This window comes from Saimiri boliviensis, chromosome X, assembly GCF_048565385.1.
Source record: "Saimiri boliviensis isolate mSaiBol1 chromosome X, mSaiBol1.pri, whole genome shotgun sequence".
NCBI lineage: Eukaryota > Metazoa > Chordata > Mammalia > Primates > Cebidae > Saimiri > Saimiri boliviensis.
The window spans coordinates 100,307,524-100,595,881 of NC_133470.1; the positions used below are offsets into that span (position 1 = coordinate 100,307,524).

The 288,358-nt window shown below is 41.2% G+C and overlaps 3 protein-coding genes, 3 non-coding genes and 4 pseudogenes across 11 annotated transcripts; 5 read left to right on the forward strand and 5 right to left on the reverse strand.

Moving 5' to 3' along the window:
- Positions 1 to 37,970: 37,970 nt before the first annotated feature.
- RBMX (RNA binding motif protein X-linked) lies at positions 37,971 to 45,158 on the forward strand. Its single transcript, XM_039464019.2, has 9 exons — positions 37,971 to 38,144; positions 39,287 to 39,439; positions 39,633 to 39,739; positions 40,697 to 40,868; positions 42,102 to 42,254; positions 42,856 to 42,970; positions 43,048 to 43,173; positions 43,259 to 43,341; positions 43,978 to 45,158. Exons 2-9 carry the CDS (start codon positions 39,331 to 39,333, stop codon positions 44,286 to 44,288), a joined length of 1,176 nt encoding a protein of 391 aa, XP_039319953.1. The 5' UTR covers positions 37,971 to 38,144; positions 39,287 to 39,330; the 3' UTR covers positions 44,289 to 45,158.
- LOC120361948 (small nucleolar RNA SNORD61) lies at positions 39,487 to 39,558 on the forward strand. The gene has a single exon (XR_005577974.1). It is a non-coding gene; the product is annotated as a small nucleolar RNA SNORD61 (small nucleolar RNA).
- Positions 45,159 to 57,884: 12,726 nt separating the features above from the next.
- On the reverse strand, positions 57,885 to 75,030 carry LOC101033968 (ras-related protein Rab-28 pseudogene; annotated as a pseudogene).
- Positions 75,031 to 85,957: 10,927 nt separating this feature from the next.
- LOC141579936 (small ribosomal subunit protein uS8-like) lies at positions 85,958 to 86,479 on the forward strand (annotated as a pseudogene).
- Positions 86,480 to 91,240: 4,761 nt separating this feature from the next.
- LOC120361977 (U1 spliceosomal RNA) lies at positions 91,241 to 91,406 on the reverse strand. The gene has a single exon (XR_012515802.1). It is a non-coding gene; the product is annotated as a U1 spliceosomal RNA (small nuclear RNA).
- On the forward strand, positions 91,380 to 96,701 carry LOC101034285 (GTP-binding nuclear protein Ran-like; annotated as a pseudogene).
- A 12,136-nt stretch (positions 96,702 to 108,837) lies between these two features.
- LOC141582725 (large ribosomal subunit protein uL30-like) lies at positions 108,838 to 121,445 on the reverse strand (annotated as a pseudogene).
- On the forward strand, positions 121,339 to 235,963 carry ARHGEF6 (Rac/Cdc42 guanine nucleotide exchange factor 6). 6 transcript variants are annotated; one of them, XM_003940734.4, is made up of 22 exons: positions 121,340 to 121,776; positions 122,979 to 123,062; positions 155,444 to 155,528; positions 157,684 to 157,808; positions 159,215 to 159,416; positions 170,065 to 170,135; positions 185,343 to 185,437; positions 189,941 to 190,036; positions 191,690 to 191,812; positions 208,203 to 208,341; positions 210,942 to 211,001; positions 213,096 to 213,242; positions 215,780 to 215,866; positions 216,663 to 216,741; positions 217,753 to 217,898; positions 218,974 to 219,099; positions 220,668 to 220,688; positions 221,912 to 222,005; positions 223,158 to 223,247; positions 226,170 to 226,269; positions 228,745 to 228,799; positions 230,098 to 235,963. In XM_003940734.4, exons 1-22 carry the CDS (start codon positions 121,612 to 121,614, stop codon positions 230,236 to 230,238), a joined length of 2,331 nt encoding a protein of 776 aa, XP_003940783.1. In that variant the 5' UTR covers positions 121,340 to 121,611; the 3' UTR covers positions 230,239 to 235,963. The 6 variants fall into 6 exon arrangements, with proteins under 6 accessions (XP_010349793.1, XP_003940783.1, XP_010349794.1 ...); XM_010351491.3 differs by lacking the exon at positions 220,668 to 220,688 and having other exon boundaries at positions 121,339 to 121,776; XM_010351492.3 differs by lacking the exon at positions 218,974 to 219,099.
- LOC120361933 (U6 spliceosomal RNA) lies at positions 128,947 to 129,053 on the reverse strand. Its single transcript, XR_005577963.1, has one exon. It is a non-coding gene; the product is annotated as a U6 spliceosomal RNA (small nuclear RNA).
- Positions 235,964 to 237,745: 1,782 nt separating the features above from the next.
- Positions 237,746 to 250,060, reverse strand: CD40LG (CD40 ligand). Its single transcript, XM_003940735.3, has 5 exons — positions 249,823 to 250,060; positions 247,798 to 247,929; positions 243,743 to 243,800; positions 241,743 to 241,805; positions 237,746 to 239,228 (listed from the first exon to the last, which is right to left on the reverse strand). Exons 1-5 carry the CDS (start codon positions 249,976 to 249,978, stop codon positions 238,852 to 238,854), a joined length of 786 nt encoding a protein of 261 aa, XP_003940784.1. The 5' UTR covers positions 249,979 to 250,060; the 3' UTR covers positions 237,746 to 238,851.
- Between the last annotated feature and the right edge of the window lie 38,298 nt (positions 250,061 to 288,358).

Here is a 288,358-nt window from a genome sequence, read left to right on the forward strand (position 1 = left end):
CTCAACCTCCCAACGTGCTGGGATTACAGGTATGAGCCACTGCACCTGGCCTTAAATGATGAATTTTTCAAAGTAGATTAATAATACAGGTGCTTGAGATATGGTAAAAATCATCAAGTTGGTACGTCAATAACTGAAATATAAGAAACACTACCAGGTGCAGCGGCTCACGCCTGTAATCCCAGTACTTTGGGAGGCCGAGGCAGGTGGATCACTTGAGTCCAGGAGTTCAAGACCAGCCTGGCCAACATGGTAAAACCCCATCTCTACTAACAAAATACAAAAATTAGCCAGGCATGGTGGCAGGCACCTATAATCCCAGCCCGAGGCAGGAGGATCACATGAGGTCAGGAGTTCGAAACCAGTCTGGCCAATATGGTGAAACCCATCTCTACTAAAAATACAAAAAAAATTAGCCAGGGATCGTGGCAGGCACCTGTAATCCCAGCTGCTTGGAAGGCTGAGGCAGGAGAATTGCTTGAACTCAGGAGGTGGAGGTTGCAGTGAGCCAAGGCGGTGCCACTGCACTCCAGCCTGGGGGACAGATACTCTGCCCAAAAAAAAAAAAAAGGTGCAAAAGCAACTTAATGGAGGAAGAACAGTCTTTTCAAGAAACCATGCTAAAGAAATTAGACATCTATAGGCAAAAAAATTAATCTCAACCTAACTTTCACATCTTATAATAACAACAAAAAAACTCAAAATGTATCACAGATTTAAATGTATGAACCCCAGATATCTAAGACAGGTCTCACTCAATATAGAAAGCTTACGTTGCCAGACGTGGTGGTTCACACCTGTAATCCCAGCACTTTGGGAGGCCGAGGCATGTGGATCACCTAAGGTCAAGAGTTCGAGACCAGCCTGGCCAACATGGTGAAACCCCATCCATACTGAAAATACAAAAAAAAAAAAAAAAAAAAAAAAAAAAAAAAAAATTAGCCAGGCCTGGTGGCAGACACCTGTAACCCCAGCTACTTGGGAGGCTGAGGCAGGAGAATCACTTGAACCCAGGAGGCAGAGGTTGCAGTGACCGAGATTGTGCCACTGCACTCCAGCCTGGGCAACAAGAGCGAAATTATGTTGCCAAAGTCGAGGACAGGCACACATGCGACACAGCCTCAGGAGGTCCTGATGACATGTGCCTAAGGTGGTTGTGTGACATGATAAAAGCCCATTAAAACTGCATACCTCAACCATACCTCGGCTTTCTATTGAAACTGCTCTCTGTAACCCAAATGTGACAGGCAAGCAGTCCAAAACCAGGCCATCTTGGCCCCTGCAACTTGTAATAAGTAATTAAGGACTGTAATTTCCACCCTACCCAGACACTGTGTAAACAAATGCTATTCTTGACTTTTGTGAACCACTTAAGTAACAATCAGAATGTCAAAAGTCCCCTGGCCCTCCCAATGTCCGGAGCCCCTCACCCTCATCTCCACCCGGGAGGTGATTTACAGAATCCACTAGCCCTCAGAATGTCTGAAGCCCCTCACCCCCACCCCTGCCCCTCACCCTCACTCCCGAGGTGGTTTTACAGGTATAAAAGGTCTTGACACTCTCCTTTCAAGGCCACGGGTTGGAGAGACGAGAGTCCTCCATGGCCGCCGGCAATAAAGACCCTGCAATTTGGCATACTTTTGTACTGGTGTTGACTTTCTATGCTCGGGCCAGTACAACGGTTGAGGCAAAGCTTGGTTTTATACATTTTAGGGAGACATGAGATATCAAACAACATATATAAGAGGAACACTGGTTACATCTGGAAAGGCAGGACAACTCCTAACAGGGATGGGACTTCCCAGTCAAAGGTAGATAAGAAACAAAGGGTTGCATTCCTTTTAGTTTCTAATTAGCCGGAAGCAATCAGAAAGCAATCAGACATGCATTCATCTCAGGGAGCAGAGGGGTGACTTTGAAGAGAATGGGAGGCAAGTTTGTCCTAAGCAGTTTCCAGCTTCGCTTTTCCCTTTAGCTTAGTGATTAGAGGGTCCCAAGGTTTATTTTCATTTCACAAATGTATTCAAGAAAAAATTTTAAAAACTTTTAGAAGAAAGTATCGAAGAAAATCTTCAAAACCTAAATCTGTGTAACATCTTAGACTTGACACTAAAAGGGCAACCTGTAGAAGGAAAACTTGATTATTAGACCTCATCAACATTAAAAACTTTTGCTTTGTGAAAAAACCCTGTTAAGGCCAGGCGTGGTGGCTCACACCTGTAATCCAAGCACTTTGGGAGGCCAAGGCAGGTGGATCACGAGGTCAGGAATTCGAGACCAGCCTGACCAACATGGTGAAACCTCATCTCTACTAAAAATACAAAAATTAGCCAGGTATGGTGGCACACACCTGTAACCCCAGCTCCTCAGGAAGCTGAGGCAGAAGAATCGCTTGAACCTGGGAGGTATAGGTTGCAGTAAGCCCAGATCATGCCACTGCACTCCAGCCTGGATGACAGAGTGAGACTCCATCTCAAAAAAAAAAGAAAAAAAAAAAAAAATGCCGGGCGCGGTGGCTCAAGCCTGTAATCCCAGCACTTTGGGAGGCCGAGGCAGGTGGATCACGAGGTCAAGAGATCAAGACCATCCTGGTCAACATGGTGATAGTAGAGAACCCCGTCTCTACTAAAAATACAAAACATTAGCTGGTCATGGTGGCACGTGACTGTAATCCCAGCTACTCAGGAGGCTGAGGCAGGAGAATTGACTGAACTCAGGAGGCGGAGGTTGCGGTGAGCCGAGATCGCGCCATTGCACTCCAGCCTGGGTAACAAGAGCGAGACTCCGTCTCAAAAAAAAAAGAAAGAAAGAAAGAAAAAAGAAAAAGAAAAAACAAAACTCTGTTAAGATTAAAACAGGCTGGGCATGTGGTGGCTCACGCTTGTAATCCCAGCATTTTGGGAGTCCAAAGCGGGTGGAGGGTGGATCACAAGGTCAGGACTTCAAGACCAGCTAGCAAATATGGTGAAACCCTGTCTCTACTAAAAATACAAAAAAAAATTAGCCAGGTATGGTGGAACATGACCGTTGTCCCAGCTACTAAGGGTGCTTAGGCAGGAGGATTGCCTGAACCCGGGAGGCGGAGGTTGCAGTGAGCCAAGATCGTGCCACTGCACTCCACTCCAGCCTGGGCAAAAGAGTGAGACTCCATCTCAAAAAAAAAAAAAAAAAAAAGAGAAGAAGAAGAAGATTAAAACACAGGCCAGGCATGGTGGCTCAGGCCTGTAATTTCAGCACTTTGGGAGGCTGAGGCAGAAGGATCACTGGAGACCAGGAGTTCCAGACCAGCCTGACCAACATGGTAAAACCCTGCCTCTACTAAAAATACAAAAATTAGCTGGGCATGGTGGCGCATGCCTGTAATCCCAGCTACTCTAGAGGCAGAGACAGAAGAATCGCTTGAACACAGGAGGGGAGGTTGCAGTGAGTCATCGCACTCCAACCTGGGTGATGGGTTGAGACTATCACAAAAAAAAAGAAAAGAAAAAGAAAATCTACAATATATGCTCAGATACCAGCAGTAGTAATTCTCTCAATGTTAGACATAGGGTGTTTTTTTTTTTTTTTTTTTTTTTTTTTTTTTTTTCATATTTTTTGCCTATCTGAATTTTCTAACCTTCTACCATGCATGTTACCATTTTTGTCATAGTAAAAGTTTAAAAACTAAAAAAGAAAAGCAGAGAGTCGAATAATACAGGAATAGGGAAGTGTAGAGTGTTAAACAGAAAAATGAGACACTTGCTAAAGGACCCAAGATGCAATCTTAGAAAAAACAAAGTGGAACACATTTAGAGATGAGAGTACAGAGCTTACAGAAAAAGTAAAGAGCTTATAGAAATTCCAGGCTGGGGCCGGGCACGGTGGCTCAAGCCTGTAATCCCAGCACTTTGGGAGGCCGAGGCGGGTGGGTCACGAGGTCGAGAGTTCGAGACCATCCTGGTCGACATGGTGAAACCCCGTCTCTACTAAAAATACAAAAAATCAGCTGGGCATGGTGGCGTGTGCCTGTAATCCCAGCTGCTCAGGAGGCTGAGGCAGGAGAATTGCCTGAACCCAGGAGGCGGAGGTTGCGGTGAGCCGAGATCGCGCCATTGCACTCCAGCCTGGGTAACAAGAGCGAAACTCCGTCTCAAAAAAAAAAAAAAAAAAAAAAAAGAAATTCCAGGCTGGGCGCGGTGGCCACGCCTGTAATCCCAACACTTTTGGAGGCCTTGGCGAATCACTTGAAGTCAGGAGTTCGAGACTAGCCTGGCCAACATGGCAAAACCCTGCCTCTAATAAAAACATAAAAATTACCTGGGTGTGGTGGTACATGCTTATAATCCCAGCTACTTGAGAGGCTGAGGCAGAAGAATTGGGCTGAGATTACACCACTGCATTCCAGCCTGGGAGACAGAGTGAGACTCCATCAAGAAAGAGAGAAAGAGGAAGAAAGAAAAGAAAGAGTGGGAGGAATGGAGGGAGGAGGAGAGAGAGAAAGAAAGAAAGAAAGAAAGAAAGAAAGAAAGAAAGAAAGAAAGAAAGAAAAGAAAGAAAGAAAGAAAGAAAGAGAAAGAAAGAAAAAGAAAAGAAAGAAAAAGAAAAGAAAGAAAGAGAAAGAGAGAAAGAAAGCATTCAGATGTTGTGGTTAATAATCATGTTTCTTTGTTAGGAAGCCTGCTGAAATAGAGACTAAAGAGCAAGAACTAGATATCAACAGTCAGAGAAAAGACAAAGGAAAAATATAAAAAGAATGATATTTCTTACATTTCACGGATTTGGCAAGGTGTTGGCTCAAAACACTGCTATCGATATTTCTCACAGGGAAAGGAAAGCTTCAGGTTTGAAAAGCAAACAACTTCACCTAGAGCTAGCCTTTTAAAAACTCCTAGAACCTTCAAGTTGGCTAAATCTATAGTCAAATGGCACCCAGCACCATCCTCAACTTTGTGTGCATCTGTGGTGCCTTCTACCAGAATACCTCCCTACATCCTAGATTAGGCAACTAGAGATCAGAACATAAGTCTTATTTATTACTTTTTGAATTGATTACTTGCAAAAAAACATTTCTTTTGAGTCAGTTTATAATGAAAACAAGGAGGCTACTAAGGAAGGCAGCCAAGAAATTACTGGTGGTTGAGGGACACATGGAAGAGGAATTGTGCCAGGAATCCATGGCTAAAGAAAAGTAATAATGCACTTTGGAAGGCTGAGGCGGGCGGATCACATGGGGTTGGGAGTTCGAGATCAGCCTGACCAACATGGAGAAACCCTGTCTCTACTAAAAATACAAAAGTAGCCTGGCGTGGTGGTGCATACCTGTAATCCAGCTACTGGCGGGATGGCTGCTGAGGCAGGAGAATCCCTTGAACTAGGGAGGCTGAGGTTGCGGTGAGCAGAGATCACGCCATTGCACTTCGCACTCCAGCCTGGGCAACAAGAGCGAAACTCCGTCTCAAAGAAGAAAAGAAAAGAAAGAAAGAGAAAGAAAGAAGGAAAGAAAGAAAAAATAAAAGTAATAATGATGATAGTTACCATTTATTTAAAAGTTACTATGTGCCAGGTGCTTTTCATGTAATATCTCATTTTATTCTCACAAATCTATTAAGTAATACTGTTTGCAGAGAGAGGACCCAGGAGACCGAAGTGGATTAACAAGAATCAGGGGGATACGAGTGTGAGACCATAGGAGTGAGGGGTAACACAGCATGGTGGCGATGTATCGAAGAACGACCACAACGAGTGTGTGTGCCCAGAATGGAAGATTGTGTAAGAACAAGAGGGAGAGGGTGGAGGGAAGGGGAGGGTTACAGATGCTGAGAGGGAAAGGAAGACTTTGGAGAGGAGGGGAGGAGTTAGCTGAGGCAGAACCGAGAGGGAGGTGGAGGAGCAGCCAATAGGGAGGGAAGTGGGAAGGGCTTAAAGGAAGGAGGAGGAGCAGCTGAAAGGAAAACAGAAGAGCAGAAGGGAAGAGACTAGAAGGACCAGCAGAGGGGGGGAAGATGAAGAAGAGAGGGAGGGGTAGGGAGAGGAGCCGAGAGGGAAGGGAAAGAGAAGGAGGTGAGAGGGGGAGGGCAGAGAATGCAGGAGAAAGGTGTGGGGAGGGAGCCGAGAGTGCACTCGCGGAACAAAAAGGGGCTGGGTAAGGAGCCGATAAGTGGGGGAAAGAGGGAGGCCAAGATAAAAGGTGGGGCGGAGACCGTAGGCGTTGGAGCCCAGAGGGAGAAGGATGAGGACCAGATGAGAGGGAAGGGAGGGAGCTGAGAGGGAAGAGGAAGGGGAGGAGCTGTGAGGAAGCAGGAGCTACTGAGAGGGAGGGAAAGATACGCAAAGTAGGGGGCTCCGAAATTGAGAGAACCCGAGACACACCCACAGAGAGGACATTGGCATTCCGGGTCCAAGTCGAAGAGCTCTCGACCCTGCTCGTCCCCGATCGGCCCCACACCCCTACCCGAAGCTTCCCCTCACACTCACTGCCTCCGTCTAGTCCTCACCTGACAAAATGGGATTTCTCGCTCCTCCTGGCACAAGTTGACTGCGGCTACCCGGGGAGGTAGAAAGCCTTGCAGCACACAGCCTGAAGCCTCAGGAGCAGCCCCAGCCCAAGCAGCCACCTCAGTCCAGGGAGGGCGGACCACTGGTGCCCGAAGTTGGTTCCCACGCAGAAAACACTAATACTCATTTTAGGAGCCGACTCAGGCACTCGGGGACACACACATGAAATCGGCACCCGTGGAGGAAAGAAGAGGAAATGACAAGACCCTCAGACAGGGAAGAGCCGAAGCCGGCTAGTGGCACTAGAATTCCCAGGATGGCCACTTACTCGGGGTAGAGGGTGGTTCACCACCCGGTTGCTAGGGCGCCGGGAGGCGGGCACTGTGAACTGGCGGGGTGCGCATGCGTACGGATCACCGCCTAGCCTCCCCGGCCCCCATCCCCCGACTTTCCCGCCCCAACCTTTCCAGCGGCTCTGGCGGTGCTTAGCGCTCTGCCTCTCTTGCAGCCTTGCTACTCCCTGCACAGGGTGGGGGACGAGGGGAGGTTGTCCTAGAGGTATCGTCATCGCAGGGGCTGCCTCCTCCCGACGTTGCCTTTCTTAGTCTCAAACTAGCAGTGTTACCTCGCCTGCTATCTTCATTTCTGGCTGCAGGGATTGGCGGGTGCTGCATTCTAGGCCCTCGCGGTCCAGTGTTGTGCCTATGAGGCACTTGAAGTGCAGCTTCTCGGAGTTTAATGTTCTGTAAGTGTAAAATGCACACCGACTGCCAAAGACAAAAAGAAAGTCAAACACTTCGGCCGGGCGCGGTGGCTCACGCCTGTAATGCCAGCACTTTGGGAGGCCGAGGCGAGTGGATCACCTCAGGTCAGGAGTTCGAGACCATATTGATCAATATGGTGAAACCTCGTCTCTCCTAAAAATACAATAATTACCCGGGCGTGGCGGCATGCGCCTGAAAACCCAGCTACTCGGGAGGCTGAGACAGGACAATTGCTTGAACCTGGAAGGAAAGAGGGCAGTGAGCCGAGATCACACCACTGCACTCCAGCCTAGGCAACAGAGCAAGACTGTCTCAAAAAAAAAAAAAAAGGAAAGAAAGTAAAACGTTTCTAATTGCTGCATGGGTGATATCTTGAAAATAATATTTGGGGTCCACTTCGTTGAATAAAACATTGCTAAAACCAATTTCACCTGCTTCTTTCAATTTTTTTAATGTGGCTACTTGGAAATGTAAAATTACACAGTATGTGGCCTGCATTATTTTTCTACTGGGTAACGCTGGTCTGGGGAAGGAGGACGGAAGGGCAAAAGACTTAAGAAAAGGGAGGCAGCGGCCTGCGCTATACTATTGGAAGAAAGTCTTCTTTCTCTTAGCAGCGGGGACCTTATTTTACGACCTCTGTTGGAATCCTGTCTTCCTTACCTTTTGGTCTTTGTGATGTAGTATAATACTAAGTGCTTGCATCTGAACCGGGAGAGTATTGTAGGTATGATAGGACACAGATAGTAGAAGAGCTTGTTATTTTTCCCTCTTGTGTCTCAAGAGCTTTGGAGAACAAGAGGCACTTGTTTACGCTGAGTCGTGTGCGCCTCGCCAAGTGCCTTTCTTTCCAAGTTCCCTCGCTCCAGAGGTCTGCGTCTCCCGGTGATTGGCAGGCGGCGATTCAAGACAGAACAAAGGCATCGAACTGGCGGTGAGCCGAGGCGTATAGAAATGTAGCAAGTTAACTCTTGGACCAGAGAGGTTGAAAAAGTTGTAGAGGAAATGAAAGGAAATGTGTGAACGATGAGAAATAAGGGAGTTGTGAGAGTGAAAAGATTGAAGATTGAACTTGACCAAGAGAACTGGAGAAGCCCGTGTAAAGATTTGAAAGGCAGAATAGCATGATTGCCAGAGCACAGCCTTTGTGAAGAGGAATGGGAAAAGGGAGCTAGGAAGCGTGAGAGCGGTCAAGATTGGAAGTAACCAGAGCTCGAACAAAAATTGTGTATTTCACTGCTGCGTTAATATGGCTCTCTGGTCTGCCTTTGGTTGAAAACATGTGTGTAATAATTTAAAAAAAAAAAAAAAAAAGCAGGACGACCTCCCAGGCCTGGTTCTGGGGCGTGAATACCGGCTCTTCCAGGTGCCAAGGAAGCAAATCTCAGGAGGTCCAGAGGCTCCGCGGGAAGGTGTGACCTTTCCATCCCTGCCTCCCACGTCACCTCAGAACGTAGGCCCCACCTGTAAGCAGACTCTGGTCAGACTCTAACAGTGCCATTGAGATCTTTCATTAAGGATCACTGCAGGGACAGAGTATGCCTGTGTCCACTTCAGGAAGTGAAGCATCACCAAAGGCTACAGGACGCAGCTCTCCTGATGTCACCAGTGTGTAATTGTTGCCAGCTCCAGCCACTTGCTGGACACCAAATGGGGTCTGGAGTTAAGCTGAGCGCATGCACTATGTGCATGAACAGCACACCCACCACGAGCTACTCAGCTGATGTGGGCAAAATGACTACCTTCTAGAAGCCTATTAGCCCCTTCCAGCATATTCAGTATACTTCAGAGGCTCTAGGAATTGGTCAGTCGATCCGTCCAAACCATGTTCATCTTTTGCCTCCTTACACCCTTGCAAGATGTATAAGGCCCCAGAACAGCCAAAGCATCCACTGGGCAGGCCTGGTTTTCTCCAACAACAAAGGCTGTGACACGGCAAAGACAGGTACTGGCCTCCCCACCTGCCACCTCTGTGCACTTTTTCATGTTGTGTGCAAATAGGGACAGCTGTATTTTTTTTTCTTTTCTTTTCTTCTTTCTTTGAGACAGAGTTTTGTTCTTGTTGCCCAGGCTGGAGTACAATGGTGAGATCTCGACTTACGGCAACCTCTGCCTCCCAGATACAAGCAATTCTCCTGCCTCAGCCTCCCGAGTAGCTGGGATTACAGGCATGCACCACCATGCCCAGCTAATTTTGTGTTTTTAGTAGAGATGGGGTTTCTCCATGTTGGTCAGGCTGGTCTAGAACTCCTGACCTCAAGTGATCCACCCGCCTCAGCCTCCCAAAGTGCTGGGATTACAGGCGTGAGCCACCATCCCCGACTGGGACATCTGTATTTCTTTTTTTCCAATATGTATGCCTTTTGTTTCTTTTTCTTGCCTTGTTGGTAGGATTTCCAATATGATGTTAAGTAGAAGTGGTGCTAGTGGACTTCTTTGGAAAAAATCATTTCAATCTTTCACCATTAAGTGAGATATTAACAGCTTTTTGTAGATGCCCTTTATTGGGTAAAGGAAGTTCCCTTCTGAGTTCACTGAAAGTTTTCATCATATTGAGTGTTATCAAATCTTTTTCACCAATTGAAGTGATCCTTTTTTTTCCTTAAGACTATTAATGTGGACGGGCTCAGTGGTTCACACCTATAATCCCAGCACTTTGGAAGGCCGAGGTGGGAGGATCATCTGAGGTCAGGAGTTCAAGACCAGCCTGGCCAACATGGCCAAACCCATCTCCACAAAAAAATACAAAATAATAACAATAATAATAATAATAGCAAGGCCTGATGACAAGTGCCTGTAATTCCAGCTACTCAGGAGGCTGAGGCAGGAGAATAGCTTGAACCCGGGAGGCAGAAGCTGCAGTGAGCCAAGATCGCACCATTGCACTCCAACCTGGGCGACAGATCGAGACTCAGTCTCAAAAAAAAAAAAAAAAAAAAAAAAAAAAAAAAAACAACTCTCTGTACAAGTTTTTCTTCCACTAATTCACATCCTCTTATGACCTCTCTGCACAGTTTTTGCATTGTTTCCGTTAGTCTAAAATTATCTGAAAATAAAATTTTTTTAAAAAAAATCATCTATTGGCTCTCCATTGACCTAAAGATCAAGTCCAAATTCTACCTTTGCTTAGGAAGTGCTGCATGACCTGACCCCCTTCCCCACATGCACGCATACATCTTTCCAGTATCAAACTTCAATGGGGAAGTGTGATACATACTCCACTCTGTTCCCGGTCCAGAGAATTGCTTTCAGTGACATTAAGAAGCCATCCTCTGCAGGCTCTGGTCAAGGAAGACCTTTGCTGTTCCTTAAGTCAAGTATATTCTGCTGACCCTGCCATCCCTTCTCCTGCCTTTGGCTTGGCTGAAATCTTGCTTATATATTTCAGCTTTTAATTTGTTGTTGTGGTGGTTTATATATACCACATTTCTTTAACCAGTCTATCATTGATGGGCATTTGGGTTGGTTCCATGTCTTTGCTATTATAAATAGTTCACCTCTTAATTTGAAAGTTACTTTTACCAGTAAATCTTCTCTAGCAGCACCCCTACCTCCACACATACACCACACGCGCGCACACACACACACACACACACACACACACACACACATTCACTCACACAGTTGAATTAAGTGCCCCGGTATGCACTCCCAAGCACCCTATGTATACCTCTGATTTATCATTTATCACATTGTATTATAGTTCTGTCTGCCTCCCTCATTAGTCAATTGTTTATTCTAAATCTTCTACCCACACCTACTACTTTCTTTTTTTTTTTTTTTCTTTTTTTCTGAGACTTTGTCTCATTGTGTTGTCCAGGCCTCAGTACAGTGGGGCAATCTCAGCTCACTGCAACCTCTGCCTCCCAAGTTTACATGATTTTCCTGCCTCAGCCTCCCAAATAGCTGGGATTGCAGGTGTCCACCACTACATCAAGCTAACATTTTTTTTTTTTTTTTTTTTTGAGACAAGTCTTGCTCTGTTTCCCAGGCTGGAATGCAGTGGCGAGATCTCGGCTCAATGCAACCACCACCTCCTGGATTCAAGCAATTCTCCTGCCTCAGCTCCCTGAGTAGCTGGGATTACAAGCATGTACCACCACGGCCAGCTAATTTTTGCATTTTTAGTAGAGATGGGCTTCCACCAGGTTGATCAGGCTGGTCTCAAACTCTCGACCACGTAATCCACCTGCCTCAGCCTCCCAAAGTGCCAGGATTACAGGAGTGAGCTACTGCACCTGGCCCCAATATTTTGTATTTTTAGTAGAGATGGGGTTTCACCACGTTAGCCAGGCTGGACTCGAACTCCTGGGCTCAAGTGATGTGCCCACTTTGGCCTCCCAAAGTGCTGTGATTATAAGCATGAGCCACTGTGCCAGGCCCACACTTACCACTTTCAAAATAGCTTGATGTCACAGGCTTAACACTTTGAGGATTAAATTTTCCATTGGCGTAATTATCCTTTTTTTGTATTTATTTATTTATTTATTTATTTATTTATTTATTTATTTATTTATTTTTGAGACAGGGTCTTGATCTGTCACCCAGACTGGAATGCAGTGGTGAGATCACGACTCACTGCAACCTCCACCTCTGAGGCTCAGGCAATCCTCCCACCCAAGCCTCTGGAGTAGCTGGGACTCTAGGCATGTACCACTATGCCCAGCTAATTTTTTAACTTTTTGTAGAACAAGGTTTCACCATGTTGACCAGGCTGGTCTCAGACTCCTGGGCTCAAGTGATCTGCCCACTTTGGCCTCCCAAAGTGCTAGGATTTCAGGCATGAACCACCGTGCCCAGTTGAATAATTATTCTTGTCATTTACATACTCTATGATATGGCGAGAGTAGAAAGTTTTAAGTTTTTCTTTTGACACTGTTGGATTTTGGACTGAGAATAAGAATCCTGCACCAGTATCAACTTTTTATCAAGAGGGTATAGGCCTTTTTTTTTTTTGAGACAACGTGTTGCCGCGTCACCCAGGCTGGAGTGCAATGGAGGGATCCCAGCTCACTACAACCTCCGCTTTCTGGGTTCAAGCCATTCTCCTGCCTCAGCCTCCTGAATAGCTGGGATTACAGCTGCATGCCACCACACCCGGCTAATTTTTTGTGTTTTTAGTAGAGACGGAGTTTCACCATGTTGGCCAGACTGGTCTCGAACTCCTGACCTAGTGATCTGCCCACCTCGGCCTCTTAAAGTTCACGCCCAGCCTTGCCTTTTTTTAAAATACAGGGTCTTGATCTGTTGCCTCAGGCTAGAGTGGTGCAGTGGTGTGATCTCAAGCTCACTGCAGTCTCTGCCTCCTGGGCTCAAGCAATCCTCCCACCTGAGCCTCCTGAGTAACAGGAACCACAGGCACGCACCACCATATCTGGCTAATTTTTTGTATTTTTGGTAGAGACAGGGTTTCACTATGTTGCCCAGGCTGATCTTGAACTTCTGGGCTCAAGCAATCCACCCTCCTTAGCCTCTCAAAGTATTGGGATTACAGGTGTGAGCCACTGCATCCGACCCCAAAAGGGTATATGCCTTTATTACGGTTTTCTATATACTAAAACTTTAGCAAGGATGCTCATTCTGTCCTAACTATGAAATTCTAATTATGTACAGCGATTTCTCTAGGCAACTCAACAGTCTTTTGTCCTTTCTTGCTTTTCAAGCCTAACCTTAACAATAAGATTTTCTCTTCCTTGTCTGGGTGAGTTGGCTCACAACTGTAATCCCACAACTTTGGGAGGTGAAGCGGGTCAATCACCTGAAGTCAGGAGTTCAAGAGCAGCCTGACCAACATGGTGAAACCCCGTCTGTAATAAAAATACAAAAATTAGCCAGGTGTGGTGGTTCATACCTGTAATCTCAGCTACCTGGGAGGCTGAGGCAGGAGACTCACTTGAACCCGGGAGGCAGATTGCAGTGAGCTGAGATCGTGCCATTGCACTCCAGCCTGAGCGACAAGAGTGAAAGTCTGTCTCAAAAATAAAAAATAAAATAAAAATAAAGTTTAAGATGTTCTCATCTCCTTAAACCCACCTCCATTTATCCCAGTGTCTAAACACTTATTTATGAATTTATTTATTTATTTATTTAGTGAGGATGTGTGTTTATCGTGTGTTGCAAGGGTTACAGTGAGTTCTTCTCTAGTCAGGTAGGATCTGAAGGTGGCTCAGAGCTAATCCACTACAATCGCCCACAGGTACAGAAGTGCCCTAATAAAATCTCACAGTTGGCTGTCCAGTCAAGATTTGCATACCTCCAGGAATGGAGCTCTTTCTACCCCTCAGAGTAGCCCATTCTGCTGTTGAGCACCTCTACTGGTTGTCACTTTCCTTCTGGCAGCCTCTCTCTTGGGCTTGGGGGGCACAGATCCTGTCACTCAGCCCAACCTACAGGACAAGAGAGGCAGCTGGGGCGAAACAGAGGCAGAAAAAAACAGTAAGTTAAATCCAAGAATGAACAGAAATGTCCAGGATGGGGAGGGACACTCCCAGAGTGCCAGCAGTCTCTAGCTTGATCCAGGAGACACTGGAGAGGAGGTTCCTGGTGACAAGATTCCAGGCAGGAGGTGACTCAGAAAGGTGGATTGTCAATGCCCCTCCAATCCCAGATATGTTCTTCAGGCCTGAAGCTATAGGGAGGGGGTGGTTCTATGGGGTTTAGAATATTCTCAATGGGCTGGAGAAGGACTTATTCTCCTGGCAGCAACTGTCACCACAGCAGTTGAATCCTTTGGACTAGGTAAAGGAGAGACCACATTTGGCTGGGGGTCAGCCTTTTGGAGGTCAGCCAGCAGGCTGAGCAGCAAGGTAGGTACAAGGCTGGGGACCCAAGTGTGGGACAACTTGGCATGAGGGCCACTAAGGTCTAAACTTTTTTTTTTTTTTTTTTTTAGACGGAGTTTCGCTCCTGTTACCCAGGCTGGAGTGCAATGGCGCAATCTCGGCTCACCGCAACCTCCGCCTCCTGGATTCAGGCAATTCTCCTGCCTCAGCCTCCAGAGTAGCTGGGATTACAGGCACGTGCCACCATGCTCAGCTAATTTTTTGCACCATTAGTAGAGACGGGGTTTCACCATGTTGACCAGGACGGTCTCGATCTCTTGACCTCGTGATCCACCCGCCTCGGCCTCCCAAAGTGCTGGGATTACAGGCTTGAGCCACCGCGCCCGGCCGGGTCTAAACGTTTAACAGCGTCATTTTATTTTCATCTCTGGCTTCCTGCTGTCCTGTTTTTGCCATTGTTAAAAGATAGTTTTCAAAGAAAGATAAATCATGACTGTCATGCAAATATAAAAATGAAGCTGGGCATGGTGGCTTAGGCCTGTAATCCCAGCACTTTGGGCAGCTGAGGCGGGTGGATCACCTGAGGCCAGCAGTTTGAGACAGCAGTTGGCCTAACCAACATGGCGAAACTCCGTCTCTAAAAAAATAAAACTTTTTTTAAAAATGAATGCATCTTAATTTTTCTTTCTTTTTTTTTGAGACAGAGTCTTGCTTTGTTACCCAGGCTGGAGTGCAGTGGCATGATCTCAGCTCACTGCAACCTCTGCCTCCTGGGTTCAAGTGATTCTTCTGTCTCAGCTTCCCAAGTAGCTGGGACTACAGACACATGCCACCATGCCCAGCTTTCTTGTATTTTCCGTAAAGACGGGGTTTCACCATATTGGTCAGGCTGGTCTCAAACTTCTGACCTTAGGTGATGCATCTGCCTTGGGCTCCCAAAGTGCCTGGCCTAATTTTTAAATTTTGTTGTAGAGATGGGGTCTCCCTGTGTTGCCCATGCTGGCATAAGGTTATTGAAAGGATTTGATGAAAGAATTTGTCTAAGATGCCTCCACTTGTTTATGATAAAGACAATTAACAAACTTAGAATAAAAGGAAACTTCCTGAACCTGATAAAGGATATGGTAATAGTCAGTGTTCTCCAGAGCAACAGAAGTAATAAAATATGAGAAGATTTATCACAGAAATTGGCTTATCCAGTTATGGAGGCCAAGAAATTCCACAATCTGCCATCTGCAAGCTATTGAACGAGAAAAGCCAGTGGTATAACTTGACGTGAGTCTGAAGGCCTGAGAATCAGGGAGTCAGTGATGTAAGTCCTGTTCTGAGTCCCAAAACCCAAGAACCAGAAGAGCCATTGTCTCAGAGCAAGAGAACATGGATGTCACAGCTCAAGCAGAGAATGAATTCATCCCTCCTCTGCCTTTTTGTTCTATTCAGGCCCTCAACAGATTGGGTGATGCCCATCCACATTGGTCTTTGCTCAGTGTATTAGTCTGTTCTCACACTGCTAATAAAGACATACCTGAGCCGGGCACAGTGGCTCACACCTGTAATCCCAGTACTTTGGGAGGCTGAAGCTGGTGGATCACGAGGTCAGGAGTTTGAGACCAACCTGGCCAACCTGGTGAAATCCTGTCACTACTAAAAATACAAAAAGTTAGCCGGGTGTAGTGGCACATACCTGTAATCCCAGCTACTCGGGAGGCTGAGGCAGGAGAATCACTTGAACCTGAGAGGTGGAGGTTGCAGTGAGCTGAGATCGCACCATTGCACTCCAGCCTGGGCAACAGTGCAAGACTCCATCTCAAAAAAAAAAAAAAAAAAAAAAAAAGACATACCCAAGACTGGATAATTTATAAAGGAAACAGGTTTAACGTCCTCACAGTTCCACATGTCTGTGGACCACAATCACGACGGAAGACAAAAGAGAAGCAAAGGCACATCTTATATGGAAGCAGGCAAGGGAGCATGTGCAGGGGAACTCCCCTTTATAAAACTATCAGATCTCATGAGACTTATTCACTATCAAGAAAACAGCACAGAGGCCAGGCACAGTGGCTCACACCTGTAATCCTAGCACTCTAAGAGGCCAAGGTGGGCAGATCACCTGAGGTCAGGAGTTGGAGACCAGCGTGGCCAACATAATGAAACCCCGTCTCTACTAAAAACACAAAAATTAGCTGGGCACAGTGGCATGTGCCTGTAGTCCCAGCTACTGGGGAGGCTGAGGCAGGAGAATCACTTGAACCTGGAAGGCAGAGGTTGCAGTGAGCCAAGACTGTGCCACTGCACTCCAGCCTGGGCAACAGAACAAGACACCATCTCAAAAAATAAAAAAGAGAATAGCACAGGAAAGACCTGCTCCCATGGTTCAGTTACCTCCAACCAGGTCCCCCCCATGACATGTGGGGATTTTTACAACTCCAGGTGAGATTTGGGTGGGGACACAGAGCCAAACGTTATCACACAGTCTACCAATTCAAATGCTAATCTCTTCTAGAAACACCCTCACAGTCACACCCCAAAACAATGCTATCTGGGCATCCCTTAGCCCAAATTGACACATAAAATTAACCATCACAGACACCTATGAAAAACTTGCAGTAAACATCAGGCTGAATGATAAAATACTAAGGGCTTTCCTTCTGAGATTGAGGACAAGGTGAATATCCACTCTCACTTATTCTGTTTAGCATAATACTAGAGGTTGTAGCCAGTTCAACAAGGCAAGGACAAAAAAATAAAAGCCATCTATTTTGAGAGGGAAGAAGTAAAACTGCCTTTATTTGTAGATGACAGGGCCAGGAGCAGTAGCTCATACCTGTAATCTCAGCACTTTGGAAGGCTGAGGAGGATAGATCACTTAAGATCAGGAATTCCAGAGCAGCCTGGCCAACATGGTAAAACCCTGTTTCAACAAAAAAGTACAAAAATTAGCCAGGTGTGGTGGTGTGCATCTGTAGCCCCAGATACTTGGGAGGCTGAGGTGGGAGAATTGCTTAAACCCAGGAGGCAGAGATTGCAGTGAGCCAAGATCTCTACACTGCACTCCAGCCTGAGTAATAGACTGAGACTCTGTCTCAATAAATAATAAATAAATAAATAAATGAAATAATTGTAGATTACATAATCCTGTACATAGACTATCCTAAGAAATTCAGAAGACCCACTATCAGATCCAATAAATGAGGCCGGGCATGGTGGCTCATGCCTGTAATCCCAGCACTTTGGGAGACCAAGGCGGGTGGATCATGAGGTCAGGAGTTGGAAACCAGCCTGACCAACATGGACAAACCCTATCTCTACTGAAAAAAAAAAAAAAAAAAAAAATAGAATATTAGCCAGACGTGGCGGCACAGGCTTATAATCCCAGCTACTCGGGAGGCAGAGGAAGGAGAATCGCTTGAACCCGGGAGGCAGAGGTTGCAGTGAGCCGAGATCACACCACTGCACTCCAGCCTGGGCAACAAAAGTGAAACTCTGTCTCAAAACAAAACAAAACAAACAAACAAAACTGGACTTCATTTTTGTAGTTAACCCAATGGAGATTTGAAAAGAAAACGGGAAAGTCTTTGAGACCTTGGCTTAGGCAAATATCTCATGGATACAGCTCTAATAGCATGTTCCATAGAAGAAAAAAATATGATAAATTTGACCTTACAAAAAATTTTTCAAAATATTTCACTCCAAAAGACATCATTAAAAAAATTAGGGCTAGCTGGGCCCAGTGGCTCAAGCCTGTAATCCCAGCACTTTGGGAGGCCGAGGCGGGTGGATCACGAGGTCAAGAGATCAAGACCATCCTGGTCAACATGGTGAAACCCCATCTCTACTAAAAATACTAAAAATTAGCTGGGCATGGTGGCGTGTGCCTGTAATCCCAGCTACTCAGGAGGCTGAGGCAGGAGAATTGCCTGAACCCAGGAGGCGGAGGTTGCGGTGAGCCGAGATCGCGCCATTGCACTCCAGCCTGAGCAACAAGAGCGAAACTCCGTCTCAAAAAAAAGGCCTGGTGCAGTGGCTCACGCCTGTAATTCCAGCACTTTGGGAGGCCAAGGCGAGTGGATCACCTAAGGTCAGGAGTTTAAGACCATCCTGGCCAACATGGTGAAACTCCTTCTCTACTAAAAATACAAAAATTAGCTCGGCATGGTAGTGGGCACCTGTAATCCCAGCTACTTGGGAAGTTGAAGCAGGAGAGTCACTTGAACCCGGGAGGCAGAGGTTGCAGTGAGCTGAGATCATGCCACTACACTCTAGCCTGGGTGACAGAGTAAGACTCAGTCTCAAGCCGGGCGCGGTGGCTCAAGCCTGTAATCCCAGCACTTTGGGAGGCCGAGGCGGGTGGATCACGAGGTCGAGAGATCGAGACCATCCTGGTCAACATGGTGAAACCCCGTCTCTACTAAAAATACAAAAAACTAGCTGGGCGTGGTGGCGCGTGCCTGTAATCCCAGCTATTTAGGAGGCTGAGGCAGGAGAATTGCCTGAGCCCAGGAGGCAGAGGTTGCGGTGAGCCGAGATCGCGCCATTGCACTCCAGCCTGGGTAACAGGAGCGAAACTCCGTCTCAAAAAAAAAAAAAAAAAAAAAAAAGAGTCTCAAATAATAATAATAATAAGGAAAATTAGAAAAAAAATCCTTACATACTTGGAGGAAATATTTGCAAAACACGTATCAGATAAAGGACTTGTATCCTGAATTTAGGAAGAACTCATGACTCAGTGACAAAACAATTCAATCAAAACTGGGCAAAATATATGAACAGACATTTCATCAGAGGACATATAAATGAAAAGGTGGTCGACATCATTCATCAGTAAGGAAATGCAAATTGAAATACTATTGCATAGCCACAAGAATGGTTATAAAAATTGAGACAAACAGTAACAAATATTGGCTAGGATATCGAGAAATTGCAACATTCTTAATTGCTTGTGGGCATGTATAATAGTGTATCTGCTTTGTAAGACATTTTGGCAGCTCCTCAAAATGTCAAACATAAACCTACCATACAAGCAAGCAGTTTCACTTCTAGGTACAAATCTAAGAGAAATGATGACAGGTGTCCACAACAATATTTTTATGCAAATATTCATAGCGGTTGCATTATTTATAATAAGGCATTATTCATAATAGCCAAAAACTGTAAACAACAACTTAAATGTCCGTCAAATGATGAATGGATAGTCAATATATGGCACATCCATAAAATGGAATATTATTTGGCAGTAAAAAGGAATGAACTACTGACACACACTACAGTATGGAGAAATCTCAACAGCATACTAAGTGCAAAAAGCCAGACACACAGCTGGGCACGGCGCCTCACACCTGTAATCCCAACACCTTGGAAGGCGTAGACAGGCGGATCACCTAAGGTCAGGAGCTCAAAAGCAGCCTGGCCAACATGGTGAAACCCCATCTCTACCAAAAATACAAAAATTAGCCTCGCATGCTGGCATGCACCTGGAGAGGCTGAGACAAGAGAATCGCCTGAACTGGGAAGGCAGGGGTTGTAGTGAGCCAAGATCATGCCACTGCACTCCAGCCTGGGAGACAGAGCAAGACTCCGTCAAATAAATAAATAAATAAATAAATAAATAAATAAATAAATAAATAAATGCCAGACACACAAGAGACCACATATTGTATAATTCCACTCATAAAAAATGTCTGGCCAGGTGTGGTGGCTCATGACTGTAATCCCAGCACTTTAGGAGGCCAAGGCAGGTGGATGACCCGAGATCAGGAGTTTGAGACCAGCCTGGCCAACGTGGTGAAAACCCGTCTCTACTAAAAATACAAAAAAATTAGCCGGGCATGGTGGCAGGTACTTGTAATCCCAGCTACTCCGGAGGCTGAGACAGGAGAATTGCTTGAACCCGGGAGGCAAAGATGGCCATTGCACTCCAACTTGGGCAAGAAGATCGAAACTCCACCTCAACAGTGAAAATAAAAATAAAAATAAAATGTCCAAAAGCATGTGTGGTGGTGCATGCCTACAGTTCCATCTACTCAGCAGGCTGAGGTGGGAAGATCCTTTGTGCCCAGGAGTTAGAGGCCAGCCTCAGCCTGCACAACATAGCAAGACCCTGGCTCAATAAAATAAAACAAAATAAAATGTCCAGAAAAGGTAAATTTATAGACAGAAAGTAGATTAGCAGTTGCCTGGCACTGGAGTTGGGGACAGGGTTAACTGAAAACGGGCATGAGGGGTCACTTACTAGGTTGGTGCAAAAGTAATTGTAGCTGTTGTCATTACTTTCTTTTTTTGAGATGGGGTCTTGCTCTGTTGCAGAGGTTGGAGTGCAGTGGCACGATCTTGGCTCACTGCAACCTCTGCCTCCAGGGTTCAAGCGATTCTTGTGCTCAGTCTCCCAAATAGCTGGGGTTACAGGCATGTACTACCACAGCCAGTTAATATTTGTATTTTTAGTAGAGACGGGGTTTCACCACATTGACTGGGCTGGTCTTGAACTCCTGACCTCAAGTGATCCACCCACCTTGGCCTCCCAAAGTTCTGGGATTACAGGCGTGAGCCACCAAGCCTGGCTGCCATTAGTTTCAGTGGCTAAACCACAGTTATTTTCTTTCTTTCTTTTTTTTTTTTGAGACTGAGTCTCGCTCTGTCACCCAGGCTGGAGGGCAGTGGCACAATATCAGCTCACTACAACCTCCACCTCCCAGGTTCAAGCAATTCTCCTGCATCAGCCTCCTGAGTAGCTGAAATTACAGTTGCGTGCCACCATGCCCAGTAATTTCTGTACTTTTAGGAGACACAGGGTTTCACCATGTTGGTCAGGCTGGTCTCGAACTCCTGATCTCGTGATCCGCCCACCTTGGCCTCCCAAAGTGTTGGGATTACAGGCGTGAGCCACAATGCCTGCTCTCGTTTCATTTTTAATAACATAAGTACTACAATATATATATATATGTGTGTGTGTGTGTGTGTTTCTTTTAAAAAATTAAAACAGGCCAGGGGGTGCAGTGGCTCACAACTGTAATCCCAACATTTGGGGAAGCTAAGATGGGAAGATCATTTGAGGAGAGGAGGACAGGAGGACAGGAGTTCAAGATCAACCTGAGCAACGAAGGAAGACCCTGCCTCTATAAAAAAAAAAAAAAAAAAAAAAAAAAAAAAAAAAAAAAAAAGACGGGGCACAGTGGCTCACACCTGTAATCCCAGAACTTTGGGAGGCCAAGGCAGGCGGATCATGAGGTCAGGAGTTTGAGACGAGCCTGGCCAAATGGTGAAACCCCGTGTCTACTAAAAATACAAAAATTATCTGGGCGTGGTAGCGGGCGCCTGTAGTTTCAGCTGCTCAGCAGGCTGAGGCAGGAGAATCATTTGAACCTGGGAGGTGGAGGTTCCAGTGAGCCAAGATGACGCCATTGCACTCCAGCCTGGGTAACAGGGTGAGACTTCATCTCAAAACAAACAAACAAAAACAAAACAAATAGCTGGGCATGGTGGCATGACAGAGCAAGACCCTGCCTCAAACATACATTAATAAAATTAAATTAAAAATTAAAATATAGGGGCCGGGCACGGTGGCTCAAGCCTGTAATCCCAGCACTTTGGGAGGCCGAGGCGGGTGGATCACGAGGTCAAGAGATCGAGACCATCCTGGTCAACATGGTGAAACCCCGTCTCTACTAAAAATACAAAACATTAACTGGGCATGGTGGCGCGTGCCTGTAATCCCAGCTACTCAGGAGGCTGAGGCAGGAGAATTGCCTGAACCCAGGAGGCGGAGGTTGCGGTGAGCCGAGATCGCGCCATTGCACTCCAGCCTGGGTAACAAGAGCGAAACTCTGTCTCAACAAAAAAAAAAAAAAAAAAAAATTAAAATATAGCCGGGCGCGGTGGCTCACGCCTGTAATCCCAGCACTTTGGGAGGCCGAGGCGGGTGGATCACGAAGTCAAGAGATCGAGACCATCCTGGTCAACATGGTGAAACCCCGTCTCTACAAAAAATATAAAACATTAGCTGGGCATGGTGACGCACGCCTGTAATCCCAGCTACTCAGGAGGCTGAGGCAGGAGAATTGCCTGAACCCAAGAGGCGGAGGTTGCGGTGAGCCGAGATCGCGCCATTGCACTCCAGCCTGGGTAACAAGAGCGAAACTCTGTCTCAAAAAAAAAAAAAAAAAAAAAAATTACAGAGAAGACTAAAATCCCCTTTAGCCACTGCCACCAGTCTATCTCCCCCACCTTTCCGAGGTATTCATTATTATTTGTTTGGTGTGTGTCCTTCCTGCTTTTTTCTTTTTTTTTAATTTAATTTTATTTATTTATTTTTTCCAGTAGTGAGAAGTGGGGAAAGAGTAGAACAAGGAGTTCGATCTGTAACTGACTGTGAACAGTCAATTGAGACAACCCACTACCTTCGGACCAGCCCTTCTTGCTTTTTTCTAAGTGGTAACATACTATCATCATATATAGTATAATTTTACATATACATATACATATACATATGTTTTATATATACACATTATATATAGTATAACATGATGTATAGAATAAACTGCATTAACAGACATTTGATATTATATATTATGAGTATATTATAATTTATTAGGCCATTCCTCTACTGATGGTCATTTAAATTGTTTTCATTTTTTCCCCAGTCGTTAACAATTCTGCAAAGAAAAATGGCCTCATACATGCTGCCCTAGGCCTGTATGATGGTTCTTCTCTAGGGTAGACAACAAAAAGGGTATGTTTATCTAAAAAAAATTTTTTTTTTGAAACGGAGTCTTGCTCTGTTGCCCAGGCTGGAGTGAAGTGGTGCAATCTCGGCTCACTGCAACCTCCACCTCCCCGGTCAAGCTATTGCCCTGCCTCAGCCTCCCAAGTAGGTAGCTGGGATTACGGGTGCACGCCACCACGCCGGACTAATTTTTTTTTTTCTTTTGTATTTTTAGTAGAGATGGGATTTCAACAAGTTGGCCAGACTGATCTTGAATTCCTGACCTCAGGCAATCTGCCTGCCTCAGCCTCCCAAAGTGCTGGGATTACAGGTGTGAGCCACCACGCCCAGCCACTTATTTCAAATTCTTTTTTTTTTTTTTTTGAGACGGAGTTTCGCTCTTGTTACCCAGGCTGGAGTGCACTGGCGCGATCTCGGCTCACCGCAACCTCCGCCTCCTGGGTTCAGGCAATTCTGCCTCAGCTTTCCTGAGTAGCTGGGATTACAGGCATGCGCAACCATGCCCAGCTAATTTTTTGTATTTTTAGTAGAGACGGGGTTTCACCATGTTGACCAGGACGGTCTCGATCTCTTGACCTCGTGATCCACCCGCCTCGGCCTCCCAAAGTGCTGGGATTACAGGCTTGAGCCACCGCGCCCGGCCTTTATTTCAAATTCTAATAGACAGCTACGTGCAGTGGAGCACATCTTTAGTCCCAGCAACTCAGGAGGTTGAGGCAGATGGGTTGCTTGAGCCAGTAGTTTCAGGCAGCCTGGGCAACTTAGTGAGACCATGTATCTAAAAAGATAAATAAAATAAAATAAAAGTTTAATAGACGCCTCTTGTACTTTCTATATTATATTTATTTATTTATTGAGACAGAGTCTCGCTCTGTTACCCAGGCTGGAGTGCAGAAGCGCCATCTCAGCTCACTGCAACTTCTGTCTCCCGGGTTCAAGTGATTCTTGTGGGTCAGGCTCTCAAGTAACTGGGACTACAGGCACTTGCCACCATGCCTGGCTAATTTTTGTATTTGTCATAGAGATGGGTTTTTGCCATGTTGGCCAGGCTGGTATCAAACCCCTGACCTCAAGTGATCCGCCTACCTCAGCCTCCCAGAGTGCTAGGATTATAGGTGTGAGCCATCACACCCAGGTACATTTTTAATATTTTAATAAATACTTCCAAACTGCCATCCCAAGTGGCTATATCAATTTTCCTCTCACCAGTGTATGAGACTAGTGACTACCCATTTCCCCATACCTTCAACAACTCTTTATTTTATTTTATTTTTGGTAAGAAGACAACACGATATCTAATCTCTTAACAGATTTTTTTAATTTTAATTTTTTATTTTAGATGGAGTCTCGCTCTGTTGCCCAGGCTGGAGTGCAGTGGCATGATCTCTGCTCACTGCAACCTTCGTCTCCTGGGTTCAAGCGATCTCCTGCCTCAGCCTCCTGAGTAGCTGGGATTACAGGCGTGCACCACTACGTCCAGCTAATTTTTTGTATTTTCAGTAGAGACAGGGTCTCACAAGGTTGGCCAGCCTGGTCTAGAACTCCTAACTTCAGGCGATCTGCCCACCACCGACTCCCAAAGTGCTGGAATTATAGGCATGAGCCACCGCGCCCAGCTCTTAACAGATTTTTAAGTATACAACACAGTACTGGTTTTTTTGTTTTTGTTTTTTTAATTATATATATATATATATATATATATATATATATATATATATATAGTTATTTATCTTTCTTTTTGGTAGAGTTGGCAGAGTTTGCAAGGGAAAGGGGGGTAGGTCTTGCTTTGTTTCCCAGGCTGATCTCGAACTCCTGGCCTCAAGCAATCTTATTACCTTCACCTCCCAAAGTGCTGGGATTACACGTGTAAGCCACTGCACCCAGCTCGGTATCGTTTTTTTTTTTTTTTTTTTTTTTTTCTTTTTGTTTTTTTTTTTTTTTTTTTTTTTTGAGACAGAGTCTCACTCTGTCACCCAGGCTGGAGTGCCATGGTGTGATCTCGGCTCACTGCAACCTTCGCCTTCTGGGTTCAAGAGATTCGCTGGCCTCAGCCTCCCAATTAGCCAGCTTTACAGGTGCCTGCCACCACACTCAGGTAATTTTTGTACTTTTTTAGTAGAGATGGGATTTCACGATGTTGGCCAGATTGGTCTCAAACTCATGACCTGAAGTGATCTGCCCATCTCGGCCTTCCAAAGTGCTGGGCGTACAGGTGTGAGCCACCATGCCCGGCCCAGTATTGTTATTTATAGGCAGAATGTTTTATAGCAGATCTCCAGAATTTACTCATCTTGCGTAATTGAAATGTAATGCACATTGATAAGCAACTCCACGTTTCCTCCCCTCCCTAGTCCCCGGCAACCACCATTGTATTCTTTGCTTTTATGAGTTTGACTATTTTGGTTACTTCATGCAAGTGGAAGCATGCAGTATTTGCCCTTCTGTGACTGGCTTATGTCCCTTAGCATAATATCAGTTCACCCATGCTGTCACGTACTGCAGGATTTCCTTTCTTTTTGATGCTGACAACTCTTTAAAGATGTTTGTGGAGGAGAGGAAACCTATCATGAGGTAGCTGGAAGGAGATGAACCATTAAGAGAGGAGGTTTTGTATACGAGAAATGTTTGAGCATTATTTATGTGCACAAGAAAGTTCCAGTTGAAAAGGAGTGGTTGAATACACAGGAGGAAAAAAAAGAACAATTAATGACATAAAATTCTTAAGACACTGCCGGGCACAGTGGCTCACGCCTGTAATCCCAGCACTTTGGGAGGCCAAGGCAGGCAGATCACTTGAGGTCAGGAGTCCAAGTCCAGCCTGGCCAACATGGTGAAACTCCATCTCTACAAAAATACAAAAATTAGCTGGGCATGATGGCGGGTGCCTGTAATCCCAGCTACTCAGGAGGCTGAGGCGGGAGAATCGCTTGAACTTGGGAGCTGGAGATTGCCGTGAGCTAAGATTGCATCATTGCACTCCAGCCAGGGTGACAGAGTGAGACTCCCTCTTAAAAAAAATAAAAAGAAGAAGAAGAAAAAGAAGACAGGGAGGACGTTATCTGAAGCACAAGTAGAAGGGTAGGCCTTAAATGAAAGGAGGCATTATTCTATTACAGTGATTCTCTTTCTCTCTCTCTTTTTTTTGGCGGGGACAGAGTCTGGCTCTGTCGCCCAGGCTGGAGTGCAGTGGTATGATCTCGGCTCACCACAACCTCTGCCTCCCGGGTTCAAGCGATTCTCCTTATTGCAGTGATTCTCTAACCTGAGTGAGCATCAGAATCTTCCTGGAGGTCTTATTAAAGCACAGAAAGCTGCTCCTTCCTTCACCCTACCCCAGAGTTTGTGATTCTGTAGGTTTGCAATGAGGCTGCAAATCTGCATTTCTGACTACTTCCCAGGTGGTGCTGATGCTGCTATTCTGGGGAAATTAACACCACTTTGGGAATCACTGTTCTGTGTAGCAGGAGGAAAAGAAGATAGGATGGATACAGAGATGGGTAGGTATGTATGTTTGGTAACCAGAAGATGAAGGAATTCCTATCAGATAGCTTCTATTTTCTCTGTAAAATAGGAGTTCGGGTCAAATATTACAAGTGTGAGTGCAGTGGGAGCTTGGTGCTGGACTAGAAGATTAGAGAAGAATGGAATAGGTTTAACAAAAATGATTGAAGAAGGTAAGAGTGTGAACTGACCAAAGATGTAAAGTAGAACTGCTAGACGATATAAATTTGTCACTTGAGATCTGTGATTATGAATTTTATAATAGACTCGATCCGTTCCATTGAAAATCTATGAATTTTTCCAGTTGATGTGGACGATGAATTAGTGACTTCCCCAAGACTGAGGTTTTGCCACCCTAGTATCTAAAAAAAACAAACAAAAAAAATTCCAGTAGCTCATGTCAAAACCTGGAATCACCTTTGGTTCCTCCACAGCGCCCGGCCCATTTTTTATTAATATTTAAATAAGATTGGGTCTTGCTATGTTGCCCAAGCTAGTGTTGAACTTTTGGGCTCAAACAATCCTCCTACCTTGGCCTCCCAAAATGATGGGTACAGGCACGAGTCACTGTACCCAGCCATCCACCATCATTATTGATAGCTAACAATTAATATAGTGCTTACTGTGCTCCAGGAGTGGTTCCAAATGCTTTGTGAATATTAATCCCCACACTTCGTACAAATGTGACTATCCTTGTTTTGTAAATGACGAGACTGAGGAATAGTTTATGGATTTGCCCAAATTCACACAGCTAGGAAGTGGCAGAGCTACATTTCAAGCCAGGTAGTTATCACCAGAGTCCATGTTCTTAACTATGCTACTGTGCATTGTTTCAACTTCCTAAGCTTATTTTTGACTGGCTTGACATGGTGGCTCACTCCTGTAATCCCAGCACTTTGGGAGGCTGAGGCGGGTGGATCATCAAGTCAGAAGATTGAGTCCAGCCTGGCTGACATGGTGAAACTCTGTTTCTTTCTTCCTTTTTCTTTTCTTTATTTTCTTCTTTCTTTCTTTCTTTTCTTTTTTTTTTTTTTTTTTTTGTTGTTGTTGTTGTTGTTGTTGCCCTTCTCCTGATTGTAAAAATGAAGGGCTAGAGACTTCAGTTAACTTTTCCAGGGTCACACAGCGAGGAAGTGACAGGAGTTTCGCCCTTGTTACCCAGGCTGGAGTGCAATGGCGCGATCTCGGCTCACCGCAACCTCCGCCTCCTGGGTTCAGGCAATTCTCCTGCCTCAGCCTCCTGAGTAGCTGGGAGTACAGGCACGCGCCACCATGCCCAGCTAATGTTTTGTATTTTTAGTAGAGACGGGGTTTCACCATGTTGACCAGGATGGTCTTGATCTCTCGACCTCGTGATCCACCCGCCTCGGCCTCCCAAAGTGCTGGGATTACAGGCTTGAGCCACCGCGCCCGGCAGAGCTCATGCTTTTAACCATGATTCTATAGTTTGAATGTCTGTTTCTACTAAAAATACAAAAAATTAGCTGGGCGTGGTCCGCCTATACTCCCAGCTACTCAGGAGGCTGAGGCAGGAGAATCACTTGAACCCGGGAGGCAGAGGTTGCAGTGAGCCAAGATCGTGCCATTGCACTCCAGCCTGGGAAACACAGCCAGACTCCATCTCAACAACAACAAAATATATATGTATCTGATCTACCTAGTTCTCTCCATCTCCATGATCACTAACCTAGTCTAAGTCGCATCATCTCTCACTCAAAATACTGCCTTTAACTCCGAAGTGATTTCCCAGCTTCCATACTTGGCCCCTTGTAACTCGTTCTTCACACAGCTGCCAGAGTGATCTTTCAAAAACATAAATCAGGCCAGGGTGCGATGGCTCACGCCTATCATCCCAGCACTTTGGGAGGTCGAGATGGGTGGTTCACCTGAGGTGAGGAGTTCTAGACCAGCCTGGCCAGCATGGTGAAACCCCATCTCTACTAAAAATACAAAAAGTATCCAGTGTGGTAGCATGCACCTGTAATCCCAGCTACTTGTGAGGCTGAGGCAGGAGAATCAGCCCAGGAGGTGGAGATTGCAGTGAGCTAAGATCGAGCCATTTGCACTCCAGCCTGGACAACACAGCGAGACTTCATCTCAAAACAAAAACAAAAACTCACAAATCAGCTCAAATTATTCTCCTGGATTAAAATCCTTCAATGGCTTCCCATTGTTCTTAGACTAAAGCCCCAAACTCCCAGCTATGACATAGGTTCTGCGTGATCTGACACTTACCTAACCCTCCAGCTTAATCATCTATCACTGTTTTTCCTTAATTACTATGTTCCAGCCATAGTGGCTTCATTTCAATTCTTCAAATACATGAAGTTATTTTCCTCAAAAGAGCCTTTGCACATGCTGTTGCTATTGTCTACACTGCTCTTCCTATAGTTCTTCTCAGGGTGGTTGTTTCTCTTCCTTGAACTCTCAGCTTCCATGAAACTTCTTTAGAGAAATTTCCTCCCCTTGCATATACATACTTTTTATTCTGTATTACTATAACTTGTTTTTTTAATAGCACTTTTTTTTGTTTGTTTTTTATTAATTTTCTTACCCCCGCCCCCAGCACCCATCCTCACTAGACTGGAAGCTTCATGAGAGCAGGGGCCCAAGTCTGTTTCATCCATTCACCATTGTATACTGTTGTGTCTAACACATATTTGGTACTCATAAATATTCCTCAAGGGAATGAGTTAATGAATTTAAGGCAGCCAAGTGATAATGACAAGTGGGAAGTTGGATATGCAAGTTGGGGAGCTTGAGGCTAAGATTTGGCACAGAAACATAAATCTGAGAGTCTTAGGGATAGTTATTGTAACTAACACCCTGGGAATGGATGAAATTGCCTAAGAAGTAAGGACAGAATGAAAAAAACAAGAGGGTTTGGTAACAAAGCCAAATAAATATTTATAAAGTTCCACTAGAAAAGAATGAACCATCAAAGCAGTCTGAGAACGAATGAATGCTTTTATCGTCAAATGAGTCAGTCTTTTCTTTCATGCCATCTGGATTTTGTGTCAGGAAATCCTTTTGATTCTACCTTCAAAATATGTTCAGAAGCCAATAACTTCTTACCACCTCCACTGCTACCACCTTGATCCAAGCCACTATTTATACAACTCTCCTAACTTGTCTCCCTGCTTTCACCCTTGCTCCCTACAGTGTATTCTCAACACAACAGCCAATGTGATCTTGTTGCAACGTAAGTAAGATATATTACTCCTCTGCTCTAAGCCCTCCAGTGACTTCCCATTTCACACACAGTAAAAGCCAAAGTCTACCGCGGCCTACATGAACCTACATGATTTGGCTCTTCTGATACTTAATCAGTGTCATCTCCTACTACTCTTGTATTCTCTCACTCAGTTTCAGCCATACTGACCTAAATACTGTTCTTAGAACATGATAGGTATATTTCAGTCTTCCCAGCATGCTCTTCTCCTGAATATCCATGTGTCTTTACTTCAACGTCACCTTCTTTTATGTGTGTATGGTTTGTTTGTTTCTTTCGACACAGAGTTTTGCCCTTTTTGCCCAGACTGGAGTGCAATGGCACAATTTCAGCTCACTGTAACCTCCGCCTCCCGGGTTCAAGCAATTCTCCTGCTTCAGCCTCCCAAGTAGCTGGGACTGCAGGTGCATGCCACCACGCCTGGCTAATTTTTTTTTGTATTTTAGTAGAGATGGGGTTTCACCCGTTAGCCAGAATGGTCTCGATCTTCTGATCTCGTGATCCACCCACCTCGGCCTCTCAAAGTGGTGGGATTACAGGTGTGAACCACTGCACCCGGCCTTGTGTGTGGGTTTTTTTGAGACCGAGTCTTGCTCTGTCACCTAGGCTGGAGTACAATGGCACGATCTCAGCTCACTGCAGCCTCTGCCTCCTGGGTTCAAGCGATTCTCCTACCTTAGCCTTCCAAGTCGTTGGAATTACAGGCGTTCACCACCATGTCCGGCTAATTTTTGTATTTTTAGTAGAGACAGGGTTTTACCATGTTAGCCAGGCTTGTCTCAAACTCCTGGCCTCAAGTGGTCTGCCCACCTTGGCCTCTCAAAGTGCTGGGATTAAAAGTGTGAGTCACATGTCCAGCCCAATGTCACCTTCTTAGTGAGGCCTACCATTTAAAATTTGCACTCTTGCACTCATACTTCTTACTGTCCAGCCTCCCCTTGCTATTCTTTATTTCTTTAATAACACTTTCTACATTCAAACATACTTCTTTTTTTTTTTTTTTCCAGAGTCTCACTCTGTTACCAGGCTGGAGTTCAGTGGTGCAATCTCTACTCACTGCAACCTCCGCCTCCTGGGTTCAAGCGATTCTCCTGCCTCAGCCTCTTGAGTAGCTGGGACTACAGGCACACACAACCTTGCCCGGCTAATTTTTGTATTTTTAGTAGAGACGGGTTTTCATCATGGTGGCCAGGATGGTCTCGATCTCTTGACCTCGTGATCCTCCTGCCTCGGCCTCTGAAAGTGCTGGGATTACAGGCGTGAGCCACCATGCCCGGCCTCAAACATACTTCTAATTTATTTATTTATTTGGCTTGCTGTTTGTATTCTATCCCCTTTCTCAGTCTGTTCAGGCTGCTGTAACAAATTACCATAGACTGGGTCAATAAAAAGTTACTTCTCAGTCAGGAGCTGTGGCTCACACCTGTAATCCCAGCACTTTGGGAGGCCATGGTGGGCAGATTACCTGAGGGCGGGAGTTCTAGACCAGCCTGACCAACACGGAGAAACCCCTTCTCTACTAAAAATACAAAATTAGCCAGGCATGGTGGCACACACCTGTAATCCCAGCTACTCGGGAGGCTGAGACAGGAGAATCGCTTGAACCCAGAAGGCAAAGGTTGCAGTGAGCCAAGATCACACCATTGCAATCCAGCCTGGGAAACAAGGACAAGACTGTCTAAAAAAACGAAAGGAGAAAAAGTTACTTTTCATATTTCTGGAGGCTGGAAATCCAAGATTGGGATGCCAGCACGGTTGGGTTCTGGTGAGGACCCTCTTCTGGGTTGCTTTAGGAAAAGAGCCTATTGCATGGCTAGAGTGATGCCATCTTGAAGTGAAACCACCATGTGACAGATAATTTTTTTTTAATGACTTGATGTTTGACTCCTGCATATCAAAGTGGTGTTCTGCATCAAGGTCTCAGAACAATGCCTGCAGCATAAATAGCTCCTCATAAAGACGCTTATCTAGTTTCCCCAGTGGTCATGAGTTTTGGCAAGACAGTCTGAGATGTAACCAGTTGTACCTGCTTTACCCTAAAAGCTTGCATAATAAAGGATATTTTCTGGAGAGCAGGTGCAGGGATCACCATCTCTCAGGAGAATCGCTTGAACCCAGGAGGCGGAGGTTGCGGTGAGCCGAGATTGCACCACTGAACTCCAGCCTGGTAACAGAGTGAGACTCCGGAAAAAAAAAAAAAAAAAAAAAAAAAAAAGAAGTATGTTTGAATGTAGAAAGTGCTATTAAAGAAATAGAGAATAGCAAAGGGAGGCTGGACAGTAAGAAGTATGAGTGGAAGAGTGCAAATTCTAAATTGTAGGGCTCACTAAGAAGGTGTCATTGGGCTGGACACATGGCTCACGCTTGTAATCCCCGCACTTTGAGAGGCCGAGGTGGGCAGACCACTTGAGGCCAGGAGTTTGAGACGAGCCTGGCTAACATGGTAAAACCCCGTCTCCACTTCTGGCTGCCAGAACCATTGCTTCTGTCCCTATTAAATATTTTCTTTCTTTTCTTTTCTTTTTTTTCTTTTTCTTTCTTTCTTTTTTTTTTTTTTTTTTTTTTTTTTTTTTTTTAGGATTCTCACTCTGTCACCCAGTCTGGAGTGCAGTGGTGCAATCCTGGCTCACTGCAACCTCCACCTCCCAGGTTCAAGAGATTCTCCTGCCTCAGCCTCCTGAATAGTTGGGATTACAGGCACGTGACACCACACCCAGCTAATTTTGTATTTTTAGTAGAGACGGGGTTTTACCATGTTGGACAGGCTGGTCTTGAACTCTCATCCTCACGTGATCCGCCTGCCTCGGCCGCCCAAAATTCTGGGATTACAGGTGTGAGCCCCTCTCTTTTCTGAGAGTCTTGCTCTGTCACACAGGCTGGAGTGCAGTGATGCCTTCTCGGCTCACTGCAACCTGTGCCTCCTGGGTTCAAGTGATTCTCATGCCTCAGCCTCCCCAGTAGCTGAGACTACAGGCACATGTCACCACTCCAGGCTAATTTTTGTATTTTTACTAGAGAGAGGGTGTTACCATATTAGCCAGGCCGGTCTCAAACTCCTGACCTCAAGCGATCTACCAGCCTTGGCCTTCCAAAGTGCTGGGATTACAGGCATGAGCCACCATGCCTGGCCCAAATGTTTCTTAAGGCATACTTTGGTTCATTTTAATTGGATATGAAATTTGGTTAAAATGTATCATCTCTTTTATTGTGGAGAAAAATACAGTAGAATTGTATCTTTATTTAGTCAGTCAGTTCCAAGATAGATACCAAAGCCATATGTTGGTTTAAAAGTTTTTATTTCTTGCTCTTTGTAGCTAAGCTAAGTAGGCTATCTTCTGGATGGCTAAAGTGGTTTGGAAAGTTACCCAATTTTTAATCACATCTACTTCTTCCCTCCCTTCTTCGTCCTGCTTAGCACAAGATAACAGATTTTTTTTTTTTTTTTAATATGTGGCAGGGTTATCTTTCTGCACTTTGGAGAACAAGCATAACTGGAAACAGAGTGACCATACAAATGCCCTTCCTGTAAAAATGCAAGCCCGACAGGAGAGATTCAGTCTACTCATTGCAGCAATTCCTGGTTTGATGACCGAAAGGTTATTTCTTAAATTGAATTGGTTACAACTTTTAAAACTACAGGTTTGCTTATTATTTTTCCTTTTTTAGTGTGAAATATGGACCCTTTGTAATTAAATCCAGATTTAAGGCCACCTGTATTTATTAAATACTTCCAGGAGGGTGTGGTGGCCCAAGCCTGTAATCCCAGCACTCTGGGAGGCCGAGGCGGGTGGATCACCTAAGGTCAAGAGTTCGATACAGCCTGACCTACATGGTGAAACCCCATCTCTACTAAAGATCCAAAAAAATTAGCCGGGCATGGTGGCACATGCCTGTAGTCCCAACTAATCAGGAGGCTGAGGCAGGAGAATCGCTTGAACCAGGGAGGTGGAGGTTGCAGTGAGCTGAGATTGCACCACTGCACTCCAGCCTGGGCGACAAAGTGAGACTCCATCTCAAAAATAAAACAAAATAAAATAAATACTTTCAGTGCACCCATCTCATGCTAAGTGCCATGAAGAATAAGAAGAGCTTGCAAGTCAGTTCAGCCATGTATTTAGCGCTGATTATATTCCAAGGTTACCTAGTAGTGAAGTAATATCATTTGATTCAATGCATCCATCTATCACTGAGATGGCATCTGAAGAGAAAACAATGAAGCAAAGGAAAAATTATAGTAAAGAGAAAAATGTAATTACATTTAATGACAATCTAAAAGAGTAAATAGAAAGAGGCAAAGGGAGAAATCTAGAAGATCCATGAGGAGGAGGCATGGGATTTGGAAATTACTTTTGGGCAGTGTGAGACCTGCTTATCCAACTGCCTGTTGGCCAGAGTCCCTCACACTCAGCACGCCCACGTCCCCCCCTCCTGCATTACATCAGCAATACCCTTCTGAGCTGTCTCCCTGCTTCCTGTCTCTCCCTCCCCCAATACAGTCTCCAGACTGCAACCACAGTAATCTCATTAAGATGAAATTTGATTAACTTTGCTCCATCTCTTAAAAAGGCTCCCCTGTCTTGGCTGGGCTCGGTGGCTCATGCCTGTAATCCCAGCACTTTGGGAGGCCGAGGTGGGTGGATCACGAGGTCAGGAGTTCGAGACTAGCCTGGCCAACATGGTGAAACCCCCTCTCCACTAAAGGTATAAAAATTAGCCGGGTGTGGTGGGGGGGGGAGCACCTGTAATCCTAGCTACTTGGGAGGCTGAGGCAGGAGAATCACTGGAACCCAGGGAGCGGAGGTTGCAGTGAGCTGAGATTGCACCACTTCACTCCAGCCTGGGCAAAAGAGCAAAAAATAAATTCCCGTCTCTATTGCTCTCCAGATCTAGTCAGTAGCACTCTGCTTCCCCTTCAAGCTTCTTTTTTCTCTGTGTCCCTACTGGATGATACGGTCAACTGATTCCCTCCTACAGTTTCTTTAACTAGCCATCCCTGCCCCACCCACTCGCTTTTGATCCTTGGAAGTGCTGTTTGCCCCCAACATTGCCAGCAGGCTACTTCTCCTCCCCTACATTCCTGGGTATGAACTGCAGAGGCCAAAGTGAGCTGGTCTACGGGGATGCACATTTCCTGTTTGAGATCCAAGGGGATAGGTATATCTATTGTGGAGCCTGCTCCATTCTGCCGTGTGCTGGAGGAGACCTGATTTACACTCAGATCCTGGTCCTGTAGTCTCTTTGGATTTGAGACAGAGAAAGAGAGTGCCTGCCTCCACAGGGTGAGGGACTTGTCCTGGCTTCCTCTAGGGGTACAGGTTCTGCTTGCCTGGTATTTAAGTCATTTTTGCCAATTCCCAGATGGTTCCAGAGTCGATAATTTACATAACTCATTCAAAAGGCAAATGGACATGAATTTTGCCTTATTTTTTATTATTTGGCTGGGGGAAAAAAAAACAAGAACAAATATTCTTGTCCTACTGGGCATTATTCCCCCTATAAATGTGAATAATGCACAGCTGGTTTCAAAGCTCCTTGGTGGCTTTTACCCATGACCTGAGCATTATTTACTATAACCTGCATGGCATGTACCAAAATTCACCACGGGCAGGTAATTGTAACTAAGAGGAAAAGAAGGGCTGGCACGGTGGCTCACGGCTGTAATCCCAGCACTTTGAGAGGCTGAGGCGGGTGGTTCACAAGGTCAGGAGTTCGAAACCAGCCTGGCCAACATGGTGAAACCCCATCTCTACTAAAAACACAAAATTAGCCAGGCATGGAGGTGCATGCCTGTAATCCCAGCTACTCAGGAAGTGGAGACAGGAAAATTGCTTGAACCTGGGAGGTGGAGGTTGCAGTTGCAGTAAGCCAAGATCGTGCCATTGCATTCCAGCCTGGGTAACAAGAGAGAACCTCCTTCTCAAAAAAAAAAAAAAAAAAAAAAAAAAAAAAAAAAAAAAAAAAGAAAGAAAGAAAGAAAGAGAGAAAGAAAGAAAGAAGAAGAAAAGTGAAAATTATCCATAAATTCTACCATTCCAAGATACACTGGTTACATTTCCCCCGTTATTTTGTCTCCATGCATATTTTTTTAATAGCTCATATTGTGTGATCTTGGGCCTTCTTTTATGACTGTACTCTCTTCTTTGGTGGTTTCATCCATTATGATGGCTTTTATTACATCTCTGAGATGATAATTTAGCACAGATCTCTGCTCTGAGTTTCAAATTTTTCTGCTCCTACATCCCAAACTTGCTCCTCTGAAACCATTTTGGTTAATGACTATTACCATCTGTCACACTAATACTTGGAGTCATCCATAATGATTTTCTGTTTCTGCAATTCCTCCCCACCCCTTTCCCATCTGTCTTAGTCCATTCCTCCCACTATAACAAAATACCATAAACTGGCAGGTTGATAAACAATAGAAATTTATTTCTCACATTTTTGGAGGTTGGGAATTCCAAGATCAAGATGCCAGCATAATCAGTGTCTGGTGAGGGCCCACTACCACCAGTTTTCTGGTTCATAAAGTGGTACCTTCTCACTGTGTTCTCACATGGTAGACAGAGGCACCTTTTATAAAAGTGCTAAACCCATTCATGAGGACCCCACCCTTGTGACCTAATCTTCTCTCCAAATCCCCTCCTCCTAATGCCATCTCCTTGGGTATTAGGTGTTTTTTAATTTTTTAATTTTTATTTTTAGAGACAGAGTCTTACTCTGTCACCCAGGCTGGAGTGCAGTAGTGCGATCTAAGCTCACTGCAACCTCTGCCTCCCGAATTCAAGCAATTCTCCTGCCTCAGCCTCCTGAGTAGCTGGGATTACAGGCGTGTGCCACCACGGCCAGCTAATTTTTGTATTTTCGCCATGTTGGTTAGGCTGGTCTCGATCTCGTGACCTCGTGATCCACCCGCCTCGGTCTCCCAAAGTGCTGGGATTACAGGCGTGAGCTGTGGCGCTCCGCCCAATTTCTTTCTTTAATAGAAAAAGTAAATTAGGCCGGGCGCGGTGGCTCAAGCCTGTAATCCCAGCACTTTGGGAGGCCAAGGCGGGTGGATCACGAGGTCAAGAGATCGAGACCATCCTGGTCAACATAGTGAAACCCCGTCTCTACTAAAAATACAAAAAATTAGCTAGGCATGGTGGCGCGTGCCTGTAATCCCAGCTACTCAGGAGGCCGAGACAGGAGAATTGCCTGAGCCCAGGAGGCGGAGGTTGCGGTGAGCCGAGATCGCGCCATTGCACTACAGCCTGGGTAACAAGAGCGAAACTCCGTCTCAAAAAAAAAAAAAAAAAAGAAAAAGTAAATTAAAAAGTTTTGTAATATTCCTCCAACAAGTAGGATGCACAGATGAAATATAGAATACCTAGTTAAATTTGAATTTCCAATGAACAGCGAACTTTTAAAATATGAGATTTGGGACATACTATACGAAAAAAGTATTCGTTATCTGAAATTTAAACTTAATCGTCCCATATGTGTATTTAAAAATTTTTTGATAGCTTCCCAAAATAAATTAGCGTCCTGTATTTTCATTTCTTTTTTTTGTTTGTTTGTTTGTTTTTGTTTTTTTTTTTTTTTTTGAGACAGAGTTTCGCTCTTGTTACCCAGGCTGGAGTGCAATGGCGCGATCTCGGCTCACCGCAACCTCCGCCTCCTGGGTTCAGGCAATTCTCCTGCCTCAGCCTCCTGAGTAGCTGGGATTACAGGCACGTGCCACCATGCCCAGCTAATTTTTTGTATTTTTAGTAGAGACGGGGTTTCACCATGTTGACCAGGATGGTCTCGATCTCTCGACCTCGTGATCCACCCGCCTCGGCCTCCCAAAGTGCTGGGATTACAGGCTTGAGCCACCGCGCCCGGCCTCATTTCTTAAATCCAACACCCTTACTCACAGACTTGACTTTTGTCTTTTCCTGAAGTTGTATCCTCCCGGCCTAGCCCAGAGCTCATTATTTACAAGGTGCTCAGTAATTGTTGTGTATGAATGAACTGTCTGCATGCTGTTTTGTACGTTTTTTACTCATCTGAAATTTACATGTATTTATCAGAAATTCCCACATCCACTGAAATCACTTATTTAAGACAATTTTGGAAAATATATTGTATTGCCAAAACTTCTTTGTTTTCTGTTTCTGCAAAATTGGCATAGGAGTATCTACCCTCATCACATTGTTTTGACAATTAAAAGAGTTAGTGAAAAAGTAAAAGTAAAGTTTTGCACTGTGCCCGGTCCACTAGGACGCTCAATACAATTCTTTATTAAATGAAGCCTGTGCACCATTTTAGCTACAAGCCAAAAAAGCGCGTTTGTAAAGAACGGGTGGGGGTAGGGAAAACGGTTAGAAAGGTCCGCCGACCCAACTACGAGGGCTCGGGAAAATGGGAGGAGCGAAGAGTGAACGACAGAGGAGGCAGCCAATGGGGAGACTGGGAACTACTTCACCCCTCCCTTTGCGTTTCAAATTCTAAGCTCCGTTTCCATCCGGGTCTTTCAGCCTCGTTCCCGGGCAGTATAAAGTTTGCTGTCTCCTTTGTTCGTCCTCGTTGCGCAGTAGTGCTAGCGGCTTCGCGTTTCGGTACTCGGACCCGGCAGCCGCTTTTGGTGCTAAGCTGCTAGGAAGCCTCTCTCGGCGAGCTCGTTGGAGCTTGAACCCATTGTCACTCCTCCGGTACGTGTCTCCTTTCCTCAGTCTGTTTTTGGTGACACTCTCGTCGTGTTAGGACTGGGGATTATATCTCTCAGGAGATGGGGGTGGCGGGCGCCATTTTAAGAACCCAAAGGTGCCGACCTATTTAAATAAAGCAGAGGGGGTCGAGGGAAAACAAATGAGGGGGCCCGTTTGGTTGTTTGCCTCTCGAGAAAGTTTGGCAGTAGCCTGCGGGAGTGGGTAGCGGAGGTCGGGGCTTTGTAGGCTGGAGCCGGGCGAGGAGCGACTGCACCACCGCGATACCTGCATTGGGATGGCGCTGGCGCTAATGATGGGCATGTGGACTTCAATGCGGGCTGCGGGCTCGGTATTCCTTGGCGGTACCGGAGATGAACCCCTCTGAATGTGCACAGTCAGTGTTGGTGGTAAAAGTTAGTCTCCTTGCCGGTGTCGGTGGTTCTGGGTTGAATCCAAGTGTCGCCATTTTGTCTTTTACACGCGGTTTTTAATGACGAGTTTTAATTAGGTTCCGCTGCAGTCACGGAGTGTCGAGTGTTAAGTGTGTGCGTCCGCGTTCCGTTACTTAATAGGAAACAGTGTTGACAATTTGTTTTTATCTTTTTGGCCGGATAGTAGCATTTTCGGTAGGGCGGGGACCGGTGAAGAAGAGGTGGCATAACTTGGCTCAAACTTCACATTTCTCCCTAGATTTAGTAGGTAATTCTAATGAGGAAAAGAGGAATCGTTTGGAAGAGTGCTTGTTGATAAGGTCGTGTGTCTGGCCTGTGACCTTGGGAGTCTTTTAAAACCCCATCCTTAGGAAGGGTGTGATGAATAATTGAATCTTTCAAAGGCGACGGAAATACAGGACTAAAACTGAAAGTTGCTTTCTCAAATGTTAAGCAGCTGTTGCGAAGAATAGCTAAGGGTGATCAAGGGTAGTGGTAAAAGTGATTTTGGCCCTTTTCACCAGTTTTATGTAAATTACACTTACTAAACTACTTAATTCAAATTGCTTCCCTGAGGCTTAGCTTGTTAGGGTTTTCTTTAGTCATTAAGAAACAATGGCTTTAGTGGAAAATATGAAAAATATGCCACAGTAAAAGTGTTGAATAAACTTGAGGAACTTTTTGCAGTGAGGTAATACTATTCCTTCTCAACAGACTTACCGGCAAAAAAACAAACAAAAAAAAAAACACAAAAAAAAATGGTTGAAGCAGATCGCCCAGGAAAGCTCTTCATTGGTGGGCTTAATACGGAAACAAATGAGAAAGCTCTTGAAGCAGTATTTGGCAAATATGGACGAATAGTGGAAGGTGAGTTGTCTGGAAGTACAGGCTGGGCTATAATAATTAAAACATAAGCTATGATGAATTTGATTGCATTGATCATCTGACGTGATAATGTATTTTGTCCTCTAAGAAGTTCTGAGCTTTCTCTTTACACATTTACCTTGGTTATTTCATTTGAACTAGGGTAATACTTAATTTTCTGAAAACTACTTTTTAGTACTCTTGATGAAAGACCGTGAAACCAACAAATCAAGAGGATTTGCTTTTGTCACCTTTGAAAGCCCAGCAGACGCTAAGGATGCAGCCAGAGACATGAATGGAAAGGTGAGATTGTCTATACAATGTATGATAACCTGTTACTAGTGCGTAAAATAACATGTAGTTGCCCCAGTCTGGACTAGGACAGCTTTTGAGTTTTCATTGTTTTTCAGTATGTACCTGTCTGGGACCCCACTGATCCTACCCTTTGTGATCCTCTTCCAAAGAATATTCTGTAATTCCAGAACCAAATCTAGTAGTGAATTATATCTTATGCTGTTAACAACATACTCTCAGTTCAAAATAATTATGTCATTACATGATGCTTTTTTTTTTTTTTTTGAGACAGTATTTCTCTGTTGCCCAGGCTAGAGTGCAAAGGTGTGAACTCTGTTCACTGCAACCTCTGCCTCCTGGGTTCTAAGTGATTCTCCTGCCTCAGCCTCCCTGTAGCTGGGATTACAGGCATCCAACACCACATCGGGCTGATTGTGTATTTTTAGTAGAGACGGGGGTTTCACCGTGTTGGCCAGGATGGTCTCAAACACCTGGCCTCAAGTGATCCACCTGCCTCAGCCTCCCAAAGTGCTGGGATTACAGGCATGAGCCACTGTGTCCTACCATAATGATACATTTTATCTTGAGATCCCTAAGTCATATTTTGATAACTTGGCTTTTAGTTTTGATAACAGGCTATCATCTACTTGGCCTTGTTTTAAATTTTACCAAACAGCAACTCCTCTGACCTCAGGTGATCCACCCGCCTCGGCCTCCCAAAGTGCCAGGATTACAGGTGTGCGCCACCGTGCCTGGCCCATCAGTATCATTTTTAAGTATTAAGAATTTTAGGTGGAAAAGCCTCATTTATATAAACTGACTGTATTTGCAGTGTTTTTTCTTCAACTAATTAATGAGCAACACTTATCCATAACTGCATTTTAAAGGACCTGTTAGTGTCTTAGTGCATAGATGTGCAAATTATTTTTAAATCTTGATTTAATTTAACCATATCTTTTTTTGCAGTCATTAGACGGAAAAGCCATCAAAGTGGAACAAGCCACCAAACCATCATTTGAAAGTGGTAGACGTGGGCCACCTCCACCTCCAAGAAGTAGAGGCCCTCCAAGAGGTCTTAGAGGTGGAAGAGGAGGAAGTGGAGGAACCAGGGGACCTCCCTCACGGGGAGGACACATGGGTAATGACTTGCATGGATCTCGGGCTTAATGTATAAGTCAGGGACTGCAAACTCATACCAAGTAGATGTTTTGGTTAAGTCCTTGAGGAAAGGCACCAACTTTTAAAATTGACAACACTTGTTCGTCTGACAAAGTGATTGCCACTTGAAAGCATAGGACACATGTTCCAGTGTTAAATTGTGTACAGTGTCCTTGTCCAAGTAGTTCACTTTGTAAGAAAGACATTTAAAAATTTTTGATAGGCCTAGATGTTGGACATGGAAGTAATTTTTATTTTTTAAAGTTAGCTGGGTGTGATGGCCCACGCCTGTAAACCCAGCTGCTTGGGAGGCTGAGGCAGGAGAATCGCTTGAACCCAGGAGGCAGAGGTTGCAGTGAGCCAAGGTCACGCTACTGCACTCCATCCTGGGTGACACAGCAAGACTCCTCAAAAATGAAAAAGTTTAAGACTACCTTCAGTTCTTACTTCCCCAGTCTGTATGACCGCACTGCATGCTCTGTCAAGTACAAATGAAACTAGACTACCCAACTAAATAATGGCCATATGTATATATATATATTTATTTTGAGACAGTTTCACTATTGTTACCCAGTGGTGGGATCTTGGCTCACTGCAATCTCTGCCTCCCAGGTTCAAGTGATTCTCCTGCCTCAGCCTCCCCAGTAGCTGGGATTACAGGCATGTGCCACCAGGGCTGGCTGATTTTTGCATTTTTAGTAGAGACGGGGTTTCACCATGTGAGGCTGGTCTTCAGCTTCTGACCTCAGGTGATCCACCCGTCTTATCCTCCCAAAGTGTTGGGATTACAGGTGCGACCCATTGGGCCTGGCCCAATGATGGTTATGTTCTTATTGAAGCAAAGAAAACTTACAGCGGCCAGGTGCAGTGGCTCACACCTGTAATCCCAGCAGTTTGGGGAGGCCAAGGTGGGCGAATCACTTGAGGTCAGGAGTTCGAGACCAGGCTGGCTAGCATGGTGAAACTCCCTCTCTACTGGAAAAAAAAAAAAAAAAAAAAAAAATTAGCAGGGAATGTTGGCATGTGCCTGTAATCCCAGCTATTTGAGAGGCTGAGGGAGGAGAATTGCTTGAACTCCAGCAGAAGTTGCAGTGAGCTGAGTTGTGCCACTGCACTACAGCCTGGGTGACAGCTCAAAAAAAAAAAAAAAAAACTTCTATAGCGTCCTTGATTCCTGTGAGTAGTAACATTTTTCTTTTCTATTCTAATGTAGATGACGGTGGCTATTCCATGAATTTTAACATGAGTTCTTCCAGGGGACCACTCCCAGTAAAAAGAGGACCACCACCAAGAAGTGGGGGTCCTCCTCCTAAGAGATCTGCACCTTCAGGACCAGTTCGCAGCAGCAGTGGAATGGGAGGAAGAGGTAAATGCAAATGTTCCATGTATGACAATCTGTAATACTGCTATAACACAAAAAATTGAGAGGTGAGTGATGCCTAAAACTTTAATCATAGAGGCCGGGCAGGATAGCTCATGCCTGTAATCCCAGCACTTTGGGAGGCCGAGGTAGGTGGGTCACCATGTCAGGAATTCGAGACCAGCCTGGCCAACGTGGTGAAACCCTATCTGTACTAAAAGTACAAAAATTAGATGGGCATGGTGGTGGGCACCTGTAATCCCAGCTTTTCTGGAGGCTGAGGCAGGAAAATTGCTTGAAACTGGAAGGCAGAGGTCGCTTTGAGCTGAGATCGAGCCACTGTACTCCAGCCTGGGAGAAAGCGAAACTCTGTCTCAAAAAAAAAAAAATAATAATAATAATCATTGGGTTCTAGGTGATCTAGAGACATGGAATTAGTGAGCACTGAAAAAAATCTAAAATGTGAATGGGAAATTCTAGAAAATAAAATTAGATCTAGCCTCCATAATGTCATCTTTGAAGTCAGTCTCATTACTTTTCAAGGCCTGAATTTAAGTTCACGTTTTAAACTTTTTTCTCTGTGTTTAATTTTTTTTTTTTCCTTAAGCTCCTGTATCACGTGGAAGAGATAGTTACGGAGGTCCACCTCGAAGAGAACCGCTGCCTTCTCGTAGAGATGTTTATTTGTCCCCAAGAGATGATGGGTATTCTACTAAAGACAGGTAACAAGTGCAGCTTGTTTATTAATAATGAAAAGAAAGCTTATCAAAAGCACAAACCAAAACTTGTGTTTTTGTAGCTATTCCAGCAGAGATTACCCAAGTTCTCGTGATACAAGAGATTATGCACCACCACCACGAGATTATACTTACCGTGACTATGGTCATTCCAGTTCACGTGATGACTATCCATCAAGAGGCTATAGGTAAGTGACTGCTTCTGTGGCTTGCGTGTAAGAAAAATCACTATGAAAGTTGATGCTCTGGGACTTACCTTTCTCTTTAATTTAGCGACAGAGATGGATATGGTCGTGATCGTGACTATTCAGATCATCCAAGTGGAGGTTCCTACAGAGACTCATATGAGAGTTATGGTAAGATACTGGTTAAGGGTCTTGAGTATCACCGGCTTGAGTTTTTAGGTTCGTGAGCCAGTTTATTAGGCTGCGTGGTGCTTGCTTTTAAAGGGATGTTTGCTTGCTTTTAAAGGGGGTAACTTTATCAGCTGGGCTTTTCCTAGTTTTTGTGAGGGGCTTTTTTTGTTTTTCTAAGTTTCTTTTGAGGCTGTTTGCTTGCTTTGGAGGGGATTTTGCTTGCTTAAATTGGCAGCCTTATGTGTTTTCCCCCAACAGTGAAAATGCAATTAAAAAATATTTATTAACAAGATCAAATATTTACCATTGCAATATGAAGGCAAGTTCTACAGTTCAAAATTGCAACTTATCACTGGAAAGTGGCTGAGTGTCTACTATAAAATAACAAGCTCTCTGGAATATCCTCTTGAAATACACACCGTCTTCAGTCTTTTCAAACAAACATTAAAATGAATCCATTTCCATATCTCAGCAGATGAGCAAATCCCTGTTATGGCCAGCAATGGCAGAGTTTAAAACCTCCCACCCAGTTGAGAAAGTAAACTTTTAATACAAGAATTCTGTAAATTCAGATTTAAAATGTTGTATATATACAATTTATAGTGTTGCCATATTACCTGACCATTGACCCTGCAGGTAACTCACGTAGTGCTCCACCTACACGAGGGCCCCCGCCATCTTATGGTGGAAGCAGTCGCTATGATGATTACAGCAGCTCACGTGACGGATATGGTGGAAGTCGAGACAGTTACTCAAGCAGCCGAAGTGATCTCTACTCAAGTGGTCGTGATCGGGTTGGCAGACAAGACAGAGGGCTTCCCCCTTCTATGGAAAGGGGGTACCCTCCTCCACGTGATTCCTACAGCAGTTCAAGCCGCGGAGCACCAAGAGGTGGTGGCCGTGGAGGAAGCCGATCTGATAGAGGGGGAGGCAGAAGCAGATACTAGAAACAAACAAAACTTTGGACCAAAATCCCAGTTCAAAGAAACAAACAAAAAGTGGAAACTATTCTGTCATAACTACCCAAGGACTACTAAAAAGAAAAATTGTGTTACCTTTTTTAAATTCCCTGTTAAGTTCCCCTCCATAATTTTTATGTTCTTGTGAGGAAAAAAGTAAAACATGTTTAATATTATTTGATTTTATGACATTGCTTTTCAACAAGCAAATGTTAAATGTGTTAAGACTTGTTGTACTAGTGTTGTAACTTTCCAAGTTAAAGTGTCCCTAAAGGCCACTTCCTATATGATTTTTCCCAGTAAGTGAGGCAAGCAATTCTAAGATCTTCCACAAAACATCTAGCCATCTAAAATGGAGAGATGAATCATTCTGCCTATACAAACAAACTAGCTGTTAGAGGGTGGTTGGGGTATGCTACTCATAAGATTTCAGGGTGTCTTCCAACTAAAACCTCCATGATCTCAGTATGAAAAACCTGAAATCAGATGCCTATGTAAGGAAATAATCACCCAGTAAACCCAAAAATGCAAATGGATAATGCTGGCCATTTTGCCTTTCTGACATTTCCTTGGGAATCTGCAAGAACCTCCCCTTCCCCCTCCCCCAATAAGACCATTTAAGTGTGTGTTAAACAACTACAGAATACTAAATAAAAAGTTTGGCCAAAACCAACCATGAAGCTGCAAAGGTGCTTGCTCTTACTGTTTCAAATTTTTGCAACTCTGTAGTGTCTCACTTTTAAAGGAACAGCTTGATTGCAAAGGAGAAAATAGATAAGCAATGAAGTTATCTCCAACTTCCTAAAGGCTTATGACTTCTAAAAAGTGAATCTATCAGCATTCCACATCAGATTTAAAGCATCAAATGCCTGTGAAACAGCAAAGATGGTAAGCAAAGCAAACTAGTTTTTCCGTCTAAGTCGAAATTGAACACTTACCTTCCTCATAGTACAGTGAAACATACTGTACCTCATGGCAATGGAAATGCCTTCTAGATTTAAAAAAAAACTTGGAAAAAACAAATATTCAATAGCATATTAGAAGTCCTCCAAATTCAACACTTGGATTTTTTTTTTTTTTTTTTTTTTTTTTTTTTAAAGCATGTGTGACAATTAAGGCTTTAATAATAGAGCTGTTGTTTACCAATAGCGATCTGGGGCTTGGGGGAGGGTATTTTTTCAAAATCCATTTTTGATGAAGACCTTTAAACATGCTTCATACGTTTTTACTTTTTTTTTTTTTTTTTTTTTTTTTTTTTTTTCAAATTAGTCTTTTAGTCAATATAGGAAATGGCTTAAGTTTGGGGTCCCCCTTTTTACCCCTGTAAGCCATTACAAACTTAACATTTAGTTGGATGCCTGACTTGTTTTTAGTTCTATGAAACTACACTGTATGGAGAAAATGTATTGCAAGTGGTCTTTAAAAAGCAAAACCTGAGGCAGCATGACCCAGGTCCAGCCATGAAGTTGAAAAAGATGCTCTTGAATATAGTAAACTTGAAGACCTCCAACTAAAAATCCTTATACTGCACTTATTCCTTCAAATAAGTTTTGTTCGTTCAACTTATGGATTTAACGTGGCAGTGCACCATTGGAACAGAATGACAATCCATAAGCCATGCAACTTAACCATTTAAGCCATTCCAGTCCATCCCAAGCCAGTGAATCTTCCACCACTTAAGAGAAGTAGTAGAACATGAAATATGTTAAGCTGCAAGTCTGAACTTGCCTTTTCTTTCTGGAAAAGAGGGCAGTAATAGGCAAGTTTTAAAGAATTTCCTTAAGAGAGATAACTAGTTTTCGTTTATTTAACTTTTGCAGGTTGAGGATTATGCTCATTATGGTCGTGGAGTGCTGATTTATTCACAGTAGATAAAGCTGGCAGTAAGAGAAATCAAAGGCTCAGGTAAGTTTTGAAAGCAGTGGCCTTTGAAAGTTTAAATGCTGTGTAACTACCACTTAGTTTAGCTGTGACATTGGAAAGTTGTTAAACTCGTGGTTCTCACTTGGTCTGTAAAAGGGACTACCACTTGGAATTGAAGATGTAATAATTAAGTGCTTTAATGTGTAATACCTGGCACATTCATTGTGAATGTAGAGAAGTTACGTTTCCATGAGTGTGGCTCACTCGTGATTATTCTTAGTTATTTTTGAACCTGTAAAGCTTGCTAATAGCTCTGCATATGCAAGCATTCTTAACAGGAAGTATACACTTAGGCTCATGTCTATAATCCCAGCACTTGGGGAGGCCAAGGCGGGGCAAATGCTGAGGTCAGAAATTTGAGACCAGTCTGGCCAACATGGTGAAACCCCGTCTCTACTAAAAATACAGATTAGCCAGGTGTGGTGGCACGTGCTTTCGTCCTAGCTCCTTGGGAGACTGAGGCACCAGAATCTCTTGAACCCAGGAGGTGGAGGTTGCAGTGAGCCGTGATCATGCCATTGCACTCCAGCCTGGGCGACTGAGCAAGACTCCGTGTCGAGAAGAGAAAGAAAAAAAAAGTTTGCTCAGTGTATTTTGTAAAAGGATATGCTTCGTTGTTACTAGTGCCTGCTCATTTGCACAGCTGCAATACAAATTGACCAAATGTGGAGTTGATGATGCAGCTGTGACTGCAAGTTGCCTGTTTGATTAATATAATTTTATTGACATAATGATGACCTACTATGTAATTTTAATAGTACCAAGCTGATGCCTATGATAATTGTAATGGGGTATTTATAGTTGGTTTCTTTTCTTTTCGATGGCATCTCACTTTGTTGATCTACCTGCCTTGGCCTCCCAAAGTGCTGGGATTACAGGTGTGAGCCACTGTGCCTGGCCTATGGTTGCTTTTTAGAGCTTGTGTGGGGTTTGTATTTTTTTGTTTGTTTTTTGAGACAGAGTTTCGCTCTTGTTGCCCAGGCTGGAGTGCAATGGCATGATCTCAGCTCACTGCAACCTCCTCCTCCTGGGTTTAAGGGATTCTCTTGCTTCAGCCTCCCAAGTAGATGGGATTAGAGGTGCCCCCCACGATGCCTGGCTAGTTTTTTGTAATTTTAGTAGAGACGAGGTTTCACCATGTTGGCCAGGCCGGTCTCAAACTCCTAACCTCAGATGAGCCACTGCATCCAGCTGTTTTTTTGGGATGGTGTCTTCCTGTCACCCAAGCTGGAATGCAGTGATTTGATATCAACTCACTGCACTACAGGTGTGTGCCACCATACCTGGCTAATAATCTTTGTATTTTTTTTGTAGAGATGGGGTTTCACCATGTTGGCCAGGCTGGTCTCGAACTCCTGACGTTGAGTGATCCACCTGTCTCGGCCTCCCAAAGTGCTGGGATTAAGGCGTCAGCTACTGCACCAAGCCAGAGCTTGGTTTTAAAGCATATGCTTCTATTTTAAGCTAAAGCAACAAGAAAGCGTATATTTATTTTATTTTATTTTATTTTATTTTATTTTATTTTATTTTATTTTTTTTTTTGAGACGGAGTTTCGCTCTTGTTACCCAGGCTGGAGTGCAATGGCGCGATATCGGCTCACCGCAACCTCCGCCTCCTGGGTTCAGGCAATTCTCCTGCCTCAGCCTCCGGAGTAGCTGGGATTACAGGCACGCGCCACCACGCCCAGCTAATTTTTTGCACCTTTAGTAGAGACGGGGTTTCACCATGTTGACCAGGATGGTCTCGATCTCTTGACCTCGTGATCCACCCGCCTCGGCCTCCCAAAGTGCTGGGATTACAGGCTTGAGCCACCGCGCCCGGCGAAAGCGTATATTTAAAAAATAGTTTGGGAGTGGGGAAGTACTTCGCAGTAATACAAATACCACGTAACAAGATCCCATGTTTTTCATTTTACAGAGTTGTTGAAGCAGAAGGCGGCTGATTGTCGATAAGTCACTACAGTTGCACAAGCAGCACTGTCAGAATTGGTTGGGTGCAGGCAATAGATTTTTGCCTTTAGGGGTTCCTGTGGATCTGAGGAAGGCATAAGTGTTGATTAACACTCATAACTAGGGAGTGAGTGGTAGTTACTTAAAACAAGTAACTGACCAAATGGAGAAGGGGAAGTAATTAAGGAAGTTGGTAAATGGAGGTAGTCAGGAAGTTCTTGTGGTTCTTTACATAGATTGTACAGCTTTGGCTTTCATTTTGTTTAGCTAAAGTCATGGGGACAACAATTTAGAACTTAAGTTGAATTATAAAAATGATGGATATAAGTGGTAGCTCTATCTAGTGAAGTGTTTGTCAGTAAGTGAAACATTTTTTGGTGGTAGCTTAATCCAGAAACAGTTTAGTTGTAGAATAAAACAGTGACATCTGGAAAGTAACAACCATGCTGAGATGGCAAGCACACTGGAAATAATTAGGCCACTTGGCTTTCGTTTACTGTATTGTTCTATAAGCCTGCTTTATGTCCCAGTCTGGGAAACAAGTTTTAGTTTATTGCTTTGGAGACTAGAGCCAATAGCATAATGTTCTGAAAGGAAACAGACTTGAGTTGTTGGAGTAGAGGAACTAACTCAACTTACAAGATTTTTTTTGTTGTAATTATGGCACTGTCCTGTTTTAACATTTGCAACTAGGGAGAGTAGGTACAACATTTTAAACACTCATTTGAAAGACAACTACTAATCAACAGACCACAAGGGTAGTGACCAAATTTATGTGGTTGTTGCGCTTCCATAGTTGTCTTAGCCCAGTCTTCCATACTCTTACGATTACTGGGGTTAAAGCTTCTGTGAGGACCTTTTGGCTCTTGAGATACCCTAAATATTTAAGATATTTAGATATCCTAAAGATAATATAGGATATAGAGATTGTACCAAATATAAATGAATGTTAACTTCAAAGCAAGGAGTATGTTAAAATGACCAGATACCTGTTTGATAAATAGTTTACTGACCTAGCAGATGTGTGGAAAAAGAATCAGATCTTGATTCTTTGGGTTTATACTGGTTGTAAAACAGAATGATACAGAAAATGTTTTTCTTGTTTAACTGGTAGTTGAACTTGGGTATTTAGATTTCTTCACTTTTTGGAATGTTTTGTATTAAAACTTAATAAAACTTTAACATGGCATCTTTTTTTTTGTGGCAAGGGGCTCTTTTTTGCCTTTAGAAATTAGGGGTTTATGTTTTTAAGTGTTTCTCATGTCCCCCTTCCCCCAAACACTAGCTCTGTTGCATTGATTGCACTTAATCAGTTGCATAGGAATGTCCTGAGCCATTGAGGCTGTTCATGTGACTAGGCCTCCTTTTTTGAGAGTGAGCTTGAGGGGTAATGTCGATGACTTCGTTCAGTCCTCACTCTAAAAATTAAATGGAAGAACAATCACACACCTAAGAAGCAGAGGTTAAATACCAGGAATCAACTGTAGTGCTTTTACTTAATTCCTGCTTAAAAAGCAGGTCAGCAACAACTCAGTTGTGGCTGTGGATTCCAGATACTGTGGGCCAAGCAATGCGTGTAATAATATGCTTCTGAATTTAGTTTTCAGTTTCTCTGCTTTACGTAGTGTCCTGTGTATATCTGACTCTAATTGATCATTTGCATCTAAAATGACATTGCATTTGGGTTTATGTAGTCAGTTGAACAGAACTCATCACATGGAGAAAGCAGCTGAGCATTAAGATGGCAGAGAAAGCCTTAAAGTATTGTCATTCTGAAAATAGTCTCAGCTCTACCTTTTTTTTTTTTTTTTTTTTTGAGACAGTCTCACTCTTGCCCAGGTGGGAGTGCAGTGGTGCCATCTCTGCTTACTGCAACCTCCGCCTCCCAGGTTCAAGTGATTCTCCTACCTCAGCTAGTATTACAGGTATGCAATGCACTACCACACCCAGCTAATTTTTGTATTTTAGTAGAGGGGTTTTCACCATGTTGGCCACCCTGGTCTCAAACTCTTAACCTCATGTGGTCCGCCCACTTTGGCCTTCAAAAGTGACCATGCCCAGCCAGCCCTACACTTAAACTGTTCCAGAAAAACATCAGTCTACCCATCCCATCAATACTTTATGTTGCACATATCAGTATACTTCCCTGAAATATAATTTAGACTTTTGTATCAATTAATTCAACTTTTATTGATTTTCAAGATAACATTTAAATCTGAAATCTTAAAGTATTAAGTGTGCCATTTTATGAACTGTGAGAAATGTGTATTGTACCAAGATAAAAACTTGTGTTTTAGCCATGTATACAGTTCCTTTTTACTGCGAATCGTGAGTATAGTATGCTTACCTAATCATGGAAACCTGGACCTTTTCTAGTTTTTTGTTTTCTTGCATAAAGTTCCTATAAATGTTCTTACACTAGTTTTTGTAATTACTGAGATGAAAACAGATAATGGAATTGCTGATTCAGGATAGATTTTTGACATGGCCAGGCATTTGGTCCAAAGTAGTAATTTGGGAAACGCTTAGCCAACAATGTGTGAGGTTATTTGCCCTCGTCAGTATCTGGTGTTAAAGTTTAGCCCTTATGTCCTTACGTTGAATTTGTGGCTTATCCCCTGAGGAATGAGTAGCACTTAAAGAATATGGTAAAGTGTACTGATCTTATGTACAGTTCAGTCAGTCTTGAGAAATGCAATTACAGAACATTGCTCCAGAAAGTTGTGTGTGCCCTTCTCAGCCAATAGACCAAAGCGCTAGGATTACAGGTGTAAACCACTGCACCTGGCCTGATTACTGTAGTTTTATATAGTAAGCTCTCTAAGGATAGTAATTTTTAAGGTCCTAAAATTTGCTTCCTGCAGAGTGGGTTTTTTTTCCTTTGAAGTTACTATTGTTTTTTCCTACTTAAAACTTCTTGTTAGGGGCTTTCCTCAAATAACTGGAAAGTTTTGGCTCTGTGCTCATGATTAGAAGAGGGGACTAACATGTTTATAAGCTCTGAGGGCTTTTACTAAGCTTCATCATGGGTGCTGTTCGTTGGAGAACCCCTGTGCTATGGTTTGAATGTCCCCCCCAAAATCCATGTTGTAAAACTTTTTCTTTGAGATGTAGTTTCACTCTTGTGGCCAGGCTGGGGTGCAATGATGCAATCTTAGCACACCACCACCTCCAACTCCCAGGTTCAAGCAATTCTCCTGCTGCAGCATCCCCGAGTAGCTGGGAGTACAGGTAGATGCCACCACGCACGGCTAATTTTTGTATTTTTAGTGGAGATGGGGTTTTACCATGCTGGCCAGGCTGGTCTAGAGCTCCTGACCTCAAGTGATCTGTCCACCTCTACCTCCCAAAGTGCTGGGATTACAAGCATGAGTCACCATGCCTGGCCCATGTTGAAACTTAATTTTCAGTGATTCATGGATTAATGAGTTAATGGATTATCATGGGACTGGGACTGGTGACTATGAGAAAAGGAAGAGACCTGAGCTAGCATACTCGGCTTCTTAACCATGTGATACCCTGCACTGCTTTGAGACTCGGCAATCTGCAGAGTCCCCACCAGCAAGGAGGCTCTCACCAGATGTGACCCCTTGACCTTGGACTTTTCGGCAAGCAGAAATATTAGAAATAAATTCTTTATAAATTACCCAGTCCCAGGTTCTCAGTTACAACAACAGAAAACAATAAAATAACCTGATGTCAATTTTTTCAGGGTTTTTTTTCTTGGAAGGAATTCCTCAAGGAACATATGGCCAAATCCTTGCCTTGAAAGTGTAGGTTGTATTGACTAGCTGAAGGTGTAGAGTTGAGATTTCAGGGTGGCCTGTGTGTCTGTACATGTAATATGTTCCCCCATCCAACTGGGCTTCAGTGTTGCCTCAATGGAATCCACCTCCGGCTGGCTTGGCACAGATGTTCTTTGTCTTGCTGTGGCGACGAGGTGGCAGATGATCTTCCTGGTGCAGTGTTGGAGGAGAAAGGGCACAATTACACATTTCACCTCTAGTTTCTCTGTCCATGGAAACCCCTCTTCTTTCATCTTAGGCTACCCTTCCCTGACCTCCATTCCTACCCCAGACTCACTGTTTCCTGTCTCTAGGTTTCTCTGTTCTATCTAGACTGAGTTCAAATCCCAGTTTCAGCATTACCAGCTGTATAATCTTGGGCAAGTTGCTTCACCTCAGTAGTTTTCTCATCTATAAAATGGGAATAATTGTATTTATCTCATAGCATTGGCTGCTAAGATTAAATAAGTTAATAGTTCCTGGCATATGGTAAAGGCATATGGTAAATGCTGCATAAGTGTTAGATTTTATTATTTCCATCAACTTTCTTCTTGTGTGTCATCTTTAGGGCTGGAATTAGGGACCAGCACTTTGTTAGATCAGCATCTTGTCAAGGACAAGATAAGCTGAGTTGCTTCCTTTTTCTCCTGAGTTCCTCATACTCCTCAATTTTTTGGTGTATTCTGGTTAGTACACACAGCTTCTCGTTTTATTTTTACTTTTCTTCCCTATTCCCACTCCCATTCATTCACCTATCACTGGCAATCACTGTAATGTATTTAATGTATGTCTTTTTGTTGTATGTGTTCTCTTTTTTTTTGAGACTGAGTCTCGCTTTTGTTGCTTAGGCTGGAGTGCGGTGGCGCGACCTCGGTTCACTACAACCTCTGCCTCCCAGATTCAACCGATTCTCCTACCTTAGCCTCCTGAGCAGCTGGGATTACAGGCGTCTGCCACCACGCCCGTCTAATTTTTGTATTTTTAGTACAGACAGACAGGGTTTCACCGTGTTGGCCAGGCTGTTGTTGAATTCCTGACCTCAAGTGATCTGCCTGCCTCGTCCTCCGTCCTCCCAAAGTGTTGAGATTACAGGCGCGAGCCACGGTGCCCTGCCAAGAAACTTTTAATGTTGTTTCTTTTTTCTAGTTACTTAGAGGCAAAGTTACCAACTGAAAGTGAGGAGGAGTGAGTAGTGGGGCTTTGAGGAGAGATAATAAATGAGACAGTCATTTGAAAAGTTGGAAAGCAAACAAACTAGAGAAGCACTTGGTAGTTTTGATTCTCATTTGACAGTTGTACCATCAATTTATAGAGAAACCAGTTAAGCATGCTTATGTATTTTTCTCCAGCAACACTTACAGCTTGAGTGCAGCTGTTGGTCCCACAAAACAAGTATATAGTGAGGGAGAAGTAGCTCCTTGAAGATAAATTGATGTACCAAAGAAGGTAGAATGGATATGGGACAGTAAAATCCGTAATCACTATGCACTGCGCTACTGTCCACATGCTACCCCATGTCCTCATTCTTTGCAGCAACATGTCTTGAAAGAGTTACTTATGCCTGCTGTCTGCAGTTCCTCTACACACATTCTCTTTAATTCATTTCTGTCAAGCTTTCCCTCTCATCATTCTACTGAAACTGCTCTTGTCAAGGTCTCCAGTGACCTGCACGTTGTACTGCTTTATGGCCACCCCAAAGAAAGACAACCTAAAATTTTGTGAATAGTTGCATTCAACTCCAAGTGCAGTGTCTGGAGTCTTACCTGCAAATTTTCCAATACATAAACTAAAACTTAAAATGTATCCCTGAACATTCTATATAAAATATTGGGAGAAGAGAAAACAAGAGTATGATACAGTAAAAGGAGAAATTCTGGTAGAGACTATGACTCTTGCTTAGTTAGGTAACTGGTCATAAGGCAATAACTGGTCATTATAATGTTCCTAAAATGTCTTTTTTTTAACCTTAGTTAATGGTGGTATTTACTTGGTTTACTAAACCTTCAATCCTGAGGGGTCTAAGCCTGTGTGATGTAATCTTTAGCTTTTAAAAAACATTTTGGCTGGGTGTGATGGGTCATACCTGTAATCTCAGCACTTTGGGAGGCCAAGACTTGAGGCCTAGGCAACATAGCTAGACTGTTTTTACAAAAAATAAAATTAGTTGGCGTAATGGCACTTGCCTATAGTCCTAGCTACTCAGGAGGCTGAGGCAGGAAGATTGCTTGAGCCCATGAAGCCTGCAGTAAGCTATGATCACACCACTGCACTCCAGCCTGGGTGACAGAGCAAGACCCTATCTTATAAAACATAAAAAATACCATTTTTCTTCCACAACAAAAATGAGCATGAAAAAGATTTTAAAAATTAAAGGGAAACACACAAAAAAGTAAACAAAGCAACTTCCACTTATGGCAATGAAGGAGTAATCGATACTACACCTGTTCTTTCCCCATAAACAACTAAAGCTAAACAACATATAGTGAGGCAACTGTTTTCAAACATTGCACAAGTGCTCTAGGAGGACAATCCCTGAGAAAAAAACCACACGAGGAGAGCCCCATGTTCACTTAGTTCTCTGACTAGGGACAGTTTTCTGATGGTAGCATAGGAAGATGAAGTTCAAACACAGCACAGTGTTCTCACTGGGCAAAGGAAGCAAAGATCAGAGTTTGGGTTTTGAAGAGGAAAGAGACACAGCATCCCACAGATGTTGGTGTGGGGGTTCTCTGTAGGTCTTTTTATTTATTTTGAGATGGAGCCTCACTCTGTCACCCAGGCTAGAGTGCAATGGCCTGGTCTCAGCTCACTGCAACCTCTGCCTTCTGGGTTCAAGCGATTCTCCTGCCTCAGCCTCCCGAGTAGCTGGGACTACAGGTGCTTGTCACCACACCCAGCTAATTTTTGTATTTTTAGTAGAGATGGGGTTTCACTATGTTGACCAGGCTGGTCTTGAACCCCTGACCTTGTGATCTGCCTGCCTCAGCCTGCCAGTGCTGAGATACAGGTATGAGCCACTGTGCCGGGCCTTTTTTTTAAATTTTTTGAGGCGGAGTCTCACTCTTGTTCAGGCTGGAGTGCAGTGGTAAGATCTTGTCTCACTGCATCCTTCACCTCCCAGATTCAAGTGATTTTCCTGCCTCAGCCTTTCAAGTACCTGGGACTACAGGCACCTGCCACCATGCCTGTCTAATTTTTCTATATTTAGTAGAGATGGAGTTTTGCCATGTTGGCCAAGCTGGTCTTGAACTCCTGACCTCATGTGATCCGCTCATGTTGGCCTCCCCAACTATTGGGCTTACAGGCATGAACCATTGTGCCTGGCCCCTGTGGGTCTTTTAAAAAAAAAATTAAATTTGTGAGAGAAAAACATCTGAACATCAGGTACAGTCTGATCCACAAACTAGCTGCATGTGGTGGCTCACACCTATAATCCCAGCACTTTGGGAGGCCAAGACAGAAGGATCACTTGAGGCCAAGAGTTTGAGACCAGCCCTTGAAACATAGTGAGACCCTGTCTCTACAAAAAAATTTAAAAATTAGCCAGGTGTGGTGGTACATGCCTGTAGTTCCAGCTACTTGGGAGGCTGAGGTGGAAGGATCACTTGGGCCTGGGACGTTGAGGCTGCAGTGAGTGTGGTTGTGGCTCTGCACTCCAGCCTGGAGACCCTGTCTCAGAAACAAAAACCAAACCAAAAAACCCACAACAACAAACCCCCAAAACAAACAAACAACCTACTGTGTCATAACTCATTCCAGGACTACTCTTAGGCAGTTTACAGGAGGAATTCCACATGGAGCATCAGCTGAACATTTATCTAAATTGATAAAGTCATCTAACCTAAGTATTATATAAATCATAATGAATACAAATTACAATATAGACAATTTAGGCCTCTATTTTATTTATTTATTTTTTGTGAGATGGAGTTTCAGTCTCGTTGCCCAGGCTGGAGTGCGATGGCACTATCTTGACTCACCACAACCTTTGCCTCCCGGGTTCAAGCAATTCTTCCGCCTCAGCCTCAGAGACGGGGTTTCTCCCTGTTGGTCAGGCCTGTCTCGAACTCCCGACCTCAGGTGATCCGCCCCCCTTGGCCTCCCAAAGTTCTGGGATTACAGACATGAGCCAGTGTGCCCGGCCTGTTTTTAAATTTTTTTTGAGATAGAATTTTGCCCTTGTTGCCCAGGCTGGAGCACAATGGCGAGATCTTGGCTCACTGCAACCTCCACCTCCTGGGTTCAAGCGATTCTCCTGTCTCAGCCTCCCGAGTAGCTGGGATTACAACAGTGTGCCACCACGCCTGGCTAATCTTTTTGTATTTTTAGTAGAGACGGGTTTCACCATGTTGGCCAGACTGGTCTCGAACTTCTGACTTCAGGTGATCCACCTGCCTCAGCCTCCCAAAGTTCTGGGATTCTTCTGACCTCAGGTGCTCCACCTGCCTTGGTGTCCCAAAGTGCTGGGATTACAGGCGTGAGCAACCATGCCTGACCAGGCCCCTTTTTAAAAATGAAAAAATATTTCTATTACAGCCTTATGTTGAACATTTTCAGTAGATAACAGCTTTATTTTTACTCACAATAGATAGCAAAAGAACATCTCCAGTATCTATAGGTAAAACATGTTACTTGTGTGATGTTTGCACCCTGAAGTATACTTTGACATGTATAAGTTCACATGAGAGAATGAAACTGCTGTGACAGAATCCTGGCTGATGATCAAGACTTGGATAGTTTTCACATTTATTTAAAAAATTTAAATCCGGGGCCGGGTGCGGTGGTTCACACTTGTGATCACAGCACTTTGAGAGGCCGAGGCAGGTGGATCACGTGGTCAGGAGTTCAAGACCAGTCTGGCCAAGATGGTGAAACCCCATCTCTACTAAAAATACAAAAATTAGCCGGGCGCAGTGGCAGGTACCTGTAATCCCAGCTACTCAGGAGACTGAGGCAGGAAAATCGCTTGAACCTGGGTGGCAGAGGTTGCAGTGAGCCAAGATTGTGCCACTGCACTCCAGCCTGAGTGACAGAGTGAGACTGTAAAAAAAAAAAAAAAAAAAAAAAAAAAAAAAAAAAAAAAAAAAATTACATCAGGGACAAAAAGAAAGAACATACAGAGAAGCAACACCATTCTTTTTCTTTCTTTCTTTTCTTTTTTTTGTCCCCAGACGGAGTTTCGCTCTTGTTGCCCAGCTGGATTGCAATGGCACGATCTTGGCTTGCTGCAATCTCCACCTCCCGGGTTCCAGCGATTCTCCTGCTTCATTCTTCCAGGTAGCTGGGATTACAGGCGTGTGCCACCATGCCTGGCTAATTTTTTTGTATTTTTAGTAGAGACTGGGTGTCACCATACTGGTCAGGCTAGGCTTGAACTCCTGACCTCAGATGATCCACCCACCTTGGCCTCCCAAAGTGCTGGGATCACAGGTGTGAGCCACCCAACCTGGCTGGACACCATTCTTTTTTTTTTTTTTTTTTTTTTGAGACGGAGTTTCGCTCTTGTTACCCAGGCTGGAGTGCAATGGCACGATCTCAGCTCACCGCAACCTCCGCCTCCTGGGTTCAGGCAATTCTCCTGCCTCAGCCTCCTGAGTAGCTGGGATTACAGGCATGCGCCATCATGCCCAGCTAATTTTTTGTATTTTTAGTAGAGATGGGGTTTCACCATGTTGACCAGGATGGTCTTGATCTCCTGACCTTGTGATCCACCCACCTTGGCCTCCCAAAGTGCTGGGATTACAGGCGTGAGCCACCGCGCCCGGCCAACACCATTCTTATTCAATGGAACAGTCTAATTTAAGAGAATGCAAAATGTATGGCCCCAGTGTTGCATTCCTTTGAATCCAAGTACATGCCTGCAGCTGGGAGGCAACACTAAGGATGAAGCAAATTCAGAGGAAAGTGTTTAATGAACTAGAGATAGTCACCAATAAAACAAATTTTTAGAAGTTCTCAGACCCACCCAGAGGTGAAGGGCAGCCAGAACTATCAACACAGTGGAAAAATGAGCTCTCGCAACTGCACACACAGAGCTTCCAGGAAGGTTACCAGCTCTTGACATAGGTTCCTGGTTGTAGTTTTAAATATCTGCCTTCACCACCCTCTGTGACTTTGTTTAAAACTTATTTCTGGTTTGTTAAATTTGATTCCAAGGATTTCAGCAGCAACTTTCTGAAAACACAGGAAGACAAAGTCTCTTGCTTTGGTTGAAACAAAGCAGCTATTAAAACAATTTTCCTGGGAAAACCATAAGTGTTTTTTAGGTGTTACTGTTCGAATATGCTCCAAATCAACTTTATTGTCCACCAAGGCAACCAGAGGCTGAGTTTCTGACTCTTCACTCACTTTCTCCACTAATCTTATAAAAATTCTCAAAGCTTTGATAATTTGTAATATACCAAGAGGATTTCTGTGCTCCATAGATGCATTTGTCTAACATTTTGCTTCCTGTTATCTGCCCTCCTATATCCCAAACTAGAGAGCAGCATTTGAGTGTTCTGGCATTGTTATCTTTCTCAAAAGAAATCCAGTCCTATAGTTTGTACTGGTTCCCGAAAGTATTTTTTTCTTTTTTCTTTTCTTTTTTCTTTTTTTTTTTTTTTTTTTTGAGATGGAGTCTCGCACTGTTGCCTGGGCTGGAGTGCAGTGACGTGATTTTAGCTCACTGCAGCTTCCACCTCCTGGGTTCAAACAGTTCTCTGCCTCAGCCTCCCAAGTAGCTGGGATTACAGCCATGTGCCACCATGTCTGGCTAATTTTGTATTTTTAGCAGAGACGGGGTTTCACTGTGTTAGCCAGGCTGGTCTCGATCTCTTGACTTCATGATCTGCCCACCTTGGCCTCCCAAAGTGCTGGGATTACAGGCTGAGTCACCACGCCCAGCCTCCCAAAAGTTTTTTGAGCAAAACCTGCAGCTAAGGAGATGTTTGTTCTGGGAGGTACTGTTCCCTAGCATGATGATTTTCAGTGCTGGTCCTGGCCCTCTTCCTCAGAGTCCTACATGATGTCCCAGGAACCATGCCCGCCCCCCTCCCCCAGGTAGAGGGAGGAGGGGAAGGAGAAGGTCTCCAGGGGTGAGGGAAAAGAAGAAGGGAGGTAGTGGGGACAGTACCTCACTTGTCTGCTCGGTGACTCAGTAGTGGCTGGAGAATCTCTCACCAGGTGCTATCTTGTCAACATCTTCTCCTGCCCTCTGTGAGTCTTTTGTTGAGGGCAGAAAAGAGCAGCTGCACTTGACTAGCCAAAAAAAAAAAAGAGCAGCTGCTATGGGGTTGAAAGAATGGAGAAGGCTGGGTGCGGCGGCTCACACCTATAATCCCAGCATTTTGGGAGGCCAAGGTGGGAGGATCACTTGAAGTCAGGAGTTCAAGACCAGCCTGGCCAACATGGCAAAACCCCGTCTCTACTGATAATACAAAAATTAGCCTGGTATGGTGGCACATGCCTGTAATCCAAGCTACTTGGGAGGCTGAGGCAGGAGAATGGCTTGAACCCAGGAGGCGGAGGCTGCAGTGAGCCGATATCGAGCCATTGCACTTTAGCCTGGGTGACAGAGTGAGTCTCAGTCTCAAAAAAGAAAGAAAGAAGAATGGAGATACTAGAGATCGCACAGTGCTGAGAAATAGGTTCTGACCTAGCCAGAGTGGAGATAACTTTTAAACATTCCAGGCATTCAATTGAAAAACCACATCTTAGGGGAAAGAACCACCTCCTAGAGTCAAGACTACTCTAGGCCTGGCACGGTGGCTCCCGTCTGTAATCCCAGCACTTCGGGAGTCTGAGGCGGGCGGATCATGAGGTCAGCATTTCAAGACCAGCCTGGCCAACATGGTGAAACCCAGACTCTACCAAAAATACAAAAAAAAAAATTAGCTTGATGTGGTGGTGTACGCCTGTAATTCCAGCTACTTGGGAGGCTGAAGCAGGACAATTGCTGAACTTGGATGGCAGAGGTTGCAGTGGGCTAAGATCAGGCCACTGCACTCCAGCCTGGGCGACAGAGCAAGACTCCATCTCGGGGGGGAAAAAAAAAAGACTACCCTAAGACTGCCCTAATGAAGCCTAAATTATACCTCACCAGGATCAAGGATCAAGGAAATTAACTGCCTCTCAGAACAAAACTCAATACTTTTCTAAAGATGCAACATAATCCGGATTCCTTAAAGCGTATCACTCATAGTGTGAAATCCACAATGAAACATTTACTAAACGTGTCATGAAACAGGAAAATATGACCCATAATCCAGAAAAAAATGCTGTAAGTTCCCATATTTTATTCACTTCCTATCTTACCTTTCCTTCTGTTTCTGTTCCTTCCCCATCTTTTTTTTTCTATGCGCTTCTTCCCTTTCTTTCCTTTCTCTACCTATTTCCTTTCATTTGCCTCCCTTTCTCCAGTTTTCCATCTGTTCCCTTCTCATCTTTCTTTCCCTTTCCATGTTTCCTTTTATTCCCTTATCACCTTTCTTTCCCATATAACCATTGCATCCCACATTCCTTTCCCTTCTCATTTCCCCATCCCTTATTTCCTTCCTTTCCCTTACTTCTAATCATTTTTTCTCTTCATACCTACTCTTATTTTTTCTCTTCATACCTACTCTTTAGATGGAGTTTTGCTCGTTACCCAGGCTGGAGTGTGGAGTGCAGTGGTGTGATCTTGGCTCATCGCAACCTCCGCCTCCCAGATTCAAGCAATTCTCCTGCCTCAGCCTCCCAAGTAGCTGGGATTACATGCATGCGCCACCATGCCCAGCTGATTTTTGCATTTTTAAGTAGAGACAAGGTTTATTACAGGTGTGAACCACTGCACCCAGCCACCTTCCCTTTCCTGTATTGAAAAGTTGGCAGTGGGTAACCATGGGGCATCAAAGGATTAAAGGGAGAGTTACACAAAGGCATATTGATAGCGTGTTCACTGGAGTTCAAAGTTTTAGGGTCCTGGTGGGTAGAGGGGTCATGAGGTGGCAAGAAGATGAGATTGCTGGTGTTGTTGGCAGGGATTACTTGCATTAAGCAAATAAGTAAAGTGGGCTTAGTAGCAGAATGAATATGACAGGAAGGAATCAGTAAACATGAACATAAAATAATAGAAATTACCTAATCAGGCCAGGTGCAGTGGCTCATACCTGTAATCCCAGCACTTTGTGAGGCTGAGGCAAGAGTATCACTTGAGACAGCATGGACAACATAGTGAGACCCCATCTGTACCAAAAATGTAAAAATTAGCTGGGCATGGTGGTGCATGTCTGTAGTCGAAGCTACTTAGGGACTGAAGTAGGATGATCGCTTGGGCTCAGGTGATTTGAGACTGCAGTGAGCTATGATTGTGCCACTGCATTCCAGCCTGGGGGACAGAGTGAGACCTTGTCTAAAAAAATTAATGTTAACAACAGAGGGAAAATAAACTTAAAAATATGACCAGGTGCAGTGGCTCATGCATCTAATCCCAGTACTTTGGGAGTCTGAGGTGGGCAGATGGCTTGAGCTCAGAAGTTCAAGACAAGCCTGGACAACATGGTGAAACCCCTTCCCTACAAAAATTAACCAAACGTGGTGGTGTGCACCTGTCCCCAGCTACTTGGGAGGCTGAGGGTGAGAGGACTGCTTGAGCCTGAGAGGGGGAGGTTGCAGTGAGATTGTGCTACTGCACTCCAGCCTGGGTGACAGAGTGAGACCCTGTCTTAAAAAGAAATAAAGAAAAAAAATAGATCCCCAGAGAACTGTGGGACAATAACAAAAGAAGTAAATAACACATATAAGAGTTACAGAATGAGAAGTGAGAGAAAATGTGGGGTTGAAAATATATTGGACGAAGTAAGACAAATTTTCTGAAATTTGGTGAAAAGTGTAAATTTACAGATTTAAGAAGTTGTGAATGAATGCCAACCAGGATAAACTCAAAGAAATACATGCTAAGACACATCTTTTTTTGTTATTACATATATTTAAAACTATAATTATATGCAAAGTGTATGTAGTGACAATGTACATTTCCTCTACATAACTGAGGCAGGAGAATTGCTTGAACCCAGGAGGGGGAGGTTGCAGTGAGCCGAGATCATGCCTTTGCACTCCAGCCTGGGTAACAAGGCCGAAACTCTGTCTCAAAAAAAAAATTATATTTGTTGGTTGAACCAAAGTCGTATCATCTGATATGGTGCTCAGTGTATGTAGAGGAAATGTACATTGTCACTGCATACACTTTGTATATATTTTTAAATATATGTAATGCATAAATATGTTTTAAGAGTGGGGAGGGTAAAGAGAGCTAAATGGAAGCAAAGTTTCTGCACTTCATTCAAAATATAAATTGTTGATACCACTAGACTGTGATTAGTTATGTATTTATATTGTGATAACTAGAGTGACCACTTAAGCCTATACAAAGTGACATGTTCAAAAATATTATCACTGGCCGAGCACGGTGGCTCACACCTGTAATCCCAGCACTTTGGGAGGCCAAGGTGGGTGGATCACAAGGTCAGGAGTTTAAGACCAGCCTGGCCAACATGGTGAAACCCCGTCTCTACTAAAAATACAAAAATTAGCTGGGTGGGTGTGGTGGTGCATGCCTGTAATCCCAACTACTTGGGAGGCTGAGGCAGGAGAATTGCTTGAACCTGGGAGACGGAGGTTGCAGTGAGCCAAGATCGCACCACTGCACTCCAGCTTGGGTAATAGAGCAAGAGTCCATCTCAAAAAAAAAAAAAAAAAAAAAAAAAAAAAAAAAAAAAAAAAAAAACTATCACTAATTCAAGATAGAATTCTATAAAATGTTTAAGAAAGTCACATGAGGCCAGAGGAGATGCCTCACACCTGTAATCCCAGCACTTTGGGAGGCTGAGGCAGGTAGATCACCTGAGGTCTGGAGTTCAAGACCAGCCTGGCCAACATGGCAAAACCCCATCTCTACTAAAACTACAAAAATTAGCCGGGTGTGGTGGCTCATGCCAATTATTCCAGCTACTCAGGAGGCTGAGGCAGGAGAGTTGGTTGAACCTGGGAGGCGGAGGTTGCAGTGAGCCAAGATCACACCACTGCACTCCAGTCCGGGCTACATGCAAGACTCCCTCTCAAAAGAAAAAGGAACTCACATGAAAGCAAGTAAAGAAAAACACAGGAATGAAAAACAGAAGGGACAGAAAAAAATAAATGGCAACCTTAAGCCCCAACACATCAATAATTATTATGAATGTTAATGATCTGAATGCACTAATTATAACACAAATTGGAAGAGTAGTTACAGAATGTAATACAACTCTGCTATCTACAGTAAGCTGACTTCCAAATATGGTTGACAAAGGTAAGCTGAAAGTGAAAGGATGGAAAAGATGTGTCATACAAGTATTAATAAATACTAATGAAACAATCAGGAGTGTATTACTATCAGATACAGTAGACTTCAAAGCAAAGAAAATTACTAGGGTTAAAGAGAAGTATTATTTAATGATGAAAGGATCAATCTAAAGAAGACATAATGGCCGGGCACGGTGGCTCACGTCTGTAATCCCAGCATTTTGGGAGGCTGAGGCGGGCGGATCACGAGGTTAAGAGATTGAGACCGTGGTGAAACCCCGTCTCCACTAAAAAATATAAAAATTAGCTGGGTGTGGTGGCGCGTGCCTGTGGTCGCAGCTACTTGGGAGGCTGAGGCAGGAGAATTGCTTGAAACCGGGAGACGGAGGTTGCAGTGAGCCGAGATCGCGACACTGCGCTACAGGCTGGCGCCTGGCAACAGAGCAAGACTCTGTCTCAAAAAAAAAGAAGACATAATGATCCTTAATTTTGTATGCACCAAACAACAAAGCTTAAGCTATACAAATCAAAACTGATAAAATTTAACAAGAAATTAGGATTTCAATATCCACACTCAGTATTGACAGACTACTGGAAATACAATCAGCAAAGATATAGAAGAACTGAAGAATGTCATCAACTAAGAGGATCCAATCGATATTTATAGACTACTCTACCCAACAACAGAATACACAGTACTTCCAAGTACCCATAAAATATTCACCAAGACAGAACAATATCCTGGGTCATAAAACTCAATTTTAAAATAATTTAAATCAGTCAGAACATACTCATTTTCTGTTGCTCCTGTAATAAATAACCACATATTTGATGGTTTAGGTAATTAAAAATATATTATCTTACATTTCTTTAACTCAGGTGTCTGACATGGGTCTCATCAGGTTAAAATCAAGGCATCAAAATGGCTGCATTCCTTTTTCTTTTTCTTTTTTCTTCTTTTTTTCGTTCGTGTGTGTGTGTGTGTGTATGTGTTTTTTTTTGTTTGTTTGAGACTGAGTTTCACTCTTCTTGCCCAGGCTGGAGGGCAATGGTGCAATCTCGGCTCTCCACAACCTCCACCTCCTGGGTTCAAGTAATTCTCCTGCCTTAGCCTCCCAAGTAGCTGAGATTACAGGCATGTACCACCATGCCTGGCTAATTTTGTATTTTTAGCAGAGACGAGGTTTCCCCATGTTGGTTAGGCTGGTCTCGAACCCCTGACCTCAGGTGATCCTCCCACCTCGGCCTCCCAAAGTGCTGGGATTACAGGCGTGAGCCACCGCACCTGACTGGCTGCATTCCTTTCTGTATGCTCTAAGGGAGAATTCATTTCCTTACTCATTTAGGTTGTTGGCAGACTTCAATTCCTTGTGGTTGTAGGAATGAGGTCCATGTTTACTTGCAGACTATAAACTGAAGATGTCCCCAGCTTTTAGAGGCTAACAGATTGCTTGGCTTGTATCCTGCTTCCTTCACCTTCAAAGTCAGCAATGGCAGTTTAAGTCCTTGTCATGCTGCATCTCTCTATCTTTCTTTTGCTTCCCTCTTTCACTTTTTTTTAGATGGAGTTTCACTCTTGTTGTCCAGGCTGGGGTGCAGTGGTGCAATCTTGGCTCACTGCAATCTCCGCCTCCCGAGTTCAAGTGATTCTCCTGTTTCAGCCTCCTGAGTAGCGATGATTACAGGCATGCACCACCATGCCTGGCTAATTTTGTATTTTTGGTAAGGACAGGGTTTCACCATGTTGGTCAGGCTGGTCTTGAACTCCTGGCCTCAGGTGTTCTACCCGCTTTGGCCTCCCAAAGTGCTGGGATTATAGGCATGAGCCACCTTGCCTGGCCCGTCTTCCAATTTTATGATTAGATTGGGCCCATGTGGATAAACCAGGATAACCTCCTATTTTTAGTAAACTGATTAGCAACTTTAATTTCATCTGCAATCTTAATTCCTCTTTGCCATGTACGAACATATATACAGGTTTCAGAGATTAAGATGTGGACATCTTTGGGTGGTCATTATTCTGCCTACCACACAGAATATATCCTCTGACTGTAATGGAACCAAACTAGAAATCAGTAATAGAAATACAAGAGGAAAATCAATGAACACTTGGAAATAAAATAACACACTACTAAATAATGTATAGATCAAAGAGAAAGTCTCAAAGGAAATTTAAAAATCATGTAATTGAATGAAAATGAAAATATAACATATTAAAATATGTGAGACCCATCTAAATCAGTGCTGAAAGGGACATTGTTTTTACATAGAAGCTTCATTGAAATATCATTTACCTTTTATTTATTTATTTATTTTTGAAATAGTTTCTTGCTTTGTTGCCCAGGCTGGAGTACCGTTGTGCAGTCATAGCTCACTGCAGTCTCACTGTCCCAGGCTCAAGCTGTCCACCCACATCAGCCTCCTGAGTAGCTGGGACTACAGGTGCATGCCACCACGCCTGGCTAATTTTATTTTTGTAGAGATGGGGTCTCACTTTGCTGCCCAGGCCAGTCTTGAGCTCTTGGACTTATGTGATTCTCCTGCCTTGGCATCCCAAAGTGGTGGGATTATAGGTGTGAACAACTGCTCCTGGCCCAATTTACCTTTTATAGTATACAATTCAATTTTTTTTAAGCATATTTACAGAGTTGTGCAACCATCACCACTATCTAACTTAAGAGTATTTTAGCCAGGCATGGTAGGTAGCACGTGCCTGTAGTCCATGCTACCTGGGAAGCTGAGGCAAGAGGATTGTTTGAGCCCAGGAGGTTAAGGCTGCAGTAAGCTATGATCACACCACTGTGCATCAGCCTGTGTGACAGAGCGAGTCCTTGTTTCAAATAAATAAATAAATAAATAAAAATAAAATAAAAGAATATTCCCATCACCCTAAAAAGAAACCCCATATTTACTTTTAATCACTTTCTATTCCTTTCTGCCCTGGGCCCAGAAATAACTACTTTCTGTTTCTATGAATTTTCCTATTCTGTACTTGCATATAAGTTGAATTATATAATATTTAGTCTTTCATGGTGGGCTTCTTTTACTTAGAATGTTTTCAACGTTCATCCACATTGAGGTATACATTAGCACTTCATCTCTTGGTCAAATAATATTACATTGTATGAATATATCACATTTGGTTTGTCCTTTCATCAGCTGATAGGTGTTTGGGAGTTATACTTTTTGACTATGATGAATAAATGCTGCTATGAACATTCCTGAGCATGTTTTGGTATGAACATATGTTTTCAATTCTTCTGGGTATACACCTCGGAGTAGAATTGCTGGATCCTAGGGTAATTAATTGTTTACCATTTTGAGGAAATACAAAGGTGTTTTCCAAAGTGGCTATACCAGTTTACAATTCTATGAAAGAGACATTTATAATACTAAATGGTGCTCATATTAGAAAAAAGGAAAGACCTCAAATTAATAATCTAAGTTCCTGATTCAAGCAACTAGAAAAAGAAAAGCAAATGAATCCAAAGGTCTGGGCACAATGGCTTATGCCTATAATCCCAGCACTTTGGGAGGCCAAGGCGGGAAAATTGCTTGAGCCCAGGAGTTGAAGGCCAGCCCAGACAACATAGTGGGACCCTATCTTTACTAAAAAAAAGTTAAATATTAAAAAAAAATAAAGCAGAAGAAAAGAAAGAATGCAAGAACAGAAATAACCAAGGCTGGGCACAGTGGCTTATGCCTGTAATCCTAGCACTTTGGGAGGCTGAGGTGGACGGGTCACTTGAGGTCAGGAGTTTGAGACTAGCCTGGCCAACATGGTGAAACACCATCTCTACTGAAAATACAAAAATTAGCTGGGCATGGTGGCATGTGCCTGTAATTCCAGCTACTTGGCAGGCCGAGGCAGGAGAATTGCTTGAACTTGGCAGGTGGAGGTTGCAGTGAGCTGAGATTGTGCCATTGCACTCCAACCTGGTCAACAGAGTGAGAATCTGACACACACACACACACACACACACACACACACACACACACACAAAAGGAAAAGAAAAAGAAAAGAAATTCATCATAAAAAAGAATACAAACCTGTCATTTCTAACAGCATGGATGGAGCTGGACAATATTATGTTAAGCAAAGTAAGCCAAGCACAGAAAGACAATATTGCATGTTCTTAGTCACATTTGAAAGCTAAAAATAAACTGAACTCATAGAGAGTAGAATGATGGTACCCAAGGCTGGGAAGGGTAGTGGGAAGAGGGGATACAAAGTGGATGGTTGGCTGGGTGCAGTGGCTCACGCCTGTAATCCCAGCACTTTAGGAGGCCAAGGCGGGTGGATCATGAGGCCAAAAGTTTGAGACCAGCCTGGCCAATATGGTGAAACCCCATGTCTACTAAAAATACAAAAATTAGCGAGGCATGGTGGCACACACCTGTGGTCCTAGCTATTTGGGAAGCTGAGGCAGAAGAATCACTTGAACCTGGGAGGTGGAGGTTGCAGTGAGCAAAGATTGTACCACTGCATTCTAGCCTGCATGACAGAGTGAGACTCTGTCTCAAAAAAAAAAAAAAGTGGATGGTTAATGGGTACAGAAATACAGTTAGATACAAGGAATAAGGTCTAATGTTCAGTAGCATGATAGGGCAATTATAGTTAACACTAATTTATTATATATTTTGAAATAACTAAAAGAGTGGAATTGGAATATTCAAAGGCTTGAGGTGATGGATACCTCAATGACTCTGATATAATTATCACACATTATACACTTATATCAAAAATCACATGTATCTCATAATTAAGTACAACTATTATGTATCAATAACAAAATAAAAAAAATAAAATCTACTTTATGTTGCAAAAAACCTAGTTATTCTTAATAAATAAAATTGATAAGCTGTAGCAAGATTGACAAAGATAAAGAAAGACGACATAAATACCACTATCAGGATTCAAACAGTGAATATCACTACAGAGCCTACAGATGTTAAAAAAAATGAAAAAAAAAATATTAGGACCAACTTGACACACATAAATTTGACAACTTAGAAGAAACTGATCAATTTTTCCAAAACCACACAGATACCCAAACTAAATCAAGATAAAATGAATCCAGCCAGGAGCAGTGGCTCATGCCTGTAATTCCGACACCTTAGGAGGCTAAGGGGAGGAGCACTTGAGCACAGGAGTCTGAAAACAACAACATAACAACAACAAAAAACTCAAATCATCAAATAGTCTTTTAACCATTAAAGAAAATGAATTCACGGCTAGGCCGAGGCAGGCGGATCATGAGGTCAGGAGTTCAAGACCAGCCTGGCCAGTATGGTGAAACTCTGTCTTTACTAAAGTTACAAAAAATTATCCAGGCATGGTGGAGCGTGCCTGTAGTCCCAGCTCCTTGAGAGGCTGACGCAGAAGAATTGCTTGAATCCAGGAGGCGGAGGTTGCAGTGAGCCGAGATCACGACACTGCACTCCAGCTTAGGTGACAGAGCAAGACTCCATCTCAAAAAAAAAAAAAAAAAAAAAAAAAGGAAAGAAAATGAATTCATAACGAAAAAGCTTCTAAAAAAGAAATTTCCATGCTTGTATGACTTTGTTCTCTGAAGAATCCTCCCAAACATTTAAAGAATTAACATCAGTATTACACGATCTCCCCTCAGAAATAGGAGCGAACACTTCCTAGCTCACTTTATGAGGCCAGTATTACTGTGATCCCAAAACTAAAGAGAGCACAAAAACAAAAACCATAAATTAATGTCTCTCATAAATGTAGAAACAAGAATCCTTAATAAAATATTATCAAATCAGGCTGGGTACAGTGGCTCATGCCCATAATCCCAGCACTTTGCGAGGCTGAGGCAGGCGAATAGCTTGAGGCTAGGAGTTTGAGACCAGCCTCATGGTGAAACTCTGTCTCTACTAAAAATACAAAGATTAGCTGGGTGTGGTGGTGCATGCCTGTAATCCTAGTTACTTGGTAGGCTGAAGCAGGAGAATTGCTTAAACCTGGGAGGTGGGGATTGCAGTGAGCCATGATTGTGCCACTGCTCGTCAGCCTGCGTGACAAAGCAAGACTCTGCCTCAAAAAAAAAAAAAAAAAAAAATTAGCAAATCAAATGAAGCAACAGACAAAACAAATTATACACCACAACTGTGATGATTGATTTTGGGTGTCAACTTGACTTGTTTAAGGAATTCTGGAAACCTGGTAAGTAATTCATTAATCTCAATGTTTCATTAAGCACTGAACCCAGCCCTCTTCTGCTTAAAGGGAAACTCAGGTAGCTTGGCATTTGATTAGAATGATTTGGTTGCTCCAGGTGTGTCTGTGATGGTGTTTCCAGAGGGATGGGCACTTGAGTTAGTGAACTGAATGGAGAAGATTTGCTCTCATGTTGCTGAGGTTGCAGTGAGCCAAGATTGTGCCACTGCACTCCAACCTGGGCGACAGAATGAGACCCTGTTCCCCAAGCCCTCCCCCTCCAATAATATTATATCAATTGATGCAGAAAGCATATACAAGATTATTCAGAATTTTTCATGAAAAGACACAGTCCCTAAAATACTTAAAACAAATTTTTGAAAGAATAGGAGAAATTACTTGATGTTAAAGCCTAATACGTAAATCCTATAATCTGAACATTGTGGTATTTGTTGGGGGATAGCCATATACACTAATAGGACAGAGTAGAGAACCCAGAAATGGACCCACACAAATGTGCCTAAAAGATTTTTGTCGTTTTTTGTTTTTGAGATGGAGTTTTGCTCTTGTTGCTCAGGCTGGAGTGTGATGGCGTGATCTTGGCTCACTGCAGCCTCCGCCTCCTGGGTTCAAGTGATTCTCCTGCCTGAGTCTCCCGAGTAGCTGGGATTAAGGCATGCATTTTTGTATTTTAGTAGACACAGGGTTTCACTATGTGTTGGCCAGGCTGGTCTCAAACTCCTGGCCTCAGGTGATCCGCCTATCTTGGCCTCTCAAAGTGCTGGGATTAAAGGCATGAGCCACCATGCCTAGCTCTGTATATTTACTTTCAAAGGCCTGCACCTTTGCATATCTGGCTCTCTTGGAAGCCTGTTTTCAGGAGCAGCTTTGCTTGTACATGCAGAGAACTGACAATGCTTGAGAACTTACATTCGTCTTTTTGCAGCCCCAGCCATTTCCACTTGCAAGTTCTGGATAGTCTTTACCAAATGAAGGTTATTGGGTGAAAATATGAAAATTTAGTTCCTCCGTCTTGAGTAGGGACAAACCCTATGGCATAATCTACACTCGGCATTCTTGTGTGGGATCATGCAGAAGCAACCCTCCACGGGATGTTGCCTGAAATTACACATTTGCTTAGCTTCTTCCGCTTTCCTGTCCTGCTTCCTCCATTTCCTTATTGGGGTCTCCTGGGAGCACTTCCTTAAATTAACTGCATGTACATGAATCCTCATCTCAGAGCCTGCTTCTGGGGAGCCATCCCAAGACAAGCAGAATTATTTATTCCTAATTTCCCCAGTTTTCAGGTAAAGGGACCGTATTCAACTAACACTTCAGGCTTTCCTATGTCCTTCACTGCTTCTCATGGGAGAAGGAGTGACATGCTAAACTGTGATTTGGGACTAAGAATTTGGCATTTGTGACTTATGCCTACCCTTTCTTTCCTTCTTTCTTTCCTTTCCTTTGTTTTCTTTCCTTTTCTTTTCTTTTTCTGAGACAGAGTCTTGCCCTGTCACCCAGGCTGGAGTGCAGTGGTGCGATCTTGGCTCACTGTAGCCTCCACCTCCCGGGTTCAAGCAATTCTCCCGCCTCAGCCTCCTGAGTAGCTGGGATTACAGGCATGAGCCACCACACCCAGCTAATTTTTGTATTTTTCGTAGAGATGTGGTTTCATAATGTTGGCCAGGCTGATCTCGAACTCCTGACCTCGTGATCCGCCTGCCTTAGCCTCCCAAAGTGCTGGAATTACAAGCATGAGCCACCGTGCCTGCCCAACTTATACCCTTTCTTTGCAGCGTTCCTGCCTGCAGGGAGCATGTGCTCTGGTCAGTAAGCTTAAGGAAAATGGCTCTGCCTTTACAGGAAAGGCCCAGAAGCTGAGCCTGAGGGAGGAATTTAGGTGTATGTGATTTATTCAGGGAGGGCTCTTTCGAAAAACCTCTAAAAGAATAAGAGTAGAAAGATAGCAGGGAGGAATGGGTGTATTCCTGGCCTGTAACATGTGTCAGAAGTTGTTTCATGTAGCAGTGAGGAGCTTCGGGAGTTCTTCCATTAGGAGGAAAGGGGGTTGGGCCTATCAGTCAGTCGTTGGTCATTATTGGTGATGGTGGTATGTGGTGGGCGTGGGAGGTGTTTGGATTTCCCAGTTGTCTTCAGAAGAGGTGGCTCCCCTTAGCAAAGGGTAATTCTTTGGAGATGTTTGAAGGTGTTTACACTGTTAGCCACAACACTCAATGTAGCTGAGGAAGGATGCACCAGTTAATGAAGGTGATCAGTGTAAGACACCAACAGTGTCTACTACAGTTCATTCCTTCGACCAATCAGATCCACTTACTACTTCCTATTAGGTTCGCTCTATTTGGGCATGGATTCTCCAGGATTCTAGTTGTGGGAATTCCTTTAGGAAACTTGCAAGAGGAGTTTTAAACAAACCACAGCCTTGACTGCTCTGATTGGTCCTGAGACTTTAACTGATATTCTCCTTTCCTTTTTTCATCACCCATTGTAGATCTCCCTAATTTGTTTGGTTCTTCTGCTGGTCTAGGTGGCTTTCCTGATGGGGTGACCTATGCCTTCATCACTGTGGGTCTGAGCCACAGTTTCCATGCCCTTATCAGGTCTGTGGTTCCTGCACTTGCTCATTCATGGCTAAAACTGGGCATTACAGTAGCAAGAGATGCCCCAGTTGCTCACATGGATGCCAAACATATTCTTCGCTGCTCATATTATATAGTAGCAACCCTACATCGTCACAATAATCTAGGGTCAATTCCCACTGTCAATATGGTAACTCTTTTTCATACCTGCTGATCTATTGGCAGAAGGGACCCAAGTGTGACCAGCCAATAGATGTAGCTTTAGGTGTAGTTGGATTCTTACTATGTCCCTTTGTGGAAGTGATCCCCATCTGGGAACTGGGTCTTCTAGATGCATAGATTCTAAAGTTATGGAGACAGGAAGCATAAATTCATCAAGTGAGTCATTAGGAGTGATGGTGAGAGGGTAACTCTTACTTCCATGTCTTGGTTCTTACATCCATGTTTATTACGTGTTAGGGCCAGAGCACTACATGATGATCACTGGGTTAGAGCTAGAGTGAGTAAGCTTTTTCTACAAAGGGCTAGACAGTAAATATTTTAGGCTTTGCAGTCCATATGGTCTCTGTTGCTACGGCTCAACTCTGATGTTGTAACATGAAAGCAGCTAAAGACAGTATATAAACAAATGAGCATGGCTATGTTCCAATAAAATCATATTTACCAAAACAGGCAGTGGGCTGGATTTGGCACGTTGGCTATAATTTGCCGATCCCTGGTTTAGAGTACAGATGCTCCTCAACTTTCAATGGGGTTATGTCCTGATAAACACACCATAAGGTGAAAATATTGTTAGTCGAAAATGCATTAAATACACCTAACTAGTGAACATTATAGCTTAGCCTAGCCTATCTTAGACATGCTCAGAACACTTACATTAACTTACAGTTGTGCAAACTCATCTGGCAACATGGTACACTGTAGGGTATTGGTTATTTATCCTCGTGATTGTGTGGCTGAGTGGGAGCTGCAGCTTGCTGCTCCTGCCCAACATCACAAGACAGTGTCATATTGCATATCGCTTTCCCAGGAAAAGGTCAAAATTCAATATTCAAAGTGTAGTTTCTACTGAATGTGTATTACTTTCGCACCATTATAAAGTGTAAAAATCCTAAGTGGAGCCATCATAAGTCAGGGACTGTCTGCATATACTGCATCTTGAAGGATAGTGCCCCATCCTCACATGGATAGCTTCAAAGCTAGTGCTTCATCTGTGCCTTTAACGTGCCTTTCTTTCCTTCCCTCTCCCTCCCTCTTTCTGTCTCTCTCTCTCTCTTTCTTTCTTTTTCCTTTCTTCCTCTCTCTCTGTCTCTGTCTCTCTTTCTCTTTCTTTCTTTTCTTTTCTCTCTCTCTCTCTCTCTTTCTCTCTCTCTCTATTTTCACTCTTATTTCACTCTTAGTTTCACTCTTATTCCCCAGGCTGCAGTGTAATGGCACAATCTCGGCTCACTGCAACCTCCACCTCCCGGGTTCTTCAAGCGATTCTTTTGCCTCAGCCTTCTGAGTAGCTGGGACTACAGGAGCCCATCACCACGCCCAGCTAATTTTTGTATTTTTAGTGGAGACAGGGTTTCACCATGTTGCCCAGGCTTCTCTTGAAATCCTCACCTCAGGTGATCTGCCCTCCTTGGCCTCCCAAAGTGCTGGGATTATAGGAGTGAGCCACTGCGCCCAGCCCTAAAGTGCCTTTCTATCACTATTATACCAGCAGTCTCTGAATGGTGCCCAATGTTGTAGGGCCAATGATTTTCATTGTCGTGTGTTCACCTGCTGCATCACAGTTTTCATAAAGTGGATCCCTTGGTCTGAGGTGGCATTAGGAGAGATCCTATGTTGATAGATCAGATACAACATGAATTCTCAGATAGTGGAGCTGACTGACTCCTTGCAGGCAGTAAAGGAAAAATCTGTAGGTGGCATATGTGGTAATTTCTGTCATAATGAACCACTGACCTTTTTAAAGGGAAGAGGTTGAATGTAATCATTTTGACATCATGTGACTGGTTGATATCCTCAAGGGATGGTGCTATATCGGGGATTTGGTGAGGCCTTTGTTGCTAGAAGTTTAGACTTTCAGCCACAGCTATCTCTACGTTAGTCTTGGTGAGAGGAAGCCAATGTTGTTGGATATGTGTAGCCTCCGTCTTTGCCACTGTGGCTACTCTGTGTACAAACACTGGAATGGCAGAGGACAGGCTGGCTGGTATCAACTGGCCAGATCATCCTGTCTCTTGGCCATTTAGTGCTTCTTCTGCAGTGAATGCTTCTGTTTTTTTTTTTTTTTTTTTTTTTTTTTTCCTGAGATGGAGTCTTTCTCTGTTGCTCAGACTGGAGTACAGTGGCGCAATCTCAGCTCATTGCAACCTCTGCCTCCCAGGTTCAAGCACTTCTCTGCTTTAGTCTTCTGAGTAGCTGAGATTACAGGTGCCCACCACACCTGGCTAATTTTTGTATTTTTAGTAGATATGGGGTTTCACCATCTTGGCCAGGCTGGTCTTGAACTCCATACCTCATGATCCACCCTCCTTGGCTTCCCAAAGTGCTGAGATTACAGGTGTGAGTCACTGCACTTGGCCTTTTTTTTCCATCTTTCTCTTCTAATCCCCTGACCAAACAGCCAACTGTTTCCCATGAATGGATATATATTGTAAGTTTGGGCCATTTCTTCAACACAAAGTAGATGATCAAGTTTTTTACCACCAAAAGCTCTGCTCACTGTCCTTCAGAGACACCCTTGAGTAGGGTTGTAGGGCAGCAGCTACATATTTTCAGCTGGTACACAAATACTGCGCTGATCTATCCATGAATTAAATTTGAGATTTTTCCTTTTATGCCAGCTGATTATAAGAAATACTTCCCCTTCCATGTCCTCATAGGTGTCAGTTAAGGAAGAAGCACCAGTGTAACAGTGATGGGTAATATAGGGGGGTCTGGACCACCTGTTTCTGTAGCTTACTTGGGTCTTGGCCTGCTAGCACCCAATCCTGCTGGATGTACCACTTCATCTTACAATAAATTGCCACTGGGCCTGCCCAACCTTATGACTGGGTGGGTCTGACAGACCCAAGAAGGTGGGAATATGGTTACTTGATATCCAAAGGGCAAGTACTCAAAAAAAAAAAATCTGGGCCAGGCATGTAATCATGCCTGTAATCCCAGCACTTTGGGAGGCTGAGGCGGATGGATTACCTGAGGTCAGGAGTTCAAGACCAGCCTGACCAACATGGAGAAACTCTGACACTACTAAAAATACAAAATTAGCCGGGTGTAGTGATCTATGCCTGTAATCCCAGCTACTCGGGAGGCTGAGGCAGGAGAATCCTGGAACCTGGGAGGTGGAGGTTGCAATGAGCTGAGATCATGCCACTGCACTCCAGCCTGGGGGACAGAGTAAGACTAGTTAAAAAAAAAAAAAAAATTCTGAAAAGCAAGTGCATAATCTCTACCAGGCCCCAGGAGCATACCAGGAGCTCCTTTCAAATGGCATATAGCTTTCTGCTTCTCGATGGCATGGCCTTGCTCCAGAACCCTAAGAGTATGCACTGTACAGTTCCTATTTGGGCTTGTTAGGGAGTTTGCATATTTTTTTCTACCACAGATACCTCTCATATCAAGGAACCTTTTGGAGCATATAATCCAAGTGGTGCGATTGCATTTACTACAGCTTGGACTTGCTACAGAGGCCTTTCTTGCCCTGGGCTCCACTCCCAACTAGTAGCCTTCCATGTCATTCAATAAATGGGTTATTACAGTGTTTCTAAGTGTGGAACATGTTGCTTACAGGCCCAAAGAGGTCCACCTTTGGACTCTTTCTTAAAGGTGAGGTTAAAGGGGCAATACTTTTTCCATCACTTTGGAGTGAATGTCCCAGCGTTCCTGAGAGCCTAGACCACCAGATCCCTAAAAACTTCACTCATGTAGCTCATCCCTGAATCTTTGCAGGGTTTATCTTTTACTTTCTAGAGTGTACATCTTATTAGGGCATCCAGGGTTACTTCTGCTTCTTGCTCATCGGGTCCAGTTAACATGATACCATCAATATGGTGGACCAATATGATGTTCTATAAAGTATTTAGATGGTTCAGGTCCTGTTAAAAGAGAGAGCAGGAGAAATAGCATTGCCTTGGGGTAAGACTGTGAATATATATTGGTGTCAGTTCCATGTGAATAGAACCAGTTCCTGATTTTCCTTCCTGACAGGTATGAAAGAAATGTATTGGTCCAAATCAATAGCCATATACCACCTACCAGAGGAGTGTTAATTTGCTTTAGTAAAGACACTGCATCCAGCTCAGTAGATACAATTGGGACTATTATGTTTACTGGGCAAGTGGCAGACTGATTAGGTTTTCTTTTTTTTTTTTGACAGAGTCTTGCTCTGTTGCCCAGTCTTGCTCTGTTGGAATGCAGTGGTTCGATCTTGGCTTGTTGCAACCTCCACCTCCTGAGTTCAACTGATTCTCCTGCCTCAGCCTCCTGAGTAGCTGGGACCACAGGCATGTACCACCATGCCTGACTAATTTTTATATTTTTTGTAGAGGCAGGATTTCACCATGTTGGCCAGGCTGGTCCTGAACTTCTGGTGTCTAGTGATTGGCCTGCGTCAGCCTCCCAAAATACTGGGATTACATGTATGAGCCACTGTACCTGGCCCCTAGACTGATTAATTAAATAAAGATATGACGAGGACCATGACTCCTGCATTATTTAATATTTTGAGGGTGACACTCACCTTTGCTGTTTCTCCCTTCCCCCAGATGTAATGCTGGTTTTTATTTACTGTTTTAGACATTGAAAGGTTTTTCTTTGGGGGTGGAGGTGAGTTTCAGGGGTTTCCATAGGGCTTTTCTTATTACAATAGCTCTCACTCCATAAAGCAAAGAACTGAGGTAAGGATTCTGTGAACTGCTAATGTATTCATTCCAATGATTCATTTGGGAGTCATGGAGATGACTAGTGGACTCATTGTGAGAAGAATCTGGGCCAATATCCTAAGTATTTCCTGACCACCATAAGCCTCTCCCTAACAAGTGGGCCACAGTAACACTTTGGCTCCTGGGTGTCAGTGTCTACTTATTTCCTGGGTCCAGTAGGCTTGAAAGAATCTCTGCACTCCCCTTTCCCTAGCTGAGTAAATGGCCATAGACACTTGGAGAAGGCCTGGAGAACACTGCTAAATATACTTGCCATGTTGTTGTAGGGTCCTTTCTCATGGGAACCTCACCTCTTCTTCATTTTATGGGTTTGGTGTCTGAGAGCTGGCTTAGGTCTGGAAGTTAGAAAAGGACCTGTGACTTTCCATTGGGGCAACTGACTTCAGACTTCTGCTTATCTATATATTTTTATATGGTAATATTCTTGCTGGCTGTTTATCTGAATTGCCCCTAGGAATCAACGTTCTATGGGCCATCTCATTAAATCCCTGTGAGTCAGGAGGCATCTCTTGGTGTCATTCCAACCTTGCTGCCTATACTTATACCCACTTCACTTTTGATGGTTAAGTGCTATCACCTAGTCTCCCCTTTTTCAGAATCTTATCACCTCTGTTAGCGCTAGGGAGCCCAGTTCTGTACAAGCATCTCTTATCATCAACCCTGGCTTACAGAGGACAGCTACTATTATGGAGCTTTTCTTTTCTTTTTTTCTTCTTTTTGTAAAGATGGGATCTCCCCATGTTCCCCAGGCTGGTCTTGAACTCCTGGGCTCAAAGGAGTCACCAACTTTGGCCTCTAAAAGTGCTGGGATTAGAAGCATGAGTCACCATGCCCAGCCGACTGTGAAGCTTTTATTTATTTATTTGAAATGGAGTCTCACTGTTCCCCAGGCTGGAGTGCAGTGGTGTGATCTTGGCTCACTGCAACCTCTGCCTCCCAGGTTCAAGCAATTCTCCTGCCTCAGCCTCCCAAGTAGCTGAGACTACAGGCATATGCCACCACGCCTGGCTAATTTTTGTATTTGTGGCAGAGATGGGGTTTTACCTTGTTGGCCAGGTTGGTCTCGAACTCCTGACTTCAAATGATCCACCCACTTCGGCCTTCCAAAGTTCTGGGATTACAGGTGTGAGCCGCCACACCCGGCTAAAGCTTTTCAGTAATGCTGGTGTCCCCTCACTATCACAATCCTTATTGTTTTAGTAAGTTAACTATACTCTGGGCCCTTCCAAAGACCATAGTCAACTGGTCGATCTTCCTGTCATATGTAATAAATCCATCCTAACATGTTCACTTCCTTAAGCCTTTTGATCTATTCCTCTATAGTCCCACTAAGTTCTAGTATCTCTACATCATTTAATGTGGACTACTGCTTTTTTCTACCTTCCTAAAACCGTTTGAAAACTGGCCTCTGGGGCCCTTGGCAGTTTGCTGAATCCTGTGTCACAGGAGGGTACCTGCATATTAACACACTTTTCTTTATCCAGCTTTGTAATCTGTCCTGTAGATCCAGCATCCTCAGATATACTCTTCCAGTTTTTGCTGGCAAACGTCAGCGAAGTTCTGCAGCTGCTTATATGTATATAATGCCTCTCTTTTTGTGTATAATTCCTTTCCTCCCTCAGCAGGTCAAGCACTTCTCCAGACATCCCATGTTGAAATTTGACCATAGTTATTGTTCTAATTACTGGGAGGGGAGGGAGTAGATCCTGAGAAGGGCAGGCATTGTCCCAGACAATGCCTCATTTGAGTTACTTTCATGATCTTCAATCAGGGAGGGACTGCTGTCCCCTAAAAGGAGGATTGCAGCACTTCTGCACATTCAGAATTTTCTGGAGGATCTTGGGGTTCAAGGGTCCCAAATGTATCTACTCAGTAATCTCTCTTCCAAGTTCTAGGGCCCCACTCTTTATTGGGACTCTGATTTTGGTGTGGGAGACTCACTGGAACTGAGAATTCAACCTTCTCTGAATTTGAACTTCTCCTATGATTTGCTCCTGAGCCCGGTGATATGGTTTGTATCTGTGTCTCCACCCAAATCTCATGTTCAATTGTTAACCCAATGTTGGAAATGGGGCCTGGTGGCAGGGGACTAGATTATGGAGTTGAATTTCTCATGAATGGTTTAGTACCATCCCCTTGGAACTGTTCTCAAAATAGTGAGTGAGTTTTCTCAAGATCTGGTCGTTTAAAAGTATGGCATCTCACATATACACACAAACATAAACTATACATAGCAACATTTGCAGTCTGAGAGAACATAAATAACAGTAGAGATGCAATGTTAAAATTAACTGTAGTATATACCGTACTACTGCAACAATTTTGTAGCCACCTCTTGTTGCTATTGTTGTGAGCCCAAGTGTTGTGGGCATCTGTTTAGAACTTTGTGGGACACTAATCATCTCTACATGAGTAGTTTGTCTCTCCAGTAAATTGCATATCACAATAAAAAGTGATCTCTTGCAATTTTCATGTGTTTTTCATTGTGTTCAATCCATATCATAAATCTTGAATAACACCATAGGGCCTAAGGTGGGACAAACCTTGAATGACGCCATGGGATGAAGTGCCATTGGTAATACTGGAAGTGTTCCTAAGAAGTAGATAAAAATCATGACATTACAAGAAAAAAGTTGAATTACTTGATATGTACTATAGATTGAGGTTTGCAGCTGTGGTTGCCCGCCATTTCAAGATAAATGGATCCAGCGTAAGGAGTATTATAAAAAAGAAAAGGAAATTAATGAAGTTGTTGCTGCAGTTGTGCCAGTAGGTATGAAAACCTTGAACTTCTTGAAAAATACTTTTTTATATTGTATTGAAAATGCAGCTTTTGGCCGGGAGTGGTGGCTCACATCTGTAATCCCAGAACGTTGGGAGACTGAGGTGGGTGGATCACTTGAGGTCAGGAGTTTGATACCACCTGGCCAACATGCCAAAACACTGTCTTTACTAAAAATATAAAAATTAGCTAGGCATAATGGTGTACACCTGTAATCCCAGCTAGTCAGGAGGCTGAGGTTAAACCTGGGAGGCGGAGGTTGCAGTGAGCCAAGATCTCACCACTGCACTCCAGCCTGGGTGACAGAGTGAGACTGTCTCAAAAAAAAAAAAAAGAAAATTCAGCTTTTATATGGATGCAGGATTACTATAAGAAAGGTATGCCTACAGACTCTACTATAATTTGTGAAAAAGTAAAGTCATTATATGATAAATCAAAAAGAAGGTGAAGGATCCAACACTGGAGAATTTAATGCCAGCAAGGAATGGTTTGATAATTTTAGTAAGAGATTTGGCTTAAACAATGTCAAGATAGGCCAGGCACAGTGGCTCATGCCTGTAATCCCAGCATTTTGGGAGGCTGAGATAAGCAGATTACTTGAGGTCAGGAGTTTGAGGCCAGCCTGGCCAACATGGTGAAACCCTGTCTCTACTACAAATACAAAAATTAGCCAGGCCTGGTTGTGCGTGCCTGTAATCCCAGCTACTTGGGAGGCTGAGACAGGAGAATTGGTTGAACTCGGGAGGTGGAGGTTGCAGTGAGCTGAGATCACACCCCTGCACTCCATCTTGGGCAACAGAGCAAGACTCCATCTCAAAAAACAAACAAAAAAAAAAAGTCAAGATAACAGGAGAAGCAGCTTCTGCTGACCAAGAGGCAGCAGACAAGTTTCTAGATGTCATTAAGACAATCATTGAGGAGAAAAGATATCTGTCTGAACAGGTTTTTAATGTAGATTAAAGTGCCCTGTTTTGGAAAAGAATGCCGGAAAGGACATTTGTTAGTAAGGAAGAGAAGCAAGCACCAAGATTTAAAGCAGGAAGGGACAGGCTAACTCTACTGTTTTGTGCAAATACAGTTGGTTTTATGATAAGAACTGCCCTTATCTATAAAACTGCTACCCCTGAGTCTTGAATAGAAAAGATAAACACCAGCTGCCAGTCTTCCGGTTGTACAACTAGAAGGTTTGGACAACAAGAATGCTTTTTCTGGATGGGTTCCATAGATGTTTTGTCCCTGAAGTCAGGAAGTACCTTGCCAGTAAGGGACTGCCTTTTAAAGTTCTCTTGACATTGAATGATGCCCCTGGCCATCCAGATCCTTATGAGTTCAAAACCAAAAGCCTTGAATTGATCTCCTTGTTCTCAAACATGATGTCTCTAATCCAGCCTCTAGATCAGGTAGCCATAAGGACCTCTAAGGCTCATTACACATGGTACACTATGGAAAGGATTGTCAATGCTGTGGAAGAGAACTCTGATAGAGAGAACATCATGAAAATCTGGAAGGATTACATCATTGAAGAAGCTGTCGTTGTTATGGAAAAAGCTATGAAAACCAAGCCCAATACAATGAATTCCTGCTGGAGAAAACTGTCCAGGTGTGCATGGCTTCACGGGATTTATAACAGAGCCAATCAAGGAAATCATGAAAGAGATTGTGGAGGTGGGACAAAAAAGGTGGTTGTGCAGGGGAGAAGGGTTTCAAGATACGGATCTTGGAGAAATTCAAGAACTAATCGATACCACACCAGAGGAATTAACAGAAGACAACCTGATACAGATGAGTGCTTCTGAACCTGTGCCAGACAATGAAGATGTAGAAGAAGCAGTACGAGAAAACAAATTGACATTAGGCAATTTAGCAGAAGAGTTCTGATTATTTAAGATTGCTTTTAGCTTCTTTTATGACACGGGCCCTTCTGTGATGCATACACTAAAACTAAAGCAAACTGTGGAAGAAGAATTGGTACTATATAGGCACATTTTTAGGGAAATCAAATAGCAAAAAAAAAAAAAAATAAAAAATTATCATGTATTGAGTTTCCATAAAGTTACACTAAGTATACCTGTGTCTCCTGACTCCCCTTCCGCCTCTTCCACCTTAGCCACCCCGAGACAACAAGACCAATCTCTCCTCTTCAGCCTACTCAACCTGAAGATGAGGACAGACTTTTATGATGATCCACTTAATCAATAGCAAATATATTTCTGTCATGATTTTCTTCATACCATTTCCTTTTCTCCAGCTTTCTTTATTGTAAGAATACAGTATATATTATCAATGAAATATATACATATATGCTTTTGAAGACTACCTAGACCTTTTATCAGCTTCATGACCCAGAAATGTTTTTCTCAAGGAACTCGGAGCCATTTCTTTAAAATGTAAACATCAAGTGAGGTAGCACCCCTATCTCCCAGTTTTTGTGGGAATGTAGAAACCTAACTTTGGTGGGCACCTTGCTCCAAATTGCAAAGCTTTTTCCTTTTATAAAGACACAATAATGTTTTTATTCTAGATAAAGCCAATTAAATAGCATAGACAGTCGCCTCAATTACGAGGTAAAGTTTGGGTGAAATATATGTGACAAACAATGCTGCCAAGTCTTCTTAGTTGAAGACTAGTCATTATTTATTTACTTGTAAACATGTAATTAGTGGATTGTATCTGCTTGGCTATATTAGGGGTTGAAATTCCTTTCTGTTTTTGTACTCGTAGTGAGTTACTTTGGATGTGCATCATGTTCTGGTTTAATGCTGATTCAAAAATAAAACATTCTTTCTCTACTACCATTGTGGAGAGGAATTCTGGGTTAGGAGAAGATTTTGTTTTTAATTATATTTCCCAAACAATTTTCCTGATGAGAACATGGAAATATCTGGTAGCTCTTGACATGAGCAGCAACTGACAGTCTGTAACCATAAAACAATCAGGTAGGAGACCCTGAATTATAAAAAGTCTTCCCTCTAGCAGTCCCTTTTTTGACACTACTACCTAGACAAGCCAACATGTCCAAATTCATTATGTTACTGTTAAATAAACATGGGTAATGTAGACTCTAAAATTTAATCAGGGTCATCATATAGTTGGAAAATATGGGAAGACAGGAATGTTGCCTTCGAGTTCCTCAAATAGTTAATATCTCTCTGTCACATTGGGATAGTTATGCACATGAGAATCCAGTCCTGTAGTGGTGGGAGGATGGTTCTTTTGATTTGGATAGATTAACACATTCTTGAAGGGGTTTCATCCTGAATGAATGAGTTGCTGGTATTTATGGGATAAATATTGTTCTAAGAGGACAGTTAAAAATGATTTAGGGCTGGCCAAAGTACAGTGGTGTTTACAACTAATTGATCATGACCAGTTATAGATTTCTTCGTTTCTTCTCCACTCCCTTTGTCTTACTTGACTGGCCTTAAAAAAGATTCAGATAGCCAGATGAGAAGGGAAAAGAGGGGAAATGCAAAAATCAAAGGTACTTTTTTTTTCCATGGAAACCTCCTCCTCCTTTCTCTGCTGTCCCTGCTCCCTCTGCTTCCCCTGCATGTCCTCATCCTTCCTTGCTTCTAACTGACTGTAGTGGCTCCCAGGAAAGGGGGAGCCACTTAAGGGGGAGCCATCATTAGATCTCTAAAAGATCTAATGATCTTTTAGAGAGGTGGCTCCCTTCAATAATATGTTTCCCTGTAAAGGGAGATGAAGGTATGACTTTCTACAACAACCTGCTCTATTTGAGGATACAAGCTTGTGTGTCTGGTGGCCTAGCCCTGAGTCTACTTTATGTTTTAGACCAGATTCCACTTCCAGGAGGTCTTATCTACACAACACACAACACACAGCTAGAAAGACAGAAATAATAGACAGGGTCATGGGATGACTGAGAACTTGGATAAAAGACTGTGCTATGGTTTGAATGTGTCCTCTAAATTTCATGTGTTGGAAACCTAATCTCCAAATTCATATGTTGATGGTATTTGGAGGTGGGGCCTTTGGGAGGTGATTAAAATTAGATAACTTCATCAGAGTGGGACCACCATGATGGGACTGGTGGCCTTATAAGAAGAGGAAGAGAGACCTGAGCTGACATGCTGTTACCCTCTTGCCATGTGATACCTTCCAGCATGTTATGACACAGCAGGAAGGCCCTCATCAGATGCTGGCACCTTGATATTGGACTTTCCAGTCTCCAGAATCATGAGGTAAATAAGCGTCTGTTCTTTACAGATTACTTAGTCTGTGGTATTCAATTATAGTAACAAAAAAGTAGGCTAAGACAGACTGTTTTCCATATGAAGGCAATAGAATGGAGAGTAGCTGCACTTTTCACTTGGAAAAAGACAGACAACCAAGGTATTAAACTTATGAATGTCAACACTGGAACTGAAGTGTAATTTACATTTTTATTGTCTCAATGTGAGGAAAACCCGACCTTCCTATTTGGATAGCCAGCAAAGCTGAGAAGTTACCCAGGACTCTTTTTTTTTTTTTTTTCTTTTTTTTGAGACGGAGTTTCGCTCTTGTTACCCAGGCTGGAGTGCAATGGCGCAATCTCGGCTCACCGCAAACTCCGCCTCCTAGGTTCAGGCAATTCTCCTGCCTTAGCCTCCTGAGTAGCTGGGATTACAGGCACGCGCCACCACGCCCAGCTAATTTTTTGTATTTTTAGTAGAGACGGGGTTTCACCATGTTGACCGGGATGGTCTCGATCTCTCGACCTTGTGATCCAGCTGCCTCGGCCTCCCAAAGTGCTGGGATTACAGGCTTGAGCCACCGCGCCCGGCCCTTACCCAGGACTCTTGGGTGGTTTAGATCCTTTTCTCACTCATTTAAACACTTCTCTTCCCTTTGCCCCAGAAATTTGCAGTACTACTATGCAGCATGTTTTCAGTTTAAAGCCCCACGTGTGGAGATGTGCACTGGCTACTACATGGAATTTTGTATCCTGAAGACTTTGATCCTTTGATGGAGCAAGGATGTTGGTGTTCATATTGGGGTATGGTGACCAAGAGAAGCTGACTATCCACCATCCCCCCAAATATGGATAATCTGAAGATAGAGGTTACTTGAATCCTTTCTTGTAAAGAGGAACTGGAAGACATTGCAGCTGTTGACTCATAAGACAGATGAGTCTGTCACTGATTTCCATCAGTGATTTGTTCAGATAGTCTAAAAAATTAATTGACATGAATCCAAGGTCATATAAAAATTGTCCTCTGTCTCTAACCACCTTTATTTTAGCTCTTTTACTGACTATCCAAACCCAAGTTAAAGAAAAGGTAGGATGGCAGAAGCAAACTATTACTCAAATCTTAGCAGCAGCTACTCAGTTTTGGGATAATCTAAGAATAAAAAAGAAAAGAAGAGATTAAAGTCTGCTGTGTTCTCTGCTTAGTTAGGACTTTTTACTGAAGGCAAAATGACCAATACAGAAAGGGAAGAAGGAAAGATGGAAGGCTGTATGTTGCTACTGCAAGAAGCGAGGGCAGTGGAAAAGGAACTGCCAAAGGACGCTCTGGGTGATGCAGCAACTACAAAGGTGAGAGAATTAGGAGAGCCGAGAACAAAACTTTCAGCTAGGAAATACTTGCCAAATGATTCAAAATTGATAAATTGAGGGAATCCCAAAGGTGGGAACTAGTGGACTATAATGTGTCAATAACTTTTCCCATCTGGTGACAGGTTAATACAGGTTATGGATATTTTGGGTCAGCCTTCTACTTGTCCCCTTTCCTCTGTAATTCCCATAGAGATAGGTCCTTTGACTGAGAAACATGTGTTCTTCATTTCTCCTGAATCACCTATAAACCTACTGGTGAAAAACCTGCTGTGCAACTTAATAGATACCATATTTTGTACTTTTGGGAAAGGGCACCTGATCTGGACACTATGTACTTCTGAAAGAAAAGAGGTATGGCAGAGAGTGGCCATATCTTTGGGTTAGGCAAAGATTCTTAGTTACAACACCAAAAGCAGGACCCATATGGAAAAAATAAACAAATTGAACTTCATAAAAAATGAAAAAAATATGCATTTCAAAATATTCCATTAAGGAAATGAGAAGACAAGCCACAGATTGGGAGAAATATTGGCAAATCATATTTCTGAAAAAGGAATTTTATCCAGAATACATTAAGAACTCTTACAACTTAATTATAATAATGATAATAATCAGACAACTGAATTTAAAAGCAAGCAGAAGACTTGGAGGAGCATTTAATCAAAGGGAATGACGATACTGGGTTAATTTGAGATACAAAAAATAGCTTAGCAGCTTTCCGCCATCTTTACGTGCTGCCACAATGTTGCGCATGAATGTCCTGGCTGATGCTCTCAAGAGCATCAGCAATGCCAAAAAGAGATGCAAACGCCAGGTGCTTATTAGGCCGTGCTCCAAAGTCATCGTCCGGTTTCTCACAGTGATGATGAAGCATGGTTACATTGGCGAATTTGAAATCATTGATGATCACAGAGCTGGGAAAATTGTTGTGAACCTCACAGGCAGGCTAAACAAGTGTGGTGTGATCAGCCCCAGATTTGATGTGCAGCTCAAAGATCTAGAAAAATGACAGAATAATCTGCTTCCATCCTGCCAGTTTGGTTTCATTGTACTGGCAACCTCAGCTGGCATCATGGACCATGAGGAAGCAAGATGAAAACACACAGGAGGGAAAATCCTGGGATTTTTTTTCTAGGGATGTAATACATATATTTACAAATAAAATGCCTCATGGACTATATATATATATATATATATACACATATATATATATATTTATATCTTACCAAAGATATATTTATATCTTTATATATTTATATTTATATATATTTATATCTTTATATATTTATATATTTATATCTTACCAAAGATATATTTATATCTTACCAAAAAGATGAGCCATGGCCACGTGTAAACACTATCCTTTGTTGAGAGCTCAATTAAACATAATAAAATCAGTTATAAAAAATTAGAAAAACATATAATCCTCATGCTTTGGAAGGCCGAGTTACGAGGATCAGTTGGGGTTTGGTGTTTGAGACCACTCTGGGAAACATAGTGAGACCTCGTCTCTACAAAAAATTTAAAAAAATTAACCGGGCCTGATGGCACATGCCTGTGGTCCTAGCAACTTGGGAAGGAGGCTGAGGTGGGAGGATCACCTGAACCTTGCAGTTTGAGGTTACAGTGAGCCATTACTACACCACTGCACTCAAGCCTGGGGAACAGAGTGAGACACCCTGTCTCTAAAAAAAAAAAAAAGAGAGAGGAAAAAGTAAAAGAATGGATTATTTATTTATTTATTATTTAATGTGTAATGTGTAATCTCCTTTATTTTTTTACTAATTTATTATACTTTAAGTTGTGGGGTACATGTGCAGATTGTGCAGGTTTGTTACATAGGTATACATGTGCCATAGTGGTGGTTTGCTGCATCCATCGCCCCGTAATCTACATTAGGTATTTCTTCTAATGCTATCCCTCCCCAATCCCCACACCCTGTGTTATTCCTCCCCAGCCCTCCACCCCCCAGGCCCTGATGTGTGAGTGTGATGCTCCCCTCCCTGTGTCTGTGTGTTCTCATTGTTCAACACTCATTTATGAGTGAGAACATGTGGTGTTTGGTTTTCTGTTCTTGTGTCAGTTTGCTGAGGATGATTGTTTCCAGCTTCATCCATGTCCCTGCAAAGGACATGAACTCACCCAAACAAAGGATACTTTAAAAGGGGCACTTACCCTGTAGGATTACATTTCCAGTAAACAATAAAGGTAAATTTGAAAAAGATGGGTAAGCTCTATATAGATTTGTACTGATTTTGGAGAAGTAAATTAATTTCTTGTCCCATTAACACCTGTAGTCCCTAATCCTGCAACTATTCTGATTCAGCATCGTTGTCTGAAAAAAAATTTTTTGTTGTTCTATATGTTCTGCCCACCTTGCCTTGCCCTGCCTTACCCTGCCCTGCCCTGCCCTGCCCTGCCCTGCCCTGTCCTGCCCTGCCCTGCCCTGCCCTGCCCTGCCCTGCCCTGCCTTGCCCTGCCGAGCTGTGCCTTTCCTTTCTTTTCCTTTCCTTTCCTTCCTTTTCTCCCTCCTTCCCTCCTTTCCTTTCTTCTTCTTTTTTTCTTCCCACTTTTTCTTCCTTTCTTCTAAGTGGAAAAGTCTAAGTTCTTATTTGCTCATAAAGGAGTCTGATATTTATGGCAGACAATTCCTCAAGATTTTGAGACTCCCATACTGTTTTCTCCAGTCATTTACAGAAACAGAGAAATTTGTTTCACCAGAAGGATCTATAATGTTTCAAAATATAGATGATTTTGCTGGTAGCCTCAGAAACTAAAGAGCAATGCAAAACCAACACTTCGGCTTTGTTAGAATTCTTTGCTTCACAAGGGCATGAGGCCTCACTAGAAAAATTGCAGCATTGCTTCTGTGAGTAAATTATTTAAGGTATTTGTGTTTAGATGTGGCCCTTAGAGTAGTACAATCTAGGAGTTATCTCATTTTGCAGATCTAACAGCCGAATGTAGTGCTATGGTTGCAATTTTTATGTCTCATTCTCTCCCCCAATTCAACTGTTGAACTCTAATCTCTAATGTGATGGTATTAGAAATTGGGCCTTTGGAGGTGATTAGGGTGTTGCCCTAATGAATAGAATGAATGCCATTATAAAAGAGAACTCGGAGAATTTCCTGGCTCCTTCCACCATGTGAAGATGCAACCAGAGGCACCATCTATGAGGAAGTGAATCGTTACCAGACACTGAATTTGCCAGCATCTTGATCTTGTACTTGCTTTTTCTTTTTTTTTTCTTTTTCTTTTTTCTTTCTTTTTTTTTTTTTTTTTTTGAGACAGAGTCTCGCTCCATTGCCCAGACTGTAGTGCAGTGGTGCAATCTTGGCTCACTGCCAACCTCTGCCTCCCAGGTTCAAGTGATTCTCCTGTTTAACACCCGCCCCGCCCCCAGGTAGCTGGGACTACAGGTGGCCCCACCTGCCACCATTCCTGGCTAAGGTTTTGTATTTTTAGTAGAGACAGAGTTTCACGGTGTTAGCCAGGATGGTCTCGATCTCCTGAGCTCGTGATCCACCTGCCTTGGCCTCCCAAAGGGCTGGGATTACAGGCGTGAGCCACTGCGCCCTTCCTGTCTTGTACTTTCTTGCCTCCCAAAACGTGATTAATAAATGTCTGTTGTTTGTAAGCTACCCAGTTTGTGGTATTTTGTTATAACAGCCCGAATGACTAAGACAGACAGTTTTGGCACTAATACAGTATTAAAGAGAGTAGATTCCAGGTTCTGCAGAGTGGGCAAAACCTCTGATGGAGCAACTGCATGATAATCCTTCAGCTTTTCTGGATTGGTCCCTAGAATCTGAAGAGGCTTTTGAACAATGGAAATTGGTGATAGCCTCTCTCTTAGCTTTGAAGTGTTCAAACTTTGAAAAATTTGACTTGATTTATATAATATTCCTGTTCAAAATGATGATATAATAATGTTTATCAATTGGCAATATAGTATGGCTAAAAGTGGCCCACTTAAAAAGCTTCCTAGCTGCAGTGACTTATCACAGAGCCTCGGAAGCTTATGTTTTATCTAGATACAATGAAGTCTGCATAAGCAGACTAGTTAATACCAGTTACTAGGACTCCAATTCTTAGTTCTGGACTAAAAATAAGCATAAAATATATACATAATAAATATATGTTTGGTGTCTCTCATACAACAGGGGAAAAATTTTTAATAGAGCATTTTTTTACTTTAATAACAACTAAAAAAATCACATGGAAAATTGATAGCTGATTTATTAGGGACTTGACTCATGCTTTCTCAGATACCAGTAGCTCATTTGGCTGGCAGAGCTGTAAAAGCTGCATTTATTTATGTATTTATTTGTTAAACATTTTTTTTTTTTTTTGAGATTGAGATTTTTTTTTTTTTTTGAGATTGAGTTTCACTCTTGTTGCCCAGGCTGGATTGCAATGGCGCAATCTCCGCTCACCACAACCTCCGCCTCCTGGGTTCAAGTGATTCTCCTGCCTCAGCCGCCTGAGTAGCTGGGATTACAGGCATGTGCCACCACGCCTGGCTAATTTTTGCATTTTTAGTAGAGACAGGGTCACCATGTTGGCCAGGCTAGTCTCGAACTCCAGACCTCAGGTGATCTGCCTGCCTTGGCCTCCCAAAGTGCTGGGATTACAGGCATGAACCACCGTGCCTGGCTTATTTATTATTTATTTTTATTTTTTAAATAAAGTTTCACTGTGTCACCCAGGCTGTAGTGCAATGGTGCAATCTCGGCTCACTGCAACCTCTGCCTCCCAGATTCAAGCAACTCTCCTGCCTCAGCCTTCCAAGTAGCTGGGACTACAGGCATATGGCATCACACCCAGCTAATTTTTGTATTTTTAGTAAAGACAGGGTTTCACCATGTTGGCCAGGGTGATCTTGAACTCCTGACCTAAGGTGATCTGCCTGCCTTGGTCTCCCAAAGTGCTGGGATTGCCACTGAGCAAGGCGTGAGCCACGGAGCCTGGCTAAAAGCTGCTTTTAAAACATGGCTGGCTCCAAACTTAGAAGCTCCATTTTTGATACAACAAGAAGCTTTTGTTCATTCTTTAAAATGTGCTTCACAAAAAGAAATGAGCAAATGAATTGAAAAAGGAGCTAAAAGCAATTTGATTGAACTATGGAAATTACCTAACAGTAATTCTTTTTTTTTTTTTTTTTTTTTTTTCTTTTTTTTTTATTGCATTTTAGGTTTTGGGGTACATGTGACGAACATGCAAGATTGTTGCATAGGTACACACATGGCAGTGTGCTTTGCTGCCTTCCGTCCCCTCACCTGTATCTGCCATTTCTCCCCATGCTATCTCTTCCCACATCCACACCCCCCGCCCCTCCCCCATTTCCCCCCAACAGACCCCAGTGTGTAGTGCTCCCCTCCCTGTGTCCATGTGTTCTCATTGTTCAACACCCGCCTATGAGCGAGAATATACGGTGTTTGATTTTCTGCTCTTGTGTCAGTTTGCTGAGAATGATGGTTTCCAGGTTCATCCATGTCCCTATAAAGGACGTGAACTCATCGTTTTTGATGGCTGCATAATATTCCATGGTGTATATGTACCACATTTTCCCTATCCAGTCTATCATCGTTGGGCATTTGGGTTGGTTCCAGGTCTTTGCTATTGTAAACAGTGCTGCAATGAACATTCGTGTGCACGTGTCCTTGTAGTAGAATGATTTATAATCCTTTGGATATATACCCAGTAATGGGATTGCTGGGTCAAATGGGATTTCTATTTTTAAGTCCTTGAGGAATCGCCACACTGTCTTCCACAATGGTTGAATTAATTTACATTCCCACCAACAGTGTAAAAGTGTTCCTATTTCTCCACATCCTCTCCAGCATCCTAACAGTAATTCTTATACTTCAGTCCCAATTTGCTTGGTTACTGGTGTTGGGTCATCAACAAAATGATCTGAACAAAAGAGAAATTTTAAAGGCATTAGACTCTTTTTTTCCCCCCTACTACCACAAATTATGCAGTCGAGTTTCCCACATTTGGGGAAATCACAGGAGTCAGCACATCCGGAGTGCAATGGATGAGCCTCGCCCTGGGAAAACACCTTTGTGATCATGGTATCTCCCCTGCCAGGTAAGTATACGCATTAGACTCTTACTAGGCCTACCAAAAAGATAAAATTATTCACAACATATTAAAGAGATATGCTATGTAATGTGTGCTATTGATGTGCTATTCTTTACAGGCCACTCCAAATATAAGTACAGGAAGTTCTCTCTAACCAGCTTTACCAGTAACGTGGTGGCAGTTAGATTTCACAGAACTAATGCTTGTTAAAGGTAAGAGGTATTGTCTAATTGTGGTATGCATGGTATTTGGATGGCCTGAAATCTTTCTGTCTTCAACAGCTGATCTTCAATTAAGCCAGATGATCTACTGTACAGCATTGTACCTATAAGCAATAATACTATATTGTACACTCAAAAATTTGTCAAGAGGGAAGATCTCTTGTTAAATGTTCTTACCACAATCAAACAAAACTTAAAAAGCTCATGTTCAGAACAGAAAACCAAACATCACATATTCTTACTAATAAGTAGGAGTTGAACAATAAGAACACATGGACATAGGGAGGGGGACATCACATACTGGGGTCTGTCAGGGGGTAGAGGGGGCAAGGAGAAGGAGAGCATTAGGACAAATATCTAATGCATGTGGGGCTTAAAACCTTGATGATGGGTTGATAGGTGCAGCAAGCCACCATGGCACATGTATACCTATGTAACAAGCCTGCACATTCTTCACAAGTATCCCAGAACTTAAAATAATAAAATAAAAATAAAAAGCTGATGTTCAGTCAGTGGTAAAGTTTCTCTTAAAACTCACAATTCCCACTTTTGGGATACCAGAGCACATTGACTAGGACAGAGGAAGTCATTTTACTTCTACTGTTGCCCAGGAATTATGCTAAATGTTTGCACATTCCTATAAGCCTCACTCACAAGTAGAGTAAATGAATCAAACTCTAAAAAACTACTTGGCCTACTGCCCAAAGTAATTTACAGATTCAATGCTATTCCCATCAAGCTACCAATGACCTTCTTCACAGAACTGGGAAAAAACACCTTAAGCTTCATATGGAACCAAAAGAGAGCCTGCACAGCCAAGTCAATTCTAAGCAAAAAGAACAAAGCAGGAGGCATCACACTACTGGACTTCAAACTATATTACAAAGTTACAGTAATCAAAACAGCATGATACTGGTACCAAAACAGAGATATAGACCAATGGAACAGAACAGAGGCCTCAGAGGAAACACAACATATCTACAACCATCCGATCTTTGACAAACCTGAAAAAAAACAAGCAATGGGGAAAGGATTCCCTGTTTAATAAATGGTGTTGGGAAAACTGGCTAGCCAAGTGCAGAAAGCAGAAACTGAACCCCTTCCTGACACCTTATACTAAAATTAACTCCAGATGGATTAAAGACTTAAACATAAGACCTAACACCATAAAAACCCTAGAAGAAAATCTAGGCAAAACCATTCAGGACATAGGTGTAGGCAAGGACTTCATGACCAAAACGCCAAAAGCATTGGCAACAAAAGCCAAAATAGACAAATGGGACCTAATCAAACTCCACAGCTTCTGCACAGCAAAAGAAACAGTCATTAGAGTGAATCGGCAACCAACAGAATGGGAAAAATGTTTTGCAGTCTACCCATCTGACAAGGGGCTGATATCCAGAATTTACAAAGAACTAAAACAGATCTACAAGAAAAAAACAAACAAGCCCATTCAAAAGTGAGCAAAGGATATGAACAGACACTTTACAAAAGGAGACATACATGAGGCCAACAAACATATGAAAAAATGCTCATCATCACTGGTCATTAGAGAAATGCAAATCAAAACTACATTGAGATACCGTCTCACACCAGTTAGAATGGCGATCATTAAAAAATCTGGAGACAACAGATGCTGGAGAGGATGTGGAGAAATAGGAACACTTTTACACTGTTGGTGGGAATGTAAATTAGTTCAACCATTGTGGAACACAGTGTGGCGATTCCTCAATGACCTAAAAATAGAAATCCTGTTTGACCCAGAAATCCCATTACTGGAAATATATCCAAAGGATTATAAATCATTCTACTATAAGGACACATGCACACGAATGTTCATTGCAGCACTGTTTACAATAGCAAGGACCTGGAACCAACCCAAATGCCCATCGATGATAGACTGGACAGGGAAAATGTGGTACATATACACCATGGAATATTACGCAGCCATCAAAAACGATGAGTTCATGTCCTTTGTAGGGACATGGATGAACCTGGAAACCATCATTCTCAGCAAACTGACACAAGAGCAGAAAAGCAAACATCACATGTTCTCACTCATAGGTGGGTGTTGAACAATGAGAACACATGGACATGGGGAGGGGAGCACTACACACTGGGGTCTGTTGGGAAATGGGGGAGGGATGGGGGTGGGAAGGTGGGGAGAGATAGCATGGGGAGAAATGACAGATATAGATGAGGGGAAGGAAGGCAGCAAATCACACTGCCATGTGTGTACCTATGCAACAATCTTGCATGTTCTTCACATGTACCCCAAAACCTAAATTGCAATAAAAAAAAAAAAACTACTTGGCCAAGATTTAGTAATCTAACATGCTAAAATGGCTTAGAGCTTTGCCACTAGCCTTGTCAAAAATTAGAGTGACCCCTGCAAGGAAGCATAGTATCTCTCCCTTTGAACTTATGCTTGGCAGGCCTATGAACTTGGGTCTGATAACATGTTCTGTGCCCAATTTAACTGAATCCTCCCATAATCATGTTCAATAGTTAAAAGACCTTCTCTTTTCCCTAGACACCCTGAAACTTAAAGTCATAAGGACTTGCCTAAGTCACTCTGCCACCCTTATTGAATAGGAGACTTCATCCACATAAAGGTATTTCAAAGGAAAGACAAGTTGTCACTCCATTGGGAGAGACCCTTTCAGGTGCTGCTGATCACTCACACTGCTATCAAAGTGAAGGGGAACCATAGGTGGATTCATGCTTTCTATGTGAAGCCAGCACCGCAGGAGGACTAGACAGTTGTTTCCACAAAGAACTTTGCTAGAGTAATGGATATTGGTAGTGAAGTCAACTGAAAAGAGGTATTCTTTATTAAAAACAAAATTTTTTTGAGACAGGGTATCACTCTGTCCCCCAGGCTGGAGTACTTGACTGCAATGGTGTGATCTTGGTCACTGCAACCTCTGCTTCCCAGGTTCGAATGATTCTCTTGCCTTGAAAAGATGTATTCCAACAAATTGATTGCTATTCTCATAGTACTACTCAGGCAGTGGTTATTCAAATCACCACAATGAAGAGTCGCTTTTATTGGAAAGCAAACATTATTATTACACCAAATTTCTGCACTCCTAGTAATGGTTCCCACAACCACATATTTCCAATGAGCTCTCAATTGTACTCCCATTGTGGATATATACTCTGGATTACTGGCAGAGTACAAGTGAGATCATTGTCATTAGTAATTTTTGATAATAACAAAGTAAAATTAATTAGTATGCATCCATGGTACTCAAGTTCTAACTTTAACACAAAAATGTTTTATTAACTGCCTTGATCGAAAGAATGACATAGAAAAGGAAAATATCTAATAGATGAACAGAAATCTGGCACCTATAGGTTACTAGCAACTATAGAAGACAGACATAGTGTCACCACAAACATTGGGAGGCAGGTTTTCTGCAGTATGGGTGGGTAAACAAAGGTGCCTGTTATTTATAGAGATTTAGTTGACTGTTATAATCATCAATGGAAAAAATGGCCTATAAGATTTTTACTTAAGGTTTAAAACATTAAAGTTTCTTGCACTGGAACTGGAAAAAAAAAAAAAAAAAAACAAACACTAAAGTTGAAGTTGGCTGGTCACAGTGGCTCACACCAGTAATCCCAGCACTTTGGTAGGCCAAGACAGGCAAATTGCTTGAGCCCAGGAGTTTAAGACCAGTCTGGGCAAAACAGTGAGGCCTCATCCCTACGAAAATACAAAAATTAGCTGGGTGTGGTTGTGTGTGCCTGTAGTTCCAGCTACTTCGGAGGTTGAGGTAGGAGAATCACTTGAACCCAGGAGTCTGAGGATGCAGTGAGCTATGATCATGCCACTGCACTCCAGCCTGAGCGACAGAGTGAGACCTTGTCTCAAAAACAAAGACAAAAACAAATAAACCAAACAAAAAACCAAGCAAACACAAAACAAATTAAAGTTGTGCACATTAAACACTAGATTCAATCTGTACTCTAAAATCAGTGCCTCGTAAGACTTTTAACTAGATGATGACCATGGATGTCTTTCTACTTCTCATCTTAAAAATAAATCATTTAGGATGATGGCACATTCACTGAACGGCCTAAATTACCATGTAAATGTGATGTTACTCATGTAATTGATGGAAACTCGGGAGAAATTTATTGGGCCATCACAGAAAAATTCTTAATTAAAATTTGAAATTAGCAGGGTCCTGAGTTAAGCTACTCTATTGGCTTGGATTGGGCAAGACTTCATGAGGAATTACAAAATAATGCTCCATAGTTAATCATTTGAAAGTGCAAGCAATAAAGACATCACAACAATTTGTAAAATTGATGTATGACTAAAACACTTTTTCATTGCTAATCAAGACTTCTAGGCTTCTGCCATCTTTCCAGCCTCAGTTGGATAGGCACAGAGACACTTCTGGAAGGAACATCATGAGGCTGCCCAAGGAGAGGCCCAAGTCCAGTTCAAATTGGTATTGGTTGGTGATGGTGGTACTGGAAAAATGGCATTCATGAAATGTCATTTGACCAGTGAATTTGAGAAGTGTGTAGCCACCTTGGGTGTTGAGGTTTATCATCTTGTGTTCCTCACCAACAGAGGACCTATTAATAAGTTCACTGTGTGAGATACAGCTGGCCAGGAGAAATTTATTATATTGAGAAATGGCTGTTATATTCAAGCCCAGTGTGCCATTATAACATCTGATGAAACATCCAGAGTTATTTACAAGAATGTACCCAACTGGCTCCATAGAGATCTGGTATGAGTATGTGAAAACATCCTCATGTTGAATGGCAACAAAATGGATATTAAGGATGGGAAAGTGAAGGGAAAATCTATTGTCTCCTACTGAAAGAAGAATCTTCAGTATTATGACATTTCTGCCATAAATGCCAGAAAGTAACTACAATTTTGAAAAGCCCTTCCCTTGGCTTGCTAGAGAGCTCATTGGAGACCCTAACTTGGAATTTGTTGTCATACCTGCTCTTGCCTCGCCAGAGATTGTTGTGAACCCAACTTTGGCAGTGTAATATGAGCATGATTTAGAAGTTGCTTAGACAACTACTCTCCCAGGTGAGGATTATGACCTGTAAGAATGAAGCTGAAGCCCATTGTCAAAAGTCTAGTTTTACAGGCAGCTGTTCTGTGATGTCAAGTGGTGCACTGTGTGTGCCACTTCATTACCTAGCTAAGGGAAACGTGCTCCATCTATGGGACGCTGAAGGAGATGAATGAGCTTTGGAGTGAATGTGACAGTTTAAAAAATACCTTCATTGTTTGGACCTGCCTATTTAGCTGTTTGGGAACGCAACTGATTTCTTCTTGAGTTTCAAATGTAAGACTGCTACGGTCACATCACAATATTCAGTTGTGCCTAACTGACATAGAGATCTGGTACGAGTATGTGAAAACATCCTTATGTTGTTCAGTGGGGAAATTTTGTTTGTTACTGTCATTGCCATTCCTTTTTGTTTAGAAGCAGAATAAAAGTATCAGAATAAAAGATATTTTCAAATATCTTTTAAAAATCTGATTTAACTATTCAGCCTTGGTATAATATATTCAAAGATTGTTTCCCCAAGGCAGATAGAAATTTCCAAAAATTTCACTTTCTACAAATTTAGTAATTCTGATGTTCTATTATACTTCTAATAATTGCTTTGCTTTGTGTTTTACTACAGATTTGCTAATTTTAGATGACTACAACTGCCCAGAGAAAGGAGAAAAAAGCACAATGGAGAGAACAATAGCTACTATTTTATAGTAACATAGGTAGGAGATTGTAAGGACAGATACAAATTAACAATGAGGCTTAATTACCCCTATTGAAAATAAAGTATGAGATTTCTCTCTCTTCCTTTCTTCCAGAATATTTACTTCATAAAACTTATAATTGTAAGTACTTTCTACTCTCTTTTAAATGTACATAAATGCTTTGAAGACTAAATAAGTCTTTTGCCATCTTTATGACCCGCAAATGTCTTTCTCAAGAACGGACCTAAGAGTCATGTCTTTGAAATGTAAACATCAAGAGATAAAGTACCCTCATTTTTTAGTTCCTGTGGGAGAGTAGCAGGCTAACTTTGGTGGCTATCTTACTCAAAGTGTCAGAATCACCTCCTGTCATAAAGATATTAAAAGTTGATTTTTCCCCTGGATAAAGCCAAAGCTAACACAATGGTAATGGTAACTTGGTGTATTGATCTGTTTGTGCTGTTATAATCAAATACCACATTATAGGTAATTTACAAATAACAGAAATTTATTTCTTATGGTTCCAGAATCTGGAAAGTCCAAGATCAAGGAATTGACAGGTTTGGTGTCTGGTTGTTACTGGAAATGGGTCCTGATCTAGACCCCAAGAGAGGGTTCTTGGATCTCTTGCAAGAAAGAATTAGAGGCAAATCCATAGAGCAAAGTGAAAGCAAGTTTATGAAGAAAGCAAAGGAATAAAAGTATGGCTACTCCATAGGCAGGGTAGCCTCAAGGACACTGCCCATTTTTATGGTTATTTCTTTATTATATGCAAAATGGGGTAAATTATTCATGTCTCCCCTTTTTAGACCATACAGGGTGACTTCCCTGTGTTGCCATGGCATTTGTAAACTGTCATGGTGTTGGTGGGCATGTGGCAGTGAGGAAGACCAGAGGTCAGTCCCATTGCCATCTTGGTTTTGGCGGGTTTTAGCCAGCTTCTTTACTGCAACCTGTTTTATCAGCAAGGTCTTTATAACCTGTATCTTGTGCTAACCTCCTTTCTCATCCTGTGACTAAGAATGCCTTAACCTCCTGGGAATGCAGCCCAGCCCAGCATTGTTTTACCCAGGTCCTATTCAAGATGTAGTTGCTCTGGTTTAAACACCTCTGACATGGTGAGGGCTTGATATCTGCTTCCAAGATGGCACCCTGTTGCTGCATCCTCTGTCTTAATTTTAGCCTAGAAAGACTCACGTTGGACTTCTACATAACTGTAAGATAATACATGTGTTGTTGTTGTTGTTGTTTTTAAGTCACTGAGATTGTAGCAATTTGTCACTGCGTCAGTAGAAAACTAATCGAACAAGGCATTTCCCAACAGCTGAGTGCAATTCTATGGAGAAGGTTGCAGTTATAAGCTGTTAGCAGCAGTACTCTCAGGAACCGGAGGGTGGGTGCACTCGTCATTAAAGGGGTGGCAGTGTCCACTATAGTAAATCTGCCTAATTCTGGGATGCAATTTAAAGAAACCTACTGTTTATGATTTTGGTTCCTTTTTTGTTTGTTTATTTTGGTTCTCTTTAGGGAGCTGGTCCTCACCTCACGGTAAAAAACATATTCTCTTACATTTTCTTCAAATACATTTTTAGTTGGGTTTTATACATATAATAATTTAATTCATCCCTTCCGAAATTTGTGTGTGTGTGTGTGTGTGTGTGTGTGTGGTAGAAGGTAGAAATTTGCCTTTTTCCAGATAGATAGCAAATTGTCTCAGTCTTATTTATCGAGGAGTCAGTCTTCTTTCCCTATTGATTTGAAACATTATGTCTATCATAAACCAAATTTCCACAAATGCGTGGGTTAGTTTCTGGGCACTAGTGATTTGCTCACCTAATCCCAAATCAGCCCCACACTTATTTAATTATTATAGCTTTATAGTATGACTTGGTATCTTATGGGTATCTTATTGGTATCTTATGTTCTCTTTATTTTAAAAAATTGTCTTGGCTATATGAGGGTATTGGTGATGTTGACCCCATCTCATATATATGTATGTATGTATATGTAAATATGTAGGTAAACAACTTTATTAAGATATAATTTACACATGTTCTTCAGTGGGAAGGACATGGGATTAACTGGGACAGGGCATGAAGGAATTCTCTGGGATGATGGAAATGTTCATATCATAACCCAAATGATTTGGGTTACCTGAGTGAGTGAATTTGTAAAAACTAGTTGAACCGTACTTTCAGATCTGTGAATTTTGCTATACGCAAATTATATTTCATCTTTTTTCAAATACAAAAATAAAACCTACTGTTAGAATACACCTCAACCTCACAGAGTAGCAGTTACCTGGGTAAAGGAAGAAAGTACAAGGAGCTAAAGTGAGTGCCTTACCTGTACTCATAACTTGAGATGAAGAGAGAGAGAGTATATGTGTATGAAAGGGAGAAAGAATTCATGCCCCATGCACTTGCTCTAGTATTCCTCCTTTTTTTTTTTTTTGAGACAAGGTTTCAGTATGTCACTTGGGCTGGAGTGCAATGGTGCGATCTCAGCTCACTGCAACCTTTGCCTCCTAGGCTCAATAAATCCTTTCACCTCAGTCTCCCAAGTAGCTGGGACCACAGGCTCATTATGCCTGATTAATTTTTGTATTTTTTTTGGAGATGGAGTTTTACCATGTTGTCAAGACTGATCTTGAACTCCTGAGCTCAAGCAATCTGCCTACCTTAGGCCCCCAAAGTGCTCATTACAGGTGTGAGCCACCGTACTTGGCCCCTCCTACCTGCTTCATCATTCCATCTCATCTGGCTCATTTTACTCAAGCTTCCCACTGAATGTTAGTGTTCATCAGCATTTTAGCTTCTATCTTTTGTCATATGAAAATACCAATGTTCCTTAAAGTGTGGTGAACAGGTCACGTGTATCATAATCTCTTGGGCTGCTTGCTAAAAATGTAGACAGTACCTACCCCATAGGGCTACTGGGGCAACTGAATGAGATCATGGTTATACAATGCTCAAATGCTGCCTATGACAAAGTAAGGACCCCCCCAAAAGTTCTGTATTATTATTATTATTATTTGTTGTATTATTGCAATAGAATATTAGAAGTTGGTGGTGGAAAATTTTCTTTTTTAAAAAATTTTACTTTAAGTCTGGGATACATATGCAGAACATGCAGGTTTTTTACATAGGTATACACGTGCCATGGTGGTTTACTGCACCTATCAGCCCATCATCTAGGTTTTAAGCCCCACATGCATTAGGTATTTGTCCTAATTCTCACCTTCCCCTAGCTCCCCACGCCACATCCCCCAAGAATTTTCATTTTTACTGAAATCTTCAGGTGATTCTGATGCATATTAAGTTTTGGAACCACTGAAGAAATACTGTCTAAGGAATCTCATTCATATACATCACTTCAACTACTACTTGTATGGAAATTACCCCCAAAACACATTTCCAGATATTTCTCCTGAGTTCCAGATTCTAATATAACCAATTTCTTCTGAGTACCTCCATTTGGATAGCTCACAGGTACCCTACAACTGAAAGATTTGAAAACATACTCAGTCTTTCCCCAGACCCCCTTTCCCTTCTTTCCCAGACCTACTAAATGGCAGTTTTGCATTTCATTCAGCCGAACCAGAAAGTAAAGAATCATCTAGACTTTTCCTTCTCTCTTCCCATTCAACATCCGTTTGCTGACAACATTCACTTTCTTTGATATCCATTTCCTGTCAAGCCTACCTGCTTTATCAGTCTGGGTTTTTCTTTCCTCATTTGCATCTCTCGGCTGTAGCGCAGGTCCTCTTCTCCCTCTCCTGGATTGTAGCAATGGCAGTCAAATCGATCTTCCTCTTCCCAGAATATCACCAATTCTATGCTATATATCCCATGAATCTCAGAGTATTTCATACTTGTGCAAACACCATGGCATTTCTTTTCCCTGCTTACAAAAGTAACACTTTCATTTGACAAGCAAAAGGCAACACAGAACGATATAAAGAAGTGAATAATAAGGTTAGCTGGACATGGTGGCGCACACCTGTAATCCCAGGTATTTGGGAGGCTAAGGCTGGAGAATCGCCGTAACCTAGGAGGTGGAGGTGGCAGTGAGCCAAGATCATGTCACTGCACTCCAGCCTAGGTGACAGAGTGAGACCCTGTCTCAAACAAAACACAACAACAACAACAAAATTAGAATAATAAGCAACCGTAATACCACCACCCAGAGATTAGTATTAATAACATTTTGTTTGTGTTGATTTATTTATTTATTTTAGAGACAGACTCTCACTCTTGTTGTCCAGGCTGGAGTTCAGTAGCACAATCATAGCTCACTGCAGTATTTTTATTTTTATTTTTATTTTTATTTTGAGACAGAGTCTCGCTCTGTCACCCAGGCTGGAGTGCATGATCTCGGCTCACTGCAACCTCTGCTTCACAGGTTCAAGCGATTCTCCTACCTCAAGCTCCTGAGTAGCTGGGACTACAGGTGCCCACCATCATGCCTGGCTAATTTTTTTTGGTAATTTTATTAGACACGGGGTTTCACCATGTTGGCCAGGATGGTCTCGATTTCCTGACCTCGTGATCCACCTGCCTTGGCCTCCCAAAGTGCTGGGATTACAGGAGTGAACCACTGCACCCAGCTTTTATTTTATTTTTTTATTAAAGAATAACTTGCATACTGTTAATCTCAATGATTTTTTGCATGTGAATAGACCTGTGTACTCATTACCCAGAATACTGCCATCAACACAGACAGTGCCCTCGTGCTCCGCCACAGTCTATACAATCCACCAGAAAGAACCCCTATTCTGATTTGTATCACTGTAGACAAATTTAACCAGCTTTTGAACTTCATCTGCATGGAATTACACAGTATTTTCTCTTTTTTTTTTTTTTGAGACGGAGTTTCGCTCTTGTTTCCCAGGCTGGAGTGCAATGGCGCGATCTCGGCTCACCGCAACCTCCGCCTCCTGGGTTCAGGCAATTCTCCTGCCTCAGCCTCCTGAGTAGCTGGGATTACAGGCACGTGCCACCATGCCCAGCTAGTTTTTTGTATTTTTAGTAGAGACGGGGTTTCACTATGTTGACCAGGACGGTCTCGATCTCTTGACCTTGTGATCCACCCACCTCGACCTCCCAAAGTGCTGGGATTACAGGCTTGAGCCACCGCACCCGGCCCAGTATTTTCTCTTTTATGTCTGTTCTCTTTTGTTCAGAATTATATCCGTGAGATTAATCCATGTCGTTGGGCATATCAGTAGTTCATAACTATTAACATTTCAATGTATGTCTTTTCAGAAGTTTTTCTATGCATACTCAGACACTAAAACAATGTCTATATTATGACCTTTTTCTCCTTTTCATGTCATATAGGACTGTATCATCTTACAATCATTTTGTTCTGGTTAAAAAAGCAGTACATTCAGGCCGGGCGAGGTGGCTCACGCCTGTAATCCCAGCACTTTGGGAGGCCGAGGTGGGTGGATCACAAGGTCGAGAGATCGAGACCATCCTGGTCAACATGGTGAAACCCCGTCTCTACTAAAAATACAAAAAATTAGCTGGGCATGATGGCGCGTGCCTGTAATCCCAGCTACTCAGGAGGCTGAGGCAGGAGAATTGCCTGAACCCAGGAGGCGGAGGTTGCCGTGAGCCGAGATCGCGCCATTGCACTCCAGCCTGGGTAACAAGAGCGAAACTCCGTCTCAAAAAAACAAAACAAAACAAAACAAACAAACAAACAAAAAAAACCCCCAAAAAACCAGTACATTCTTATTGTATAAAATTAAACGCTACTGAAATACGTAATTTAAAAAGAAAAAGTCTACCACAGTTTCCCAGTACACCCACAATAGCACTAATTTAGAGGAGGTCATGGAAATTTTGACTGCCATTTTCTTTCATTCAACAAGCTTTCTTATTGAATGCTTCGTATGTGCTAGGCATTTTTCTTGACACTGAGGGCATAGCAGTAAACAAAACAAAGCCCTAGCTATCATGAAACTTACTTTATAGTGGGAGCTACTAACAAATAAAGAATTAAATATGTAATAAAATATCAGGTTACTGATCAATGCAATAATGATTAGTAAAAAAAGAGACAAAGGGTGATGGTGGGTTTTCAATAATATGGTCAAAAGAAGACTTTTGAAAGACATGATATTTTATGAGCAGAAAGAAAAGCAAGTGCAGGCCGAGCATAGTGGCTCACACCTGTAATCCCAGCACCTTGGGAGGCCAAGGCAGGCAGATTACCTGAGGTCAGGAGTTTGAGACCAGCCTGGCCGACATGGTGAAACCCCATCTCTATTTAAAAAAAAAAAAAAAAAAAATTAGCCAGGCGTTGTGGCGGGAACATGTAATCCCAGCTACTTGGGAGGCTGAAGCAGAAGAATCACTTGAACCTGGGAGGTGGAGGTTGCGAGGAGTCAAGATTGCGCCATGGCACTACAGTCTGGCTGACAGAGCAAGACTCTGTCTCAAAAAAAAGGAAAAGCAAATGCAAAGTCCCTGAGGTTGGGAACTGCATGAGTGCAGGAGGACCAGTGGAGCTGGAACAGAGCAACCAAAGAGAAGTGTAGTAGAAAATAAGGTTTGACATTCTGGACATAGGAACAGGCAAAAATTTCATGACAAAGACACCAAAAGCAATTGCAACAAGAGCAAAAACTGACAAATGGGATCTAATTAAACTAAAGAGTTTCTGCACAGTGAAAGAAACTATCAACTGAATAAACAGACAACCTACAGAATGGGAGAAAATTTTTGCAAACTATGCATCTGACAAAGATCTAATACCTAGCATCTATAAGGAAATCAAACAAATTTACAAAGAAAAAACAACCTCATTTAAAAGGGGGCAAAGGACATGAACAGACACTTTTCAAAAGAAGACATACATGCAGCCAACAAACATATGACTAAAACCTCAGCATCACTGACAATTAGGGAAACGCAAATGAACACCGCAATGAGATACCATCTCACACCAGTCAGAATGGCTATTATTAAAAAGCCAAAAATATCAGATACTGACGAGGTTGCAGAGAAAAGGGAGTGCTTATATACTGTTGGTGGGAGTGTAAATTAGTTAAACCATTATGGAAAGCAGTGTGATGATTACTCAAAGAGCTAAAAACAGAACTACCATTCCACCCAGCAAACCCATTACTGGTATATTCCCAAAGGAATAGAAATCATTCTTTCATATAGACACATGCATGTGTATGTTCATTCTAGCACTATTCACAATAGCAAAGACATGAAATCAACGTAAACGTCCATGAATGACAGACTGGATAAAGAGAATGTGGTACATAGACACTGTGGAATACTATGCAGCCATAAAAAGGAACAAGATCATGTCCTTTGCAGGAACATGGATGGAGCTGGATACCATCATCTTTAGCAAATTAACGCAGAAACAGAAAGCCAATACTGCATGTTTACACTTATAAGTGGGCACTAAATGGTGAGAACACATGGAGACATAGAGGGGAACGACAGACACTGGGGCCTAGTGGAGAATGGAGAGTGGGAGGAAGGAGAGGATCAGAAAAAATAATGAATAGGCACTAAGCTTAATACCAGGGTAATGAAATAATGTGTACAACAAACCCCCGTGACACAAGCTTACCTATATAACAAAACTGCACATGCACCCTTGAACTTAAAATAAAGGTTAAAAAAGAAAAGAAAAGAAAAGAAAAGAAAAGAAAAGAAAAGAAAAGAAAAGAAGGCTTGAAAATAGGCAAGGGCCAGATCTTGCAGGGCCTAGTAGTCTATCTGAGTCCTTTGAATTTTATTCTAAATACAATGGAAAGCTACTGGAGAATTGAGAGCAGGTGAAGGAGATTATCTCATTTACGTTTTAAAAGAATTACTCTGTCTCCTGTGTAGAGAATAGACTGCATAAAGGAAATAATAGAAGTGGGTACCCCATGTGAGAAGCTATTGGCAGTGATCCCAGAGAGAGATAATGTGGCTTAGGCCAGAGAGGCAGCAGGGGAGGAGGTGAGAGGAGCATTGGTTCTGGACCTGTGTAGAACTGACAGGACTTGTTGGTTGCCCAGATACAAAGTGTAAGAGAAGGAGAGGCAGTAAAGCACAGCTCCGAGGTTTTTAGACTTGATGATTTCAGTATTCAAATAGATCAATTGAACCCCCTTGCCTCTCAGTTCCTTTAGGAAGAACTGGCTTGATGCATGCATTGGGAGAAAAAGTTAGGTGCCCAATTTGGGTCATACTGAGTTTGAGATTAGATCATTCAAATGGAGATAGTGATTAGACAATGGAAATATGACTCTAGAGTTCAAAGTAGAGGTCAGGGCTGGGGATTTACTGCCATGAAACTAGATGAAATCACCCAGGGAGTGAATGTAGATAGAAAAGTGAAGCTGCCCAGGGCCTGAGCCCTAGAGCACTCCTATATTTAATAATCTGAAAGAAGAGGAGAAACTGGCAAAAGAGACAAACAGAAACCAAGGAGGCCAAAGGAAAACTGTGTGGGGTCATGGAAGCCAAATGAAAAATCTGTTTCAAACAGAACCACTGCTAGGCCATATTATTCCTGAGTGAAAACAAAACAATACAAACAAAAAGCCCTATCTATTCCTCAAGTAGAAGAAAATAATTAGTATTCTATTTATTTTCTAATAAGGATTGTAAAAATTGTATATTCATTTTGTATAAATTGTACAAATATTGAACACAAAAGTATAGACAATCCCAAAATGTAATCACATTTAGGAACTCAAAGCCACCAGGCTATAATACTTTATTATAAAATAGTTTCACATCTTGCTTTTATCAAAACAAAATTCTTTATGGCAGTTTCAATGCTTGCTTGCTCTATTTCTATCAAATAATCACTATATATGACAGTCTTTTATTTATTTATTTATTTATTTATTTATTTATATTGCATTTTAGGTTTTGGGGAACATGTGAAGAACATGCAAGATTGTTGCATAGGTACACACATGGCAGTGTGATTTGCTACCTTCCTCCCCTTCACCTATATCTGGCATTTCTCCCCATGCTATCTCTCCCCAACTCCCCACCCGCCACTGTCCCTTCCTTATTTCCCCCCAACAGACCCCAGTGTGTAGTGCTCCCCTCCCTGTGTCCACGTGTTCTCATTGTTCAACACCCACCTATGATTGAGAACATGTGATGTTTGATTTTCTGCTCCTGTGTCAGTTTGCTGAGAATGATGGTTTCCAGGTTCATCCATGTACCTACAAAGGACACAAACTCATCTTTTTTGATGGCTGCATAATATTCCATGGTGTATATGTGCCACATTTTTCCTGTCCAGTCTATCATTGATGGGCATTGGAGAAATAGGAACACTTTTACACTGTTGAGGGGAGTGTAAATTAGTTCAACCATTGTGGAATACAGTGTGGCTATTCCTCAAGAACCTAGAAATAGAAATTCCATTTGACCAAGCAATCCCATTACTGGGTATATATCCAAAGGATTATAAATCATTCTACTATAAGGACACATGCACACGAATGTTCATGGCAGCACAGTTTACAATAGCAAAGACCTGGACAGTCTTTCTTTTAACATTGTACATATTAAGTAGTTCTCAATACATTTTACTCTTGGAAAGCTACATTCTTTAATGTTGGCCATTGTTGACAAAATTAATATATCCTGAGAGCACGTGAGCTATTTGGAAATGTATCTGATAAATTATTGCTGCAAATATGCTGCAGCACTTCAGCAAGAGTCTTAATAGTTTTTTTAATTTTTAATTTTTAATTATTTTATTTTATTTTTTTGAGATGGAGTTTCGCTCTTGTTACCCAGGCTGGAGTGCAGTGGCACGAACAGGGCTCACCTCAGCCTCAACCACCTGGGGTCAAGCAATCCTCCCACCTCAGCCCCCTAAGTAGCTGAGACCACAGGTACGTGCCATCACATCTGGCTAATTTTTAAATGTTTTGTTTGTAGAGACAGGGTCTCCCTATGTTGCCCAGGCTTGAGTCAAACTCCTGGGTTTAAGTGAGCCTCCTGCCTCGGCTTCCCAAAGGGCTGGGGTTACAGGCATGAGCCATGTCTGGTCTAGAGTCTTACTAGATTTTAGTAACCAACTTTTTAGTTCCAGATTTTAACTCCTTACACATTAAAAATCACCAGTATAACACTTCATATATATTTTTATCAGTCATTTCAATTGTAAAATTTTCATAGATATATTTGTTAATTTATCATTTTATATTTATATTATTCTTTTATAATAAAGTATTTATGTTTTGTTTTGTTTTTTTTTTTAGATGTAGTCTCACTCTGTCTCCCAGCCTGGAGTGCAGTGATGTGATCTCGGCTCACTGCAACCTCCACCTGCCGGATTCAAGCAATTCTCATGCCTCAGCCTCCTGAGGAGTTGGAATTACAAGCATGAGCCACCATGCCTGGCTAGTTTTTGTATTTTTTAGTAGAGATGGGTTTCACCATGTTGGCCAGGCTGGTCTCAAACTCTTGACCTCGTGATCCACCCGCCTCAGCCTCCCAAAGTGCTGGGATTACAGGAGTGAGACACTGTGCCTGGCCAATAATTAAGTTATATGTTTTTTAGAACACTGAAAAGGCAATTATACCTGGCTGAATAACGGTCTCCCAAAGACATCAATGCCTGATTCCTGGAACTTATAAATGTAACCTTATTTGGAAAGCAGAGTTTTGCAGATATAATTAAGTTGGGGATCTTTTTTTTTTTTTTTTTTTTTTTTTTTTGAGACAGGGTCTTGCTCTGTTGCCAAGGCTGGAGTACAGTGGCGCAACCTCGGCTCTCTGCGATGTCTGCCTCCTGGCGATTCTCTCACCTCAACGTCCTGAGTAGCTGGGACCACAGGTGCCTGTCACCATGCCTGGCTAATTTTTTGTATTTTTGGTAGACAATGGGTTTCATCATGTTGTCCAGGCTGGATTTGAACTCCTGGGTTCAAGCAGTCTGCCTGCCTTCGCTTCCCAAAGTGCTGGGATTACAAGTATGAGGCACTGTGCCTGGCCCAAGTTGAGGATCTTGAGCTAAGGAGGCTATCCTGAATTGTCCCAGTGGGATGTAACATCAACACAAGTGTCTTTATAAGAAAGAGGCAGCGGGAGACTACAGACACACAGAGGAGGTACTGTGAAGACAGAGGCACAGATTGTTGTTACAAGCCGAGAAATGCCAGCAGCCACCAGAAACTGGAAGAAGCAAAGAATGGATTCTATCCTGGAATCTCCAAACGAAGCATGGCCCTGCTGACAGCTTGATTTCAGACTTCTGGCTTCCAGGAGATTGTGAGCGAATACATTTCTGTTGTTTTAAGCCACTAAATTTGTGGTAACTTGTTATAGCAGCCATAGGAAATGAATACAGGCATGATAATCTTTATTGTAAATTTTTCCTTTTAATAGATTTTATTTATTTAATTATCTATTTCAATTTGAAAGCATATACTGTTTATTCAATGATCAGATTAGAAAAATAATCACAGTAGACACATTAGTTCATTCTTCTAAGAAGCCTGTTGGTCTGGTCCTCCCTATTGCCAGCATCTCCACCTTCTACAGAATAGGTGGTGTTTTTCTTCATTCCACCTCATGGAGTGGATAATTTGAAGGGCCACAGGAAGTTACTTGCTTCTTTGAAGTGTTTTCCAACAGTATAGGTTTCATTAATTGGATCCTCCATGCAGATGATACTGTATTTACCAAGAGATCGAGCAATCAAAGTGTTATCTGTCAAGGCAACTCACTTCTCATTGATTTTGCCTTAAAATGTTCATAGATTAGTTCATTTACTGACAGCTTTGGGTACCCCCATGCAATATATGGTTTTACAATCTTCAGCATGTTAATTGAAGCCTTGTTGAGCTTCTCAAAGTTTCCACTGAAGATTTGAGGAAGGCGAAGAAGCTGCAACACCTTTCAGACCTTTGGGCTCAGAGCACTGCTACCTCTGATCCTGATGACAAATGCCAATTCGGTTTTGCAGGCACATAGAAGGTTTCCAGCTTTTCTTGCCATCCTAGCTATTTGAATTTCAGCTCTGTATATTTGTCTATATTCCTTGTGATAGTGCTTTATTTTTTTTCATACAAAAGCTTCCTCCCTGCCTTCCTTTCTCTCTCTCTCTCTTTCTTTCTTTCTTTCTTTCTTTCTTTCTTTTTCTTCCTTCCTTCCTTCCTTCCTTTCTTTTTTTTTTTTTTTGAGATGGAGTTTCGCTCTTGTTGCCCAGGCTGGAGTGTAGTGGCACCATCTCGGCTCACTGCAACCTCCGCCTCCCGGGTTCAAGTGATTCTCCTGCCTCAGCCACCCAAGTAGCTGGGACTACAGGCATGTGCCACCATGCCCGGATAATTTTGTATTTTTAGTAGAGACAGTGTTTCTCCATGTTGGTCAGGCTGGTCTTGAACTCCTGACCTCAGGTGATTCACCTTCCTCCACCTCCCAAAGTGCTGGGATTACAGGTGTGACCCACCACACCCAGCCCAGAGAATTGCTTTATCTCTTTCAAAAGGAAGGGGAACCCAAAAAGGACCTCCCTAATTTTTGTATTTTTAGTAGAGACAGGGTTTCACCATGTTGGCCAGGTTGGTCTCAAACTCCTGACCTCAGGTGATCTGCCCGCCTTGGCCTACCAATGTGCTGGGATTACAGGCGTGAGCCACCACACCTTGCCAAAATGCCCCGCTGACCCCAACGTGATATGAATGATTTTTTTCTTTTCCCAACTTTTATTTTATTAATAGATTCAGGGAGTACACGTGTAGGTTCGTTACATGAGTAAATTGCATGTCATAGGTGGTTGGTATACAGATTATAATTTTTATTTATTCTTTATTTTTTATTTTTTTGAGACAGAGTTTCGCTCTTGTTTCCCAGGATGGAGTGCAATGGCACGATCTTGGCTCACCGCAACCTCTGCCTCCTGGGTTCAGGCAATTATCTTGCCTCAGCCTCCTGAGTAGCTGGGATTACAGGCACACGCCACCATGCCCAGCTGATTTTTTGTATTTTTACTAGATATGGGGTTTCACCATGTTGACCAGGATGGTCTCGATCTCTTGACCTCATGATTCACCTGCTTTGGCCTCCCAAAGTGCTGGGACTACAGGCGTGAGCCACTGCACCCAGCCCGGTATACAGATTATTATCCCATGTAATGAACATAGTACCCAACAGAATACCATTCTGGACATAGGCCCTGGCAAAAATTTTATGGTAAAAGTTTTAAAAGTAATTGAAAAAAAAAAAAACACAAAAATTCATAAGCAAGATCTAATTAAACTAATGAACCTCTGCACAGCAAAAGAAACTATCAACAGAGTAAACAGACAACCTACAGAATGGGGGACCGTATTTGCAAATGATGCACCTGACAAAGGTCTAATATCCAGAATTTATAAGGAATTTATACAGTATTTTTAAAAGTTGAATTTGAAATTTTTCATAGATTGGCTGTATGCAGTTATATAGATCATATATGGGCTCAGGTATACAGTTGAAATGAATTGTCTTTTGCCTTTTTCTAGTGTTTCTATACTAGAGAAGTTGGTGTCAATTTTGGGAGACTAAGATTTGCTTAGCATTATTAATAAATTTTTCTTAAACAGTACTGTTCAGTTTTTGTCAAATAACTTCTAACTTGTTTCAACGCTTTAAAGAGAAACTGTACTTGGATGACAGCCTTTTCAATTGTGATGACATGCCAAAATCCGAGCCCCTGATACTCACAAAACTCACTTTTCCTCCAAGAACTGAGAAAACAGGATGTTGAATTGATTGTGTACAGGCATATCGAAATCATCAGTCTGAAATCCCTGAGTCCTTAAACTCAGAGTTCTTTGAATTGTAACAATATTAAGATATGTTTGACTGTGAATAGCACTACTTGTAAGGCTCTTGTGCAATGGACAGCCTGAACCTCTTTTCTGCACAGAAAAGCGCATTACATACAGTGTGAGAGAACAAGGATTTTTAATGACATGTATTATGCATATTAGAATGACATCTGTGAGGGGAATAGTCTTTATGAATGAAGGAAAAATGGGAGGAGAGCTTTTATATGTATGATAAACTGGGTTATATGATCAATTTAACCTTCTGCATCTGAAGTTGAGGAAACATTGAATGAATATTCAGTAAAAAGAGCTGCGTGTCTAGTCCTCCTTTCATTTTTTTGAGACAGGGTCTCACTCTGTTGCCCGGACTGGTCTTGGCTTACTACACCGTCTGCCTCCCCGGTTCAAGTGATTCTCCGGCCTCCGCCTCCCCAGTAGCTGGAATTACAGATACTCACTACAACCACCTGGTTAATTTTTGCATTTTTAGTAGAGACAGGATTTCACCATGTTGGCCAGGCTGGTCTTAAACCCCTGACTTCAAATAATCCACCCACCTTGACCTCCCAAAGTGCTGGGATTACAGGCATGAGCCACCATACCCGACCATCATGTTTTGTAAAGTAAGGACAATTAATCATTTATTTTTACAAAGATTTATTTTTACAAAGGGAGATCAGACCATATATGCTATTTTGCAATCTGCTTTTTAAACTTAGTATATTTTGGATATCTTTCCATGTCAGCACATGATTTATATCATTCTTTCTAGAAGCTGCTTAAGTATTTGATTTGGTAGGTGCATTATAATTTAAATCAATGCTCCAGTGATATTTGATTTTTTTTAAAAAAGGGAATTTTGTGTATTTATTATTTTATGGCAGAACGTCCAACATTGCAAATATTCAACTGTGCAAAAATAGTATGTGGTGGTTTAATACAAATGAGACTGCTTTTTTTTTTTTTTTTTTTTTTTTTTTTTTTTTTTTTTTTTTTTACTCTGTCACCCAGGCTGGAGTGCAGTGGCATGATCTCGGCTCACTGTAACCTCTGCTTCCCGGGTTCAAGCAATTCTTTTGCCTCAGCCTCCTGAGTAGCTAGGACTACAGGTGAGCGCCACCACACTTGGCTAATTTTTGTGTTTTTAGTAGAGACAGGATTTCACCATATTGACCAGGCTGGACTCGAACTCCTGACCTCAGGTGATCTGCCTGCCTCGGCCTCCCAGGGTGCTGGGATTACAGGTGTGAGCCACTGCGCTCGACCCAGGACTGCTTTTTAAAAATACTGAAACAAAACTTGAGGTACTATAAGAAACATTTAAACTAAATGGTTTCTAGATCTGCTTAGCTTGAGATCTGTCCTCTGTAGACCTATAGTGATGGTTGCTGCCCCCGACCATGATCAATATACAGAATAATCAGTTCCAATGATCTACTGTAATCACAGCAAGTCTCCTTCTGTATATCTTTCTACAGACATGTCTATAGACATAATTTGGCCTGGGTAAAAAGACAGTGGAAATTTCTCAGTGGTTGAAAATAATATGTATGGTACATATTCTCATGATTCTCTTGGTTCTTATTTCTAGGTAGATTGCACTTAGATGGCCTCTTCAGTTTGTCATACAGAATGAGCATTCCAGAAATGCCCCTGAGAACATTGGATTATGCACCTTTGTTAAAGGCTTTTCCACATTCATCTTTAAAATCTTCAACCCACAATATCTGAAGTTTCCATTAGATATGATGTCAGTTCTTTGTGACCAGATTGCATCATCACCTACCCTGTCACAGTATGGAGTAGGGAAGAGACCACGCTGGCCATCCAATTTGGTGATTTCACATAACAGTCTTCTATGCCTTTGAATTATTTTCCCTTGACAGATTTCCCAATATTCGTTGCCCAGTTGGTTCTGGCAAAACCTAAGGAGTAGGAAAAGCTGAAAATCACTTCTGATGTACCACCCCAGAGGCCAGATTGTCAGGAAAATACCTCCATAACCCAAGTCGCCCCTCCAGAAGAATATTCACTTCTCCCTGGGAAAGCAGACTATATAATCCTCTACGCCTTTGTACTGTTTGTAAGAGGCTATATATCTCTATCTATCTATCTATCTATCTATCTATCTATCTATCTATCTATCTATCTCTTGAGAAGGAGTCTTGCTCTGTTGCCCAGGCTGGAGTGCAATGGTGTGATCTTGGCTCACTGCAATCAGCGCCTCCTGGGTTCTAGCTATTCTCCTGCCTCAGCCTCTTGAGTAGCTGGGATTACAGGTGCACGCCACCATGCCTGGCTAATTTTTTGTATTTTTAGTAGAGATGGGGTTTCACTATGTTGGCCAGGCTGGTCTCGAACTCCTGACCTCATGATCCACTCACCTCGGCCTCCCAAAGTGCTGGGATTGCAGGCGTGAGCCACCATGCCCAGCCTGAGAGACAATATTTTTATATACACATTGTGCCTCTGGCATTCTGAGATCTCTGGGCATCTGTCATTTCAAGAATATTATATAAATGAAATCATACAGCATATAACTCTTCGAGACTGGCTTTTTTTATTCCACATAATTCTCTTGAGATCCATCTGAGTTGTTGCATATATCAATAGTTTATTCCTTTTTTTAGTCCTGAGTAGTATGCCATGATATGCATGTACCACAGTTTGTTTAAGCATTTAACTATTGAAAAACTATTGTACATTATTTGAAGTGTACAATTCAATGGCTTCTTATATATTAATAGAATTATCCAACATCACCAAATCAATTTTAGAACATTCTTGTTATTGTTCTACTTTCCCCTTAAAACTCTCATACACATGAGTGATAACTTATCATTTCCTCTCAACACCCTCCCCGGTCCCAGGCAACTGCTGTTCTGCTTTATGTCTTTATGGGTTTGCCTATTCTGAATATTTCATATAAACGGAGTCATGCAATATATTGTCTTTTGAGTCTGGCTTTCTTCCTGTAACATAATGTTTTCAAGGTTCATTCAAGATGTAGCATGTATCAGAACAACATTAATTTTTTATGACTAATATTCCATCATAACATTTTATTTATCCATTTATCAGGTGATGGACATTTGAGTTGTTTTCAATTTTTGCTATTATGAATAATGCTGCTGTGAGTGCTTGTATATAAGATTTTGTGTGGACATATGTTTTCATTTCTCTTGGAGTGGAATTACTGGAACATATGGTAATTATGTTTAACATTTTGAGGAACTGCAACTGTTTTCCACAGCAGCCCCATCACTTTACATTCTGGCTAGCATTGTATGAAGATTTCAGTTTCTCCACATTCTTGCCAACACTAGTTATTGTCTGTCTTTTTTATTATTCACATCCTAATGGGTATGCAATGGAATCCCATTGTGGTTTTGATTTGCATTTCTCTGATTGCTAATGATGTTGAGCATCTTTTCATGTGCTTATTGTCCATTTGTACATCTTCTTTGGAGAAGTCTCTACTCAATTTTTACCCATTATATGTATTTTCCTTTTTATTATTTAAAGAGTTCTTTATATATTCTAGATACAAGACCCTTATAAGAGATATGATTTGCAAATACTTTCCTCCCATTCTTTGGGTTGTCTTTTCACTTTCTTGATGGTGTCCTTTTGATATGATTTGGCTGTGTCGCCACCCAAATCTCATCTTGAATTGTAGTTCCCATAATCCCCACATATCATGGGAGGGACCTGGTGGGAGGTAACTAAATCATGGGGGCAGCTACCTCCACGTTGCTGTTCTCATGATAGTGAGTTCTCATGAGATCTGATGGTTCTATAAGGGTTTTTTTTCCCTTTTGCTTGGCACTTCTCCTTGCTGCCACCATGTGAACAAGGACATGTTTGCTTCCCCTTCTGTCATGATTGTGAGTTTCCTGAGGCCTCCCCAACCATGAACTGTGAGGAAATTAAACCTCTTTCCTTTATAAGTTACCCAGTCTTGGGTGTGTCTTTATTAGCAGCATGAGAATCAAGTAATACACCTTTGAAGCACAAACATTTTAATTTTAATAAAGACCAATTTATCAATTTTTTTCCCTTCTGTTGCTTGTTGTGTTGGTATTGTATGTAGGAAGCCATTGCCTAAGCCAAGTTTACATAAATAGTCATTCTGAACTATGAAGTGTCAAGCTAAGTATGGCAAAGTGGCAGGAGAGTAGAATCTTGGGTCTTTGGTGATTACGAAGCTGCATGTCAGGCTTAGACTGCAAAATTCTACATTTGTTTTACACCAGAGTGAGATAAAGTATTTTATTTTGAAAAAATAAGACCTTTTGTTCCTTAAAATACACCATAGAATGAAAAACAAAGATATAAGAAGATATTTGCAAACACATATAACTGACATCAATTTAGTATCTATAATGTATAAAAAATTTCACAAACCAATAACAAAAAGAAAAACAACCCAAATAGAAAAATGGACAGTAGGAAGGAGTATCCCACAGAAGAGGAAACATATATGGTTAATAAGCATATTAAAAATGGTCAACCTCATTAGTAATCATAGAAATATAATTTTCATACCCACAAATAACAAAATTTTAAGTTTGAAATATCAAGTGTTACCTATGACATGGAGCAATGGGAATTCATGCCCTGCTCGTGGGAATGTAAATTTGTATAATTATTTTAGAAAAAAAAAATGATTTGCAGATACCTATGAGGCCAAGGAGTCGTAGTGGGAATAACAAGCAAGCTGGAAAGACAGTAGGTTGTCTAGAAAATGCAATGTTGGGCCCAGCACAGTGGCTCACACCTGTGGTCCCAGCACTTTGGGAGACTGAGGTGGATGGATGACGAGGTCAGGAGTTCGAGACCAGCCTGAACAACATGGTGAAACCCTATCTCTACTAATAATAATAATAAAAAAAATTGGCTCAGTGTGGTGGCATGCACCTGTGCTCCCAGCTGCTCAGGAGGCTGGGGCAGGAGAATTGCTTGAGCCCGGGAAGCAGAGGTTGCAGTGAGCTGAAATAATGCCACTGCACTCCAGCCTGGGCAGACAGAGCAAGACTCCAAAAAAAAAAAAAAAAAAAGAAAGAAAGAAAGAAAGAAAGAAAGAAAGAGATAGGGAGAGAAAGAGAAGAAAGAATGAAAGAAAGGAAGAGAGAAAGAAAGAAAAAGAAAGAAAGAGAGAGAGAGGGAGAGAGAGAGAAGAAAGAAAGGAAGGAAGGAAGAAAGAAAAAGAAATAAAGAGAAAGAAAGAAAGAAAAAGGAAATGTAATGTTGGAATTCATGACTTAGGAGATATAGAAATTTGTGTGATAAAAAAGTACAAGTTGTAACCTCCCAAGAGGTTGGCTAAAGTGGAGAGGAAATACATTTAAGATAATAAGGGTATCAGTTGGGGTCCAATCAGAACATAGGCACTACATAGTAATTTTTTTTTTCTTGAGACACAATCTAGTTCTTGTCACCCAGGCTGCAGTGCAGTGGCGTGATCTCAGCTCACTGCAACCTCTGTCTCCTGGGTTCAAGCATTTCTCCTGCCTCAGCTTCCAGAATAGCTGGGATTACAGGCGCCTGCCACCACGCCTGGCTAATTTTTGTATTTTTATTAGAGATGGGGTTTCACCATGTTGGCCAGACTGGTCTCAAACTCCTGACCTGAAGTGACCCACCAGCCCCAGCCTCCCAAAGTGCTGGGAATACAGGCATGAGCCACCACACCCAACCTACTACATAGTAATTTTAAGAAAAGTTTAACATAAAGAATTAACAGTAACAGGGGATTGGAGTGTTGGATTGGCTAGTAATAAGTAAAAGAAACTCTAAAAAATATGGGATAGCAGATATAAATGGCAGACAATAGAAAAACAATGTGTAATGGTCGGTATCTCTAGGGCTGTGATAACCCTCCTCTCCACCCAGGGATGAGATTCCAGATTGAAGAAGTTGCTCTTGTGCTGAGTTGGTGGAACTTGTTGGACGTACACTCTCTGGAACTTGCTGAAATACACCCCTCGACAGTGCTGGTTCACATGGGAGGTGTCTCATCATAGATGCTTTGCTGCCTAAGAACTCAAGGGTGGTGTCTGGGGAGGCTGCTACCTATTGTTTGTTGGGAAAACCAGTGCTGCAGAAAGTGAGCACTAGGAAAGCTGAAAGCTCGACAGGAGCTTGTGGAGTGAGCACACAGAAAACAGGAAGTTAAACCCCTTCTTTCTGCAAGGTCTGTCTACCACTGCCTACTGATAAAACTTCATATTGTGCCAGCTGGCAAACTAAAAAATATTTCAAGGCCCCAGGTCCATCTTCACGGAATAGACATAAAGGGGAAATGAGAGGTAATAAATTGATAACAAGTTGAGAAGGTCAAGGAACTGAGAGGTCATGATGTTGAATTGTTGTTCTTGTGGATATTGAAATGACCCAAGTGTTGGCAGAAGTTAGAGTGGGGTAGAAGGTTAGAGACCAATAAACTTGTTTCTCTAAGCATGACCTTGGTCTAACTGTATCGGAATCAAGTGGGATACTTTGATAACACGGATTCCTTTTTCTCACTGCAGATATTCTAAACTAGAGTAACTGGGAAGAAAGCTCTCAAATAATTTTTTTTTTTTTTTTTTTTTTTCTGAGACAGGGTCTCACTCTGTCACCCAAGCTGGAGTGCAGTGGCGCAATCTCGTCTCACTGGAGCCTCCACCTCCTTCATTCAAGCAATTCTCCTGCCTCAGCCTCCCAAGTAGCTGGGACTACAGGCACACGTCACCCCGTCCAGCTAATTTTTGGGTTTTTAGTAGAGATGGGTTTTCACCATACTGGCCAGGCTGGTCTCAAACTCCTCTCCTGGTGATATGCCCGCCTTGGCCTCCCAAAGTGCTGAGATTACAGGTGTGAGCCACCATGCCTGGCCTTTATTTATTTATTTATTTATTTATTTATTTTTGAGATGGAGTTTCACTCTTGTTGCTCAGACTGGAGGGCAATGGTGTGATCTCGGCTAACCGCAACCTCTGCCTCCCGGGTTCAAGAGATTCTCCTGCCTGAGCCTACCAAGTAGCTGGGATTACAGGCATGTACCACCATGCCTGGCTAATTTTGTATTTTCAGTAGACATAGGGTTTCATTGTGTTGATCAGGCTGGTCTTGAACTCCTGACCTCAGGTGATCCACCCACCTCGGGCTCCCAAAGTGCTGGGATTACAGGAGTGAGCCACCATGCGTGGCTGCAAATCTTTTTAATAAGTGCCTTAGTGGATTTGAAATGAAAGAAAATGGTTACTAATATTTTAAACACACACTACTGAATAGTAAAAGTGTACAGTGCATCCAGCATTCAGTCTTAACAAATGTTCACTTTTGCCTTATTTCCTGAAGATCTTTTGATTTTTCATGAGATGTTACCTATTTTAGCTTAAGTTCCACTCTCACCTTCCTTTTTCCTTCATGCCTCACAGGAGGTCATTATATGAACATTGGTTTTTTGTTTGTTTGTTTGTTTTTGTTTTTGTTTTTGTTTTGGTCAATCACTGCATTAGGCAACAGAGAGCCTTTGAACAGGAGTATTAACACTAGAGGTGTTTTTGGAAAATCAACCCAAATGTGCCCTGCTTGAGAGTTCACTAGGATGAGAGGATGGAGGTGGGAAAGTCCTTAAAGAGGCAGTTTCAGTGGTCCAGAGGGTGTGGTAAAGAGGATCTGAGGTAGGGCGAGAAATCTTTGCTTTTTTTTTTTTTTTTTTTTTTTTTTTTTTTCTCGTGCTCTTGTGTGAAGCCTGCTCTTTGTGTTGCTATGATCCCCAGTCTTTGAATTCCCCCTCTCCCCCTATTCCTTCAGTTCATCAGCTTCTTTCTATCTTGATTTGAATCCCTAACCAGCCTGGATTTCATGGGTACCCATTTCACCTGTATGCTTGCCACTGCCCTGGAATTCTTTGCTTTGTTGACATTTTACCACACCAACTGTAACTTCCAATCTTTATATGAATAGAACTGGTTCTTTTGCCTTGAGTCAGTGGTCTTGCCATTCTGATTTTCCTTATTACTTTTAGTAATATTTGCTATAGTGAGAGTCCAAAACAAGGCCAAGTTTTATCCAGATGACCTCAGTGAACTCAAGCCTGTTTTGGAGGAGGCTGTGTTCATGAAATTTACTCAGACTTTGCTCTTAATCAGAAGATGTAAGTGATACCTCAATAATACTGCCAGATTTTGTTTGTCTGTAGAGTAAAATTTTGATGAGCAATTGTGAAAACTGTTCAGACGACATACAGAAATGTGTTTAAGTTGGTCAGATTTGGGAATTTTATTTATCAACAAATTGATTCTGTTTTAATTTCCACAACACAGATTTGGCCATGAGCCAACATCAATGAAAACTTTTGATTTACTGTACTGATTTTGCTTAAAACACAAGTACATCAAACAAACCTTGTTATAGAACTATGGACAGACACAATAACATGAGTGAGTCTCAAAATTATGATGTTAAGTTAAAGAAGCCAGAAAAAAGATAGTACTATACTGTATACTTTCATTTATATAAGATTCTTGAAAATGCAAACTAATCTATAGACCCTGAAAACAGATTGGTGGTCGCCTGGGATTTGGAGGCAAAGGGGAAAGAAAAAATTTCAAAGGGCACAAGGACAATTTTGTGGGTGATGGAAAGGTTTATCTGGATTGCATTTGTGTGATGGTATCAAAGGTGTACGTATATGTCAAAATTCATTAAATCATATATATGCAGTTCCTTATGTGTCAATTACATCTTTATAAAATGGTAAAAAATCATTAGCAAGGAAAAATGTTTTAAGCCATTAAAACAAACAAACAAACACAAAACCCTTCCTATAATTAATTAGCTACTGTCTATATCAGGGACACCATCTGAATACATTCATTTATTCATTTAACATTTTTTAACATCTGTGGTGTATACCAGGCAGTGTGCTGGCAACATAGTGTTAAATAAAACAAACAAGACCTTGAGTCTAGGAAGCTTACATTCTGGTGGAGGAGTCAGATCAACATGAGATAATAGTAAAGTGTGATAAATGTCCTGGCAGAGCAAGAAAGGGCAGCTCTGAAAATGTTTAGTAGGGTTATCTAAGCTGATTCTTTGGTAGTAGATGCCTGAAACTGTGTTGAAGAGAATTCTGAGGCTTAGCAGGAAAGAGCTATGAATGATCTGATGTCTTCCATGCATGAGAGAGGTAATCATGGTTTAAGTACCACACATTTGCCAACATAGGGTTATACTATTAAGGTTGGCCTTATCATAAATTTCACAATAGTAGGCTTTTTTAAAGTGGTTCTGAAAATGTTTGAGAATGATGAAGATCTCTTCTTATGGATTGTTTTTTTCAGAGCAGTATTTTAAGTGCAAAGTGCTTTTTTGTTGGGGAAATATAAATCTTCCACATTGTAGTGTAGACAGAGGACAAGTGCTCTTTTGTTCTCCAACATTCTGTTTTTTTTCAAGTGTATTTTACCCGCTTATGTGACTGAGTCTGAGCCTTTGCTAAGGGTACTGCAGCTGGATTATGTAGTGGAACCAGGTCCAGAAAAAGAATTGCTAAAGAATGCAAGTAAACAGGATGTCAGATGTTATCCTTAGCCTATTTCCCTAAACATAGCTTTTTGGCTGCAAAGTAAAATGCCATTCTTCTAGCTTCTGCTTATACACAGTGATGGCTGACAGCAGGCACAATCTTCCTTTGCTTGGCACGTTGTCACTATGCAACTCAACGTGTTTTGCAAGGAATGATCGTGACACACCATCTCTGGGAGATAGTATGAGGACATCCGGCTATTTCTTGGAAGAATTTTCTCTCTACCTTCTTTGAGCCCTGTTGTGCCAACACATCTCCCCATGAGGCTCAGATCTGTCTGACCTAAGAGCCAGTTGGCATTGTCCTCCTAACAGAAGCCAGATTTTACACTGGGGCTAGACTATTTATTGACAGTGTTTTCCCAGACTGGCCCATGAGTGTCTCATTTCCAAGGTCCCCTGAAGTGCTGCCTCACCTCTGTTTTCCAAAGCGCTTGCTTCCTTGCCTCTCCTCCCTCCCCAGCATCCTTCTCACTTTCTTTCCTTATAACTTCTTGCACTTTCTGTGTGTGTGTGTGTGTGTGTGTGTGTGTGCACGTGTGTGCATGTGTGTTTCTTCTTTTTTTATCTGAATGAATTTGTTTTGCAGGTTTTGAAAAGGAAAACCAGTGTTATCCAGGATTGTTCATTAATTCTTACCTGTTTCCACATCTTTGCGCGTGATCTCTGTAGTTTTAAAATCCCACATTTTGAGTAGGTTCCGCTGTTGTCTAAGAAAAGTTGCTTTAAACCTTTGCTCTGCAAGCACCCGAAGAGAACTCATAAAAAGGAAGACAACAGCAGATGCAATCGCGGATGTGGCTTAGTCCTTGCAGCTGCCCCAGAGTGCTGTTTGGAGTGTACCGTCCTCAGTAATGAATCCAGAAGAACAAATCGTGACATGGCTTATATCTTTGGGAGTTTTAGATTCCCCTAAAAAGACCATCTGTGATCCGGAGGAGTTTTTAAAGTCCTCGCTGAAAAATGGGGTAGTTCTATGCAAACTGATCAACAGACTCATGTCTGGCTCTGTGGAAAAGGTAAGGGAAATTTATAGTCTCTTTGGGATTGCTTATCACCGGAGAGCGGCAATCATGTAACGCTCGAGATTTTTCTATTTCTCAGGCTGTGGGAATCTCCTACTTTAATATTTTTCTAAGACTTAGACATTCTTTCTTACTGTTTTTGTAGTTTGCAAAGGTAAGAAAATGAAATGTTATTCTTCAGTAATTGGCCCCCAAATTGTAGTATAGGGAAAACCTGGGACAGCACCTATATCACAAGCTCACTTTTTCACGGAAATGCATGTTACATCTCCCTGTATACTGAGGACATGTTTTGAACTTGGGGTACATGAATCTGTGGAAAAATAGAATAACTTATAACAGATCTTGATGGTGTTTATTGGCAGCTTGACCAAAATCAGTGTAGATTTCCTTTTATAAAAATCCATTGAAGGAGAGACTAGCAACTGGGAGAAATAATTCAAAATGTTACATAAAGTTTGTAAAAGCAGTAGAAACCAGCTATATGTTTCGAATGCAATGTGCGTTCAAAGTGAAACCAACTTTGCTCTCTTTAAAACAATTCAAGATTTTTAATAGCTGGAAACCCACAATCATGAGAATAGGTAATTTCTAAAGTAGGCATTTTAAGTAAGCTTGAATGTACAATTTTACATTTATTTTCTTAAGGTTGTCATGGAATGTGACTGTGAGTATAACACTTTTGCCTTCATAAACCAGTTTGTATTTTTATTGAACAAATAAATTTACTTATAATTTCTTAAACTTGAGAAAGAGTGATTAAATGGTGATAAAATGCAAAGAAATGTGATCAAATGCAGGGAACAGCCAAGGGGAAAAAGAATTTCATTAAATTATCTAGGGGAAGGAGGAGAGAGAGGTACTAGGGATTGCTTCCTTGCTTGAAAGCAAGAACTAAGCTCAAAAACTGTCTTACTCTCCTGAATTTGCCATCAGCACACTGGAACAAAAGGCATGAGAGAAAGCTTGTAAGTAGGCATGGGTTGGGACTAAAGGTTTGGCGACATTTGAAACAAAGATCAACCGTTTAGATTTTTGCATCACTTCCTTCAGTGGTTATTTCTCTTCCTGGATTGACAGCAATGTTGCCCCACACCTTAAGAAGCCTGCTTTCCCTAGTTATCAGCAAATGATGAATACGCTTTGCTTGGCATGGGATGACAATCTTCAAGTAACATTTCACTGTGTTCCTCTAGTTTTGTCTGGATCCCCAAACTGAAGCTGACTGCATCAACAACATCAATGACTTCCTGAAAGGATGTGCAACCCTCCAAGTGGAAGTAAGCCTACCCCGGGTGCCTTCCCCGTTGTCATCTTTATTTTTTATTTTTTATTTTTATTTTTGCTCTGCTAATCAAGATGGGTGGTAAAAGTACTTGGTTTATTTACACTGTCATTGGCCACTGAGTTAAACAGAGGTGGCAGACTGGTCGTCCCCGGTAACGGATTGCTAGTTTGTCTTTTCCAGAAACCATTTCCAAGCAAAACAAAACAAAATCAAAACTCAAACAACGATGCCTTTTATATACAGGGTCCAAGCCCTGAAAACAGGCTTTCAGTGACAGAGCTTGTGTGGGCGTGTTCCCCTACTAAGGGGAACCAAAAGTGGGCCACTGACTGTTGGAGAGGGTCACTGTAATCCTTCCAAATTGAGAAAAGAGGAAAGGCCATTGTTACTCCTTCCCATGAATACTTTAGAACAGATGCCTTGAAAAGCTGAGAGAACCTGGCTCTGAGGTAGAAGTTGTGTAGTACATTGTGTTGCATTATTTTATATTATATGGATCCCTACAGTGTGTATGGGAAGTGTTACTGAAGGGGAGGCGAGACTTCCACATGTGCATCAAGTTGCTTAACTTCTCTGTGCTTCAGTATTTTTATCTGTAAAGTGGACATGCTATTAGCCAACTCATGGGATTGGTTTAAGAATCAAATAAAGCTGTACGTGGTGGCTTATGACTTTAATCCTAGGCCGAGGCAGAAAGATTGCTATAGCTCAGGAGTTTGAGACCAGCCTGGACAGTATGATGAAACCCTGACTCTACATAAAATGCAAAAATTAGCCAGGCATGGTGGTGTGTGCCTGTAGTCCCAGCTACTCGGGAGGCTGAGGTGGGAGGATCACTTAAACCCGAGAGACTGAGGTTGCAGTGAGCCTTGATCTCACCACTGCACTCCAGCCTGAGTGACAGAATGAGAGCCTATCTCGAAGAAGAAAAAAAAGAATCAAATAAGATACTGCATAATAATTTAGGGCCAAGAGCTCCGACATCATATAAGACCTATGAGGTAATTTATGTAGAGTCCTTGGCACAGGGCCTGGGACAGAAGAAGTACTCTATATTAGTACACTAGTATTATTTGTATTATCTGTGGACAAATAGTTGTGTAGTTTAAGCATGAACTCTGGTGCGAGACTTCTTGGGTTCAAATCTCAGTTCTCTCACTAGCAGCTTTGTGACCTTGGGCATGTTACTTAACTATGACTCTAGGCTTCAGTCTCCCTACCTACAAAATGGGAATAATAGTGGCACCTAACTCGTAGGATTCTTGTGACCTTTTCTAAAAATATATATTACTTCAACAGTTTGGGGGGAACAGGTAGGTGGTGTTTGGTTACGTGGATAAGTTCTTTGGTGGTGATTTCTGAGATTTTGGTGCATCCATCACTTGAGCAGTGTACACTGTACCCAATGTACAGTCTTTTATCCCTCACCCCACTCCCACCCTTCCCCGTGAGTCCCCAGAGTCCATTATATCATTCTTATGCCTTTGGATCCTCATAGCTTAGCTCCCCCTTATAAGTGAGAACATACGATGTTTGGTTTTCCATTCCTGAGTTACTTCCCTTAGAATAATGGTTTCCACCTCCATCCAGTTGTTGCAAATGCCATTGTTTTATTCCTTTTTGTGGCTGAGTAGTATTCCATGGTGTGTCTATATATATATTACATTTTCTTTTCTTTTTTTCTTCCATCTGAGATGAGCAGCATTTGGCCAATATATTGCATTTTCTTTATCCACTTGTTGGCTGATGGGCATTTAGGCTGGGTCCATAACTTTGCAGTTGCAAATTGTGCTGCTATAAATATGCGCGTATAAGTGTTTTTTCATATAATGACTTCTTTTCCTCTGGGATTGCTGGATAAAATGGTAGTTCTAGTTTAAGTTCTTTAAGGAATCTTCATACTTCAGGTTTTCCATTGTGATTATACTAGTTTACATTCCCACCAGCAGTGCAGAAGTGTTCCCTTTTCACCACATCCATGCCAACATTTATTATTTTTTGGTTTTTTAATTGTGGCCATTTCTGCAGGAGTAAGGTGATATCTTATTGTGGTTTTGATTTGCATTTCCGATGCTTAGTGATGTTGAGCATTTTTTCATATGTTTCTTGGCCATTTGTATATGTTCTTTAAAAATTGTCTATTCATGTCCTTAGCCCACTTTTGGATAGGATTATTTGTTTTATTTTATTTAATTTTTAATTTTTTTTGCTGATTTTTTTGAGTTCCTTGTAGATTCTGTATATTACACCTTTGCCAGATGCATAGTTTGTGAATATTTTCTCCCACATTGTGGGTTGTCTGTTTACTCTGCTGATTATTTCTTTTGCTGTGCAGAAGTTTTTAGTTTAATTAGGTCTCATTGATTTATCTTTGCTTTGTTGCCTTTGCTTTTGAGTTCTTGGTCATAAACTCTTTGCTTAAACCAATATCTAGAAGAGTTTTTCCAATGTTGTCTTCTAGAATTTTTATTGTTTCAGGTCTTAGATTTAAGTCCTTGATCCATCTTGAGTTGATTTTTGTATAAGGTGAGAGATTAGGATCGAGGTTCATTCTCCTACGTGTGGCTAGCCAATTACCCCAGCACCCTGTGTTGAATAGGGTGTCCTTTCCCCACCTTATGTTTTTGTTTGCTTTGTCAAAGATCAGTTGGCTGTAAGTATTGGACTTTATTTCTGGGTTCTCTATTCTGTCCTATTGGTTTATGTGCCTTTTTTATACCAGTACCATGCTGTTTTGGTGACTACAGGCTTGAAGCTGGGTAATGTGATACCTCCGGATTTGTTCTTTTGGCTTAGCCTTGCTTTGGCTATGTGAGTTCTTTTTGGGTTTCATGTGAATTTTAGGATTTTTTTTTTTTTCTAGTTCTGTGAAGGATGATGGTGGTATTTTGATGAGAATCGCATTGAATTTGTAGACTGCTTTTGGCAGTATGGTCATTTTCACAACGTTGATTCTACTCATCCATGAGCATGGGATGTGTTTCCATTTGTTTGTGTCATCTATGATTTCTTTCAGCAGTGTTTTGTAGTTTTCCGTGTAGAGATCTTTCACCTCCTTGGTTAGGTATATGCCTAAGTTTTTTTGTTGTTGTTTTTGCTTTTGAGTTTTTGGGTTTTTTTGCAGCTGTCGTGAAAGGGGTTGAGCTCTTGATTTTATTCTCAGATTGGTCATTGTTGGTGTATAGTAGTGTTACTGACATATTGATCTTGTATCCTGAAACTTTACTGAATTCATTTTTCAGATCTAGGAGCTTTTTGGGTAAGTATTTATGGTTTTCTAGGTACACGATCATGTCATCAGCAAACAGTGACAGCTTGACTTCCTCTTTACTAATTTGGATGACCTTTCTTTCTTTTATCTGATTGCTCTGGCTAAGATTTCCAGGACTGTGCCAAATAGAAATGGTGAAAGCGGGCATCCTTGTCCAGTTCCAGTTCTCAGGGGGAATGCTTTCATCTTTTCCCTGTTGCATATAATGTTGGCTGTGGGTTTGTCATAGTTGGCTTTTATTACCTTAAGCTATGTCCCTTCTATGCTGATTTTGTGGAGGGTTTTAATCATAAAGGGATGCTGGATTTTGTCAAATGCTTGTTCTGCATCTATTGAAATGATCATGTGATTTTTGTTTTTATTTCTGTTTATGTGGTGTATCACATTTATTGACTTGCATATGTTAAACCAAACTTGCATCCCTGGTATGAAACCCATTTGATCATGATCTACTATCTTTTTGATGTGCTGTTGGATTCGGTTAGCTAGTATTTTGTCAATAATTTTTTCCGGCCGGGCGCGGTGGCTCAAGCCTGTAATCCCAGCAATTTGGGAGGCCGAGGCGGGTGGATCACAAGGTCAAGAGATCGAGACCATCCTGGTCAACATGGTGAAACCCCGTCTCTACTAAAAATACAAAAAATTAGCTGGACATGGTGGTGCGTGCCTGTAATCCCAGCTACTCAGGAGGCTGAGGCAGGAGAATTGCCTGAACCCAGGAGGCGGAGGTTGCGGTGAGCTGAGATCGCGCCATTGCACTCCAGCCTGGGTAACAAGAGCGAAACTCCGTCTCAAAAAAAAAAATAAAATAAAAAAATAAAAAAATAAAAAATAAAAAATAATTTTTTCATCTATGTTCATCAGGGCTATTGGTCTGTGGTTTTCTTTTTTTTTTGTTATGTCCCTTTCTGGTTTTGGTTTGAGGGTAAACCTGGTTTCATCGAATGATTTAGGGAGGATTCTCTCTTTCTCTGTCTTTTGAAATAGTTTTAAGTAGGATGGTACCAATTCCTCTTTGAATGTCTGATAGAAACTTGTAACATTTCAATGAATTCATATATGTAAAGGCCCCAGAAAAGTATCTGGAATGTAGTAAGGATTCTCCACATGGTAGGTATTATTATTAGCAAATACTGGTAGCTTTGTCCCAGATAAACTTTGCTTCCTTCACCATTTTTCCTAAAGTTAGCCCTAGCACCAGGTTATATGTGTCTCAGAATGTTTTATTCCATTTTCCCTTAATGCCCAATTTGCGCACGCTTTCTCAATCTCTCTTTCTTTCTCTCTGTGTGTGTGTCTGTGTGTGTGACTTTTGACGCAGGTGTGATGGGCGATCACTTTATATCCCTTGTAGAATAATGTCTACTATGGAATTGTCTTTTCTCTCTCTCTCTTTTTTTTTTTTTTTCTATTACAGTCCGGACTCTTCAGGAAACTTTGAAGTTTTCTTTAATAAATACTATGGTATATTCTTTTTCTTTTTCTCCTTTTATTTATTTATTTTTTCTTTTTTTGAGACAGAGTTTCGCTCTTGTTACCCAGGCTGGAGTGCAATGGCGCGATCTCGGCTCACCGCAACCTCTGCCTCCTGGGTTCAGGCAATTCTCCTGCCTCAGCCTCCTGAGTAGCTGGGATTACAGGCACGTGCCACCATGCCCAGCTAATTTTTTATATTTTTAGTAGAGACGGGGTTTCACCATGTTGACCAGGATGGTCTCGATCTCTTGACCTCGTGATCCACCCGCCTCGGCCTCCCAAAGTGCTGGGATTACAGGCTTGAACCACCGCGCCCGGCTTTTTTTTTTTTTTTTTTTTTTTTTTTTTGATATGGCGTCTTGCTCTGTCACCCAGTCTAGAGTGCAGTTGTGTCATCTCTAATCACTGTAACATCCACCTCCCAGGTTCAAGTGATTCTTGTGGCTCAGCCTCTCAAGTAGCTGGGATTACAGGCACGTGCCACCATGCCCAGCTAATTTTTGTATTTTTAGTAGAGATGGAGTTTCGTTATGTTGGCCAGGCTGATCTCAAACTTCTAACCTCAAGTGATCCGCCCACCTTGGCCTCCCACAATGCTGAGATTATAGGTGTGAGCCACCACACCTGGCCAATATGATGGTATTTCTTTTTCTTTTTAAATTGTACTTTAGGTTCTGGGGTACATGTGAAGATCATGCAGGATTGTTGAATAGGTACACACATGGCAAGGTGGTTTGCTGTCTCCATCCCCCCGTCACCCATACCTGGCATTTCTCCCAACGTTATCCCTCCCCACCCTTCCACACCTGACTGTCCCTCCCCTAAGCTCCCCACCTCAACAGACCCAGTGTGGTGTTTTTTTTTTTTTTTTTTTTTTTTTTTTTTTTTTTTAAATAAAAACATGGTGAAGTTGCCAATGATTTCTGCATTCTGAAGCTGCAAGAAGGTTTACCGAGCTTCTTTGCAGTTCTAAGAATACTGGATGATACGGAAACACATTCCAGGTTAGGCATTGTTCAGGATTTTTCTGATAACTAATCCTTATTCCTTTGAGCACCAATGCTTAAAGTATTCTTCCACTTTGGATAGAAATATTTATTTTTAAAAAAATTATGTTTATTGCTTTTATTTTTTCATGGGACACTTCACAAATTTTTGTGTCATTCTCGTGCAGGGGCCATACAAATATTCTTTGTAGCATTCTAATTTTAGTGTCTGTGCTGCTGAAGTGAGCACAAGAGAGACATATTTCTAAAAAGTATGTCTTAATTTTCTCTCCTCTTAAATAAAAGGCACTGGAAAAAAATTCATCTCTTTTTGGTAATTCATGGTGACTTGAACATTATAGGAATATTGTAATGAGGCAATATCTGGCATCATGATTAAGCGCATGCCTTCTCTAGTTTGACAGATCTAGATTAGAATCTTGGCTCGGTCAATTACCAGCTGCATGACTCTGGGAAAGTTACTTGACCTCTCTATGCTCCTCTTTCCTCATCTGTATAATGGAGGCATTAATAATATCTACTGTAGATGACTGTTTTAAGGATCAAATGGGATAATACATCCAAGGCACTTAATATAGCACTGCACACAAGGCATGCACAATAGTTGTTTTCTGTGGTATTATTACTAGGTAATGTCCTTTGCATTGTTATGCACAAAATTATTCTTTTTTTTTTTTTTTTTTTTTTTTTTTGAGACAGAGTTTCGCTCTTGTTACCCAGGCTGGAGTGCAATGGCGCGATCTCGGCTCATTGCAACCTCCGCCTCCTGGGTTCAGGCAATTCTCCTGCCTCAGCCTCCTGAGTAGCTGGGACTACAGGCACGCACCACCATGCCCAGCTAATTTTTTGTATTTTTAATAGAGATGGAGTTTCACCCTGTTGACCAGGCTGGTCTCGATCTCTTGACCTCGTGATCCACCTGCCTCGTCCTCCCAAAGTGCTGGGATTACAAGCGTGAACCACCGCGCCCGGCTACAAAATTATTCTTGTAAGGGATGTATAGGAGCCATGTTGAGGCATTCCTAGAACCCAGAAAGAAGACTAATAAAATCAATACATAAGGAATGAGACCGAAAGCTGAACTAGGGAGCAGCAAGCAGCCAAGAAGATTGATCATCTTGTCTCAAGCTTCCAGGTGACTGGGAGACAGACCTAAACATAAATATTTGCAAATGTCACTGGATACAGTCTCTTTAGGCCCAAAGTGCCCGGCACAGTGCCTGGCATAGGACATACCTAATAGATTTTTGTTGACTCTGTAAAACTGTAGATGTACAAAAAGCAAGAAGAGCAGGGCTTGACTATTGCTCACAACACACTATTATTTATCTAAAGAAAGAATGTCGGCTTGAAATTGTCAGCTAGGAAATGCAGAAAAATGGAGCCAGAGATGCAGCACCATACCCACAAACTTAGTATTGGGCTCTGGGGCATGGTGACCAAATTAAAAAGCTGTTGCCGGCCGGGCGCGGTGGCTCAAGCTTGTAATCCCAGCACTTTGGGAGGCCGAGGCAGGTGGATCACGAGGTCAAGAGATCGAGACCATCCTGGTCAACATGGTGAAACCCCGTCTCTACTAAAAATACAAAAAATTAGCTGGGCATGGTGGCACGTGCCTGTAATCCCAGCTACTCAGGAGGCTGAGGCAGGAAAATTGCCTGAACCCAGGAGGCAGAGGTTGTGGTGAGCCGAGATCGCGCCATTGCACTCCAGCCTGGGTAACAAGAGTGAAACTCCGTCTCAAAAAAAAAAAAAAAAAAAAAAAAAAAAAAAAGCTGTTGCCTTCTGGCCCTCTGGTTAGCCAGTTGGCCTCTCCAAGTGACCTCCGTCTGTGTGTTCTCATATGGCTACACTGTCTTAGGGTCTTTAGAGAATCATACATTTAGTAACTGATCAAGGAAGTCTGCTGAGACATCTGGGAACAAAGTGCTGTCGGAAGCGCCCCACCACCTTCTTGACAGTGTCCTTTGTAACACAAATTTCTTGCTGTTGTTTGTTTGTTTTGAGATGGAGTCTCACTCTGCTGCCCAGGCCGGAGTGAGGTGATGCAATCTTGGCTCACTGCAACTTCAGCCTCTTAGGTTCAAGCAATTCTCATGCCTCAGCCTCCTAAGTAGCTGGAATTACAGGCGCCTGCCACCATGCCTGCCTAATTTTTGTATTTTAAAGTAGGGACTGGGTTTTGTCATATTGGCCAGGCTGGTCTCAAACTCCTGGCCTCGAGTAATCCACCTGCCTCAGCCTCCCAAAAGGCTGGGATTACAGGGATAAGCCACTGTGCCTGGCCCACAAAAGTTTATTAACTAGTCGTTTTTGTTTTTTAGTTTTGATTTTTGTGGGTACATAGCAGGTGTATATATTTATGGGGTACATGAAATGTTGTGATACTGGCATACAACATGTAATAATCACATCATGGAGAATGGGGTATCCATACCCTCAAGCATTTATCCTTTGTATTACAAAGAGTTCAATTATACTATTTAAGTTATTTTAATATTTACAATTATTATTGACTATAGTCACTCTGTTGTGCTATCAAATAGTAGGTCTTACTCATTCTTTCTATTTTTTTGTACCCATTAACCATCCCTACCTCCTTCCCCACTATCCTTCTCAGCCTCTGATAACCTGTCTTCTACTCTCTATGTCTATTAGTTCAATTTTTTTGATTTCTAGATCCCTGAAATAAGTGAGGACATGTGATGTTTGTCTTTCTGTACCTGGCTTATTTCACTTAACATAATGACCACCAGTTCCATCCATGTTGTTGCAAATGACTGATTCTCATTCTTTTTTGTGGCTGAATAGTACTCCATCATGTATACATACCACATTTTCTTTATCCATTCATGTGTTGATGGACACTTAGGTCGCTTCCAAATCTTAGCTGTTTGTGAACAGTGCTGCAACAAACATGGGAGTGCTGTTATCTCTTCCATACACTGATTTTCTTTCTTTTGGGTAACATACCCAGCAGTAGGATTGTTGAATCATATTGCAGCTCAATTTTCAGTTTTTCAAGGCACCTCCAACTGTGCTTCGTAATGGTTGTATGAATTTATGCTCCCACCAGCAGTGTATGAGGCTTCCTTTTTCTCTGCATCCTCTCCAGCATATGCTATTGCCTATCCAAAAGTTTTTAATTTTGATGAAGTCGAATTCCTCTCTTTTTTTATTTTGTTGCTTGTGCTTTTGGTGTCATATCTAAGAAACATTTTCCTAATTAAATGTCTTGAAGATTTTTTCCAGTTTTCTTCTAAGAATAATATAGTTTTACTTCTTATATTAAGCTCTTCGATTTATTTTGAGTTAATTTTTGTATATGGTAAGAGGTAGGGGTTCAAATTCATTCTTTGGCTTATGCAAATCCAGTTGCCTCAGTACCATTTGTTGAAAAGACAACATTAATCAATTCCTTCATTGAACTGATTAATGTAGCTATGTAGTAAGTTTTAAAAGTAGAAGGTATGAGTCCTCCAATTTTGCTCTTCATTTTTAAAATCATTTTGGCCATTCTGGATTTCTTGCATGTCCATATGAATTTTAGGATCATTTTGTCAATTTCTGCAAAAAAGGCCAGCTGAGATTTTGATAGTGATTGTATTCAATCTGCAGATTGCTTTGGGGAATGTTGCCATATTAATAATATTAAATGTTTAAATCCATGAACATGGGATATATTTCCACTTATTTGTCTTTAATTTCATTCAGCAATGTTTTGTAGTTTTCAGTGCACATCTTATACCTCCTTGGTTCAATTTATTAACAAAGAATTTTATTAATTTTGGTGTTATCAAAAAATAGGATTATTTTCTTGATTTGGTATTTAAATTGTTCATTGCAAGTGTATAGAAATATAATTGATTTTTTTTTTTGAGATAAGACCGTTGCCCAGACTGAAATGCAGTGGTATGATTACAGCTCATTGCAGCCTTAATTTCCTGGTCTCAGGTGATGGTCCTACCTCAGCCACCTGAGCAGCTGTGACCACAGGTGTGGAGCACCGTGCCTCACTAATTTTTGTATCTTTTATAGGTACAGGGTTTCGCCATGTAGCCCAGGCTTGTCTCAAGCTTCTAAGCTCAAGTGATCTACCTGTCTCAGCCTCCCAAATGGGATTACGGGTGTGATCCACAGTGCTTGGCCAATTGCTTTTTTATATTCATCTTATATTCTTCATTTCGATGAACTTATTCATTAGTTTGAATAGTTTTCTAGCGGATTTCCATATGGTTTTCTTATACGAGAGTATGCCATTGGTGAATAGAGATAGGTTTACTTCTTCCTTTCCAATCTGGATGCCTTTTATTCCATTTTCTTCTCTAATTTTTCTGGCTGGAACCTCTGGTACAATGTCTAATAGAAGTGGTGAGAGCAGACAGTGTTTCACCATTGAGTATGATGTTAGATGTGGGTTTTTGGTAAATACCCTTTATCAGACTGAGAAAGTTCTCTTATATTCTGAGTTTGTTTTGATTTGTTTTGTTTTTATCATGAAAAGGGTTGGATTTTATCAAATGCTTTTTCTACATCTGTTAAAATGAGACCACTTGTTTTTGTTCTTTATTTGTATGCTATATGACATCAGTTGATTTTCATACATTAAATCAATCTTGCATTCCTAGGATAAAACCCAGTGGATCGTGTTATATATGCACATAGAAATTTGTGCACATCTGTGATTATTCTTGAAGGATCTTTCTTCATAGAAATTGAATTACTGTGTACAATTCTGATAGATAATGTAAAATTGCCTTACAAAAATGCTATAACAAGTTACATTCTCACCAATAGTGTAGACAGCGTCTTCTTCCTCTCCCTGCAATACTGGATATTGTGTTTGTCTTTAATGTTCGCTAAACTGATGGATGAAAATGGCATTTTATTTATTGCTGTAATTTGTACTTTATGATTCCTAATGAATTTGGACATCCTCTTATCCCTTTTATTTGTATTTCCTTTTTGTGAACCAAATATATCTTTCTTACTTTCTTACAGAATGGAGAAGGCAGGGAAAAGACTCAGGTCCCAAGTGAAAAGTTTCCAGAATATATGGAAGAACCTTCATGTCTAGGTAGAGGATCACTGATGTCTCTCAACAACACAAATTCTAGCAATGGTAGTTTCACTTTTGTGTTGCCCTTGAAGTTGGTGGGAGTTAGGGACACCTACAGTTCTTCTGATCAGTCAAGAATGGCCTGGGTAATACTGCTTTGATTGCACTGCCCTGGCTGCAACTACATGATGGACTGGTCTCTGAAAGCTCTAAACCTATGGTTTTCCTAGTAGCCAAGCCTTTCCCCTGCCTTATCCCCAGAAGGTAATTTGCCTTTGTCCTCTGCCACTATTACTACCAACACATTGCCATTTATTTTTATTTATTTTTGAGATGGAGTCTTGCTCTGTCACCCAACTGGAGTGCAGTGGTCTGATCTAGGCTCCCTGCAGCCTCCGCCTCCTGGTTTCAAGCGATTCTTGTGTCTCAGCCTCCAGAGTAGCTAGGATTACAGGTGCCCACCATCATGCCTGGCTAAGCTTTGTATTTTTAGTAGAGAAAGGGTTTTGCCATGCTGGCCAGGCTGGTCTCAAACTCCTGACCTAAAGTAATCCACCTGCCTCTGCCTCCAAAAGTGCTGGGATTACAGTCATGACCCACCACACCCAGCCCCAAGTTTATTTTTTAAAAACATATTTTATTCTTGAAGGATTTCATTGAATGTATATGAGGTTCAATTGGTATTTATTTCACTTTCTTCCTCCTTCCCCCTCTTCCTCCTCTCTTACTCCCTCTCTTACTCACTCTTTCTCCCTCCCTTTCTCTTTCTCCCCCACCTCTTTCTTTCCAGTACCAGCTGGTAGCAGTGTGTTTTTTCTCTCTGCCCCCACCCCCTCATTCCCTCCTGGCTCCCTGAGTCACTCCATCTGCCTTGTCACTGGAACAGCATGGGTGCCCTCCCCAAAGTGAGGCCTGTGGGATGGACGGTTTGCCATTTCCCAGGGGCTGCTCTGCAGGGAAGCAGTTCTGAAAGTAAGGCAGCTCTACTAATGATCATGAGTCAAGGCTAAATACCTAGCAGTGCAGTGCCTCCCGGGAAGAGTTAGGCAGAAGGCCCAGCAACTAACCAGTAGCTGTAATGGGTATAAGCAGATCTTCCTTCAAGCCCCGACCCTGCCAGTTGTGTGAAGTCAGGATCTCCTTTTCCAGGCCTCAGTTGAGTCATCTGTAAAATAAGGAGACTAGAGTAGGGGTTGGGTAATGTCTAATGGTTGTAATGTCTGTTTTTAACTGGCCCATTTCCATCAGTTTCCGCTAGGCAAAGCTTTGTGTATTTAGCTGCTCAGTTGGAGCTAGTGAGAAGACCGAAGAGGATTTTGGCAAGTTCTTTTCTTCTGTTGTGCAAATCTGACATGCTTAATGTAGTTTCCACGAGTTACATTAAATGTCACCCACGAGTCTGGCCATCGTAATGTTTTAAAGACTGCATTGTGTTTCTGTAAAAATTAGACTTTGAGTAAGGTTTTAAATATTTCCCACCTATCACGAACATTTTCGTTCTCTCCCAAAGAGACTATTTGATTTGGGGCCTGTTATCAGAGAGGCCGGGAAGGGCATCCAGGATAGTTCGAGGAAGGGTGGTGTGTGAAGGGCCTCTGGAGAGCTAGCGCTTCTCCACTTGCATGTCTCAGCGGCTCATCATAGAGTTTGGGGGTTCTGAGTTGCATCTAGGGGTGAGGGAGGAAGCAGGTCACCAGAAAGGGCTAGTCCGTGAGTCTGGGGATCCCGCCCGAAGCTCTGGCAGTGACCCGCTGCATGCCAGGCACTGGCAGCCTTCGGGTAGGGGCTGAGGCAGGCGGCAGCAGCATGCGCAGTGTGGCCGCTGCCGCTACACCGCGGCTTTTGCTGCTGCCACAGCTAGCCGGGTTGCTGCTGCTGCTGCTGCTGCTGCTGCTGCTGCTGCTGCTGCTGCTCTGCCCGCGCCGCTGTCACTTCCAGTTCCTACTTCTGCGATCCAGGTCCGGGTCACTGCTTCTCCGCTGCTGGCCCAGTGCCTCCAGGCCGCTTTCTCTCCGCAGCTCCGCTCCAGCTCCGGCTGCGGGCGGGAGGGCACCGGCGCCAGCAGCTGAGCGTGATCTGGAGGAGCCTCGCGGGCTGGCTCCCCGGGCAGTCGCTCCCCTCCCGTCGCCGCCGCTTGCACCCTCTCCCTGCTCGCAGCCAGCGCACCCAGCGGGGCGCGCCTCCAGCACCCCCAGTTCGGCCCCGCGATCCTCCGCCCGCCGAGCGGCACGGCTATGGCAACAAGAACTTGAGGACAAGACTCTGACTTCCCTTTAGATTAAAAAACAATCCCCGGACTGGAGAGGTTGCGGGAGCGGCACAGAGTTTGGAGACTGGCGCCCCCTCCTCGCCCACGTCCAGGCGCAAAGTTGCAGCCGCCCCTCCCCGCTGGGGCGAGCCCAGCCCAGCTCTCCAGTTTCGCCCTGGTGGCGGCCGCGCTCAGGGCAGGATCCCAGCTCCGGCTGGGTTGAACGGTTCCCGCAGCCTTGACACAGGCTTGCGCGCCCGCTCGCCGGCCCCGTGACTCGGGAGGGCGAGCGGCTTCCAGGAGGCGGCGGCGGCGGCGCGGCTGGAGTGAGGGAGCAGCCGGAGGACAGGCGGGCAGCGGCCGAGCCAGGTGACCTGTCTGGGGGCAAAAGGGTCAGGGGAAGGGGAGTGCACGAGGGCCCGGGGGTGGGTGCTGAAGGACCCCCTTTGAAGAGGAGCCGCCCTTCCTTCCCACTGCCGTGGCTCGCAGCCCCAGCTGCGGGGTCCGTTCTCTGCCAGGGCCTCACAGTGCGCTGAGATCCAGGGTGCCGGGAAGGGGGAGATGGGAGCTGAGGGCGCAGAGCGAGGACGCGCCAAACTTAGGGGCTAATTGTCCATCTCTGGCCACAAGATTTGCATCCGACTGGATTCTTTCCTTCCCCCAGAAACAGAGCAGGAGTCAACAGTATCATTTTTAATACTAATTTGATGCCCTCCCAACCCGGAGCATCCGTACATTTGGGGATGTTTCCTGCGTTGAGTATAAAGTGATCTGTTGCAGGAATGGTTTGTGGATGGAAAAGACCTGTGTTCTACAAGGTGTTCCAAAGTGCCTGTAGTTAATTTCAAGTTTTCATTTTCCAGTCATTTAGGAACCCAACAGGTATTTGAGCTATTTCGTTTCTTAGCTCCACGGTGGAGAGCCCTCAAGTTTATCTCTGTCTCTTCAAAGGTCTTATATTTTAATTTTTAATTTGTTACTGTTTTTGGATATAGGGGTAATTCACATAATATTTTTCCCTTTTCTTAATGTATAGTGGGAATAAAAATATAGTAAATGAATATATTTTCCTCTGCAACTATGTATATTTTTGTCAATAAAAGCTTCGCATAAATGAAAAAAAAAACTGACAAAATAGGATAAATTTCAGTTGATGTTCTGTAAAGTATTAATAATTTTAAAGGCAAGATTCAAAGGTCCAAACTGTTTTGTTTTGTTGTTTTTTTTTTTTTAACTTATATTGCCTGGAAACTCATAGTTTGTCCTTGGACTTCCTATCTTAATTTTGACATTGACCACGGTAAGAGGATCTCTGATGACATCATTTGCTCCAGCCACAGTTCTGGCATTCGTGACTGAGAGCACCTCTCTTCAAAACGTAAGGCCTGGGCCTGCCCTTGTGCTTCAGCTGAGGCATTTCCAAGGATTTCTCTTCAGCAAAGTATTATGCTACATGCCAGGCAATGCTGCAGTCCCTTCTTACATAAGCCAGCTTCAGTCTGGTGTACGCTTTGGGTGTGCTTAGAACAGTTAAAACAAGGGAGTGTTATGTCTTAGTCCAGGTGCCGGGGCAGATGATTGGAGTTTTGAACAAAGTAAATTTCCAGCTACTATTCTCATATTGCATTTCTTCGGTGCTTAATTTTTTTGAATGCCTTCTACTTATCTGAAACTCTCTGTGCCCTTGTAAAGGATGTAGGAGAGATGGCATTACTTTCACTTGACAAAGAAACAGAAAAGTTTAGTTGATCGAAGTCATACCGCTTATCACTCGTAGGATCAAAACTCTAACCTGGATGTCCTGCTTTCCGCCTAGGTTTTTTCTTTGTTCATTTGTTTTTACTAAAATGTTACATTGTATGTGAAAGTGTTTTCTTTGGCACATTTTATGGATAGTGTATCTTCCAAGGAACTAATTTTTTCTATTCTTTTTGCCTACTCACATCTCGGCCTTGTCTTTGCTTGTGCAGGGCTGGTGCTGTTCTTAGGGGTGAGGACAGGAGCAGAGTTTTCCAAAGGATGGTCTGTGGTTTGTATTTACCTACAGTTGGCCTCCTCTCCACTCACATTCAGGGATAGCAGGTGCTGAATAGAGTGAGTGGCCAGGGCCCCAAAATTTCTCATATTCATTTGACATCATTAGTCCAAGTATAATATTACTTCAGTCTTTACAAAGAAACTCATTCAGGAGAGGAAATTGGAGACCATGAGTTTTGTTCCTTTACAGCAATCTGTTCGTCATTGTGCTTAGGATCATAGATGCTAAGGAGGAAAAGGAGTTGAGTATTTACCATTTCTCAGGCACTGCCTATGTTCCAGGCATGATGCTAGGTGCTTTAAGTCTATTATCATATTTAACCCTTGCAATACTCCTGGGAGGTAGGTGGCATTGTACCCATTATACCCTGGTGAAAACTGAGGTTTGGAGATGATCCAGACTGATGCTTCACACTGCCAATGCAAAGCAAAACCAGAACGTAATCACTGATGTACCTGACTCCAGAACTCATTCCCTTTGTCTTGTGCTAGGCTGTGGCCCCCAAAGAGCTATTGATAAATATAGGAACAACTAGCTCCTTTGTTTTCAGACATGGCTGTACATTGGAATCCCTTGGGATGCTTTTTAAAAAGACAAATAATTGGGGTCTGAGTTAATTGGTCCTCAGTGAGACCCAGCCGCTGGTATTCCTTTTTAAAAAAAAATGCTTAAATCAACTTTATATTTACATTCAGGAAATCGCACAAATCCTAAATATATAGTTTGGTGAATCTTCACAAACTGACATACTCATACGGTCTGCACCCTTATTAAGAAACAAGCCACCCTCGTGCCCCTTCCCAGTCACTACTACCCTGACTATCCACCACTATCCTAGTAGATTCCCGACCGCCCCCCGCCTGTTTGGTACTCCATATGAGCGGACTCATGCAGTATGTACTGATTTGTATAAGGTTTATTTCACTCAGCATAATATTTGTACAAGTCATTATATTTGTTGCAGGTAGTAGTGGTTCATTTTTCTTCCTTGTGTAATATTTCATTGTATGGATATACCTTGCTTTGTTTTTCTACTCACTTGTTGATGGATGTCTACATTATTTTCAGTTTTTGTTTGCTGCAAACAATGCTGCTGTGAAGATCCGTGTAAGCGTCTCCTGGATAACATATACACACATTTCTGTTGGGTTTATGCATTGCAGTGGCACTGCTAGGTCATAGGGTCTGCACATGTTCAGCTTTAGTAGGTACTATCCAGCTGTTTTCCAAAGCTGACAAGCCTCGTGATTTTTTTCTGAAAGCTCTGCAAGTGCTTCTAATGTATATCCAGAGTTGAGAACCATTTCCCTGGTTTATCCAGAGTTCAGCAACCTAGTGACCTCCAGTGTTTACCACTAAGCTGAGAACCATACAAAAGGAGATCCCAGCTTTCTTCTCAGCCTGAAATCTTTTAGACAGTCTTCTCAGTAAAACTGGGCAGCTTACACCCATTTTCCCATAATCCTTTGTGTCAAGTTACCTTTACACTGTTTGTCCACCCTTGCTTTGGTTTATTCGTGAACACGTCTGCTAGCCTCAGAACTTTTCAAAGGTAGGAACTGAAATCTGATCATCTTTATTTTAATTAATTAATTAATTTTGAGACAGAGTCTAGCTGGGATTACAGGTGCATACCACCATGCACAGCTAATTTTTGTCACGATGTTGGCCAAGCTGGTCTTGAACTCCTGACCTCAAGTGATCCACCTGCCTTAGCCTCCCAAAGTGCTAGGGTTACAGGTGTGAGCCACGATGCCCGGCCCTAATCATATTTATAACCCTAGCACCCAGTACAGGACACGGCATAGAGCAAGTGCTTAGGGAGCGTTTGTTAGATGAAGGACTGAGTACTCAGAGAATATCTGGGCTGCAAAAGAGACATTACATCTTTGCACTAAGAATTTTGTACCTTATTCATAGGACACTGCCTCAGGCCCGCGCTCAGAGCCTAATTACTTTTACTTATCTCAGCATGTTGGCATTGTGGGTAATCTGGTTGCTCACCCTGAAATCGATTAGAAATAGCAGATTAAATGAGATGAAGTGAGGTATGTGAAAGCACATTGTAAACTGGAAAATAACATCTAAATAGAAAGTTGTGATAAAGGGAAATGAGGGGCTGCTCTAGATTAGGTGCACTGGCAATGGCAGAATGTCTATATATCTGTGTGTGACATGGAAGAATTGAAATAAACAGCATGTCAGCAAAGGAGACAGAAAAACTATAAAAAGCAGACCCCCAAACACATAACTCTCTGGGGACTTTTGGTGTGTTGTCGGGCATGCTGTGTGGTCTAGTTGCTAGAATATGTTCTTTTTCCTGCCTTGATCTGGGTTTGATTCCTGGTCAGGGCAGCCTTTTTTTTCTTGAGAAGTAGTATACCAGTGCAGGGACTAAGAGCTTGAACTTTGGACTTGGACTGACCGGTTGGCCATTTATTAGGTATATGCCAACCTCCTAGGAGGTAGTAGCCATACCACTTACTAAGTACAAGCTTCTGGCTGGGCACGGTGGCTCATGCTTATGATAATAGCATTTGGGAGGCTGAGGCAGGCATATCACTTGAGGTTGGGAATTCGAGACCAGCCTGCCAACATGGTGAAACCCCGTATCTACTAAAAATACAAAAATTAGCCAGGCATGGTGGCCAGAGCCTATAATTGCAGCTACTTGGGAGGCTGAGGCAGGAGAATCACTTGAACTTGGGAGGTAGAGGTTGCAGTGAGCCAAGATCGTGCCACTGCACTCCAGCCTGGGTGACAGAGAGACTGCAACTAAAAAAAACAGCATATGCCTCTTCTTAGGGTTAAATGAAAGAAAGTAAGTAAAGTACTTAGCATGGTCCTTGGCAGTGAATGGACTCTCAGTAACAGCTAGTTCCTAATTGGAATTTTAATATATCCCAGTAGATCAGTGTTCTGGGATGTATTAAATAAACAACATTGCATTATTTTTAAAAAGTTCACTTAGTTCAGTTATGTTAAGCTAACTCTGTTTAAGAAGTGAGTCACTGATTTTTAGCAAGATATTCTTTTGAAGTCTTAACATTTAAAAAAATTGGAAGGGTAGGCCAGACACAGTGGCTCACGCCTATAATCCTAGCACTTTGGGAGGCCGAAGTGGGGGGGATCACCTGAGGTCAGGAGTTAAGAGCAGACTGGCCAACATGGTGAAATTCCATCTCCACAAAAATGCCAAAATTAGCCAGGCATGATGGCGGGTGCCTGTAATTTCAGCCACTCGGGAGGCTGAGGTGGGAGAATCGCTTGAACCCAGGAGGTGGAGGTTGCAGTGAGCGGACATGGTGCCATTCCAGCCTGGTGACAGAGTGAGACTCTGTCTCAAAAAAAAAAAAATTGGAAGGGTAAAGTGTGGGCTTTCCAGGGGTTATGAGGTTTTACTATTTGCATCTGAAATTTAGACAGGGATAAAACTTGCAATAGGAAAAAAAAAAAAAAATCCAGCCATCTTGTCTCTCAATTCTATGTTCTACTCGGCAGAGACTGCTTGTTTTCGGGAAAATGTTTTTAAAAATAAAGTCAAAGGTAAAATCCTCACATATTTTCTAATACTTAACACATCTCTGGAAGGCAAAACAAAGTTGAATATTTCTGGATGTCTTAGATGAATAGTGATGTCAGACTTGGCCTCTGTTTTCAATGCTTACCAGCAGAAATTAATCCTTCAACATTATTAGCATCTTTCACTCACTATTAAAGTGCTTTTGTTTCTGAGTTTAAAAGCCTCTGTGCTTTTCATCCTAGAAAATAATTGAGATTACAGCATGTTGAAATGTGTTTAAAATAATTTTGATAGTATATTTAATTGGTTTTCATATTTTGTTTGGAAGGCTACATAAAGACAGTTTAAATTTCTGTGATATTGCAGCCCAGTGATATCCATGGAGCAGGAATTAGAATTCTAAACTACAGTTTCAGGCAATATACATGCAATTTGAAGAGTTTTAGGAACTGCTTGTAGGAGTTCTTGTTGTTTCCCCAGCTTATTGTCTTGCTGTTGTTCTCAACGCTTAGCATGGCCAATTTTTAGCTGCTGAAAACAATTTGTATATGGTTTCCTTTATAACAGCTCAGGACTAGAAATATATTTGGGGATCCAGTTGTAAAGAGGAACTGGAGAAAACAAAGCAACTGAATTCTTCAGAGACTATGAATTATTCAGTTGTTAACCACAGTAACTTCTTGAGCTACCATTTTGTGTTCTAATAATAGAAACTGTTTGGATGGATTCCTCTGGGTATTGAAAAATCAGATCTTTTCATTCTTTTCTAGTCTATGCATAAACTAGTAAAATCTGAGAAAAGACTCTTTTCAGTTGTTTATGTTTACCTGGATGAACAAAGTTAATTTTTGTCTTTTAAAACAGACATATTTATTTTTTAATCAAAATAGCTTGAAATTTAAAAATACATCCCAAAGCAAGATGATCGTTTCGGTTAAATTAAACAATGCAATGAATGGTCTTTTATTTTTGGCGATGATTGCCAAAAACCTCCCCCTCTTGCCTTCAGGAAATAAGCAATAAGCCTGATGAATTGGGCATCTTTGAGGGGAAAAATCAAAATCAAGGGCTTCTATTTAAAAAACACAGTACGTAATATCTAAAAAGGAAAGGCATTGTTTCCGAATTGGGGTGAGGGTACCAAATATGTACCAAAAGGAATGCATTTTGTTCGAAAATTTGATCAATTGTTAGAATCTTCCTGACTGGAGGTATAAATTATCTTGTTTTAAATCTAACTCACTCTAATTTGGTTTTAATGTTGACTGTAATCCAGGCTGTTTCTGGGGACAACAGAACACAATATAACTCTTTACTAAAACCACACAGTCTTGGCCGCTCTCCCCTACTCCAGCCTCATTCGAATTTGGTCTTATTGTTATCATTGAGGTGGCCCTCAAGGATCAGTCTGAGCAGTGATGCAACGTTACCGCACAGCATAAGGTATGCAGAATGATTGGTGATGACATTTGGGGTTAGTATCAAGAGGAAATGCAGGGTCTGGCCTTTGAATTGCAAATGAAGGAGTGTGAAGGCACTTGCCAGTTTCTTAGGGCTCTTGCTTTACCAGCTTTTTAGAGGGGGTGGTGTATGTTCACTTAGTCCAGAAGCTGCATTTCAACATTGGCAATGCCACTTCCTCTGCTGTCAGATGGACGAAAGACCTATGACACTAGACATCTGTCCGATTAGATCCAGGCTTCATCATACCCTGGCAAACTGGACGTTATCACACAAAAAGATGTATGGGATCAGAGATGTAGATCATCCAAACCAGCATAGAGTCACACATCATTTCTATTGGACTTCTGGCAGAAGATTTACCTTCCTAATTAACTTCTACTTAGGCAAATAGAGTAAAATCCAAGCTTTATACTTTCTTGGGGACTTGAATATTATTCCAGAGATCAGACATGTCAATTGAGGGACTGAATAGGGCAACAGGGAAAAGAAGGAAATAAAGTGTGATAAAATGCAGCAGTTTGTGAAGCAGCAAGTGAGATTGTTACTAAAGACTTGTCTCAGCCTTGACAATAACAAAGATGTTTCCCTACTCCTTGGAAGCACAGACATTATTTTAAGAGGCATTTTCTTTTCTTTTTTTTTTTTTTTTAGACAGAGTCTCTCTCTGTTGCCCAGGCTGGAGTGCAATGGTGCGATCTCGGCTCACTGCAACCTCTGTCTCCTGGGTTCAAGCGATTCTCCTGCCTCAGCCTCCCCAGTAGCTTTGATTACAGGCACGCGCCACCATGCCCGGCTAATTTTTGTATTCTTAGTACAGACAGGGTTTCACTATGCAGGCCAGGCTTGTCTCTAACTCCTGATGTCAAGTGATCTGCCCCACCGTGGCCTCCCAAAGTGTTGGAATTACAGGTGTGAGCCACCATGCCAGCCTTAAGAGACATCTTTAAGGTGTCAAGCATCGTTTATGAAAAGCCCTGCCTGTAAAGCAAGGCTGAACACTAATTTGTATCTTCTTCATATGGAGGTCTCCAGCAAAACAGAGATATGTACTAATAATTTCTGAGAAACGTTTGCAAATTAGGAGACTGCAGTCTTTTACTAACAAAAATTTAACAATTTTTTTTTGTGAGAATATACACTGTGATAGTAGAAATAAGCATTTGCACTGTTTGTATAACCACTTGGCATTATCTGAAGAAGGACTGATATTTGGGAGTGTGTTGTATATTAGGGCAAATCTTGATTCGAGATTAAAAAATCACCTTCAAGTAGAGACAACAGAATAGAAAATGGTGTTAGTGTTAGTGTACCTGTGGGTGACTTCATTTACCAGATTTTATATAGTGTTCTTTTTATTTCTCATCTTAAAACAAATTTATGTATTACTGCCTGAACACCAGGTATTCAATAAATGTTTATTGAATGGATAAGGAATGGGTATTTGAATGGAAGTGAACTTTTAAAATTTCATTTTAGACAGTTTGCATATTTAAGAGTCTATATGTAGATGGGCAGGAGTAGACTTTTATTCATAAAAATGACTCTTCAGTGGGTAAAAATGAGAACAAAAAGAAAGCTGGGTTTCCCCTAACATAGCGTTACTTTATGCCAACCTAGAGTACTTGTTTCAAGTTTCTTAAAAACTAAGAAAAAAAGTAAATTGAAAGTGTGAGATACTAGCTCCTGTGATGTCATATGGAAGCCTTTTTCTGCCTTTCCAGTCTCCAGGCTACTTCTTATTTCTTATATGACGGAAATTCTCTTGCCTTCACTGGGCTTTCAAGGTGTGAGCTCTGCATGTGAGGATTCTCTAACTGTTACTTTCTCCAAAGTGATCCCAGGCAGTAACTTCACTCCTTTTTGGTGAGGTAAATGCGTTGCCAGCATTCTTCACTTCTCTCAATCATATTCCTCAAAAAAAAAAAAAAAAAGAGAATTTATTTTTTTCCAGGTGATAGAAAATATATGAGCCTTGATTTATCAAATTCTGCTAGAAAAAAATGGCCTTTTCCTCCTGTCTTCAGGGAAAGGCATGCCTAAAGGGCAGGTGCTTGTGGTGGAAGAAATACCTGTTTGAATTTTAGATGGGAGAGAAGACTGACATTTAGCAAGAGCTTGTTCAATGTCTGTAAAATGAGCACCATGCCTGGCACTGTGGGCTCCTGCCTGTTGGACAAAAGCAACATGTATGTGTGAAAGAGTGAAATTTAGCAGCATATAGCAGTGTATGGTTAGGTGTCCAAGTTAGTGGTTCCAGAATCTAGAGCCTAAACGCAAGAGGAATTCAGAAATCAGGAAGCCTGTTGTGTACTGAGACATAGTGTTTGGGGAAAATACCATGGAAGGGAGTGATTTGGGATGGGCCCTGAAGGATAGCTACCATTCAGATGGTTGTGAGAACTTTCTGAAGGAGAAGTATAAATGTCAGAGAGAGGCACAGTGAAGAAAGAAGATTCTGGGGCATATAAGGAGATGATGGTGAGTAACAATGGGCCTACTAAGGTCCATCTTAGAGATGCTTGAGAATAAATTACTTTAAATTTATTTATTATTATTGTTTGAGATGGCATCTTGCTCTGTCACCTAGGCTAGAGTGCAAGACGCTAGATCGCCCAGGCTAGTGGTGCCATCTCAGTTCACTGCAACTTCCGCCTCCTGGGTTCAAGTGATTCTCCTGCCTTGGCCTCCCCACTAGCTGGGATTACAGGCGTGTGCCACCACACCTGTCTAATTGTTGTATTTTTAGTAGAGACAGAGTTTCACTGTGTTAGTCAAGCTGGTCTTGAACTCCTGACTTCAAGTGATCAGGCCGCCTCAGCCTCCCAAAGTGCTGGGACTACAGACATGAACCACTGCACCTGGCCTTGAGAAGAAATTTGAATGTCAGTCTGAAGAGGGTGGACTTGATCTTGGGTTGTATTAGGCTTTTTGTTGGAGACTTTGAGAGTGTTTTGAGAGACATGAGTGATAACTAAAAGCACCATTTCTGATGAGTCAGAGATCTGAGCTCCTGAATGCCCACCTAACAGTGTTTAGATTGTTTCCTAGGTGCAAATCCTGTCTGGAATATGTTGGAGCAGGATTAAGTTGGAGCAAGATTCATTAATTAATTGATGTCTGTTAGGCATTGATGAGTGTCTCTGAAAATGACATACTTTTGAAAAAGTGAATCACACAGATATATAAACAGGAAGAGCCAAAGTCTTTGGCAAATGAATGACTGAAGGTAATCTCTAAGTAAAGAGAGAAAATAATAATAACTTTGGCGTCACATCCTTTCCTCCAAGTTTAGCTAGTGTGAGGAGGATTTGGGGCATGTGAATTGTAGTCTTTCCAATCACACGTTACCCCTTCTTGCTGCTGGTGAGTTGCTTTGCCATGTCCCATTGTGCTCTGGCTGTGAGTGGGAGGCGGTTTTAGAGCATGAGCATGAACAGGAAAGGGTGGCTTGTAGTGTTTGCCATTTATTCAATTTTATGACAAAAACAGTTTAAAATATAACCAATTCCAGAAAAGCAGTAAAACCCCACAGTTCTTTGCAGCTTCTCTTCTCTGTAATGAGAGGTCATGGTACTTTGTGATGGCATTTAGAAGAATTTCTATTTCCTGGGACAAGCAAGCAATTGCGGATGTTGCCCACACTCAGCATACAACTTAAAAAATTAACAACTATGGAGTTTGAAGCACCTTGGTCACCGTATGGTCACAGGGCTTAGTTTTGCTGATGAGTACAGGTACATCTAATTTTAAATGATACATGTTTCCTGGAAAATTGCATGGAGATTGTTTGTTTTTTCTTTCCTAAGTGATATCTCTTTCTGAGTTTATTATACTTTCTGCAATGCTTTTTCTTTAATTATGACTAATCATCTATTGATGAGAACATCTAAACTCTCATTAATTAACCATATATCTATTGAGTGCCTACTATGTGACAGGCGCTCATCTAAACACACACTGAGGATCCAGAGTGAAAAGAAAAATTGGCATCATGGGGCTTACATTCTAGGCATAATTTATCTTTAAGTCTCTCTGACAGAGCATCATGTTAATCAACCAATGAATGGTTATTTATCAAGTATTTCATATATGTCGAATATTGGGGCTGGGGCTGGGGCTGTGGGGGAATGTGGACTTCAAAGAGCCTACCTTTTAATCAGAAATTCAGGACTAATCCCAACACCTGCATAATGAATAAAGAATATTGGGCTGATAGACCACTGAGAGCCTAAATGTACAACATCTCTACAGACTGTAAAGCTGGAGCTGTTTGGAAAAAAGAAACAAGAAGGTAAGTCAGGTGATACTAGCAGAAGGGCTGCTGCTGAAAGCAAATAGCAGTGGCTCTTTTGTTTCATGGCCCTCGTTTCTCCCTAGTCTGCGTGTGTGGCTATTTACCATCAATCTGTGCTGTACATTCTGGTAGGCTCTGGGGCTCCTACCCTAAATCTTAATAGCTGCTAGGAAAGCAGGGGTTGAGGGAACCCTCTCTCCGTAGGTGAGGCCCCTCTCTAACTGCCTGGATTGTTAGGCAGGGAGGAGCTGCTGACTACTGAAATTTCTGAGAATATTTTTATAGACTTCATATATTTACCTTGATTCTCTCATCATGAAGTGTTCTAAAATAAATAGTACCCTGAATGTTTAGGGCGTTTGTTCATCTTTTATACGAATGGGACAAGGAAAAAGCATAAACGATGCTGGGCATTGATTTGGGAACACATGCCTGGCCACTCTTCAATATAAAAACAAATTATTTTCTGAAAGTTCATTTTTAAGTGATTGTTAGGGTCACAGAAAACATTTCCCCATAGAAACAAGGCTCTAAATGGTGATTATTTTTCTGGCTGGCCCACAACAGCCTGTTGAATACTTAATGTGGCTGAACTACAGAACTCACAGAGACTAAGTGGCAGGTGTGATGCTGTCTCTGGGAAAATGTGTTCCGCATTCCAATTTGGAACACTAGAGAGTCAGTCCCCGTTTCTGAAGGGGTGGGGTTGGGAGCACTGGGGAAGACACCCTCAGGTCTGGCACGCAGACGCTCCAGCAGCTGAAGGATCACCCATCCACCCCACCCTGCAAAACTGGCAAGCAGTGTGGCTTCTGCAAAGGCTCTGGTGACAAGAGCACAGGAGGAGGGGCCGGAGTAGACCACGCCACAATGGCTGGCTGACTCTGAGGCAGCTGAGTCTAGGCCTCCTGCTTCCTGTCCTAAGCTTGGCAAGCGCTATTGAGGAGAGAGATTTCATCTTCCCCTTTCCTTCATGCCTACTCTCTTTTTAGTGAGATCATTCTCAACCAGTTGTTTCTCTCTCTCTCTCTCTCTCTCTCTCTCTCTCTCTCTCTCTCTTTGGACTGAGGCTCTCTCTGTTGCCCAGGAGTGCAGTGGCATGATCTCGGCTCACTGCAACCTCTGCCTCCTGGGTTCAAGCCATTCTCCTACTCCAGCCTCTCGAGTAGCTGGGATTACAGGTGTCCACCACCACACCTGGCTAATTTTTGTATTTTTAGAGGAGACGTGGTTTCACTACATTGGCCAGGCTGGTCTCAAACTCCTGGACTCAAGTGATCCACCTGCCTCAGCCTCCCAAGCTTTTGGAATTACAGGCATGAGCTATTGCACTCGGCCATCAGTTGTTCTCTTTTGCTCTCCCTTTTTTTAATCCTGTGACTGACCCCCACTAAGATGCCTATGTCGTTCCTCATTCATTCCCCTCTTTCCTGAACACTTAATACTCAACTAAAGATAAATCTGTCTTACAGAGAAAGGGGTTCTTCTCTATAGGAGTGTTAACAAGGAAGAATGGGAATCCTATGGTGATGCTGAGGTAGCCATCAGGAATGAGATTTGATGACTTTTAAATGGAGTGAGGGAGCAAGCTCAGATCTTTCCTTCTGTCATAGGAGCTCTGTGGAGCTGAACTTCCTGGTTCTGGATTCTATGAGGTTTGAGTAATTCAGGAGGCTATATTAGTTATGTAAAGTGACTTTATAGAAATCCACAGAGCCAAAAAGAAAACATAGAGTTAAAGCTGTTGATGATCAGTCCAAATGCCACGATGCAGTGGCAGCAAGATCAAGCCAGAATTCATAAATAGGCCATTTAAAAATGACATTTTGAAGAATCGGCTTGTAAACAGGTTATAATCATGTTAGGCTGCAATATCATAGACTCTCTTTGCTCTGATTTTGTAGTACTCAATACATTTCTGATTATAATTTAGCTTACCATAGTGATTTCTCTATTGGGAGTGCTCTAGCCACAAAATGGGAGCATTTAGTCTTCTTAGTGCTTCATTTATTTTTAGTAAAAATTAAGAAATTGGCCTTTTGGTTTATGCACTGGCCTTTTGTGAGCTTGGCTAGTGTGAGTCCATTCTCAAGAGCCTTGAGAACTGAAGACCAGATTATGGGCCTTGGGGACCCAGCCAAGATGCTGCCTTTGAAAGCTCCTATTCAGATGATGGACCACAAGACCTCTCACTGAGCTCCTTTGCTCAAAGACACTTTCCAGATGGAAAATGGAGCCTCAGAAGAGTAGTGTTGTTTTCCTAAGGTCCTCACAACTGCTCAACAGTGACAAAGCTGAGATTGGAGTCAAAGTCTTTTGACTCTCACATCAGTGCTTTTTCCCATACACTGTATGTTGTTTCAGCTACAGGCACAAGTTAGATCTTGGTGAGAAAGGAAGGAAATAAGAGTTGAGATCAGGATTTGTCTGTATCAAATAGGAACAGCTATTATTTAAAACCAGGCAGAATACAAATGCCATCCACTATATTCTAGTAAGTAGAATACCATTGGGCAGTGAATCCAACTTCTGAGCTAAGAGCATTATTTGTTGCTGACGTTGTGACTGCTTTTAGTAGGAGCTATGTGCATGCATCCCAGATCACATTTACAGAGCCAGGAGCGGTACCACCCAGTGAAATATGACTAAGCAGCTCAGATTTGCTTGCTCTGTTGCACTATGTAATGACATTTCCGCCAAAGTTCAGGGGTTAACAGAGGCAGTGTGCTCAGCTGTGAGAATTAGAGAATGTGATTCAAGATGAGCTAAGTTAATTTAAGATTTTGAGAAATGCCAGATATAGGTGACATGGGGGTGGAGGCAGCAAACCACCTTGCCATGTATGTACCTAGGCAACAATCCTCCATGATCTGCACATGTACCCCAGAACCTAAAGTACAATAAAAAAGAGATTTTGTTCAACAAGAGGAATAAGAACAAGGAAGAGCAGGAATGTTCCTATTAGGAATCTTAAAAAAAAAAAAAAAGGCTTGAAATATAAGCTATATAAGCTACATGTCCTTGTGGTCCCACGGAATCACTTGCTTTTCACTTGATTAGACTTTTAACTCTTGAATAGTGGAGCCTATTATAATCATCCCCAACCTTAAATTACCTTTAAATAGAAGATGATTGGGTGTTACTGAAACCACATGACATTAAAAATGACCAGTTATCCTATCTGAACCAGGATAGGGTATGTCTTCTTTTCTTAGCCAAGATGTGGCTACACTGCGGTGATTGATTAACTCAGGTAATTAGAGCATGATGTGAAGAAAATCGGGAGGCCAGGTGTCATTGCACGTGCCCAGATGATTTAGCTTGGTTCTGTAATCACGAGCTGGATTCATACCAGACCAGCACCTCACAAATATGGATCATGGCTCACGAGGCAGACCTGGTTCAATAAATGGGAGGAGCTTAGTGCAGTTTTTTCCCTCTTCTGGCAAATGCAGCCAAGTGCCTCCTGGGTGATGAAGGTTGATCCTTGAAATGGGAAGGACAGCACAGGAATTAGGCAAGGCCCCTGCAGAGACAGTCTTGTAATGTAGAAGATTTCTCTTTGCTGTAATTAGTTATATTAATCATTTTAGAGGCTGTAACAAACTCGATGCAGATGACACAGATGCTACTTGTATTGACAGAAGCAAAGGATTTCTTTTTGTATACAAACTTACAGATTGCTTTTTCATTTATTTTTATTTTTATTTATTATTATTATTATTTTTTTAAAGATGGGGTTTCACCATGATGGCCAGGCTGGTCTTGAACTCCTGACCTCAGGTGATCCACCCACCTTGGCCTCCCAAAGTGCTAGGATTACAGGCGTGAGCCACCACACCTGGCCTTTGCTTTTTCATTTTTTCTCTGTGTCTCAGAGACCCTCAGAGCACTTTCTTCTGTATCTTTATTGGCTCCATCATTTTCCTTCCCTGTGACTTAACCACTGTGAGTCTTAGTTTATTTATCCGTGGAATGGGGAAAATAGCTGTATTGACATCATGAGCTTGCAGGGAGAATCAAATGCAAAGAAAAAAATGTATTGCATCTTAGTTTGCTGTTCAGACCAGCAGAACAAAATGCCATAAACGAGGTAGCTTATAAACAACAGATATGTATTTCTCATGGTTCTCGAGGCTGGATCCAAGTTCAAGGCATACTTGGTATCCTGGTGAGGACCTGCTTCCCTATTCATAGACAGTACCTTCTCTCTACATCCTTGCATGGTGGAAGGGACAAGGTAGCTCTCTGGGGCCTCTTGGATAAAGTCAATAATTCCATTCATGAGAGCTATGCCCTCATGATCTAATCACCTCTAAATGCCACCACCTCCAAATATCATTATACTGATAATTAGGTTTCAACATATGATTTTGGGAAGGACACATTCAGTCCATAGCAATATGTATGTAATATCCAAGCGTGGTGCCAGGAACATAGCAGGTGCTCAGTAAATCAGTATATAGTAGCTATAAGATAAGTGAGGGAATGGAACAGGGAGTTGGGAAAGTTTCTTCTCATATGCTCCCTTGCTTTTTTCAGTTTAGGGAAAGCGTCATAAAATAGCATACATGTTGAAACTGAGAACTACTCCAAAAGGTTTTATTTGTAATGCTAGAAATATTAACTTCTTGCAGTTTATACTGGCAGAACTCCAGTAATTCACAATTAACACCTGCTGTTTAGTGCTTTGCAAATAGGTTTTGCTGTCATTGTGGATATCTAGAATAAAAAGCTGTGGGGAAACATTTAAAAATTAAATGTCTGATTTCATCTACTGATGTAGGAATGCAACTTAGGTTGGCTATACATAAATACCTAAAAATCTTTAATAAAGTTTAATTCCTCTCTGTCCTATTGCTTAGAGTAAATGTTTCTATTGTTGTTAGATTTGAATCTTGCATCATCTGATTGCAGGAATGATACCTTGACATCATCTAGCAGTAATGTAAGAAGTAGTACTTTTTTCTTGTCTGAGTCACAGTAGTGGTAAGATGAATGGAGAGAGGGAATCCTGCTGTTCATCTGACCTTCACGGATTCAACTGGAACTAACTGGCTTTTTTGTGCACCAAAATAGGTATAAAGAAAGTTCAGCTAATCTGGGGGGACTCAGTCACAAACCAGAGACACTGAACAGGCTAGTGAGGCTTGCACAGACTACTAGAAGATGAATATCATCATGACTTTGCCATGGTTTGACTTTGACTTTGAAAAATTTCACTGAATATACTTCGGAAAATTACAAACAGCATAAATGTGCAAATTTACATTACCCTTTTAACAGGTTCCAGTGCTTTTCAGACAGAAAGGAGAGTTGGTTCTTTATTTTGGATATATAAAATGAGTGAGATTAGTCCTAGTAAAGTGGCCTGTATTGTAATCTACCTTTCCTTGCTCTTCTCACATCCTCTCTACATTTTGGAATTCTCCTTTGCTTTCTCCTAATTGGGGACTAGAGCCCTTAGTCTTTCTCCACATCATCATCTCTAAACTTGGTTTCACACTTCTCATTTTTACTAAGATATAAATGATTGATAGTGGCTGAAAATGTTGTGATCCCTCCAGATAATATTTCCATTTTCATAAGGGAGCTATCTGAAGTGCATGGAAGAAAGATCTTGGGTGGAATTTTCAATATTGTTCAATTTGGAGCTTAGAAGGGTATAGTGTGGTGGAGGGTGTTTATGGTTGTATCTGATTCCCCAGCTGCTCTGAAATAATAATGCTTAGGCATGAAGTCTTCTCTAGCAGTTCCAAGAGACTTCTTCCAACTCCTTCCTGCGTAGTTTCTAGTGCCTTAGAATAGGCTTTCAGTAAGAAGAATAGTATCCATGGCTAAACTTGAGTATATTGGGGTTTTCTCAAAAGAGAACCAGGCACTGTTCAGGAAGTTTCCCTCAAGCAGATGCAATGACTCTTGTTTTTGCATATTTCATTTTTCGATCAGTTTATTTATTTTCAAAACCAGCCAAGTACCTGTACAAATGAATAATACCAGTGTTGCCATGTACAGGCATTTAGTAACCCTGGATAAGGAACAAATAAAACCAGAGGGAGAGGTTTTTATCACAACTTTTGCTCTCATGCCGTATTCTGCTAATATTTAACGTCTGCTTATTATTTTAGATCTACTCATCTCTACCACACCCACCCAAAACATGTATCCACAGGCACACTCCCATTAGGACTGATGGGCTAAAAACAAGTGAATTTTTTTTGCTTTGCTACTATTTTGGCATACATGTCATTAACATTTTCCCAGTCGATCAGTTGTAAGGGAGACTCAGTAAGTCTGGAGTCTCCTCAGATACTAGATACTCTCTGTAGTCTATTGCCTCTTGTTCGCCCAGGCTTTAACAAACTAAAACAGAACTCTTGACAATGTATTTCTGGAAAACTTTGTATTTTATATTGTAGTATTCAGAGATATATTTGGATTGCGTTGTTGTTTAATTCTTTAGTAATATTAGCATTACTCTTTTACCAGCAATATATTAATGTCTCATTTTTAGATGCAATTGGGCTTTTTGGTCATTTTAACTTTGAATGTAAAACATTCATGGATTAAATGAATAAAGCAGCGGATCCTAGAAGAGGCAGACTTGTGTAGGTTTGCATTTGTATGTATCTTTATTGACCCCTTAAAATGTGAAAAATTGCTATTATATATTTTCATTCTAAAAACAGATTATAGGTTTTCAAGAACATGTACCAAAAAGATAGAAATTTGTCTTGATTTGGGTCCCAGAAAATATGCAGATTAAAAATGGAACAAATGGCTCTACCTAATGAGAAGACAGACCCTTCAGAATCCTAGGTCCATTACCAATCATGTCTCATATGAAAAGGTACATTTTATTTCCGTCACCCCATTTGGGGAAAAAAATGATGCAATCTGTTTTCTTCAAAAGACTTCTAGGCATCCTGGAACAAAATGTTTTTAGATAGGGCATTTCCATCCAGAAGGTAGGCATCTGGTTACCTACAGATAAGCATATTTACATTGTTGGCTGGCAAATTAATAGATTGTACCTGTACATGAGAATACTTCTAATTTCAAATATACATCTTTGAGACTCAATACATTTTAACACACTGACTACATTTCAAAGGTAACAGTTAAATTGTATTGAAAACAAGAACATCTGATTGGTATCTTCACCGGGGACAATAGCATATTAAGTTTAATATGACAGTTGACTGGCAAAGTAAAATGTATTTATTTGATGTGTTTTTGCCGAGAGTTGAGTGGTATCAGACAGGCCAGAGGTCATATCCGGAAACGTCATCTAAAGCCAGGAAGAGTCCATAGGCCCAGGCAGGCAAATTCTCGAATTCATGATGAGCTGAGAGGGGGCGGGTCAAGCAGGAGAAACTGAGAACTGAGGCTGGGAGCAAGAGGCAGACCTGGGCAGAAAGTCTGGGCAACATGGAATTGGGATCCTCGGCAGTTGGGATGCAGCTGGTGGCAGCGAGGAGGAAGGAAGGCAGAGAAAAAGGCACTTCTGACAGTGACTCAACTGAGTATAGCTAATAAACTGTACAGATGCAAGCCTGTCAAAAAGGCTCCACCTCCTTATTTGTGGACTGTTGAGGATATTCTGTAGGTGATGGGTATTAATTGCAACCCATGCATATGAGCTTCCTGTAATTGGGCTGAAACTATTGATACATTCAGGTCAGAAGAGTGGGACTGAGTATGCGCTGTTCATTTCCTGGTGGGCGCTGCCTTCTCAGCTTGGTTCTCATTTCCCATTACTGCTTTGCTCTGACTCACTGATGGCCCGCCACATGTCATTAGGCGGCTCAGCTGCCGCTCTCATTTCTCCCAAAGGTATAGGGAGGTTTGTCTCTTGGCTTTTACACTTTTTTTTTTTTTTTTTTTTTTTTTTTTTTTTTCCGGAGAGCTAGAGGAAGTGGCCTTTTGATAGTTTTGTTTGTTGAGTTAAATACTTGTAGTGTCTTACGGTTTCAATTTTCCTTTCTCATAGGTATTTGATCCTGATGACCTTTATTCAGGGGTCAATTTCTCCAAGGTTCTGAGTACTCTTTTAGCTGTCAACAAAGCAACAGAAGGTAAGCGGTAAGCCAGGCTTGTGATTTAAGTGTTCTGGTGACATTTTTGAGTCCATGTGTTTCTGATTACCCTAGGAGCCAACTCTGGTCAGCATTGTTCTCTTGATGCAAATTTCCCCCTTGCTTCCCCCAAATACAGCCCCCAACAAATGTCAAATGCTTGAATTTTTTCATGGCTTAGGATTTAAAACATACCTATCATAGATCTTAATATAATGATACGAACCAAGAAATTGTTTCATTCAAAGCTCTTGAATAGCCAACTGCACGTAACAAAACAGGAAAGAAAAAGGAAGACCAGTTCCCTTTTTCATGGACTTTACAAAATACAGCCGCCACTTCCCTTTCCCCATTAGAGACAGATTTTTCTCATTGTTTTTCGTATGCCTTTGTCCACGTAAAGGAACCTCTCAGTAGCTTTGCCCCAACAATGAAGTCCTGGGTTCATAGGGAGTGAAAATAATATCTTCTATTTAAATGTTTAACACTCACCACACTAGAAGTATTAAATATAAGTGCTAGTAAATATGAAGAAAATGACGATACACTTAGACTGTAACTTCACTCCTTCTGTGATAGTTTACCAACAGCTGGGTAGTAATAATCATACTTAAAACGCTTTGAGCTCTTGCCCTGGATCTAGGCTGTGTTAGGAGCCACAGGTGATCTCATTCGGTCTTTGAAACAACACTGGGGGTAGCTATTATTATTATTAGGTTCATATTACAGATAAGGAAAGTCAGGCCCGCGATTGCCCAACTAGAAACTTAGTGCCTGAGTTGGGATTCAGACCCACGTCTAACTCACTGCAGAGCCCTTATGCCCAAGCATGAGGCTTGTTGCTCAAACTGTTGGAGAGTCAAGAGGCTGTGTGCCCAGCACCCCCAGGTGCTACCAAAAATGTCAAAGCTATGGTCCCTGCCTTTGAGAAAATTACTGTCTATTTAAGGAGACTCAGCTTACCCACATGAAACAATTAGAAGACAAGAGCAGACAATATAATCAAGTGCAAAATAGGTTGGAACATCTAGGAAGCTATCAAGTAATTATAGTTCTAGTCAAAAGAGCTGTATATAATAGCAATACATGTAAAAATACTTTTCCAAAGTTGTTCTTTTGCTATTTGGAAAAGGAAAATGCTTTTGAGCTATTGCAAGGCATATAGCTGAAAGTACAGCTCATTCAAGTAACTATATTTAACACACATGACAACTATCCAGTTCTAGTCAGGGAGGATCGTGTAATTCTAACATTATGCCACACAAATTATACGTTCCTTTGCCAAACTCTCCTAGCAAGTTTTACAGTCTCTTCCCTTGCCACAGATATTTATAAAATACAAGGAGGTGAAAGTTAAAACCCACAGCCTCAAGGAAATTACTTGGATACTGAGCTTGTCGCCTAGGGAATGTTTGGGCTTTAGACTTTTGCAGTTTATATCTTTTAAAAATAAATGGAGAGGAAAAGAACCCTTATTTAAATTTGTCAAGAAGCCAGCTCCTCTCTTTTGTATACTCTCAACAAACTGAAAACATCCAGCTCAGCTCTGGCCTGGTCGAATTTCACAAGGTTTCAAGGAAGAGAAGACTCTTGAATCTGATTGTTAAAAAAAAAAAAATTATTCTAGTGTCAAGACTGTATCTTTCCCAAACACATCTCTCTCACTCTCATTCTCCACCCCACCCCACACACATCAGGGAGATTTTACATTATATATGCCACACATATTGTTACATGTAAGAAATGAGCCACTGAGTTACAGGCCAAAAAACAAAGAGAGAAATTTGAAATATTTCAAAGTAATAAGAGCCACAAACAGCTGTTTGGTACCCAATATAGTTCTGCCTTGGATAACAGGGCATACTGTTGCAACTGGTTCATGAGGGAAGAGTTGAAGGGAAATGGGTTAAGAGAAAATGTGGTTCTGTCGCTGTTTTTCATTCTACTGGAGCACGATGGCCAGTAAGGTTAAGAACAGGAAGTTGGCCAACAAAAAGGGAAGGGGGACTGAAATACACTTGGCATGTTCATAATGATAACAGCTAGAATTATAGCCAGGCTGCCTCTGATAATATCCTGTGAAAGATAATATTATGTGGTACATGTTTTTCTGACCTGAGTGGTTCCTTTAACATGCCTTTTCCTCTTTTCACAGATCAGCTATCAGAAAGACCATGTGGACGTTCCTCTTCTCTTAGTGCTGCTAATACTTCTCAGACAAACCCACAGGGAGCAGTTTCTAGCACAGCTTCAGGGCTGCAAAGGCAGTCAAAGACAGTGGTAAGTATAGTCGCCAATTCTCCGTCTGTTTTAAAATCCATAAAATTAGATTGATATCCGAGTTGCATCTCCATATGTGGTGAGACAGCCATCCGGTTTGTTTTGGGCATCACTGAGAAAACTAATTATAAACCGAGCACCAATTCAGGCTGGCCCGAAGGAACAAATCAAAGGCATGTGGTGGGGCAAAAATCCGGATTGAAGCTCCAGCTCTGCCCCTTATGAGAATTAGGCGTGTCGTTTAATGGAGAATGCTATGCAAATAGAAGTTATGGCTGCTCTCTGATGGCAGTGATTTTCCCTATCCTTTGTTTTATTAGAACTATGCAGTTCCTGACACGTAATAGGCAATCAATAAATATTGATTGGTATCCTCATTACTATTGTCATTTTTATTTTTCTCTTTCCATTCCTAATGAGGAAGAGCTGATTTTAAATATCAGCCTATGATGAACTTCTATATTGGGATCTCCCAGTTGCCTTTGCACTTGGTCTTATTGGGAACTTTTTCTTGGTAGGAAATGCCTCATCTTCTGCTCTTTGGGTGAAACCTTTATTTCCTGTCAAAAGCCACCCACTTGCAGTAAGACATCTGACCTATTACTTCCAAAGCACTTGAATATGTGGTTCTTAACCTCTTCAAGATCACAGATCCCTTTGAAAGGCTGATGAACACTATGGTTCTACACCCCTGGTACCCTCTCAAATTGTACACAAAAACCCATGTGTATGAACTCATTTGGACAAAGATCTGTTGTGCTTATCAGAGTCTCAAAGGGGTCTGTGACCCTCAAAAAGCAAGCCAGGTTTATACATGACATATGAAGAATTCCTGACTTAATATATCCGTGTAATAAAACTGCACTTGTACCCCCTAAATGTATAAAAATTAAAAAATGGAAAAAAGAATTTCTCACTTAGGCAACTATGGGCTATTTGATCTTTGCACATAAATAAGTCTTAGCCAAATTCAGATATCCTTTGTAATTAGGAGGTGGGAGGCAGATTTTATGGAGGGTAGGTTAGTACATCTTGGTTATATAATTATGTGGACTGTTTGTGTGTTTAATAGAGGCAGGGTGGAATAGTTTATCTCTCTGCTTTGTTACCTGGCTTAGTTAAATAGATATCTTTAGATAATGGGGAGGGGTGTGGAGAGAAAAATGAAAGCTATGACCCACTTCAAAATACACATTCTCACAAATGCAAAAGTTTACATACTGTTTTGAGGGATTTACTAATCCCTCTGAGACCCATTCATCGACTCCTAAGTTGAAAACTCAGGACTGAGATGGATCTGGGGTTTTATCTTGGCTTACCCCACTTTATTTGCCTAAATCCATATTATTTCTACCCCTGCCTCATTTAAATGAGTGCTTAATCTGGTGTGGCTTTTGTTTCTCTAGGAGATGACGGAAAATGGAAGTCATCAGTTGATAGTAAAAGCAAGATTCAACTTTAAGCAGACTAATGAGGATGAACTGTCAGTTTGTAAGGGGGACATCATTTACGTTACTCGAGTTGAAGAAGGAGGCTGGTGGGAAGGCACATTAAACGGGAGAACAGGCTGGTTCCCTAGTAATTACGTCCGCGAAATAAAATCCAGCGGTAAGTGAAGTTTTTAAAAGCCTTTTCGATTGCGACTCTTGTACTTTCTTGGTATTCTTACTGAAAATTGTGTAGTTCTAATTGGTAGGCAGAAACTGTTTATACTTGTATGTGTATGCCAAAAATAAGACTAGAACAGAACTGGGAAAAATCTGTGATTACATATTTTGAAACAAAGTTGTATTTAGATTACATTAAGGCAGCAGAAAAATAAAAAAAGCAAAGGAATTCAAAGCTCAGACAACTGGTCCACCTTAACTGTATCCCTTTATGTCTACTAATTCTAGCCCATGTAATATAGTACATAGTCCTCACCACTGTAAAACTTATCATGGCAGAATACAATAATAAGAGAGGCCATGTGCTAACTTCCTTTTTTTAGCCCTAAGCCCTGTAAGCAGACCTAAGACTGAATGCCTCAGACATGAGAGATAGTAATGATAGGGCTACAGGAAGCTGTCTGGCCACTTTGATTGTGAACAAGATTGCCAGAAACTCACTGCATACTGCTAGCTGTTTAACTTTTTTTGTAACAATAGTCAGAGAATAAAATTGAATTGCTCTTCAGTAGTCTGTCTGTCTGTCTTTCTTTCTTTCTTTCTTTCTCTTTCTTTTCTTTTCTTTTCTTTTCTTTTCTTTTCTTTTGAGACAGGGTCTTGCTCTGTTGTCCAGGCAGAGTGCAGTGGCCATCACAGCTCGCTGCAGCCCGGACCTCCTGGGCTCAAGTGATCCTCTTGCCTTAGCCTCCCAAGTATTTGGGACTACAGGTGCATGCCACCACACCCAGCTAACGTTTAAATTTTTTGTAGAGACAAGATCTCCCTATGTTGCCCAGGATGGTCTTGAACTCCTAGGCTCAAGTGATTTTCCTGGTTCGGCCTCCCAAGGTGCTGGGATTACAGGCATGAGCCATTGTGCTTGGCCACTCTTCAGCAGTTTTCCTTAGAGTTTTGTTTTGTTTTTTGATAATTCACTTGCCTTTTATTATTTAAGAAAGTAGGCTCTGCTGATATTGCAAAAAAAACTAGCAAGCCCTTATACATAAAAATGCTGCAGTACACATAAAACAGCATTTAGTTATTCACATTATTATATCTCTTCACTTTTCAAAAATATATACACAAGGTCTCTTTTGAGTGGTTAGCTCCTCAGTACACTATTTCTTTTGTAGATATGTTATTTTTTTTAATGCCTCAAAATTGATACTATTAATTAATTAACAAAATTATAGGCTCACTGTAAGGAAAATGAAACATTGTGGAAATATACAGGTGACTCTTGAACAACATGGGGATTAAGGGCACTGAGCCCCCATGCAGTTGAAACTCCATGTATACCTTTTGACTCCTCCAAAACGTAACTTCTAATGGCCTACTGTTGATTGGAAGCCTTATTGATAACATAAGCAGTCACTTAACACGTATTTTGTATGTTATAGTATTATATACTATGTTCTTATAATAAAGTAAGCTAGGGAAAAGAAAATGTTATTAAGAAAATTATAAAGAAGAGAAAATACATTTACTGTTAATTAAGCGGAAGTAAATGATCATAAAGGTCTTCATCTTCATTGTCTTCATGTATAAGTGGGATGGGCCCACCCAGTTCAAACCCATGTTGTTCAAGGATCAGCTGCATAATGTAGATAATGAAAGTTCCTCTTCTCTTTGCACCCTCCCCCATATAACCAGAGTTAGGAGTTTTTCCCTAAAGTGTTTAAGATTCAATTACTTTGGACACTTTTCTGTGTTCTATGTTGAGTTGAAAGGGGTAGCTCTTTTAATGGTATATATTTACTAACAGATTTATAATTATATGCCTATATGGAGACTTCCTAGCATTTTTAATTACTGGGAATCAAGAAGTTTCTGTTGAGCCCTGGAATATTTCCACAGGCTTTGCCTGGAATTTCCTGGGTTTTGATGATATTCACAGATGATTTTTACCTCTTGCTACATCTTTCAATTGATATGATTTTGTTGTCAGGATCCCTAAATGATTTTCCAGATTCACTCTAACATTATTCCCTGATACAGTGTCTTCATCTGCAAAACTAAAAGAGCAGTACTTTTGTACAGGAATCCCAAGCACTGTTGATGGGCCCTGGCAAGTGAACAGCTCACCCTCACTTTGATGACCCTCCTTATAATGTACCTCACTGTGATTCCTTGTAGCAGTCTGGCCACTCCCTTATAGATGGCCCCAGGTTGTTTGTCCTGGTCTTAGGACCCTTCTTTTAAAATTTCTCCTATACTCTCTCTGGTTTAGGACTCAGCTTAGGACTCATGTGGCACGCTGCAGCTCTGATTTGAGCACTTAGGCAACCCTTAGAAGCATCTAACCCAACTGTCAAGGACAGGTCTGCATTGCTTGGGCCAGGAAATCAGTGCTAGTCAGGGAAGGCTTGGAACTAGTTGTGTACAGAACAACCTCTCTCATTTAGCTTATTGCAGCAGCTTCCTAACTGGCATATCTGCCCCTGTTTTTGTCATTCCTGTAATCCAGTGTAAACTCATTAGCCTGAGTAATTCTTTTAAAATGTAACTGGGTGCCAGGTATGGTGGCTCATGCCTGTAATCCCAGCACTTTGGGAGACTGAAATGGGCAGATCACTTGAGGTTAGGAGTTCATGATCAGCCTGGGCAACATGGTGAAACCCTGACTTTACTAAAAATACAAAAATTAGCTGGGCATGGTAGCGCATGCCTGTAGTCCCAGCTACTTGGGAGGCTGAGGCAGAATAGTTTGAACCCAAGAGGCAGAGATTGCAGTGAGCCGAGATCACACCACTGCACTCCAGTCTGGGTGACAGAGTGAGATTCCATCTCAAAAAAAAAAAAAAAAAAAAAAAGTAACTTGGGTCATGGCTCCCCATTTCAAGAAAAGAAAAGGCCAAGGTCATCACAATAGTCTCCAAGGCCCTCCAGGATCTGGCCTTCCATTGCCCTTCTGGCCTCCTCCCTGATCTCTCTTCCCCTCGCTCGTTCCACTTTAGCCACACTGGCCTCTTGGCTGCCTGTGCCAGACAGGCTCCTGCGTCACTTGCTGTCCCCTTGTCTGGAGCACTCTCCAGCTATCAGCACGGCTGGCTCCCTCACCTCCTTCAGGTCCACTCACTTGCCCACTTCACAGGAGGGCCTTTCCTGGTACCCAGGAGAAAATTTAACCCTATCCCTACTCCCTTTATCCCCCTTCCCTGCTTAAAATTTTTGCTTATTATTTTTCTTCATCTAACATTATACAAATTTACTTATTTATTTCATTTACTGTTTATATTTTACCATTAGAAATGTAAGTACCACAAGGGCAGAGAGTTGGTTTGTTTTGTTTATGCTCAGTAAATATTTGTAAAATAAATGAATATTATGGGGCAGGTAATTAAATTCTGTTCAGCTTGTTCACTGAATACCTCCTAGTCACTCAGGGGGTCTATAACTATCTACCTCATAGACCCCATCCCCTAGGACCTTATAGTCTAGTAATCAACACAGGTCTGTACACAACTAACTAACAGGCCGGGACACAGTAAGTAACAGAGACAAAAGACTGAGTAAGATGCTGTTGGAATAGTGAAGAAACAATTTGATTAACAATAACATAAGGAGTGGGAAAGCACTTGAACTGGGTCTCAAAGGACAGAAGAAGCTTCTGACTGGTAGAAGAAGATTAGAGAGAATTTTTAAGTTCAAGCATGGAAGTAAGAGTGGGCGGTGGGGTGATTGGGTTGAGAATCAGGTATATGAAGAGAAAGAATGGAACCTTGAGCTGGACCTACATTAAGAGGCGGTGTCAATGTCAAGTTTTAAGCACGGGATAATGTCGTTTCTGAAGGTAGTGTGGGGGATGGATTGCAGGGAAGTGGTGGGGATAACCAGCAAGGATGTAGAGAAACTAGCAGAGGCCACTGCTAAGGTCCAGGCGATCAGGATAGTGGTATGGACTACTCTGGGGATGGTGGGGAGGAAGAGAAGTGGATGGATGCAGTATATACTGTTGAAATAAAAATTTTAAAACTTGCTGATGATTCATTTTGAGGATAAGAGAACAGATGAGAACAATACCAAGTCTAGGCGTCCAGCTTGATGATGAGTTCCTTAATGGCATGCACCTAGCCAGCCCACAAAGGTTGATTTCTCTTGACAAAGGTTGATTTCTCTTGATGAGGGTGTCAATCTCTGTCTTGGACACTAGTGTGGTGGAGAAGCATAAGGCATGGCTTTTACCTTCAGGGTGTTCATATTCCAGTGTAGGAAGACATCATTAGAATACAATATGATAAGTTTAGTGATAGAGCTAAATACAGGATGCTATGGAGAGGTAGGAGGACAAGAGAGGAACATAAAACTCATCTGACAGAGAAGTCAGGGGATCTTACTCATCTTTGTATGCCGTCTTGTCTCCATAGTGCCTAACATGGTGCTTTAGACATGGGAAATGTTTGATAAGTGCTGAACTCCGTTAATAGAGAAGATAGGAGGAGACAAAACTTGTGTGTGCATGTCTCTGTGTGTGTCTGTGTTGGGGGGATGATTGGTATGGAAGATGATGAACTGTTTTGTATTTTAAGTGGAAGTACACCGAGTCACAGGTCTGAAGGTTTCTAGTAGTACTTGGCAGTATGGTTATGGAGCACAGGAGGACAGATAAGAGCTGGTGGTGAGGCAACTGACAGTTTAGGTCAGTGGACGATGAGGTGTCAAATATATAGCAGAGCATCAGTGTTAGAGACAGAGAGTACATTGTGCCTGAAGAGGTTGGGGGAGGCTTCCTGGGGGAGATAACGCTTAAGCTGAACACTGAAACACAGATAGGCTGTGAACAGGCCCAGAAGAAAGGCGACAACAATCTAAATCATAGTGATTGGTCAGGGAAAACAAAACTCATGACGATTCTGTGGTAGGGCTGAGCAGAGTGAGCTTGAGGGACAATGGAAGGGACTAGCTTCAGATAATAAAAATGTCTTGCTGGGAAAGTAGGTGCTTAAAAAATCTTTGTTGACTTGAATTCTTTCCTACCCCAATGCTTGCCACCAACACAAAACAGTGGGTAAGCCAAAACCTATGTGGGATGCTGCCGAGGCATATTTTAAATTAAATTCTGTGTTGTGTTATGTTTGGTCTAGAAAATACTTGTCATTTTTAAATTAAGTAATTAATTTCTCTCTCTCTCTCTCTCTCTCTCTCTCTCTCTCTCTCTCTGTCTTTCTCTCTCTGTCTCTCTCTCTCTTTTAACACGGGATCTCACTATGTTGCCCAGGCTGGTCTCAAACTCCTGGGCTCTAGCGATCCTCCAGCCTTGGTCCTCCAAAGTGCTGGGATTACAGACGTGAGCCACCGGCCCTTTATTTCTTTCAATGAACTCCATACTGATGTATAAGCTTAAGAAAGATTTGTCTTTAAGGAATTTGAAAAGAGTGATGTAGTGAAACCTTCAACATAGAGTTTTAAACTCTACTGCCATACAACATTTTAGGCCATTTATAAAGTTCAGTCAGGCATGGAACTAAAAAACTTTAGTGATCTCAGTCTGCTTACTGCTGGGTCAAACATATAATGCTGTGGGCACTCGAATAAGTCAGTCATTCTGACAAATTCATGCAGGCAGCCTGGAGGGCAGGAGGACATTTTAGCCTGATACTACACATTCTTTTGTAATATCTTAAAAGCAGAACAAAACAAGCCCAAAGCCATACAGTCCTCACCCTGCAGATTGTGGTGCCATGGGAGTACTGTGCATAGTTTTCCTCCCTTGAGCCTGTCATTGACAAGAGTACTTTGTGCTCTGGTAAACTTGCCCTTGGGGAGTGACATTTTAAGTTTTGGATTCCACTGTAGCTCTTATCTAGAGATAATTAGGGCCAAAGTTTTGGGGATAGCTTTTTCCTGCTCTTTGAGAAGAGGCTGATTTCCGAGGTCATACAGCATAAAGAACCACCCACCTAATACTATAGAAAGTTAAGCAATATAATAATTGGGTATAAAACAAACAAACACACACACACGTACATCTCTTTTTAACATGAGCTTGTGACTGAAAGTAGAGTAAGTTTTTGTGACCATGATGATAAAAACCTGTCTCCAAGGATGATCAAACCTGGACATTGGTGACATCATGAAGCCATTGTCACCAGTTCTGCTTGCCTACCTCTGGATTTCCCATTATATGAGAAAAATAAACCCCATTTTGACCAAAAATATGTTTTTTTCAAGGATCTAAGTTCATGAAAAATACATGCATTCACAACTTAGTCATTAAATAAGTTACAGAACATATATTAAGGGACTTTGCTTTTGTATTTCATTTGAGTCGGATACATTATACATAAGAAAATTAGCCGCTTTGACAATTTTCTGTTCTGTTTTAAAAATCAGTGGTAACTTGTTATTTATACATCAAAGTAATTTCTTCCAGTACATTGGTAACATAATGGTAATTATATCCTTTTTTAAATTCTTGTCTCTGTTCTATTACCTAGAAAGGTTGAGGATTTGTTAGGACTCTGCATTAAAAATTTCCTGCCAAAATTTTTAAGCCAAGAAATTATTGAGGCAAGTGGGATTGAGCAGATATTTTAAACAAATTCTATCTTCTCCCACTGATTCAATTAAGAGGTCATTAAATCCTTCTTCTAAAACTTCTCATTAGCAGTAAATACAGATATCAATTGAGGGGATTAGGTACATGGTTAATTAAATTTGTATTAAGACAGATTAAGGAATCACTCTTCCTGCTCAGTATAAAGTGAAGCTAGGATTGAGCTTTATATTTAGACTTCCTGTTTTAATCCCCTGGGTGTATCGCATAGATGTTTCCTGTCCAGAGAGCCTATTTGTCACTAGATTTCTTTTTGTACTATCACCACCAACAGGCAATAGTAATGTTTACACCAGCAAAGGAAGAGAAAAAATCAAAAGTTAATTGGAAAGGGGTCTTTACATCAGGATCAGGAGGATTTCTTATGACTGCATTTGTGTGACACTGTTGTTTGAGATATATTATACAAACAATCCATTGGAATTCCTCACTATATTGACTGATTTTTTCCCCCACTGGTTGGATTGCCCAATATCCTCATGGCCTTAGAACACCACCTAAAATGTTTACGTTTTCATATTCATTCTAGTTGGGCACTTTGAATCCTCCCCAGGGACTGAACTGTCTTCTCAGAACCTCCACATATTCATTTCTTCTCTGCATGCTGCTGAGTGTGGGTTTCAGAGAGTACTTCACATGGCGGGAGAAAGAAGTGGTAGGGTTGGGGGCGGGGTGCAAAGGAGGAACAAGAGGCCAGAAACTGTCACTGAGGTCATAGTGCTCTCTTTGCATTCCCTCTTGTGTTTCATGGGGCGAGTCATTTGCAAGGGCTACATTTTTTTAGACTTTCCAAGTTTATCCTTCCAAATCTGTCTCCCTTCTGTTCTTTGTGTTAATTCCCCATCCTAGACCAAGATTTCAGAGAGAGCTAGAACTTCAGTGCTGTGCTGAATTAATAGTGGTGAGAGCATGCATCCTTGCCTTTTTCCTGATCTTAGGGGGAAAGCATTTAGCATTCGGTCTTTCCCCATTATGTAAGATGCTAACTGTAGGCTTTTTTTGTAGATGTACTTTACTAACTTGATGAAGTTCTTCTTTATTCTTATTTTTTTCTGTGAGTTATTTTTTTTCGAATGGGTGTTAAATTTTGTCAAGTGCTATTTCTGCATTGATTAATATTATCATGTAACTTTTTTCTTTTTAAGAATGTTAAGATCATGGATTACATTAATGATTTAAACATATTTAACCAACCTAGGATGAATCCCATAGTACACAATTCTTTTAAAATATTGCTGAATTCTACTTGCTAGTATTTTGTTATTATTATTTTTTTTTTTGCATCTATCTTCATGAGGACTGTTGGTCTGCAGTTTTCTTTTTTGCACTGCCTTTGTATGGTTTTGGTGTCAGTGTATTAGTGATTTCATAAAATGACTTGGGAGGTGATTTCTGTGTGACATTATATGGAATTATTATTGATTATTCCTTAAAAAGTTGATAGAATTCTCCAGTGACATGTTGTAGGCCTGGATATTTCCTTTTTAAGAGTTTTAAATTTACAAGTTCAATTTCCTTAATAATTATAAGGCCATTCAAATGATCTATTTCATATTGGGTGAGTTGTGGTAGTTTTTGTTTTCTGAGGAATTGGTTCATTTCACACCTAATTGTCAAATTTATGTGTGTAGAGTTGTTTCTAGTACTCCTTTATTATCCTTTTTATATCTCCAGGATCTGGAGTGATATCCCCTGTTTTATTTCTGATAGTGCTGACATTTTTCCAGTAAAGCCTTATGAACCCCAGTGGATCCAGGTAGATCTTGAGCTAGCATAAAGCTTCCAGGAACTGGTTATGCCCCACTTGTCCTCACTGGGGAGTGACAAAATTGTCCCTCATTGCTACTTTTCTGCCTTATTTTCACTCTGCCCAACCTGGCCCCACTGGATAACTCACTGTTACAAGAACAGTCTGTGTTTCTAAAATCTTCCCTGAAAAGAAAAATCTGTACTGTCTTCCCTGCCTGTTTGAATTCCATCTACCCTTCAGGGCCAAATAAAGTACCTCCTTCCCAGCAAGGTCTTCTGTAACCATCCCAGATCAAACTGATAGCCCCTCTGAACTCCAGCAGGAACCCCTGCTCATGCCATTAACCAAGCCCCTCAGTAGCCTTATCTCTGGGTATCATACTGGTTAGGAACACAGGCTCTTGTCAAGACATACCTGGGCTTCAATCTGCTCTGCCATTTCCTAGCTGCATGACCTGAGACAACTAACTTCACTTCCTTGAATCTTAGTGGCCTCCTTTGTAAAATGAGAAGATAGTCTGCCTGCTAGGGTTGTTGTGAAGATTAAATAATATGTCTTAAAAGCTATTAAGTATGAAATAAATATTAGGGATATTCCAATATAATAACAATTAAAAATCAAGGTTAAATGGGAAAATATTTATAAAACAATGTTGTGATAGGAGAATTATAAAACTGCAGGTTAAGGTTAGAAAGATCCAAGAGTGTCTGCATGTGTGTGTGTTCACAAACATACATAAAAAATGGGAAGACACACTTCAAAAACAGTTTAAATGATAGTTAGCTCTAGGTGATGGGATAATTGCTAGTTTTTGTTTTCTGTTCTATGTTTTAATTTTTTGGGGGTGGGACTGCAATAGATTTATAACTCGAAAACATTATTTAAAAAATCAAGGTCTGATGATATATTATTATTTGGTTATTTATACTGCACCATACTTTAGAAAGGGTTTAAAACAGCATACAATATATCAAGTTAAAATTAAAATATAAAACAAATTGAAGCAAAGGAGAAAATGCAGGTAGGAAAGATGCTACGTAGTGACACTACTAAAAATTTGTTATGACTGTCTCATACTTTTTTTTTTTAAGAAGGAATGTCCTAGGATTTCCTTTAGTCATGAATTTAATAAGTAAGACTAACTTATGTAAAAGAAGGACAGCATTTTACAATGCAATGGAATAATATTAAAATTATACTTAAAAGAGAATAATTTTCTGCTAGTTTTAATTGAGTTAAACCTTCTGATTATTTTGCTGTGGCATCGTAGACAGACCCAAGAAAAGCATGGTTGCCATTATTTATATTTTATTATACTTGTATAATAAATTGAAAGTTATAAGTACAGATGCTTCTTGACTTGTGATGGGGTTACATGCTGATTAAACCCATCATAAGTTGAAAATATCATAAATTATGAATACATTTAATACACCTAGCCTACTAAACATCATGGCTTAGCCTAACCTACCTTAAATGTGGTCAGAAAACTTACAGTAGCTCACAGCTGGGCAAAATATCTAACACAAAGCCTATTTTATAATAAAGTGTTCAGTAGCTCATGTACACACTCGCTTACCAAGGCAGGAAAATGTCAATATTCAAAAGTCAAAGTATGATTTCTACTAAATTTGTATCGCTTTTGGACCATTGTTAAGTTGAAAAATTATAAATTGAACCATCATAAGTTGGTAATTATCTGTAGACATTTGTTAGTGTTGGTTTTGCATATCTGTTTCGAATAAGTTGAATGGAGAGGGCAGACAAACCCCAACTGGGAGTAAAGTCCTTGCCCTGGCCCTGCTATTTCTTAGTTAGGTCTTAATTCCTTGGCTTATTCCTCTTTTCGGAAATTGAGGGGTCTAGACAAGAAGATCTAACTTTGACAATCTATAGTTTAGCACAGTTGTAGTTTCACTTGTTTAGGAATGTGAAAGTACTGTAAAGATTCCCAGTGAAAAGATCAATTTCTTGCTGCATGTTTATATAACGCACCTCCTATTGGAAGACATGTTCATTGTTTCTTGTTCTTTGCTATTATAGCCAATTCTGCATTGAATAGCATATATATATATATATACATATACATATATATCTTTGCTGAAGTATATAAAGATCTGTATGATGAAAGTTAAGTGCTTAGGTCAAAGTACAACACATATATGTTTAACAATTATTTTTGGTATATATTCGAAACCTCCACTGATCCTTGGGAATCCTTATAGTATGTTACTTGACTCATGTTATGAAATGTTCATCGTAGACTTCTGTGATATTAACATAATTTAAATGTCTTTTTCACAGAGAGACCTCTCTCTCCCAAGGCCGTCAAAGGATTTGAAACTGCTCCACTTACCAAGAATTATTATACTGTGGTAAGTGTTCAGATGATGAATAAAAATTTTCTTGACTCTATATGGAACTTTTTCACTTATCAAACCATTGATGTGTGGAGGTGACACAAAGGAAAGACTGAATAAATTTGCATGCATGAGTCCAATGCCATTTGCATTACAGTGGAGTTCTTCTACTTATATGCTTCTTATGGATGTCTAGAAGTCTTACATCTACTGTGCTGAAAAATTCAAAGGTAGCACTGATTCAGAGCACAGATTCACTATTAAAGCAGTGAAATGGAAATTGGTTAATATATAAATATTATGGTGAAATTCAGCAGTTAGACATACTCTTACAAGGTATTTAGAAGGTGAATTTCCAAGTTCCTATAATACAGTAAGTTTTAAGTGGTTGCATTTCATGATTTTACTTTAGAATTAATGACTTCATTATTATATCTTCTGGAATATTATCATCCTTTGAGGACAGCCCAAAAGGAAGACAGCCCTTTGGCACAGTGGGAGGAATGGCATGGCTCTGGCTTAAACAGATATGTCAAAATAAGTTAGCTATAAATAGGATATATGCAATACTCGAAATAAATTCCTGTTTGAACAAGAAATTGCATCATTCTCCTTCATCTACTCTCTGCTTTCTCTTCATGTCTCCTTTCCAGACTTGGCCCAGTCACTAATTAAAAGGTCAAGTCATCATTAACCTCTAAGTTTCCCTGACTGCTAGCCTTGTCATTCCCCCGGCCCTGCCTCACCACCTCAGCTGAAATACAGCTTCATTTTTCATCCAGTGTTCTATGTGTGTTTGTACTGCATACTCATCTCCCTTTGTGCACGGATAGCGTTTTTAAACATCTCTATACAGGCATGTGAATATCATTTGGTTTCAGAAAGTTGAATTTCACTCTTCAGTGAATTTGCTCCATAATGATGACAAGAGCAATAGAGAATATGAAAAATCAGAAAGGAACTCACTAGGTAACATGGGACAATAAATAATCACAGGGGACTATTTTGTCAATATCTTTTCTCTTACATTTCCAAGGCTAATATATATTAACCAGCAGGGATAGGTTCCCTTACTTCCTGACCACTTCTTTTAGCTTTTAGATAACCTCTAATGATTTACTTTTTAAAGAAAGGTTGTAGTGGGTTGATGGATGAAAATATTACCATAGCTTCTTCTCCCTGTGGGTCTGGAGCAGGCGTCCCCAAACTTTTTACACAGGGGGCCAGTTCACTGTCCCTCAGACCGTTGGAGGGCCGCCACATACCGTGCTCCTCTCACTGACCACCAATGAAAGAGGTGCCCCTTCCTGAAGTGCGGCGGGGGGCCGGATAAATGGCCTCAGGGGGTCGCAGGCGGCTGGCCCGTGGGCCGTAGTTTGGGGACGCCTGGACTCTGGAGCATATCATCACTCTGCTTTGGATCTCTCTCTGCCTCTGCTGATTCTACCAACTTAAAATGTGGTTGGGATTATCCAAGGCAGAGTAACCTCTGTGATTCTCAGGGAATTTGTATAAATCCTATGTATATAATCGTCGGACTCTGGACATGCTGCAGTTTACATAATGTACCTCCTGTTGGAAGACGTGTGTGTTGTTTCTAGTTCTTTGCTATTATAGACAATTCTGCATTGAATAGCTTATATATATCACTTTGCCAAAGTATATAAAGATCTATATGGTGAAAGTTAAGTGCTTAGATCAAAGCATATATACGTTTAACAATTTTTTTTTGGTATATATCCCAAACCTCAGACCTAATAAAGATAACAAATGTCTTGGGGGAACTCATGATGACCTGTGAAGAACCTGTAGAACTCCGATGTTCATTGCTTAATTATTGATCAGCTGAATATACTGTAACTAGATAGGGATGTGAAGAGTTTTTGGTTGCTGGATTTTTTAAATCCACATTTCTTTGGCTTTGAATATTTAGGCAAATTTTTAGTGTCAGTTAATTCAAAATATGTTTTGAGTGTTCTGATTGTCCTCTTAATCTGTGTTGAATAAAAAAAACTATTCCACCCACTGGATTTGTAGACTTGGAAAATCAATTTCACTCACATGAAAAGTCCCCTCATCTGATCTTATATTAACTCTTGTTCCCTCCAAGAGTCATTAATTGTAGATATTTTCTGTTGCTAGGTCTATAAGAGTACTAATGACTAATTTTTACTGCATTAAAAAAAGAGATAACATTTTTCTCTTATATAACTAATTATATAAAAATGGTTTTTAAAATATCAGGCTATACAGAAATAGTATAGAAAACAAATACCACATGTAATCCCTCCACTTAGAAATAATCACTATTAACATGTTAGTGAATATCATGCCAAATTTTCTTAGAGGTAGGTGTATGTGTGTACATATATATGCATATATATGTACATATAGCCTGTAATATATATGTGTATACATAAATTTTTAAATGAAACAGGAAATTATATATTCTTTCTTTTTCATAAAGTTTTTTTTTTTGTTTGTTTGGTTTTTTTTTTTGGAGACAAAGTCTTGCTCTGTTATCCAGGTTGGAGTGCAGTGGCATGATCTGGGCTCACTGAAACCTCCGCCTCTTGAGTTCAGGTGATTCTTCTGCCTCAGCCTCCCCAGTGACTGGGACTACAGGCACGTGCCCCCTTACCTGGCTAATTTTTGTAATTGTAATAGAGATGGGGTTTTACCATGTTGGCCAGGCTTGTCTTGAACTCCTGACCTCAGTTGATCCGCCCACCTCGACCTCCCAAAGTGCTGGAATTACAAGAGTGAGCCACCATGCCCAGCCTATAAAGATTTTTCTGTCCTCACACCCCAATAATACTTGTCTCTGACCAGAGCTGTTCTTTTTTTCTTTCTTTTTTTCTTGCTTTCTTTCTTTCTTTCTTATTCTTTTCTTTTCTTTTTTCTTTTTTTTTTTTTTTTTTGAGATCAAGCTTTACTCTGTTGCCTGGGCTTGAGTGCAGTGGTGCAATCTTGGCTCACTGCAACCTCTGCTTCCTGAGTTGAGGTGATTCTTCTGCCTCAGCCTCCCCAGTAGCTGGGACTGCAGGTGTATGCCACCATGCTTAGCTAATTTTTTTTAATTGTGGTAGAGATGGGGTTTCACCATGTTGGCCAGACTGGTCTCAAACTCCTGACCTCAGGTAGTCCTCCTGCCTTGGCCTCCCAAAGTGCTGAGATTACAGGCATGAGCCACTGCACCCAGCCAGACCTGTTCTTATGCTCTTCCATTTAGTGAGTTTTTGTCAGTCTATGGCTCCTTTTATTTTGGTCCTGTGTATTAGGTTTTCCAGAGAAACAGAACCAATAGAAGAGAAAGAAAAAGAGAGAGAGAGAGAGAGAGAGAGAGAGAGAGAGAATGAATAAAGAACTGGCACATGTGACTATGGAGACTGAGAAATCCCACAGTTTACCGTCTCAAAGCTGGAGACCTAGGAAAGCTGGTGGTGTAACTCTGTCCAAGTCCAAGGGCCTGGAACCAGAGAGCTGATAGTGTAAGTTTCACTCTGAGGTCAGGAGAAGATCAATTTTCTAGCTTAAATAGGCAGACAGAGAAAGCAGATTCTCCCTTCTTCTCACTTTTTGTTCTGTTCAGGTCCTTAACAGATTGGATGAAGCCCACTCACAATAGGGAGGCAATCTGCTCTACTATATCTACCAATTTTAATGCTAATCTCATCTGGAAACACCCCTGCAGACACATGCAGAAATAATGTTTAGCTGAATATCTGGGCACCCTGTCTATCCTGCCCAAGTTTACAGGATTTGATGATTAATTTCTTTCTTTCTTTTTTTTTTTTTTTTTTTTTTTGAGACAGAGTTCACTCTTGTTACCCAGGCTGGAGTGCAATGGCGTGATCTCGGCTGACCGCAACCTCCACTTCCTGGGTTCAAGCAATTCTCCTGCCTCAGCCTCCTGAGTAGCTGGGACTACAGGCATGCACCACCATGCCCAGCTAATTGTTGTATTTTTAGTAGAGACGGGGTTGCAGCATGTTGACCAGGATGGTCTCGATCTCTTGACCTCGTGATCCACTGCCTCGGCCTCCCAAAGTGCTGGGATTATAGGCGTGAGCCACCATGCCCGGCTGCGATGATTAATTCTACGTGTCAAGTTGACATGTAAAATTAATCATCGCATCCTGTAAACTTGGGCAGGATGCAGGCCTCTTGGATTTTGCAAATCTGTAAACATGTTCTCCCTTTTATCAGATTTATAAGGGTTTTTCTGCTGAGTTCAGCCCCATTTAGGCCTTGATGAAATTTTGATGTCATGTCAATTTTGAAACGTTAAGTAGTTGTACAGTATGACCAAGGTGGCTGTGGGTACCCAGCTCAGACCCACACCTGCCACTAGGCATGTTTAATGTGTCTCTACTAAAAATACAAAAATTAGACTTAGCCACTCCTGGCCTATTGTTTTGAATGGGAACTTAGCATCCTTTAAGGACATGGCAGCCCAGAGAAAGCTTTTGCTCTCCCTGATCTTGGTTCCTTAATTGTCCTCAATCATTGCTGCCATGTTAAACTTCTCTCACTATTAATTAGTTTTCTAATAATCTTCTTCTGCCCATTATCTTTCTTTGCTCATTGTAACTTGATGTTATATGCCAGGAAGATTTAAAAAGTAAAAATCAGAAAAAGGAATTGATACAGCTTGGTTATCAGGCTTTATTTGTATGCAGCACTCATGTCTTGGCACCCCTGATCTCATTGGGAAGGCAGGGCAAACATGACAGTGTAAGCCATATGATAGAGAATGATGTAAGTTTGTAAAATGTTATAAGATGGGTTTTTCAAAATGTGGTTGGAATCCTTTGTCTCAGAGGCACCTGGGAAGCTTGTTAAAACTACAGATATACGGGTGTGGTGACTCATGCCTGTAATCCCAGCATTTTGGGAGCCCGAGGCAGGTGGATCACTTGAGGTCAGGAGTTCAAGACCAGCCTGTCCAACATGGTAATACCCCGTCTCTACTAAAAATAGAAAAATTAGCTGGGTGTGGTGGCCTGGGCCTGTAATCACAGTTACTTGGGAGACTGAGGCAGGAGAATCACTTGAGCTGGGAGCCGGAGGATGCAGTGAGCAGGGCCAAATACTTGACTTGCTACATCAAATTCTCTGGCTGTCGATTCCAGGAAATAGCATTTTTAACAACTCCCACTCCTTCCTTAACCACTTCCCCTTAACACACAGGTGGTTCTGATGCTCACTTCACCTAAAATATGAGAACCAATCAAGGAAAAGGTTGAATGGAGGAGGTAGGATTCAAGGCAAATCTTGGAGGAAGGTCGGAACTTAGACAAGCAGAGAAGAGCTGAAAGCTTATTCAGACGGGGAACTTATGAGCAAATTCTCCCAGGCAAGGATGTGCATGTCTGTAATTAGTCCCTACAGGTCAGAGAGTGGACTGCACTCTCTTCTTCTCCCATCCAAATGCCCCTTGTAAGATGGGATTCTTTATTCACTGCAAGTATTGCAGCACACTCTAATAAAGCTGTCCTTTGTGCTGTCACAAATAGGCCAGACTCACAGTAATCTTAATATTCAACTCTGGGGATGAGCATCTGTGTGCAGAGTGAAAGATGGCATTTCCCCACATTCAAGTAGGAAAATATAATCAGTAAGGACCAATATAATTTATTTTGTTCTTGCTTTCTTCTACTTTATGTAACATACGGTAGATACCTAAAGGGCATGTTTTATAGAACCTGCCTGCAGTAGAAAAGGTGGGAGGAAGGCTGTGGCATGTTACGTTACAAAAATCCTAGGAAGCCTCGGGTAACCTTTGCTGTAGTCTGCTGCCTTCTGCTCACCCTCATTTTCTCTCTCACTCATCTATCTACCCTCTTGCTCCCACCCTGGAGTTTTTCTACCCTTCTAGTGCTCGCCCACCTTTTAAATTCTACTAGCCTAAACTACGTTACGCAACTATCCATTGATTCTCTTTTCCATATCCGCTCTTATTTCTTTCTTACCCTCTTCCCATCTTACTCCTCCATACTGCTCTTCCGTGTGAGAGCTGGAGGTGGAGGAACTGAACGCCTTGTGAATTTATCTGTGGCTAATGGGGAATAGTGCTGCTTGTTTTGTGAAAGCCAAGGACATGGGCATGCAGAATCAGTCACTGCAGGTGGTTCTACTGGCATGGAAATCAACTATGACATAAATATGGTAATGTATTGCCCTTTTTCTTCTCAAAGAACTTTACCAACATTAGCTCATTTTCATAGGCATCATAATTATCTCAGAATTCCTATAATGTAATATTTTTGCTTTGATTTAAGGTTACCTGAGACCATTATAGTCTCCTTTATCATTGGATGTATATCTACTTTCAGCCATTGTTTAAGCATTTTAGTTTCTTAAAATAATTTTTTATTCTTTTATGACTCCTTCCCTTTGGAAAATGTAGCTATACAAATGAACTCACTCTAAAGCCTTTCCAGGAAATATAGGAAATGTGTTTTAGTGGAAAATCAATAGCCCAAGATGGCAGTACCAAAGGCCTCCACCTTTTTTTTCTGTGGTTTCTCACTGTCTATTTTATTCTGAATTCAAGGAAAGGTTGGTTGAGCAAAAGGATGCCCACTTGTCCTTGTGAAGACAGAGTCAGGGAGGCAAAAGCAGTGTCTGGACAGTCTGTTTTAGTGAATTTGAATGGATTTCATCAGATCAAATTGTACTGCTCTGAAGTTGCTTGGCCTGCCAAAAACTCCTTGCCTTCTGACTCACCACTGAGGCCTTCTGTTTGGGAGCACATAGCCTTCTCTGTCTGCTTCCCTTCTTATCCTTTTACATTAGATGCCCTATGGCCTGAAAAATAACCAGTCTCAGAAGTTCATCAGTTGATCTTTTGAGATACAGTTCCAAGTGACTTTGGGAAGGAATTCCAAACGTCTACTCTGATGAGCAGTTCTGCTCATCCAACGACAGCAAGAGACGTTCTACTTAGTATATTAATACTCACATGTTTTGGGGTGGGGGGGAATAATTTGATAAAAAGACCTATTAACCACTTTTGTCATTTTAGTTTTGTAAAGTCCGTTGTACCACTCTCAAAACTTTCAGTCATATGAGTTTAATGTATATTTCCGTTAAGCTCTCCAGAACTCACTCCAAGGCAGCAGGAAGTGTCTGCATGCCTCCCTCCCATGGGAATAACTGTCCTGTGCCAGTGGTTCCAGCAGACATGGAACCCCTTGAAAGTGTGTTGCCCCACCTAGCAAATACACCCATTGGAGCAGGATCCTTGTCACCTTTCTTGAATAATCTTAGCAATTTCATGTACAAGAACCCCAGATGATAGCATTTTAAAGAGAGCTGAAATATTAAGGTTATTTCAGTGGGGGAGAGGGAGAGTGAATTATATCAACCACAGAATTAAAGTAATGTTTGTTTTAAAAATCACATTTTATGATGAAAGTAGTATCTATGACTTTTCTAATTTAAAAATTCCCTTCAAGCAATGACTATTTGCTGTTGTTTTTCTTTATTTCAACAGGTATTATAATTCAGGGACTATGACAGTAATAGACAACAGTGCTTGAAGGGAGGGTGACAGCTGGGCATGGTTGCTCATACCTGGAATCCCAGAACTTTGGGAGGTTGAGGCAGGAGGATAGTTTGAGCCCAAGAATTCAAGACCAGCCTGGGCTACATAGTGAGACCCTGTCTTAACAAAAAATAAAAAAATTAGCTGGGCATGGTGGCATGTGCTTGTAGGCCCAGGTACTTAGGAGGCTGAGGTGGGAGGATCGCTGGAGTCTGGGAGGCCAAGGCTGCAGTGAGCCGAGATGGGGCCACTGCACTCCTGCCTGGGTGACAGAGCAAGATCCTACCTCAAAAACAAACAAACAAATAACAAAAAATAAATTGATTATTTAAAAATTTGAAAAATATTTAAAAGGAAGGGTGAGGATGTGAGATGGCTTGTTACCGGACATGGTCTTTTTAGAAAAGTGTGAATAGGCTGAGCGTGGTGGCTCACACCTGTAATCCCAGCATTTTGGGATGCCAAGGCAGGTGGATCATGAGATCAGGAGTTTGAGAGCAGCCTGGGCAATACGCTGAAACCCCGTCTCTACAGAAAATACAAATATTACCTGGGTGTGGTGGCGCGTACCTGTAGTCCCAGCTACTTGGTAGGCTGAGGCAGAAGAATTGCTTGAACCCCATGGGAAGAAATGTGAGATATAGGTGAAGGGGAGGAAGGCAGCAAGTCACACTGCCATGTGTGTACCTATGCAACAATCCTGCATGTTCTTCACATGTACCCCCAAACCTAAAATGCAATAAATAAATAAATAAATAAATAAATAAATAAATAAATAAAAAAGAATGGCTTGAACCCAGGAGGCGGAGGTTGCAGATGAGCCGAGATCACACCACTGCACTCCAGCCTGGGTGACAGAGTGTTTTTAGTGTATTCAAAGAGTTGCACAGTGATCACCACTATCTTATCTAATTTCATAACATTGTTATCACCCCAGAAAATCCTTCTATTCATTAGCAGTCACTTCCCATTTCCCATTCTCTCTAGCCCTTGACAACCACTAATCTATTTTCTGTCTGTATGGATTTTGCCTATTCTGGAAGTTTTATATACATGGAATTCTATATTATGTGTTATTTTGTGTCAAGGTTCATCCATGTTTTAGAATGTATCAGTACTTCTTTCTTTTTATAACTACGTCATATTCCATTGTATGGATAGACATAGACCAGCTTTTATGTATCCATTTATCAGTAGATAGGCCTTTGGTTGCTGCCACTTTTTGGTTACTATTAAAAATGCTGCTATAAACATTCATGTGCAAACTTTTATGTGGACGTATGTTTTCACTTCTCTAGGGGCAGAATTGCTGGATCATATGGTAACTCTATGTTTGACTTTCTGAGGAATAGTCAAATTGTTTATCACAGTAGCAGTGTCATTTTACATTCTTACTAGCAATGTGTGAGAGTTTCAGTTTCTCTACATCCTCACCAACAGTTGTTATTGTCTGTTTTTTTTTTTTTTTCTTTGTAACATAACCATCCTATTTAGTATCAAGTAGTATCTCATTGTGGTTTTGGTTAGCATTTTCTTAATAGTTAATGATGTTAGGTATTCTTATTGGTCATTTGTGTATCTTCTTTGGAGAAATGTCTATTCAAATTCTTTGGCAACATTTAATTGATTATTTTTCTTGTTGAGTTGTAATAGTTCTATATATATTTTGGATACTAGACTCTTATGAGATATATGATTTGCAAATATTTCTTCCATTCTATGAGTTGTCTTTTCACTTTCTTGATAATGTCATTTCACACAGAAAAGTTTTTAGTTTTGATGAATTGCAGTTTACTTATTTTTGTTGCTGTTGCTTATACTTTCAGTGTCACTCAAGAATCCATTGCCAAATTGAAGGTCATGAAGATTTCCTCCTCTGTTTAATTTAAGACTTTTGTAGATTTAACTCTGAAATCCATTTTGAGTTAATTTTTGTATATGGTGTCAGATAGTGGTGTAACTTGTTTCTTTTGCATATGAATATCCAGTTTCCTCAGCAACATTTGTTGAAAAAAACTGTTATTTCCCTATTGAAAGGTCTTTTTTTAAAAATTGACAGATAGAATTATATGTATTTATGGTGTACAACATGACGTTCTATCATGTTTAGTTATTGTGGAATGATTAAAGCTAGCTAATTAACACACATATTACCTCATATAGTTATCAATTTTGTGGTAAGAACAATTAACATTCACTGTCTTAGCATTTTTCAAGAGTACAATATGTTGTTATTTACTATAGTCACAATGTTGCACAAGAGCTCTCTGGAACTTATTCCTTCTAATGAATGTTTCATATCTTTTGACCAACATCATTCCAACCCACTCCCTCAACTGCCCCAGCACCTTGTAAGCACCATTCTATTTTCTAGTTCTATTAGATCAACTTTTTAAGATTGCACATATGATGAGATAATGTGGTGTTTTCCTTTCTGTGCCTGACTTATTTCACTTAATAAGATGTCCTCTAGATTCATCCATGTTTTTGCAAATGGCAGGATTTTCGTCTTTTTAATTACTGAATAACATTCCATTGTGTTTTGTTTTGTTTTGAGACAGGGTCTTGCTCTGTCACTCAGACTGGAGTGCAGTGATCCCGGCTCACTGCAACCTCTACACCCTGGGCTCAAGTGATCCTTCCACCTCAGTATCCCAAGTAGCTGGGACTACAGGTGTGTACCACCACACCTGGCTAATTTTAATTTTTTTTTTTTTGTAGAGACAGGGGCATATCATATTGCTGAGGCTGGTCTCGAACTCTTGAGCTCAAGCAATCTGCCCACCCCAGCCTCCCAAAGTGCTGGGATTATAGGCATGAACTTCCATGCCCAGGCTCCATTGTGTTTATATACCACATTTTCTCTGTCCATGCATCTGATGATTTCATATTTTGACTATTGTGAGTAATGCTGCAATGAACATTTTTATTTTTGGAATTTGAATCTGTTTGTCAATATCCATAAAATAACTTACTGAGATTTTGATTGGAATTGTGTTGAATCTATAGATTAATTTGGAAATAACTGACATCTTGATAATATTGAGTTTTTCTACCCATAAATATAGGATATCTCCCCATTTATTTAGTTCTTTGATTTCTTTTACGAGAATTTTGTAGTTTTCTTTGTATAAATCTTGAGCATATTTTCTTTTTTTCGTTTTTTTTTTTTTTTGAGACGGAGTTTGGCTCTTGTTACCCAGGCTGGAGTGCAATGGCGCGATCTCGGCTCACCGCAACCTCCGCCTTCCAGTTTCAGGCAATTCTCCTGCCTCAACCTCCTGAGTAGCTGGGATTACAGGCACGCGCCACCATGCCCAGCTAATTTTTTTTGTATTTTTAGTAGAGACGGGGTTTCACCATGTTGACCAGGATGGTCTCGATCTTTTGACCTCGTGATCCACCTGCCTCAGCCTCCCAAAGTGCTGGGATTACAGGCTTGAGCCACTGCGCCTGGCTGAGCATATTTTCTTAGATTTATACCTAAGTATTTCATTTTCAGGGGTGCTAATTTGAATCATATTGTTTTGTTTCTGATTTTAATTGTTTATTGCTGATATAAAGGAAAGTGATTGACATTTGTGTATTGACTTTGCATCTTGCAACCATGCTATAATCACTCATTCTCATTTGCTCCAGGAATTTTTTTGATTTATTCAGAGTTTCTACATATACAGTCATGTCATCTGCAAATAAAAACAGTTCTATTTCTTCCTTCCCAATGTGTATATCTTTTTTTCTTGTCTTATTTCATTTGCTTATTTCATTAGGATGTTCAATATGATGTTGAAAAAGAGTCGTGTGCAAGAACATTCTTGTTTTGTTCCTGATATTAGTAGGAAACCGTCTGGCTTCTCACCATTAAATATGATGATAGGTGTCAAGATATTTTTTTTTTTTTGTAGCTGTTCTTTATCAAGTTGAGAAACCACTACTAGTTTTCTGAGAATTTTTTTTTTTAAATCATGAATGGGTGTTGTATATTGTCAAATTGTTTTTCTGCATCTGTTGATGTGATCATGTGATTTTCCTTCTCTAGCCTGTTGATGTGATAGATTACATTAATGATTTTTTGGAATGTTGAACTAGTCTTGCATACTTGGAATAAATCAGACTTGGCTGTGTGGTAGCATTCTTTTTATCTATTGCTGGATTTTATTTACTAATAGTTTGTTGATGATTTTTGTAACTATGTTCCTGAGAGATACTGGTTTATAGTTTTCTTGTAAATGTCTTTGGTTTGGGTGTTGGTATAATTCTGGCTTCATAAAATGAGTTAGGAAGCATTTATTCTCTCTGCTTCTATGTTCTGGAAGGTGCACCTTTTGTAGTTGTCCCACAGTTCTTTGATATTCTGTTCTTTTTCCCTCAATCTTTTTTCTCTTTGCTTTTTGGTTATAGAAGTCTCTATTGACATACTCTCAAGTTCAAAGATTCTTTCCTCAGCCATGCCCAGGCCACTATTGAGCTCATCATGGGCATGCATTCTTCATTTCTGTTACAGTGTTCTTCATCTCTAGCATTTCTTTTTGAGTCTTTCTTAGAATGTCTGTCTCTCTGCTTACAATATCCATCTATTCTTGCACATTGTCTACTTTTTCTGTTAGAGTCCTTAGTATATTAATCACAGTTACTTAAAAACACTGGTCTGATAATTCTAACATTCCTGTGTGACCTGACTTGAGTTCTGATGCTTGCCTTGTCTCTTCATACTATATTTTTTTGCCTTTTAATATGCCTTATAAGTTTTTGTTGGAAGCCTGACATGATGTACTGGGTAAAGGAACTGTGGTTAATAATCCTTTAGTAATGTGGTGGTAAGCTGTAGAAAGAAGGGAAGCATTCTATATTTCCATGATTAGGTCTCAGTTTTTAGTTAGCTTGTGTCCCTGGACTGTGAACTTCACCAGTGCTTCCTAGTTCTCTCACTTAGGTGGGAAAGGATGGCTAGCGCTGGCTGGAGTTGCTTGTTGACCTTCCCCCATATCAGTTAGGATCTGATAAAACTTCAATAGATTATGCTCATGCCTGTAATCCCAGCACTTTGGAAGACTGAGGTGGGTGGATCACCTGAGGTCAGGAGTTCGAAACCAGCCTGACCAACATGGTGAAACCTTGTCTCTACCAAAAATACAAAATTAGCCGGACGTGGTGGCACATGCCTGTAATCGCAGCTACTAGGGAAGGCTGAGGCAGGAGAATTGCTTGAACCTGGAAGCTGGAGGTTACAGTGAGCCGAGATCGCACCATTGTACTCCAGCCTGGGCAACAAAAGTGAAACTTTGTCTCAAAACGAAACGAGGGGAACAGAAAATAGGTTTTCCTCTGGTGAAATAGTTTCTTCTGAGGGCAGACCTTGTTAAGAAGAATAGAGTGCTCTGGCATATTCAGAAAGGTGACTATTTCCCTCCCTCTGAGGGTATTTTCCTCTAAACTCCTGGAGCTTAAACTCACAACAGTGTGGGTGTGCTGTCCTAATATTGGCCCCCTGGAATTCCTAACTCTCAGACTTGTCCATAGGGAGCCCCCAGAAGTTTGTCAATTATATTGTAGTTTTTCTACCCTGGTGCTGTTTCCTGTGGAGGCTTCTCTTTGTGATTCTCTTTATCTGCCTGTCTGTTTCTCCAATTATTGGAGTAGCAGTTTTCACTGTTACCTCACTTTTCTGACAGATTTAAGAGAAAACAATGGCCTACTTCAGTTTGTTTAGCTATTTACTTCCTGTTAGGATGCAGTAATGACTTCTAAGCTCTTTATGTGTCAGACTGGAAAATCAAAGTCTTTTTTCTTTTTTAAAATAGGCATTTATAAATATATAGTTTTCTATAAGCACTGCTTAACTGCACCCCATGAGTTTTTATATGTTGTGTTTTCATTTTCATTCATCTCAAAGTAGTTTCTAATTTATATCTGCTCTCGGATTTTCTATAGAGGGGAATATTTCTATTCCATTACTGGGTTAATTTCCGAGAACATCAATACCTCCAGGACCCTGCATTTACACTTTCAGAGAGTAGCTTCTGAGGAAGAGAGGAACTGAAAGTAGGCATGAGTATAGGGACCACAATTTAACCCCTAGCTTTTGAAGCCATCCTGTGTTCTTCTAACCCAGTGATTCTCAACTGGGGGCAACATTGCCCTTCAGGTGACATTTGGCAATGTCAAGGCAACGAAATGGGCATTCCATCACAACAAAGAATTATCTGGTCTGAAATGTTAATAATGTTGCTATTGAAAAACCCCTTTTAAACCCTTTAAATTGGTAGGTCTGTTTCTCACTTATTCAGCACCTATCTGTACAGTGTGTCACTACATCTTCATAATGGTCCCCAAAGTAGGTGCAACATCATAATCTGAGATGTTGTAAGTAAAGCTTTAAACTGAAGCAACCTCTCAGTCAGTAGCAGAGTCAGGGCGACCACTCTCCAGTCCAGTTGTTTCCCAGAGAGCCCAGGGTTACCAGGATCTCCACTTGTTTTGACCATTTCACCTTCCCAAAGCAGATCATCATGCATTGCCCTGTGAATATATGGCTGGCATGTCGGTAGGCTAATACACTTCACCTAGTTAAGGACACTTCACTCTGTCTTGTGACTCTCTGTTTAATGTCTCTGTAAATACAGTAAAAACTTCCTGTGGGCAGCATAGCAGTTGGCACAGAGTAGGCACTCAGTCTATTTTGTTGAATGAATTAGAATATATGAAAGAAAATATACCAGAATGTTAACTGGGTTGTCTCTAAGAGCTTAAATGAGGGTTTTACTTGCCATCAGAAGATGCTAGGAAATGGGTTGTGACATGACCCTAGGACTGGTGGGGAAAGTGAAATTGTGAACCCCCATATTGGTTGTTTTGCCTATAGGATTTTAATTATGTTATTAATGATAATGGTCAGTATTATTTCTCTTGTTAAATTTCTCGCACTTCAACCTACTTTGTTCTTTGAATTGTTCATGGTAGTACCTTTTGCCTTTAATAAAAGACTAGCTTTAACTCTGCTTAAAAATTCTCTGTATCCTCAGATTTTGTTCCCTAATGGTCTTATCACAAACATAACTTAAACAAAAATCTCTTGTGATGTTTGATATCACAGTGATCCTTAAATTATACTGACATTAATTCTCTATGTCTTAAGGTAGCTGGCCTCAATTTTCTCCTCCATAAAAGAAGAATACTGATTATTTGTTAACTAACTGAGAACTTCCTGAGGATAAAATGATTTACGGCACATGAAAGCATTTTAAACAGTACTGTGGGGCTTGGTGTGGGCTCACACCTGTAATCCCAGCACTTTGGAAGGCTGAGGCAGGAGGATTGCTCCAGACCAGGAGTCTGAGGCCACCCTGGGCAACATAGAGAGACCCTGTCTCTACAAGAAATAAATAACCAAGCAATACTGTGTAAATGGCAAGGCCCCTTCAGTTATGGGTAACTGAAAAATTGTATTTGTATGAATTGTGCAATATTCCCAGTTGTCATGCAATTATTAAAGTAGTTTCCTAGATTAAAAGAAAGTGCATTCAAATTTTGTGTTCCTTGCTTGCAATGGTAGCCTGAGTAAATAGGACCTTTTTTCTTCCTAGTAATTTGATTAAAAAATCTAAAGCTGCATTTGCCTTAGACTACTATCTTGATGATTATAATACATTGAATTGTTTTTCTTTTCAAAGGTGTTACAGAACATCCTGGACACTGAAAAAGAATATGCTAAAGAACTTCAGTCTCTTCTTGTTACTTACTTAAGACCCCTGCAGTCCAATAACAAGTAAGATGTTTATTCTAAACCCCTCACTAAGTAAAGCAACATAATGTCAGCATATGGAATTGTTATTCTTATGTCACTGAATAATTGATTTTGCCCTTTAGAGAATTTCCACAGATCACAGGTTGCCAAGAACATGGTCAGGGCAACAGAAATTATGCAAGATGTTGCTTTTGGAAAGTTTGGCTTTCTTTCTCTTCTGGCTGTGAAAGGAATAAACAGATCTGTGTTTCTGCCTGTCACAATTTTTGTCTTGTACATTAAAAAAAGTGATATGCCTGGTCTTTACTTACAGGAAAATAACTCCCTAGTGCTTTTATTCAGAAAGCACATAAACTGAAAATTCTCATGCTCACTCTGACCTTTGTTTGCCAGAGTAGAACTTCTTTCCCATGCTCTGAGAATGGAAAGAGTATGGCATTTTGTTGAATGCTCATAAGAGCTATTCAAGCAATTATTTCACCCAGGCAAATATGAATGATAAATAGATGTTAAAATGTTTTTAAAGACAAAATGTTCAAACCTTACTCTGGTCTTAGAAATCTGAAGTGATTGTGTAAAGCCTGAATTGAAAGCTTTAGTTTTCATGAAAGAAAAGTAGTGACCATTTTTTTTAATGCTCATAAGTACAGCATATTTAAAAAATAGTGGCAAACTGCATTTATTTGTTCTTATTTTAATTAATTAATTTTCACTGGAGATCATGATCAAATAGAAACTTTAGCAGTCAGCCCATATAATGGATAACAAAACATCTCTTTTTACCTTGGAAAGAGTTTACTATTACTAAACAGTTGCCTAAGCTATCAACTTCAAACTTAAATAAATTAATATAGTTGAGAAATTTGGCCGGGTGCCATGGCGCAAAAGCCTGTAATCCCAGCACTTTGGGAGGCTGAGGCAGGTGGATCACTAGAGGTCAGGAGTCCAAGACCAGCCTGGCCAACATGGTGAAACCTCGTTTCTACTGAACCTACAAAATAAAATTAGCCAGGTGTGGTGGTGCGAGCCTGTAATCCTAGCTACTTGGGAGGATAAGGCAAGAGAATCACTTGAGCCTGGGAGGCAGAGGTTGCAGTGAGCCAAGATCATACCACTGCACTCCAGCTTGGGAGATTCAGCGAGACTCCATGTGAAAACAAACACACAAACAAAAAATCCTTACAAACAAAAGAAAAAGAAAAAAAAATGTGAGAAAATGTCTCCCCTTTTTCAAATTATGCTTATTTAGTTATAAAGTCTTTTTTCTTGCTAAAGTTCCCACTTGGTTATTCTCCTGGCACTACAGAAATCTACTTCACTACAAAAAGGTTTTCTGTTCTTCGTTATAAGAGTTTAAACATGATCAACAACAAAGTGTTTTTTGGGGCAGGTGTTGTGGCTGGCTGGGCACTTCGACTCACACCTGTAATCCCAGCACTTTGGAAGGCCAAGGTGGGTGGATCACTTGAGGCCAAGAGTTCAAGATCAAAAACCTGGGCAGCATGGCTAAACCCTGTCTGTATTAAAAACACAAAATTAGCTGGGTGTGGTGGTACACACCCGTAGTCTCAGTTACTCAGGAGGCTGAGGCAGGAGAATTGTTTGAACTTGGTAGGTGAAGGTTGCAGTGCACCAAGATTGTGCTACGGCACTTCAGCCTGGGGGACAGAGTAAGACTCCATCTCAAACAAAACAAAACAAAAAACAAAGTATTTTTTGTTTCTGTCATGTGAAATATGAATGTTCTGTGAATCATGGTTCTTAGAGCTGAAGTAAATCAGTAAATCATTGGGTGTAGTGTCCTGGGAGAAATGACTATCTCTATTGAATAGAGAAGAAACTGAAGTCCAGACAGGTTTACTGCCTCGCCCATCACACAGCCAGTAAGTGACCAGACTGGAGCCACTCTGCCTCCTGCTGGCAAGTGAAACATGCTGTTTGTTTCCTGGAGGTGATAGGCAGGGAAGATGGAAACTGAAGTGGTAACTCTGGGAGGGGAAATGGTAACATTTTAAATGAAGGAGGGACTGATTAGCAATCAAGAAACAATAAGAGGATTTAATGAGTTATTTTCCTTTAGGTAGATACCCAGCGGTGAGATTGCTGGATGGAATGGTAGATCTATCTACCTTTAGCTTTGAGAAATCTCTGTAGTGTTTCTATTAGAGGCTGTACTAATTTACATTCCCACCAGCAGTGTGTAAGTGTTCACTTTTCACCACATCCACGCCAAGATCTATTATTTTTGACTTTTTAATAATGGCCATTCTAGCTGGGCAGAGGTGGTATCTCATGGTTTTAATTTGCATTTCCCTGATGATTAGAGATACCAAGCATTTCTTCACATATTGGTTGGCCATTTGTAAGTCTTCTTTTGAGAAGTGTGTTCATGTCATTTGTCTACTTTTTGATGGATTATTTGTTTTTTTCTTACTGATTTGTTTGAGTTCCTAGGAAAAGAGTCTGGGCTGAAGAGGTGAGAGACCTGAGTCAGACCTGTACTGTTCCTAAATGAGTTCAGAATGCAGTGGTAGTAAGTTTCCATTACTTCTGACTGCCTTGTTGGCCCCAAAGTGATTTGAGCAAACCAGCCTGACTATCATCTGATCATGAAGGGGCCAAATAAGCCCCCAGTCAGGTTCAGGTAAGGCCCCAACTTTAAGTTCTCACTGCTCTGAGAGAGCAACAACCAGGGAAGTTGGTGGCTAAAAGTTTCACTTTAGAATAGGGGTTTTCCAGGTTGTGATTCAGGATGTCATTACAGCAGAGGAACTGGCAGCTTTTTATTCTCTCGGAGTTATTGGTAATGCTTGTTTGGGTCTTCTTCCCTTTCTTTAGCTGTCAGCAAAAAAAAATATTCTCTTGGGAATACTCCCTGCTATTTTGCACACGCGCAACACACACACACACACACACACACACGTGTGTGTGTGTGTGTGTGTGTGTGTGTATATATATTTGAGACCCTGTCTCACTCTGTCCCCCAGACTGGAGTACAGTGGTGAGATCTTGGCTCACTGCAACCTCTGCTTCCTGGGTTCAAGTGATTCTCCTGCCTCAGCCTCCTGAGCAGCTGGGACTACAGGCACGTGCCACCACGCATGGCTAATTTTGTATTTTTAGTAGAGATGGAGTTTCACCATGTTGGCCAGGCTGGTCTTGAATTCCTGATGTCAAGTGATCCGCCCACCTTGGCCTCCCAAAATGCTGGGATTACAGGCATAAGGCACCACACTCGGCCTGATATTACTATATACTTGAGGAGAAAGAGCATGTGGCAGACACTGGCTTTTTTGTTTTGTTTTGTTTTCCTTTTTTGAGACAGAGTCTTACTCTGTCATCCAGCGTGGAGTGCAGTGGCGTGATCTCAACTCACTGCAACCTCTGCCTCCCGGGTTCAAGTGATTCTCCTGCTTCAGCCTCCCAAGTAGGTGGGATTACAGGCGCATGCCACCACACTCGGCTAAATTTTTTTTTTTTTTTTTTTTTTTTTTTGTATTTTTAGTACAGATGAGGTTTCACCATGTTGGCCAGGCTGATTTTGAACTCCTGACTTCAAGTGATCTGCCCACCTCGGCCTCCCAAAGTGCTGGAATTACACCACACCTGTCCCGACATTGGCTTTTTAAACAAATCTTCAGAAATGTTTTCTCCCAAAAAGTGGTTAAGAGGATGGACTTTGGAACTAGAATGTTTTGGTTCAATTTCTGTTTTTGTCATTTCCCGACTTTGTAGCTTTGAACGGTTTGCTTAATGTCTCTACGCCTAGGTTTCCCCGCCTGTAAAATGAAAACAGCACTGGCATAATACCTACCTTAAAGAGTTATAATAAGGTTAAAATGAGATTTTAATTGTAAAATGCTGTGTAAGTGTTTAGCGCTCTATCAGGGTTGGCTCTTGTTTTTATTATCACTTACTGTTTGGTAGGGGAGGAATGGATAAGAACATTCTTCATACAGAGGCCCTGGATAAAGTGGTTCACTTTGCCTTTATTCGACTCTGCTCAACTCTAAAAACAAACAATACTATTTTTTTCCCTCCTACGTTATCTCATAAAGATTTCCTTTAATTGATGTATGAGCATTTTAATTTAGGAGAAAGTTGATTTTGCTATTTTTTCTTTTGTATTATATGAGCATATATAATATCTTTCAATTACTTTTCTAGTTCATCCTGATGAAGCTACTAAAGAGTTTTTTTATTAACACTTATTCACAGTTATGATGTATTTTTATCTATTTATATACTTCAGCATTAAACACTTGTTTTAATTTACTCATTGCTTTATAAAATATCTAAATGTCCCTTATGACCACTCCTTTTCTTTAGGATCATTATTCCTGTTATATAAAAGAAAATCAAGGGAAGAAGCTTCAGAAGTTGCCTAAGACAATATAGTTGTTATAAATTAAAAAGCAAAAGTTAAAATATAGGGATTACTTCCCTTGTATTTACCATATATTAGCAAGCTATCAGCCAACTAGACTAGAATAGATAACTACATATACTATATATTTTTTTCAGTCTAAGCACTGTGGAGGTTATGTCTTTACTGGGAAACTTCGAGGAAGTATGCACATTTCAACAGACACTCTGCCAAGCCTTGGAAGAATGTTCAAAGTAAGTGTGGCATATTTCTGATAGGACAGCCAGCAACGTTGCTGTTTGTGTTTGTTTCCCTTTTACCTGTTGCCTTAGATAAGGGCACTTCATAGTTATATATTTGTTACAGCTTTGATACATTGTCCGAGAACGAAGTGGCAATACACAGACAATGTACTAGGTGGCAGTGTTCACAATGTCAAACTACCAGTTGTATATTACAATTCTATATCTAGTAAATTGCTTTTGACTTTATTTAAAAAATACATCAGTTTGCTGTTTCTGGTCAGTATAAGAGACACGTAAGGTCTTTTTTTAAAAAAAAATACTTTAAGTTCTGGGATACATGTGCTGAACATGCAGGTTTGTTACATAGGTATACATGTGCCATGGTGGTTTACTGCACCTCTCAACCCGTCTTCCAGGTTTTAAGCTCCACATGCATTAGGTATTTGTCCTAATTTTCTCTTTCCCCATTCTCCCCACCCCCTGACAGGTGCCTGTGTGTGATGTTCCCCTCCCTGGAGACATATAAGGTCTTAATTGACCATGAATGACACCTCTGGCACTAATTACATATTTTCTTTTGTACATTGCAAACTACTTGGGAAAATCATTCAGATGATTCATTCATTTTCACAGATTTGTTCTCTTTGAATTGCTGCTGATACTATGTCTATTATATTGAGTTGAAGCACATAGAAAGTGGGAGAAGGAAAATATATGTTTATGTGAACCAACACATTTTTGAAGGCTAGCTAGATTGTCCAGATGTTCAACTTCATACTACAGAGTGAACTATAATGATCATCAGGCAATATGTTTCTATGGAAAGACTAATTTTTCAAGCATCACGTCTTGAAGAAGTTGGCAGCATTTCCCTATAAGGGAAATGTAGGTGATTACCTGTTATTTGAGCTTAATGGGACATAGGTGGCTCCAGGGAGAAAGATGGAGAGGGTCCACGCTAAAGAGACTTGAGAAGCCAAGAGGGATCTAAATTATTGATATGAAAAGATGTTCACTAAGCGAGAAGGGCAGATTACAAACTAGATTCATAATCCATATGTTTTCCATTTTATAGAGAAACATGTAGAAAAAAGCCCAAGAAATATGCCAACATTATTAGAGTCAATATTTCCAAATGGTGGGAGTCTGAGAAATTCTTTTTTCTTATTATGCTTTACTGATATTTCTACAAATGAAGACAGATGGTTTATAATTTAAAACATTAATTTAAAAACTTTTGAGGGCACCCTGCCTAGCAAACACCAGGCCACCAAGATTACATAATGTTCTTTTGTGGTATGTCATTTTTGGATTTGATTAGTTTTGTCTGTACTCGAACTTTAGACAAATTAACCAAGAGTATTTTAGTGTACCCAGCTAAATTTGAAAATAATCATATTAAAAACAAACGAACAACCCTACCTACCTAATAATTCCAAGTAAGTATCTGACCATACGTATTAGAGATATGTTTGGTGCCTAGAGTTTAAAGCAGTGGGCAAAAATTTGAATTTCATGGGTAAAATGGTTATAATACAGTTTTTCTTGCAACCTTGGCAAAATATTCAGAAGGCTTTCATGTTGCCAGATTTAACTGGAATCATCTTCCTTTGCCTCTTGTTTCCTGTTTTACATTCTGTGTTTTGCCCATTTTGTTTACAGGTTTCCAGAAAACCAGCACAAAGTAGGAGGTTGTCTACTGAGTCTCATGCCTCATTTTAAATCTATGTATCTGGCTTACTGTGCAAACCATCCTTCAGCTGTGAATGTGCTCACTCAGCACAGGTAAATAGTTAACATTCTCCCAACCAGGCGGTTTTGCAATGTGATCCTTTCTTAGGACTTCCTCATTTGGAAATCCAAGATCTTCAGTTGGATTCTTGATTGTCCCTGTTCACAATGCCAGGAATTGATTCATTGTTCCATGGATTGATTGTGCATTAATCCAATAAATAATTTCTTGAGCACCTACTATGTACAATGCCCTGTACCAGCTGATAGGGATACAGGAATGAACAAGGAGGAGGCAGTCCCTCCCATCATGGAGCATAGAATCTTGAGGGAAATGAAGATATTAAATTGAATGTTGTAGACATGTCATATTATGAAGGAGTAAATTAAAACGGTGCTGTGAGACAACATTAACATGATATCAACTTAGTGGAATGTGAAGAAAGGGTCAGGGAGGGCTTTCCTGAAACAAAATTATATTTAAAGCCAATTGTTTAGCTTTCTCCTGCCCCAATGAATGTTTTATCTTGAGTTGCTGATAAATAGCTAAATTGCATAGGTTTATCTCTTTCTGCCTTCCCTTGTCTGGGTAGAGAAAGTTTCAGGCAATGATGTAGCTACAAAGCAGGTGTCAGCTTTGTGATGGATACTTTAAGAAAAGGGCTCTGATAATAATTGTACATGAATATAAGTCCTTTCTGATTCATGATGAACAATAAAATAGTGTCTTCTTTAAGAATATGAGTTATTGCAAGGGACCTGGATAAGTGCCACACCTCTCCTGCTCACCCTTAGCTTCTGATTACCCACCCCTGACACATTCACTGACACATGCATCTGGGCTAGAAAACTGTAGGATAGGCTTGAAGACATTTTACTTTAGAAGTCATATGCTAGAAATCCATGTGGGACAAAAGCAAGTCCAACATAGAGACTCTTGATTTAACTTGAAGGCTAAGATGCAGAATGAGCATGGATTCTGGAAGCTGTTCAGGACTGAAAAGAATATTCTCTTAATCTGGCCTATATTTCAACTCCCAGAACTAGGCTAGAGCATTAGTTGACACCAACCCCCAGAAATGACAGACATTTTGGTTCTTGTCCTGGTTTATTAAGGTGTTTTATTGGCTTTACAAAGATATTATATAAGGACATTTTAAAGGTTGAACGTAGTCAGTCCTGCTTGAAGGTCAATTTTATTCCTCTGACCAAAGCTTTGAACTCTTATGGAATAACAAATATGGAAATCGGAGTTTAAAGAAAGAGAGGTCGTGAACCTGGAGTTTTTAGGCAAGTGGCTCAACTGCTTATAGCTAACATTAGCTAATAATAGTACTGACAATGTGCCAGACACATGATGTAAAAACCTATGAGGGAGTTATTGTTACCATCTCTGCTTTACAGATAAGACATTGGAAGCCTTAGGTTAAGTAGTGTGCCCAAGAACTCATAGCTTTTAAGTAGTTGAGCCAGAATCCGGGTCTGTCAGACTTCTAAAAAATGTTTTTATTAAGGCATGCATTTTATCCACGGAAACAATAATATAAATGCAAATTTAAAAGATCACAATAAAATGAGCACCTGTGTACCTACCACTCAGCTTAAGCTATAGAAAGTTATCTTTTTTTCTTTTCTTTCTTTTTTTCTTTTCTTTTCTTTTTTTTTTTTTTGACAGAGTCTTGCTCTGTCGCCCAGGCTGGAGTGCAATGGCACTCTCAGCTCACTACAACCTCTGCCTCCCAGGTTTATGTGATTCTCCTGCTTCAGCCTCCAGAGTACCTGGGATTACAGGCACGCATCACCACGACCAGCTAATTTTTGTAGTGATGGGGTTTCACCATATTGGCCAGGCTGATCTCAAACTCCTGACCTCAAATGATCCCCCTACCTTGGCTTTGCTTGGTGGAGCAAGACTCCATCTCAGACAAAAACAAACAACAATAACAAAAAGAAACAAAGTCACTGCACCAATTTATTCTCCCACTATCAGTGTATGAGGGTTTCATTTTCTCCACACCCTCACCAAACATTTGTTATTTTCAGTCTTTTTGATTATAGACATATTAGTGGATATGAAGTGGTTTCTCATGGTGAGATTGATATGCATTTTCCTCAGGAATAATGATATTGAGTATCTGATATGGTTTGGCTCTGTGTCCCCACCCAAATCTCATCTTGAATTGTCAACCCCACATGCTGAGGGAGGGGCCAGGTAGGTGGTGATTGGATCATGGGGGTGGCTTCCCCCATGCTGTTCTCATGATAGCCAGTGAGTTCTCATGAGATCTGATGGTTTTATCAGGGGCTCTTCCCCCTTCGCTTTTGCTCTCTTTCCTGCCACTTTGTGAAGAAAGTACTTGCCTTTCCTTTGCCTTCCACCATGATTGTAAGTTTCCTGAGGCCTCCCCAGCCATGCAGAACTGTGAGTCAATTAAATATCCTTTGTTTATAAATTACCCAGTCTCAGGTAGTATCTTTACAGTAGTGTGAAAATGGACTAATACAGTATCTTTCATGTACGTCCTGGAAGTTTGTATGTCTTCATTAAAAGAAATGTCTATCCAGATCCTTAGCCTGTTTTTATATTGGGTTATTTTTCTTTTCATTGAGTCGTAATTTATATAACATAAAATTCACCATGTTAAAGTATGCAATTCAGTGGATTTTAATATATTCACAAGGTTGTATAGCCATCACCACTGTTTAGCTCCAGAACATTTTTATTATCCCCTCTAAAAAACCTATCCGCAGTAACAGTCACTCCTTATTCCTCTAATGCCTAATGAGTTTGGTCATCTTTTCATCTTGCTTATCAGCTATTTTAATGTCTTCTTTGGGAATATGTCTATTTAAATCCTTTGCTCATTTAAAAAAATCAGTTACTTGTCTTTTCATTGTTGAGTTGCAACAGTTCTGTATATATTCTGGATATTAGATTCTTATCAGATACATGCCTACCTTGGAGATACTGTGTATTTGGATCCAAACCACTACAATGAAGTGAATATTGCAATGGAGTTAGTCACATGAAGTTTTTGGTTTCCAAGTGAATATAAATGTTATATTTACACTCCACCATCGTCTATTAAGTGTGCAGTAGCATTATGTCTAAAAAAGCAATGTACATTCCTTAATTAAAGAATTCTTTATTGGCCAGGGGTGGGGGCTCACACCTGCAATTCCAGCACTTTGGGAGGCAGAGGTGGGTAGATCATTTGAGGTCAGGACTTCAAGACTAGCCTGGCCAACATGGTAAATCCTGTCTCTACTAAAAATACAAAAATTAGCCAGGTATAGTGGCACATGCTTGTAATCCCAGCTACTTAGGAGGCTGAGACAGGAGAATCGCTTGAACTTGGGAGGTAGAGGTTGCAGTGAGCTGAGATTGTGCCACTTAACTCTAGCCTGGGCGACAGAGTGAGACTCCATCTCAAAAAAATATATATATTTTATTGATAAAAAAATACTAATGGTCATGGGAGCCTTCAGGAAGTTATAATCTTTTTGTTAGTGGAGAGTTTTGTCTCAACGTTGATGTTTCCTAAATTATCAGGGTGGTGTTTGTTGAAGGTTGGAGTGGTTGGGGAAAATTCTTAAAATAAGACATCAATGAAGTTTGCCACATCGATGGACTCTTCCTTTCATGAAAGAGCTCTCTGTAGCATGTGATTCTGTTTGATAGCATTTTACCCACAGTGGAACTTCTTTCAAAATTGCAGTCAGTCTTTTTAAACCATGTCATTGCTTTATCATCTAAGTTTATGGAATATTAAATCCTTAGTTGTCATTTCAATAGTGATCACAGCATCTTCACAACAAATAGATTCCATCTCAAGAAACCACTTTCTTTGCTCATCCATAAGAAGCACCACCTCATCAAGTTTGATCATGAGATTGTAGCAATTTAGTCATATCTTCAGGCTCCACTTCTAATTCTAGTTATCTTGCTGTTTCTGCCACATTTGGTTACTTCCTCCACTGATCTTGAACCCCTCAAAGTTGTTCATGAGGGTTGGAATCAACTTCTTCCAAACTCCTGTTATGTTGAAATTTCGACCTCCTCCACAGATGTTCTTAATGGCATCTAGAATGGTGATTCCTTTCCAGAAGGTTTTCAATTTGCTTTGCCCAGATCCATCAGAGGAATCACTATGGCCTTCTGAAATGTACTTCTTAAATAACAAGACTTGAAAGTCAAAATTCCTCTTTGATCCATGTACTGCAGAATGAATTATTAGCAGGCATGAAAACAACATTAATCTCCTTGTACATCTCTATCAGATCTCTAGGCCAACCATGTGCATTGTCAATGAGAAGTAATATTTTGAAAGGAATCTTTTTCATTTATCTGAGCAGCAGATCTCAACAGTGGGCTTGAAATAGTAAACCATGCTGTAAACAGATATGCTGTTATGTAGGTTTTGCTGTTTCATTTATAGAACATAGGCAGTATAGATTTAGCATGATTTATTTTTAAGGGCCCTAGGATTTTCAGAATGGTAAATGAGCACTGGCTTCAACTTAATGTCACCAGCTGCTTTAGTTCCTAACAAGAGAGTCAGGCTCTCTTTTGAAGCTTTGAAGCCAAGCATTGACTTCTCCTCTCTAGCTATGAAAGTCCTAGATGACATCTTCTTTTAATAGAAGGCTGTTTCACCTACATTGAAAACCTGTTGTTTAGTGTAGCCACATTGAACACCTACTGCTTCACCTTGCACTTTCATGCTGTGGAGATGGCTTTCTTCCTTAAACTTCATGAACCAATTTTTGCTAGCTTCAAACTTTTCTTCTGCACCTTCTTACATCTCCCAGCCTTCATAGAATTGATGAGAGTTAGGGTCTTGCTCTGTATGAGGCTTTGGCTTAAGGGAATGTTGTGGTTGGTTTGATCTTCTATCCAGACCATGCAAACTTTCTCCATATAACAATATGACTGCTTGGCTATCTTATCATTTATGTGTTTATGGGAGTATCACTTTTAATTTCCTTCAATAACTTTTCCTTTGCATTCACAACTTGACTGGTGCAAGAGGCCCAGGTTTCAGCATATCTCAGCTTTTGACATGCCTGCCTGACTAAGCTGAATCATTTCTGGCTTTTGATTTCAAGGGAGAGACGTGTGACTCTTCCTTTCACTTGAACATTTAGAGGCCACTGTAGGATTATTAATTGGCCTGATTTCAATTTTGTTGTATCTGAGGGAATAGGGAGGCCCAAGAAGAAAACAATGGGGAGGGAGTGGCTTGTGGGTGGAGCAGTCAGAACTCACACAACATTTATTGATTAAGTTCACTGTCTTATATGTGTATGGTTCATAGTGCCCCCAAACAGTTACAATAGTGACATCAAAGATCACTGATCACAGATCTCCATAGCAGATATAATAATAATGAAAAGTTTGGAGTATTGTAAGAATGACCAAAATGTGACACAGACACACAGTGAGTACACACTTTTGGAAAAATGGCGCCGATAGACTTGCTTGACACGTGGTTGCCACAAACCTTCAATTTGTAAAAAAAATGCAATATCTGTGAATTTCAATAAAGCACAGTGCAATAACATGAGGTGTGCCTATATATGATCTGCAAAATTTTTTTCTTGCATTTTTTGGGTTGTCTTTTCAGTTTCTTGATGCTGTCCTCTGAAGCACAAATATTTCAATTTTGCATTTTAATTTTATTGATATCCAATATGCTGTTTTGTTGTTGTTTCTTGCACTTTTGGTGTTAAATCTAAGAAATTATTGGCTAATCCAGGTCATGTAGATTTATGTCTATTTATTTTTTTAGAGTTTTATAATCTTAGCTTTTATATTTAGGTCTTTAATTAATTTTGAGTTAATTTGTGCATATGGTTCCATTTTATTCTTTTGCATGTGGATATCTAGTTGTCCCAGCACCATTTGTTGATTTCTGTTCTTATAAACTGAAGTTGTGCTTTATGGCCCATAACATGGTCTGTTTTGGTGAATGCTCCATGGGAGCATGAAAAGAAACTGTATTTTGTTGTTGTTGAATGAAATATTCTACAAATGTTAATTCGAATCACTTGATTGATGTTTCTATTCAGTTCAACTGTTTACTTGTTTTCTGCTGCTGGATCTGTCAGTTCATGATAGAGGGATGTTAAAGTCTAACCACAATAGTGGATTTATCTCTCTTTTCAGTTCTATCAATTTTTGTGTCACATATTTTGATACTCTGTTGTTAGGTGCATTCACATTAAGGATTATTATGTTTTGTTGGAGAATTCACCCTTTTATTATTGTATATTTTTCCCGCTTTATCCCTGATAATTTTCCCTGATCTGAGGTCTGCTTTGTCTGAAATTAATATAGCTAGTTCAGCTTGCTTTCAATTATCATTAATGGGATTTATCCTTCTTCATCTCTTTACTTTTAATTGTCATAGATTAAAAGGTAAGTTGTAGACAAAATATAATTGAGGCTTGTTTCTTAATCCATTCTGACAGTTTCATTCTTTTAATTGGTGTATTTAGAAAATTCACGTTAGGTGATTATTTATATATTTGGATTAGTATCTGTCATGTTTGTAACTTTCCTATTCATTGTAATTGTTCTTTGTTTCTTTTTTAACCTCTCTTTTTCTGCCTTTTGTTTTTAGTAAACATTTTGTATTATTTCATTTTCACTTTTCTCTTAGTATATTATACTCCCTTTAAAAAAATTTAGCTGTATCCTTAGAGTTTGTGCTATCTATTTATAGCTAAATCTAACAACACTTTCCCATAGCATTATACCATTTCATAGGTAACTTATAACAGGATAGTCTCAATTCCTCCCTTTTACCCCTTATAACATTATCGTAATTCATTTTACTTTTCCATAAAGTAAAATCACCCATTTTACTCTATGGAAAAGTAAAATGAATTGCAATGATGTTACAAGGAGTAATTTTACTTTGTATTGGGTGATTTTACTTTGAACAGTTATCTGTTAAATCATTTAAGAATAAGAAAAATGAAATGTTTTATTTTACCTGTATTTATTATTTTTCTGATACTTTTTCCTGTGTATATTCAAGTTTTGTTGTTTTTTTTTTTTTTTGAGACGGAGTTTCACTCTTGTTACCCAGGCTGGAGTGCAATGGCGCGATCTCGGCTCACCGCATCCTCCGCCTCCCGGGTTCAGGCAATTCTCCTGCCTCAGCCTCCTGAGTAGCTGGGATTACAGGCACGCATCACCATGCCCAGCTATTTTTTTTATATTTTTAGTAGAGACGGGGTTTCACCATGTTGACCAAGATGGTCTCGATCTCTTGACCTTGTGATCCACCCGCCTCGGCCTTCCAAAGTGCTGGGATTACAGGCTTGAGCCACCGCGCCTGGCCGGTTTGTTGTTTTTTAAACTTATATCACTTTCCTTCTCTCTGAAGAACTTTACAGAAAAGTGAAACAAATAATAATAGATGTTATAATTATTATTTAATTTTATGTCCATTAATAAAACTGAGAGAAGAAAGCAGAGGAAAAATACATTTATATTGTTTGTTATATTAACTTTCTTATTTACCATTTCTGTTTCCCTTCATTTTCTCCTGTGAATTTGTGTTACTGTCTGGTATTATATTCTTATTCCAATAGACCTTTGCTCCCACCCACCTCCTTCATGCTGCAGTTTTCAAATATATTTAATTTATGTGTGCATAGGTCCAACAATAAAATTATAAAATTTTGCTTTGTCCATTTGCTTTTATATTGGTTAGGAGAAGAAAAATGTATTTATGCTGTCTTTCGTAATTGCACATTTACCTTTATTGGTGCTCTTTGTTTTCATATGCGATTTTAAGTTTAAGTCTGGGTTTACTTGCTTTCAGCCTGAAGGTCTTCAATGAGTGCTTATTGTAAGGTGGATTTTTTATAAATACACTCAGTTCTTGTCTTGGAATGTTTTCATTCCACCTTCCATTTTGAAAGATAGTTTGGATGAATATAAAATTCTTGGTTGGCAGTTCTGTTTCTTTTATTTATTTATTTATTTTTTTGAGACAGAGTCTCCCTCTGTTGCCAGGCTGGAGTGCAGTGGTGTGATCTCGGCTCACTGCAACCTTTGCTTTCCAGGTTCAAGTGATTCTCCTGCCTCAGCTTCCCAAGTAGCTGGGACTACAGGCACATGCCACCACACTCACCTAATTTGTGTATTTTTATTAAAGGCAGGGTTTCACCACGTTGGCCAGGATGGTCTTGATCTCTTGACCTCGTGATCCACCACCTTGGCCTCTCAAAGTGCTGAGATTACAGGTGTGAGCCAGTGCACCCAGCTCGCAGTTCTGTTTCTTTCAGTACTTTGACTATGTCATCCCACTGCCTTCTGGCCACCAAGATTCTGACGAGAAATCAGCTGTTAATATTATCTAGGTTTCCTAGCCCATGATGAGTTGTTTTCTTCTTCCTGCTTTCAGTTTTCTCCTTGACTTTTAGCATTTTTATTATAATTCATTTGGGTGTGGACTTCTTTGCATTTATCCTACTTGAAATTCATTGAGCTTCTTGAATATGTGAGTTGACGTTTTCCTCAAATTTGCGATTTTTTGGTCATTATTTCTTTGAACATTTTTCTGCTTCATTTTCTCTTTCCTCTTTTTTAGTACTTCCATTATGTATATGTTGTTTTGCTTAAAGATTTCCCATATTTCTCTAAGGCTCTATTCATTTTTCTTTATTCTTTTTTCTCTCTTTTTTACATTGCATAGTCTCTATTGATGTATTTTAAATGTACAGATTCTTCTGCCAGTACAAATCAGCTGTTGAGCCCCTCTAATGAAATTTTAAATTTCAATTATTTTATTTTTAAACTCTGGAATTTTCATTTGGTTCTTCTTTTTTTGTTAATTTTGATATCTTTATTGATCTTCTCTATTTGGTGAGACATTGTCATCACACTTTCTTTACTTCTTTAAACATGGTTTCTTTTTGTTCTTTGGACATATTTATAATGGCTACTTTGAAGACTTTATTAAGTCTGACACTTTGTCTCTCTTACTGACAATTTCTGTTGTTTCCTATATGTCTGAGTTACACATTCCTGTTTTCTTTGCATGGCATATAGTTTTTTGTTGTTGAGAACAAGACATTTTAGGTAATTTTAGGTTTCACAACTGTCATAATGATTTCATTCCTCACTCTCTGGGACATGTTTTTGTTGTTTGCTTATGTGTTTGTTTAGTAACTTGATTGGACTATTTTAGTGAAGTCTGTTTTGCTCACAGTGTACAATCTCTGGTGTCACTCTTCAGAGGGCACAGCCTTGGTCAGGCATTCAGTCACTTTGGAATGACAGTTGTCTTAGCAGAGTTCTCTTTGACTCTCTCCCTCCCTGATCTCTCTTTGAAGCCCTATTTTGTATCACAACTGTTAGGCTCTACTAATTTCCAGCCAATTCGCTCTAATGTTTTTGATAGTTTCCTGGGAGCATAAATTGCTCAACCATCTTGAGAACAGAGGTTTGTTCTGATTCTTCTTAGCATTTCCTAGCTGTCTCTTTCCCTGGTTCTCTCTAGTGATCTAGCTGGCCTATGGTTTAGCTTTTTTCGCTTAAGTGACAGGAGCTACCCGCCTCCTTTTATTTGCTTACTACCAAAATCTCCTTTCTTTTGGCAAGAGCCCTTAGGCTTCAATATCCCCACATGCCTTTTTTCCTTATATAAAACCAATTTCTTCATGGAGAGCTTTGGAACTCTTCTGTTCCTATGGACTGCCTCTCCCTCTGGGAAAAATCTCACTACTCTGGGAGCTGGGCATAATGGGTACCCTCTGGTCTTCTCAGCTTGCCTCTTCAAGCATGGAACTCTCTGCCCTACACTTGGTCTGGGATGAGGGTGATTGGGCCCCAGTATTTTCAGCCTGCCAGTGCTGGGGTAGAGCCTCCGGCCTGTGTGGTGGCTGGGTGAAGTGAGCTTTCACTCTCTCAGGTACATTCACCAGGAATTTAGCTTCTTTCAGACAGAGTTGAAGGGGATGAGATGTGGTGATGGCCTGTTCCTCCTGGTGAGATATATCCTTTGAATGGTAGCTGAGAGGTCAGGGAGGCCTCTCTTCTTGGCCGTAGTTGCCTGGAATGGAGCTTCTGTCAAGTTGAGCTGGGAGGAGGAAGAAAGAGGAGGGCTGGTCATAGCTCAAATCCTATAAATTCTCCCTGTTCCTATTGAGTTTTAGTAGATTTTCCTAAGTTTTTTTTTTTTTTCAGTTATGTTTTATCATTAGGACAACTTCTAGATAGTTTATTTATTTTTATTTTTATTAGTATTGGTTTTTTAGAGACAGGGTCTTGCTATGTCACCCAGACTGGAGTGCAGTGATACAATCATAGCTCACTGCAGCCTTGAACTCCTGGGCTCAATCAATACTCCTACCTTAGCCTCCTGAGCAGCTGTAATTACAGGCGCACACCATCACACCCAGCTAGCTAATTTTTAAAAAATTGTAGAGACATGGATTTCATTATGTTGCCCAGAGTTTGCTGGTCTCAAACTCCTGGGCTTAAGTGACCCTCCTGCCTCAGCTTCCCAAAGTGCTGGGATTACAGGTGTGAGCCACTGCATCTGGCCTAAATGGTTTTGCCTAAAATAGTTTTCACCTGTTATGCTTTTTCGTTTTTTTAACTGAGTAGTGGGTCCAGTGAGTCTCATGCCACCATCTCAAAAGTGGAACTCCTTACTGTTTCCTTTTAAGGCCTCTGTGCCCCTGCCTGATCTGAGCCTAAACTGTTTTCTACTTTCATAATGTCTCACTTCACAACTCTACCACTTAGAGGCTGTTTTACCCAAGGTAATTCCCTTCACTTCTAAGCCTTAATTTCCTCACTTGTAAAATGAGGGTCAAACCACTTACCTTGCAGGATTGATGTGAGAATTAAATGAAATAATGTGTACAAAGCGCCCAGCAGTGTCATGCCCCATGTGTCCTTTAAACATCTTCTACCTACCAGCTACGAGTTGCTTTTTAGTAAAATAGTATAAAATATTTCAAGCATGCAAAGAACAGAGATAGCATAAAGTACACCCACATATGCACTATTCAGCTTAAACAAATTATAGATGCAATTCAAGTTCTGTGTATCCTCTTCAATATTTCCTGCACGTCTCTCCCTCACCAGAGTGAACCACGGCCCTAAATTTGTTTTTGTCATTTCAGGCAATGTTTTCAGGTTTTTCTACATATCTACAATAAAGAAAAAAATGATGAATGATGCAGAGACATTTTTTTCCTTTGAAAAATACATAAACGTCCTATGTGTATAAGGGCAAATCCCTTAACACCAATAAAATGAGATGTCCCTCGTGTCAGCTCATTATTTACATGAGCACATGTTCTTCTCCTTTGATATGAAACCAGTATTCTGGGTGAATACTGGAAAGAAATGATTTACCTCAAATGGCAGATTTTCTGTGGTGTCTAGATAAGTTTCCGTTGTAACTCTGTGTTAAAATGTTACTGACTACATGTACCTATGTTGGGAATTTAATTTTATAAGTAAAATTAAGTAAAGGTTCCCTCAAACATTGTGGTTTAAGGTTTGTTACACAGTTGATTTGAAAGATTCTCAAGTTTTTGGTGAAGTATAACGTCCTGTTTGTTTAATTTTAGTTAATGGTGTTTTTATTAAGAATTGTATAATATCCCTTGAAATGGTGGGAGACTCACTGGAGTCCTCATAGAATTAAATTTTTATCTTACTGGTTTATTTACAGGTAAAAGGGATGAAAATGAAAATACTTGAGGTTTTTCTCACATGTGCTTTTAATATAATTTCAGCTATATTACATGCATCTAATGGCAATTTATGCTGGCATATTAAGGACAAAGCACAGTGAAATGAAATTCATAGAAAATTCATATTAAAAAAGTTTTAGATGAAGATTTCAGCTGAAATGGGACATTGGTGGATTTCTATTCTTTCCTTGCTGAAGCTGTAACGTTCCGGTGAACTTCTTCATTTTGGCCTTTAGGTGGCAATGCCATACCAGGAATGCTCATAGCAATTGGCCCCGAGAGGTTCCAGCCTTAAAATTGTATGATTGCATGCAGGTGTCTTGTTAAAAATGCAGTTGTGTATTGCCTGAATTTGGATATGTAATCAGACCCCAACCTTGATGTGTCCCCATATTTGCATATATTTGAATGGCCACTCTAGTCTTTTGTTATCCCCTGGGTAAGGTCTTTTGGGATTTCCCCTCCGTTTCCCCTGCTAGCTTGCTACGGTAGCTCCCGTTTCTTCCTGGGAATAATCTCTCTTTTACAAAAATACCCACTTCTCTCTTGTGCTTGCTTCAGTGTGGCATTCATTCTTTTCACAAGGGAGAGCGTTAAAGGAGAGATCAGAGAGAGGGGGAGTTGGTGCTAAGACAGATCTGGACGTCACTTCCGTCTCAGCTGTGGTGTGCTTTTTGCTCTTGTAAGTTCTCTCCACTCTGTTTACCACGGTTGCCAGCAATGAGACTTTGAGAAAATCCCCAAAGAGTTACCTATTTGCTCTGGGGACACGGAACATAGAAAAAATTCTGAGCTTAGGTTCTGTTATTTTCTGCCTTTGAAGGACCAACGGAAGGAGCAAGTAAGACTGGTCACAAACAAAAAGTAGTGGGGACAAGGCCAGGTGTGTGGTTCACACCTGTAATCCCAGCACTTCGGGTGGCCGAGGCAGGTGGATCACTAGAGGCCAGGAGTTAGAGAACACCCTGGTCAATATAGCAAAACCCTATCTCTACTAGTACAAAAATTAGCCAGATGTGGTGGTGTGCACCTGTAGTCTTGCTACTAGGGAGGCTGAGGCAGGAGAATCTCTTGAACCTGGTAGGTGGAGTTTATAGTGAGCCGAGATCATGCCACTGCATTCTAGCCTGGGCAACAGAGTGAGGCCGTCTCAAAAAAAAAGAAAGAAAGAAAGAAAGAAAGAGAAAGAAAGAAAAAGTAGTGGTGATGAAAAAGAAGCATATCACCTCATCTCTTGGGCTGAATAAATGAAAAAGAGAAGAAAGAGATCCACTCAACCCACTGTGAGTGGCACTCCTGAAACTTTCCACTGGCCAGAGGCTATGGCATCCAGCTCCTCTTGCCTCACCTCCACTGTTGGGCCACAGTGATTTCCCCCAAAGGCCTGGTGGTGGAGTAATTGAGGTGGAGAGGAGGAAACGTCTGACCTTCTGCTAGGTAGAGTCATGATCATTCAAATTAGAAACCTATACAAAGATGTCATAGAAACACTTCTACAAGATGGCTAAGCTCTGTAGTGTTATTATAGTATACATAGTGTTTTTTTTTTTTTTCAGCTTTCCAGTTCAACCCAGAGTATGCCACAGCCCTATCCACCATGCATTCTATGAAATAAATGTATGTTGTTTTAAACAGCATTTATACTTTGAGAACTGCTTCTATTGTACCACATAACATATACAGAACACGTTAAGCTTGAAAAGCAAGTCTTACTCCACTGCTATTTAAATTGGGCTGTAAAAAATTAAAAACTGCATTTAAAAGACAGATTGTGGTTTGGTATAACAATATATGTATTTATGTATTATATTTGTGTATTATGATGCTAATATGTGTAGTATGTTTATTTGGCTAAATAAAAATGTGTCTTTTAGTATCTATTTATCATAGATAAAAGGCTCTATTGGACAATTTTGTTCTTTTATTGCTCTAGTAAAATTTTCTTTTCTTCTCAAGAACCAGTGTTTTAATCCAAGATAGTGATCTCATGTTTTATTGAAATAAGTTTAAATTGTTTCATAATATTTAGCAAACCTAGAAGTTAGAATGCTGAATGGAAAGGAATAATAAAGTATGCATTAGCATTTGCTTTTAATTGCTGTAACTCTTGCATCAATTAGAGTAAAACGTTGAGGATGCGGGCAGTCATTTAGTCACGGAAAGTAAAAAATAAAACTTGTTTACTAAATTGTAAAGAAATTAGGAAAATTATTTTCTCCAAATTACATTTCTACTCAAATTCACTCCAAACCCAAGTTATTTCCCTAATTATATTTTATATGCAAGGAATTTTTAAACCTCTTTATGCACTTGATGCTCTTGGTTGGCAATTAAACATCAATTGAATTTACATGAAGTTGGAAATCATAGGTATTGGTAGTTTTTAAAGATGTGATTTTAGCAAGGTATTTGTCTTGGAATAACCATAATAACAATACATCTATTGACTACTTTAAAGCTAACGAAATACTGTCCTGTAGAGAGGCAGTATGGTATCCTGAAATGACCTGAGGCTTTGGCCACTGTAGCCACTTCCTATCACCCTTCCTCTCAGGTTTCTCATCTGTATAATGTGGAGAACACTTATGTTGAAATGTTGTCGTCATTAAACAAGAATGAATGCATGCACAATTTGTAGCATGAAATAGCATTAAAATCCCCAGTACTGGCCGGGTGTGGTGGCCCATGCCTGTAATCCCAGCACTTTGCGAGGTGGGCAGATCACGAGGTCAGGAGATCAAGACCATCCTGACCAACGAGGTGAAAACCTGTCTCTGCTAAAAAAACAAAACTTAGTGGGGCATGGCGGTGCACCCCTGTAGTCCCAGCTATTCGAGAGACTGAGGCAGGAGAATCGCTTGAACCTGGGAGGCGGAGGTTGTGATGAGCTGAGATCACACCATTGCGCTCCACCTTGGGCAACAAAGAGCGAAACTGCAAAAAAAAAAAAAAAAAAAAAAAAAAAAAATACTTAGTCTTTGCAATTTTATTAGGAAGTAGGTTTTATCTCTCTTTTAAACATGAGTCAGTTGAGGCGCAGGGAACTCATCCAGAGTCACCAAGTCTGTTTTAGAACTCCAAGTCCAGGACATTTCCCTGCCCTTGGCTACTTTTGGAATAAGGCTACAAAAACTGATAAAAGGATTAGCAGCAGGCTGGGTGAAGTGTTTCACGCCTATAGCCCCTCAATAAATGTTTTTTAATTTAATAAAAGTGTTAGCAGCAATTGCTAGATGTGATCTCTCATATGTGATCTAGGCTCCATTAAGGCAGCCATTCCCAGCCTTTTCTTTCCTCTGACATACGTGACATACCATATGACTCAAGGTTGCTCTTGCGTTAGCAGAAACTCCATCTTTTCTCTCCTGCTCAGAAAAGCTCACAAAGGGAGAGTGTGTGTGGGTGTCTATAATTAATAGCAATAACCTGCAATCCGGTCTATTTCCAGCCCCCTAGTACTTTATTACTGATAGCAAGTTTTTTGAACACACTTCACAACTTATAGCAGCACACCGCAGTTGGAAACCACGGCATAAGACGTTCTACGGAGAATAAGTAGGCCAGTTTGCAGTAGGGGTTTCCTGCTGGGGAATAGTGAGAAACATGGTGGAGCCAGTAGGAATCTAAAAAGTTGGACTTGATCTTGTAGGCACTCAGAGGCTCTTGGGTAAGAAAGCAATGAGGCTAAAATGGTAGTCTGCAGGACCTAGAAAAAGCTTGGAAACCAGAAGAACAGTTGGTCTACCGAAGTGAGCCAGATAGGATGAGCTAAAGTCCTGAACTAAGGCAGTGGCAGCAGGAATGGGAAGGAATGAACAGATCCAGGGTTTGTGACTGACTGGATACACATGGCCAACCAAAGAGGTAAAAGGGCCATTTAATAAAGCAGAAGTTTCAACATAAGCTGTCACTTAGGCAGTAGGTTTCCTTCTCTAAATATATGTTGCTTAAATGTGTATTAAAATGATCTTGCAGCCCCAGGACTCAATATCCCTGTTGTTGGAAAGTAAACAATCTGGAAGAGAAAGCACCAGCGTAGAATTCGACATTTCCACACACAGTTCATAAAATATTAATACTTTTTTTTCACCAAGTTGCTGCCTTATGGAAGTGTTTGGGTAACCTGATACACTGGTTTTAGATATTGGGCTAAGTGACTTTGTGGTTAGTCATACAAACATACTGCTATCTAAATGTAGGAAGTGATTTTAGAACATTACAAGTGGGTGATACAACCTGGTGAATTGTTATGTTTCGGTACCTGACCAGCCAATAACTAGGATGTTTGAAGTGATTAAGAAAATCTACTTTTTAATCCTTAGGTTACGATCATCTGATACACTGTATATGTCACGCCCATGGATGTAGGTTCCTTAAGGGTAGGGATTTCTTTTTTGTTCACTGTTGTAACCCCATCAGAAAACAGAGCCTGTTGCTTAGTGGATGCTCAATCTGTAAGTGTTGAATGGGTAAGTGACACCAGGGATCATGAGGATCTGGCTCACCAAAGGAGCCCTGGTGCTGACTGTATAGAAGGAGCTTAATAAAGGCTGATTTAGTTGAGTCGAAACAAACTGAACAGCATTTAGACGAGTCAAACACATTTTTATTTGGCATTATATTGTGTGAAATACAATAAAATAATTTTAGGTTGATAATTCTTTACATGGGATATTCAGCAGTAACAAAGTTGTATTTGTTCTTTTGCTAGTGATGAGTTGGAACAATTTATGGAAAATCAAGGTGCATCGAGCCCAGGTATCCTCATTTTAACAACAAGTCTCAGCAAACCATTCATGCGACTGGAGAAATATGTTACTCTCTTGCAAGAGTTGGAACGGCATATGGAGGTAAAGGAAGGTGAACTTTTTCAAGCCTGTGTGCCAAGTATGGTCCTCTGCTTTGGAGGATGCAGCCCACTTGCCTCCAAAATGGCCTTGCAGAGGAATCAGGGTCTTGGATTCAAAATTTACTTTATCTGTTCTTCCTTCTTCTCAAGCTACTAGTTTTCCTCTTTATGCAGCAAAATAAGATCCTTATTCTTTGCTACTAGATATTAAGGATTATTCTCCCTTTTTTCTCTTCTCTTCTAAGCCTTGATCCTGTGGCTTCCCTTAACCCCGTGCTTACTTGCTAACTTGGGTTTTCTTTTGCCCTCTCAGTAGTTTCATCAAAATCCAACTAAGAAATCTTTGGTTTTGGTATATTAACCAACTTTATTGTGGGGGATAAAGCAAAACAACATCTGAATGTACAAAGAACAAGTTCACTATAGACAGAAATATTTTCTCTAGAATGCTGCCATCATTTAACTTCCTAACTCTGGATTACACTGGAAAATTCTGGTATTCCTTAAGACTGATGAATGGGTACAATATTAGTGGTATCTCTCTACACATCATGCATGTACATCAGAGTCCCCCCACATTTTTATTTATAAATTTATAAACCTACAGTTTACTTGCAACTGTTGTAGCATAGCTACAATATTTTCTAAATGTTACGATTTTGCAATGAGGCCTGATAATTGAATATTTTTCACCAAGAATTAAAGGCCTTATGCTATGAAAAACCAATCAACAGAGCTAGCTCCTTGAGCCGTTCTTTTCTGATCATGCACAGGGGATTTAAGTGTGAGTGGGAGAGGAGGGACTGTTGGAGGAGGCTGCACTTACCCTCGTTGCTCTTCCTGTGTCTGGGGAAAGGTTTTGAGGTTTCAAGGGGTTTGATTATCTTTAAAGAAAAAGAGTGCACTCTGCCGGGCTTGTCAGCGTTTATAAGGATTGAAAGCATGTTCTCTGAGCAAAACCACATTCTCAGGGTATTTCACCTACCTGAAAGCTGGAGGTAGTGGGGAGCTGGTGAGGAAAGCCTGCCAGTGTGAAATTTCAGTTAGGGCTCAGGAAAGTGTTGACCTCTGGATGCCTTTCCATAAACGAGACCAGTTTGCACAACCGTTTGAGGTTTGCCCCTCCTTCCTTATCACAAAAATCCAGAGACGAGTAGCCTCAGTTTCTATTACTTTTCAGTGCTGAAATACAAACATGCACTTAGTTTGGGGAGAAACAAATCCCAGATGCTCCTGCTGCCTGGATCCCGTGTCTCAGCCTTTCTTGTAGTGGAGCCTGTTCTCCTGCCTCCATTTGCTGTGGGTCACATGTCTTTGGCTGCCTCTCATTTCCCATCATCAGAAAATACAAGCCCTTGGTACTAGTTCACTACTGGGTGAGACACTTTGTGCAGATTTCAGAGCATTTGGCATGGCTTCTAACAGTAGAATAGAACTTGAAATGCTTCGTTAATTTGGGTAAGGATAAATGTTACTGTAAAGGAATACAACCTTACTTTTTTTGAGCAATGTCATTCTTGGCTTGGACCAGGCCCCTAATCTGCTCAGTTCTGCATTTTATCACCTGAGACCAGTGGGGCAGGAGATTTAGTCTTCCCTAAATCCAGCTGAGTTCCAAAGGTTAGGTATATGGAGATAGACCTCATATGCCCCAATGTTAGGTGCACATCTACCCATAAGAATCTCTACCTTCCCTTCATAAACAATTACGGAGTTGTGGATTCCTCTAAGCCATTTTTGAATCTGTCCACTTTTCAGAATTGAAAGTACCACAGGATTGCCGGCTATATGTAAAAGCCTTACTTAAGAATGAAATCATGATATGAAACTTGGAATCTTTTCCCATCTGCCAGGTTCATATTGCTGAAAGAAAGTGTAGGCATTTTAGGAAATGAAATAAGATTGATTTTTTCTGTTGTTGTTGTTGTTTTTTCTGAGACAGGGTGTCACCTCACTCTGTCACCCAGGCTGCAGTACAGTGATGCAATCACAGCTCACCACAGCCTCGAGGCTCAGCTGATCCTCCCAGCTCAGCCTCCCAGGTAGCTGTGACTACAGGCATGCACCACCATGCCCGGATAATAGGTTGATTTTTCTCTAATCATGACTCTTGTTTCCACCATTCACTACCTCCTGTCATCTACCAACAACATGATCTAATAATGTCCCCTGAATAATTATTTATTGTATTTATTATTAAATAGTCATTATCCAAAGTATAATAGCAAAAAGGGAAATGGGAACTCTTGCCTTTTACTACATTGTTACTAAATATATGATGTGTTATCAGCTCTCTTAATTTCTTAACCATCTAAGAATTAGAGTCACTGAGATTCCAAATGCTCCCATGCTGCTTTATTTTTTTAATCTTTACATTATTGTACAGTAAAATAAACATTTTTTTCTGGTGCATAGTTCTATGAGTTTTCACCCAGGTATAGATTCATGTTACCACGACCACAATTAAAATACAGAACAGTTCCATCATCCCTCAAAATTCTCTTGCTATCTTTATAGCCACACCCTCCTTCTACGCCTAACCCTTGGCAACTGCTGATCCTTTCTCCTCTAATACTGTTTTCAAATGTATTCCTTTGATAGGATACTCATCCGGATCATCAGGATATTCTGAAGGCAATTGTAGCATTCAAAACTCTCATGGTAGGTGATGCTTTAAAATTAAAATTCTCCACTTTGTATACTTTATTCCTGAAAGAGCAATTTGTGTGCAACGTTTCTTTCCTTATGCAAAGGTCTTTAGAATGGAAATAATAAGCTTTCAAGACAGTATAGCAGTGATTGCTTCACTTAATTTTATCCTCCAAAACTCATGCTTACCTAAGAAAGGTTGCCAGGCTGAGGGTATAAAGCAATCACATTTACAGTCTCAGCCACATTAAGCCACATTAAGCATTGGTGTGTAGGTGGGGGGTTTCCTTTGGTCTCTTTGTCTTTACCCCCATTGCTCACCTAATGACGAGTATGTGTAAATCGTCATTCACTGATTTGCATCAATACTGGATTCAACTAGTTATGCCAAAGGGTATGAGTTTGTTCTTTGCGTATGAAATCCTTCATCAAATCTAAAAGGGGGGGGGAACCCAAAGTACTAAAATGCAATTGCTTTTTATAGGTTGCTATCAAAAGTACCTGTGATCTTGTATCTTCAGTATGATGGTTAATGCGTCTTCTTGAACCCACTGATGTAAAACCACTTGGTGCCATTTCAGGAGGAAAGAAAACTTTATTTTAGGCAATTTATTAAGCTCAGCTTTATTTCACACAATTCTGTAGTATTAGAAGTAATTTGGACTAATGTTTTGTTAGTAATCCTTGTTGAAAGACCAGTAATTGATGTGTCCGTAGTTGAACAGCAAGCTGAAGACCAGAGTAAGTATTAGGTTAAAATTGCGACTGCTATATGCCAGAACAGTCCAATATTGGCAGTTTTACATGGCTTAAGCTAATAGAACAGCCCAGTGAAACCCACAGCGTTTATTATAATTATGGCTCTTCTATTTTTTCTTGTATAATTAGGAAAATAAAATGAGTCTTTAAAAAAACCCTGTATTTCTACATACATGGCAATGTGGTTTGCTGCCTTCCTCCCCATCACCTATATCTGTAACAATCCTGCATGTTCTTCACATGCACCCCAAAACCTAAAATTAAAAAACCCTGTATTTCTTTCTGGTTATGTTATATAACTTGCCTTGATGATTTGGTATATTTATTCCTATTATAGGTGCTCTTAAAATATGTGTACAGTGAATTTATTTCTTTGAGTTTCCGTGTAGCTGAAAGGGACAGCAGAGACTTTATAGAAAATATAACCCCCCCAAAATATTATCTTACATTCATTTGGAAACAGTAACATAACTAACCATATTCTTATTTTCGTATTCAATTTGGAAGGCATGCTGTTAAATTACTCTAAGATAACCGCACAGTTTCTGAAACAGTTACATATATGTATATATTTCATACCTCACATAATGTTGGCAAACTGTAAATTGTTTCTTGGTTTGAATTTTTAGTATGTCATCATGAAATTCAGTTGTATCTCTTTTTTCCAATCCTTTTAGAAATAAAAATTAATTTAGTTTTTTAAAATACTAATCTTGGTCCTTAAAGAAAGTACAGCAGTGCTTAGGTTTCATTATAAGTTTGAGTCACTGTGGCATAAAGAATTTAATTTTCTCTTTCTCTATAACTCCAGGAGAATTTTTTTTGTTTTTTATTATTTTCAAGATATTACCTGGTTTGAAACTGAGCATATGTTAGAAAAATACAATTATTTTGTAACTAAAGCCCTATTTATGCAAAGGTAGACAAAGTAAGAGGAGCTCAAGCAGGGGCACCACTCAGTAGATCTGAATCTACCAGAGGCTCACCTGGCTCTGGTCCATGTGATTTGGCTGCTTGCTTTCCCATATTCTTTACAGGGAGGGAGAAATAAGCTCTTTCTAGCATTTTGTCTTGATGCTTTGGCAAAATGAAAAATAAGCCTTCCTCACAAAACTTTTGGGGGCTCAAGGCTAGAAATTTCAGGTAGTGGATCTTTCTTTTCTTTTCTTTTTTTTTTTTTTTTTTTTTCTTTCTATCTATCAAGAACAGGCCTGGTCATGGGATTCATGACGAGGAATAGGGACTCAGCGGGAACCAAAGGGTCAGATGCCACATCTTACTTTGGTCTTATTTTAGTTCTGTTTCATAAGAATTCCTATTCCATTATGTTCTGCTTTGGTTCTGTAGGGGCAATGTCAAGATCTGAGGAAGAGAAAACAGCTGGAGTTACAGATACTGTCTGAACCTATTCAGGCATGGGAAGGAGAGGATATTAAAAACTTGGGAAATGTGATTTTTATGTCACAAGTAATGGTGCAGTATGGAACATGTGAGGTAAGGCACTTCAAATCTCAACGTCATTTCTTCCATCTTTCATATTTTTCTTCCTTCTTTTTTGATAGAGTCCTGTTACGTCACCAGGGCTGGAGTGGAGTGGCATGATTTTGACTCACTGCAACCTCTGCCTCCTGGGTTCAATAAATCCTCCTGCCTGAGCCTCTTAAAAGTAGTTTTTCTTCCTTGTTCTTTCATCAAAGTCAAATGCTATAGCATTCAAATGAGAAGCTGAGCAGCTATTCTTTGCTCAACATTCTGTTAGGTGCTGTGGGAGATAGGAGAAAAGAGCAAACAGTGATCCCCAGTTTCAAAGAACTCATTAAAAACAGACTAAAACACAAGTTGCAAGTAGCAAACAAACCAAATAGTCAATGTTCGATTTTGCAATCTCAACAATAGAGTCCATAAAAGTTCAGAGGAGGAAGAAATCAAGATCTTACGGAGACAGGACTTGAGGAGGGGGCACAAAAACAGAAGGGGAGGATTCCATAAGGCAGAGGTCATTGTTATCTTAGGAGAGAACAGAAATGTGGCTTTGGTTTTCTGCAGCACAATAAGGAAACCAGCCTGTAGGGAGCAAAAGAAGCAACTTGGCCATAGTAAAAGACTGACTGAGTCAGGTAGAATTAGATTATGCAGAACGTTGACATCAGGCAAGAGTAGTTCAGATGGATGCAGCAAGTCACGGGACATAATGAAAGAGTCCAGAGTCATACAACAACACTCTGAAAGGGATGTTTCACACTTAATCTGACACCCATATATGTCAAGTGAACTGGAAGGGATGGATGAGAAACAGAAAGGCCAGCTGGGATGGAAAGTGAAAAGGAGCCCCCTAAGACAGCGGTGGCAGAGAGAATGGAGAAGGGGAAAATCGGAGGCACTTTTAGAAGGGAAAGTCAACAGGAAGTGGTGCCCCTGGGCTAGGGGAGATGAAGAATATAATTTTAGACCTGTAGATATCTCGGTGGAGATGTTACATAGGCAGCTGTTAACGTCGTATGGAAATGTGGGTGAGAGGTCAGAGTTAGAGGCAGAGACCTAGATGTCCTAACAGATGTGCCTTCCTAGGAAGTAAATATCCAGAGAGAAGCACCGGGGGCTGAAGATGGATTATTTCTTTTAGGAAGGGGCCAGGGAAAGGGAGAGAGGTTGATTATGGCACCTGGTTTGATTTATCGGGTGTTAGAATTGTCTTCCTTCTCCCAAAACATCTTCCTACACTCTGACACGTCTTTGGCAGAGATTCATTACTTTGGGTTAATAAGCAATCTCATTTAAAATGCAGATACCCCAGGGAATGTTAATGCCGAGAGTCTATTAGTCACTCACACCTTTGGGATAAATCTCTTGGGTGAAGGCAGGAGGAATGAGTGCCAGAAAAAATAAAAAGACAAAGAAGAAGGTAGAGAAGAACTGGGGAAGCATGATGTCATGGAAATTCCATGAAGAATATCTGAAAATGGCCAGTATACTGACTGCTGCTGAAGGTTCAGAGGGCAAGAAGTGTGAGGACCAAGAGAAAGCCATTGGATATTGCTAGAAGGCAGTTATTGATGACTTTGCAAGAGCAGTAGGGGTGCAGTTAGGGATGGATCAATGGGGAGAAAATGAAGGCAGCAACTAATCTGGCAATAAAATGTCAAGAAATGGGAAACTACACATAAATAGCCACATGGGGGTAAGCAAAGGTCTGTTAGGACAGGAGGTGTACATATGTTAAAGGAAAAGAGGAAAAGCTAGTAAAACAGGAGAGGATGCTGGGAGAAGAGGAGATGTCTATAGAGGAAAACTAAGTGAGACAAACATGTGAGAGAATGTGGAGCGCTTGTTAGAATAGTTAGCCTGGAAGGGTTCCTCTTCTCAAATGGAAGGAAGGAGATGGAGACAGGCATGAGGATAACTGTAGCTAAGATGGCTGGGCATGTAAGCTAAATGTAATTTTTGAGTATACTAATTGCATTTCTGTTGAAGGGGCTCTTCTCATGTGTAAAGGTTTCCTCAGCGCCCTTAAAAAAGTGTATCTACTCTTACATTTTACGTAAATCCAATAATTACCCTGTTCTTAATGACTAAAGCTAATTTTATGCATATGACTTTAACATGTATTTTAGCGCATACTAAATTTCTTATCACCCAAAACCCCTTCATTTTGCCATTTTTTCCAAGTAAAATATATTTTCATTTTGTGAACCTGGAGACTTATTTTGTGCCCAGGTCTAGTACATCTTGCTGGCTGCATAAACTGTGGTTTCTTCTCAGGTTTTCATACATGGAAGGTAAGCATGGTTATTTGTATTCAACTGTTATATATAGGAAGAAGAGAGAGAAACTGTGGGTTTATGTCCATTTCAAAGTAAAATTAAACTAGTTTTGTGTTTTCAAGTTGGGTATCTTTTTTTTTTTTTTTTAATCACTTTTAATGTTTCTGTTGTTTATATAAGGTCTATGTTATAAGGCAGTGATTCCAGAAATTCTTAACAGATAAAATGTTCAATTTTGTTCTTCAAATAATATTGTTCATTCTCTCTCAGGAAAAAGAGGAGCGGTACCTTATGTTATTTTCAAATGTCCTGATAATGTTATCTGCAAGTCCTCGGATGAGTGGCTTTATCTATCAGGTTAGTAGATTTCATATAAAACACACAGCAGATCCCCTAATGAAAACAGGTTTCCAACCAGATGCAGTATCTCCACTATGGCATTAAAAGCTCAAGCCAGGAGAACCAGAATGTTCTGACCCTTCATTTTAATTAAAAAGACCTTCTAAGAGCAGATGTTCCTTAGATCAAAGATCTTTGTATTAGTGTAATGAGTTTATCTTGAATATATCCGCCGTTTTAGTTATGCTCTGGGTTTTGAATGCATAAATGGAAACTAGATAAATTAGCAGCAGTATTGTACAGGCCCATGTCATTATTGCTGACAACACATGAAGCTGAGATCTGCTCCTATGCTTGTCTGATTATAGTCACATCACATGATTCAGGCTTCTAAGAAGCATGTTATTAAACTCCTTAGGAAATTAAACGTCCCTTAGTCTGCTCCAAGATATAGAGTATTAAAAGTTACTATTGCCTGTTCCATCTTGGCCTGGCAATTAATAATTTTCATAACATCTGAGCTTTCACTTTTTTTATAACTGTTTCTTAAGAAAATGCATTAGAAAAGTAAACTACTTTGTAAATCCTGATCTTAACAGTTTAGGGTGTGTTAACCAAACACAATCAACATTTCCCCCTTGCTTTCTTGTCTGATTAAAATTTAGAGCAGAGAAACATATTATCTATTGACAGACTGGATAAATACATCTAGCCATAATTTTGCAGTGCTGAGAGGGTCAGAAAATCTAACCCTCTGAAATAAACAGAGACTCCTGTAACTGCAGAATTAATGAGAATGTTCTTTTTCTAATAGGGAAAAATACCAATAGCAGGAACAGTGGTGGCTAGATTAGATGAAATTGAAGGGAATGACTGCACATTTGAAATCACTGGTAGGTAATTTTCTCTTTTTCATGTAACTACTTCCAATTCCTTTTGGAATGAAGGGGAATTTAATAAATAAATACTGTTATTTTCTGTTACATAGGACGCGAGCAAGTTTTACATGGTCATGGCAAAGTATATTCCATTTCCTGGGATGATTAGGGTACAGCCATAGAACAGAGAAGTCTCTTCTCATTCAAAAGCCGTGGCTTTGCCATTAGTTTCAATCTTCTGTTGCACGAGAGCTACTTGTGAGAGCTAAGGAATAACAAAATGGACTAATGTAAATGTCATTTTCTCCCTTTCTGTCATTTGTTCCCTGGTGGCAGAGAAGCTAAAGATAGGGACCTTTGTCAGCAATTTCATCATCAGCCTGAGTTAGCAAAATTTGGTTGTGTTTCTAAAAAGTTCAGAAAAGCCATGAAACTATCTTCACAAATTAAGCACTATGCTGAGCCTTAATAATGCTCCCTGACATTTTAGCTTATGATCCCTTTTGTCAGGCCTGTGTCATTTATATGTAGTGGCCTCACTGTGGGTCCTGATACGACACAGTGGCTAAGACTGGGATCATAGCCTTACCCTCTTCTTTTCCAAGAAGGATCCTAAGGTTTGGTGTTTGCCAAAAGATTGTAAACAGTCTTAGTTGGATCTTGTTCCAACTTTGATACCGGGGGAACCAGTACAATATTCCCACTTTAGACTTAACTAGACGGACTACGTGCTTACATTTTTGGACTGCGAGTTTGTTTATAGTGAAGTTTTACACTACTTTTAAACTTCTGTAAGCAGTAAAAATCAAGGAGAGTTTTCTAAATCAGACATGAATATTTATTTACTTTATTATCACAGGTTATCTGTTTCTGATATAGAAGTTTCAACAGGGTTAGCTCATAGGTATGAAAACCGCTGAAAGTACACACCCAAGTCCTAGTTGCATGAAGTGTATTTATGAATGGGACAAGCTCAAGTTTTTCCTTGTCTTTTGTTTTCAAATTGATCATAATTGGGGAATGTAGGTAACACAGTAGAGAGAATTGTGGTCCATTGCAACAACAACCAGGACTTCCAGGAATGGTTGGAGCAGCTGAACAGACTGATAAGAGGACCTGCCTCTTGCAGTTCATTATCCAAAACATCATCGTCATCATGTAGTGCTCATTCTGTAAGTAGTCCATGTATTCTGTCCAGGGATTATTGAGTCTTTCATCAACTCCTGCCTGCTGGAGACTTACTTACAAGAAGCAGTGAGCACACCCTTAGTCTTTTGGGCAGCCTATATTTGTAGATTTTGAAGTACAGTTAAACTTCACTCATTTCTGATTTCTCATTACAAGGCCCATCAAAATTAATGAAAAGCTTTACTTAGAGGTGTGCAGTTCTGTTTGACAGTATTCAGATACCCCAACTAACTGCTAGCAAAGTATTTCTAACCAGAAGTCCTGCTAAAATATTTTAATGATAAGCAGAGCTTATTTTCATGAGCAATGGCTATTCTCTTATTAACAATGGGCTAAGTCAAAACAAATAGTTTATCTCCCTAAGTACTTAAACATCTCCATGTCACCTCACTCATGCTCTCACATTTGCTCAGTAACCTTCTTCAAAGGTAAACTTTTAGCATTGTCTCCTTCTGACTTACCACAAATTTAGAATTTGGAATTTGAATTGATGAGATTTTACTGTACTTGCTGAGTGAGATGGAAGATACGCTGTGTTGTTTGTTAACATACAAACCTATGATGCCAAAATTCCAGTTTTGAGCACTGTGTGTTGTGGTCAGAAGAATATGGGCTTTGGCTTCAGATCTGGGTTCAAATCTTGGCTTTGCCAATTACTAGTTAGTTACTTCACTTGGCTGAGTCTATGTCTTAGGCTGTTCTCATGAAATAACCTATTCAAGCACCTACCAGAGTGCCAAACACATCACTGAACTCAAATGTTGATTGTTATTCCATTTTCCTTCCATACAGAGGAAAGAAAATTAAATTAATTAAATTCCAGTTGAGAAAGAGAGACAGGATCATGGAATGTTGAGTCAACTTTGTGCTGTTCCTTAGAGACCCCATAATCTTGACTGGAAAGAGCCAGTTCTCAAACTGGAGACTTTTGTTTTTCCATCTGTCCCTTTCTATGGCTGACTTCGCTGATCCAATGAAGCTATTGTTGTTCTCTCATTGTGTGGCACAAGGTTGGGTTCAGATGGCAGATTGCCAAAATCTCATCAGACATTTTCCCAGTCTTTTAGCTCTACTGGACAGCCCCGAGGACCCTTGGAGCCTCCTCAAATTATAAAACCGTGGAGTTTAAGTTGTCTACGACCTGCACCTCCACTTAGACCATCAGCAGCACTAGGTTATAAAGAGGTAATTTTGCTACCTATGGTATGAAATGCTTCTGACAAGTTAATTTCGCAGCTTATTACAAATAGTTCTGTGGGAATGCGCTAGAATTTAAGATAGGTGGTATATGTGAGTCAGTCTTGAATTGCTAGACTCAGTGATTTGTTTCTTAATTTTCCATTTCCCATTGTCCATCTGAAAATATGTATTGAATACCTACAGGTTCTACTTGCACTGCCTGAGTGTTCCCAGTCTCCTCCTGAAGTGCCTCTGGTTTACCCTAATGATTATTATGATAATTCTTTATATTCGTTAACAATGTACAAAAATCTCAAACAAGAGCCACTTCATTGTAGTTGAATTGCCAATGAAGCAGACATAATTCAGCATTTGGGATCATTTTGATCAATTTGAACCAAATTAGTAAGGTGTTATGGGACCAAGCTATGAGTCCAAACTATAAAAGCAATATTTGCTGCAATTGGAATGAGAAAAGAATTTGATGAAAGGAGTGTCTTTCAAAAAGAGGCTTCTCAGAGACAACCTCGAAGGCCATTTGATATTTGGGCAGTGTGGGGATTTAGAGATTTTTTGTATTTTTTTTTTCTCTCAAAGTTGCAGTCAGGAGGTGTCAGTCACTAGCTTCTGTAACTGTGTGGCGTGTTACTTTTCATCCAAACAGTGGCTTTATCCCTAACCTGTCTCTAATCATTTCAGATTTCAGAAAAGATCCTCATTTATTAGTAACTGTTCTTTGAATTGGTCTTGTTGAGCGACGATTAAGTTTGTGACAGTTATGAGATGAGTCTTAGAATAATGGGGCAACGGCAGGATATATTTCTTGATCAAATGTGTGTTTTGATGAGTGATTTAGACTTAGCTCAGTTTTGAGTGTTTTGATTTAAACCACCATGCTTTTGTTTCCATTAATTGTTTCTTCCAACTCTAACGGCGGTAAACATAGGACAGTATTTGGACACTGGAGCATTATTTGATCCTCTCAACTTGATATGTTAGGGCAAACAACCCTTGAACTGAATCTTTGTTATATAACTCTATTTAGAATTTGGTCAGGAAGTAGTCCCACAGATTTGCTTTGGAAATTTACCTGCAATTCTTGCAATCATCCAATTTTCTTCTTTGATTATGTAAACCAGGAGTACAACTTCATAGTTACCTAGGTCCCCTTTGTTATGATGGATATTTTGTAATTATCAGTACTAAGTTCAAATTAAGGTGAACTTTGAAGAGTAAAGTTGACTTAATCCTTCACGTAACTAATCTATTAAAACTAAGGCATGATCACTTCGTTTCTGCTGGGGGAAGAGAGTTATTAATATATTCTTACTAGGTAGTATGTATTTCAGTCGTTTTCAGCATTTGTTATTCTGCACAGAACTGTATTCCTCGGGCTTTTGCATGATAATTTGCATCTGAAACTAATGTGGGAAATGTGATGATATTCCCTCTGTGTAATTTTTGATAACACTAACATTTCAAATGTTGTTTTAGAATTATTGATAAGTGGATTTGGTCATTATAACCATCGACCTCTCACGCTCATCTTCTCTTTCTTTACATATTCATTTTAGAGGATGTCTTATATCTTAAAGGTAAGGGTAGAACAATATCTTTGGCTTACAGTGACATCATAATACTGTGCTGTAACCTTTGATGAATGAAACTTTCCCTTATGCTTGTTTTGTCCCTTGTTATAATTGGTGGCTAAAATACGAAGATGCAATTCTGACATGTAAGTACTATGTTCAAAAAGCAGGCTCATGTGAAATACATATAAAAATGTCACAATGCCTTAAATGCCAATTTTCCTGTGTGTGTGTGTTTTTTTTAAATGCTGCTTTTTCTTGTTGTTTTTGTCACATGAGAATTTGTTATATCTGTCTTATTTCAAGTATAAGTACTGTGGCTAAGTGAAATAAATCAAGTTATTTGTTTCCTATATTTTAAGGTGCTATTAATAATTAATATGCATGCTTCATGTACACACATTGGCTGGAAAATTGGGATAAGGTGATCATGAGAGTTTTTTCCTAAGTCTAAGGTTCTAATCTGTTTACAGATTATTGGATTAAGGATTAAGGCTATTGACAATGAGTATCCCTTTTTTTGACCTGCTGGTTACTCATATGGCAAAAACAAATTCAATACATTTATTTTGTCTACTAGTTAAATACACGGCTATATATATATACATATACACACATATATATAGTTAAGCTTGGCTGTGGGTATGTTACTTCTAACCCAAAATTATTTATTAGGAAATCCTTTGTTTGGGTCTTCTCTCTGACTGAAGGAAAATGACTTTGTCTCTCTGCCTTAATTTTCCTGTCTCACAAATAGAAATTATATTCGTCTTTGTGGGACTGTTTCTGAGGCAAAATTATTTGAATGGCTTTGAAGTTCTTTGAAAAGTGATCAGTACTACATTAGTGGTTACGGTAGTTGTTTAATTCCCCTAAAACTTTATCAGTGGGAAATGTAAACTAAATTAGGAATACTATTGTGTTTCTAGGGTTGACACCCCTTACTTTCTCTGCAGATGGTTCCCTAAAGGCATTTGGGCTCCTGGAGAATCTGCCACATTTTCAGTAGGCACACTCCGCTCTTAGTCCCACCTCTGTGCAAATTAAGAGGACAATGTCATTGCCTCTGTTTTATTTAACCTTTTAGAGTTTATTGGAACCATTTTAATTGTGATGTACTCCTGAGATTGTCAAAATGAGAGAGAGGAATTCTATTTCATTTCATTAAAGCTTTTAAATTTGTTTTTGAGGGAGGATTTTAATTCATCAAGAAATCTCTATCCTTACAGGAGTCTAGTAAAAGTCCTAAAACAATGAAGAAGTTTCTTCATAAAAGGAAGACTGAGAGAAAACCATCAGAGGAGGAATATGCGATTAGGAAAAGTATGTGTTTTGTAAATTCTGAAAATTGTTTATGGATAAATTAACATGAGAATCTTCTTTTATGTGAGAATTTATTTGAAAACAGATGATTAGAGCAATTTTTTTCTTGACATTGTCTTTTACATATAAAGAATAATGCATGGAAGGCTTTGGTCACTTCTTAAACATTTGAATAAGCTTCTTACGGCTGCACTTCATGTCATCTTAGGCAGATGTCATCTGTATTATTCTCGTGTTGAATATTTTGCCTCACCTGGTTTAGAAGCTCTGAAGGGACCCATTTCCTATGGATACATTTTTTTCCCTCAGTTTCTGATGCTTGAGATATTTTTCTGTAGGGAGATAGACTAGACTCGAAGGCTGAAGTCCTTCCAGAAGTCCCATGCTCAGTTATGCTCTCAGTTCCTCAGGGAATCAGCCTGCCCACATCTAGAAACATGGCTTCATTTGGAGACAGACTGCAACGTCAGTCAGCCAGTTGATATGGACATATATGGCTATAAGATTGTGAACAAGGTACTTTGGGACACATGTGAAGGAGTGAGAAGTGTCTCAGAAAGAGGTGACAGAACTGTGTGTATCAGCTGGAAATATAGTTTGGATAAATCTTTGCTCCACTTCAGCTTTGGCATGCCCACCCCCCACCCCACACCTGGTTGTGCACATTGGCATGTTCACAGGGTGCTGCCATCCAGTCATTTCAAGAATGAGTTTGGAGTAGGGGAGAAGAGAGGAGGGAGAATGAGGGACTACATCAACTGGGTTAATGAGGGAAAGCTTCCTAAAGGTGAGCATTGAAATTTAAAGGAGAGGATGGCTGGGGTATACCAGTGGGAGCTAAACTAACACCTAAACTCAGTGCTGTGATTTCGGCCTCACTGAGACCACTGACAGAACCCCCACCCTTCCCAGTGTGGAGCTCTGGGCTTCAGGAGTACGCATCCCACTAAGCTGAGCTCACTGAAGCTGACTCCAAAGTTCCACAAGGATGCTATCATTCTTCTGCATCACCAGCGTTGGACAGCTCTTTCTCCTGCCTTTCACAAACTCTACTGGTCAGAGAAGCCAGTCCCAGACAGTGGAGTGGGCTGCATCATTTTGAGGGTCCAAAGGCATATATTTATGAAAAGTCACAATGAATTAATTTGACAGGTACAGCTGCTCTGGAAGAGGATGCTCAGATCCTTAAAGTGATTGAAGCCTACTGTACCAGCGCAAATTTTCAACAAGGCCACGGCTCAAGTAGGTTCCCCCAAACTACTTTCTCTAGTGAGTGACGTTTCTTCTTTACTACTTGGTGTCTCTTAGAAAAAGAGAGAAGCGATCTAGACGGGTTGCAGGGTGTGGAAAGCAGGTGACTTCGTGCAGAGGAGCGGTGCAGGACTGCATCTTTCAGATATGGTGGTTTTAGCTACCAAGCAGTTTGTTTACCCACTGTTGTTTTTCACCCAGAAATAGAGATGCAAGAGTAAAAGAGTTGGAGGTGATAGAAATGAAAAACAATTTTTAAAAGTTGTTCTCCTTTGAAGTACACAGATACCTTCACCAACACTAGTTAGGAATTAAAGAGCCCAGAGAGTTCCTGTGTCTGTGAACTGATGCTAATCTCTTCTTATAGGCAGATTTGGAAAGGAAGTCGAAATATTATCTTTGATCAGCTGCATATTTAAACGAGCAATGCTTCACCAAACTAAGTTTCAAAGTTGCTCTGAAAGTCTGGAAATGTAGCTACTTAGCAGAGGCTGTTCAAAATGTATCAAATTTATCAGGGAGTTATTAGGTTAGGGTATTTCCCTAAACAACTTTCAGGTTACAATCTGAAAGTGAGATAATATTTTCTGATTCATCCTTATACTTTTTAAAAGCAGGGTCACTTCAAATATGTGTTTTGTCTCCCATTATTATAGACATTCAGAATACCTTCTGTGAAGTTTTTGCATCTGCATAAGAAATGAATACTCCATAGTACTCCATTTTGGACAGCCAGTGACCAATCATTTGAATGTGGGAGGTGATGTCTTAGGTGCCTTGACATATTCTTTAAAAGTAATGCATTTCTAAGGCTGACATAAACAAAGTATTCTACTGGGCATGATGGCTCATGCCTGTAATCCCAGCGCTTTGGGAAACCAAGGTGGGCAGATACTTTGAGACCAGGAGTTCAAGACCAGCTTGGGCAACATGGCAAAACCCTGTCTCTACTAAAAACACAAAAGTTAGCAGGGTGTGATGGCACATACCTGTAGTCCCAGCTACTTGGGAGGCTGAGGCAGGAGAAACGCTTGAACCCAGGTGGCGGAGATTGCAGTGAGCTGAGATCGTGCCACTGCACTATAGCCTCGGTGACATAGTCAGACTCCATCTCAAAAAAAATGAAAAGGAAAGAAGGAAGGAAAGAAGGAAAGAAAGAGAAAGAAAAGAGAGAGGAAGGAAGGAGAAAGAAAGAGAAAGAAAAAGAAAGCAAGCAAGCATTCATTCAATGTGAAAGTTGACACATTTGGCCATAAAGAGAGGACTGTCACACTCTGCTTCACAGAGAAAACCTGGCTACGGCTTTGGGCATGTACAACTCTGATAACATGTTTCAAGGAGCCAGGAGAGGAAAGTGAGGGCAGTTTTTATTTTGAGAAATAGAAAAAGAGAGGGGGACAAGGAGATACCAGAAGCATCCCTTCTACAAAATCTGACCTCATCTCCTCCTCCCCCGCCTATTTTTACATTTGGCAGAGTGGATGAGTCTGCATCTGGGAGGTGCAGCCAGATGCTCTGGCTTAAAAAGACGCAACTGCACCCTTGCTCCCTGGTCAACCTTTTACACGTGGAAGATGTCTGGCACTGTGCTTGTCACACAGCAGACCATTTAGCATCATGGTGACCTCCTATCCTCTGTCCCTCTCTAACCAGAAGTCCCGTTTCTCTAGAACTGACTGCCCTTGGCTCTTACTGCATTCACCCGGTCATTCAGTCAGTTTGCTTTTCACTTATATTCGTCCCTTGTTATCTGCAGGAAATTGGTTCCAGGACCCCCAGAGATAACTAAATCTCAGGATGCTCAAGTCCCTAATGTAAAATGGTGGAGTATTTGCATATCACCTCCGTACACCTTCCCATATATTTTAAATCATCTTTAGATTGCTTAGCATAACTAATAAATGTAAATGCTAAGTAAATGGTTGTTATACTGCATTGGGTTTTAAATTTGTATTTTTAAAATTTTTTTCTGGATATTTTCAATGCATGATTGGTTGAATCTGCAGGTGTGAAACTCATAGATATGGGGGGGGCGGTCACATGTATTAAGCACATACAAAGTGCTAGGCCCTGGAGAAGGCAGAGACACATCTCACCTCAAAAGGAGGTGGTCAAGTGAAGGCAGTGAGTGCGCACACCTCTGAGGGAACTTGGCCTAAAAGAGAGGAGGCCAGTGGCTCAAGGAGACCAAAGATTGAGCACTTGAGCTTGAGAGGAAGGATCAGAGTGAGGGAGGTGGAGGAGAGCTGTTTGGTTGGGCCCCCATGCCTGTTCTGTCACCTCTTCTGTCCCAGAGCCTGGAGACACTCTGAGCAGAGGGCACCTACATCTTCACTGATGGCAGGATAATCTCCAAACCCCACTCCACCCTTGATTTAAATGGTCTTAGGAGACATACGTACCTTAACCCATAAGACTGTAAAGAGAACAAATGAGGTGATGATGCCTCTGAGGTCCTTTAAGCACATTGTGTCTCAGTGCAGTGCTACTATCAGCCTGACTTTTACTACAGTGAGAGAACACCATAGTGTAGGATGTAGTGTGTCCTTCCCTGGAGATTTGCAGGGAAGCGTGATCACTGGTCAGCTTTTTGCTCTAGAGGAGGCAAAACAGGAAAGAATGGAGGTCTTGGTTGAGGATAGATATTGCAGGGGCTCTTCCACATTAGTTTTCTGAATACAAAATGCTCCCCACCTCGGGAAGATTAAATCAATGTATCTGGCCATTTAGAATTTCTCATGTCAGGAAAATTTAATCAGCAAATGATGGGTGACTGCCCTCTGGGTGTAATACAGCAACATGCTATGAACAAAGACCCTTCTATAACAACAGTGGAAAGGAACTAATACCCACTATGTCTACTCTTCACTGCTAACTCTCCCTCCTCCTTCGTCTTGCAACCCTTACTTGTAGGTACTCGAAAAGATTCCATTCCACAAGTCCTACTCCCTGAGGAAGAGAAACTCATCATTGAAGAAACCAGAAGCAACGGCCAAACCATCATGGAAGAAAAGTGAGTAGAGCAGGCAAAAACCTTGCCTGGTTTGTCTGGGGGTTGGCAAGAAGGTCTGGCAGGACGGTGGGGCTCCTGGAGAGTGTATGACGGACAACCCCTCCTTATCTGGGAATGTGGCCTGCTTTGGGAGATTTGAGAGGGCTGCCCAGTCACAAAAGGAAGGGGGAAGGAAAGGCAGAGGTGACAGAACCCTCCAGGGCAGCTCCGGCTGTCAGCTGCCCCTGTAGCCAGCTCCCCATTCCAGTAAACTGCTTCTGAGCACATGCGAACATCAGTGCTCTGGATGAGTTTAGGAGGTGGCTGGGAATTCCAGTCACAGAACCGATTTCTTTGCCCAGAGAGATACCACTCACACATTTTGAGTCAGAGCTGTGCTTTCACATATTTGACATCATTTAAAATCCTACAGCAATCCGGTTAGAGAAGCATTACTCTCACCACTGTTACAGATAAAGAAACTGAGGTGCAGGAAGTTCGGGAAATTATGTCTCTGGCTTACCTTTCCACAGTAGTGTGTGTGACCTAATGGGGGAAAATCAGGTTAAGTACCTTCTGGCTCATAAAGTTAACACAAAGTAGCCAAATAATTTGTCTAAACCTGAGTCATTTCTGAAGTCAGGCCTGTATTTGCATAGGACAGCATATTTCAAGGTGCTTGGCATTGTCAATGCGTTTTACATCTGGTGTGTGAAGTGATACAGAAAAATGGTAAAGCACTTGGGATCAAGCAAAAAACAGTGCTGGTTCAACTCCCAATTCTGCTACTCATTAGCTGTGTGACCTGGGGCAAGTTGCTTCACCTCTCTGTGCCTCACGTTCCTCATCTGTAAAATAAGGATGATGGTAATGCTTTCAGTGTTATTGTGAGGTTAAAAGAAATAAGTATAAAGGCTAGCACTCAATAATGATAGTTAAACTCATTTTTATTATAACTATATTCATTCTTACAACTTTGTGAGGTTTTTAGAAAATGCGCTACTATACCCATTTTACATGTAAAGAAACTAAGACTGTGAGAGGATCAGAAGGAAACTGGTTCCCAGAGAACAGAGGACTAGTAAGTGGCAGGATCAGAACCGAAAGTTAGATCCCCAAAATCTTTATCAAGGAGGAGACCCAGAGAGGAAAAGGCTGTTTCACAACCTAAACAGGGTAATTCATCCTTTTTGGGGTAACATATGGTCGGGCTATTCCAGAAAAAATCCCTCTGACTTTGTGTCACGTGCAGTCAGAGAACTGAGAAGGGCAATGTCACAGCACAGATATTGTAGAATGGGCAGTCTTGTGATATCACTCATTATATGATAGGTGATGTTCATTCCTGCTCTAAAGCTAGGGAAATCAAAACCTTATGATGGGAATTGAAAACATCAAACTGCTAAAAACAGAGAGTAGAATGGTGGTTTCTAGGGACTGAGGGGAAAGGGGAAATGGGGGGATATTAGTCATAGGTATGCAGAATGAATACGTTCTGGACAACTAATGTACAGCATGTTGATTACATTTGGCCATCTGCCTGTGTGGGCTCTGGATCTATGGATTCAACCAACCTCAGATTTAAAAAAATTCCGAGACAAATAGATGGCTGTATCTGTATTGAACATGTACAGATTTTTTCATACCTAATAAAGTTTTTCTTTTTCCATCTTTGTTGAGGGATAGTTGGCAAAGGTGTACAATGTGATGTCTTGATATATGTATGCACTGTGTTATACCATATTGTTTATTCCTAAATAAAATGATAAACAACTATTTACATAGCATTTACATTGTATTAGGTATGATAAATAATCGAGATATGATTTAAAGCATATGGGAAAGTTGCATAGCTTATATGCAAATACTATGCCATTTTATATTCAGGACTTGAGCATCTGTGGATTTTGGTATCCATGGTGTCCTTGAACCAATAACCTGTGGATACAAAGGGAAGGAAGACTGTATAGTTTATAATGAAGTATAAGAGTGTAGATTTTGCTAAGAGTGTAGATTTTGAGTGTTTCTACCACACACGTACAAAAGGTAACTATGTGAGGAGATGGATATGTTAATTAGCTTGATTCTGGTGACCACTTATATCTTGATATATCAAGACAACACATTGTACACCTTTGTCAATTATCCCTCAACCAAGCTGGAAAAAAAAAAAAAAAAAAAAAAAAAAAAACCCTTTGTGATGGGCCTTGGTCTCTTGTATTTTGTTCACCCAGGCTGGGAAGTGAGTAGAAAAGGAGGAGGGAAGTATAGAAAAAGTGTAATGACATTGCCTTTAGCTAAGCATGTGTGGTGGTGGTTGTTCCTCCATCAAAATAATGAAGATAGAGACCATTCAGAGCAGTACCATTCCTGATCAGCTAGAAAGTCCACTGTTTTTCAGGATCTGTATTCTTGTAAAGTGGTTTTTATTGTCAAATATTTTAACAGTACGTCAATGCAAGCCATTTGTCTCTGAATTTTATCTTTATGTTCTAGGAGCCTTGTTGATACTGTTTACGCCTTGAAGGACGAAGTCAAAGAACTGAAGCAGGTAATAAAATATAAAAGTCATTTTCTCAGATAACAAAACCGTTGTCTTTTCCTTGACTCACAGCGGTCATGCTGTCAGGGAGGGCCTAGGAGCAAGGTGGTGAGGGGGGGATTTTTATTTTCCTTGTGTCATCAATGTAGGTTTTGTTGATTTTATAATGTAGCCTTGAATTTAAATTTATGATACTTGCTGATATTTCTATGTAGTAGTTCACAATAGAGTCCCAAAGCTAGTTACAACTTTCCTATTCTCTGACATCCATAAACAGACCTTAAGAAAAGACTAGTCATTCATGAGTGTGTAAGTGTAAAGAGAACCACTAATTATTGTTTGTGGGCTTTTCTGCCGATGTGGTCCATTGCTCCATGACACACACTGTGCCTTGTGTGTGAGGACTGACTGTATCGGGTGACAGAGTGAAGGATGGATGGCAGGGGAGAGAGCCCAGGGACTGAAAGACCACTTAGGAGGTTCTTACAAAAGTCAGGGTGAGACATGTCAAAGTCCTGAACTGAGGCAGGGCAATGAGGCTGGGAAAGAGGAGAACGAATGTAAAGCATGGGGCATTGTAGAGTTTGAACATATGGATGAGGATAGTGTGATTTTGAGATTAAGAAAGAGCCAGGGATTAAAGATGAAGTTTATTTCCTGGGTGTCCAGTTGCATATGGTAGTGCCCTTCATGGAGATCAGGAACCACAGGAGGAGGAGAAGTTTAGGGTGTTGAGAGAGATACTGAGTTCACTTTAGGACCTGAAGAGTTTGAGGTGCTTGTGACATATCTAGGTGGAAATACCAAGCTGCTGCCAGGTAATCTCAGGTACATGAAAGGATCACTTAAGCCCGGGAGTTTGAGGCTAGAGTGAGTTATGATTGCGTCACTACTCTCCAGCCTAGAGAGAGTGAGACCCCCGTCTCTTAATAATAATAATAATAATAATAATAATAATAATAATAATAATACCAAGCTGGCATTTGAGATTGTAGACCTGGTTCTCAGGAGACAAGATCCGTACCAGAGATATTTGGGAGTCCTCTTAATAGACACTTGGTTTGAAAGAGAAGCGACACTAAGTAGTGAGTCAAATTAGAAGAGGGTCAGGGCAGGGAAGAAGAATCCAAAAGGCTTCCCAGAGACAGGCAGGAGAATAGACGGGCTGCTTTGTCATAGATGCTGAGGGAGGGGAGGTTGAGGAAGGAAAGGTAGTCAGTGATGAAAGCTGCCCAGAGGATGAGCAGGAGGAGCCCTGGGACGGGCCCCCCTCTGTTTGGTCATCAACAAATCTTTCCCCATCATAGGAAAATAAAAGAATGAAACAATGCCTGGAAGAAGAATTGAAGTCAAGAAAGGACCTAGAAAAGCTGGTGCGGAGGCTTTTGAAGCAAACAGATGAGTGTATTCGAGCCGAGTCCACTAGCAAGACCTCGATTCTTCCATAACCATCACTGTGCCACCGGGCGGAGTGTGCCTTCAGGGCATCTTGAAATGTGCCTCTGAATGATTTGACCCAGTTTGCTCACTTCTTTGGCTTTTGTTTTGTGTTTGAGTCTGTATCTCCCCCTCTCTCTTCCCTTTCTCTCTCGTGTGTGTGTGTGTGTGCGTGTGTGCACGCGCACGCACACGCATGTGTGCACACACGAATGCTTGGGCATTTTTGCTGTTTGGTTGTTCATTTTTTTTTCAACAGGGGAAAAAGCAGAAGGTGGTGGTAGAAATGACTCCAGAGTCTTTTCGATTCAGTAAGAAAAGGAAAGGGAACTCGGGCCAATTACTTAAAGGGTCTTCAGATTGCCTTCAGTTCACAGTGCCTCTGCAACAGCCATTACCCTCAGGTCGCATTGTTTGGGGGGCTGGCTGCCCTTGCAAAGCAGCTGGCCAAGGCTTATTAAATGTGAGCCCAACTTTTCCCCCTAGTGCTTTCCTCTGCCTGCAAGCCTGTTAGTACCTAATTTACTGAAGGCAAATCTTCCAGAGCTATGGCTAGAGTAAGATGAAAGACAAACACATTTGCCCAATGAGCCAGCTGCCCTTCCTTAGACCATCACACGATACCCCTCAATCACAGGTTTTAAAATTACTGCCCTGTGTTGTCTATAAAACCAAGAAAACTGTAGTACCCTTATTCCTTTTGTGTTGTGTACATTGTAACTCAGGGGGCAGAAGCTCTGGTCACCCACACCAACACCAAATCTATCAGCAAATCCTATTGGACAATCCTCCCTTTCAGTAGCAGAGTTGAATGCCTTTTCCCATTGCATGATAGGTTTCTTTCCCTCACCTTCTGCCTAGTGTGTAAGTTTTCTATTTCCCCAGTGCTTTTAGCCAACTGTACCAAGTGGTGTGTAAACTAGTATGTATGTGCTTCGCTTACTTTTTTAAAAATGTAGTTAGACTGTGAGCAGTTACTTTATGTACATTGCATATTCAAACTGTGACCTTTTTTCCTTCAAAACTATCTGCATTAAGGAGATATCGTGCCCTAGTAGACAGCTTTCATTCACTTTATACTCTCTCTTCTATGCTGTGAGAAATTGTAATATTCATCGGCCTCTTTGGGTGGGACTCTAAGCAGTATTTGAAGAAATATGCTTCTGGTCCAATTTGTATATCCAGAACCAAAGGACCCTTCTAGTTGTGCTGGATTATTTGGGACTGATTAACTCAAGTTGCTCATTGAATCAAACCATCCACTTTATCCCAGAAACTAGCACTGTGAGAAACCAGGTTTAGAAGAGAGTCACAGAACAGCACACATCCAAATTCAGCACCATTGAAAGTTGGCCTAAGGCTGAGTGCAACTCACCCTCCCTCCCCCAAAGACAAGAGAAATTTGGCCAGATGGGGAAGGTCACTGGTAAGTGAGGCCAAAGTGCTGATCAAAATTGCCTTTACAATATATTTGAGGGATGCCTATAAATGTGGGTTTTGCAAATGTTGTTTAGAAACCAAACTTGAAGGCAGGCATGGTGGCCCACGCTTGTGGTCCCAGCTACTCAGGAAGCTGAGGTGGGAGGATCATTTGAGCCCAGGAGGTGAAGGCTTCAGTAAGCTGTGATGACACCAGTGCACTCCAGCTGGGGTGACAGAGAGACACCCCTGTCTCTGAAAAAACAAAACTTGAAGTTTGAAACCCCCAGCTTGCTGAGGAGCCCTTTATCTTTTTGGTACTGAGAGTCTCAGTGTCCCGTAGCTATGTGGTACAGGGCTGTTGTCTGCTTGCTGCACAGCAGAAATTGCACCATCCACAGGAAATGAAGTATTCTTGCAGTCTAACATCAGCCAAACACACACAGCCGTGTTTGGGAGCTGAAGCATAAAGAAATTTCTAGGAATGGCTGTTGTTCTGTTTTTAAGCACAGCTGTTTAAATATAACATCCTTCACTTAAAAATTAAAAACATCATCACCGCTACCACCACCAGTGACAACATCAACACAGATCTTCACATCTGCCCATTCTGTGGTTAGTCAGTGGCTTGCAATAAGTGTGCAAACCGTATCTATAGGAAACATTTTTGTGATTCTGAAATACTTTAGTTGATTGCTGAAAATATTGAAGGGTCTTCATTTTACAGTGATGTGTACATATGCATGTTTTGGGGACGTGGCCCTTCTGAAGAGGGGCCTTCAGTACTCTGGATAACAAAGCTTGTGTGGTGTGGTAACCACGCTTACACACTAAACAATAATATAAAGGAAATGAAGCCATGTTAACCTGAGAGCAGTGTCTCCATAGTTGTGTTGTTTACAATACTCTACAAATGGGGTCCTGTTGCCCTGTAATTAAACTGCTGCCCTTAGAGGCCTTTCAGTTCCTTTTCTGTCCTGTCCCTTCTTAACACAAGCTCAAATTTTCTAACTTGTTTTTATTTTGAAGACTTTTAAAATGGACATTTTCAATACATAAAAATAAACAGTGCTTTATAAAAATAAGTCTTTTGCTTCTTTTTTTGCTAGCCGGTGTGCAGAAAGATTTTTTGTGCTGTGTCAGCTTCTTCTCCCATTTCCCTCATTAGCTAGTCTGCTCTCACCAAGCCCTCTAGCCAGTCTCAACTTTTTTCACTCAGAGCAGATGACATTTGCTCCCTACTTTACAGAGATAATACATGCCATAAGATAGAACCTTCATTAACTTCTCTACGTCTCTTCTGGCCCAAACCTATAAACTATATCTCTGCTCACCATTTGCTTTCCAATATTAGAGAAAGACGTATTTTCCTGCTCAAGATTGTCCCTTGATATTTATTCCTGTCCTGATTCCTCTTTGATTTTGGCAGGATTTTGTCAATCAGTGATAATCCTATATTTTGACCACAGTTGGAATGCTAGTGTTAGCACGCAGGATGAAAATATTCGTTCCACTTAAAGATTGATGAGGTGGAAATTATCTGCTGTTCCACATGCATTCCTATCCCTTTTCTGTTTCTTCATTTCCCAGACTCCCTTGCAGCTAGGGTTATGGATAAAATGTGGTTCAGATACGTGTTCACTTCTGCCAACAAAATTTGGAAGGCTTAAGTTGGGCAGAGGCTGTCTTCTCAGGGTTTGGCGGCCAGCAGGCAATTCCAAAGATGTATTTGTGGCTTCTGTGCCCCATATTCAGGTGTGTCTCTTCACAGCTTTGTGAGTGAGAGATTGCAGTGGTGGCAGCAGCCTCCTAATATGTGGATCACAACTGTGTTGATATGACCTTGAAATCGTTAGTCCAGTGGCACCCTCCTGACTTCCCCTGACTTCCACTTCTCTGCCCCAGTTGTTTTGTAGACACCTAATTACCTTTCTGCCTGAGATATCTTCAGTGGTTTATTATTCCTGCTCTGAGCCAATAGATAGAACATTGCACTCCATGTGTGCTACGCACTGTGCTAAGTGGTTTACATGATTAAGCTCATGAAAGCCTCACAACAACCTTATTAAGTATTTGCTATTGTTATCTCTGCTTACAAATGAACAGAGGCACAGAGATGTTGAGCAACATGCTAGTACATGGTGGAATTGGGATTTGAAACCCTAGTCTGTCTACTTCTCGGACCCATGCTCTCTCCATCACATAGCCTCCTTTGTACTTGGTACCTGCTAAAGTTCCTACCTCAGCCATCCCCCTTTGTGAAGACACCATTAAGCTTGTAATTGACAAATCCATGGGTTTTTCAATCCTCATCTTGAAGTCTCTGCAGTATTGACCCTTGACTTCTTGATGAATCTCTCCCTCCTTGATTTTCATCAGCCCACACTTTCTTGGCATTCATTTAGTCACCCCTGTCTCCTTTGCTGGACTTGCCTCCTTGGCCTGTCCCCTGAACATTGCTGATCCTCTTTTCCTCATCTCTTCCATTCTATAGCTTATTCCTGGACAACCTTGTCTATCTTCATAACTTTATTTATCAGAATGCAGATGACTCCCATGTCCACAGTTTTCCATTCTGACTTTTCTCCTGATCTCCAGACCCATGGATGCAACTACTTTATAGATAACTCAGTGGAACTGCAGGAGTCGGAAAGGGAAAAATAACTACATATTTAACTGGTTTCCCTGAAAGTTGCTGAATTGCTTGAAGAATTATTCAGAGGAGTGTGAAAGTGTGGTATGGAAGGGGAAGGTTTGTGTGCTAATGCCCATTAGACTAAGAATCAATGGTCATTGTCTTTTAAACAAACATTCCTAAATATAGAACTTCTCAAACCTACTGAAAAATTTGGCGACCTGAAGACCCCAGTGCTTAACAGTTTTTGACAATTAAACTATACCACAAAAAAAGAGTCTTTGCCATCCACAGGTCTACTGTAATGTTTGCCCTTCCCTCATTCGCTTCCTTCCTTCCTTCCTTCCTTCCTTCCTTCCTTCCTTCCTTCCTTCCTTCCTTCCTTCCTTCCTTTCTTTTTCTTTTTCTTTCTTTCTGGTTTCACTTTGCTTCACATTGCGTGTGGTCTTTGATTTAGTACATGAGCCAGGCCTCTTATGTGTACCTGGGTTGTCAGGCATTCTCCTTGGTATCAGAGGTTTCAGTCCTTTAAGATAGCAACCTTTCCACTTGCACCATTGATTGCAGACCAGTGTGCTGGGGACCATGTAGAGACCCACCTTAGTGCTCCTTACATGATGATCTTCTCCAGAAAGGAGATTCTGCTGGGGACTTTCTGTGGACAATCTCACTGCATCTTGGCTCACTGCAACCTCCTGCTCCCAGATTCAAGTGATTATCCTGCCTCAGCCTTCCGAGTAGCTGGGATTATAGGCACGTGCCACTGTAACAGGCTAATTTTTGTATTTTTAGTAGAGACAGGGTTTCACTATGCTGGCCAGGCTAGTCTTGAACTCCTGACCTCAAGTGATCCACCTGCCTTGGCCTCCCAAAGTGCTGGGATTACAGGCGTGAGCCATCATGACTGGCCCAGCATGTCTTCTTTATATTCCCACTTTACAGATGTGGACATTGAGGACTAGAAGAGGTGAAATGACTTGCCTGTATTTATAAAGCTGGTTAATAGTGGAGCCTAGATTAAGACTATATCTGTCTGACTCCAGATTTAACTACTACAGTACAATGAGAATTTCTGGTTTTGTTTTATTTTGTTTTAATGGGGATGTGGTTCACAGAGAAAAAGAACATAAAAATCATACTTAGTTCTATGTTTCTGTGTCTCAGAGTACTTCAGACTACTTTAAAAGCCTAAAGCAATGCAGCTCCCAACACAGTGGCATTGAGTCCTGTGAAAATAGTTGAATGTAGCACAGAATGTATTCCCTCCTGAAGCCCCAAAGTTTACATGTCATTTCCGTTTAAGTGGGGACGCCCCTGTACTGACAGCTTGCTAGAGCACACTGCATTTTGTGGTCATTTGCTAACCATTAAGTAACAGAGGCAGTAATATTTTATCCTTTGTTTATTTTCTCTTTATCTAGAAACAAAACTTATTGGGTAGTTCCAACATTCCCATCCTCCCCGTTAAGATAAAAGGCAGAAGTGACATGTTTATAAAAATGGAACCAAATTAGATAATTTATGATCAGGCTATTACAGGTAAATCAGAAATGTACGCGAGGCTTTTTCATATAAGGAAAATGCTGAAAATGTTCAATTGAAGTTTGGAACAAACATATATTATTTTGTAAATTATCATGAAATGTAATATAATAAAAACATATTATCTATTTTTATCTACAGCATAATTCTAAGTCATTTTTTACTCCATGAGTGCACTTTTATCATCCAGATATTTTTGACACAGTGAGGATCGTTTCAGTGTCACAGATTTTTGCCTCAGCCAACACAGAATTATTTCCTGGGCTACTGAGTTATGAACAGCTGCATTTATTCATTTATTTATTCCTTCATGCACCAAGTAAGTGGCCAATTCAATGCTGGGTCCTGTGGTAGACGCTGAAGTTGTCATGGTGAATGGAACAAGGTCTTGGTGCTCAAGAAGCTCACAGCGTAGCAGGGAAAACCTCAGCCATGATAAGTGCTGTAAAACTTGCTGAGTGCAGGGTGCAGTGGAGGGAGGGAAATGGGTCTTACAAGAAGAGAAAACAGTATTCCAGGGTCTTAAGGTAGGAAAGCATTTGTAACCTTGCTTAGAGAAACTGAGGGCTAGAACTCAAGAGACCAAGAGAGGTGGCAGCAGGAGATGAAACTGATTATTTCGGTCTTTATTCCAAGGTTCATAAGAAGCAGGGGACTGACTGTTCATGGAGAATGGATGGAAGGGAACAAGAGTGGAGGGAGAGAATCTAGGAGGCTGTTGTACTATTCCAGAAGAGAGTTGGTGATAGTTTGGACTAGGATAGCAATAGTAGAGATAGAAAGAAATAGATTAACTTAAAAACTACTTAAGAGATAAGATTGATGAGTGTAGGCTGGAGGGATTGAACATGGGGATGATGGCAATAAAGTCAAGCCAGGTTTCTGGATTGAAAAACAGGATAGATGAAGATTATCATTCAATGGAACAGGAAACATTGAACACATCCTATTGTGGAGGGGGGGGTAATTAAGAGTTCCATTGGGATGCATTGGGTTTGGGGGCCTAGGCCCACTCTTTGGAAGTGCAGGCAAATTTTAGAAGACAGTTGAGAACAAAAGGCATGGCATTAGTGGCTTGAAGGTGCTGCTAAGTTAAAACCATGAGACCAGGGAGACAGCCCACAGTGAGCAGGTAGAACTTTACCAGTAGAGATGAACACACCACTCCGGGTTTCTTACATGAAAAATTCCTCTGTTGGAGGTGACAAGAAATGACTCCATTGACTTCAGTGGAAAACTGTGGGGCCAATACTTTCCCTTAGGTTTCCCAGCTCCATTTCCTCTTGCCTAAGTGGAACCACCTAGACAGCTATTAATAAGATATGCCACTGCTTCTTATTTAAGGACCCCCCATCCAGCCCACTTGGCTGTGATTAATAAAAAAAAAAAAAAATTCTGGCCGGGTGCGGTGGCTCAAGCCTGTAATCCCAGCACTTTGGAAGGCCGAGGCGGGTGGATCACGAGGTCAAGAGATCGAGACCATCCTGGTCAACATAGTGAAACCCTGTCTCTACTTAAAAAAATACAAAAAATTAGTTGGGCACGGTGGCGCGTGCCTGTAATCCCAGCTACTCAGGAGGCTGAGGCAGGAGAATTGCCTGAGCCCAGGAGGCGGAGGTTGCAGTGAGCCGAGATCGTGCCATTACACTCCAGCCTGGGTAACAAGAGCGAAACTCCGTCTCAAAAAAAAAAAAAAAAAAAAAAAAAAAAAAAAAAAAAAAAAAAAAAATTCTATCAATCTCCTGCAACTTTTTTCAGAAGAAGCTGTAAATAAAGACCTAGATTGCTTTTCACTGAATAGGCTAGCACATCATCCATCAAAGGCTGTCACAGACTTCTAGAAAATGTGCCGCCACCAAGATATTTTACGATGTAAGCAGCTTAAGAACTGTTTATGAAAACATCACAAAGGTTGGGAAAATTTCCTCCAAATGCTTCCTCTTCCCCCAACCTGGCTGAGAGCTTTAGGTACTCAGACAACACCAATAATGTTAAGAGGTCTTTATTATTCAAAAAATAAATAACAAGATAATTACAAGTTCACTCTGGAAACAATGGAGACTGCAGGTAGATACAACAGATTTCCTTTGAATACAGTCATTTCGTGATGAGGAGTGGGCAGGCTCAGGGCTGCACTGCCCACTCCTCACCCCCATCTACAGTGGTAGAGATAGATAGGGACAGGGTGGAAAGAAGAGAACTGACTAGCAACAGCCTAACTCGTGTGTGTGTGTGTGTGTGTGTGTGTGTGTGTGTGTGTGAGAGAGAGAGAGAGAGAGAGAGAGAGAGAGAGATGGGGAGAGAGAGAGAGAGATGGAGAGAGAGAGAGAGAAAGGCAGAGAGACAGAGAAAGAGAGATTAAGAAGAGAGACTGGGGAGAAAAGAGACTGACAGAGGGAGAGAGAGACTAGGAGAAAGAGGTAGAGAGAGAGAGATTGAAAGAGAGAGATGGAGAGAGAGAGAGAGATTGAAAGGGAATGAATAACTGAGTGGGTGGCAGGGCAGGGTTTTTGGGTCTCCACTGTGTTAGACATTCTAAAGTCTAGAGCCCGGCCCCCTCCAGCAGGGCCACAGGAACCCAGAGTCAACCATAACTGAATGTTAGCTGAGGCTCCCCATTTCCCTTCTGCATCTTCACTGATAAATCAAATGCATTATCCATGGAAAGACGCTGCACGCAAAGAAACAAAACTGAACTTGGCAAATTATCTGCTGTTTACTCAGAATTCAACCTGTGCATAATGGCCTTGTCTTTTCATAGGACTTTCTGGATGTCTGCATCAGTAGGGTTGCTGCTTCAGAAATATAAGCTCTTATGGAGCAGGGCCGGTTTTGGTTTCATGTGACCTGTAATTCACTTATTACAGCTCTACATGCCTTGGAGTATATAATAAATAGTTCTCCATAAGGAGGATCCTAGGGTTATAAATAGGCAGTTAACAGGGGGTGGGCTTATCTGCTGTGCTGTGTTATGAAGACTGCCAGCGTCAGCTGCACCACAGCCTGCAAGGTGACACTGTTCCACTGTTCAGAGTTTGAGTAAGCCAAAGGACGTGAAGCCGGTGCCGTGGCTTACTTGGCTTGGATCAGTCACATTGACAAACACCGAAGCACCTGGTTGCAATTCAAATATTCCTCCCAAGTGAATGGATTGTTGCCCGCAGGGTTTGGCAGAACTGTGGGTATTTGCGGCTCTGAGTAAGATTCTCTCGAATCTATTGGGGGGCTTTAGGCAGAGGCTGGCTATAAATGGAGCTTGACTCGAAGATTCCCGATTGGAACAGAAGGTGACTTGGGCATAGATATAATAGAGTCCTTGTCTTTTAACGGTCAGCTGTTTCCCATTTTCCAGGGTTACCAAGTTGTTGCTCATGGTGTAGTATCCTTTTTCAGCCCACTGTAGCACTGTTACAAAGAGAGAAAAAGTGTTGTGGTGAGGTGAAGCAGAACATAGTTCACATTCTGACAAAAAGCACAGCTTAATGTTGGATACTGGCTTGGTATGGGAATAGATTCTCAAGGCCCCTTCCATGGGCTTCAGAGCCATGTTCTAATCCAGCCTCTACTTAAGCTTAGGCAAGTCTCTTAATCTCCCTGAGCTTCACTCCTCATCTGCAACATGGGGCTCATATTAGAGCATATTTCAGAGACTTGTGAAGATTAAATAAAGTAAGAGATCACAGTGAGTTTCTTTCTCTTGTTAGAGTTCTTATAGCCAACTTGCCTTGGACTTAAGAAGGTACAAATGATTTCAAAATTCTACATCGTAAGTTATGCATACCAAATTACTCAGACAAAACTTTTGCTAATATTAACATGAATACCTTGCTTGCCTTGAATTTTACAAAGTCAAAGAGTTGTCAGTCTATCTAGCTCAGATTTAGCACAGAGAAAAGACCCTATTTCTTCCTACCTGATCATGCTGTTGCAAACCTGACCTGCCTCCCCCAACAAGGACTAAAATTAGGCAAGGAAGTATGAAAATAAACTGTGTGTTCATTTCACGGTATGTTTTGATCTCCCATTGCAGTGGGCGCCACCAACTTGAAAGTACCTGTATTCTTGTGGCTAAGCCAGAGTACCCACCAACAGTGTGCCATTTTCTCAGCTGTGATGTTGAGTGGGTTCAAAGTAGTGTGTGCACCTGACTTCAAATCTCAGCTCCCACAGAAAGCTAGACTGACTGATGAGGGTGAGGGTTGAGGAGAAGTGAAAGTACTGATGTGTTTGCTTCCTTGAGCTTTTTTTTTTTTTTTTTTTTTTTTTTTTTTTTTAATAATTCCTATTCTATAGCCTTATGTCTATCAGGGCAGAAGATCCCACCTGCTAAGACTCGCCCTTTACTAATAGAAAGGCATCCTGAAATTCCTGACAGATCTGGGCCCTCCTGACCACTCCAGAAACAATGCTCCATTAGAATGTGTGTTCTTTTGAACCATTTTATTGAGAAAAAAAAAGGCAGGTTCTTAAACTTTCAGTTCAATAAGTTTACTTTGGTAGGTCCTTACCTAATTTTAGTCCTTGATGTGAGATGTAGGGCAAGATATTAGTAGCATGGTTAGATAGGAAGAAGAGGTTTGGGACTGGGGTGGAGGTGGAATGGCATTGTCTTCCCACCTGATCCCCTGCAAACCTGTTGGGTTGCAGAGTGTAAGATATTACAGAGCTGATATTCATTACAAGCCTTTTGGGAGAATCTGAGCTCCAAGAAATATATCCAAGATCAAGGGTTTAGGTAGAGGTGAAAAAAAGACCAGTGGGAAGCTATTCTTCTAGGAGATTTATCTGTTGTCATCCAATCCAGAAGAGAGAAGGGGTACCTGACAAAATTATTAAATATTGTGCAACTAACTGATACTGAGGGACTTTACATCACTCTTTTGACATCTAAGCCATGGTGAAGTAAACTACGAGGTGTCACCTTACAGTTGTACAACACTTAACAGCATCACTTTCTGCCATTACATGTGATTTCTACTATCATTGTATATGTTAATGATAACTGTCCATGTGTTACACCCACTGAGAAGCCCAAGCCACTTCAGAGATGAAGCAGTGTCTTCTCTCTCTCTCTGTCTGTGTCTGTTTCTCTCTCTCTCTCTCTCTCTCTCTCTCTCTCACACACACACACACACACACGCACACACACACACGCACAGTTTAGAACTCCATTCTGGAGTACTCTGTTGAATTTTTCAGACTCCTCTGACGCTGTTGTCTTTATGTTGATGGGTAACTTTACGTTAGCGTGCATGTTTCCATCCATTTATCAGATACGACATAATCTCTGGCATCAGTTATTGCAAGGTACGCATTTGGGAAAAAAATATCTAAAGGCTAGAATGGTGGCAGAACGTATATGGAAATAAAATCGTTCAAAGTTGAAAAGATCACAATATGTCGTCTGCTGTTACTTCACTGGAAAATCTAACGTCTTGGCACCTATTGATCTTTACAGAATGATTTTACCTTTAATTTCCCTGAGGTTGGCCTCAGCGAGCCTGAGCTTAATCATACAGGGATTGACAGATGGCAGGAAATACCCCACAAGGCCTATTTCCACACAGTGAAGAGGGGTTAGGAGGAGGGATGCTCCCAGTCAGGAGGTCACTACCTGCCATCTCTTCTATGTTGTCAGAATAATGATCTCTCCACCCAGTAATTCATCATTTAGAATCAGCCACTGAGCAAGAACATAATGAGAACATTGAGATTGCATTCCACCTCCTTTTGTCTTTCTAAGTCCCATCTGTGCATTTGAACTCACGTTGAAGACAAAGAAGGGAATAGGAGAAGTATAAGGGTAGGTGTGTAAATTGGGTCCCAGGGGAAAAGAGGAGTCTAACCATTAGGTAACATGACTTTGGCATCCCAGCCTTTCCCCTTGAGTTGCTACTGCGCAGATGCTGTGTGACTTACCAGATGTTGTTTTACTACTGGCCTCACTTATGACATGCGCCGCAATTTGAGGATTCTGATCACCTGAAATGAAACCAACAACAATCTGTCAGGCTAAGGTAATGCAAAAACTGCCCACAAAACTATTTGGTCCAGTTCTACAACAGTGTAATAGAGATTGTGCACAAACAGGTTATGTAAAAGGAAGGATAAAATGGTCTGAAATCCCTCCCACTGAAGGAAAAGTTGGTTTCTAATATCTGAGTAATTGAATTGGCTATTTCCATTGATCTCATTCTCCTAATACTTAATCAGTACTCAATTCCATTTTGCGTACATTGACACAGGCTAAAAACACTGGACTTCGTTAAACATACCGTGAATCTTGCTTTTAGGCACAACTCCCACCCATACATTGTGAATTTTAGTGTGCTCCAAAGTCTGTATACTTAGTAAGATTCTTACGGTTTCTGATCTGGTCAAGCAACTGGCCGAACTATTGTATCTATCTTTAATTATTTCTCATCTTAAAGCCCTGCTCCTTAATGAGATGTGCCAATCTGCTAAGGGCGGAGGCTGTGTGGAAATTTCTTTTTGTCCAGTTATGAGCCTGATGTTGGGTACTTTGTAAGTGCCTTATAAACGTTGAGTCAAATTGCATGACCTAAATGACCAGTTTGGTTAATGTTATCATTTCCCTGAAGACTTATAGACAGCATCTGCATAAACTGTTTCCTCAGACTTCTCTGTAATTAACAGACAGCATGCTACTACTATGCAACATATCTTGCAGTCATTCTGAAGATAAAACCTTCATGGAAGTCCGATGACCATTTAGCATCCAGAACAACAGTTAAGGCAAGCTCTGAGTACTCTCTTTGCCTCAGAAAATAGTATCTCTACCTCTGTATGATATATGTCTTTGTGTGTATTAAATTTGCAGAAGACATAACATCATGTTCATCAACTTTGTGATATAATATTCTCTCTAACAACACTCCCTCTTTCCCATAATCTGCTGCTAAAGTCACTTCAGGCATTATTGTATTGGTTTGGGTTACCACGTTCTAAAAGGAAAAGGGAAAAGTTAGTGTGTCCAAGAAAAGGAGATGAATGTTGGAGGAATGGACCTGGAAAGGGTCATAGGAGGAACAGTGGAAGATATCAGGGATCTCTAGCCTGGAGAAGAAAAAGCTCAGTCACGCCTTTGTGGCCATGATTGCTGTCTTCCATATCTGGACAGCTGCTGGGAAAAAGAGCAATTATACTTTGTTTACTATGGCCTCAAAGAGCAGAACTGGGACAACTAAATGGAGATTATAGAAACAAAGTTTAACTCGAGGAGGAAAGACTTCTCTCAAGTAGTATAGTAATCTTAGTAGTATTAGAGCCATTCAAAGATAGATCAGGCTGCCTTATGAGGTGTAACGTGCTTCATCCCAAGACATGTTTGATCAGAGGCTGGATGGTCAGCGCTATTGTGAAGGAGATTTGTGTTGTGGGGGTGGTGCTGGATTTGAGAGCCATCAAGGTGTCTTCGAACCCTGAGATGTTCAGGATGCTCTGACTTTAAGAACAGGGCAAATAATAGAACACTGTGACACTGTCACTCCTTGCTCCCAGAGGCTCCACCGGCCACTGTGCACCATGAAAAATGGTTATCAATGAGTGATGAATGCCACTGTTACTGAATGATGACTTTCCTGTCATCTCTTTCCACTGTAGGTGGTACCAGGCTGCATGGTTGCTTCAATTAAGGTATTGAACATAATGGGATTTCTTCAGATTTGGTATCATTGGCATTAAAGGAGCATATCCCTTTTCATAAATATATATGTACAAAGCCTTTCCAAGTCACAGGGACCAGACAAGGTGTCAATTTGACAATCGTGTTCCTGTTTTATTTCCAGGACTAAAAGTTCCCTGATTCAACAACACTGGATTGTTCAATATGATCAGACTAAATAAAACTTCCTTTTAGTTTTTAGATGTTCATAGAAATTAGTAAATAGCAAGCCTACCTTTTTGCATTTCAAAGCTATTTTCTTTCTTCTTCTCCTCTTTGTTTAGCATTATATCCTAAAATAAGAATCATTGCAAGAGGTTATTTTGACAGGGGCTCTGCTGTGGGGTTTTAAAGTTATCATTTGTTTGGCATCTGTCATTACTCTGTTGTCTGTTTCTGGTGAAGATTATCATATAGACTCAGATCCTGTCATTAATTCCATCATACCAATTGGGAGTCCATGGCTCTGACAGATGAGCCAACAACCCAGAAAGCCCAGGGGAGAATCTGGAAGTAAAATCCAGGCCTATTATCTTCGTTCCAGTGCTCTCTCCAGACCAGAGGCTGCGATCCTGACCCTTCCTATGACCTCAAACTCCCTGGCTTTGACAGATACTGACAAATATGTTGAATGGGGAGATGATTCTACCCTTGGAACTGGTATATGGAATATTATTAAACATAAAGCATGGTGTGTATCTCTTAGAATACAATTGGTCTGAAATCTTGTAAGAAAGGATAACAGTAAGTTTGACCTTGAGAGAGAAATCCCAGACTATGAAAAGACCTCCCAACATTTTTAATTTTGTTATCCCTTTCAATGGGTTGAAGAGATTCTCTTGTTGATAGTTGCATTGTATTTGTTCAGAATAATCAGCACTCAGGAAACACAGGTCATCTTCCAATGGCGCTGATGTTCAAAGGCAAATGCGACACTTTTTAAAAGGTTTCTTTTCACTTATAAACTGAAGGAAAGCTAGAGGTATTTAAAGAAGCTAATAGGAACTTCCATCCACATAGGTTGGAAGATAATCAAGACTATTGCTTCCATTTTAAAGAGACTGAACAAAAGGCCTGGAGGGCTTAACTGGTCAGTATGAGGTCACCCAAAGAAGCTGAGGTCTAAACCAAGAGTGGAAATAGTGAGATAACATTCACAGGCCAGGCTTAGCTTATTACATTTGTCTATCTTCTGAAAAAAAAGGGAAGACGACAGTAGTATTTTCGCATCTTATGATAATCAAAGATTATCTGGTCTTTCCCACTCTTGGAATCAGTTGTCTACAGGACCCTTCCTTTCCTTTCCTCCCCCAGAAGGAATTTGTGTTGTCACTGTTGAGAGTCTTGCTGTAGGCTCAGCTCAGTTGCCAGATTTAAGGGCGTAGGTCATAGAGCCTCCAGGGGAACCTGAGCCTCAGAACGCTCACACGGGCCCCAGAGCTTCAACTTTCCATTTGAGCTGAAGCGCGGCACTATGAAGATGCAGTGACAGGAAAATGTTTGTGAGATCACAAGTAAACAAATGACTATTTAGTGTCTTTTCAAAAAGTAGAGTGTGATGATTGAGGTCGAGATACTTTTAGGCTAAGTGGTTGCATTGGTGTTGAGGCCTGGCCAAGATGAAAACATGAAGTCAGCAAAGCTTTTGTTTCATGAGCCCAGCCTAGCCTTTCCGTGAACTTTCCCCCAGCCACAATCCCCAGAGCCTTTTTTTTTCCTTGCTTCACTTCCCACCTCAATTGAAATACTTTTTAAAGTGGACTTTCAGAAAATCTGGAATGAGTTATTTCTTTCTTAGTGAGAGTTCTACGTGGCAGGTATGGACAGGTTGCCCTTTACCTTGAAACAGAGGTGCTTAGACTCTCTCAAAGACCTCGCAGACATTGTTGGGCAAATAATCACGAAACTGAATATTCTAGCAGGGGTGGGGTGGGTTGTAAGTTTTAATATGAAATCATGCTATTCAAAATGATACCTCTGCTTACCCTCACTTGAGCCCTGAATACCATCTTTCCCCCAAAGTGACAGTTTAGTGCTACCTGCCTCCAAAGATAATGAGTTCCTTGTCACCAGAGATGTTCAAGCAGAGATTGGATGACCACTTAGGATGTGGAGAGAAGACTGAAGTTCTGGATTGAGAACTGGATCTGATGACTTCTAAGACCCCATCAAGCCCTATGATTCAAAGACCCCAAATTCAAACTTGAGGTTGCTTTGGTGCAGCCAGACTGTGGCCCTGAAAAAAAAGCCTGCTAACATTAGCTGACAAAATATGAATCCAATCTGGAGCTATTCTATAATTGGCCTACTGAGTTTTTTTCAAAGTCTAAAATATTGTTTAAGAGTGAGAAATTTGGGGGAAAGGGTATTGGAAAGAGGATCCGTCATAGGGGGAGGACTGGGCAGCTGGAGAACTCTGTATCTACTCATTGTGCATAATCCTAGGTATAGATGGTGTTGACTAGGGTTCCACACCTGCTGCAGTAGACACCAGGGCCCTCCTTCAGTTGCATGTAAGGAGGAGATCCCTGGAGCCCTGGCTGACATGGCTGAGAAGACCTGCCTTTTAAGAATATGAAACTTTGAAGCTGTCACTTTTTTCATACGAGCATAAGCATGGAGGCCAAACTGACCTTATTCCTATCCTTGGTAGCTGATTTTGGGAGATTTACATACATACCCAACCTGAAATAATGGCATGAGGAATTTGCAATTCAACCGTAAAAGTCTCTGTAAGAAATGAGGGTGACTGACAAACCACTCTCACTACCATTGGAAGGAACTGAAGGCTTATCACGTAATTACAGAATGTCAGAGCTGATAGTGCCCTTACAGATAATCTGTCTTCTCATGTTATAGATAAAACTGAGGCCCAGAAAGGTGAAGTTATTTACCCAAAGTCACACAGTCAAGCACATTCAGTCTGTTATTTGGATTATTAACCATCATTTTGAAATTGTCTTTATTCACATTTAAATTTATAACACCGTCCAATACTCTGTAATACTGGTCCAAATCCTTGAAGAACCAAAGAAACTCAAATCATTTTCCTAGCTGGCCAGTCTTGCAAAGAAAGGGTTTAGGAGTTTCATCTAAAACCTAGATTAATGTAAAGAACCTGAAAGCAAGCAGCGGATTTGAGCTGCATTCTGATACCCGTAGGTGACTCAGGAATAAGGTGTTAGAATCTTCACTAGAATTAAATGACACCCTGGTGACAGTACAGGAGGGCAGGAATACAGTTAGAAATAGGACCTTAATCCTTTTGCGCCTTTAATACATTGCATGTCATCTATATGTGAGAACTAATTCCTGTTGGTTTACCCAGATACCCACCTACCTGGTCCAGGGCTGTCCTCGATGTGGAGTGCTGCCCCCTGGAAATGACCCCTAAGTAAGCTGAGACTCAAGGGTATTTGACTCAGTGTCCTCAGAGGGACGTAGGCAGAAAGAACTCTTGAGGTTCTCACGAGAAAGAGCCCTTAGATACCATGTCTGTGACAATGGAATTAATGTAAAGGCTCTAAAAATTCTTGTTTGGGGTATCCATTACAAGCCATAGTCACTACAGTGACTTCATGCTGGTTACCAGCCTGGTGGGCTAGAAGGCTTTGAACCCTCTGTGCCTCTGGTCATGACTGGCCATAGAGTGGACTGGCTTCACGAGCAAGTGATATTAGATGGGAGTCTGGTTTGAGCAGCACTGAGAATGTCTATTACTTATTCCCCTCACCTCTATCCCCAGTGTAAGGGAAAGAGCTCACTGTCAGGATATTGAAAATTCCATCATCGGAGAAGCACCAGAGACTGTTACCAGTCTTCAGGAGTCCCTTCACTTGTGACCTGCTGCCACAGCAGCTGTCCATGGCTATTTCTCTGGGAAATGGGGATCAGACCATGGGTCCACAGTGGGAGAGAATAAAGGTTTGGATAGGGAGACACAGAAATTCAAAAACCAAGCTTGGTGGATTTTATCATTTTGCCTAGTGGTAGCTGCATATTGTAAGCTCATGAGTATGTGACTGTGCCCCTAAGGGTGTATTTTCCTCGGAGAGTGTCTTTGGTTTTTCAACACACACACACTCATGTATATGTGTATGTATGCATGTTTAACACACATAGACACACCCATATATGTGTGCATGTATTCATGCATTATATATATATACATATGTGTGTGTGTGTGTCTGTCTATAACCAATCATTACACATTGACATTGCCAGTTGCCCGATCTAGCAAATGTAGTAAAACATTTTAATGACACTTTTACCAACAACTAAGCTCCTTACCTTCACAAAGCCTTCAAACTGGCTTTTAATGTCCTCACAGTTCAGTAAGGATAAGGATCTTTCTCCTGTGCTGCATCTCTGTATTGTTTTCATGAATACAAAATCTTCATGAAGATTCCTTTCATCTTCTATCTATTTTGAAACAACATTGATATGATAAATGTTATTCTGAAGGAGAATACAGCTAATGATATCGGCCTCTACATTCATTTCCATGGCATCAACAAGAGGAGGACTTTCGGGCATAAATGGGGAATAATAAGTTATTATACTGGCTGATTGCTATTTTGTATTTGCAGTTTAAAAATCTGTAAAAGCCAGCAATTACAATGTCATGTTATCAGAAACTCCAGGTAGAAATCAGAGCTATTCTACTAAATGTTCATTACAAAACGCATACTTTTTCTACATACTATAGTAGCAATATTCTGTAATTGTCACATTTCTCATAGAAATTCATAAAGAATTCACTTGCATTCTCCAGTAATGATTGGTCACGATAAACACCAGCCTAGAAAATAGTTTTCTGCAGAGCTAATTTGCCCACTTCATTTTAGTGTTTGTGATGCAGTGTTTTATAAAAAGAAGTTAATTTGCGATGTGTCAGTTAACGAGTTCTAATTACATCTCTCTCCCTTTTTAACTTTAGTATTTGTAGAAAACATTTGCATTTTTAAAGAAATCGTCTTTTATCCTCAAAGCAACAAGATATTTTTTCCAATGTCTTAGAATAATTAAATGTATAGAATTCACTTGCATTATCAAGTAATTTTGTACCATTTTCTTGCTTTAAGAGTAGATTTTTTAGATTTAAAACAAGATTCATTTAGCCGGCAGCTTTTGCGGTCATTAACAGCACCTGCAAATACTATGGTAAATTTCAGATTACTTAGGTCCCTATTGCCCTTTTAAAAGCTAGGCCTATGTCCAGACATCTGATTGACAGAGCACATCAGGCCAAACACAAACAACCAACCAGACCAGAAGCCTCCTCTTTTCTCAGTACTGAAACCTAAAGTTTGGATAACCCAGTGGATGACTTCAGCCCTTACTGCCTTACCTTATCCTGATATATAAACCTCATAACATTAATTCTAGGTCCGCATCCTAAGAGAGGACACTCCAGTATCCCTGATAAAGTGCAATCATCCAGATGCTTTCCAGCCACAGTTCCTGCATCCAGAATTTTAGGAACAGCCAGAAAACTAATGAATTTTCTCCTTTATATCTATGATTGGTATTTTGTCAACACAGCCAATTATACTCCTCAGTGGAAGTGAAAAAAGACATGAAATCAAAATAAATCCTGATGGTTTTCTTTTCCTAAGAATGCAAAACAGCCTACTAAGTTACTCTGCTCTTTTGTTCCTGCAAGTCTAACCATTTAAAAATGTAAAACATTTCAGAGGGAAACTGAGCATCTTGCAACTACAATCAGTGTTCACGAAAAATTATACAGAGAGTGCTACTTTTACTAAAAGACCGCAAATTCTAGGACTTATCTATGTCTATGCTAATCTGAAGCACTATGAATTTTTAGACCAAATTGATGCTCTTCTTGCCTACTTGGAAATTTAAAAGAAAAAAAGTTGTCTCCATAAAATTAGCTTACTTTTAAAGCAAAACTTTAGCAAATAATTACAGCTGGTGCATATGTAGTGCTTACCATATATCAGGCACTCTCCTAAGCTCTTTACAAGGCTAAACTCACTTAATCTATGAAATGGACACCATTACCATCTCCATTTCTCAGATATGGAAACTAAGGCACTTGCCCCAGGATACCAGAGATGGTATGGGCCGGGCCAAGATTTGAACCCAGGCAGTCTGACTCCAGATCCCAAGATCCTAACCAGAGACAAGAATATGAGACTTGATTGACTAGGCAACAAACATTATGCCACAAGACTATTCTTCTATTTGGTTTCTACCATCATCCATCATTTGGGTAGAACTAAAACAAACCAACCTACAAATTAGTAAGGACCTCAGATTTCGTTAATAAAGGCCTGTGGTTCATCTTACCTTGTCCAACCTTCTATGAAGATACACAGCAAAAAGTGCTGACCCAATCATCTGGGTGATAAGAAAAACAGTAAGTAAATACATAAAAATTTTCATGCTGATGGGCAGTCCAGTGGCCGCAGATCGGGGAGCAGGTTGGTTGTATGTTTCGATCATGCTGTGTTAAAGTTGAAATGGTATCTTCTGGTGGAGAAGGTGGCAGAGGCAGCATGAGAAGACTGTCAAAGTGGCCACCTTACTCAGGATTAGTTAAGAGCGCACAATCGTTGCAGCCCACACTTCCTGGAAAATGTGCTTCGTAGTCTTCTCTCCCAGCAAAAACGTTACGTAAAGGTTTTTTTTTTTTTATTTTTTTTTATTTATTTTTTTTTCGAATTATACCCATATCATTCACTTCCAGGCTTTCCTTTGTGTTAGTAAAGAAGAAACAAGTTTCTTCTTCCATATATTCATTCTTGCCTTGAAATGTCATAGAGTTCTTAACAGACAATGGCAGTATTTTCCTATCGCTGTCTAACTTTTTGGGTTCACCAGTTTCAAGGAAAGTGACAAATTCATCCACCAGCAATAGGCTTATTTCAATTTCAGTCTTACTAATATCAAGTGGGAACCTGGTATATGGGGAAAGAAACACATGTCAACAAAAGTTTGGATTGATTTTATGACTGATGTCCCATCAACTGATTGCTTCTTAAAACTTTACTTCTTTAATTGCTGACCTCAGTGAAAGTCTGGCAGCTTTTCAGGTCAGGTCTACATGGCATGAAGGAAAAAGCATGCTGATGGCGATTAAATAAAATTTAGCTGGAGAGATAATGCAAGAAAAATAAATTTCTCGAAGGGAAAGATAAGTAGGGTCTTGAGAGAAATCAGGTCAAGACTCTGGAATTGAAGTTAAAGTAAAAATAGTGGCCTGACATGGCCAATTTGCCTGTGTACACTATTCCAATCCATTATATAATTGTTGATGCTGATGTAATGGCTAAGAATAGGAAAAATAGGGTGCAGTTAAGAGATCTGAATTCTAGTCCTTGCTCTACCAGTAAATTTGCTATGAACCTTGGGCAAATCACTTCATCTGTTTAGATCTGTTTCCTCATACCTAAAGGAGGCACTTGCACCTGTCTTGCTTATCCCGTAGGTTGCTGTAAAGATCTAATAAAGATGTGCATGGAAGAAATTTGAAACACATTAAGCAATAGACAATTCTCATCCTGAATTTTTTTGGACTTTGTTTAGCCTAAGACATGAGTTTTACAAATAATTGCCAACTCATGTTGGTAAAAACCAAATGAACAATAACAATATTAAAAACACCTAAAGTTTTGACAATGAATTGAATCACCAAAGTGTATTACACATTTCTGAAGGGCTTTCGCATCATCTTATCAGATTTCCTTCAAATTAAAGCAGCTGTGGAAATCCCTACCTCACATCCCAATCTGGTCTAGAAACCATGATAAAATCGCTTTGGTGATTCCTATAAAATTGTTTTGACACACAAATAGGAAATGTAAAAACTGATCTTACAGACATGCTGTCTGTATAGTTAGCACCTGCTTTCTCCTCCTCCCACGCCCCAGCATCCTGTCCTGGGCCCAGATCTATGTAGCTTTTCACTACATCTGCCAAGTAGATGGCTTCAATGCACGTGACATACTTTGATCAGTCAAGTCAGAGACTTTGGTTCTTAGACAAGTAATCTTAGTTCCACTGAAGGAAAATTATCTTGAGAGCCAAAATGGGCTCAAGGACCTCTGCACAGCCAGTTTTATACAACTTGAGAGTGCCAGAGCTGCAAGGGCCCTGCAATCAGCTCAGCCAAGACCCGAGGGAGGGGATGCTGAAGGGACCACAGAGATGCAGACAATGTCAGGATTTGTTCACGTGAGCAACTTGAAAAAACAGTTGTTGTCCAACCTCCTTGTCTCCACTTCTTGATCCCCAGCCTCCTACAGTCTGACTTCTGCCCACAATATTCCCTTTAAATTGCTCCCACCATTATTAGCTCAATAATAGTTTGGCTGAATTCTTCTTAGAGTTTATTTTTAGTGACCTCTCTATTACTCTGTTGACCTAGTATCCTGTTGCCATCTTCCTGAATGCTCTCCCCGCTTGAATTCTATATCACCCTATTCTTAATGGCTTCTGCCTCTCAGAATCCTTCTTCACGCAATCCTCTTTATTCTTTGTACCCCTTAAAACTTTGGTATTTCTTTTCCTCACTATTTACTTTCCTCATCCCTTCTTATCTCCTCCCCTCTCTTCTAGTTCTCCATGGTTTCACTGGATGATTCATGGGTTTCATGAACTTTCATGGGTTTCAATCTGATCTTCTTTGGGATAAATCCCAAATCTGTAACTGCAACCCTGAACTTCAGACTTGTAAATACAGCTTACAGCTCTGAAAATCTCTACTTGGATATCCCAAAGCCACCTCACATTTGGTGTGCTCCAAACTTAATTTATCTCCCAACTCTACATCCAATCCAGACCTGCTCTCCCTTAAGGTTCTCCATGTCTCTGTGAATGGTCCTGCCACCCACCTAATTGCCCAAGTCAGAGATCTGGGATCTATCCATGATTCTTCTCTCTCTCTTGCCCCAGATTGCCCCAATCCCAGTGGCTTCTTCTTCCAAAAACTGCCTTGGTTGCCACCAATTCTCCCTGTGGCCCCTCTCATCATCTTAGTTCAGGCCTATATATACTCTCTTTTGTAAATTACTGAATTGTACCATCCTAACTTATCTTCTTGTTTCTCTTTCTGTCTCATCCCATCCATCTTTCACACTGATAGCAGAACATTAATTCTAAATCTTATAAATGACCATATTGTCTGATCTGCTTTGACCCCCTAAGACCCTGTGCCAGACCCAAGGAAGTATATTGACATACTGCCCCAGGTATGTTCAACAAGAATGAAACTGACTCCAGAATACACTGCTTATACCTGAATACTTGAAGCCTTCTCTTTCTACCATCCTTCTGCCTGGTCCTCTGCCTAATGCTACAACTGACTCCCCTTCCAGTTTCCCAATTTAAGCTGCTTCTTGATTTCTCATTTTGTATCAGAAGTCCTTTGTCTCAGAACCTCTCATGCCTGTCTCTCCCTAACAGAGACTGGGCTCCCTTTTAATGTCCTCAGCTGCCTAACACATCAAGAAATGATTATCAAACTTAGTTTCCAAGAAATGTATACATTTATAAGAGTGCCTGAAAGTGCCTATAGCCAAAATCAAATATTGGCTATCTTTTTCTAAGTTTACAGAAAGAATTAAGTTAGTGGATTGAAGTCTCATTTTTCAGTTATTTTTACACAGAATTTTCTTAAACCTTGGTCACTCTTTTCTACTATTGCTTTTCTGCTAGCTGGTGATTGATATGTAGCAAATATCAAGGGAAAAATAAGAAAAGCAATGGATCATACTTCAACAGTTTGTTTTTGACGTGAATATGCTTGTGGTTGTGATTTTCTATTGATAACCTAGCACACAGTCATAGTTTCTGCTTGGAAAATTATTTCCAGTACATATGAGTTAAATATATCAGTATTTTGTTTGTTGTATGAAGGGCCTCCCAAGGGTTCTTTTCCCTGAATATGTCTGAGAAGCTGTAGACTAGAGGAAAGGGTCTCGATTCTTAACACGGCAGATGAGTTGACCCCTGCCCACATTTCTCTCTTCATCATCTACGACTCTTTCAGGTTCAATCCTTAGCATCAAGCATTTTAAACTAGTTTTATTTCCTGAAATGTGCTGTGCTTTTCATGCTATCCATGTGCCCAGGCTGATTCCCTTCTGTCTTATCTATTAATGTTTAAGTGAAATATTCCGTCTCAGCTGGCAAGATGCTCTCTTCTGTGCTTAATGTTTGTGTGTTTTTTTTTTAAACAGTCTTGCTTTGTCTCGCAGCTAAAATGCAATGGCATAATCTCGACTGATTGCAACCTCCACCTCCCGTGTTCAAGTGATTCTCCAACCTCAGCCTCCTGAGTAGCTGGGATTACAAGCATGCCCCACTCTGCATTACTAATATTTGTATTTTTAGAAGAGATGGGGTTTCACCAGGTTGGCCAGGCTGGTCTTGAACTCCTGATTTCAGGTGATCCACATGCCTCAGCCTCCCAAAGTGCTGGCATTACAGGCGTGAACCACCATGCCCCACCTCTTCTATGCTTAATCTATCGTAGCATTTGCCACATCACATCATAATGGACTTGTCTGATTTTTCTACTGTTAGCTATTAGAGGAAAAAGATAATTAAAAAAATAAAAACCCAGAACCTTTGGTTCCAGAGAGATTGTAAGGAATTTGTAAGTTTTGCCTAATTACTAAATATTATTTTAAGGAGACAGAAGAGGAAGTTGCAAAATATTTTAACCTGGGAGAACAGCACTTGGCTAGCTTTTCTGGTAATCTATGTCAGAATGTATTTAAATTTTCTTCAATTCCCTTAATTCTTTCTTTTTCCTCTGGCTCAGTCCCATTTGATTAGTTTGGTCCTTTTCATTTGTGTTGCTAGTTTTTCTCAAATTCTTGACGATTTTTAGTTGTCTGGTCATATTTGTGAATGAAAACCTGTGTTAGTTATTATGGGTAGATGGCATGAATTTCCTCTGCAATTGTGTTGATCTATCTGTTTCCCCCACAAACCTCTCTCCGGAATGGGAGGGCTGACTGTGGGTTCTGTATAAGTGGGTAGGAAATGTCAACAGTCAGGCTTCCCTTTAGGTTATGTGGGTGGAGAGGCAGGAAGACCAGGGACCCCCATAACTGATTAAGTAAGGAGGGCTTTTCTCTGGGGGTGGAGCCCTGCAGAAGGTTTCACTATTGACTGGTACTAGTTTTCCTTTTGGTTTTGTCCTCCCATCTGCTGTGGAGGTCTCAGCACCCTTCCTAGAGGCCTCTCTAGACAACTTTAGTCTGAGGGCCAAGGCACTGGGGGATGGGGGAAAGAAGGAAAGGGCCACTTGTCCCAGCTGTTTCCACTGTGACTCTTCAATGACTGCCTCACAGCCCACCCCTACTCTTCACATTCTTTGACTCTGTGATTAATGCTTCTTTGGGAAATCACACTCTTACGACTTCTTGAATTGCAATATTTACTTCTCTGATCTTTCTGTTAGCCCAAATTCATGGTGTTTCTTGCTTCTTGGTATCTCTAAAAATTTTTGTCACATTGATGTCACCTTTTCATATTTCCTATGGTTGTTGTGGTTTCTTCCTTTTTACATTGATTTTTGACTGAATAATACATTCACGTGGTCTAAAATGTAAATGAAAGAGCACGCAATGCAGTCTTTTCCCCATCTCTTCCTCTCAGTCTTCCATTGTTAACCAGTGTTGTCAGTTTCTTATGTATCTTTCTGGGATGCTTTTATGCACATTTAAGCAAATACACAGACATTCCCTTTACCCTTTTAACACACAGCAGTATATAACACATTGTTCTACATCTTAACAATGTATCTTAGAGATTGTTCTATGTCAGCAAATTATTCTCTATTTTTTTTACAACTTCATAGCATCCCATTACATGAATGATGATGTACCATAAATTATTTAACCAGTCCCCTATTGATGAACATGTAGGTTGTTTCCAATCATACTGCATTTTTAAGTGCTGTGACAAATAACTTTGTACTTATTTATTTATAAAAGTTGTTTTTTTTTTACAGACATTTTCATGGGATCTGGAAGACTAAAATTTACATATATTTTAACACTGACCAATCAACTTTTAACCTAAACACATTACCCTTGAAGAAAGGTGATTTATGGGTTGTTTATTTTCCATTAGTGAGATTGATGCACAGTAAATTGTGTGTGTTATACACTCTCTTCAAAGCCAGACATCACATTTTAAAGTGTCCAATGCAAAGTTCTATCTAGCATTAAGGATTTTGGCTGCACCATGTAGGATTCTTCATGTGTATCTGTGGCAGAAAGCTAAAGATGATGTGATCTCTGGTACCTCCATTCAGAATATTGCATTTGTTGGCTCGATGGGAAAGAAGCAACTTTAGGAGACACTTCTTTGGATCAGTTCATTTGTTCACATCAACATTCACTGAGTGCCTGCTGTTAGCCAGGTGCTGAGATGGACCCTGGGGATACAAAGAAAAAGATGATAGTTATTGCTTTGCCAGGAGCTTCCAGTTCAGAGAAGCTGACCAATACATGAGCAGACAGATAATCATAAGTTGTGTGAAATGCACCACCGTAGAAGTGAAAACAGAATGTTGTAGGAACAAGAAGGAGGAGTATCTACACACCCAGGGGATGGGGTGGGGTGGGGTGGGATAGAAGGCATATCTTCGAAGGCTCTCTAGAAGCAAAGACACCTGCCATAACTTTGCATCCTGACTTGCAGCACTCCACTGACAATTCTCAACATTCAGTGTCTATCTGCTGTCCTTGGCCTTTCTAGTCTGGAATCTTCCATCTTTTTCCATTCTGCAGAAGTCTTCTAGTTGGTTATGTTTATTCTGACACTCCAATGGCTCAGGAAGAGTGACATAGGAGGTGGGTGGGGATAATCATATCCAGCATAGATGAGTGTGGTTGGGAATGGGGATGTTGGGAGTGTTGGTCTGGTTTCTGATATTAGTTTTGATGGTGTGACCAGAATCTTCAGTCTCCCTTTCTACCAGATGCCCACCTCCATCCCAGGTCCTCAAGGTGAGCTTTCTTGGCACATGTCCAGTGATTATTTCTGCCTTGTGGGACGTCTGACTCCACTCCCAATATGTGTAAGAAAAAAACAAGCTAATTTATTATTGAACTTAGACAAGAAATGCAAGTAACAGTGGGCTACTACTGAGAAGTAAAAGTGGGACATGGTAGGGGGAGAGTTTTACTTTTTGCTGTATTCCTTTTGTGCTCTTCACATTATTTTTACAATGAGTATAATTTACCATAATAATTATTTTTGACAAACTTTTTATTGAAATAAACCTTTACACACAGAAAAATAGACAAGTCATAAACTTAATAAATTTTCATAAACACACTCATTGTAATCCTTACCCAGATTGCAGATTTATACTAGCATCTCAGAAGACTCCCTCCCTTATCTTCTTCTAATCACCTCAACTTCTCACAAAGGTAACCACTATTGTGCCTTCTATCACCGAAGATTAGATTTCTTTTTCTGTCAACCTATGGATTATATTGAAGAAAGATTAGTTTTGACTGAGAGTTCCAGTTGCTCCTTATCTTACTAGCATTTGATGTCATCAATGTTATTTCTCTTCATTATTCTAATAGGTCTGTACTATTATCTCATTGTGGTTTTGATGTGCATTTTGCTGAAGGCTAATAGTGTAGAATTATGTTTGCATTTGTCATCTGTATCTTCTCCTTGGTGGCAAGATCTTCCATAATTTCAGAAAATAATTTTTTAATTGCTTAAAATAATAGCAACATTAAACTGACTAGGGAATATTCTTTGAGTGCAGCAATCTTTCTGAGAGGCAGATTGTGGTAGTGGTAGAAATACCCAGATTTGGTAGCAGATATTCCAGACTACTCTACTTGCTGTGGGATCTTAGGCAAATTATTTAAACTTTTTGTGCCTCGATTGCTCTATAAATCAAGGATAATAATAGTTCCTGCTTCATAGCGTCCTGAGTGACAGATGAGTAAATTATGTAAGGTTCCCTACTCTATACCTCACACAGTAAATATTTGTCAGTGTTCTTTCTGTCCTACTGGAAAAGCCTTAAAAGAGGCTGAGGGAGACGGGGCTGTCTATAAAGCAGTCAATGGCCTAGAATTTGAGGGAAAATGAGTGAATGATACTTTTTTCCTGGCTTTAAGGAAAAAACTCCAGAGTTGTATCCTAGAGGGAAGATTCTGTTCCCTCATCCCTGCCACTCACTTCCCACCCCAAGCACAGCAGGAGAATCATGCTTTGAAGGAAATTCTAGAAGAAATTTCTAGTCATAAGCGGGCTCTTGGGTGCCCTTGTAACACTTGCATGACTCTAACACCTACTGCTGTTAGTCTAGACAAAAAACAAAAACAAAAACAAACAAACAAACAAACAAACAAAAAAACATACATTCCCCATCTTTCTATATAATTCTAAAAGGTTCTCCTATTGATGTTTCCTATGGCAAGACTTCCTGAGGAGCCTTGTGGCTGACACTGAGTAGTCAACATCCTTTCAATAAATATTTTCCCAGCATTTGGCAAGCATTAGGCTCTCTTATAGGTCTGGGAATCCAAAATGCAAAATACAGAACTACTAGTTAAGGAGATGGAAAAGCCAGAGTAGACCACAGTGCACTGCGTAAGCACCCACAATAGAGAAATGCAGGGGGTTTTGGAAGCATGCAGGAGTGAGGATGAAGAGGTGAGAGACTCAGGAAAGATTTCCTGGAAGAGAAAGCCCTGAGGGAATTTTCTGGGTGAGGAAAGAATACATTGCAGGTATAGGAAATAGCATGTGGAAGGACCAACAGACTGGAGATCATGGGCTCATTCTTCTCTTAGGAGTGCACGTTTGGGATCAAAGCTTTCCACTGGTCTCTGCACAGCACCTCAGGTTCTCCAGTCAGCCCGTAATGTGAAACATGAAATATCAGGCCTTTATAGAACAAAAAAATCTCCCTTTCTTCTATGATGAAGGGTCTCAGGGGTGACATGCTTTGTAGGTGGGTACATAGTTGGCACCTGTTTTCCTTCAAATATCAACCTGACATGACTGAACATTTAAGACTTCTCTGTGTGGTTCTAGTTCATTTTTCAAACCTTCCTTGCTCTAGTCTCAGCCTGCATTTGTTTTGTTTTGTTCGTTTGTTTGTTTCTTGAGACAGAGTCTTGCTGTGTCGCCCAGGCTAGAGTGCAATGGTGTGATCTCGGCTCACTGAAATCTCCATCTCCCGAGTTAGTGATTCTCATGTCTCAGCCTCCTGAGTAGCTGGGATTACAGGCATGCCCCACCACACCTGGCCAATTTTTGTATTTTTAGTAGAGATGGGGTTTCACCATGCTGGCCAGGCTGATCTGGAACTTCTGGCTTCAAGTGATCTGCCCACCTTGGCCTCCTAAACTGCTGGGATTACAGGCATGAGCCACCACGCCCAGCCTCAGCCTGCCTTCTGCATCTCCCCTAGAGCTCCAGAACTTTAGTAGGCTAGCTCCTGGCTCTCCAGCCCAGAAACCCTTTTCCACAGCCTTTCCCCACCCACCCTGCAATTTACGTCTACCCTGATCCTTCTTGACTTAACTCATTCAGGGCTCTCTCTCTCTCTCTTTCCAACTTGTAACTGCTGTCCCTCAGGGTGCCCTCTTCAGTTCAGACTCCAGGCTTGGGCAGTCTCTCTCTGAATCTTCCTGTGGTCTGTTCCTGACAACCCCTTGGGGCTGTTTGTGAAATGTGCCCTCTGCTTCTAACTCATCTCCTCGGTATCCTCGCAGGAGACTGTCTTCTTAGTGGGGGCCTGATTCAGAAGACTTCTAGTTTTCCCACAGTGTCTTCTGGGGCCAGCCCCACTGTTTCTCACCGAGGCTCAGAGAAAGGCAATGACTTACCATGGTCATGCAGCATATTAGCGGCAGAGCTGAGACTAGCCCAGGCCTCCTGACTTCCAGCCCAGTGGTCTTTTCCAGTAATCAAGCTGCCTCTCAGAAGACTCAGTTCTTCTAGCCAGCATCAACTCCCACCCACTGACTGCACTGTGTACCCATCTCTGTTAACACTTCCTTCCTGATCCACCTCATTAAAACTGAAGCTGGCCTGTCCAGGCTTCTGACTCAGCAGCCTACCGAAGAACGTTCAGCCATGTCTACATCTGATTAAGGAAACGCCAGGGACAGGAAACATTTTTTTTTTTTTTTCTGGCTGAGTGGAGGGGTGCAAAAGGAGGTGGAGAGATTCAGTTAAATAGTTAAATAGTAGGATTTGAATAGAAAGTAATCTCTCAGCATAAGATGTACCACAGGGGTGAAAGAGAAGGGCTTTATCAAAAGATTTAGGACCAGTTAAATACATTTTGGAGCGGAAGTATATTTACTGACTTAGAAGGATCAGGCTGTTCCCATAGTTCCAGTATTTTTTTTTTTTTTTTTTTTTTTTTTTTTGATGGAGTTCCACTCTTGTCACCCAAGAGGCTGGAGTGCAGTGGTGCAATCTTGGCTCACTGCAATCTCCACCTCCCAGGTTCAAGCAATTCTCCCACCTCAGCCTCCTGAGTAGCTGGGATTATAGGCACCCACCACCACACCAGGCTAATTTTTGTATTTTTAGTAGAGACGGGGTTTTGCTATGTTGGCCAGACAGGTCTTGAACTCCTGACCTTAGATGACCCGCCCGCCTTGGCCTCCCAAAGTGCTGGGATTAGAGGTGTGAGCCACTGTGACCAGTCTAGTTCCAGTTTTGTAAAAATAAGTTGATAGTGTCCCCAGAGTGCTTATGAGTAGTAGCTAAAGTTTCCCCTCCATGCTATGCACCCATATTATTTTTTGCCCGCAGATTGACAATTGGAAAACAATTACCACAACCTTTGATAGCTATTGTGGCACAGGTGTTTCCCTGTGAATAAATGGAGTTGGGACCCTTCTTCATCACAATGCCCCATGGTGAACTGTGCCATCTTGGTAAGCTTGGACCTGGGACCCACTCAACCTGATACTCCTTTGATAGGTGAGAAATCTGAGGCTCCAATTTTTTTTTTAAATTACATTTTAAGTTCTGGGGTACATGTACAGATCTTGCAGCATTGTTACATAGGTTTACACATGCCATGGTTTACTCCATTCCCCTGACACCTACATTAGGTATTTCTCCTATGTTATCCCTCCCCAAACTCCCCACTCCCTGCTATTGCTCCCCTATCCCCCTACCCCTCAACAGACCCCAGTGTGTGATGTTCCCCTCCCTGTGTCCATGTGTTCTCCTTGTTCAACACGCACTTATGAGGGAAAACATGCAGTGTTTGGTTTCCGTTCTTGTGTCAGTTTGTTGAGAATGATGGACATGAACTTATCCTTTGTTATGGCTGCATAGTATTCCATGGTGTATATGTGCCACATTTTCTTTAACCATTCTATCCTTGATGGGCATTTAGGTTGGGTCCAAGTCTTTGCTATTGTAAACAGTGTCTGAGATTCCAACTTCTAACTGCTGTCCTCCATGCTGCCCTCTTCAGTTCTGACCCCAGGCTCTCAGGAAGTTGTTAAGCAGCTCCTGCAAGGTCAAATAGCTAATAACTTATGGTCTTGATGCCTGGTCCAGCAGCAGTTTCTAGAATGTAAGATCCATCCATAAAGGCAGGGCCTTTTTGTCTTTCTTATTCACAGGTGTACCTCCAGCACTTAGAATGGTGCCTAGCATATAGTAGGTGATCAGTAAATTTTCACTGAATGACTGTATATATAACTACAGTGTGAAGAAAGCAAGCTCTTTGGAGAAATATCTTCTGCCACTAGGAACATTTTTGTTCAGGCCAGGCTGTTGTACTCTGCAGAAGGCAAGCAGGGACGCTGAAGGGGTCCTGCTCTCTTTCAAATCTCTGTACTTCCACAGGCTGGCTCCGATCCCCAGGTCAGAGTTAGCTAATTCCTAGAGCTGGCCTCTCACATCATCTTCAAGGAGGCTTCTGTGTAGTGTGGTTCAAGGCGAGACTGGAAAAGCCTATTTGTCCAAAAATAGTACCACTTGGAAAAAGTTCTAGGAACAAGGGAAAGGCAGGCTGAATGATTTGGGACTGGGACAAGGAAGAGGACACAGCCAAAAATATTCAGGGAGAAGGCAGTGGAAAGGTGCATGGGACAGCTTAGGAACGGAGCAAGAGGAGTGCAGAAAATGTCCAAAAACAAGCCTGGAAGGGACATCTTGGTGAAACAAATAGGAAAAAGGAAGGTGGGGGTAGTGCAGTCAGAAAAGTCTTGTCCTCCCACCCAGCTGCCACCCCACCCCAGACCAACCCTTGTTCACATGCCCTCTCCTCAGGACAACCTCTCGCTTCCCCCATACAGGTGATATCTTCCCACCTGGCATCTGTGTCCAGGTCTTCTAAAAGACAGGCATTGTACAGAAGGGCAGGCTCCCTCCCCAAGTGTCCTTTTAAAGTCCAAATCCTCCTGTGAAAGCTGGTAGGGAGTAAATTTCCAGGAATCCCTAAAGCTGCCCTTTCCCCTGCCTGGGAGGTTGCGGCTGGGGCTACTCTCAGTCCTGGCAATGACTGAGTTCGGGGACGCCAGGGAATTTGAGAAGTGGAGGGAGGGCAGGGGGCCCCTCCAAGTGCTGGAGTCAGGGAGCAGAGCTCTGGGGACTCTGAGGATTTCACAGGACTTGTCTCCCCTGGTCCTCTTCCACACACCCCCGGATGGGAAGAGGTAGCTTAAGGAGGATTACGGGTCAACTACTTATAGGTAAGGAATTTGCCTTAAAAAACCAAGCTCACAGCACAGTCTCAGTTAAGGACCATGTCTGGCTAATTTACTAGGCAAGGGGAGGAGTGAGATTTTGATAGCAGGAGAGCACATATTTCTGTGTCCAGGTAGACCCACAGGTATTTGGAGAAAGGAATTCTCCTGGGGTCTTTGAGCTATACCAGAGGGGAGTCATGAGGGTGTTTTTCTTCTCTTCCAACATTGCATACTGCTATCCCCAGCCTTCTAGGGTTCACAGCACTAGTAATCACTAAGTACAAAATGCCAATCCAGGATTTTACTCATGTGACTGAACCCGAGAATTAACGCATTTTGTCAATTTTCAGTGCTCCTATTTCCATGCTTCTTAACAAAAACTTATCTCAAAATCCTCTTCCATCTGGGAGCAGAATGCTTATTTGCAGCTTAGGACATGTAAGGATTTTCTGTCACTGGGGTGAGGTTTGGAAATATCCTTCACAGAGTGGGTGAACTGTAAAAGATACTGCATTTTCAGTTAGCTCCTCTGAAACCGGAAATGTGAACAGAGCTGACTTAGTGCTAATACTTTCTCTTACTCTTGTAAGAAAGAGGAAAGACTGTGCTAGAGTTAGCAGTGATGTGCGAAAACCACAGTAGAGGTTTTGTGAAGAAAAGCATTTGTGGCTTTTGCACAAGTTATTCCTAAACCAAGGCTGGCGATGGCATATGACACTTTTCAAAGCAGCTTCTGGATTGGTATTTCAGTGAAATAAAGACCTTTCAGCAAGACCGGAAAGCCAAAAATCTACGTTTCATGACCTCTACAGGAAAGTAATAGTTGCAGTGTGGAACATTCTAGAATGGCATGCTCAAACCGTTGTCCGGAAGAACTGTAGGCTTTTTGGGGTGGGAGGAGGGGAGAGACAGGAAAAATCTAATTCCCAAAAAAGGTTTCTGATAGTTTTCCACTCACTCTTCCCACATCCTCACCTAGTTCTGTGGCTATTCTCCAGCTACCTTCTCTAGCACAGAGGCTCCAATTCAATAGCTGGAAAAGAGAAGATACAGGAAACAGAGAAGAAAATTAGTGTTCATCTCAGGAAGTTCATAACATTTTTCACTCAAATGTTGCTTACATATGCAAATAATTTGCATCAGGTACCCAATTGTACTGTGAGTGTTCCGAAGTGTCATGCACCTAGATGTGGCCCTGGAAAAAGTCACTACTGTTTTGTAATTAACCCAGATTTGTATAAGGAGAAAAAAGAGATTTACCAGGTAAACATGGTTATCACTATTAATAAAAGTGAATGAGAAGAGGAAAGAAACAGCCTAATGGAGTAAAATGAGTATCTTTGCCTCTCACTGCTTTCTTGGGGCTGGATTAAGTCCCTATGGAATAAACTAGGAGTATTTTTAATGTTCAGAGAAAATTGTGAGGGTTTTTGGTTTGTTTTTCGTTTTTTTTTTTTTGAGATGGAGTCTCACTCTGTCACCCACGCTGTAGTGTAGTGGCATGATCTTGGCTCACTGCAACCTCCACCTCCTGGGTTCAAGCAATTCTCTTGCCTCAGCCCCCCGAATAGCTGGAATTACAGGCGCGCACCACCACAGCTGGGTAATTTTTGTATTTTTAGTAGAGTTAGGGTTTCACCATGTTGACCAAGCTACTTTTGAACTCCTGACCTCAAGTGATCCACCCACCTCAGCCTCCCAAAGTGCTAGGATTACAGGTGTGAGCCACCATGTCTGGCCCAGAGTGTTTTTAAATAGCCAATTCTCCTAAACAACATCAGGCTGAGGCAGTTTCATGAAGGAATTCTTTCAAACTTTCAAGGAGCAAGTACATTTTCAAATGTTCGAGGACAGAGAAAAATAAAAAACTCTCATTAAAAAAAAAATCAAATCCAGAATGACATTGATATCAAAGTCTGACAAACAGCATAAAAATTAAGGTGCCTACAGTCTCACACATAAATATTTATTGAAAATCTGCCCAGTAAAATATCAGCAAATGGAATCTAGCAGTATGTGGATAGAGTCATACCGTCACCAAGAGGCACCCATAGTTTAATGTTAGAAAATTCATTAATCTAATTCACTTAATAGAACAAAGGAAAAATATTGTGATAAATGGTAGAATAGCAAAAAATTCAACAATAATTGTTGGTGATGTTTTCAGAAAAGGAAGAATGGCAAAGTTCTTCATTCCTAAGATGAATTAATATTTCTGTCTTACTATCCTTATAAATTCAGGCATGTCACTTACTCTTTCTGCCTCTGTTTCCTCATATTTAAATAGGGATGCTTCTCAGTATTATAAGGACTCAATAATACATATGCAAAATGGTGTCACACAACACCCAATTCCCCCCACCCTCTCACCACTTTATTTTCTCACCTATTTCTCACCTATGTAATGCCTATTAAACTTTGTGGAACGCACTAAGGAGAGTGATATACGATCATTTTTTGGTTTTCCTGTGTTTTCTTCACTTGCACCAGTGATTGTGGAATGTTTTACTGCTACACTGGCTTGTGTTTATTCATGTATTATACCAAGTCAAATAAAAATATAGAGTCAATTCCCTAAAACAAAACAGTTTATTTGGAAAACGAAATTGCAATTTTGGGCATACATGCAGACTGGGTTGATCTTCAGTGTGTCCAAAGAACAAAGAGAATATTGGGGGTTGTAGTAGAAAGATAGACCAGGCATGGTGGTGTGCACCTTTATAAAAAGGGAGGCTGAGGTGGGAGGATCCCTTGAGCCCAGGAAGTCAAGGCTGAAGTGACTTGATCACACCACTGCACTCCAGCCTGGGTGACAGGGAAAGACTCTGTCTCAAAAATGAAAGAGAGAGAGAGAGAGAGAGAGAGAGGTTACATATTGTTTTGAAAGAAAACTCATTGGAACTAGTGAAGGTTTTGGAAGTGGGCAAGCTGTGGTCAGCAAGTGACGGCAGTGGGTAAAACTGGTCTTAGGGTTATGGCAGGTCATTTTGATAGCTGGCTTGTGACATAATCTCTGGGCAGGTGCTTTCCCTGGTCTCCTAACTCTACTTTAGCTGGGTATGACAAGATAACTCCAATTCATAGAATCAATTTTTGCAATAGTCTTATAAACAAAGTAATATTCTTTCTGACCACTTAGGCATTTGGACTCCCTCTATGCTACTCCTAGACTCCCTTAAAGTAAGATTGTAGCGAGTGGCTTCATCAGTTGTAATAACCCAATGGTTCTCAGCCCTGTTTGCACAATTAGAATCACCTGAACAAGTTTCCCAGGTGACTCCATTGGGCATCTAGAACTGCAAACTGATAAAATAGTCATTTCATTCCAAGATATACTTTTACTAGCTCTACACAAATTGATGTATATGACATTTGATTCTGAAATCAGCTGTGATTCATTGCTAAAAATAAACTGCATGACTTCATAATACCATAAAAGAATATTCATCAGAATGAATTCACTGCCAAAAAGAGAACTTAGATGAGAGAGCAGGGCACAAGTAACCCAACTTTGGGGGGAATCTCAAGATTAGGTAAAAGAAAAAAAGAGAATCAAGAAAGGATTTAAAAAGAAAACAAAACAAAACAGAGAACCAGGATTGGGAAGTACCGTAGAAACCAAAGAGGGAAACAGATGCAAGAAGGACGAAGCTCAACTTTCTTTTCCCCTCAAGCATCCCCCATTCCAAAAGGAAGGCTTTTTTTTCCTGGGCAAGTGAGTGTGGCATGACCCTGAGAACCAAAACCACACTGCCTGGCTTCAAATTCTAACTCTACCATTCCCCAAGAACACACATTGGACAAGTCACTAAACTCGCTGTGCCTTTATCTACTCACCTAGTAAAAGGGAGAATGGTAGTCTCTTCCTAGGGCTATTGTGAGACCTAAGAAAGGTACCAAGAATAGCACCCAAGAAACTCCATATGTTACGCTGAGTGTTAGCTATTTTTATTTAAATCATGCCATGCATTCTCCTTCTGTAGCATTTGTCCCAGTTGTCATCTTACAATTTCTTCCGGTGATTAATTGACCCTCCTAGTATATCCTCCCTTTTGAATTAACTCAGAGTCAACTAATTTGGGACCTTAATTACATCTGCAAAATCCCCTTACCTTTGCCTGAAAATGTAACCTAATAACAGGAGGAATATCCCACCATATTCACAGATTCTGCCCACAGAGAGGAAAGGGAATTATGCAAGGCATGTATATCAGGGGTAGGAATCTTAGGGGCCATCTTAGAATTGCCTACCACAGCAATTACAGTTGACTCTTGAAAAACTGGGGGTTAGAGGAGTTGGCCTCCCACACAGTCAAAAATCCTTGTATAACTCTTGACTCCCCAAAACGGAACTAACGTCCTACTGTGGACTGGAAGCCTTACCAATAACATACACAGTTAAAAATATTTTGTATGTTATATGTGTTATATACTGTATTCTTAAACTAGAGAAAAAAATGTTATTAAGAAAATCACAAAGATGAGAAAATAATTTTACTATTTATTAAGTGGAAGTGGATTATCACAAAGGTCTTCATCCTATCATTGTCTTCATGTATGAGTGGACCTGTGCACTTCAAACCTCTCACCCAAGTGTCTACTGTATTTGAGTATTCTCACTCACCCCCACTAGATCATAAACTCTACAGGGGCTGGGGCCATGTCTGTTGTGTGGAATGAACAAACCAATGAATGAATGAAAACTGAAAGAGAACCAGGGAAAAACAGCTCTGGATATATCTGTTTTGGTTTACCAAAAGCCTACCCCTATGTTCAAGAAGCAGAAGGAGCCCCTAAAACTTCCCGAAAAGCTGTGGAAAGCTGCAAAGCTGATGCCTAGGTGAGCAGCAAGACTGAACCCCTCTTTGGTGCTCATCCCATTTCCCAGAGGCCTCTGCTGGCTTGGGCAGTTCTCACACTACAGGGTCTCCATACGCCCAGCTCTAGCTCCTTGGCAGCACCTGGAGCATAACATCTGGTGCTCTGAACACAGGGGTACCCTCTGATCTCAACTGTTTATGAAGAGATCAAGGGCATCCTGAGTTAGGAAAGGAAGGGGGGAAATGGTATCTAAGGCCAAACCTAAGAACTTCAGAGAAAGAATTCAATATCTTACCTCAAAGGCACACAGAGTATTTTTTTTTTCTTCTCCTTTTCCTTTTTACTTGGGGTGTATGAAGTGCCACAATTGCTAGCTGGTCTGAACTGTCTATCACCCTATTGTTCTCTCATTCACTGGCCCCATTCCTTTCATAGCAACTGAGCCCCTGTTCTGGGCCAGGACCCAGGATGGGTTCACTCTGTATTTTTTGTAACACCATTTTTGAGGTATAATTCTCATACCATAAGATTCACCCATTATAATGTGTGCAGTTCAATGGTTTTGAGTATATTTAATGAGTTGCACAACCATCAACACTATCTAATTCCAGAACATTTTTAAACACCCCTTAAAGGAAACCCAGTCCCCTTTAGCAGTCATGCCCCATTCCCCTGCCTTCTGCCCCTCACTCAGTTTTGAGTGAGGCAGGATTCCTGCCCTCAAGGCTCTTTCAGCTAAGTACTACATCACTGGGTTCTGGGGGGCCAGAAGGCCAAGATTCCATTCCTGGCTGTGCTCCTGAGTACTTAGGTGGCTGGCCTTCTTTTTCTGGGGCTCAGTTTGCTTAGATATAAAATGATGGGGCCAGACAATTAAAAGAGAGAGTTTGGTGCTTGCATATCCTACCCACCAACTACTGCTGTGAGCAAGGTATTAGTTTAGAGCAACAGCTTAGCATTCTTCCTGCCTTGACAATGCCTTCACTTTGGTTCGCCTCACCTGCAATCCTTGCCCCACCTTTAGAGCCACCCCAAATGTACTTCTTCCAGCAAGTTTCATATATGTCCTCTTTTGATCTAAACTCCTATGGCAACTAAACCATCTACCCCGCAACTTGGCCCTTCCTCATCTAGAGAAAGTCTGTGCTTCTTGTGGATGGCTAGGGCATGGTATCCCACAATGTCATCCACTTTCTTCACCCAATACCTCTTATTATGCTTTTGCAATTCTTTCATGTTTGACACCTAGCAAGGTATTGCAGTATGTCAGAACCTGGCTCAGGGTGGGAAAGAAACAGATTGGACTGAAATGCTGTGGGTACTTCTTATATGTCGAGTCCATGCTAAGAATCTGATATGCCACAATAGAGGCTCCTAGCAGCAACCTGTGGGGTACAGCCAAGGCTGGGAAGGGTTAGGTTACTTGGCCAAGCTAGTAAGCAACATAAAAAAGATGAAAATCTGTCTATGTGAATCCTGGGTTTGTGCTTTTAACCTCTATGCTATAATGTCTCTCACTACAGTAGGAAATACTGGAAGGGATGTAGTCAGATACCACATTCCTCCTATAACTAATGGGCACTGGGCTCATGACAAAGCAGTGACCTATGCAGTTCCATCACAGCCAGCATGCAGGGCACACAGTAGGTCCTCAGCTTCTGCTTGCTCAGGCTCTGGGTGAATTGTCACGACAATCAGATAAGACAGCAGACTTGTGGGAGGATATAGGTGTCCCCTGCATTTCGCTAGAAAAAACGTTTACCTCAAACAGGACTAATTTCTGTTAAGAATTCGTTTTCAGTTAGCCAGGGATTTCTTTAAAATTTCTTTAAAATTCTTAAATCTATTTTATTATTTTCACGGAGAAGGTTTACATTTTAGAATGCTTCACTGCCAGTGCTTGATGGAGAGCTGGCTTTCTGATGATAAAAGTGATAAGTGTTCATTGTGGGAAACTTTAAAATGCAGAAAAGTATAAAGAAGGAAACAAAAGCACCCACAACCTAAAGATAACCACTGATAACATTTTGGAGTATTTCCTTCTAGACTTGCTGGCTTGCATCATTCTCTCTTAATAAAGAAATAAAGATACATATATTTGGCATCACTGGAATCATACGGAGTATATAACTTTATACCTGCCTTATACCTGTGCATTTTTCCATTTAAGTTGTTTCCAAATTTGTCCCTGTTAGGAACTGATTTTGTAAACAAGTTGATTTGAGCACTGGCTCTCAGGTACTTTCATAACCATTGAGTACTGGAACCTAATCAAGTGACAAGAGCTCCAAAGCCTGGAGGGTGGCAGAGTAATTCACAGAGGCTGTTCTGATAACCTAGGAATTCTCTTCCATTCACCTGGCACTTAATTATGTAGCACCAGGCACTGGAACTTCACTGTTTTTGTCTCATTAATTAGTTTATGAGCTGCAGAACAGTCTTTGGTGCCCTATACCGTCACTCCCCATTTTTTTCAATAAACAATGGCTAAATGGGCTCAAACACATTTGTGAGATATTTTTGGTCAATGTAGTAAGCGGCCCCCACAAAAATATTTTGGCAAATCTGGTGATTTCGTTTGATGATCTGTGAGAGCCAGGGAAAGCTCTAAGTGGCAAATCTTAGCCACAAAGGTCATCTTCCTTCCCAGGAAGAGGAGGCGCCATCTTGTGACTAATGCACATTTTCTCACTCTTCCCTACTTGAAGACCATCCATGCTGAGCTGAAATTGGTTACTCCCAGCTGTTCCTTATCCTCCTCCTGAGGCTCAGCTTTCTAAAACCACCCTGGCAGACACTCATAAAAATGTGTTGCAATAGATACAGAGTTAAGAGGTTCAAGACATGGCTTCTGCCCTCAAAAAGGTTTTACTTTTTCCAGCGGAGATTGACGAACAGAATGCTTCAATTTAGAAGAACAGAAGGGAATGAGGCTAATGTCTCTTGGGCTGGGGTGACTCAGTTTCTCTGTGCCTCATCACTCAGAGCCAAAAGCCCAGTTGAGTACCTCTCCTGGGCCACCCTTTGAGAATAAATTATTGCTCACCCCACTGAGATTCCCAGTAATGGGAAGATTGGGGTAGGTAAGGGGAAAAATGAACTCATGCTTTCAGCCTGGGAACTTGATTATGTAATACCTGCACATAAACCCCTGTTTTAAATAAAATTCTAAAAACGTATACACGTAGTTTAACAATATTACCAAAAGAGGAGAAAAGGAATACAATTACTCAAAGCCTACCTTTCTAATATAACTATTGTTGTCATATTTCCTTCTTAATATTAGCTTTATATAATGTTTTTCGTGATTAAAATAACAGAATCTATGAATCTATATAATTTTTGCCTCATGCCTTGTTTCACTTAGCCTTTCCTAATAAGCATTTTTCTGTTGCCTCATATTTTTATAACCACTGTTTTAAAAGGCAAGATGATAAAATGTTTTCTTTTAATGACATCATATATGAAGTAGTGTTTTTTCTTCTATTTCTCTGCAATAGATACAGAGTTAAGAGGTTCAAGACATGGCTTCTGCCCTCAAAGAGGTTTTACTTTTTCTAGCAGAGATACTTGTTTCTTCAAAGACCCTTAAGTTGGAGCTGCATGAGCAGCATCAAGTTCATGAGAAATGGAGCATAAACTTAGATCCTGTATTGGCGCCTATCACCTACATGACCTACTCCTAGCTAAATAGATGTTTCAGTGGCCTTGATGTGGGGGTTGTGTGTATGTAAGCCTCTCCCACATCCTTTTAATCTGGTTGTTTGGTTTACTGGAGAGTGTGCCCTGGTGGGTTTACACCCCACCTCCATGGTAACCAATTAAGAAAATTCTATCATCTAGGAGGACATCAAATTAAATCCTGATATGAGAAGCAGAATCTTTCTGACACTAACTGGCTCAGCTGATGGAAGTGTCACTATAGAATCAGGATTCTATAGTCCTGATAAGAGTGACTGCATTTTGTCACATTTCTGAAAACTTCCAACCCTAAGTTTTACTTAGAAGCCAGTTAAAGCTTAGGATGTTTTGAAATCTATTATTTGTGAGTTGTTGATTTGTACAGGCTTTGCTAACCGAAACCATTTGCATCATGGGCCTCTTTTGCTAGGATGGACCCTCTTTAGGATCCTAGATTACACGAAAGAAGCATGTTCTTTTTTTTTTTTTTTTTTTTTTTTTTTTTCTTTTTTGAGACGGAGTTTCGCTCTTGTTACCCAGGCTGGAGTGCAATGGCGCGATCTCGGCTCACCGCAACCTCCGCCTCCTGGGTTCAGGCAATTCTCCTGCCTCAGCCTCCTGAGTAGCTGGGATTATAGGCACGCACCACCATGCCCAGCTAATTTTTTGTATTTTTAGTAGAGACGGGGTTTCACCATGTTGACCAGGTTGGTCTCGATCTCTCGACCTTGTGATCCACCCGCCTCGGCCTCCCAAAGTGCTGGGATTACAGGCTTGAGCCACCGCGCCCGGCCAGAAGCATGTTCTTGATACAAGGAAACCTTCATCACTAGCTGCCAAACCTCAGGAAATAACAAAGCCACCAACAGTATTGTGTTCACAAGTGAAAAGAGCAATTTGAACATTTGGTGGCTTTGGGCATACTAACAGCTATTCTGACTTCTAAATAGGGTATACTACTCCTTTAGCCAACATTCTGCTAAAAAAAAAAAAAAATGACCTTTCTGTGCTTTTCTAACTTGTTCTACAGTATGGTTTAAAACTGAGCCCAAGAATTATTGACTTTGGTCAATAGTTTCCTAGATCGATTGAAATAAGCTGCCTTTCCTGAGGAACCAAACTCAGGCACCACAGGTACTGGAATTTGGACAATGCCAGATGATTTGAAAATCAAAGTTTAAACTTTGAATTATAGAACAACTGTGAAAAACAGATGTCACAAAAGGCCCAGGGAAACATCCTTCAATGCCATTCCCTACAGTTTGTCAGAGGGAATCTTGAACACTCACATTTTTTTCCTCATCTTTAAGAACAGCTTCTGGTCATTTCCCTGCTAGAAGATGGCAGATGGTACTCCACCAGTACAAAAAGTCTCTCCCATTTGAATTGCCTACTTAGCTTCCTCAATAAAATATTTCAGTAGTTTTGTCCACAGCCATTAGTCTTCCTCTAATTGCTCTGACTCAAATGAAGATTGACTTTGTGGTTGGAAATTTTGTAACATTACCAAGAAAGCTCAGTCAGTACCAGGACTCTTCTCAAACTTCTATTTGCAAACCCAAGGAAAGACCTTTAGCAGGAAAGGACAAAATACTGATATGCAAAACAATTGTGTGACATTTGGTATAACTCAAATGATTAGCGAACCTACCCGTCTCTCCGTTTTTATTTTTTTGTCAAAGGAACGAGTTCAAGGAAATAGTGAGGGTATCTACTGATCATTTGTGTTCATGAGGGACAAACAAGTTCTGGAAAATTAAAAGCTAGGCAATATCAAATATCAAAAGTTTATGTTAAGCTAGTAGTTTCAAAATTATTTCTCATTAAAGCTTTATTTTTGCTTTTCTCCTTGCCGTGGGTCATTTGCTGGAAGTGGAAATATGGTTTTCACAGCTAGAAAGCACTTGAGGACACCATCGACTGTACTAGGGATCAAACCAGAAGCTAAGAGTAGCATGGGGGCCACACATGATCCTGTTTCTAAATAGGTGATGGGGATGGGGCAGAGTGGGTAATATATCATAGACTCGTGAAATGTAAAGGTGAAAGAGAACTTGGAGCAACAAAACTTATTAAAAATGCAGATTCTAAGACTCTAACACCAAGTACATCAGGTGATTGTGCTGCCAGTGGTCCAAACTGGGCTACTTTGAGAAACCCTACCTTATCAGGATGGTTATAGAGCCCATTTATTTTACAAAGAAGGAAACAGAGGCACTGAGACATTGGTCATTTGCTCAAGTGCCTTGAGAACAAAATAAAGACGCCAGGTTTCTCAGCCCAGGGCCTTTTCCTCTCTGTGTTGGTCCTAGAGAGAGTTCTTCTTCCTTCTGGGCTCTCTGCATGAGTGTGTACCAATGGCCAAGGATTCCAGTTGGCCTGTTGTTTCTAGCTAGGGCCAGTATTACTGCTCACTACAAGCTTCAGACTGGGTGGGTTGTGCTAGTAGTGGAGGGGGATCCACAAAATGGATCTGACCCCCTTAGCTTCATTGTTCCCCATAAACTGACTGAACTGCAATGCAGACTTTCTTGTGGCCAGAGTGCCAGGCTGTAAGGACAAAGTGTCATTGCTGTTGGCTATGCCAGCCAGCTATTTCACATTCAGTTACACATCTGGACTCCTGGGCCCTGGAATATATCTATTCTGTTGAGGACTTGCTCCAGGAGACCTGACCCCTACACCTATACACGACATTAAAAACTTGAACATTTGATCACCTTACTTAGCCAAAAAGAATAATATTAATTAACCACGTATATATAGCGTATCCATTTGCTAGGGCTGCTGTAACAAAGTACCATAAACTGGGTGTGGCTTAAACAACAGAAATGTCTGGTTTCACAATTATGGAGGCTGGCAGTCTAAAATCAAGGTGTCAGCAGGATTGTTTTGGAGATGCAGAGGGAAGGTCTGTTTCATATCTTTCTCCTGGTGGTTTGCTGACAATCTTTGGTGCTCCTTGGCATGTAGATACATTCATCCCAAGCTCTGCCTTCATCTTCACATAGCATTCTCTCTCTCTCTCTCTCTCTCTCTCTCTCTCTCTCTCTCTCTCTCTCTCTGTGTGTGTGTGTGTATGTTTGTGTATGTGTGTTTGTGTTTGTCTTCCAATTTCCCCTTTTTATAAGGACAGCAGTTATATTGGATTAAGAGCTCACCCTACTCCAGTGGGACCTCATCTTAACTAATTACATCTGCAATAATTATATTTCCAAATAACTTCATATTTCGAAGTACCCAGGGTTAGGACTTCAATCTCCAGCTGTACTAAAGGATCAAACCAGAAGGCAAGAGTAGCACAAGGCCCAGGCATGATACTGTTTCTAAATAGATGATGAGGATGGGGCAAAATAGATAATATGTCATAGACTTATGAAACGTGAAGGTGAAAAAGATCTTAGAGCAATGGAACTTATTAAAATGCAAATTCCAAGACGCCAACACCAGAGATTCTGATCCATGAATTTCAAGAGCCACAGTTCAATGCATAACATGCCATCTTTGTTCAGTCCAACAATAAATAGAGGTGAGCAACTGGTAGTAGAAGTGAGATCGGTGAGGAGTGGAGAGAAGAGCAGAAGAGTGGAAACGAACCTGAGTATAGGACTTCTTAGTGAAGACAGAAGTCTTTGTTAAGCAAGAGAGCTCAGATCAGGGAGGAAATTCCAATTCAATACTAAAATTATGTACCATATACTTTATTTGCACTACATTCAACATTTCATAAGGACAGATGACTGTTTCATGAAAACTCTCCACATGCATGAAGTAATATTTTGTTGACAAAATGTGCTCTTCTGAATCAAGAAAAAAGACGATTGTGCCCTTTTTAAAAGATTCTTTGGAGCTTTCTAATAGAAAGTTCTCCAAATATCCTAACTTTAAGAGAAAAATAGAAAACATTAGCTTAGAGATTTTAAAAAATACGATATAGAGGTATTTTCCTACTGAGAACAAAAATAGAGATGTGATAGACTTCCTATTCAGCTTCTCCAAAGGTGAGGTTTGCTATGGCAGACTTTGCAAATATGGAGGACATAGCTCAAGGGTAGCCTGGCAAGAGGAAGGAGGACATGCTATCAGGAGCGGAATGGAAAAAGCCAACTTGGTGATGACAAAATTCTCTTGAATCAGGCTTACAGTTCACTAACAAAGATTGGGAAGCTATTTTTATTAAGAAAGGGGGGGGCACTCAACAGACACTGCCAAGATCACCCACTGTTGTGGTTCAGTCTGGTCTCAGGCATAGGGTACTATCGGAGAACTAGCAAGTGAGTGCTGAGTCACCTACCCAGAGTTTCTAGAAGACAGAGGTGGGCAATTCTCGGGTTTGGTGGTCGCAGAGTGTGGCTTCTGGTGGGCCACAGTCTAACTATTCCATATCTCAACAAAAGTGAAGAGAGAAAAGAAAAATGCTTGGTGCATGGAAGTTATAACTTAAAGATTTAATCTTCAATTTACTGCTTCTGTTTTGTCTATTTAGTGACCTATCCATTGGTGAGTTTTTCATCACAAGTTCATTACTTGAAGCAGCATAATGACTCATGTAGCATTTACTATGTGCCAGGTGCTAAGTGCTTTACAAGTGATAACTGACTTAATCCCCACAACAGATGAGGATATGGAGGTACACAACGATGAAGTAACTTGCCTAAGGTTTTTTGTGCTAGTAAGTTGGCAAAGCCAAGATTAGAACCTTAGCAGTCTGGCTTCAGAGTCTATGCTCACTATCACTGCAACTTCATACCACCTAGTCACTGCATATGAAGGATGACCAGTGGAAGCAAGCAAGTCAACTATCCAGAACCATTGGGGGCAACACTCTTCTAGAGAAGCTCATTTTTCAAATACAATCAAGGGCTGCATAGTGACATTTTGGTTAACATGGAACTGCATATACAAAGGTGGTTCCATAAGATTAAAATACCATATTTTTATTACTGTACCTTTTCTATGTTTAGATACATGGATACTTAGCACTGTGTTACGATTGCCTACACAGCATTCAGTATGGTGTATAGCCTAGGAGCAAAAGGCCATAGCATATAGCCTAGGTGTGTAGTAGGTGATATCATCTAGGTTTGCGTAAGTGCACTTTATGATGTTCCTACAATGATGAAATCACCTATCAATACACTTCTCAGAATGTATGCCTGTCATCAAGCAATGCATGACGCTAGTTGATGGCCAGTATTTTACATGTGGAAACTTCCAAAGTATAGCTGTTGTTGGACAGAAACTTTCTAAAATGTTATCTCCCAGCAGAAGACTTTAAATATGTAGTCATGTTTTCTTCAGGATTGAATATTTCATTATGAACATTATTCACGCATTCATTCTACATTTATTAAGTGCTTGTGCTGTTATTATAGTTGTAGATGCCAGTGGTGACTGCACCGAACTCTAGCTGAATGAGCTTTCTGGTCACTATAGGACAACAGAGTTCCAGTGTTCTACCTGAATGCTGCAGCATACTGGCTGACATGTCTTCAGCTGAATTGGCTCTACAATTAGATAGACCCTAGGTGGTTCATGTTCAAGTGACTCTACCACTTACCAGCTTTGTGACTTTAGGTAAGTCAATGAGCTTTAGTTTCCTCATCTGTCAAAGCAAGATAATTATGTTTTGCCTCAAGAGTTGTGAAGACCCAAATGAAATAATGCATTTGAAGCACAGTGCCTAGCCCCTAGAGAGCCCTGTGATCACAAACCAAGCAGAAGATTCCTCTCATTCTACACAGAGAACCCATCCTTCTGAAGCACTGGGTGTCACCTCAGGGGCTTTGGTCTTCCCAGCTCTGTTCTTTTGCGGCTGCATGCTCAAGTGCAGCTTCTAGGCTATTGCAGAAGCCTTTCCTCATCCTGAGCCAAGCAAATCTAGGCTGTCTGAATGGAAGAAATAACATGGGCCAGTGGTTGACATTGCTCAAGCATTATCCCTTGTATAAAGTAGGCATTCAACGATTGGCAACTCGAATGAAGTAAACAGTAAGCGAAGTGATTGATTCACCTGGCTTGCCTCACCCTCACCCCACCTTGGCTGTGCCTCACTTTCTCCGCCTGTATGTGAGCCTAATAATACTTGCCACCTACACACCTTATTGCTGTTGTGAGGGTTATCTTGGGCAAAGGCCATAGAGTGCGGGGGATCATTAAAAGGTATACATCTAACAAAGTGGAAACCTTTGAACTTTCAGAGCTGTGGGGTTGTCATGCGGAGACCTGTTATCTTCATCTTTCAAACTCCTCTTCAGCATTTCAATTATGTTAGAAGTGAAAAGTGTTCCCTTCCGGCCTCAAGCCAGTACATACATATCCAGGAGGGCGTCTTGGCCGCTAGGCAGCCTGTACTCCAGCTTACCTCTCATGGAAAGTCCATTGAAGAGAAGTAAGCCTGGCACAGAAAGACAAACATCACATGTTCTCACTTATCTGTGAAATCTAAAAGTCAAAACAATTGAACTCATGGAGGTAGAGATAGAAGGAGGGTCACCAGAGGCTGTAAAGGGTGGTGGGTAGAGGGGGAGGTGGGGATGGTTAGTGGGTACAAAAAGTAGTTAAAGAATGAGTAAGACCTAGTATTTGATAGCACAACAGGGTGGCTATAGTCAATAATAACTTAATCGCGCATTTAAAAATAACTAGAAGAGTGTAATTGGATTGTTTGTAACACAGAGGATTAATATTTGAGGGGATGGACACCCCATTCTCCATTATGTGCTCATTACACATTGCATGCCTGTATCAAAATACCTAAAGTATCCCATAAATACATATACCTACTATGTACCCATACAAATTAAAAATTTTTTAAAATACATACATAAACAAATAAAGTTAATTGAATGACAGTGACTAACTGACCCACACTTCCTATCACTGAAACAGCCCCATGCTAGTTGACGTTAAGGGAAAACAAAGAGTAGTCTGTTTGCCCCATAAAAAATCTATGGGGTCTGAATTGTCAAAGGCTGTCGGGGAGGGTGAATGATTTATTTTCAGGAGACCTTGCTTAAAAATCATTTCAGTTTGTCATTATTTCATTTACACCACAAATATTTATCAAGCACCTATTGTGTTCCAGACACTGTTGTCGGCACTCAAGGATACGGGAGTGAACAAACGGAAAAAGTTCCTGTCCCATATACATTACATTATTGAGAGAGTAGACAAACGATGATCAGACAGATAAATTAACAAGGTGCTTTCGGGTAGTAATAAGGATTATGAAGAAAATAAAATGGGGTAATTGGTTAGAGGATGACCAAGATGGGGGAGATGGTTTCATTGGAATAATTAAGAAACATTTCACTTAAACTAGCCCATTTCATCCTGAGGCTTGCAGATGAGAGGTCATAGGGCTTGGGTGTCCATCTTAGAGATTGCTTACCATATCTGAGATTCTCTTCAAATTCTAAGTACTACCTGAAGGGGTTGTACCCACACTACTCATGGCTTACTGTGAATTTGGTGTCAACTCCTTTCCACTCCATCCAGAGGGATGAAGCAAAACGTGGGCTAAGGAACCTAGTAGGGTAGAGGATGAGGTGGGGTAGAGGAGGAACCCTTTGCAGCCACTGTGTCATCGTTTCCGCCTTCACATCAAGGTGTTTTACCCCTCAGGAACAATCTTTAGATGACGAGTGACTAGAAATTGGTTTGAGAGGTTTCCAAAGCTGTAGATCTTGTGATCACTGTTGCCATACCTGCATTCTTCCCTTCCTATCAACAAACACTGGAAAAGCTCTGATTCAGGGTGATGGGCTTGCCGTGCGGGCCTCTTGTTCTGAGTCAGAATGGAAGAGCTTGGAGGCCTTCGGTTGGTAGGGCTTAGTAATGAGGAAGGAAACGGTTACTAGGAAATGAAGAGTGACACTCATCAAAGTGATCAGTAACCAAAGAACGGTGACTTGGTTCTTTGTTACATGGTGGAATAGAAAAGAGTAGGTGTGTGACAGAACCAGACTCAGATGACCCCACATTGCTCAAAGGGCCAGTGCCAGCTTCCTATGAAGCTGCCTAGGAAGTAGGTGGGGACGGCCCCAACTGTACGTCCATATTGTTTATTTTTGCTTTTCCCGAAATAAGCAATCTCAATCTTTAATTTCCATGTGGAAACACTCCCCACTCTGCCCTCCCCCCCAAATGTGGGTGTGTAGAAGAACAAGAACATGAAACAATGTCAACAATAGATTTCGTAGGCAGTAATCAATGGCCTGAATTGGGAAATTTTACTCACAGCAGCTCTCTTCTTACCTGCCTTTGAATTGTTTTGTCATTAATGGCTACTCGCTAACTTGTATGGCAGCCAGTCAACTGAACATTCGACAAACATCTAGAATTCAGCAACAATATACGGAATGTACAATGCTAAATATGTGCTTGGCTGTGTTTGAATCACTTTCTATACAATAACAAACACATTTAATCTTGCAGTAGCTCTGTAAGATAGCTATCTGATTATTATACCCATTTTACAGATTAGAAAACTGAGGCCCAAGGAGGTTAATTAACTTGTCCAGCAACAGAATGGTATGGTAGGATCTAAATCTGCTTGTGATGGGTGTTACCCGCATCTCAGTGTTCCTGGCTCTTCTTGTGTGTTTGCTTCAACTCTGCCTCTGCCACTCATTTCATGTATTATTATTATTATTTTTTTTATTTTTTTATTTTTTTTTATTTTTTGAGATGGAGTTTCGCTCTCGTTACCCAGGCTGGAGTGCAATGGCGCGATCTTGGCTCACCGCAACCTCCGCCTCCTGGGTTCAGGCAATTCTCCTGCCTCAGCCTCCTGAGTAGCTGGGATTACAGGCACGCACCACCATGCCCAGTTGATTTTTTTGTATTTTTAGTAGAGACGGGGTTTCACCATGTTGACCAGGATGGTCTCGATCTCTTGACCTCGTGATCCGCCCGCCTCGGCCTCCCAAAGTGCTGGGATTACAGGTTTGAGCCACCGCGCCCGGCCCATTTCATGTATTATTATCTCCTCCACAACTACTTCCAGAAAATACTGGAGGCAGTGACTTAGCCTCTAAGGATTCAACCTACCTAGAGGAATAGCTCACCAAATGTCTACCAGCTGGCTTATAGTTATTTGTTACCCATCCACACACTTCCCCAGAGTGTTTTTTCATGCCCGCTCCTTCCGTAGAGAATCAGGACTGTGAACTTCTGAGGCCCAAATGAGCACCATAGTATTATCTGAAAACCATGAATTGAGTGGGCACCATGCCTAGAGATGGCCCTGGCAGAAAGTCTACTTTGTAGAGATGATTGATTTCATTTTCAGAAACTCTGAGCCAAAACAAAATCTTGCTGAATACTGGGATGAGAGCCCAGAGTTTGGTTATTACATATAGTGAGAAATCCTGTCTGGGACTCTTAGGGAAAACATTTCTGTAGATCAATGCGTTGGCTTAGCTCTGCTAGGTTAGCTGATTAAAGCAGTGTGCTTATAATGATAGGGTCATGAGTTTTCTGCTAGGTGCAAGGGTATGATGGCTGGGTGCAGTTCTGGGTTTTGCCCCTAGGAATATGGGCTAAGGGGAAGAATCTGAAGCTTCAAAGCAAAGATCTGTCCACATTCCTGGAGGAACAGGTCAAAGGGAAAACAGGAACTGAAGAGGCACAGCTTAACTGGCATTTGTAGTATGATGGGATGAAAGAGTCCTAGGGACTTGTTTGCTGTAATCCACAAGTCAATTTGAACACGTCCTTATAGAGGAAAACTCAGTAAGTTCTATTTCCTCTTCCTCTCAGAGAGCTATTACTTAGGTGATCTGGCTCAGTTTTCTCTCCCTTCTTGACCATACTTTCCAAGCCCCTTTTTAAAATTCTGACTCCATAAAGGATTTTTTTTTTTTTTTTTTTTTTTGCCCAGGGGAAGATTAAAAGCTTGTCTTCTTTTCCACAGAGAGAAAAACAAGTGGATATAAGTTTACATTTAAGACAAGGGGGATTTGCCAGATGACCGCTCCCAACATCCTCTTAACTCCTTAATTACGGGTCACTTCAGCACAAGTCATTAATTTCCAGTTTATTACTTGGCAAGTGGCTATCTTTTGCTTCAGGATGGTAGTGCCTGGCTGGCCACAGTGGCTCATGCCTGTAATCTCAGCACTTTGCAAGGCCAAGGCAGGCTTGGGCCCAGGAGTTGGAGGACTAATCTCTGCTAAAAATACAAAAATTAGCCAGGGTGTGGCGTCCTGTGACTGTGGTCCCAGCTACTTGGGAGGATCACTTAAGCCCATTAGGCAGAGGTTGCAGTGAGACAAGATTGCACCACTGCACTCCAGCCTGGGTGACAGAGCCAGACTCTATCTCAAAATAAATAAATAAATAAATAAATAAATAAATAAATAAATAAATAAATAAATAAATTTAAAAAAAGCAAAAATAAATAAGATGGCAGTGCCTGGTTTTTGTGTGCTTGAGTGTTTGCTTTTCTTAACAAAGTCCTCTGGGGCTTCTCACAAATCTAAGTCAGGTTTTAAACATTCAAAAACATTGGATGATGTGAAGCGAAAACATAGAGGAGTTGTTTTTGTGTTTCAGGGAGCAAATGTTGCCCATTTCCACCTGGGACAAATTCGTGCCTGGTTTCTGGTAGCAGTGGTTCTCCAGGCGCGTGCTGGCCTTTTCAGCGATCACCTTACACTCAGTTGCGCACTGTCAAGCACTAAGAAGACTATAAAAAGCCTGAGATGACTAATGAGCCCCACTATTTAAAAGACACCAGTCTTCGACACATCAGAACCACCCCTTTTACTGAACACTGAGAAGAAGGCCCCTCATGTAAGCGTACCGGGAAGTCAAATGAAGGGTAAAAATGGTCTGTTTATTGAGCACTTGCTGTGTTCAAAGAATTTCACCGAGATTACCTCTTTTTGTCTTCACAGTAGCTCTGTGAAATAGAAAATGTTAGGATCATGTTTATTTTACAGGGAACTGAGCATCAGTGGGATTTAAAAACTCACCCAAGCTTAGTCAGCCTGTAAATGGCATAGCTGGGACTTGAACACAGGCTAGTGAGAGACCACCACCTGTGTGATTTGCCACCATCCTATACTGTATCTCAGAGTTCCACAATGTGTGAAGGTGGGCCTGGAATTGGACCATAGATACCATTTAACCACTATTTGGATTTCCTCAGTTGTAAGATACCACTGAGTATCTTAAGAGGCATCACTGGTTTCAAAACAGCTTTTGGGGCCAGGCGTGGTGGCTCATTCCTATAATCCCAGCACTTTGGGAGGCCAAGGTGGGTGGATCACTTGAGGCCAAGAGTTCAAGATCAGCCTGGCCAACATGGCAAAACCCTGTCTACTAAAAATCCAAAAATTAGCCAGGTGTCATGGTTAGGGTCATTGACTCTCCCTATCTGCCACGTAATAAAGGTGTGTGTGCACATGTGAAGGTGTGGGGGTGTGACATCTTGGAGAACTTAACTTTTCTTTGCCTCAGTTTCCCCAACTTATAGGGTTGTAAATGAGCTAATACAAATAAAGCACTTAGAATAGTGCCTGGCATATATTAAATTGTATCTATGTGCTAACTGTTATCATCATCATCATCACCACCACTGTCATCATAATTTTACAGTCTGATTTCAGTAATGATAAGTTGTGAATAAAAGTTTATTTATTTATTTGTGACAGAGCCTCATTCTGTTGCCCAGGCTGGATTGCAGTGGTGTGATTTCAGCTCCCTGGAACCTCTGCCTCTTGGGTTCAAGTGATTCTCATGCATCAGCCTCCTGAGTAGCTGAGACCACAGGCATGTGCCATCCCACCCGGCTATTTCTTTGTGTGTGTGTGTTTTGTAGAGACGGGGTTTCACCATGTTGGCCAGTCTGGTCTTGAACTCCCCACCTCAAGTGATCCACTTGCCTCGGCCTCCCAAAGTTCTGGGATTACAGGCATGAGCCTCCATGCCAGATGGAAACATGCTTTTTAAAAGTGAGAAAATAAAGAGAGTGATCTGATTCAATGACTGCTGGTCTAGATTGAGCATATTGTCTTAAAATGTTATCATCTATGTGACCTAATCACTTGTCACTTTTGTCACCCTAGTGGTCACTTTTTCCCTAAAATCTTGGGGAAAGAGGTTTTGTCCTCTCACATTTACTCTTCAGTCAGATGGTCACTGGGTAGCAACTTCTCTGAGTTTAAATTCATGCAGGCCACTCACAGTGATTTTTCCTTGCAGATCACTGCTCACTCAGAGCTGGGCTTGTCACCACATGGATCTCTTGAACGGTGGCCTTTCCTGATGTGCTGCCACTCCTCTGCCTAGACCTCAGCCCCACAACAAATGTGGTGGAGGCCCTTCTCCCCTCACCGATCACTCCAGTAGTCCCCACAAGTCTGCTACAGTGTTCTGCAGGAGCACTGGACTGTACTGAAGGGTTGGGAGTAAGAGTAACTAAGAGAATTACAATGAGGGAGGGAAAGATGCAAAACTGTACACTCAAAATGGCTTTTGCCTTTTTGTTGTGCAACAGAAAAGCATAAAAGAATTAATCCCTACACAAAGGTCCTTTGTGGGCATGCCCAGTTCCTAGCCTTGCTCTCCCCTGTTGAAGGCTGTGGAGCTCTCTTCTCAATAAGACCTCAATTTCCAAGGTGGAAATTTATCCTCCTTTAAGATAGGGGTGTCCAATCTTCCACACTGGAGGAAGAAAATTGTCTTGGGCCACACATAAAATACACTAACACTAACGATAGCTGATGAGCAAAAAAAAAAAGGAAAAGAAAAAAATTGAAAAGAAAATTTCATAATGTTTTAAGTAAGTTTATGAACTTGTGTTGGGCCACATGCAAAGCTGTCCTGGGCCGCATGTGCTCTGCAGGCCATGGGTTGGACGAGCTTGCTTTAGGGATATACCACTGCCTCATAGCAACCTTTGAGCACTTACTATATGCCAGGCACTGCTCTAAGTATCTGATCAGTATTAAATACTGCATCTCATTGATTCTGAAAGAAATGCACCTATTTCACATTTTAACTTTTTTTTTTTTTTTTTTTTTTTTTTTTTTTTTTTGAGACACAGTTTCATCCTGTTGCCCAGGCTAGAGTGCAGTGGCATGATCTTGGCTCACTGCAACCTCCACCTTCCAAGTTTAAGCGATTCTTGTGACTCAGCCTCCCAGGTAGCTGGTATTACAGGCATGCACCACCACGCCCAGCTAATTTTTGTATTATTAGTAGAGACAGAGTTTCACCATGTTGGCCAGACTGGTCTCAAATTCCTAACCTCAAGTGATCCACCAGCCTCGGCCTCCCAACATGCTGGGATTATAGGCATGAGCCACCGCACCTGGCCCACATTTTAACATTTCTGAAACCTGGATGTGTCTCGAATCAGTGGCATATACAGTTTAAGGGACAACTTGTTATTTTCTTTCTTAGTGGTACATAAAATAATGGTTTATCTTATAATCGATGATGCTTTAGAATCAAGGAGATGTAGGAATTTAATTGTCACAATGACTCCATCATGTAAGGACTATTTTTATCAACATTTTACAGATGATGGAATTGAGGTTCCGAGAACTTACACAGCTAGTGACCTCAAAGTTGCTCAACATCACAGTTAGTAAATGGTAGATATGAACTTAGGCATCCTGACTCAAGAGCTCATACTCTTAGGAGATGATCCACTTCTCCTGGATTAACACCTCTCATGGGGTTCCCATTAATTATCAAGGATGGTCGAGTCTGATTCATACTGGAAAGAAGAGAATTTTTTTCCAAAGCTTCACAAAACCTGCCCAGCTGGCCCTGTCGAGCTCTATTGTTAAGCAAAGCAAGTGCCAGCATTTCGTTTTTGCTTCGACTTTCAGACTGTACCCAAAGGAGTCAGGGAGAGGGGCATCCTGAGGCAAAAAAAGGTAGTCCTGTCCCATCACAGAGTCACCTACCCCAAAAACTGTCAGAAGAAATGGAAAGCATTTTCTTTATTTTGGAGGCCAGGTCAAATTCCAGGGACAGGTTCTCTCCTGCAATCTCTGGGAATGGAGACTGAATGAGGATTTTTCTATCCTAACAACCCTGACATAGAGAGATGAGGGGACAGGTAGTGGCTGTCATTCCAGTTACATGTGTTTGTCATATAATGTATTGTGTCTTGTCTATTAAATGTGTTTTTCATCTGCTCATTCCTCATGAGCCTGTGACAGAAAGAGGGAACTTTAACACCAACATCAGAGACTTCTGTCTCTCAGATTGTATCAGTGTCACGCAAACAAAAATCCCAAATGCTTCTAAGTAGGGATAACTCATCCCAGCCCCATTTTCTAAAAATTGGAGAGAAACAGCTATTTCTACAGCTTATAAAATAATTCATGAGTTTGGGAGCAGTCTAACCTAAGAGTTTGCAAAATACACATTTTGTGTTCTTCCATTTGTTATGCAGACCTTTGTAAAACAAAGAAACGTAAACCGAGGAAGAAATGTAGTACTATACCAGACATAGGGATACTGGAACTTCATTCTTAATATTAAATGGATGTTACAGGATATCTTTTGAGAAAGAACACTTCATTGTTCTCACGTGTAAATGTTTTGTGTTCTATGTCATATTTCATATAAAAACATAAATAGATATTGCTCTATCATGTTATATTTTGCAGTTTTTAGTATTAAAGTGATTTAATTTCTTATTTTTTCTTTATTTATTTTTTTTATATTTTTGAGACAGAGTTTCGCTCTTGTTGCCCAGGCTGGAGTGCAGTGGGCAATCTCGGCTCACCGCAACCTCTGCCTCCTGGTTTCAAGCGATTCTCCTGCCTCAGCCTCCCGAGTAGCTGGGATTACAGACATGTGCCACCATGCCTGGCTAATTTTGTATTTTTAGTAGAGACGAGCATTCTCCACGTTGGTCAGGTCTCAAACTCCTGATCTCAGGTGATCCACCCGCCTCAGCCTCCCAAAGTGCTAGGATTACTGTGCCTGGCCTTAATTTCTTGTTTTTAGCTGCAATAAGAAGTTTCCCAATGGAAGTAGGTAAGATTTATTTATTTATTTTTTTATTGTATGTGTTTAAGGCATACAACATCATGTTTTGATACACTTACCTTGATTTAATTTCTCTATTTAAAATTTCTTCACCAGGCGTGGTGGCTCATGCCTGTAATCCCAGCACTTTGGGAGGCCAAGGTAGGCAGATCCCTTGAGGTCAGGAGTTCGAGACCATTCTAGTCAACATGGCGAAACCCTGTCTCTACCAAAAATACAAAAATTAGCCAGATGTGTTGGTGCACACCTGTAATTCCAGCTACTCGGGAGGCTGAGGCAAGAAAATTGCTTGAACCCAGGAGGCAGAGGTTGCAGAAGCAGAGATTGTGCCACTACACTCCAGCCTGGGCAACAGAGTGAGACCCTGCCCCCCCCCCACAAAATTCTGTAATAAAGACTAAATCAGCATATGAATCACATCTTGGTCCTATTTGTAAGCAACAGCTAATTGTGAAACTGTGTTTAGCTTTCTGCTATCTGCATGTGCTATCCATGGGCACCTGTTGGTGTGTTCACAACAGGTTATAATTTTAAAGTATGTAATGGCTAAATAAATTTGAAAACTCCTAGCAGACACACTGAACTTTTAAATTGAGAGCTTGAGTAATATAAATTAGGTTCGGCGGGTGCAGTGGCTCATGCCTCTAATCCTAGCACTTTGGGAGGCGGAGGCAGGCAGATCACCTGAGGTCAGGAGTTCGAGACCAACCTAGCCAACATGGTGAAGCCCCGTCTTTACTAAAAATACAAAAATTAACCAGGCGTGGTGGTGGGCTCCTGGAATCTTAGCTACTTGGGAGGCTGGAGCAGAAGAATCTCTTGAACCTGGAAGGTGGAGGTTGCAGAGAGCCAAGATTGCATCACTGTACTCCAGCCTGGGTGAGAGTGTGAGACTCCGTCTCATAAAGTGTAATAAAAAGCAAAAATCAAACAAAACAAACAAACAAGCAATAAATAAATAAATAAAATTAGGCTTTCTGGGAGTCAGACTTGAAAAAGTTTGCCCTCCAGTTTTTTTTTTTTTTTTTCCTTGCATGACACATCCCCTCTGTACAGGTCATTTCTGTGTTCTTTTATGCTATTAGTTGTAGAAACACAACACTGCTCTGCTTACCTTTATAAATACTTTGAGATAATAGCTATCCTGAATAAATTTCCGGATAAATAATAAATGCTGCTGTTGCTTATCCACAGGGTACATGTCCCTCTGCTTATCCACAGGGTACATGTTCCAAGACTCCTGGTGGATGCCTGAATCCACAGATAGCACCAAACCCTATATACACTATGTTTTTCCCTATATATACATACTTATGATAAAGTTTAATTCATAAATTCACATAGTAACAGACTAACAACAATAACTAATAAAAGAATAGAACAATTATAGCAATATACTGTAATAAAAGTTATATAAATGTGATCTCTCTCTTTCTCTCTCTCTCTCAGAATATCTTACTGTACTGTACCTTGGGTAACAGAAGCTCTGGAAAGCAAAACTGCAGACAAGGGATGAGTGCAGTACATGGAAAATCACACGGTCAGTTAAAAAAAGGTGAGCCATGCTCTGCCTTCCAAAATAAAGAGTTATGCCCTTCCTGTCAACCCCTGCCCAACATTGGCTGCTCTGACCTAAATGTGACACTTCTCACAGGCAAAAGCAATTGCTCTGTTAAGCTCCACCAACTCTTCGGCAAAATCTGACGCCATCATCCATGCATATATCCCCTTATACTTTTATTCTTCCCACTAGTGTGGGAGAATCATGAGCTCTGGCATGGAATTTCACTACAATGCTTGACTATCTTTTGCTGGGATTTGAACCTCTGTCTATTTCATGAGTCATCTTATGCCCAGGCAAAGCTTACTGGAAGCTAGAAAGTATCTAATATTTGTCTTTTTTTCTTTTCTCTTCTTTTTTTCTTTGTGTGACGAAGTTTCACTTTGTTGCTCAAACTGGAGTGCAATGGCGTAATCTCAGCTTAATGCAACCTCCACCTCCTGGGTTCAAGAGATTCTCCTGCCTCAGCCTCCCAAGTAGCTGGGCAAGCACCATCACATCCGGCTAATTTCTGTATGTTTGGTAGAGATGGGTTTTCACCATGTTGGCCAGGCTGGTCTTGAACTCCTGACCTTGTGATCCGCCCACCTCGGCCTACCAAAGCGCTGAGATTACAGGAGTGAGCCACTGCACCAGGCCTATTTTTCTTTTACTTAAACAATTTCTGAGTAGTCTGAGAAAAAGTCCTTTTGCAGTTCTGCATATGAAATTTTGAGAAATGTGTATTTCCGTACGCTCACGGATTTGTGCAAACATCACCACAGCCAACTTTAGAACATTTCATGACTTCAAAAAGAAACCATGTACCCTCTGGCTATCTCTTTCTATTGCCAAGCCTCCCAGCCTTAAGCAACTGCTAACCTTCCTGTCTCTTTATATTTCTTTGTTCTGGACTTTCATATAAATGAAATCATATGTCTGGGGGTGGTGGCTCACACCTGTAATCTCCACACTTTGGGAGGCTGACAGGGGGATGAATCACTTGAGATTAGAAGTTTGAGACCAACTTGGCCAACAGTAAAATCCCGTTTCTACTGAAAAAAAAAAAATACAAAAATTAGCCGGGTGTGGT

What these genes read in the sequence shown, in the direction of transcription:
- CD40LG (XM_003940735.3), bottom strand. Translation starts at nt 249,978, where the DNA reads ATGATCGAAACATACAACCAACCTGCTCCCCGATCTGCGGCCACTGGA. An exon ending in AGTTTGAAGGCTTTGTGAAG is followed by an intron (nt 243,801 to 247,797) that starts GTAAGGAGCTTA and finishes TTCTTATTTTAG; the next exon opens with GATATAATGCTAAACAAAGA. An exon ending in TAGCTTTGAAATGCAAAAAG is followed by an intron (nt 241,806 to 243,742) that starts GTAGGCTTGCTA and finishes GTTTCATTTCAG; the next exon opens with GTGATCAGAATCCTCAAATT.
- ARHGEF6 (XM_003940734.4), top strand. Translation starts at nt 121,612, where the DNA reads ATGAATCCAGAAGAACAAATCGTGACATGGCTTATATCTTTGGGAGTT. An exon ending in TGTCTGGCTCTGTGGAAAAG is followed by an intron (nt 121,777 to 122,978) that starts GTAAGGGAAATT and finishes GTGTTCCTCTAG; the next exon opens with TTTTGTCTGGATCCCCAAAC. An exon ending in TGCAGTATGGAACATGTGAG is followed by an intron (nt 213,243 to 215,779) that starts GTAAGGCACTTC and finishes ATTCTCTCTCAG; the next exon opens with GAAAAAGAGGAGCGGTACCT.
- RBMX (XM_039464019.2), top strand. Translation starts at nt 39,331, where the DNA reads ATGGTTGAAGCAGATCGCCCAGGAAAGCTCTTCATTGGTGGGCTTAAT. An exon ending in CCAGAGACATGAATGGAAAG is followed by an intron (nt 39,740 to 40,696) that starts GTGAGATTGTCT and finishes CTTTTTTTGCAG; the next exon opens with TCATTAGACGGAAAAGCCAT. An exon ending in CAGTGGAATGGGAGGAAGAG is followed by an intron (nt 42,255 to 42,855) that starts GTAAATGCAAAT and finishes TTTTTCCTTAAG; the next exon opens with CTCCTGTATCACGTGGAAGA.